Source organism: Astatotilapia calliptera, chromosome 12, assembly GCF_964374335.1.
Source record: "Astatotilapia calliptera chromosome 12, fAstCal68.1, whole genome shotgun sequence".
NCBI lineage: Eukaryota > Metazoa > Chordata > Actinopteri > Cichliformes > Cichlidae > Astatotilapia > Astatotilapia calliptera.
The window spans coordinates 4,075,365-4,328,813 of NC_137433.1; the positions used below are offsets into that span (position 1 = coordinate 4,075,365).

Here is a 253,449-nt window from a genome sequence, read left to right on the forward strand (position 1 = left end):
ATGAATTTGAAGAGTGTGGCATTTTGCACACAGCCTGTAAATGTCAACAACAAAAGGAGTGTGTAAAACATGTATATTGTAGTGATGGCAGTATACTGTGTATATTTATAGTGGCAGTATGGGAAATGATTATTTGGAAATGCTTGAAATGGAAATGATCATTTACTGTGAGGTGAGGTGTGGTTGGGGTGTGGACAGTGGTTGTGCTTTTGTAACGTTGAGGTATGGACAGCTACACACTGAGGCTTTGAGCCTCAGTCCTGCCTGTTCACATTTTATTCTGTAAAAACTAAATTTTCACTGCTTTTATGACCTTTTAGTGGGGAGAACATAGCTAGGATTTAATGATTTAACAAATCTTTTGAATCCTTTGTCCTCCACAATGCTAAATGGCTGGGAGTCCTCAATCACCATGCTGACCAGGTCTTCATCTATTGGAGATTGTTCTCCTGAGGAAAGACAATAAAGACAAAGCACAAATATAAATATCACACACGTAACTTATTACAGCTGTATAATATTGTTATATCATTTAGTAACATTACTGCATGCTATATTATCATGACATTTGATGGCTCACCTGGTCTTGCTCCACAATCGGTGTTCCCCTTATTCTCATGCAAAGCTCTGTAGTGCCTAAGCATGGATGAGGTGTTGCTGTTATATCCCAGCTCCCTGGCACATAGCAAACACTTCACCTTGTACAAAAGTCAAGACAGCTCAACATAAATTGTATTGCACCATCAGTATCATGAAAATACATCTTCTGTAGAAATTTACATACCTTGTTGGGAGGAATAAAATCAAAATGTTCCCACACAGGGGAGGACATCCTCCTCTTCTTAGCTGGCTCCATTCTCTCCTGACCTTCTCTCCTCACTCTCATAAACCTCCAAACGGTCTCCAAACTCTCTCTAACCGCAACTCTCCATCAAACACCCACATTTTGAATGAAGTCTGAGGGGTTTATATCGCTGTCATATCTCGCGGCAAAGTTCGAACCACTTCATGAACCAGTCACGTGGTATAGCCGGGCAGCGAGGCTTCGGACGTCATCATTTTCAGCTCCTCCCATAAATGAAGCAAGCCTCGATACGCGCTTCGCGGAAACGCCCCCTCCATTACTCGACACACGCTCCGAAGCCTCGATACAGAACGTCCCATCACTAGTGAGGAGTAGTGTGGGAAGTGCCTCCCTTTTTTGTTTAGTAGCCTTCTTGTCTTTTGTTGCTGCGAGTGTTTCCTTTGTTTCTTTGGCATTATTGGTAAAACGGCGTTGCCGGCTCTTTAAGTTAATGTCGTTTGTAATAAACCTATATTATTTGTAATAAAACTATATTAATACAGAACAACTCTGTCTGTTTTCCTCTTCATTCTGTTTCCGGACTCACTTGTTACTGGTCCCCCTCACTCGCATGCCTAGACCCCTTCGGGGGGAACGTAACACAAGGGTAATTAGAATGCATACAAACAGTCATGTCAGTTTCAAAGGTACAGAAAACACAAGGTTGAGAAGTGCCTGCACCATGCCACATTAAGAACAACGATCTGTTTAAAATAAAATAAACTTAAAAAAAACAGAATCACATTGTCCTTTCCTCAGACTTCCTCTTCTTCTTCAGGATTACATCAAGCAATCTCATTGAAAAGTCCACTGCCTTCTCTCCTAGACATCTTCAAATCTCCGCTGGTAGGTCATCTGGATCATCTGCCTTTCTACTCTCCATAACTGCTCCTTACTAACCTCTATACTTCCTGATTTGCTAGCTTTCATCCATCTGTTCTCCTCTCTCTCATTTTCTCAATTCATGAGCCCCTCAAAGCACTTCTTCCATTGTCTGAGCAGCACGGCAGGCTCTCTTCAATCTTCAGTACATTTCCATCTCTCTCCTTAATCACTCTAATCCGCCGGACATCCCTTTCAGCTCGATCTCTCTGTTTAGCCAATCAATACAAGTCCATATGTCCTTCTTAAGTGTCCATCCTTACATGCAGCTCACTATAGGCCTTTTCATTTGCCTCGTTCTTTGCTGTTCACCTGGCCTCCCGGAACTTTTGAGTATTTTTTCTTCCAGACTATCCCACGTTTTCTTTGGTAACGTCTTCCTTTAAATACTTCTGTGTACCTCCTGCGCCTGTTTCAACCCCTCACTAAACTCTGTGCAACATTCTTCCTTCTTCAACTTCACCATTGAATCCTCGGCTCCACTACATGTCCCCCGAAGTCTGCTGCAGCAGTCACCACTTTCTCCCTTCAAGAGACAATATTTACCACCTTACTCCAGATTTCATCTTTCTCCTCTATGTGACATCCAGCTTGTAGAGCAACGTACAACATTACCCCTTCAACTTCCAGCCTCAAACTTATGATCCTGTCTGGCACTTCCATCATCTCCATCCACCTTCTTTTAAGATTAGACCTATTCCTTTTCTCTTCCTATCTACACCATTTGAATCATTTCCAGTGCTCCTGTCCTTGCTTCCCTTCCACCTGATCTCTTTCGTACACAACATATCTGCCTTATTTCTCTTTGTCATATCAACTAGCTCTCTCCTTTTACCAGTCATTTAAATTTAAGATGCCCGTACTCTCACCTCCACATTCACTGCTTCTGAGGTGCCAACTGATCCCGAATGGAAATCGGCAGTGTTTAGCTGATACTGAGTTCCCAAGAATGGGACAAAGAATGAACAATGTGGACCATCGCTGGCATGGAGGCATCCACAATTTCTTAGTATGTGTACAGTGTAATAAAACCAGGAACTTGTCCTGTCCTATCCCCCAGTCATGTCTGTCCCGTTTGTAGCAACCGAAAATAAAATAAATTCATAATTATAATAAAGGTCAATCAAATGGACCAATATGGCGAGGCCATGATGATCCACTTGGTAAAATAAATCCGCTTGGCATCTTTCTTGGCCTTAAGACAACAATTCTGATGGCTAAAGATCCAAATGGGACACAAAATAAAATAAAATAAAATAAAACCAGGAAAGAGGATGCAAGTTTCAAAAATATGGACCCCACTGCTGATGAATCTTCAAAGCTATTGATATGACTGGATGATTTTAGCCAAATGGTAAATTAACTTTTATGTCTGTGACAAAATAACTGTTATATCATCCTCTTTGTTAAAGCTTGGTTTAGCTGCTCAAGCTTTGAGTGTCAAAAACAGGCAGTGAGTATGATGGAAAAAAGCTTATTTGGAGAGATGTTTAGTGAGGACAGTCAAAGCCAATCGGATCTGATCCTCACCCTAGAGGGTAGTTTGAACTTTACTCACTGATCTGCACTTCAGGCAGATGACTTAGCTTGGATTAAAAAAGGTCACTTGATGTGCTGTATTATTATTTTAAATCACATTTGCAGCCAAATCAGTACAAATTATGGATTGAAATAAACAGAATTCAGGTCACTCTCTTCAATGTCCATCAAGCCAGTGCAGTCTTCCACACAGATTCTTCCTTAGAACGCTCATGGACACATACCTAAACACGCTCTACCAATCAGTGCAGGCCAGCTCTCTGTTCTTTGCAGATGAATGCAGGGGTGTAAACATCAAGGGCGAGGATGCAGACAGGATTAGCAAACTGGTGAAAAAGACAAGGCTCTGTTGGAGAGCTGAGCCAGTACACCCTGAAGGATGTGAACTGAACTGAACTCCCTCCTAGACAACGTGGGGTACACACTTGAGCATCAGGCTCTGCTTTAAATCTGCAGATTTTCTTTTTCATTTCATACATTTGTGACATTTCAAGTATGTGTGTATTGCACATCGTATCTTTTTTTCACTTCACTGAATTGCTGACACATTCCAAAAATGCCCAAAACAGTGCAGTTATATGGAGATGTAACCATCTAATCTGGTTTGCTGAATTGTGCCAAACATTTCAAGCAGCAGCTTATTCAGTTTTCTTTGTTAGGATGGGTAAGAATGCATCCCTTTGAAAGGTGTTGATGAAAGAACGACAGTGAAACAGCCCCAGAATTAAAGGTTTCTTCCACATGTTGAAGATGCAGTGTGCCTGCAGTGCTGCAACTGGCTATGTCACTGGTTAATGTTTGTGTACTGGCTCTTTAAAATTACATGTCACACATGTACTATATACTTACATGAATATACAAGCAGTTGTTGTACGGTAATGGTCACTGCAGCTCCACTGAGGAATCACTTTGCACATGACAATACAATTTATTGAAATACGTGCAAACACACATGAAAATACAGCATATAAGGCAAAAACAGAGGTCGTTTATTCTTCAACACAGCCTGAACTCTCTTAGGAAAGCTTTCCTGCCATTTTTAAGGGGTCTTCAGGAATAGCTGTCCAGGCTTCTTGAATCTGATTGCTATCTCTGTGTTCATATTTCCATCAATTCTGACCAGATCCCCAGCATCAATGACTGAAATTAAGTCCCAAACCAGCCTCAACCATGTTTTTTAGAAATGCCTGTAGACATGCAGACTATTGTACTTCTCTCCCAACCTCCTCCAAACATAGCGATGAGAATTTGAAATAGAAATTTCAAATTTGGATTCATCACTGCCACTGATTTTCAGTCCAGTTCTTGCCCAGTTTGGCAAACCTTAGCCTTTTCTCCCCATTTCATTTCCATTGAGACCATTTCTGAACAGGCTTCAGCAAACAGTAGTTCTATCAATTAGTCTTTGTTGGATTTTTCCTATTTTTCAAGAGAATGACTTTCAGGTACTTCAGATACTCTAGCTCTGCTACCGACAGACTTTAGGCCAATCCCTTTCTTTTTCTTGGAGCTGTAGGGTTTTGGCTAATAGCTTTTTGGGAATGACCTTGTGGGTGCATTGTCTGACAAACTGCGTTATCGTTGATTATGTTTGGGGTTGTTATTGTAGATTTTCAAAGGAAATTTGAAAAAACAATCAGTTTTTGGGATGCATACACATGAAAATATATACTTGTGAAAAAAATTGTAGAATGACACACAGGTCAGGCCAGCGTATCATTTTAATCCTTGTGCTTGACTGTTTTAAAATGAGTCAAAAAGCAGACAACTATTGCATAAAGAGGGGGGGGGGGGGGTGCACAGTAGAGTAGTGCTTTAATTTCAAGTATAAAGAAATGAGAGGTGGCTTAAGACTGTTGTACAGTACTAAAAATAAATAATTTAGTAAGTTAGATCCAATTCCATTGTTACTTAAGAAAATAAATAAATAATTATAGTATTTCTCAATAATTAAAGATGTGGTTTTTAATGTTTTCAGTCACATTGCTTTGAATTTTTTCCAACCATTAACTTTTAATAAAAAATACCAGCTCAGTTAAATGTGACCTCTTGTGTTATCAGCAAACACAAACTTTACATTTTTCCTTTTGCTTCTGCTAAAATTATAACAAGATTTCATTCAACAGAATTATTGGAAAAGTCAGTTTTCTCTCATTTTCTAGATTTGTTTTACCTTTTTTTAATGATTGACTGAGTCGGCCTGCTTAAGTGTCCACTCTCCCACGGCCTGTTTAGAGTACAGGATACTGAAGCTACTGATGTTTTCTTTTATTCATCTTACGTTGCATTAAAATTCCAGTCTTACCTGCTGTGGATGACGCAGCAACCCAGCATCCCCTGCAGAATGCACTGTGCATGTATTTAAATCTTTCATTACAAAGTTTCCGTCTGTTTTATAATCATGATTGAAATGAAACAAAGTAAACCATTACCATATTACTTACCCTACACCGTATTTGGAGGATGCCTGAAAACTAGACAACCTTTATCAAATGAGGGGAATGTGCAACAATAACATTTACTCCAGGAGAAAGCAGGGAATAATTACTCGTGTGTGGCTTGAAATAGAACAGTTGAACAGCGCACAGATTAGAGTGCATCCTCCAGTGCCCATTAATCAAATGCTTTGGAATTAACTTTCAATTGACTTTCTTATCCTTCCGCATAAAATAGATGCCATGGCTGAAAAATGGAGTGAGCAAGCAATCTTTAATTTGAAGACAAAGTTTGTCACGCCAGTCAAAAAAAGGAAAAAGAAATGAAACGATGGAGGAACTTCAATTTTCATTTGTGTTTCAAAGTAATAAAAGAGGCCCAGAAGTGCTTTTATTTCAATGAGGATTCTCCATAACAATGGAGAGAATATTAATGGGAGATGATTGGTGATCTTTGTATTTTTTGAACATCCATTGTACTACTTTGTTTCCCCCTTTTAGTCAAGTCCTTCTTAGAAAAAAAATTTCTATGTGCTGTATAGATCAATCTTAAACTCGTATGTTTTCATGGTAAAAGGAAGCAAAACCTGCCACTGAAAGGCTTACTGAAAGTCGACAGTTGTGTTAATGGGATTGTTGTCACTAATCAACAGCAAAGTGCTCATGTAATGAATCTGTAAGTGGTTTTGGCAGATTTTCTTTTAGCACACCTGTAAAATGCTACAGTTTCTGCTTTTTTGCCATCAGTAACTATGTCATCCTTGCTGCTGAATGCTCATAGATGAATTTAAAGCAACAGTTTGACATTTTGGGAAAGGTATTTTTTTTTCTTGCTGAGAGTTAAATAAGATTCATATTAGTCTCATTTGTGTATAGGGAATAAGACAGTACAGTGCATGGCTACAGCCTGCAGCTTAATAGCTTAGCTTAGCATAAAGCTTTGTGTTAGAATAAAAAATGTCTACCTTCTGACTAGCTCAGACTTGAAAGTTAGGCACATAACCCCCTGCAAAACTGTCCTGGTCACACTATAAAATGGACCAGCTAAATTTATCCAGTAAATCCTTCAGCAAAGTGCAACTTCATTTCAGCTGTATAACAGCAACCTTTGAAAGGTCAGCAGGGATTGATTAATTAACAGCCTTTTATTGTGCAACTTTCCACTATGTCTTCAAAGTCAGACTGGATAATGACATTTGGCAACCAGTTATAGTCAGCCCAGACTGTGTATACAACTCTCTTTGGACATTTGGTTGGACAAGATTTCAAATTAATTGAATAATGAATCAAAGACTGAGAGTAAGCATATGTCCAGTTACCGTACCCCCAGTGGCCTGTTAGAAACAGAGACACAGAACCCCTAAATATACAGGGACAAAGTCTACATTTGTTAAAGTACGACGGCTCCAAGAAAACACAATGGCACAGTTTTTTATGTAAGCAGGATGGCTAACGTTAAGTCAGAAACAAGAATTCAAATCTAAACTTAATTATAAGCCTAAATGTATTTCCAATGAGAGAAAATGTGACATATTTGGTTCTCATTCACCTGCAGAGTGGTGAGTCGATGATGTCATTGCCTCTAGGAGACAGATTTTTTTTCTCTTACTCAGATGTCGCAGAGTCGTGGTTGGTCTGTGTGTGATGACTCACAGGTGTCCGTGGTCTGTGTAGTCCTTCAGTCTTATGTTCAGTTATACACAGTTTTAAAGGATACTTTGTTTGTCTGAAATATACATAATCATATTTTAATATATAAACAACGTGTGTCTGACAGCTAACGAAGGATTTGAAGGAGCATGTTTGCCACTATTTGGATATCTAAAATACGTTGTCTGAGGAATCTGAACACTCGTATAATGGGCACAATACAGTATCAGAGTGAACAAGACTCTCTCTCACATGGTATTTAAATATCATCAGATGAAGCATAGACTTTATTTTTTTTAAAGATGGGTCACTTTTAAGAATATGTACTACAGGAGTAAGGTGATCTTTGACGAAATATTTTTAGTAGCAGGGAATTTGTCTCTGTATTCTGGGATAGGCTGAAAAAATATACACCGGAGGGTGACTCCTTTCTTGGAGAGTGTTTCATTTCAATAAATTTACATGGTAAATCTGTGTCTGTACTGCAGTATCTTTGTAATGTGTAATGCGTTGTCCCTGATGAATACACTGAGCTTATATAAACTGGTTTCTGCTCAGGGGTTTGAGATCAAATTGTAGCTACAAGTGTTGTAAGACGCCTAAAAAGTAACAGGTAATCCTGTTATTCAACCTCTTTTGAAAGCACAGTCAGTATACACAGAAATTTCCTTCTTAAAGTCATTAGTAGGCTTTGACTTTAAAACCTACTGCAGAGACACTAATTATGCTGGAATTGCATTGCTAAAACTCCATAATGACAATCAAGGGAGCAGCAAACAACTGTCTTTTCTTTTCTTTTCTAATAGAATAGAATAGAATAGAATAGAATTCAACTTTATTGTCATTACACATGCACAGGTACAGGGCAACGAAATGCAGTTTGCATCCATCCAGAAGTGCTTTAGTGATATAGATATATTACAATATATATTAGCAATAATATAGATATGTGAGTATATTACAGAAATGGGTCTATTATGGTATGTTATAATGTACACGGTATGAAGTATGTTGTGAATATTCTATAACTATAAGTATGTACAGGCTGTAGTGAGTACAAGCTATGTACAGGATATGAACAGGATATAAATATGAAAAACTATACAGAATATGAAATAAATAACTTTACAGAATCTGGGATATACAGCTATACAGAAATGGGAACTATGCAAGTTGTAAACAGTTGTAGGATTAAAGATTATCGAATGTACAGAATGATTATTTACACAGAGCTATACAGTAGTGCAGTTAAGATAAGTGAGGGTGTAGATAGTTTCTACAGAGGCTATATAAAGTGCTAGTGGTTGTGAGTGGTGGTTCAGTCCATGTTATTATTGTGTTTGAGGGTACAGTTGTCCATTGTGGGTGTGTGTATGTTCAGTCCATGAGTTTAACGTGGGTCAGATGTCAGGAGGCAGAGTTCAGGAGTCTGACAGCTGTGGGGAAGAAGCTGTTCCGGTACCTGGTGGTCTTAGTCCGGAGGCTCCTGTAGCGCCTCCCAGAGGGCAGGAGGGTGAAGAGTCCATGCGATGGGTGACTGGGGTCTTTGATGATTTTCCCAGCCCTTTTCAGACACCGCTTCCTGTAGATGTCTTTTATGGCAGGAAGTGGTGCTCCGGTGATGCGCTGGGCAGTTTTCACGACCCTCTGCAACGCCTTCCGGTCCGAGGCAGAGCAGTTCCCGTACCAGACTGTTATACAGTTGGTCAGGATGCTCTCGATGGTGCAGCGATAGAAGTTCACCAGGATGTCTGAGGACAGGTGGTTCTTCCTCAGAGTCCTCAAGAAGAAGAGGCGCTGGTGAGCCTGTGGGTGTGTGTATGTAATGAGCACAACCAGCCACGATACCATATAATACATACCAATTCAGTACTGGTTCTTTCTTCTCCTTTTCCCTTCTATTATAGGTGAATGAGTGTTACAAGGAGGCAGACGTCACCATGCTGAAACCATCATTCCAGGTGGTTGTTCCTATTTTTTTGTTGTTATTTATTTATTGCAAAATTTGTATACTCAGCATGTCACCAGGGCACCAGGTTTTTCTTAATAAAATAATTTTTATATTTGGTCTGGCACATGTTATCAATACAATAAGTGCTTTGAATTCAAACTTTAATCATATTTATTCTTGATTAAATCTATCTGGACTACAGCCTTACAGCAGCGCCAGTGCTCAAGTCATGGTAACGTTGCAACAATGTTACAATTAAAGGCTTGCTGCTCACTGAAGCAGCAAGCCTTTAATTATAAATTAGAAAAGCACAATATGACAGCCAAGTCAAGACAATATTTTTCTATGCTTCTGAAAAAAGAACACTTAAGCAGACAAGCTGTGTTGTTTGATTAAATGAGTTTTCTTTTACTGATTGAAGAGCCACGGAACATAGCAGTCCTCTACACTTGGAGTCAAAGAAAGGGCACATAGCTTGACAACAGTGTTAAATAATCACCAATCTCCTCTTGAGTAAACAATTCTTAGCTTCAAATGGCAAATAATTAGTACAACAAAAAGGCGCGGCTTGGTTTTACAAAAACGCTGTGCAGGTTTAGAATTTGTTGTTTTTTTAATTTGTAGTATGCAACATGAGAAGGACGCGAGCTCTAATCTCTCTTTATCCAGGCTGGATGATGCCTGCTTGATGGATCACCATCCTGCTTCACTAGCTCACTGTTGGCCATCATGGATCACTATCTGGATGCACTTTCATTATGGCTACTGTCATGGACCACTATCTTGTTATGCTGCAAAAACATCAATGACAAATCAAAGCCACAAGCACATGAAATTAGCTTGAGTGTGTGCTGGGATTTTGTAGTGAGCATGATATTTACCTGGTACGGTGCCAAGAACACTGAACGAATGGTTCTTAGAAAATTAGGCGCGTCATTTCACCCTCGCCTCCGTTTCACATTACATCCCGATCGGCCTCTGGTGGGAAAGCTGTCTTATTTCTATCTTTTTTCTCTCGTTCCACCCTCTAATCAGCCATCAGGGATTGTGTGTGTCAGCGTGTGTGCATGTGTACAGGGATTGTGAATGAAGAGCAGTGCAAAAAGGAGCGATGACCCACAGTCCTCTGCACTCGCTTCGACCTCAACCGCTGCAGTCCCCTGTGGCTTTCCCTCCCTCCACGCACGCACACACCTCAGCCGCTGCACGGCTTAACATTCATTTGCCACCACCACCCCTCCCCTCTTCTCCTCTCTCCACCACCCGCATGCCCTCTTCACTGGAAGAGCCACATAATTATTTTCTCTGGGAGACATACTGCTCGCGTTCGCCTCTATCTTTAATTACAATCAAGCAAAAGAGAGCTTTAACAGGAGGGACCAGGCGTGCTGCTTTGATGTTGTCTGCTGCTGGCCCCTCTGCTTTTTTCCCCCAGGCAAATGGCAGAGCGCTTACATGTCAACACCACCCTGAACACCCAGCATCATATTCCTTGACAGCGAGGAGATGTAAAGCATGGTGTCTGTGTGAAGCAGATTGTAAAAATTTGGATGCAAATCTGTTGGCTCTTTTTTTTCAATTTTGTTGTTCTTTTCTGGGGTTGTGATGTTAGTTTAACAAAGGCCAGCATGTTGTTCTGCTATAAACCTAAATTCCAGTTTGGCCATCCGCGTGTTTTGATCCCCGCTGCCAGTGAAGACTTTGTTCCTTTGGAGGAAACCCAAGCGGTGGGGATTTGAATGTGTGCAAGGAGAGTGTGGGCATCACTTAGCTTGTACTGCAGGTTATGAAGCATGTCTTCACATAATGCATTCACGCAACACAAAGTTGCATTACAGTAAGATTGCAGGAGAACTGTCGAAGCTAAAATGTATTTAACTTAAATAGATTTGTGTTTGCTGGACCATACGTGCAGGAACTGGTTTGCACCAGGATGCATTTAGGCTTGTTTGTGCGCACGTGTTTGTGACTGATTAGCGGCTAGATCTGTGATTGCTGCTGTGAGCCTGTGATTAGAGTGTTGGCTGAGATGTTGGCTGCTGATTCTTTTGGCCACAAATGGACAAGAAGCCGGACTGAATCAGCGATTGCAGTCTGCCACCTTCTAGAGACGGTTTTCTGTCTAACTCTAAGCTCAGTGTAGCCCTGCTCTGTAAATAAAGCATCCGAAATGAAAGCTGATACAATGTCTTTTCTCATCCGTAGCTATTATGTCACTCACTTTGTGAACAATGGATGCTAATATCCTGGTATTAGTCTGTGATACAAGTTATTCTTCTGTGTATTTTTGTTTAATTATTGGCTAGAACAACAAAACTAATGAAAGTCTGTAGAGTAAAGCTGGAAAATATGCTGTTGTTGTTTCAAATATGAGCCTGATCCAAATAAATGTTCTTTCACAAGACGATTGATTTGATGCACTTGTCACTCTGTATGCTAAATATATAGCCATCCAAAAATATTGTATTTTTATCTATCTATACACAGCTGTGGTGAAAAGCTTGCATAAACTCATCATGGGCATGGATGTCATGGTAATTTTCAGCTTTTAATGATTTCTTTGAACTGTTTGTTTCCAGAGTGAAATGATTGTATGGTATATATCTTCAATAACAACAAGAATTGGGGGCACGAGGTTGAATTTATTTTGGATTACCTCTCATCCACACAGGGTCAGAGGTATAGATACGCCCCCACTAATATTTCATTAAATGTTCCTTAGCAAGTTGCTCCTCAACCAGATATTTTGGTAGCCATCAAAAAGTTTTGACTTCTGGCTGAACGTTCGACCGCTCTTCTTGGCAGAATTAATGGAGTTCATTTAAATTGGTTGATTCACTGTTTTTATACATAGTCTAACAATTTTCAGTAGGGTTGACGTCGGGGCTTTGGAAAGGCCAGAACCTTCACCTTAATTCTAAGCTAGAGTCTATCATTTATCTGTCTCTCAGTCTATCCATCTATCTATTTGTGTGAATTAGTCCATCTGTGTGTGTTTGCACAGAGGAGGCTGATTTGTATTCATTCATTTTGTCAAGTAGAGCAAGTTTATTTTTCTTCCTGTTTTCACTTTTGGAACTGAGTCAAACTAAACTTCAGCATGAATAAGGACATGATATTATTCTACAAAAGTATTAAACTAAAAACTCTAGGTCCATAGACCAAATTTATAATTCATGTTTTAATTCATGGCTTTGTCTTTTGGGCAACACGGTGGTTAGCACTGTTGCCTCACAGCTGGAAGGTCCAGGGTTCGATTCCACCACCTGGCCGGGCGTTTCTGTGTGGAGCTTTCATGGGTTCTCTTTGTGTACTCTGACTTCCTTCCACAGTCCAAAGACATGCAGTTATTAGGGTGAGGTTAACTGGTAATTCCAAATTGTCCATAGGTGTGGGTGGTTGTCTGTCTCTGAGTGTTAGCCCTGTGACAGCTGGGATAGGCTACAGCCCCCTGTGACCCTGACGAGGAAGGATGGTTTTGTTTTTCTATAAAAACGACATCATTTTCTACTTTTGCTCCACATTTTCCACCATAAAAAACATATACAAAAATTCTAGGAAATGAGATAATTTCTTCTGACTCAGCATCAATGGGACAGTATGGAAGGGCCATGAGATCTAACCAAAGATGCAACAGAGTCGTTTATAAGTGATTTAAATCTACCTGAAATCTATCTGAACTGGTTCTGAATCCTAAATTGCATTTATGTATTGTTGCATGTTCCATTTTCTAGGGCAGAAATACCGTGGTAACTTGCACATCTCACGGAGGAATAAACCACATACACGTTGTTAGAGTTTTACATCAGAGGCACACGCCTTCCTCTGCGCCATCCTTTATTGAACACACACTTCCGTATTTATACCTTTCAGATTAAGAGCACATACATATATGATAGGGCAACACCCCCACTTGCTCTTAACACTGTACGTTACATATTTACATGATATTCACATATTAACATTTATGTTCCAAACAAAATATGCGTAAATTTATCTATTTTCACTTTACTTACAGCCTTAGTCATGATGTCTGCTACCATGTCTTCTGTTGCACAATATTTAACTTGTACTTCCTTCTCAGTTATAGCAGACCTAATAAAGTGATACTTGACATCGATGTGTTTACATCTTTGACGGTTTATAGGATTTTTGGACAATGCAATTGCACCTTGATTGTCTGCAAGAATGGTAACTGGTGAATATTGCCTTTTAATGTCCATGCCATTAAGTAGCTGTGAGAGGTATAAGCTTTCTTGTACTGTGGCGGCCATCGCCATGTACTCTGCCTCGCACGTTGACAAAGCTACTGTAGCTTGCTTCCTGGTTTTCCAGCAGATCACTGGCCCATTTTTGGATAGTACAAAACAATAACCCGTTGTACTTCTCCTGTCACTCAAATCTGTGACCCAATCTGCATCGCTCTGTGCTATAAGATTTAGGTTTCCTTCTGTCCTTTTATAGCACAGCTCTTTGTTTAGTGTCCCCTTAAGGTAACGTAATACATGTTTTGCTGCTGTCCAGTGATGCTCTTTTGGCTCAGACAGGGATTGTGACAGTTTGCTCACTATCCAACTCAAATCTGGTCTTGTACATGTCATTAAGTAAATCAAACTGCCCACTAATTCTCTATATTTTCCTGAATCAACTGATTCACCATGTGCATCAAAGTCATTTTTGAGTTCACAAGGAGTAGAACGTGGCTTACAGTCAGACATTTTGAACTTTTCCAGGATTTTTGTGACGTACCGTGTCTGGTTTAGTCTTATCTCATGGTTCTCTTGTATACAGTTAATACCCAAGAAATGTTTGAGCTCACCAAGATCCTTCATTTTACATTTCTCATCCAACATTTGTTTCACGTTTCTGATAGCGTCTTCACTGTTGGCAGCTATGATTACATCATCAACCCAGATGATAAGAATCACTGTCTCACTCGCTGTCTGTCTGGAATATACACAATGGTCTACAGGATTTTGTTTGTAACCTTTTTCACATAAATGGTCATGTAACATCTTATTCCAGTTCCTGCCAGATTGTTTCAAACCATATAGTGATTTGTTTCGTTTGCAGACCAGTTTTTCACCTGTGTCTGATTTTACTTCAAAACCTTCTGGTTGCTGCATATACACCTCACAATCGATTGGGGCGTGCAAATAAGCAGTCTTCACATCCATTTGATGGAGTTTAAAGTTGTGCTGTACTGCTAATTGCATCAGCGTACGCACTGACGTCATATCTGCAGTCGGCGAAAAGGTTTCTTTGTAATCAATGCCTTGAACTTGGCTATAGCCTTTAGCAACATATCTTGCTTTAAATGTTTTAGTCCGATTCGGGTTCTCTTTTATCACATACACCCATCTCCCTCCCACTGCATTTTTACCTTCTGGCAGCGTGGCTAGAGTAAACGTATTATTGTCTTTCAAGGATCTCATTTCATCTTCCATAGCATCTGACCAACACTTCGAGTTCGATGACTGCATAGCTTCTTCAAATGTCTTTGGTATGTTATACATTACCCTGTAACAGTAATCTACAGTCAGCAATGTTTGGTCGTCTTCTGCAGTTTGGACATAGTCTTTCAGGTAATCTGGCCTTCTCCTGTTTCGTTTGGAATATCGTTCAGACTCTGTTCTGTCACTCTGTTTGTCTGAGTTTTGTGTGTCATTTATGACATTGTCCTGAATGTCACTTTCAGGTTCAAGGATCATACTTTCATTTGATCTCTGGTCATTCCCTGTTTTGTCCTTTCTAGCGGGGTACTTCAAGATGTCCCCTGGAGTCAAATCATCATCTCCATCGTCATCATCCTGAGTGGTCTGGGTTTGGTGCTCAACTACACTTTTAGTGAGGAACTTGACCAACCTATGTCTAAGAACTCATCCTGTTTTAGGGTAGTAGATTAGATACGATGGACTGTTTTTATCGTAACCCACAAAAACTTATTTTCATACCCTCGGTAATGTTCTCTAGTTTAACCAAGTCTTCATAGTTACAGTGGCCGAGGATTTTGTGCCAAGTTTCTACATCATGACAGCCATTGCATTCGTCGTTGTCAACATAATGATCAGATGTAACACTGTTTAATTAGTATAGGCGTTCATATTCACTTATCTTAAACCTTGTCCCGTTCTTATGGATAAGCTGGTTGCAGCCCTTCTTGAAGGTTACTGAGGCTCCTTTGGCCGTCGCTGCCTGGACCGAGAAGATATCTTGCGGGTAAGAGGGAATGTAAAGTGCTCCCTCCAGTGTCGCCTTCACCTTTAGTCCCTCGCTGTCGTAGATAGACCTCCACATCTCCCCTCTTCAGTGCGACCCCACTCGTCCTCGTCCCGTCAGCTAACTCCATGAAATGTCTTCCAGGTGTGAATGTCTCATCAAAACTTTTGAATCTCTGAATGTCCGTAATAATGTGAGAAGTGGCCCCTGTATCAACCATTAGGCCTCTCTGTTTCAGCCCTTGATTTCCACAGTCTTTAGCTTTGAACGCAAAACTATGGTCTTCTGCATCGGTTACGTGTTTAGCAGTAATCTTCTTTCGTCGGCGACAGTCGCTGTCCTTATACGTTGAGCTTTTGCAGTAACCGCACCACTGCTTCTCTTTTTGTTCTTTCCTTTCGGCCTTTGTGTAACACTCACGTGCTATATGACCCTCTTTTCCACAGTTGTAACATATTATTTCTGCATTGTCTCTCTCTTTCTTCCAGTTATTTGCCTTCATCACATTGTCTTCAGAACATGTGGCCTTTTCGGTGCTCTCATAGCTTCTTAATTTAGCTTTGAATTCACTAAATGTCATTGCTTTGTCACTGTGGGTTACATGTATGGCAAACGGCTTGAAAGATTCAGGCAACCCTTTTAACACCATTGCAATAAGCAGTCCATCACTTAATGTCTCTTCTGCATTCCTCAGAGCTGTAATGGCAGTCTCAGCCCTTATCCTATAGTCTGTGACGCTCTCGCTGGGCGTTTTCTGTAGCGACGTTAGCTCCGTGTACAGGCTAATCACACGTGGTTTCCCCTTACCGGCGTGGTGCTCTCTCAGAATTTCCAACGCTTTCCGTCCGTCATCCCTGACATCTCTCATCACGAGTGAAAGACTTCTATCATCCAATACTTGGATTAGCTCTGCATAAGCTACTTCATTTTTTTCATCCAAGTCCTTGTCTTCTGCCTCCGACTCGCCGGGCTCGTCCAAAATGGCGGCCTTTAGCCCAAGTAGCCACAGGTATCCCAGGAACTTTGTTTCCCACAATTCGTAGTTTCTCTCGTCTCCGTCGAAGCACAGATGGTTCCACCGGCTTCCCACATCCCTTCTGGGCCCATAACCTGTTTCATGTTCCATTTTCTAGGGCAGAAATACCGTGGTAACTCGCACATCTCATGGAGGAATAAACCACATACACGTTGTTAGAGTTTTACATCAGAGGCACACGCCTTCCTCTGCGCCATCCTTTATTGAACACACACTTCCGTATTTATATGTTTCAGATTAAGAGCACATACATATATGATAGGGCAACATGTATTGTATTGCTTCACTGTGTTCCTTTGCTTACTATGAAACTATTGTTTGGCATTTGTGCTTTTGATTGGCTTTGTTGGTCTATTTGAAATCACTCAACATCATTATGAATGGGTTCTAGCCTTGAATGACTTTTAAAAAAATTATCCCTCTGAAGTCATCAAAAGATGGATCTTGTGTGTTTGTCTGTGTCTCTATGTATATGGATCAAATTTCTCATTTCTGCAATGTTTTGTAAATCCATCAACAGTCGTTTTTCTCACTAAGAAATTCTCCCGTCCACCGTCTCGCCCAAAAAACTGAAAACATAAACTGGAGGAATGCTCGCAGCCGTGGAATATCAATCAGTCTCCAAATAAGTCGGAGGTGTCAGCAGCGTAATGGATTTTGTTTGAGAACGAGTCCATAGCTGCTGTACACAGGGATTTAAAACAATAATCTTTCCGGCATAATGACTGGGTAATATGGATAGCCCATTTATCTTTGATTAGTTTTTTTGATGTAGGGATAAATTCCCATGACTCCCTGTTTCATTATTCTTTCTAATTACCTGCACCGATTCGCCCATCAAGCATCGGTACACTGGCGCGATGTAATTGCTTCTGCCATAAATCAAGAAACATTTGGGGGCGTCTCCAGAGTATCTGCTCCATTAATACAAAAACATTGAGAAGCCAAGCTTATGCTCATATTGATAAATCTAATCATTAGTTTTGACATTTTGATATTTGATATGCACAATCTCCAGCTGAGCGTCTTAGCAGTCTTATACTGATAATTGCTGCTTCTGTTTTACCCAAAAGCATGCGTACAGAGGCGACATCTGCTTCTTTCTTTATGTTATTCACAGGGTCAAGATTTGCCACGTCTCCACTTGGAAAAAAAGGCACTTTGCATTTGCAATTGGGATGCCACTGAATGACGCATTATGGTAAAGCCATAGCTGGCTGCCAAGGTCAAGGAGCACATTGTGTCTTAATGAGGCCCCAGGCTCTGATAAACATTCGGCTGACAGCCCCCAGTGTTGCCTCATCTCTGTTGTACAAAAAAACAAGTAAAAACTTGCCTCGAGCTGAACATCACATATTCCAGTCCGCAGGGTTATCATTCTAATTTAGTTAAGGCATTAGGCAAATCAACAACTCCCGTAGCACCACAGTAGGGAGAGGTTGCTGGAGGTGGAATGTGAATGAGCTAAGTTAAGGCAGACAGAACTGGGGCTTAGCTGTTAGCCTCGGGGTCAAAGTGATAATGTATGAACTTAGCTCCAGCAGGCCAGCAGACAGCACTACATTAGTGGCCAACGAGTGTCTCAGAGTGGGCGCTTTACTCTGAAAGTGACACGGCAAGTTTACATGCCAGCCAGTCAGGAACAAATGTGGATTACTTGCTGTGCCATAAAATTACTCATGTTCCTCATGTATCAGATTTGTTACTTTTAATGCCTTTGCACAGTGGTTGATTTGTTTGTGCCTTTGCCAAAACATTATGCATACTAACCACTGCGAATAGGAAAGGAAAACAGATTTTGTTTTCTCTTAGGAAAGCACATTTGCATTTTTAGGGAGAAAGTTTTGAATTAAATTAGCCTTAACAGTTTACTTTTAAAATGCTGCATATTTTATTTTGTGCTCAGCGCTTGCTAATTCTGACTAGCAATTTTGAGCACTGAATACAAACTACTTTACTTGTAAAGAACTCCAAAAAAGGTTTCTTGTTCATTGAATTCTGTCAAGAATCCATTTTGCATACTGTTAGAATGGCAGCAACACAGAATTGGTATCAACACATTAGCACCCTGAAAACTGACAAGAAGTAACTGTGATGTTTGCCTCTGCTGTGGACATGTGTGATGTGTTGACTTCCAGCTGTCCTTGCTTTGTAGCATCTTGTCTGAACACATTCTCTTTGCCTGGCCTCTTGTGAACCAAACACAGAGGAGCAGCTTCAACTGACAAGAATGCCTAATGTACTAAAGTCACTGGAGTGTAGCAAACTAAATGGCCCCCAACAAAGCACTTACTGCCTTGTGTTTTACAGTAGTTGCTATCTTCTTTTCAGCAAAAATATATCTAAGCTTAACCTTGCCTGGGTTCACTGTGAGATTTCTGTAGTGCAGTGTGTTTTCCTTTTCTTTTTAAAGCTGCTCTGGTTAGCGTTTTTGTATAACCAACAGCTCAAGTGATTATGTTTAAAGTGAAAGGTGTGAGTCATGCTGATAGACACACAGGAAATCATTGCTCTTTAAACTGTTTTAGCATCATTCTTTTCATTACTTAGGTGGCCTTCTTTTCTCCTACCTGATTTCCGGATGCATGAGCTAACTTTATTTTTTTAGGAAGACAGCCCAAAATAGTGTACACCAAGTTCACAAACAAAGTTGCAATTGGAAATGTAGCTGCTGAAGAGCCGGGTATTTTCTAAGACCACAACAGACCTGAAAGAACCATAAACATGGTCACCTACAGTGGCTAGATCACCAATACTTGTTCTAAATAAGTAATTTTAAAACATATCTACATGTGCAAACATGTAACTGCTTGCTGATTAGGTTGTGTAATTATGATTCAAGCAAAAGCAAGAACAAACCCCAAACCTCTTTTAAGTTAACCTCCTAAGACCTGAACTCTTCCACGGCATGCATTTTTCATTTCTCTTTGATATTTGGGCATATTGGGAACCAGTGAATGTAAAAACAAAGAATTACCAGATTTTTTTTTTTTACCTGATTTTTGTTTCTAAGAAAAATGAGAGCCACATATGAGGATATTCGTTTAAAATTTCGATAGAACAGTAGCAGTATAACGTCCTCGTAAGTGGATATCAGGCCCTTGTAGAGCAAAATTGAGTATTTTGGTCTAAATAACCCAAAATGGGATGTCCACATATGTGGATGCCAGGTCCTAGGAGGTTAATACTCTTGTCTTGTTTGTTACCGTATCCTTACACTTTATCCAGCACCTTTGCTTGTTGTAGCAAATGTCCACTGTGGGCAAAGGGCTCTGGTTTTGAAAGGTAGACAAGTAAACTAGTTAGCTAGCATGTATTTAAACTGAACATAAAATGTTCTGATGATATTTTCAGTGCATTGCCATAAATGTCTTATAAAAACACAGAAATATTTAATTCCCTTTAAGTGATGAAAAAATATTCTTTAAAAGCATGTGTTTATATTACCGGCAGACTGAAAGTATATCGATAAGCAGATTAAGTAGCACGTTTGAAAAATTAGTTTCTGTTTTTATACGATAGTTAACACCTCATGAGCCCCGTGAACGCAGATCACATGAACACAAAACAGTAGATATTTATGGCTTTAACAGCGCTACTAGACTCACACGCTTTTGTCTAGCTCGTGCTCTCCCTCTGAATATGTTCGAGTGGCTTATGCGGAGACACTGAGTGGGATGACTGTGGTGCAGCTTGCAGTGACCCAGGTTAATATGGTTAAAACACTTGAGTGCCAGTGTGTGCAGTTACAGAGGCATGCAGGGTGCTGAATGCTGAAAACAAGTCTTCAGAGAGTCTTATAGGGGAGCGCGGGGAGCTGATATACAGTGCTGTAGCTGCTGTATAAGCAGCTGTGCTTAGGCCTGCACGGTGCCTGAGGTGTCTGTAACAATGATTTCCCCACAGACTCTTTCTGCAAACTATGAATCAAAGCAGCACCTTGTGTGCACCTTATTATACATTCTATACAATGAAAATCCTTTTAAATGTCCTTGTTATGCAGACCTGGGAGCTGTAAGGCAATAGAAAGTATGCATCACCATCATCATCATCATCAGTATCATGACCACACAGGGAACAGTATGAGCCCTGCCTAAGCTTTGTTATTCTACCCTCTTAAAAAGAAAAACTATTTTGGAATGCAGGAGCTTTGTGGAACAAATGAACCTCTCAAGAACATTTGTGCCTAGACTTATATGACAAGGTCTCGTTCTTTGAAAACACTAAAAATAAAAGCCCTCAAATCTGCTCTCAGAAAATCAGAACCGATTCCATCTTGAAGACACGCACAATCAAGAAATGTGTATAAGTATAAAATAACTTACAAGCTCACGTTCATACCAAATGTCCTCCGACAAAGAAATGTGCAGACTATAGAGGCTTTAGCTACCCTGGCACTATCTCGGTGTACTGAAGCAGCAAACAAACTGAAGAGCACAGATCTGAGATCCTCTGGTGGGTGTGAAGTGGAATCAAAGTACTTCGGGCAGCCACTACCGTGTCTGGGTTTGCCTAATCAAGTAAAAGTACACAGAGAGCCCGAAGCTCTTTGTACGTGATTTACTGGAGCCATAATTCATTTGGAATTGGAGATGAGGAGCTGGCAATGGCAGGTTACAGTATGGAGTAGGAGTAATTTGAACTGAGTAATGATTAGAATCTGGATGGCTCTATAAAACAGATGTCCTTCAATATCTGTGGGTTTAGTGTGGAGTTTTAGTCACCAGTGTGTGGTTTTGCTTGATTGTTTTTCTTTTTTTGGTTGGCAAAACCTCAAATTCTCTCCTGAGAGTGGATTTGTATTATAATAAACAAATGTTGCATGCCTTTCTAATTCAAATATATACATATTTATTCTGTTTAGCTTGGCGTTAAAACTGTAGTCAAGCATGTGATTTGTGAAATGATCCTTATAGCCTACTTCTGAAGCAGAGCGTGTATGTATAGGAGTGCATGCATGCAACCTGAAACATATGTGCGAATTGGTTAACCTAAAGGCTCGGCCTTGTGAATAACATAGAAAAACCATTTAACACATCTTCACACAGATTTCCACAGCTCACCTGTACAGGGGGTGGGGTGGGGTGGTGTAGATTGCTCTACCAAGTGGAAGTACACGCTGCTTCCATGGTCGCGCTATTTATTTTATTCCGACACAACACTGCTTGTGAATATTCATGATTGTGTGCCTCTAAACGTCAGGACGCAGCGGTGGCTCTTCCTCCCTGACAGAGCGGGGAGACTGAGAGAGGAGCGACAGCATGCCAGAGCCCGGCTGCATCGCTCCCATCGACATCGAGCGTCGTTTGACTGCGTTTGAGGGCAAATCTGCTCTCAACTCATCCCACGGTGCAGCGCCAAGGGAGGCGGCGATGGTCTGACGGGACACAAACACAGAAAGAGACTCGGAGGCAGAGAGAGAGAGAGAGGAAAAGGGAGAGGGGAGAAAGAGAAACGCCGCTTTGTTTTTGAAACGCGCGCACACACACACGCATATATATATTTATTTATTTGTTCGACATAAGCGCATTTGGATTCATATTTGCAGAGCGGGACGGATCGGGTGACCACAACGCCTTTGAGGAAGGAGATGCCACAGAGCGGCGAGAGCTGTGTGACGCTTCAAAACCAGGGCTTTTCTTGCGCGATGGACGAGACATATTGATGCTAAGGAACTGGCGAATTACCACGTTGCGGAGGAGAGATGTTTTGCAACTGCCGGGGGCTGCTCGGGAGGATGAATGCCTCCCGTGGCGTCATTTCTCGCTTGTAATATGTAGGTGAAGCGAGTGCAGCTGTTTGTCGACTAGTGAAGCTCATAAAAGCATCGCTCGCTGGTTGGAGCCGAGCTCCGGGGACGCTACTAACATTTCCCACCTTGTAAGTTCTATGTGACCGGTGCGGTGTCCCACTACGGAGCTGTCCGTGGTGCTGAACGGATCTGCCAGCCCTTCGGGTCTCCACGAGTTGACCTTCTCTCCAGCGAGCACAGAAATCACCCCGCCGCAAGACACACTGTAAGGTGACAAAGGAGGCCACCACTCATGAGCTTTTGACGGGCTTGACTGAGTCAGCCAGACAATATTCTCCTTTCATGGCTGTGGCACGCAAAATCAAAACTTTGCTGACCGTCAACATCTTAGTGTTTGTGGGGATTATACTGTTCTCGGTGTACTGCAGGATCCAGGACCGATCCGAGGAGCTCATCCAGATAGGGCGTATTTCTGACCAGAGGCTGCGAGCCAGGAATGGCAAAGTTTCCAACTTGGTGGACAGGCAGTCAATTCTCCAGAGGCTGGAGAGGCTGGAGGATGTGGTCTACAACCAGCTAAACGGTAGGAAACTGAAGTTCTTAGTTGTTAAATCCGTGATCTATGAAAGCAAAGATTTTATATTTAGCACACAGGGAGTCCTTGTCAGCCAATTTATCGGGTAATAAGATGCGCTCAGGTGAGTTTGACCTGGACCATGACTCATGCATTTTATTTATTTATTTATTTATTGTCAGTCTAGCCTCATTTCTTTGGTAAAAGCGCTACACTGTCACATAAATTAATGGCTATAGTATCAGACTTGCGCATTAATAGGCTAATTATGCATTGTATACCTTTTGCATGTGCTTAAGCACAAATCGGTGTTAATGTACTTCCCTGTGCTGTCACTGACCTGTTGTAAACTTCACACGAATTTCTGATAATTATCGAGGTCGGTGCAGAATCGCACTTGGAGAAAGTCTGTACGCCAGCAGCATTCCTGCCATTTCACTGGAAGCATCGCTGGTGAGATATGCCAGGTTTAACTGGCAGTCTGCGTTTTGAAGGAGAGTCTAATGTACTACCTGTATAACACAATGACAGACTTTTACAGGATTTCATTACACGGGCATTAGTCTGTGGGTCAGATCTGGTCTTTTTGACCACAGCAGAAATCCTTTTAAATCAGGTTAAGTCTTACTCTGCCTTACTGTTTTATTTAATACATCTATGTGTTTTAAGCAGGAGAAGGTCGTGGTGAGTGAGTGGGCTTCAAAAGATTCATGAAATGAATGAGGCATGACTACATCAGCCTCAGCCTCTATGTTTATGTGTACTTCATATTTACATGCACACTTTCTACCAGTACTTTTTATTCTCATGAGCATCATTTTTCTTAAGGGAATTTCTTCAATTCTGATTCAAATGTTAAATAGGAGTGAATGGGCTTTTTGGTCAAGGGTTACGCAACCACACATATAACCTATTTAAACGAGTTTAGCTAAAATATCCAGTGTCTTTTGCATTCCTGTAAGCGACTCTGCACCAAAAATATCTTTGAGTACTAAATAATATTTTGGCTTTTTTTTTTTTTTTTGCAATGAAAGAAACAGATTTCTTGAATTAAACGTTTTGTTTTTTTTGTTCCAGAGTGCTCACTCACATAATAAGGGATAAGTGGGATCACAACTAATATGTTCTCACATCCTGTGATTACCACAGGAGTGCTTTTCTACCGTGCATCATGAACCGTACCAGATGCATCAGCATGAAGTGGCTGACTTGATGATGACTCAGTGACTGCTAAACTTCAGCCTTTTGAAGAGCGCATCCAGTTTGGAACTCTGTATTCACAGTTATTTGGGCAACCTCTTCTCTCACTAGTACAGGAGGGATCTGTTTTTGATCCAGTGATGCCTCATCTACAAAGACTCTTGTTTTCAAGCCAAATAATGAGAAGGCTGCATGGTAGACTGTTACACTGAGTTACTGATTTGTTATTTGACACTATAGCTAAGGCTTAATGATAGAGAGCAAAGATTTCATCATAACCTTTTAATAGTCAGCCTCCTGAAAGCCGTTTAACCCAGAAATTTTACAATAAAGACATAAACAATTTGAAGAAAGTAAGCATGTCTCTTTTGGCACTGAAGTTGCATCATTTTATCTTAATTCTATGGAGAAAGATTAAGAAGACAAGGTGGGGCACTCCATTCGACTGTTTTCTCTAAGACCCTCACCAATGAATATTATTTTTTAACATTGTTTAGTAATTTGGAACAGGTTTTATCCTATATTATCAACATGTGATTAACTGCCTGATAATTACCTGTGTATTGATTCTATTTAAGCTAAGTGTGAGTATTGCTGTCATTTGCGGTCCTGCTACTTTCTCTCTGCGCCGCATTCTGTTTTGCTTCTGTGTGCGACTTGAACAGCAAAACAGGGACACACAGTTTTGTTTTTGTAAATTTTAATAGGTAGAGCCTAGCCATTGCTTCAGGCACTTTAAATTTTCAGATGCACTCATATGATTTAGTTTATCCTCTCTTAGCACCATGCTGTGTTCAGGAACATCCTGATGTACAAGTGAAGCAATGTGCATAAGTGTGTTGTCCTCTCCCTTCCCCACTCCTGCTTAACATGCACACATTTTAAGTGGTACAGGGCTTTCTAGTGGATGCTGTGGCAGGAGTGTGAGGTGGGAATTAATTTGCATATTCATAGATCTGTGCATACAAAATGAGGTAACGATGTGGAATTACATCAAGACCATTTCAAGGCAAAAAGAGGTTATTTTCGTAGAAAAAAAATCTAAATATATATTTTTAATGATCAGAGATGAGTTTTCAGGTATTTCGTGAATGCAGAGGGACTTGTCGAGTTAGATGGTGAACGAGGACCCCAGATGGAAGCAGCAATCAAAATGAAACCAACCTTTTATTGGAGGCAAAACAGCAGAAAGAAAGAAAAACTCCATGAACCAACATAGGAAGATTTAGGGGTTGCTCTAATAACTAGGAATCTGGCATAACCAGGGGTGTTCTTGGTGACTGTGGTCCCAACGTCAGATCGTCATTGAGCTCCTCCTGTGTAGTCTTGTGCTAATCCAACACCTTGTATTCCATTCCAGCCTTGTGCAAGTCTACAGTCTTGTCCCTGATGTCCTTTTACAGCTCTTTGGTCTCAGCCATGGTGGTAGAGAGGTTGGAATGAAAGAAATTTGTTCTATGGACAAGTCTGCTTTATATATATATAAGGAGCTAAGGAGATCATGAGAATCTGTATTGATTGATTCATTGTAATCTCTGTGCCACAGGGACACACAGCCAATCCATGGGAACCAGAATTCAGGATGGTTTGTAAGGGATCAAATACTTAATTTACTTACTGACATTAAAATTTGCATTGTGTTGTTTTATGGATATTCGCTCTCTCTCCATTAATATGAAACAACAATAAAAATGAGAGACTGTTAAGGTCTCTGTAAAAGTGTGCAAACTTACAAAATCAGCAGGGGATCAAATAATTATTTCCCCCACTGAAGACAGGATGAAAGTGAGACAGTCAATACAGCAGAGTATCACTGCTACTGGGCATGAGCACACAGTGTCTGCACAGATCTTGCTGACTGTGGGACTCAAGGTCAAGCAATAGGCTTTTATATCTACACAAAATGCACTTTTCAGATTCTAAAGACGAGCTGCTGTCCCAGCTGAAGAAGTACGAGATGTACGTTGTCTCATTCCATGAGTGCGACGTATATTTGAGTCTTTGAATGCTGACTATCTCCTGGAAGGCGTGTTTCCTCTAATGCTAGGCATGCGCTGTCAAAAGAGTCATATCAATTTCATAAAATATTCTCAGACCTGACTTGTCTTTGCTGTTGCACTGCTGAGTCCAAGTATCTGGAGCACAATTTGCAGGTTTTTCACAAGTGTGCTGAAGAGGGGAACAAACCACAAAGTGCAGAGCTGGCACAGTTCCCTGCCTGCCAGGTATCATACAAAATATGACAGAACGAAAGCATTTTTTTGACCTTGGAGTGAGATTCTTTGATTAACAATGACACTGAGTGTCAGGCTGTTACACTGGATTTCAAATGGAGCGTCACATGACAAGTTGCTGAATTCAACTGCAAAAGTGCTGCTGTACAGAGTGACAAATGCAGATGTATTACTTGTAAATAATCTCTATGCGGTCCAAATCATAAACATCAATCCGTTTCGGTATAGTCATTTGTCTTAAGCAGAAGCAGGAGCGCACAGTGGATGGATGCTGACTGTCACAGGCCTTGCATGGTTTTTCACAAACTGTATTCTATGGCCACTGGGGATAACTATGGTGAGAGGACTCAACGCGCCAATAACTATTATCATGTCCAGCAGCGATATTAAGTAATCGCCCATTCCTCCTGTTGTTTATTGCCTACCTATGGCATGCCATGGGATATGCAGTACAGTCCAATTAGATTTGAAGGACATAAAGAAGCCAGAGAATTCTTATTTCACGGTTGCCTGAAGAACGAGCACTAGACTCCCAACAAGAAAACAACGGTCAAGCTTTTCCAGCAGCCCATTCTGTGCAGAAATGAGTAACATGAGGGTTATCAGCAGCATTGCTCTGCTGTGGATGCCACCAGCTTTGAGCAATCAGATGAGAGGTTTTAAGCTTGTTAACAAGCTTATGAAGTAGTGTTTTCGACTTAAGTACAACATTAGCACCGGTAAATACTTCCTTGCAGGTACTTAGCTGCTGAAGCCCTCTAAGTCTTACTGACTTAAATGCACACTATAGCCAGATATTGATGGACATTTAGAGAATTTCTTTTGACACTGTTAACATGTTTTATTTGGGGTGTTTTGGTCAATATTGAGATGGAAATCTTTTACTTTAGAGTTAGACATCCATCATGAAGTCCTAAATTTCAGTTATTGTAGGGAGGGGGAAAAGAAGCGCATGATTGCAGGATTAATTCACCCAGTGGAAAAGTTGACTGTGACTTTTAAAGTGTATTTGGGAAAGAAACGTCGATTGATTGATAGATATTCTATGTCAGTTTTGGCACAGCTGGAACAACTGCAAAAACAAACTAATTTGAATTATGTACTGTTCCCATTCACATGCTATATCATTTTGGCATTTATGAGATGTAGTGCACAGTGTTGTAGGACTGTCAGCATAAGTATTCTGAAAAAAAATGTTCTGAGAAAACTGTGTGTCGAAAGCTAAATACAGCTCAACTTCAAGTAATATGTTTTGAGCTTTAAACTATTAAGTCCACTCTTCTTTACGACATTGCTTCAGTTCATTGAGGTTTGAGGCTCTCACGGTCCCACCACAGCATTTCAATCAGGATGAGGTCTGGACTTTGACTGGGCCATTGCAGCAGCTTGATTATTTTCTTTTTCAGCTGTTCTGCTGTAGATTTCCTGCTGTGCTTGGGATCACTGTTTACACTACAATCATTAGAATACTTTGATATACACTGAAACTCATGGTCCACTCAATCACTGTAAGGTGTCCAGGTTCTGTGACTGCAAAAACGCCCGAGATCTTATAAAGTTCTAAAAAGATATAGTAAATCTGATCTCATTTGCAGTTGAAGATGTCAACAGTTTTTTTTAAATGTCTCTTCCTTTGCTTTTTGAAGGTAGAGGAAGACGCAGCACTAATGAAACATTAGCTTATTTCAACAACTGAATTAAAATAATTTTTAATAATAAAAGTAATACATTTTATTAAAAGCGCCTTTCAAGACACTCAAGGACACTTAACAATAGAGTAAAAACACATAATAGAACAAGGACAGAACAAAGAACAATAAAAACAAGATCAAATAAACAACCAATAAGTTCACAGTGAATATGCAAACGTGAACAGATTTTTAGTTGAGATTTAAACTGGGGGAGAGGACCAATGTTTCTAATATCCAGGGGTAGGGAATTACACAGCCTGGGAGCAGAGAAACTGAAAGCTCTGCTTCCCATAGTGCTGAGGCAGAAAGAAGTGCAGCAAGTTGAATAGAAAAAGAAGATCAAGTGAGTGGGCAGAAGAGGTAGTTCTAAACAGGTCAGAAAGGTAAGGAGGAGCAAGGTTATAAAGGGGCTTGAAAGTGAACAGAAGAAGCTTGAATACTATTCGGAATTTCACAGGGAGCCAGTGAAGTTCCTGAAGGATAGGGGTGATGTGCTAGTAGGAGGGGTTCTGCTAATAATGCAGGCAGCGGAGTTTTGAACCAGTTGAAGCTTATGGAGGCACTTTTTGTGGAGACCATGTAAGAGAGAATTACATTAGTCAATGCAGGAAGTAATGTGGCTATGAACTACAATGGACGCAGACTGGATGGAAAGAGAAGGGCGTAATCGGTTAATGTTGCATAGGTGGAAATAGGCAGAACAGGTGAGATCATTGATGTGAGATTTATAGGATAGTGAGCTGTCAAGGATGACACCAAGGCTCTTAACCAGAGGTAAAGGGAAAACCGTGGAGTTCTCAATAGTGAGAGTGAAATGATTTGCCACCAGCAAGCTGGATTTGATGCCGATGAGAATTTCAGTTTTGTACTCATTGAGCTTAAGAAAATTAGAACTGAACCAGAATTTTAATTCGCATAAGCATTGTGTAAGAGAAGGTCAAGGTCAAGGTCAAGTGGCTTTATTGTCATCCCAACCATGTGCAGTGGTACAGTACACAGTGAAACAACGTTCCTCCAAGAACATGGTGCTACATATGACATATAACAGACAATTGACACAGGAATACATAAAGTGCAATGTGCAAAATTGCAAAAAAAACTGCAAAAATTGCAAACAAAACAAAGAGTGCAGCACCAGACAGAAGAGAACAGACACGAGACGATGCAGACACAGCAGTGCAATAGAAATTTGCAAAAGACTGAGTGCTGTGCAAAAAGTAACTTGGTGTATGAAGGTGTTCCTGTATGTATGTATGAGATTGTTCAGATAAGTGCTTGCTAGTGACTTGTATGATGTTTACGAATGTATGCGTGTGTTTGTCAGTCCAGTGGGAGAAGAAGGTGGGAGGGAGGAGTCCGGCCTGCAGGAGAGATATAATTGAGTGTCATCGGCAAAACAATGAAAGTGAAGATCAAATTTAAGGAAAATGGTACCAAGAAGAAGAAAATTTATTATGAAGGGAAGAGGGCCTAAGACTGAACCTTGGGGTACACCAGAAGTTACAAGGAATAAACAAGAGTGGAAGGAGATATGATTGGAATCAGGCTAGGTGTGATGCCAAGAGAGGAAAGTCTGTTTAGCAGGATGGAGTGAGAGATAGATCCAAAAGGACGAGAATGTTGAGAAGACCAAAGTCAAGTTAGTGACTTTAAGTAAAGCGTTTCTGTACTGTGACATGAGCGGCTTTTGGTCATATTTGGTATCAAGTAAAACAAACTACAAGTGCTTATATTTTGCAAAACAAACACACAGCTTCAGCTGTTACATTCAAACTGTTCAGCTGTTTTTACATAAACCCGTACAGAGCGGTTCAGTGTGGGGAGATTTCCAGAGCTTGACAATTGCTAAGCTGCTTGGATAACTATTGTTCCGAGAGGGGCTATAGTCAGTCAGCAATTGCAAGATTAAGCTATTTAAAAATAGGCTTATACAACACATCAATATTTATATATTTGGCTATTTTCATTCTGATTGTCTTACTTGGATTGGACACCAATGAAAGTACCTGAAAGCCATTTGATTCGCTGCCTCTCTTCTTTTATCACCTTAGAGCAGAACTGCTCTAAAAATAAACTTCTTAAAAAAACAGACATTGGTGTTAGAGAGCCCGTGTACTGCTATTGTGTCTACTCCTTTTCTCTGACCATCACTGGAAGCATCATTGTCTAAGCTCAGCTGTCCCACAACTTACAGGCACACTGAGGCGCTTGTCATCAGCCATGCATGTCACTTCCTGTCTTTCCTCACTGCGTAGGAGCTGATGGGCTGGCAGCCTCGCGGGTCCAGCTGTAGCACCAGATATGCTTCTTATCTATATGCCCAATTATAGGGAAAAATCTAACGCTGTTTATAGGCCAAGCCAGCTCAAACAAAGACTTGATGAGGATGGAGAAACAGCCCTCTCACTCCCCTCCACGCTGGCAGGCGCTTGGCACTCAAACTCAATTTTAATGATACGTATCATGGTGCGCGTATACGTTTTGCAGCGTGTAATGGTGGTGGCTGCAGGGACATCACATCTCTGCGTGATGAATCCTGATGAAATGAATTATATTATAATAATGACATGTAGATGAGGCGCTGGTTGACAACACAGTTTCAGAAACAGATAACAATCAATTCTGCTCAGCCTTGAGGAATCACGATAACGAATTCAGCGGCTCACCTGACAATCAGCAGGCAGCCGCAGATAATAATGTCAATTTCAGATGGAGCGAGCATCCCTCTTATTTATACTGCTGGCTTAGAGTCATGCAGTGATTACATTACCAACATTTAATGATGATATCCAGTGACTGAAGGGCATAGGCCAGTTTGCCAGGCTGGATAACTGATCATGTAAATTTTCTTCATGATTTCTTGATGCAGAACAACTCCTACATCCTACGGAAAGGAGCTCCTCGTGACTGGGTCCCGTCTCAGTGTTGTAACATTCTGACACACTTCAAAGACTTTTTGCTATTTTTCCATCGACGACCTTGTTCTTGCTTCATTTCATTGCACACTTTTAACCCGACCAACACGGCAGTAAACATGAAATTTTCAATGATTTATTTTATGCTTTATATCTGGAGTACATGAGCTATTGTCAGTGCTTTTGCATGTTTAGAGATAACTTAGTGGTCTAATTGGTATCAATTTCCAAATCGGAGTTCTCATCCTCTTAAGATGCCTGGCTCCCAGATTTAAACCAGTGCTTCTCCCAGCTCTCAATGTTTCATAGATTTGTTTTGGCCTTTGAAGACTTTAAATCTCTTTAGAATGAGTTATTTTCCTCCTCTTCAAGAGTCCACAGAAATCCTCCACCTCCCCTCAGCATCAATATTTAGAACTCTGCTGCATCACTTTGGACACACTTAAAACCACTCATGCTCTTAAATCATTTATTAAAAATGGGGTCATCTTTGAATTTGAGACTCTTTCTTGTAAAGGCCACATTGGAATCATTCTGAAGGTTGTTAGATAATTTATAACTGTTGTGGCTCTTACTGTATCATGTCAGATGGTTTTGGACAAACCATTGAGGGTTGAGAGGAAAGAGCTCAGAGACGGATACAAGCTGGGACACAATGAGACTGAAACCGGTGCATGTCGTCGCAGATGAGCCACATTGCGCTGATCCTTTGGATGGGAGTGAGGCCTGAGAGGGAGAAGCAGATGCTGGGCTGTAATTGCCTCAAAGTAAAGTTGTGAAAGTGCAACGGCGCTGCTTGAAGGGCTACTACCACTTTAGAAACAGTGAACGGGAGAGAAGCTCACGGAAAATGTGAAATAAATTTTCTTTATGCTGAATTATTAGTTTTCATTCCCTAGAGTTTCACATTGTGTTGTGAGCTTTTAGTCACTGTCCTTTTTTCCTTTTTTTGACCAGAATACAAGAGCCTACTAGCTGGATGCTTTTATACAAAGTACCCCGCAGGATCATGTGTACATACATTTTTAACTTGTGTAGCTGCTGTGGCAGGAGAGCTTTTAGTCCTCACAATGTTGGTACCATGCTCTACCCACAGACAAACAGTCTAGGTATTTCTTTCAGATAAGCTTTCTATCTGAAAGCAGTCCATTTTTGGAAAGAAAATTTGCTGTGCAACAGAAGTATGTGGCTTTTGCCCTTGATAAATGTATGCATATTCAAGTGATTACTTCCAAACCAATTTTACACAAATAGACTCCAAACTCTAGAAAACCTGATGAATGAATCAATGCCAGTGAAAGCTATTTTATTATATGAAGTCATCTCTGGAGCAACATCAAAACAGCAGCTAAATTTAAAAAGAAAATCTTCAATAAAGATATTAAAGCTTGTTGCGGTACAGTTTACATGTCAGCAATCCAACCTTTTGCTAAAACGCTAAAAGACAGACAGCGGCGGATCAGACTTTAAGGTCTCATCCCATAAAGGAACCTTCAATCAGACCGAGGCAGCTGTAGACAGGAGGGAAGCAAAAAATAACGCAGTGACCAGAAAACAAAGCTGGCAGGAGTTGTCCTGCTTCCAAGACACACGCAGAGACAGAGAGGCCCTCCAGACTTGAGACTCTGGCTCTGGAGGCTATCTGTGTTATTGTGTGACACAGGCAGCTATGACAGATGGCTTGTCCGTGACGTGAACCCCACCCATACTTGTCAAAATGCCACCACATTGGCTGGTGTCGGGCATGCTAAATCCCTCTCGTGGGAGAAGCCAGTTTCCAACCATTCAGCTCCAATTACAAATCTTCAGTCGCACCCGAGGATTTGAGGCCATCCAAATATGGTGATTACTCCTCAGTTCCTGGAGGGGGTGAAGCTGAGAGCTGAGCTCTTCATCGGTATGCGCTGTTTGCTTACTGTCTGTGTGTCCATCTGTTGATACGGAGAACAGACGCAGCTCGATTATTCTGTGGAGGCCACAGTGGAAGCTTGGCTCGCATAACAATTATCTGACATTATCCCACAGTTTCATGGAATTTTAAATAGTCAAACAATAGTGAAGGCTGGCACGGACGCATGACAACATGTCCTTATAACAGTCTCTTTGTAGTTTAGACACTGCACAAAAATTATTTTTGGAGGGTGGGCGCTGTTAATGGGAGTTTTGCAATGCGGGCATTTTAATTTTCCCATGGCAAAGACTTATATTGTATTTCTCCCCAGAAAAACACTGAATATAAAAATCGCTATTTTACAAACATGGAGATTGCTTGCACCATAAAAATTGCAGTGTTTGTAAGCCTATAAATGAGGACAACAATTATGTCCTCATATTAAGATTTTATTTTCCTGTGATGTCATCAAAGCATTACTATGTGCAATTAAACGTACAGTGCAGAGTTCTCCAACCTGATGACAGATTTTCAGCAGAGCCAAAATGCTTCTAGTAATGGCTAAAGTGGAAATAAAGCTGGCTCAGGGCAGCTGCTTGTGACCCAGGAGGGTTTGGATTTTCAAAAGTCAGAAACTCGGTCCCCACCTCAGTATTTTACAGTACTGTGGAGGTCTGCACTTTTTCCCCCCCTCAGCCGAGATGTCACTTTTGACACCGCACAGCATTTTTCTCCATCCCTTTCTGAAAATGTCAGTGTCACAGCACCAAAGCGACGGCTCGTTAAACACAGTCATGAGTCATTTTAATAAGAGCAGAAGGGCGGTTTGAGTCCGGCGCTGAATTTAGCTGTGTTAGACCGAAGGAGCATACTGTAACACGATTGAGGCTGAGCGAGAATGGGCTCCCATTCACTGCTAAGCACGCAGCCAGGCAATCTGGCCACTCTTTGGGCTCTTTGTGAGATAAAAGGACCTGCATGGAACAAGCGCTGTTTGAATAACCACTCCACGGTCGTGGTACTGCTGCACACATGCTCCCAGAATGCTTCTATAATTAGCTGAATAGAGCCATTAGGTGTTCAGTGCAACATCTGGTGTGGCCTTGTTGAATCAAAGGTTTCTGAAAGAATCAGCCATTTTAAATCTACAAGAACAAACTAAGACTTCAAGACAGAGAAGTTGTGTATGATCAAATATTGTTTATACAAATTGATTTTGTTTTACATCTATGCTACCACCAGCTGTTCAGCTGATTCACACATATATAAAATCATGCATACAGTCATTTCACACATGCTAGCAAAGCCGCGAGCTACCACGTGTGTTCTCTAAGCAAATTAAAAATAGTACAATGAGAACAAATGCTTATGTGATGTGTTTGCAGCAGTCCACACACATTCCACATCGGAGATTAACCTCAGCTTTATACCGGATGCAATGTCAGGCTGAAGATGGAAACTGAGTGCAACAGCTTGACAACAACTCCACGGTGATCATGCCAGATTTGAATTTGTTCCAGATTGTTTTTTGCCGATATTTCAGTAGGATTGCAAGTTTTTTTTTCTTCCTGTGAAGGTTTTGCTTCGGTTATTTCTCGTATCATTTCAGATAACTGGTATCAACCTCAGACAGAGTTATTAATTAGTCTGCCATCTTTGTGATCTTAATTAAAAGGAAACCTTCTTTGAGTTCTCATGCAATATGGGGAGGAAAAGGAATGCTTCTGAAGTCTGAAAACTGCAGACTAGTGCAATGGTTTGCAAGAAGCGTGAAAACCATTGATAGTTTATAATAACTGGAAAGAAATCCCAGAACTCTAAGATGTGAGGGGTTTAAAGACACACGAATTTGGTCAAATTAACACTATTGAAAGTTTTGCTGTTTTAAAAAGCAAAGAAACAAGTATCTGAAAGTGATTTGCCGACTGCATTTCTCACTGGAGTCTCAAGGAGGTCCCGATGAAGGAACCTCCAAAGTCTGATCCATCTCTGTTGTCATGATTTTTTTAAAGTTGTTTATGATGTGGTGCTGATGTTTTTAAAGCGCATCCTGCATATTTATCTGGAGCATATTGTGTTTTGGATGTTGTTAAAAAGGCATCCACACAATAATTAGATCCAGGGAGAGTTATTCACAAAATTCTAAACTCTATCTGTTGTCTCTGTAGTAGTAATTTTAGGTTTTTATTTATTTATTTTGTTGTCTGTCAAACACTGAATCGAGAGCCTTTTAACAATAAAAGGAGGAACATTTTAATCTGAATGTACAAACAAAAAGACAACGCACATCTAGCTTTGTAATACGGAGCTTTGATTTGATGACATCAAAGTGATATGCATTAATAAAATGGTAACTTGTACAAAACGCATCTGCAACCCAGGTAAAACTATAATCATTATCCTTCTCAGTGTGGGTTTCAGAGAGTTTTTCCTTTCACACTTGATTAACCACTGACAGTTTCATGCCCGCTGTTCCATATGTGACCTAAAGTTGTGTATAAATTCTGTCTGGTGTCTGTTGTAGAGTTGGCCGTTCTGCCACGGTGTCTCTCAGCTTCAGCTCTTCTTTGCTCTTCCCTGTGACGGTGTGTCGGTGTGGGTGTTTTGCAGCTTCTTCATTGACAGACACTGTAATGGTACCCTATGGATTCCTGGGTCTCAGAGCTGCTGTGCACCAGTTTCTTCACACTGCTAGGCAATGTCAATCACCTGCCCCCTCTTCTCACCTCTCTATGTCTGCTCTGTGTTGGAATTCATGGCTACATCTGTATAATTGTCTGTCGCATGTGTTATTTTCTTGGCAGGTTTAGCAAAGCCCATGGGGCTGGTAGAAGGGCCCGGAGGCCTCGGCCAGGGGGGAGCTGCTGCCACTCTGGGAGAAGATAGCCGCGATGTCGAGAGGAAGTACGAGGAGTATGGCTACAATGCTCAGCTCAGTGATCGTATCTCCCTGGACAGGAGCATCCCAGACTACAGGCCTAAGAAGTATGTCTGCCTGTGTTTCTGCTCATTTTATGTCATGTACATTCTTCTTCCAGCTACAGCTCTACACCTGTTTCTTTCCCCCTGTGGCTGGCTCTGTAGCCTTCAAAAAAAGACTTGTTTTAGGTTTGGTTGGCTTTATTTTTTTACTGCATGAAATGTAAGGCAGAACTTACATTATCATTGAGTGCACTGTGCATTTATCCTCATCCACTTCTTTTATTTATTTATTTATGTTTTGCTTATCCTCTGCGACATTTACTGTGCAAAGTTGAAACAGACCACCATGCAACTAGTGTTAGAATTGATAAACTGTACAAATATAGCCTGAGCCTGAGGATTAGTGGATTTTGCAAGAGCTTCTTGCAGGTTCAGGTGAGGTCAAAAGTGCAGGGAACAGTCATGTCTTTGTAATACTTTCTTCAAGTCAGAAAGTCACATGTGGATGTGTTCTTACTTTTACATATTTTCTTTTTCATGCATGCAGCAGTAAAACGACTAGCGGCCATATGAGTTGACTCAGCTTCTGGGTGCAGGCCTCCACTGTTTTAGATGTTTTTGAATAGACAGCTTTGTGTCAGCAGTATTTCTGTGTAGCATGTCTTTAAGCTAAGGGTTTAAAAGCTCACAGTGTACACTACAGCCTCCAGGCTCACTCTGTCCTGAACATCAAAAATTTAAACACCTCAGAAAGAAGCAGTCTTAGGCTAAGTTGTAGCATTTCCACATATTAAATACTGACCCCCTGGATCTTCACCTTAGCTGATGTTTTTCCTGTTTTGTGTCTTTTTTTCCTGCCATAAAATGGTATTGGTCTGTGCTGTTCAGGGACCCAGGTGCAGCAACCTTTAGCATGTTTGCTTTTGAGAGCAATTTAACTGTAAATGTATATTAGCCATATAATAGCTCTGTAGATTACACAGATTTTATATATAGTCATGCAATAGACTGGCAAACTGTCCAGGGTGTACCACACCTCTCGAGCACCTCTGAAGCAGAAGAAAATGGATGGATGCATAGAGTCTGTGGAAGCTAGCAATGAGGTAACAGATCATTATATATGAACTAGCCGAACTTAACTAAGCCTCTATAGCATGCTGTTATATAGTTTTAGCTCATATTTTTTTAGATCGATAGATGTAGCAGTGCTGTACATTTTTTTTTTTTTTTGGTTTTCTGACGTTATATAATCTTTGATGTCAATTAGCTAGCTGACGTAACATCTAACGAACTCAAGCTACCAAATCGTCTTTTTAGTGTATGCCTTGACATTATGCTTTGTTGTTACACCTGGAAAAAATGGCACAGGGATCATTTCACTGGAGTCAAAAGAATTTGGACCATTTTTAACCTTCAGTAGTTTCTCAGTGATTGCTTAATATTAGGAATTGAAGGAGGTTTTGGAAAGAAACTAGCTAATCACGTCAAGATAAAAAGCCAATTCCACTGCCAGCATGCACGTATAAGCTTAAGGTGAGACGCAGCATGTTCCATCAAAGTGTACTATTATGTATTTTCAGGACTTCTTCCACAAGACACTGGACCCTCTGTACTTAGTACCTGCTGTAGGCGAGTTGAGGAGGTGTCATGTAGGCCAGAAACTGTCTCATGCCAGTTTTCATATTAAATAGAAAACTGCGAATGTCACTCTTGTAAATTTAATGGCAACCAGCGGGAGAAATACTGTGGTTTATATCATTAATTTTGCACTGACTGCACTGAATGTCCTATTAGCACATGGCATGTAGTAAACTTGCCCCGAATTTAAATGAGGAGGCAAGTTTCCTCCGCTTTCCTCTTTCTCTACCTGTGTTTATGTGTCCTTATATAAATGCATGTATTTTCACAATTCTTCACCCTCATATACCCATATATATACACAAAGACATTCTCAGACTCCAAAAATAAATACACAATGTCAAACTAGATACAGCTTTTGTCATTTTTATTTTATTTTAGAAACTGCATGAAAATCAATGCAGTGGAAAGTGAATGCAGTTTTTTTTTCCTTTTCTGTTTATGTCACTGAAGTCGCACTTTGGAGAACAATAGAAACATCAAAGCGGTGCTCTGAGCATGTGAAAGAATTGTTTGGAGGGATAAAATATTGTGTGTGCAATCAACACAACACTGCAACAGCCAGGATTGTTGTGGCACTAGTGATTGTGGATTTCTTTGCTGCCTTCACACGTTGTCTTTCTAGTGTTTTTGTCCAGAAGTTTTCAGCTTTTTTAAGGCTCGTACAAAGCCTTTGAGGAGATTTCTGCCTCGGACTTCACAGCTGCACTGCTTTAGCGCAGGGACCTTGTTCTAGTCCCCCTTTTAAAGTGATGTGACACCAAAGCTAATCTAGAGCTGGTTGTATGACTAAGACTTCAGTTGCTGTAATGTACACTAAATCTAATGAACTTATATGAGCAGTGACCTGGAGAACATTGTATACATCAACCCACAAATCAGAAAGTAGTAGGTACTTATTGTTTCTCTGCAGCGTGTGATTACAGTTTATTAAATGAAATTAAAATTATTAACATCTCGCAACTATCACGTGTTAATATTATGATAAAAGACTTTTTGCCTCATCTTTTCTGCCTGGTAATTGTTACTCGTTGTTGAAGGTTGAGTTGCAGTTTAATGATGCAATAATTATGATAATGAATAATGCTGAATCTTTTTTTTTAATGCATTTGCAGCTCCTGAGCTTGTTTTAGGATCAGAGGACAGAACCTATGAAGCAGTAAAGTTTGGCGTGCTTTGGGGTCTTTTTGTGACAGAAATTACATTTTCAGCAAAACTGTCTAAACACTGACACGCATATCACTTCTTTTGACTGTATTAGTAACATGACATAGGGTTAGCCATACAGTGTGTCAGTCACCTGTCACAACCAATAGAAGCATGCCTTGAATCATACCAGTGGTAGACTATATAGATCAAATGTTAGGAAATACTGTATGGGAATAATATTCATGTATCTGTTTCATTTCTGTTTGGTTACAGATTCAAAAACAATATACATTAGGTTGATTAAAAAACAGTAAAAAAAAAATACAAGATTTTCACTTTTATAGATGCAATAAATAAGTTTCAAGGGTCTCCTGTCTTAAAGTACAACACATTGTAACCTCATCTTTGTATGCTCCCTACATGGACTCTTGTGTAACCACTTCACCTTCTTTTCGCTGACCATACTTATAATCAGTGTTGGTCAAGTTACTTGAAAAAAGTAATCAGTAACTAATTACCGATTACTTCCCCCAAAAAGTAATCCCGTTACTTTACTGATTATCTATTTTCAAAAGTAATTAATTACTTAGTTACTTAGTTACTTAGTTACTTTTTAAAAACACGATTTACAACCTGAGTAGGTGATAAAGCGATAGATCTTTCAGCCCAGTTCTACTTTTTCTGCATAATCCATCATACAAAATGTGATCAAATGGAAAAGTCTCTTTTTAAAACTTGTTTTATTAGTTTTAATCTTTTAACTTTATGCATCAAGCAAACATTTAATTATATGCAACATTCTCTGACTGGAAGAAATGTGTTTAATATTTAAACTTATTTTCTGCACATTCCAGCACATAATTTTTTTTGTGTGTTTACACTCACTCTTTCAAATGGATGCAAGTAAAACAGCAGAAAATAAATCACATCAAAGACTCAGCGGTCCTGTTGCTCTATTTTCACCTGTACTAAGACAAAATGGCGCCGGTGAGGTCGGCTGCCGTGCTGGATGCTCTGCCCTAACTTCTCCACTTTTTGCAGTTTTTCGTCACTTTTTGCTATATCTGCGATAATCTTGCATGGGCATCATGCAAAACACACAAATCCGCTACAGTAGAGACACTTTGGTTTCTATTGGTCTGCAGTACACGAACATTTCACCATGTTTAACTCCGGACCCAACCTGGCCAAAGGAGATCCTGAGAGAGAACAAAGGACGCGACCCTAAGCGACGGCCTCGAGGTAAAAGAGCCGGCATCAGGAACAGGCTACGGGCTCGCGCACACCGCGCACCCATGCCCAGTATCCTGCTAGCCAATGTTCAATCCATCGAGAACAAGCTTGATGACCTCAGAGCCAGAATCAAGTTCCAGAGAGACATTCGGGACTGCAACCTCCTCTGCTTCACCGAGACTTGGCTGAACCCAGCGATACCAGACCACGCTATGCAGCCGACGGGGTTCTTTTCAGTTTACCGCATGGACAGGACAAAGGAGTCGGGGAAGAAAAGAGGTGGTGGAGTGTGTTTGATGGTGAACAACAGATGGTGCGACAGCACAAACATCTCCCCACTCACACGCTCTTGCTCGCCCAATCTGGAGCTTTTGATCGTTAAGTGTCGCCCTTTCTATCTCCCTCGGGAATTCACTGCGGTCATTGCCTGCACTGTTTACATTCCGCCTCACGCGGACTCGGACACTGCCTTATGTGAGCTACATGAGGCTCTCACACATCAACAAACACTTCACCGAGATGCCGCACTCATTGTTATGGGAGATTTTAACAGAGTGAATCTCAAACGGACATTTCACAACCTTCACCAGCACATCAACTGCCCCACCCGGGGCACGAGGACATTAGACCACTGCTACACCCCGTTCAAGAACTGTTACAAGGCTCAACCCCTGCCGGCATTTGGAAAATCGGACCATTCCGCCATCTTCCTCATACCAGCTTACAAACAAAGGCTAAAGCAGCAACCACCAATCAGGAGGGAGGTTGCTCGCTGGACGGACCAATCGGTGGCCGCGCTGCAGGACGCACTGGATGACGCAGACTGGGACATGTTTCGGCGCAGCTCTGATGACATCAACATGTTTACGGAAGTGGTTGTGGGATTTATCAGGAAACTAGCGGACGACACAGCAGGAAGAACTATCATCCGAACGTTTCCCAACCAGAAGCCGTGGGTGGATAAAAACATCCGCGACGCTCTGAGATCACGCACCGCTGCCTACAATGAAGGGCTTGTCTCCGGTAATATGGACCTATACAAGGCTGCGTCCTACAACGTGCGCAGCGCGGTCAGAAAGGCAAAGCGGAGCTACGGGGAAAAACTAGAGTCACAGCTACGACAGTGCGACTCTAGGAGCCTGTGGAAAGGACTGCGGACTATAACGGACTATAAACGACCAGCTTCTTCAATGATGAATGCCGATGCTTCACTGGCTGATGAGCTGAACACATTTTATGCTCGCTTCGACGCCGCAGCAATTAAAACAACAAAAGGCTGCGCGCGCTCGGAGTGCACCAGTGAAGAAAATGCATTCGTCATCACAGAGCATGCCGTGAGGAACACCTTCAGGAGGGTGAACACCAGGAAGGCAGCAGGACCAGATGCAATCCCTGACCGGGTCCTTAGAGCCTGCGCTGATCAACTAGCACCGGTGTTCACGGAGATCTTCAACCTCTCCCTGGCCCAAGCTGTGGTTCCCACGTGCTTCAAACAGTCCATTATTGTCCCTGTTCCAAAGAAACAACAGCCCGCTTGCCACAATGACTACCGTCCAGTAGCACTGACTTCAATTGTGATGAAGTGTTTTGAAAGACTGATGAGAGATCACATCACTTCTTCACTTCCTCCCACCATCGACTCACTTCAGTTTGCTTACCGGACTAATCGTTCCACAGACGATGCCATATCTCACCTGCTCCACACATCCCTGAGTCACCTGGACACTGGCAGAGGGAATTATGTTAGGATGCTGTTCGTGGACTACAGTTCAGCATTCAACACAATAATTCCCTCTAAGCTTTTCACCAAGTTGACGGATCTAGGACTCAGCTCATCACTGTGTCAGTGGATCCTCAACTTCCTCACAGACAGACCCCAATCAGTGAGGGTAGGAAAACAAGTCTCCCCCTCCATCTCACTCAGCACTGGAGTGCCTCAGGGCTGTGTTTGAAGCCCCCTGCTGTACTCACTATACACTTATGACTGTGTAGCCACATCCGACACCACCTCCATTGTCAAGTTTGCTGACGACACTGCTGTTGTGGGCCTGATCTCCGACAACATCGAGACGGCCTACCTGGAGGAGATTAGGAACCTGGAGACCTGGTGCCAGGAGAATAACCTCCTCCTAAACATCAGCAAGACTAAGGAGCTGATCGTGGACTTCACTACAAAGCAGGCGAGGAATTACAAACCCCTCATCATCAGTAGCACGCCAGTGGAGAGAGTGGACAGTTTCCGATACCTGGGTGTCCACATCACTCAGGACCTGTCATGGTCCTGTCACATGAACACCCTGGTTAAGAAAGCCCGTCAGCGTCTCTTCTTCCTCAGAAGACTTAGAGACTTCCATCTGCCACTGAAGGTGCTCAAGAACTTCTACTCCTGCACCATCGAGAGCGTCCTGACGTCAAACATCTGCACCTGGTTTGGGAACAGCACCAAGCAGGACAGACGAGATCTGCAAAGGGTGGTGCGCTCGGCAGAACGCATCATTCAATCAGAGCTCCCTGACCTGCTGTCCATCTACACCAAGCGGTGCAAGTCCAAAGCTAGGAAGATTATGATGGACCTCTCCCATCCCAACAATGGACTCTTCTCACTGTTGAGGTCTGGGAAGCGCTTCCGCTCCCTTAAGGCCAAAACAGAGAGAATGAGGAGGAGCTTCTTCCCCCAGGCTATTCGGGGCCTGAACCAGGTGTAGGACTGGACTCTCCCAAACACGTCACTATAAGACTGGACTCTCACACACGTCACCACACGCACCACCACACATTTCCTATAATCCTATAATTCCTATAATTTATAATCCTTATCTTTATAATCTCTTCTGCTATTTGCACATTCTTTACTGTAAATTCCTAAGTTAATTTGTAAATTTTTGTAGTAAATTGTAAATATTGTAAAACTTTTCTTCTGTCATTTAATGGTCGGGCATTGTACAGCTACAAGCATTTCACCCCCATGTCATAATGTGTATGGTTGTGTGTGTGTGACAAATAAAATTTGAATTTGAATTTGAATTTGTAAAGCAGGAGTGGGGCAGGCGGAGGTTTACCCTGGTGCAGGTGTGCCGCAGCGGTCAGTGGAAGAATCCGCGAGTTTCTCTGTGAGTTTCCCATTACGTCGTAGCTACTCGGTGCTTGTTTTCGCTGTAAAAAGAAGTTTTCTTCCCATGCACAACGGACACTAATGTTTTTGTCACTTTTTATGGAATCAAACTCAAAGTAAGGTCAGTACTTCCACGCTTTAAACGCTGCACGCTCATACTCTCTCTGCACTCGATATATGATCCACTGTTGATCTGCACACAGCTGTTGTCTCTATTGGCGCGCTCGCTTACGTCACTGTCATGAGACATTCTCGCAAAAAAATCACGGTTTTAGTAACGCAGTAACGCAGCGTTCCTACGGGAAAGTAACGGTAATCTAATTACCGTTTTTGCAATAGTAATCCCTTACTTCACTTGTTACCTGAAAAAAGTAATCAGATTACAGTAACACGTTACTGCCCATCTCTGCTTATAATGGTTGCTTTTGTGAACTGTCTCAATGAATATAATTATGTGCTGTGATAACTTGATTGAATAAATGACCTGTTAGGTTGTTGTTTTTTTTAAAGGGAGACACTCTCGGCTATCCATGTAGCACCCACTGGCTCTGTTCCACTTGTGAAGACGTATTGCTTCAAACACCAGTTTTCTCAAACTTGATCATGAACAAAATTTATAAATGCATGAAGGTCTTCATCTTAGTTAACTTGTAGTCTGTGTATCTTATTGAGAGACAGTTATATTGATTGACATTATAATGATGATCTGCAGTTTACTGAAAGAGATAAACATAAAGACCGCTTCCTCGAGGCCTTTCTAGTTCCAACCTCTACTACACCCATCGTCTGATCTATTATCTCTGTGATTCTCAAATCCCCTTTCAAATTATCTATTGTTATGGAAAGTTATACATTTTTACACTGAGAAATTATTAAATTAAAATGTAAAATTAAATCCACATTGGACCACAGCTTGTACTGTAGTGTGTGCAGCTTTGCTGACACATTTTCTCCCCCAACATAATATTGCTGAAGGAACTGCTTGCGTCTTTTTCCCTCCCAGGTCCACTTGGTGGAATATTTTGTTTCACTTGTTCTTCTCGATTAAACTTGCTCACTAACAAAACACAATTCTTATACAGCAATTGAGAGGTGTTGATTAAGCCTAGGAAGTTGAACAGATTTGTTTGTCAGAGTGACAAAGCTTGTAAGTTTGTGTGTTTCAGAGAGTTTAGTGATTGCTGCATCAGGAAAGCTCACAGAAATGTATGGGAAGGTTCAGGTATAAAAACCTATTAAAGAAAGGACCACTGGCTTCCTGCTTTAGGTGGCTGCACCATCCTTGTACGGAGTTACATATTTCTGATTTCTAATTCAGATTCAGTAATTATATCCTGCCGGCAAAAGGTGACTGCCGCAGTACCAAAGTGAGGTTAAATGCAGGAACCAGGCACCTCCTGTCTAATGGGCTTTTAATTGAGCAGAAGCCATTGAGCAGAGAGGACTTTGATGACTACAGGGAAGCAAAGTCCATCACCATAACCAAAAGAATCGACACATTTCCAAGCCTTCTCTTTTTAAACCTGCCTGTCGACAGCAAAACCAATTCATAATAATACAGCAGCGTTTGTGTCTCTCACAAAAACCTGTAATCCCCGCTCGCCACCTGCTAGTCTGTATTTCTTCTCTCTGCCCTTCTTTCTGCAAGTGACATTCTTAACTGAAATACCAAAGGACTTAAGTAGGCTCTATTTTATGTGACTTTGTACCTGCCATTCGCTGTCCTTGGGAGGCTTAAGTATAACAGCTCATTGGGCTGTGGAGAACAAAGCGATAAAGGCAGACAAGCTAGAGAGATTACTGATGCCCAGAAAACAAACAAACATATATATATATATATATATATATATATATATATATATATATATATATATATATATATATATATATATATATACCCTCCTGTTATACGTGAGGATTTTTATTCATTTACTCCGAATCTCACCTCTATCTTTACTGTCACTTTGCTGATTTGATTTCTGTTTTGTCAAAATAGCCGTTAAAACTAAAACCGTATCGAAGCGTAACGCGTGCCCTTCTTCCCTGAGGACCCCACATCTTCTGTTTGCCCGCCTGTGGGAGGGTGATAACCAGCAAGGGAGGCTGAAGAAACAGGCTTACCTCATCTCCTAAGCGTCTGATACTGCAGAATGGGATCATAAGGTCTCCGTGGTGCAGAAGCTCCTGCTGCAAATTGATGCTCTTTCCAGTGTTACAGTTTATCGCCCGGATGGCGGGTGGGGGTCGGCGTGAGTGGAGCATTGGTGGGGGGCAGAAAAATGACAAAGCAAACTATTATCTTTCAGGGAGGAGTGTTCGCAGATTGGAAAGTTGCTTTGGTGTTGCCTGCAATGCGCGGGTTATGGGAGGTTAATGTGAAATTACACAGCAAATAAGAGCGGCCAGCGGGGAAAAAGTCAGATGGAGTGGCTGGGGCTGCAGGCCGCTGGAGAAGGAGAAAAGGGGGAGGTGTGATAGGAATACATCTTAATCTGGCACTCTGTTTCTGTCAAAGCTTGTTCCGGGTCAAATTATGAGAGCTGGCCAGTGAGCTCAGTCCCATTACTAACAGATGAGTCGATCGCTCATCCTGTTACGGCTTTACAAGGCTTCCCCGCTACTCTAGACAGGTACAAATTTAAGGTTGAGCGATGCCCTAAATTGGATCCAGTAACTAGGGCAATGGAACTACAATATCACTTTACGATGTCGACACTGAAATCCACTGTCGCACCACGTCTCTACTAGAAGCAGCCATGCTGCCCGTGACATTTTCAAGATCACTCTGGTAATGTTCATTAAACACAATCTCTGCACTGCATATATGACTGGCAGGGGTGAAATATACATTACTTTGTTTTGTCATGCTTTAATTGTGTCTCTGCAAAGGAGAGCTGCGGCGCAAAAGAACCCTCCTCAAACTCACTGCCAGATTTGTCCTTGTATTTATAGACCTGGCAGGGCAGACTGAGAGAGGCAATAGAGAAAGCTGCGAGAGGGAACAAAGGAGTTTCTGAGCACAAATGCACACGGAAGGGCTGCAATGATACAGTGGAGGGGTTATCAATCAAAACGTTCATGCATTTACTCGCACGCAAAACACAAGAATCTAGCTTAAAGCATAAAAATACACAGAGCGCTTCATCATAAACACTCTCTGTGGCTTGGTTGTCCTTTCATGAGCTCTGCTGTCAAATACATGTAGGCTTGGGTGAGGGTGTGGTTGATAACAGAGCGTGACGTCAAGCTTTACAAGTCAAGAGAAGCAAACATGAACAGCTAGAAGCTTCAGCTGGCTATAAATCCTGTGAATAAAAAGAAATCAGTATTGAAAAACATCTCATAAAGACTACAGTTGCTTCTCAAATAAACCCAGATTAAAAAAGAGAAATCCAACATCATGCCGGCCAAGTCATTTTGGTTTTTTCTTCGTTTTCACTGGTTGTTTGGTTTAGTTTTTATCACTAAAAACGACTCTGTTATGTTTAGGAAAAGTCGTTTCTAAATGCTTCTTTCCAACAATAATCCTGCACAAATTGCACTCAACAGTATCCTGTCCATTTATATGTCACGCCCAGCAGCATCCAGATGTGACGAGTTTGGAGTGAGTTACCCATCTTTATGCATATCTCTGTTTTTGACATAAGGTTAGTCTTATTCTATGTTTGTCCCTTATTTCTTTCTTATTTCTACACATATCAGCCAGAATATTAGAACCTGATATTGTGTAGGCAGCCAAAACAGCCGTGACACATGAGGGAATTGACTGGGACCTCATGGGGTATCCTGTTGTGTCTGTCACTGGGAAATTGACAGTGAATAGGGCTTGTTCCAGCGCATCCAGTGAAAGCATGATTGGACTGGGATCTGGGGAGTTTGGGGAGGCTGGGTCAAAACCCTTGAGCTTTCTGATGTGTTCAAGGAACAGAGCTAAAGCGCTGTGATGGTGCCGCTGTGCAGGAGTACCATCGCTGTGGATGGTACCTGCTGAAATGTTTAGGTGGGTGTTAGGTAGGTGTCACATGAATGATGAGTTTGCCAGCTGGACATTCTAGCAAGATAGTTAACGTTCATAAAACGTCTGTTTTTTAATGCCGTGGCTGAACAATTTATGTGTCCAGTGATAGCACATGCGATATTTTGCATTTAGACCTCAGACTTCAGTTCAAACTTGCAGTTTAAAGTTGAGAGGCATTAAAAAGTTTAACTTTTTCCAAAATTTATATTCGCTATACTAAGATGTGATACGGAGAGCATGCAACAGATATGCAAAGTAAAAATGCAAAGTGGATGAAGGTAAATAGAAGATGACCTTTCAGAAATGCTTTTTTATATTTTTATTTATTTATTTATTTTAGAGAGATATGGAAAGCATTTACTATATAACTTCACAAGTAAATAAGATGCCATCTGCTGTGCCATCCCACATATTTGTTACTTCTTCCTTTGCCAGTTCTCATTGTTAAAAGGTGAGAAATTTCTTCACTCTCGTGCAAACACGCACACACACACACACACACACACACACACACACACACACACACACACACACACACACACACACACACACACACACACACACACAGACACTCAGTGGCTGTGCAGTGAGCACCAGGAGTCTTCCACTGGGTGGAACAAGGATGTAACTATAGCACCATGCAGGGCTCCATCTGCTATGTGGCCATCCCTCTGTGGCCTGACCCCACGGATGCTGCTGAGTCAAAGTGACATTCTGGTTCACAGGGGTATTAGAAAGCCGAGCACCAGCAGAGAGGTAGCTCACAGCAAGAGTGGACGAGTAGCAGACATACCCTTTTTTTTCTTCACTTTTTTTGTCCTGATTGACATTTTGTCAGTCAGGACAACTAGAGCCAATAGAAAATTGTTATTTCCTTTTCAGTAAGTTATATTTGGATCTAGTGGGAATAGCAGGCCGTAACCAGCTTACAGATAAGACAGGTAAACAACTTAAATAGTGCACCCTAGATGAGGTCTAATTGGATGCGTCAGCTGAGCCATCGGCTAATGTGAGCTGGCACTAAGATCAGCTGATCTGGGAGGTCCCAGCATTTGTGGCCTGTCGTAATATGTCTGACTACATGACTATAGAGATAACTGAAAATATCACCACTCTCATTACTGTTTTTACGACTAAGGATGATGTCAGCAGCGTTGGCGCCTCTCCGTCTTCGTATTTAGCAAAACACTTTAAAGGCTGAGAAGGATTTACTGAAGCTAAATGGGAATCATAGTTTTGTTTACCCTGTAGTTCATTTCTATCAATATTCAGACGCAGAACAGTACTACAAGTGTTTCCTGCTCTTGTAAATAATTCAGCCACAGCAGTTATAATAGCCACCTCATTATCCCCGCATAATGAATTAGGGACGTGGAAACATGGGGAAATAAAAGCAGATGTGAGTGAAATGTGTTTGTCAGGCATTGAATTCTGAGCCTAATTGGGGCCGTGTGGAGGGGTGGGGGGGGGGGGGGGGGGGGTGGCAATCGCAAGATGCTGACTGCGTGTATTCACAGTTGCCATAGGAATCATTTAAGTGCTTCTGTCCAGTTAACACTGTTATTTCTTACTGCAAACTCGCAGTGCGTCTTTCAGAGAATACTGTATTTTCCAGAAATGACAGGGACGTTTGCCAGACTTGAAAACAACTATTATTAGCCGCGGAGAGTCTCAGCATCGTGACAGAATGTGTGAACTTAGAACAAGTGACGCTAGTGCACAGATCATTTTAATAATTGGGTCAGTCTCGGTAGCGGCACGATGTAGGACTCTAATCACAGATGTACAAAAGGGGTTGCTGTGGAGTCTGTGTGAGGAGGAGGCAGAAAGTTGAAAATGGATAGGGAGGGCTCCGCGGTTATGAAGGATGAAAGGAGGCTGAATGGGAGAGGGAGGAGGACACCGAACATATCAACAGCCTTTCTACTGCAGGAACCATGAGCAGACACCCTGATTGGCCATGTAAGCCTTTTTCTGTGCAGTATAAGATCGGTCTGACTCACACAGTGATGTAATCATTTTGTGACAGGTGCAACCCTGCATTCATTTTATGTTATTTCTTTTTTCTCCACCTCTGTGGCAGATGGTATTATGTTTGAATGAGCAGCAGTCTGTTTTTCTTTATCTTAGTTCCAATATTTAGCTTTTTCCCCCTTTTTTTCAAAATGGCACATGTTCCAAGTCAAAGCAATCAACATTGAGGTTTTCAGGGACTCTCAGAAGTACCCACTCCAGAGTAGGTCCTTTTATTTTCCCTGAAAACGGCTGTCAAAGACTTTGTTAAATTGTCTAATCGTTGTTTCGCTCAGTATTTCTAGCATTTGTATCTCCGTTTTGTGTATGTTGTTTTTGAATCTGATTTGGTCCTACATTTGAGAAGAACACAGAATACCAATCTTTATTATTGAGTCTTTATTATTCATGCATTTGGCTTCTTCACATTCAGCACGCACTCTCCCATTACGCACAACGGAGATAAAACGCAGTCAGTTTGACTTTTGGCTGCCTGCTTCTACTAGGATATGTTGTCTTCACCATTAGCACTGAAAGGATACTATAACAACAAACTTTACCCTCCATGTTACCAAAGTCATACTTACAGTTTCTGGTAGGCTGGCTGTGCTGTGTGTTTTTCCATGTGGTCTCTTTGTTATCTTTAGTTTCTTTTCTTTTGCAGATGAAAACTGGGTCATTTGTAAATTAAAATATTTATTATTCCTCTGCCTTTGAGATAAATAGTTGTGCATCGGAGAGAAATATAAGTGTTTGCACTATGAAAATTCCTCTTTTACAGACCATTTTACTCACTCAAGGGAAAAACTTCTTTTTTAAATCCAACCAGCAGAAGCAAACAATGAGCCCGATGTTAACACATTCAACTCACGAACATCTCTGATATGAACATTTTAGCCTTTGATATGGTTGTAACTCATGACTTTGTCCTTGCTTACCTGAACACCTAAAAGGACCAGAGCATATACTCTTTGTCTTCTCTAATATAGTCATATTAATCCTTTGAAGGAAAAATGCAATTAATAAAGTCAGCGTAGGTTTAATATCGGTGAATAATTCTTGCATTTCTTTTATCAGGTGTAAGCAGATGACGTACCCAGAGGACCTTCCTCAGATCTCAGTAGTCTTTATCTTTGTGAATGAGGCTCTGTCAGTGATCCTGCGCTCCGTCCACAGTGTGGTCAATCACACACCGGCACACCTGCTGAAGGAGATCATCTTGGTAGATGACAACAGTGACAGTGGTAAGACCTTTCACGGTTTTATTAATATAATATCTTATATTGGTTTTAATTCTCTTAAAAAATACCAGTTGTTTTTCTGTTGAGGTCAGTCTTTGTTCTTTAACATTAACTGAAAGCTTTAATTGAAATCTAGCCAGTTACAGTATTTCCTTATTGCAACATGTTTTTGTTTTTTGTATCAGGATCCTATCTCTAAGCTTATTCTCGGACAGGGAATTAAAAAAAAAATCTTATGGTTTGCTTATTCAGTTGAGACAGCCACTTTATTTATCTCTGGCTGTCTTCTCTCATGGAACAGCGCGACGTTTTTAAATTCATGTCTGAATTGTTGGTCTGTTTATGCTACGGTATATTTTAGTATTTTCTTATGTGTTCCTGTACCACACTTTTCTGAGTTTTTTATGTCTGTTTGGGTTCGTGAGTAACGGTTGAGGTGATGGCGAACCCCTGAGGGTAAACACTTGAGCACCAGGTTTTAAAATAGCATAAAAAAAGTGGGGGGAGCAGGGATGGATTTGTCTCATCTACACTGCCGTGTACTACTGTCTCCATGGCAATGTGGGCAAATCCTTCAGTGGTCTCCACTCCTCGGTGCCCACAGCAGCTGATGATGCTTAGCTTCATCTCCCCAAAGCTTTCCTGTTTGGAGAGCGAGTCACAATGAACTAGATTCCAGACCATGCTTGGCCCTTCTTCACTTGGCACTGAGTAGCAAGCCTGCCTCCCTCAGGCTGGCAGAAGAAAAGGACGCATAAATAACATACTAAAAGAAGGCAAACCAGGAGTCACCACTGGCACATTTCCATTCCCCACTAAGCCTCTAACTGCCGACCATTAAAAAGGGAGGCTTTAAAAGTCAGCGAACAGAGAGAATGGAGTCTGACCTCATGTCTCATTATATCGGCTTGACTGTAGTAGTAAACAAAACCTCTCCAGTGACTTCGTCGGTGGATTATTTTCAAACGAGGAACAGTTGTTATTATTTAGTAGTACGAAAGCTCGGGCTAATTGGGTTGGCATGTGTTCTGCAGTCATTTCCCTTTGAAATATACTTGGCTTCCTGTCTGTTTTATTCTTTCCTGCTTTTTAGACTATGTATCTCGCCTTCATAGTGTTCACCTATGTCTTGTTTCCTACTAGCTGCTCAGTCACACTACAGTAAAGATAGGACAGCAACCTCCATCCGGCTAGAAGCAATTGGTGGCTGCCCCGTGATTCAATTGAATATTTTTGCATTTAGCAAGTGATTGCAAGTAATTACGATAACCAACTGGGTGCCCAGTGTATGCACATGCAAAGTCCTCAACCTCTGGGCGACTAATAGGGGTGGATTTAAAAAATCGATTTCCCAATTTGACTCGATTTTAGCTTGAACAAAGCAATTGTGATTCATCAAATCCTGAATCGATTTTGAAATCTAAAAGTATTTTGCCAGAAATGCCAGAATCTCAGCTTCAAGCTCACAAAACTATTTTATCAACTGCCAAACAGCTAAAACAGCAAATAATTAAAGAGCAGGTAAACGCATGCCGCAAAAAGATATAAACACAAAGCGCGACCCGACGACACGCACACGTACATGCTGTTGGTGCTGAAAGACGATGTCTCACAGATTCTGAAGCTGCAGGTTTCGTCACTCTCCAATCCAAATTCATCAAAGACAAGAAAGCCTCATTTTAAAATTATGCCAAATTGCAAAACGCTTAGCTGTGTCTCTAATTAAACCTCTGTAACTTTGCTCGGCCTCACTTCAGCAGCATTAGGTAATGTTCATATGTTGATTCGTGGTTTTCCTCAGTTTTTGTTCTACTGCAGAATATTTTTAAGGCGGTTATCTGCCATAGAAAGCCAGGCCAGAAAAATCTTCATGTTTTCTGTTTTTTTATCTTCAGTTACTTTGACACAAAGCCACCTGCTGTGATGCTCAAACCTATGGTGAAGTCTCACGAGTGTCAGCTTTGTTTTTATATATACATATAAAATATGGATATGTAATGATAAATGATCACAATGATAATATTTTTGACTGTCTGAGTTGAAATTGAATCGAATCGGAACCTTGTGAATCAGTGACGATACCCAGCCTGGTAACCACTTTTAATTGCAAAGGGATTGTGCAGGTCGCCTGCACATAATTGCAGTCCAATTTATAGAGGAAGAGAGATTGCCAGAAAATTTCAATAAATCCAAGTCAGCTGTGCCAAGCGTCTATGTGTTTCTTTGCAGTAGGGGACTCAGCTCTGCTGGCTGTATTCTGGTCATTTTCTCATGCTTCTTAGGTTTTCCAGCACAGATCTTTTCCTGATTTATTATAGCTTATTACTACATTATTATAAACAGCTGCAAGTAGTTGCCAACTTGACTACATTCAATTGCAAACTGATGGCCCTGGTAGCAGGTTTTTGTCACCATCTTGAAGTGCCAAAGTTGTTCTGAACACTGCGAGTGTTGGTGAATGGTCACAGACCTGGTCAACATCTTCAAAGCAGCCATTTCAAAGGCACCGATAATGCAAGTTCTGGTCATGTCACAGTCTCCACTTGTTGTTTTGTCTAGTGCGATTGTTTCTGGTCCAGTACCTGCCTGTGCTAGCTGTCTCTTCTTTAAGGTTCTCATTCAAAGAGTGTAGGACACATTAATGCAGCCAGTCAGTCAGCAGCATTTGCAAAACAAATACATAATTAGGTTGCATTTCTAAGTACATGGCTACGTGTAGAACGCCTTCAAAAATCTAATTTTGAAGCAATTACCTAAAGAAAAAGGAAAAAAGAGGGAATCAATTATGTATTTGTGAAGTAATAAAATCTGGGTTTACAATGTTTTTATCCATTCATCATCACTCATTTTGACTGATAAAAGCATTGCATGGATTCAACATTACATTTCCCTTCAGTCCTGTAGTTTTACCAGTATTCAACTCACTCTTTTGATTTTATCTTCATCTTTATTGCTTTTTGGTCCATGTGCACGGTTCAGCAAAAAAGTAATGAATGCTGGCTCAAACGTAAAGTAGCAAAACATAAAGCCGGCATTCTTTTCCAAGTTATTTCACCCCAGAATCGTGGCCACTGCAGGAATGGAAGCTTGTCAAAACTGTCACAATAAAGTTGTCTCTGCTGAAAACGGACAAATTAAAACTGCTGTAAAAGAGGTTAACGTTAGTCTGCAGACATCACACTACATGACTAACAGCATGTGACTGCACTGTGCTTTAATTGACCACGTGCCTCATTCATCTGTAATGAAAGGTCAGTTTCAGGTCATTATCGCATCCATCAGCTTCTCTTAGTGTATGTTTACCAACACTGATGATAATTTGTGCAGATGTGCGAGTGGTGTCTTGGGAGTTGCGGCGCTGTGACATTAGAAAATTAACATGCAGACTGGACTGTTTGACCTTTAGTGGCTGCCTCTTACTGTCCCTGCTCGTTTAAGTAAAACTCAGTGAAATGAACTGAGGCACAGCCACTCCTGGAGTAAAAAATCACACACAGGAAACATGTTTGCCATGCCACGGCGACACATTTTCTTCACTGTGACATTTGTTTGATGACAGGTAGCACTGCTTCTAGTGTGCTATACTAAATTTACCCTTCCCCATTGATGAGCTGTGACTGTGTGTGTCAGTCAGGATGACTCCAGTTCATAGCTTTTCATAATGCGAGTAGCAAGGAAAGACTCAATGAGGCCTACGGTATTAAATTCCAGCAGATACCATCATAAATTGACAACTTAATGATTCATATAATGAAAACACGATATAAACTGAAAGCCATGTTGATTACAGCTTGTAATATACATTTCAAGTCAATACTGAATTGCTTTAAACGTTGCATACATTAAATCAGATTTATTCTTCAGAACAGACGGCATGCTCATTAGCAAAGAGCAAGAAATTCCTCTCACAGACAATTAATTAGGCAAAGAAAATGCACATTCAATTGAATATACAATTAAATATATTTCTTTTTGTTTGAATGGAACTGAGTCCTCATTTGCAGAAATAATTAAGGAACAAGAGTTTTCTTTGGTTAAATTTGCAGCAGGAAGCAGAAATCTAGAAAAATAGATACACAGCCTTCCTCCTGCAGCTTTTCTTTCTCTGCTCTAAGCTCCTCCCACCAGCAAAGGCTTGAAACAAATATATGAATTAGAAGTTCACACAATGCAGAACTCCATTTCTTTATTAACTGCATCTAGTAGTCTCAGAAAAAGGGGTTGGCGATGTATCGAATTTACTCGAGGTATCGCAGGTTTTTCCAAGTATGATGGTTCAAATGGTTTTATTGCAACCGTCGAGTATAAATTGCCATGCGTGTTGTATTCTGTTGAAACTATTGCTGCAAAAGGTAGCAAATTTATTCCACCAGCTGAAAAGTCATCCATTGCAAAGTTATCACTGTTTTAAACTCTGCATATCAACGTCTCCCCACACAGAAAACGTTAAATAAACCAGCTGTGACGCCTGTGACTGTTCTTGGTTTGAGGTCGCTACATTTTTTTGTCTTATAATTCTTATATGTTACAATTAAAAAAAGAGCACCTTTGTAATTTCACTTGTTTTATTTTGTCTCGTGAATTATTGCTTGATGTCCTTTATTGTTGCTATTTGTTTGTTAAAACCACAGATAGAGATTTACTGTGGCAATACTGCCATTTGTGAAAACATCTGTGTGCAGCTGATGGTTAAATTTTTTTTTTAATTCATTCTGAGTTTTTGTATTCAAAGTAGAAAACAAATATGGAGTGGTCAATTTGAATGAGTATACCAGTGCATGTTTAGGCACTATATGCTTCAAAATAACATTTGTATTTGAATGTTATTTAAGCACATCATGATATACATAGATTTTCCTCATGCTACCCAGCCCTACTTAGAATAAATACGTTGCTCTTAGTTATCTTAACCCTTGTATGGTGTTCGGGTCTGTGAGACCCGTGTTCAGTTTTTTTCAAAAGAAAAATTAAACAATTAATTATTTTTTCACGTGTAAATGTGTTGTGTCTTTCCACTCACTCCACTTGATTATAACTGATTTATTTATAACATTTTATATAAAAGAAAAACAAGAAGCACATTAATTCATAAATGTGATCTAACAAAGGTAAAGGGAAAAAATTAACCATGTTTGCTGTTCATATGTCTTGTAATTGGGATGAAGTAAACATCTGTTGAGTAATTTAACATAAAATTGTTTGATAGTGTTAATTTGGAAAGCCAAAACTCTAGCGGGTCCACCAGACCCATGAACACTGGGTGAGTAACAAAAATACGAACACCACACAAGGGTTAAATAAGCGCCACCAAGTTTCCATAATTTTTCTAAGTTCTGGAACATAAAAAATTTAATTAAACTGTCCCATATAACACATGGTGGTGAAGGTGTGCATGGATTTTTTTTTCCTGTTTTAAAAATAAGTCATACGCCTGACTTTAGTCTCACCCAAGTGTTAGACGTGATCTTGTGTGAGTCTTTGAGACGTCTGTGTCATCAGCTTAATTTTTCTTTTCCTGACAAAAACATGAAGAAATTGCTCAATAAAAATCTTTAACAAATTTTTAAGCAATACATGCAAAAATGATTCCAACTAAAACTCACATATGCAAATTGATGTTTATTTATTTATTTTTTCATAGAAGGTTCAAGAAACAATTTAGTTAAAAAATGTAAATGTTCTTTGTTTCATGGTTCAGGCGTTACAGGTTTAACCTGGGATTGCAATCGTGCTCTCTCAGGGGAAACTGGCCCATCGCACCACCACGTCGTACTTCCTGTGTTAACCTTTTTACCCTTTTAGTCTGGACTGATAAAACTGGCTAGGCTTTCTAAATCCAGATAACAGAGCCTAGAGTAGCTACAGGACTCTAGTTCCCTCTAATTTCACTTCCAGTATATTGAAAGATTAGCGTAGACTTTTTTCCCCTAACAATGTCAAAAAGCATTTTGCCTGCTACAACTTTTACAGCTTTCAGTCATTGCTTGCAGCAAACAAGCTGTACAGTATCTCTAGCAATTTATCTGTCAGTTATTCAGAGAAAATCAAGCAAGATGTTGAGCGATAAGAATTTAAAATGAAGCAGATGCTCAGACATTAAGATCAGGTACGTTAGAAGAGGAAAAGATCAAACACCAACCAGTTTACTGTCATGCTGTTCCCAATAAATGCGTGAGAGGTGGGTGACCTCAATATTGCTGACATGCCGCGGCACAAATCATTTCTGCAACTCTGAAGCGTGTTGACAAAAACGTTTTCCACTTACAGTGACGAACTGTACTGTACTCTGACGCAGCGTTTCAGCTGGAAGCTTTCGTGTCAGGATGACAAGCACATGATTCCTTTTTTAATATTTAATCCATCATCACATTACTTGTGGTGAGCCAGTTTACCCATTAGGTAACTTTACTATTCTGCTCATGATTGATGAAAGCGATCGATATCTGGCCTGTTCAGGGATCAGTGTCGGAGACAAGTCAATAAATCCAGAGTTAAAAGAATGTGGCCTGTGGTTTGTGTTGCACAAGTAAATCTCTTTCCTCTGAAGGTGATCATTTTACTTCGCCAGACAAAAACATAATTAAGAGGTGTTCTGAGGCTGGTCTTATTGGAGGAGAAAATCCTGGGGGTTAATTTTAATAGACTGCCAGTTAGACATCTCTTTGGACAGCAGGAAGGAGTGAATGTTCAGGCTTTAAAAAGAATGTTCAGTAACACTTCATCATCCACCCTTAACACAGCACTCTATAACCTCCCATGACTTCCAGGGATTCATGGTGTTCCTTGCACAGTATGTATTCATTTAAATTCACAGTATGATGGATAGTTATCCTCTGCCATGTTGCATTGCCAGTACTTTAAAATGTATTCCCAGCTCCATAACTCTCTTCCGATGGATGCATTCCAGCGTTTTATTTGCAAGGATCAGAGAGAGCCCCATAACTTTTCTTCTTTCCAGCAAAGCCTAGTAATTATTACACCCTAATAGCTTTTATTGTATTGTAGCTGCAGGGTAGACTGATGATGAAGGAGCCTCACTGCACAGGTCCGAAACCTGCTATGGGTGCAATCAGAACTAAGCTGCTGAGGTGCTTTACAATGCAGCTTCTAACAGTGACTGATTTAAATTCAATAAGATGAACCCTACAAACCTTATAGTTCATAAATTATTTTACGTGATGTTATTATTAAATTCCCACAACGTTTTCATGTGTATCCATCCCTTTGTGATCCTTTAAAGAGCTGGATAAAAAGTAGATGAAAGAGAAAAAGTCAAACTTTAATAAGTCCAGCTTTTGCAGGATGGGATGCTTCTTACCATTTGGGACACATTAAAGGGGTATCAACACAGAAAGTGACTAGCAGTGAGCAGAGACCACAGGAAGTCAATGCCAACATTCAACCTTCAAGAGATGACAGGCACAGTAACTGCTGGTTACATGGAGTGGGTGTATCCCAAGTTAAACCTTTCAATACACTGGAGACAGCAGTAGGCAGTGGTTAGGGACCAACTGCTACAAAGTGATGCATAGCAAACACATTCCCTCTTCTGTCGTTACCTTTTCCATCCATCCATTTGTTATCTTATTCAGAGTTCAGCTTCCATAGGGTGAGAGATGAGTACACCGTGGACGGATCGCCAGCGTGTCGCAGTGCTGGAACAGAGAGACAGACAGACATTTGCACTCACAGTGCCAATTTAGAATCATCAATTAACCTGACCTCACTAACTGCGTGTCTTTGGACTGAGGGAGGAAGCCAGAGTACCTGGAAAGAACCCACACAGACGCAGGAAGAACATGACATGCAAACTGCACCCAGAAAGGCCCTGATGTTGGATTAGGACCTTTTTACCTACCTACACCACCATGGTGCACATCATTACCGATTTATAAAGGGGGGGGGGAAGTCATAAAATTATTGATTTTTCTCTTGACTTTTAATTTGAGTGATTTGAAAATATCAAACAGTAGAAGCTGATTTTGATTCAAATTAATCGACATCATCTCAACCTGTCAGGATGAATGTTCTAAATGACCACCTCATATATGTCATCAGCAGAGGAGGTACTCAAATAGTTTACTGCTGTAAATGACCCACAGCAGACCTGACAGTTCAATGCTTTTCAGCATACTTATTAACTTGGATGCTGTACACACAGCGGCTGCAGCTTTCCAGCCGCACACATCACCATCTCTAACAACCACAGACAGACAGCACAGCTTTTTATGCCAGAAAGGTGGGAGCGCAGATGCTGTGCAGGTGCATCCGTCTCTCAGACCACGCCCCGCCACAACTACAAACACAGAAAAGATGTATGTCATCACAGTCACAAATATTAAAAAGTACTTTTTTTACAGAAAATGCTTCGGATGACTGCTCTGTAGTAGCTGTAGTAGTGGCAAAAGTACCACGGTGTCAAAATAAGAGCAGGGGCAAAGCTGCAATATAAGTACAAACTACCAGTATGCCTTCAAAGTTTGTTACCATGGCACCCTTGTTAAATACATTTACAGTAATAAATGGTCATTCAAATTCTGTCTAATTGTTTACTTACCTGATGTAGTGTTCACGTGGACTTCAACACCATTAATCTAGCTTAGCTTAGACAATTTTGCAAATTGCCTATTAGGGAAGTTGTATCTATTGCATCTGTACCTGTCTACAAAATGAAAGAATACCCTTTTTTTTTCCTTTCTTTTTTCTTTAGCTAGGACCCGTGGCAAATATGAGGGGCATCTATTAAATCTCCAAAATTACATACTTTTGACTGGGTTCCCCTAGGACCTCAACATACTGGTACTTTTAAAAAGCAATATGTAAAATAGAACTAGAAACGAATGATATGAAGTCATTGGGAACTAAATGACAAAATCATGGAAATTAAAATGATGGGAAAAAGCCTCAGGGGTCTGCAGGTACTGCAGTCTGTGGGATTACTGGTTAATTTAGTGTTAAATGCTCATGCTTTTTTTCTGTCTCTTCGAGGGCCAGTAGGATACCAGCAAATTCACCCTCTCTCCCTGCAGCATTCACCACTGTATGTTAAGACCTTCAGCTAGAAAAAGACTCCTGACAATCCTTCACTATGTCTCCTCAATGACACACAGGGGATTAGACTGCCATTTTTCTTATACTTTCACCGGCTGATTTATGTTGCTAGCTGAAGTCAGAAGCTAGGTGTGGATGCTGTTCAGAGCCGATGTGCCACACGCTTCCTTATTAATCTCTCCCTCAGAAAGTGGAGCGCTCAGCAGTAACCCAGAGGAGAAGCTCAAACAGCCATCTATCCTCCGACGAAACACAGACAGCAATTTGCACAACTGGCTGTTTACCCATCAAACTTTGTTTCCAGTGATGACAGCCAGCCTCATCCGTGAGAGGAGAGCAGAGCAGAGACAATATTATAATCCAGTTGGAATAAAGACTTGCGATGAGGAATGCCTTAGGACTACAGTAACTTGTATAGAAATCGTTAACTTGGTCTCAAGTGACTAGAATAGAAATACACAACATTAACATCTATACACATCTATACAGAATATTAAAGGAAAAGCTCATGTTTTCCAGCAGTTTCTAATTAAATGAAACAATTACTGGAAAATTTAAGATGAATTTCTAAGTAAGACGAGATAAGATAAGACTTTATTGATCCCACAACGGGGAAATTTTTGCGTCACCTCAGCTCAGGTACAGATATCAGAAGGAAATACAAAAATACAAATAAGTACAATCAATGAAAAAAAGTAAGATAATACACTATATACAATGGTAGCATACACAGTATGTGATTATGGATATGGTTGGAAATATGGAAGACATAAACTATATAGCTTGATTTAGCTATTGTACCACTATTATTCCTATTTACACACACATGTACACACTAAATATACATATGTATACATATGTACATTTTTATTTTATTCTATTCTGTACAGTTGTGTACTCTATTTATTCTTATTGTATTCTAATTTTTGCCTCATAACTTTTGCACTGTCCACTTCCTGCTGTGACAAAACAAATTTCCCACGTGTGGGACTAATAAAGGTTATCTTATCTTATCTTATCTTATCTTATCTTATCTTATATACATACGTATACCTGCACATGTCCATACACATGGAAGGTCCATTATGCATGAAGTGGTGACCGTGGATGTTCACAGTGTCCAGTGACTTATGACATCGTGATTGAGGAGTTATAAGTATTCTTGTGTTGGCTATGCTCCCCTTTTTTTTGAATGGAAGCATGGTCTAGTACAGCGGTGCCCAACCCCCGGGCCTCGGGCCGGTACCGGCCGCGAGAGTTGAGGCTCAGGTGTGAAATGTGTGGTTTTCAGGGTTTTTATCGGTTTTCAGCGTTATTTTGTTATCGTTTTTATCATTAACTCTGTTTTCCTGGGTCTTTTCACGTGTGTTATGAATAAATCTTCTTTTTTTCGGTACCGGTACTAGTTTTATTTTGTTGTATTTATCCGCGACACCTTAAAGGCCGGTCTGTGAAAATATTGTCGGGCATAAACCGTCCGTGGCGCAAAAACGGTTGGGGACCGCTGCTCTAGTATGCTCAGAATCAGTGTTCTGCTTCATTATGAATCCTTATTCACAATGATGCAAAGCAGAGGGTTCTTACTGTTCTTCTGAAGCAGACCTCTTTCTTGTGTTTAGTCCTCTCAGACCACTATCAGACATTTTTCTTTTGACAGAACTTTGACTTTCTGGATTCTTCCTGTATTTGGTTTGCCAATTCTGTATCAATGATCAAAGCTTGATGTATTGATCTTCTAATGGCGTACCCACTTTTGGTCTGTCTTTTTACGCTTTGGATTCCACTGATCAAGTTTCTATCAGACTAAATGTTTTAGATTGCTGTGCTCTGTCTGCTTTGAAACCTTCAGTGTTTCCTTGGTTTGATGCTGAGAAAGCCTGCAATGGTTTTAAGTAAGCAATATTCTGCTGGTATCCCCTTTATTGCAAGTCAGCAATGGCTGCAAGTTGATTGTCTTGAATAAGCCTCTAACGAGTACATCAAATCCACCATTGTCCTCTAAAAGATGCTCTAATGGAAGCAATACAACTGAAGAAAACGGAGCTTTTTTTCAAGTTTCAAACTTCATTTCAAGTTCTGAATGATTCAACTCAGTTTAGTTTTATTCATATAAATATCATTTATCTGATAACACAAAGAGACATTCACAAGACAGCTGTAGTTATAGCAGATGTTATCATATGAAAGTGCTGAGACTCTGTGTAAAATGTAGGTGAAAAAACAGAAAGCAATGATTTACTAATCTCACAAACACATATTTAATTCACAATAGAACACAGAACACACATTAAATGTTTAAACTGACCAATTTTAATATTTCATGAAAAAATAATTATTGCCTTGTTTTGAATTTGATCGCAGAAAAACATTTAAAAGAGTTGGGACAGGAGCAGCAAAAGGCTGGAGAAGTAAATGCTCCTAAAGACGAGAGTTTCTAAGAAGAAAATACAAAATAATATTCTTCAAAGTAAAAATTGTAAAAATTTTGAGTATCTCATCATCTACAGTTTATAATATCATCAAGAGATTACGATCATCTGCTGTGTGCAAGAGACATTAAAAACAGGCATGATTTTGTTGAGGAAATCAGTGCAGCGGCTCAGGAACACTTCCAGAAATTCAAAAAAGCTGGTTGAAGCCCTGCATGCAAAGAAGAAGTTGCATGTTTTTGAAAAACATGCACAAATCATCTAAACTAAAGAGCAGAGAGGCCATCCAGCTTAATCCCAGCAGTCATTTCAGAAGCGTCCTTCATCGGAGGTGCATTAATGCCCATGGAATTGGCAGCTTGCACATCTAGAAAAGCATCTAGATGTGCTGTACTGCATTTTTTAAGAAAAGGACTTGTCGTGCACCAAAAGGACAATGGTGCACGACCACATACTGCTGCATAGTGCAGATTTAGCAAACACATGGCTTCGTACCAAAAGAATCTGAGTGCTTAACTTTCCCACCTGCGGTCAGATCCTTTCACCAGCTTAAAACATTCCTCGTCTAAAAGTCCAGCAGCTGGTCCCCTCAGCTTCCATCAAATTCAAATTGAGTTTAGATTTTTTCTTAAAATTGTACCTTTGCTCAGTTTAAAGACTTGATCTGTTTTCTGAGTTTTATTTTGAATAAAATATGTGTTGATGAAATTTGCAGTTCATTGCATTTTGGCTTGATTTCCCTTTTACACAGGGTCCCAACAGTTTCAGAATTGGACATTGTGGAGTTAGCTGTAAGAAAGCTGATGTATTTCACAGCCTTTTGAATTGATCCAAATTTCACTCCAGTACACGCTGATGTGAAAATGCTTCAGTTTAACTTGGAGAGTACAGGAAACTAAAACTGCCAGCTGGATATTTGACTTGGTGACAAACTGCTTGCTGCACAAGTAGACATATTTAGTGTCAGGATCCCAGATGTTTCCCTCTTCTTCTTGTTGATGCCTCGGGTCTTATTTCTCGTATGCTCAGCTTTTCAGCTCACACAGACTTTGTTCTGGGTACCTTAGTCCCATTTGTAGTACATCATACCACACTGGAGGTGAGAAGGAGGTATATAATCATGTTTTTCTGATTTTTTTGGTCTCCTAGCAGAAGTAACCGACCAGGAGGCACCATGACCACATGTAAAGTCACCAGAACGCGATCAGTTGTCTGTGGGATGAGCAGGACTCTATTAGGCTCTGTCTCTCTGTTTGACTGAGCTGGCAAACCTCAGTCACTGATAAGCACACATTCATGAATCACTGAATAAAGCTTCAAACTCAGAGTAGATGGGGTGTGCGTTTGATCAGAGCTGGGTTGGCTAAGAAAGTAATGCTGCTGATTGCTCTTGCTGATGAGTACTTAGTAAAGAAAAGTAATGGCTTTTTTAGTGAGTAATACGAATAACTGATTGCATTTGGTGATCACTATTTCTCTTTAGGTGTAATCTAAAAGTTAAACACGCTGAAAGGGGAAAGAAGGGATTTTCTGAGCTAAAAATCACTGACTACAGCTACCTTGTTAATGTTTTCCTGTTGTCATGTGGGTGTCTTTTAAAGGAGGGCTCTCTCTAATCTCTTCCAGTGGAGCTGAAATTCAACTTGGATCAGTATGTGAACAAACGTTACCCAGGCCTCGTAAAGATTGTGAGAAACAGCAAGCGGGAGGGTCTGATCCGGGCCCGTATACATGGCTGGAACGCGGCCACGGCTCCCGTCGTCGGCTTCTTTGACGCTCACGTCGAGTTCAACACCGGCTGGTAAGGTCATGTTTAACTTGAAAAGGTCTAAGCGGTTTCTCTGTCCTCTCTCACCTTTGCCTTTGTGCTTTGCTTTTTATGTTTTTTAGAACAGAGGGATGTCATGTAAATTTATTATCACTCAATTATGCAGTCTGGTCTGATCTAAGCGTTCTGATAAAACACCAGGAGAGGTTCTAACCGAGACAGCGTTTTTCAGGACAGTGGCGCTTATTATGCAGAAGGGTTTCTAGCTGGTAATCCTTTTCCTCTTTGCATTTCCTTTTTTAAATTGTAAGAATCACTTTTGGTTAGAGCTGGATAAAAAGACAGCCCGGCTAATATGGCATTACCTGTCGAGCAAATACACACTTACGACAAGTGAGAGCGAGTCAACCACTGTGAAATGTGAGAGTGAGTGTAATTAAAGAGGTAGCTCAAATGTTGTGCATTTCAAAATTATTTTACTTGCAGGCTCTGGGCTCATTTTGCGATATGAAATTACTTCTGGGGGTCTCAGTCCAATGTCTGCCTGCTGCTTAAGTTTAACGGCAAACAAGTAACTCAAAAAGATGTAATTGGCACCTAATTTGAGCCTGTCATGCAGTCAGTGTCTGATGAAGCTTTGTTCCCTGGAAGCTGCCTGAGAGTCAAGAAAGGGACAAGGAAGAAGATGAGGAAGACTGAGTCTACAGCATCTCTGAATGCTTTTCGATCTTTACAGCTAAATAGATGCAAGAAATATAAACACATCCAAATGTGCTATTCAGATTTGTGACAGCTGTCATGCCAGTTCTTCTTAGTCATAAACTGGTCAAAAGAAAAACACAAAGAAATAATGCACATGTCTCTACAATCAACAGAACTGTTGATCAAACCTCCCAAAATTTCCCAAATAAGTCAAGTCTTCCTTATAATTATGACATTCAGTGTATTCAATGCTTCTACAATTAGGACAATAAATGTAAGCAATTGTTAAGGTTCAAATATTGAGGAGGAGAGTACAAACAACCATGGTCCAGAAGATCTTGGTCAAACAATTGATTTTAATGAATACACGCGTGGGAAGACCTCTCTGTACGCAGACAGGAATTAATCTTCGACTTAATCAAAGCATAAACAGATTTTTTATACCATCAGGGATTGAACTTACTGACACCCCCTCATGCGTCATCAGACAGAATATATGGATACGTCAAATCAAAACCACAATGACTTTTAACACAGTTTAAAAAGAACATTGTCTTCTATCTTCATGGCAGGTACTTCCTGTCACTGCCGGATGCTCGCTTATCATCTTGACACATCAGCAGCAGTTCTGCGACAAACTGCTCTTTTTGCAACCCCGAGCAAAACATGATTAAACTTCCACCTATAAATGATTCTCTTTAACTAAGTGTGTGTGTGTGTGTGTATCTGTGTGCTAACCACAATTGCACCCTATTTCACCTCGCCGACTAGCTCCTGACCTCTCACCAGACAGAGAGACAGAAGCCACTCTCATATATGTAATAACCGAACTGAAACTATGTATATGTCATCTACTAAATAAATGTTTTAATCAAGAACCTCTACTAAAAGCTTAATACAAGAATATAAAAGTATAACAGACAATTTGAATACCCTAGTTATTCACATAGCCTCGTCTAACCAGCTCCTCAGAATGCTTTCGGTTTCACTTCTGCAAACTTTCTGCAACCCTGCAGTTTCCTGTCAGCCTGTGGCTTAGTCTTTCTGAAAGACACACATTGTTTAAACATCTGAATGCAATATCAATACTGTAGATTACATTATTAATCTGGACAATAGCAGTAAAATAATTTCCCTGATCTCCACACAATATATAATCAAGTAAATACTCCTTCACTTCTTCTCTCCAGACTTCACTGTTCACTTTAAAATAAGATGAAAACTGATATTATAATAGACATAACTGATGACAGTCAGTATTTAGTATGACCGCCTGTGGTGTTTCGACAGAAGAACGGAGACGGCTTTGTTTGTAATGGAACGTAAATATTCAGCAGTAGCTCGCCATTTTACATCTCACCATACACTTCACTTCTTCTCTCCTTCCATCATTCTTAGTCACAGAGCCCCCTACTGGTAACTGAGTATATGTTCATATTCAGTCCCCCTTGTAAGCAACCCTTCACCATCTTAGCAGTGTATGTAAACACAACACCGCCTTTATTCTTTAACACAGCCTGAACTCTTGTAGACAATCTTTCTTGTAGTTTCTTTAAACAGGCTTCTCGAAGGATATTCAAAGTTCTTCCTTGGATGCTGGCTGGCTTTTGTTTCATTCTCTGTCAAGATGATCCAAAATTGCTTCAGGAATGTTGTGGTTCGGGCTCTGGGGAGGTCAATCCATGGCTGATAGTGTTGTGTGTGTTTTTCCAATCATACGTGCTTTTACTGCATTGGCGCTGTGTTTGGGATCATAGTCACACTGACAAATGAAGCTGTTTCCAGTCAGATCTTTTCCAGATGGTACTGCATGATGGATCAAAATCTACATTCACAATTCAGTTTGGAAAAGTAATGTGTGTTTGTGACAGGCTGCTGTAACAAAGTGCCCAAAGTTACAATTGAATTTGTTTCTTTTTGGGGGGTTTTGCTGTTGTTATGGCCCATTTGTCTCACTTGCCACAGATGCTCCAGATCATCTTTGGGTTTATCCAGTCGGCTATGCAGCACATTGTTTCTATGTCATTCTGGTTTAAACAGCATTTTAAAACTCGTCTTTCTTTATGTGATGATTTTGATGATCATTTAACAATCATTATTTATTCCTTGGGCTCATTTACTACTACACTATGTGATTCTGTGTTAAGTTTTACTTATGAATTTGCTTTTAAGGATTTTCTGAAAATGAAGCAACTACAATGATTATTTTAGAACAAATATAAACTCCAATATTAACTTTCTATCATATTACCAGTAAAGTTTCTCTGCTCACAGGTAAAACTTTTATAATAAAAGACGTGGGAACTTTGTGTGTTTATTCTGTAAACTGGCATAATGTAATCAGAATGTTCTGTTTTGCTTCATTAAGATGAAATTAAAGCACTAAAGGTCAGAGTGGGCCTGACCTATAAACATCCCACCACAACATTAGTCAGCAATCAAAGGGACCTTTACCAAGAGATGACTTGATAAGCCGCGGTTATTGAAGCTTGACGGGCCATTTATGGCCCATATGGGAACTACAGGCCCAGAAGTGGCACGACCCGGGCAGGAAACAGCACTCACAAAGGAAGTTGCATCAATGCCTAGGTGCATATCTGATGATAACTGACACCCCAGTGGTTCCCTCATCTGCTTCCCCATCTGTTCTTGCTCAGAAGTAGACTTGCCTGTCATTGATGCAACATACCCCACTCACCTCCGCGTAGGCTTCCTCCTCTCCATCCGTCCCTCTTCCACATGCCAAAGCCACCTCAGCATATTTTGTTCACCGTGCGACGCTCTCTTCTTTCTGCTCCACACACCTTCACCGATGTATCACCTTCGTCTTCCTTTGACAACCTGCAGCTGAAGATTTGTTAGTTTTGTTTTATTTTGCAGCTCCGGTTTTTGCTTTTTGCATGAAGTGTTATTTACAGAAGTCAGTGGAAAGTAGAGCAGAATGCCTGTGATATTTTTTTTTTTAGTAGTAGTCGCCGGATAAAGGAATATAGCAACTGAAGAGATGACAGCCAACTTCTACAAGCTTGCTCACGCCGCTTAGATTTCTTTGTGTATGAGAGAGTGTGTGCATTTATTATCTACTGTATGCCTGCAAACAGCATGCACTCTCTTACTCAGATTCACTGGCGGTATCTACACTTTCTATTTGTTCAAATGGAAGAGAAGCCGTTTATCATAATGTGATTATTCACTATGACACATACAGTGATAAGTGAGATGGATGTTTCCTCTAGATGTTGTGGTGAATATCCCTCAATGACCTTGTACACAGTGCCTATGCATACTGAGCCAGAGACAATGCTGCCAGCTCTTAGTGGCATCGCTGTGATTCATTGGCGTGGTATTCCCCGGAGGTGCTGTACATTTGCAGCTGAAATGTATTGCTACTTCGCATAACTTATTATTGGGTTTAAGCAAACATAATTGTATCATGCTGTATCACGCACTTAGTCATTTCCCATTCCCTCACAGCATGTTGGTTTATGACTGTGGTTCTCAAACACGGGGGGCATTAAGTAACTGCAGGGGTGGGAGTGGGGGGGTGACCAGGAGAAAAATATGAGGTGAATAAGCATGATTTATGGGGATTAAAAACAAACTAGAGTTTGCTAAAATTCACATTCGAGGCTTTTTTATTACTTACTTCCACCGTGAGTGCTTGTGACTGATAGAAATTATGTGGTGTCAGGTGCTTTTTATCAGCTTTGTAAAAGGAAGATTGTAAAAAAAAAAAAAAGTTGGTGAAGCACTTGTTTTTCAGGAGTTAATAAGCAAACGTTTTGCACCACAAGAGCGATGGAGTCTGATTTCTGTGGCTTTGCGCCGCTTGAATATGAGGATATGAAATCGTCGTTGTGGTTAATGCGGTTTTGCACCGGCTTAATGCTCGCAGTCTATCTTCTCCTGTAGTTTCTAACCATCCATCCTTTGGGCAGCCGTTGTCCATTGTGTTCCAAAGACGACCAATTTCCTTCCGCGTGCTATGTAAATAAACAGGATTGATAGCAGAAAAGAGGAGCATGTTGTAATTAGAACCTACTGTATGCCATACTTCAACCAAACGGTTGCGGAGGGGAGGAAATTGATATTTATTTGGTTTTGAAGTCTCTTGCACAGTTGCAATCTCAGGTTATTAACGATTAACCATTAACAACGTAGCAGCAGCTCCCGTAAGTGTGCGCTGGAGATAAGGTTGTCGATGCAGGGAGGTTGTAATGAAATACATGCTTCAGAAAGCAACACTTTGATGAATGTTGAATGTTCTGCTGCACTGTGACCTGGTGAGTGCTTGTAAGGAAGAGACAAACTGGTGGAATTCAGAAAGCTAAGGAATGGATTAAACAGTCCTCTTGTAATTTTTAATTATTTTTGCCACATGTATATTTGATATTGGCTCCTTTGGTAATCTCACAGAACTCCTTCTGCTTATTATTATGCCATGCAGGTGCAGTGGTATTATATTAAATTCAATGGTACATAAATTCCAGAGGTCTTGAAGGCTGGGGAAATATTTTTTTAGATAAAGTAAATCATGTTTTTCCTCTCGCTCACAGCGTCTGGCAGTGGCTCAGTGTTTATATCTGTCTGGAGATGAGAAAGGAGGCTGCAGCCTTACTGAGTGCTTCACAGAGCACAGGCCAGGCAAACCTCCAAAAAGCACTGAAAAGACAGGGCTTTATGCTGCCTTTACGTTTGTATCATATCAACCACGTCTTTGGCAAATGCATTTAGAAGTGGTGAGGAATCTAACATTGCGCCTTGATCCTTTTCCAGTTCATGCCTCTGCATCCCGCTATCTACTTCAAAAAAGCCTCGACCCTGTAATGAATTTAAATTCTGCATGGCTACCTTTCCCTTCTTTGAATCCTGCATCTTTTTTATTGGAGGCAGGAGACTGGCCCAATATTAATATCTACTCTACATATGCATGTCTGAGCTGCTCTGTAAAACAGCCAGGCGAAAGGACTGTGGACGGCTGCACATTTAAAGATTAATGCACTTAAAGATGGCCAGAGGCACTGCAGGCTTAGATTCTTTATCCTATATAACACAGCAAACACAAATTAGCACTGTCAGATCTAAATTGTACCATACTGCAATGTCAGTTTGACTGGTTTTAAAATGTTGTGATGAAATACAATTTTTTTTTAAAATCCCAATAATATGCAATAATTTAATTGGCAATTGCATTGGCAAGGCCCATATTGGGTTCACAACCTGCTGTTAATCATATTTTAACTATAGTGAGAAACCTGATCATAAAAGCGCAGTTATGAAAAAAAAAACATTCAAAATAAAGATAAATATGTTTTAAGAACTTTGAAAGATTTCACTCAAAGCAGATTTAAAGACCTCAGTGCTAATAGATCTTTTTTTTCTGCTAGGGGTCTGTTAGGGTCTTTTTTTTTTTTTTTAAGTTACTGAATTTAAAAAAAAGCTACTTCTATAGGGCAGCTCACACGGTCTGCAGCATTGAGTTTAATGCAGAATTAAAGAAGATCTTATTTTAGGCACTTAGGGCCCTGCTGCTCTTAGGGTGTAGTTAGATCCCATTATCTGATAACTCTCTGCCTGAGTATCGTTCTCTATTTGAGATCCATTAATCTAAAATTTTTAAATAAAAAATGCAGCCTTGAAAGGAGGACTGCAGGGCTTTTACGTCAATTCTGGGCAAAGGTAGGACAGATAATGAGACATCCTGTGATGCTGCTGTTGTTAAATCAAGTAGATATGAATAGATTGTGTTTCCTTGATTTTTTTTTTAATATCTGAAATGCATGCACAGCCTGGTGTGAACCTCCACAAAAGTGCAGACTGCACTGAAAGACAAGTAGTCAAAGAGTTCATTAATCAAGAGGACTTCTGCTTTGAATATAAGAAATGGCATTGTGGAGCCAGCGGTGATGGATGTTGTCAGCATGTATTTGCTGTACTGGATGAGTCATTACTGGTAGAAGGGAAAATCTCATTGCTATTTGCAACTGAGCATGATTAGGACCGATGTGGATGAATAACGGCCTCAATGTAAGGAACACGAGATAGCAGATAAAGAAAGGAGGATCACACAGCCTCGTCTGTCAAAAGCAGATGTGTTCTCATTTCCACACTGTCTCTTATCTTATCACTCTCGTGTATTCCAGCAGTAAAGAAGGTGTAGGCTGGGTTAGGGTGTTGTGGGAGCTCAAGGACAGAAGGAGATGAATGGAAAAGGTTGGAATGACAGGGTGATCTGCCCAAGGTAAGGAAGTGCTCAGAGCAACACTTTTGCTGAGCATGTCAAGCAAAGCACGTCATGCATTCTGCTACAGTAAAAATGTCTTCAAAGTAAAAGCAGAGCCTTTGTTTCACTACATAGTCAAGCACTGTATGGCACATCTGAGCCTTCAAAAAGATTGTTCTTACGCAGGTTAAGAGACTAAATTGTTGGATTGAACACCTAACCCTTTAAATGGCTTGGAAATATCAAATGATTTAAATGAAAAATCAATGCAAATTTCACTTAACGTGAGGGTTATTGTTGCCTGTCAGATATGTTTTATTCTTGTAATACTGTAAAGAAGAAGAGGTAGAAACATACAGTGGCTAACAAAAGTATTTGGCCCCCTTGAACTTTCCCACATTTTGTCACATTACAGCCACAAACATGAATCAGTTTTGAATTGAATGCATGTAAATGAGAGCAAAATGTAGGAATGCATAAATGAAAATGCATCTATGTTAGAGTGAAAATTTGTAAATATGTACATTAAAATAAATGTATAAGAGAGGACAATATTGCAATGTGTGTGTTAAATATGTGTAAACATGAGAATAAAAATAACTAAATATAAAAATTAAAATAAAACTATGTGAGAGTGAAAGTATATGTATGTGAAAGAAGAATATATGTATGTGAGAGTGAAAGAATGAATTTTGGCTTGTACGGCGTATCTTGTGCAATATTAACAAGCTTTTATGACTGAGCCTACAAGGCAGCACACATAATTAGTGAAATTAGTGATTGCCATTTTTCATATAGATGCTTTGCCCAACTGTGCATATATATATGTATATATATACATATATATATATATATATACATATATATATATATATATATATATATATATATATATATATATATATATATATATGTATATATATATGTATATATATATGTATATATATACATATATATATATATATATGTATATATATATGTATCTCTCTCTCTATATATATATATATATGTACACACACACACACACACACACACATATAAGCATAACTGATATTTAGCTGAAAATGTTTTGTTTTGTTTATTTTTTGTTTTTTAAACTGTCTACTGTAGTTTAGTCTACCCTGAATTTTTTCATTTAATTAATGATTCTTTTCACTTTGAACTTAGTGAGCACCTCATTTTTTGTGAGTTAATGAAAAATTACAGCGTAAATGACCTAGATCATCTCCCCTGTGCAATGTTGATGCTAGAGGACTGATCCGACATAAAATAAAACTGGAACTGGAACAAAGGCTGGGGAAGCTTAAGTTTGAAAACTATAGGGTTAATTTTGTGAAGGGACAAACATTTGACTCAAACTACCATTATTTTCCCATAACCAGGTAGCGTTGGTGCCTAAGTGAAGAAATTACATTAAATACAACTGAATTAAAAGACTGACACCACGTCTGTTAATATGAAGTTTCCTTAGGTTTATATTATCATAAAATATATTTGTATAAAATAAAATGAAGACAAAAAATAAATGAAAGAGCTTTCTTTGTTCTGTACCACCATTTCTAAAGCAAAATAATACGTTATTATTGTGTTCGACTTACCCACATCCATCAGTAAAGTCACAAATTAAATGAGGGAACTCATGTTTCTCTAACAGTTAATACAGTAAGTACAGATAAGACTGTATGTTCCAAAGCATCCATTTTCTAAGCACTTGTCCCATACAGGATCGCGGGGGTGTCTTAGATTATTCCTGCTGTCATAGGTTCAAAAGGTGGGCTAGACTTCCGACAGGTGGCCAGTCAATCACAGGGCTTTCAAGTTATTAAAGGATTATTTTGTCACCCAAAACAGTTCAGTTCGTCTCACTCCCCTCTGTAGTTTCTGTCTTTTACCTTCATGTGATAAGAAGTCATTTTGTTTTTGGAAGATGAATGAGTTCCACTTTTTGAAGAGGGCGAGAGAGGAAGTAGGACATGAGTCAGGGCCAAGAAACTGACAGTTAGAAAACTGGAGAGGGGAGTGTGTGTGTGTGTTTTTTTTTAAAGAAATGCATTTATCAAGTAATGATTGCAGCCAGTTTTTGTTTTCTTTCTTTCTCTTTTTTAATTTGGAAAAGTGTTCCCATAACCAAGTAGCATATGAACCATATGAAGTGCTCTTTTAAAAATATGGAGGACATCATCTGTTAGCATAGGAAGATTATACAAATGTAACTAGGGCCAGAAGCACATGACTGTCATTGTGTTCTGCCCATGGCCAAGCTAAGGAGAGGTTATTGCATGGTATGTTTTATAGACCAAGTGAGTCAAATCATTCTAAATGTCTTTTAATTTCCTTTGAAGATAATACCAGAACTATTAACTATTACTACATTTGCTATTAACAGAACTGCATTTTGGTGATTCTAAACTGACTGTAGGTGTGAATGTGAGCATGAATGTTTGCGTCTCGATGTGTTAGCTCTGCAGCATGTCAAGTGTGTACCCACTCACCCTATGACAGCTTGGACAGGCTCCAGCCCCCCACAACCCTGAATCAGATATGCGGAAGAAAAATCAATGGATGGATGGATGGACATACTGGAGTCTTAGCTTCACCATGTAACTTCTCTTATATGCTGTAACTAAGATAGTTGTGAATTGGTTTTATCTCATTTATTAATATCTCGATGTTGCCTTGAGATTTTTAAAGTCTTGAAAGCGTGTAGTCCATTTAATATGTGCCAGCCAAAACTGCCTGGGAGGGAAAAAGTCATGAGATGACGATCACAGCAGGGCTGTCTCGGACTCTTCCTTGCAAGCGTCTCTCTGTAATGCGTGTCACTATTTGACATTGGATTTTCGTGAGTGAGGGATATCAAATATGATATCATTTGTCGTTACACAGAAAATTCATTTCGCAAGAACTTCATATCATCAACAGGAGAGGGAAGCAGATGCTGGAAATTGGTTTGAAAGTTGAATAAATGCTGGTTTACCAGACTGCATCTACACTGAAAAAGCATGTCAGTGTGGCAATGGTTTAAAAGTCGAGACAGTGTCTGCAGCTATCTGTAGCTGCTCCTGGCATTTTTTGCAACTATTGACTAAAGAACTTTTTGTTTAACATTTAAATGCATTGGTTTCCTGCACATACACATCCACAGCTTTCACTTTACATTCATATTCAGTTAAGTTATCCATTCAGTCAGATTTGACCAGCATTTTTGCAATATTAATGCTTCAAACCTCTGCAGATAGAATGAATATATGCACAGATCTGTTACTTGCCCTGTTGCAGACTCTACACCTCTCACTCTTTTCATTCACCTCCTGCAACTATGCAATGAATCTTCGGCATACCTAATCCAGAAAGCCAGCTTTTAACTTCTGTCTCTTTTCTTATCCATAGGTCTGAACCTATTCTGACCCGGATGAAGGAGGATCATACCCGCATTATCTTGCCCGCCATAGACAACATCAAGTACAACACGTTCGAGGTGCAGCAGTACGCTAATGCCGCCCACGGCTACAACTGGGGTCTATGGTGTATGTACATCATCCCTCCACAAGAGTGGCTGGACAGGGGCGATGAGACAGCCCCTATCAGGTGAGGGCCTCAGCCGGTGCAAAGTGTCCATTATAGATGAGGATGTCTGATGAAATATGAATAGCCTTGGGATATGACTTATTCATATGTAGAGGCATCAAACTCAGGCACACTATAGTTTACTATGCCACACGAACACATGAATAAATGCTGCCTTTAGAAAACTTTCCAATTACACTGAAAAATATCATTTTGAAAGCACAGGGCCTCAGCGGTGTGGTGTCATTAGTGTAACTTTGTGTTGGCTATTAGCAGGGTATTATAATATACCACCTTAGATTAAAGGAGAGCATATGCTTCTGTCGGGTTTTTATATAACTCTAGAAATGCTTTTGTGTATCCCTGGCAAAACTCTACTGGAATGCAATACATTAAAGAAAAAGAGTGTAGCACATCAGCATTTCTTAAACTCTTGTTGCTCTTACAGATGTTCTGGCTGTGTGGATAGGATGGGGACAGGAGCTGAACTTGTTGATGAATTTGAATTTGTCCCCTGTGACTGTAGAAAATTTGTGATTGACGATTGTTAGTAGCTGTAATGTTTAGAAGTCTGCTTAAATTTAGTTTATTAGAGGAATAAAAACAAGTGAACTTGTTAATAGTCTTGTGTTATATAGAACTCTTTAAAGATGCACTGAACTTTTCTTATGATGCTTTATAATACATATCTGTAATCACGTAGCGGTTTTGTTTTAGTGTTGTAAGGCCAAAGGCAGTGCAAGCACCAAGAACATAAGGTCAAGTCCACCTGACTCAGCTTAGCTCTTGGTTTTCCTCTTCCATAATTATGGGGCTGCTGAACTGCTTAATGTTGCTGCATCCCTGGTGCAATTTTACAACTAGTGCTACAGTAGAGCATCAAACTTGAACTGAAGATGCCGCATCCTGACACATAAACATAAATATAATCACAAGGAGGTGCGGGTCAGCGGTAGCGAGAGATCGGCAGCTTTGAGCTGCATTTTTTCTTATCTCATTCAAGGATGCTTCAGTGAAATGGATCCAGCTGAAGTGTTCTCTGAACACAGTTCATCTGGTTAAAGAAGAAGTATTTCCTCTTTTCTCAGACTGCACAGACTCAGTAATACATCTGTTGACAAAGACAAGCATTTACAGGAGGAAAAGGGTGTTGTTTTTAAAGATCTGAGATGTGCAATGCGCTAACAGGCCTTCATCTCTGTATGAACATGAACTTGGAGTGACCCATTTAATCAGACATTTAAACTGATTTAGATTCGTAAATGAAAATCCACCACGTTTTTGAGATTCCTATACTGACAAGCACAAAACAAATACTAAAAGATCAGTGACAGGAGTAGAGGGCAAAAACATTCAGAAAAATCAAAAGTCGAACTGATCACATACTGTAAGTAAAGTAGCTAAATTTGGCTACCCCAAAGGCCTGATCAATGAGGATCTGTGGCTGCATGTTCACCCTGTTGCCATCTGGCAAGCGATACAGGATCTGCTGCCGTAGCACCAGACTTTGGAGCCATTTCTTTCTTCAGGCTGTGAGACTACTGAGCTCTTCCCCTTCACTTCACCACAAATATTAGCTTAATTTACTTATTTATTTTAGCAGCATAACAGGAAAAACATCTGAAACGTCAATGTACAACCCTGTGCTCCACAATGATGAATAAATGCCTGCAGAATGTCAGTGCTGATTTTGTAAAGCGCTAAAAGGAATCAATAATTCTTGTCTGCTGGTGTAAACCTATGTTCAAACAGCATTGCTGCTATAAACAGAACAGGTAAATGTGTTCATTTGTATCACTTAATGTCCTGGACACTGCATTTTAACCAAGCCATAAGCATGAAACCTACTGATGTGTACTGCCACGATGTCTTCCATTATCCCAGACACCAAGACATTCACACACACTGTTCAGTTCTGACCACAGGCAACAGAAACATGAATTGGAAGCCAGAGTTTCATTACCTACCACAGACCAGTGCTGGAAAAGCAATAACAATTTCATTTGGTACAGGGTGTTCTCATACAAACAACTAGTGTGGACCTAAATATTGGATGTCTTATCAAAACTCCACGAGAATCATGTATTACCAAATATCAATTGCTAGAGTTGAGATAAAAAGAAATGATAAGAGTAGACATTCACGCTGGTTCGTCTTCCCTATTGAAAGTTTGCTGAAAATGAACAGATCGCCTCAAGGGCCAGCTGGAGTGTGTCAGCTGGGTGGATTCCTATTGGAAATCATTTTCCTGCTTGCTTCCTCAAGGTTTCTACTCATCAAAAACAGAAGCTCACTCACAACATCTCTGGTTGTTTGGACGCATTCAACAACAAAGAGGGTAAAAGGGTACGAGAAGGCACAAACATGTTGTGAGAACAGAAGATTGCAAGCATTTTGGAGATATTGTGAAGCAGACTCACGGGCAGAAGTATGTATTTTGATGATGTGGCTCCATCAATTAAAAGCACTGATTCAAAAAGAAACCTTTTCTTTTTTTTCAGCTGTTTGAATCAAGATCTAATGGAGAATTTTACCTCCATTTTATCATCTGGAAGAGACGGAGTCTTTATCTTGCCATATATTGCATACATCTATCAGACATTTACACTGCAAGCAGGAGACAAGGACAAGAGTTGCAAGGGGCGGATGAGTCCTGCAGGCTGACCATCTGCACACTAAAAATAACTAAACCTCGTGACGTTAAATGAGAAATCCACTGGATGATTACACCATCAATCTGTGATGTCTGATGGACTCCAGAAGTTGTTTTGTGACTTATGATTTCCTGTTTTTTGAAGGCCACGCAACGATATCTCTGTTGTGCGTGCCTTCAGGTACAAAATACAGACACAACAACAGCGTTGGCTGAAAGGAAGCAATACAAGTGTGCGTCATTCGCCCATGCAAAATATTAGCAAAAATCAATGCCAGACCCTTTGTGTTTTATATTCACCCACTTGCATAAGAGTTTATTGAATGTTCTTGTAATGGAGAAAACTAGCATGTTTTTTTTTTCTTGTTTATAACTTTTTCACTGCATAAAGACCTTGCAATACTATGTAGAGTAACTCGTGAACCAGGCTATCTGCCTTAACAAGTTGGATGAAGTGAAGAGAGAAAAGAAGAGCATAGGGAGACCACAACTAAAAAAAAGTTCCCAAATAGCTCCAGAAAGTAACAAACAGACAGAGGACAAAGTACAAACTGCAGGAGAAACAAGGCACAAGGTTAATAGCATGCAATAGTGGCATATAAATGCCTGCAGAGTAAAAGAGAGTAGAGGAGAGGTGCTCAGTGTATTATGGGAGTTCCTCCAGCAGCGTGTGCTTGTACCCATATAATTATGAAACCTTGCAGGGTCACCTAATCCGGCCCGAAAGATAAGCGTTATCAAAAAGGGAAGTTTTAAGCCTCACCCGAAAAGCACCCAAACAAGGTGCTCCTTTCAAAGAAAACGGACCTAATAGCTAAAGGCTGTCCTTTATGTTCTGCTTTTTAAAACTTGGGGAACCACAAGAAAGCACTGTGAAAGCAAAGTGCTCTGTTGAGATGATATAGCGAGGTCTTTGCGATATAGTGTAGCATCATTAAGGGTTTGTATGTGAGAAGGGTTTTAAATGCAGTGAGGAGAAGCTAACAGGGCAGAAAAATGATCTGTCCTGCTAGTCATTGTTAGTTCTCTCACTTTTGCATCTGGTAGAGGCTTTTAAGAGAACTATTAGTGCATCCCTCTGATAAGTAATTACCAGAGGTGTGGACTCGAGTCACATGACTTGGACTCGAGTCAGACTCGAGTCATTAATTTTATGACTTTAGACTTGACTTGAAAAAATGTTCTAAGACTTGTGACTTGACTTGGACTTTTACACCAATGACTTGGGACTTGAATTGGACTTGAACCGGTTTACTTGAAAAGACTTGATATTTTACCCCAAATATAAAATTTAACATGCATATTATATAGAGATTGAAAATGTGACGTCATTCACGGGTAGAACCGCAAAGGATTCTGGGAACTCGTGGCAAGCGGTACTAGCGCACGCAGGCTTTCAATTAAAATCAGTCACACAGCGATAAAAAGAAACACAAAAATGGCAAGAAGCTGTTGTATTATTAACTGCAATAGCCGGTCGCATGACAGCCACGGGAAGCCGACGGGTAAAGAGATCGGTTGTTATCAGATTACGTCGTTGAAGAGAAATTGTTCGAGCCATGTTTCCGAAGTAACAAAGAGGCGACTGGATTGCAGCCATTCAAAGATCAAATATAACGTCCCAGAACACTCCAGCTCACAGGTTAGTCTGCTCCAAGCATTTACACGAAGGTCAGGGTTTTTTAGTAGTTAATACGTCATTTTCATAACATAATTAGTGATATAGGTTACAAGCAAGTCTGGCGCTGAACAGAAATTGTCGCGCTATGCTCCTTTATTTATTGTGCATAAATAGTGAATTGTCCTGACACAATATTGCGTTTCGCTTCTGTTATTATGGTACATTGACAAAAACATATACTTTTATTCACAGGATAAAACAGGTTTTTTTGTATCACTAATTGCCCAGTACGATTACAGCATACAATATTATTGTCACTGCTACATTTCTGTGATGCTACCAGAAATTATTTCCACTGCTAATTAATTACCGTTAAGCTCAAAGGTTATATTAATAAACGGTTAATGAATGTGTATTTATGACGACAATTTGTGAGACTGGTAAACTTATGATACGTACGATGGTCTTTCGTTCTACACGGTGCGTTTCAAGGTCCTGCACCCATCCGTCGGTAAACTGTACCTGGGCTTGTTGCAGTGACCTGAAGTTACTAAACTTCATGAGTGTATGCACTCACTCCAAGAACCGTATGATTATAAATATGCATATAAATATGCTACAATGAGATAGCTGACTTCATCTAACTAGCAAATGTTGTCCAGGCTACGTTGGTGATTCAGTTTTTTTTAATATGTATGATATTTTTGTCATGCGATTTTAAAGCTGGTCCTACAACCGCATCCAAGAATAACATGCAGCTTATCTCAGAACTGTCAGTGAAAATTATTCTTGGAGCTAAGTTTAATTGAGCTGCATTTTAAAGAGGTGCAATTTCACAATTTGTGTATATTTTCTACGTTCACTTTTGTCATGTGTTGAGAAAAACACAGATTTAAAATTACATGGTCTAATATTTACATTTAGCATAACTGCAACATTATTTTTTCGTTTTGTTTTTTTTAAAGACTCGAAAGGACTTGAAATTCAAAGTTTCAGACTTGTGACTTGACTCGGACTTTTACACCAGTGACTTGAGACTCGACTCTGACTTGCCTGACATTACTTGAGACTTGACTTGAGACTTGAGGATAAAGACTTGAGACTTACTTGAGACTTGCAAAACAATGACTTGGTCCCACCTCTGGTAATTACAATAGCTCAACCTGGAATTCACAGGTGGGTGGTCTATTTTCTCAGCATCACTCTGAGACAGGATGTTCCTAATTTTCACCATAGTCTATTATACAGATGAAAGGAGTCCTTGAGATAAGTTTATTGTATGACTTACAAAAAATCCTGAATGCAAGGTTTCCAACAGGGGTACTGGAATATTTGGTATGAGTCAGATTTACTAAAGAGGAGCAAATTAGCATGATGATGCAACTGCAAACATTTCCCAAGGGGAGGTTAAAGTTCTGGGGGGATCATCTACTCACTTCATTGTAATTTATAAATACAGCAAAGCCAGTTCCCATTAATGATTACCAGTATTTTATGAAGAGTGCAATAAAGCTACGTCCACACGTACCCGGGTATTTTTGAAAACGTAGATCTTTCTATGCGTTTGCACCTTTCATCCACACATAAACGGTGTTTTCGGTCACTGAAAACTGAGATTTTTAAAAACTCCAGCCAGGGTGGATATTTTTGAAAACTCTGTTTTTGCATTTACATGTGGACGAGAAAAACTGAGAAAACGCAGAAAACGCAGCGTCAAAGGTGTGCACCTTTTTTGACGTCACACTGTGCGCCACGTTATTGTTTCAGTGAAATGAATTTCTACAATACTGTTACTGTTAATTGTTCTCTCTGCAGTGTTTAAATGCTTACATATACACACACAGTTACTGTCCCTCCACACATACAACTCGGTTCTGCTTCTATGCCCCATCTTTGTTTACTTTTTCCCACCGAGGCTTCTAGACTTCTGATTGGCCAACATTTCTGCACGGTTATGAATATATCGCCACCTGTTGCTTTGGCATGCTCCTAGCAGCGTTTTCCTTCATTTCTGCGTTTACGTGTGGACGGGATTATTTTTTAAAACGAAAACGGAAAATCTCCGTTTTCAAAAATACCCGTGTACGTGTGGACGTAGCCTAAATTGGTTGGTTGAAAACAACCAGGCCTGGTGTGGAAGTAAATACTGTACTAACCAAAATAATGCAGTGTAAGTCCAGGTCTCCCAGCATTACAATTCAAACACACTTCAGATCTGTTTAAATCCCATTGACAGGCATTCCAGTATGGAATTTAATACATTCAGTACTATTGGAATTCAGTTCAGTTCAATTATTTTCTATGTTATCAAAATAACAGTATTAATAAGGACCGGAGACGTGTGGAGCTTAGTTCTAAAGATTCGGGTTGAGGAGTCACAGCTTTCAGCCATCCTCCAGTGCCAAATAAGACATGGATGCAAAATAAGATGTGACCTTTTTTTCAGCATAAATTCAACAGAATTTTCTATGGCACACTTTAATAACTCATGTTTGCACAGTTCATTTAAATACTGTCCGCCCCAAATCTTGCTCTGTGAAAGGGAAACTCTGAAAAGACCAGCCACAGAAAGGCCTGTGTCCGCACCTTTTGGCCGTTATATTGACATGGCACCACTTACCAACAGCAGCGTTTTAGTGCCAAATGTTTTAGTCCAGCAGAGCCCATTAGAAAATCTGGGCAAATATAAATGATAATCATTCTGCAATAGCATAAGCATGAGCATTTAATAAGGACCAGAAATGGTTAGTAGAACAAAAGAGGAATGTCTGTTATTGGGTTTAAGGGATTGGATCATTTAGAATTGAGGGGCAGAGCGGATGACTGAACCAGGCCGTTAGCTGATATATTTCAAGGTTTCAGAGATAATAAAAAATAATTGCTTGGTCATCTATCAAACCATTTCCCAACTTTTTCATGAGTAAGATCTAATGCTCTTTTATTTAATTTTATTTGGTTTGTGCTTTTGGTTTTATTGCAGAAGTCATTAATTTTAATTAGATCCATATGAATAGTTTGTCATGTGTTGATTTTGCTTTTTGTTTCTTTAATTTAGGTGGTCAGGGAGCAGACTCGGTCTCTGTGGTGTTTTGGGGGCTTGACAGCTGAAGGGAAATTGCAGAGAAGCAACTCTACTTTGTGGTCTCATTACTTTATTTTAAAATTTAAAAATGAATACATTAATCATTATATTTATATGACAGATGCACCACGCAAAGTGGGATGGATGCTGTCCCTTTTAATCAGACCAGGTTTCCCTCGCTTGGTTTCTAATTACCAGTTTTAGCCCTCATCCTATTTCAAGCACTTTACCATAATCAGTGCCATAGTCAGTGTCATTCCAGTGGATACAAATGTTTTTCTTTCCTTCTTCATATATCATTCTTTGCCAGTTAAGACTCTGGTCTTAAGAATATGTTGGAATATATTGGCCTAATTAGCCTAATTTAATTGGATATTTAATGCCATTAAATACCATAAAAGGCCTGCTTGATAATGTTGCCACCAAACTTGGCAACAATTTACTATTTTCTTTATTCTTAACTTAAAAATACAAATATGCAGGACATCAATTTGAGGATGTTTGTTTCACAATATAAAATACACAGTGTGGAAAAATGCTAAACGTTCAATCGTGCAAGGATTTTATTTCATTATCAGATGCGTCCAGCTTAATACGGTGCTGAGAGTGTACTGAGGGAGAGAGACGTGTTTACCTTGCCAGGAAGCTTAATCTAAAGGGAGCACTCAAAGAGGTTTGCACAAAGTTTGCAGTACAGACAGGAAGGCCACTTGTCAAGGGAAGTGAAAGGATAGGATGAATCAGGCCGAGAGTGTGCAGGGTCTGTCTTTTTCATCTACACAGCCAGTAAAAAATGATGGCACTTGAAAGCCTGTCTGTCACCCCCTTATAATTTAAACAAGACTGTGTGTCAGGAAATAAAAGTATAGAACTCAGCAAGCGTGATTCATAAAAAAAGATAGACTTGTAATTGTTACTGCGAGAGTGTTTAACTAGAACTGCCAATCTGTGATCGCAAGCCAGTTTCACTTTTAAATTGGGTTTTCTTTATTGTGTTTGATTTTCAGCTATTTTAAATTAAAGTGACACAGCTCATGAGACGTATATACTGTGAATGTCAAGCTCTAAAGACATTTATGAAAAAAAACAAACAAACGGTGAAAGTGCTTTCTTGGCGATATATTGGTTCAGGGGGTTCGGAGCTCTGCGTCAATTTTTTATTTATCTACTGGTGCAGGATTTTCAAAGTAGCAGCCCATGGTTATATTTCAGTCAGCCTTTTATATGGGGTTTAAACCTAAAAGCACCTTTCTTTTTGGCTTGCACGCCATACAGCTTAATGCTCTCTTTTAATACAGTCCGTGAATCAAAATGCAGCTCTTGCAGCACTTTACAGTACTTCCTGTCTGTCAGACTGAAGTGGCTGACATTCGTGTGTGTGTGTGTGTGTGTGTGTGTGTGTGTGTGTGTGTGTGTGTGTGTGTGTGTGTGTGTGTGTGTGTGTGTGTGTGTGTGTGTGTGTGTGTGTGTGTGTGTGTAATACATGGTGAACTCACCTCAGGCATCATTTCAGATAGAAAATCCATGCTTTCATTGGTCACTTTAAAAAATAATGCTGTTCAAGACCCTGTATGACTATAGTGCTCTTAATGGGGCTTTGTTCTGAGCACTTTAGATGGGACCGATAATAGTGCTGAAAGTAGCCCTGTCAACTAAGTGGGACCGTTTCTTCTACTGAAGATGGAAAATCTTGCTTTTGTTAAAAAAAACATGCACCCTCTAAATGTTTTATATCAGCTAAATTTTGGTAGATGTTTTATTTTCATCTTTATATTGTATAATGTGTTTCATTTTGTTTTAATTATTATAGCAACCATTGATAGGTTTGTCTTACTACGCATGAAATTTATTTGCCAGAATGATTAAATAATTAGATAAACAAAATATACCATGAAGCTGTCACGTGGCTCTCATTTGGATCACTGGTGCCCAGAATTTTGGGCTGAAGTGGAGATTTCATGGCTGATAAAACAACTTACTCACCCCTGCTGGCATGTACTTCAGAGTGGCTGCTGCGGTGAGCTAGTAACTGCTTGTGCTCAATAACACACTAATATAGTTCTCCTGCACCTTTACCACTCTCCTCAGTAATACTGAGCAGTTGGGGTCTTTAAGCTTATAATTGTGGTCTTAAGGCTTGAAAAAATTCAGTTTTATTGCAGGGTATATAAGCTGTTCTTTTTCAGCACCTTTAGCAAAGGTGGTTAAACAACAGAGGCGCAGTCTTTGTGCTTAAAATTAAACTGAACTAGTGTCTGTTTGTTTTTTCATCTTTCTGGCATTTCCACACCTTCCCTCAGTCAATCAAGCCTCAGTCTTCTCCTCATTTAAAAAAGCAGTGTATAAAAGTTTTGGATCTTTGGTCATAATCTGGCTTTCTTTAAAGTTTTACTTAAAGTTCAGAGAACAGCAATTTGTCTGTGTCTTTGTCGAACATTAGGCACTGCTGTAGAAACCCTCTAAAAACTAACCTGCATGATGATCTGCTAGAGAAACGAGACCATCTTATATATTACAAAAAATCTTACACATTGCTCTTAAAAAAAGCCACACTAGAAAAGAGAACAATGAAAGGTTCACTGTTGGAGGACGCTGTTTCTTTCTCATCTCTTGTCTGCTGTAAGATTGGGCCTTAATGGAAACAGTCTTTCTATGCTATACAAAGACATGTACATGGAATATCTGCAACACACATTTATTTGAGGTTTAAAGTTTAGCTTTAAAACCCCACTTAAACCTGTCTGGGCATTTAATGTACATTAAGAAACCTTAAATTATTATTTTTTTGTTCTTGTTTGATCTTTTTAGCGGACTTAAAGAAAAAAGGTGGGTTTCATGCGGTTCAATTCCATTGACGCATGCTGTGTCTCTCACTCTGCCCGACTAGAACTCCAGCCATGATCGGCTGCTCTTTCGTGGTAGATCGGGAATACTTTGGTGAGATCGGTCTGCTGGATCCTGGCATGGAGGTCTACGGAGGTGAGAACATCGAGCTGGGCATGCGGGTAAGGACCACATTTTATTACCCAAGCTGCTGCTACAATGTAGACTTTTATAAACAGCCTTAAAGGTAGACTTTGTTTTGTCTCTTTAAACTAAATGAGAAGCCGCTGTGTTAAGAGAGAGATGAAACTTCTCAGAGAAAAGCTGCGAGAAAAGTTATGTTGTTAATGAGGCTTTCCTTCAAAGCTGCAGAGGTTTGTGTCTGAAGTTCTACACGAGGAAGGCCACACAAAGAGCCATAATTACAGAGCCAATATTTGAGGGAGTAATGCTTAGATGAACAGTCTTTGTTAGAATGATTTGTGAAATCTGTATTCAGACTTTGGAACAGCTTATGATCAAGTTTTCTTATGTTTCACAGCCGGAGGGATACAGCTTAAGAAACAAAACCCAGGGGCATCAACAGAAACCATGATTAAACTTTCCAAAGTTTTTTAGATGGGAGTGGAGGAGGGAAATAAAAAAATCCCCTTAATGCAAATCTTTAGCCAACCCAAAGGCTCTAAAGCTTGTATACAGAAAATGTAAATCTCTTTGGCTGCTGCTTTGAGTTGAATTTAACGCTTCATGTGAGCGAAGGGCTTGCTGAAGAATTGGTTAGCGTTTAAATTCAGAAAATGTTTCTCTCCAGCCAAGTGGAACCTTTCTGAATCGAGACGCTCTCCTTGGGCTTATTGCAATGAGAAATGCTTGAAAGATCCCACTCTTCATTTAACATCATGCCCACATACATTTCAAAATCTCGAGATTCCATCAACGACACCTCTGAAGTGTCGGCTGCCTTTGAAAGAGCACTTAAACAGAGGCTGGAGAATGTTTTCATGTTTGTGCAGTGCTTTATTGAAGACGTTTGTAGTTGCTGGTGATTATTTCAGAGCCTTCTATTATTCCACGTAGAGTGGCTTTTCCTGTTTATATAAATGGCATGATTCATTGCCGTCTGCACAATGATACAATGATCTGGCCTCTTCTGTCTTTAGCTCGTAGTTTTACCATTATTATGTAGTAATAACTCACTATTTACTATTATGTGCCAACCACTGACAGCCGCCCCCAAGCTTACAGAGTTTTCACTTTCAGCAGCCCTGCTTATATGCACCTAACAAACCATGCAGCTGTGTTAGACGATGTTCGTGGGGGAGATCAATTCAGCTACAGCAGCTAAATAAACCTAGAACAACTCTATTGAACTGTGTGATATAGTTTAACTGGCTCTGATACGCACCAGCTCCTCATTGTCTCTCTTTTCTCACTGAATATTTACTATCGCTTTTTTTCATTCATAAAGTGAGAAGAATAACCGTCTGTCTGCAAACAGAGTGCCATCACAAAGGCAATTACCTATCCTCCTGTTTGGCCTGTTTGTGTGTGGAAATGAAACACATGCCACGAAAAAACAGGCCATTCAGCTCACACACACAAGCCTGATGGGTCGACAGTCAGCAACTAGCTTCGTCCATTCATAATGTACAGCCTTTAATAGAATGGAGACGGGATCCCGGCAAGTGAGCCGCAGTTACTCCTCTTTGGCTACTGCGGCTCAGGCAGCTCATTGTAGTGCCGGTTGAAGAGCTGCCACTGGGATAGGTTTGATTGACAAGAACATGTTTAACAATTAGCCAGGGCAGCTCACAGGAGCCCAGGATCATCTGACTGCAGGAGCCTGATGAGAGGCAGGGTTCACATTCAAAGGTTATGGTATAGTTATCATCTAACGTGAGTTGTTCCTTTGTGTCTAAGAGGGATGCAAAGAATCTTTCGTAGGCAGAAGGGATGTGCAGGGGCTGATTAGGCTGCACATAGCAATGTGGTGCGGTGTCACTTTTGACAGGTAGACAACAGAATAAAACCGGGGAGGAGGGGTTTCTCACCGATGTGTTTGCTCAGGAGTGAAATCATTTATAAGCTAGGACCTGTAAATGAAGAGAGACAGCACAGGCAAATCACACTGATGAAAGATCACATAGAGTTCGTCTGCAGCCTCGTGATATCACTCTCTCGCTTACATAATCACAACAAATAAAGGAATGCATTAAATGCGTTTGTGCTGAATGATTTTTTTTTTTTTTAATCTTCCAGAGAATCTTTCATTGCCCTTGTAAATAATTGCAGATGGCATGTTTGAACTTACCACAAGGCCCCTTTTGCAAACAGAGAAAAATGCTTTGGGACAGTAACGGTGAATTCTGCCAGAAGTGTCAATATGAATTTATCTTGCAATGTGTCTCCCACACCTGCTTCACTGAGTCTTTGCTGATATAGAGCCCCAGTAGACCTGGACACTGCCTTTCATTTTTCAAATTCCTATGTGATACTGTGATACTCACTTCGCAAATATAATACTACACAAAATCTACCAGGGGTCACTCCTCCAGCTGCCGTCCCTGCTTTTTCCACTGAAACAGGGGAAAAAGGAAACCTTTTGAAATGTGGCAATTATGCTTATGCTAATTCTTTCACCACATTAAAGCAAGAGGAAAATAGAAAACCGAGTCCACAAATGCTAGCAGCTCAGGTTTCATTACTTCTCTTTGTAAATAATAAATATAAATAAGAAAGGTCTGTGCAGATTCTTAGTCATGCAGGTGTGAGTATTCTCAAGCACTTGAAATGAAGGCAGCTGGGCTTCTTTTTGGTTTTAGGCTATATAAGTGTTGGACTTCCATCAATTTCTGTAAATAAATGTCTGGCACTTCTGGGAATGAAAGGATTAAGGTGTTAATTTGACATAATTCAAGCACTGGGAGTAATATATAAACATGTTGTGCCCTATAAGTTTATGAAGCTGGGAAACTCATCAAATTCAGCAAACTCTGCAGGCAGATCTATAGTTTCTGCTAGCTTCATGCAGCTGCCCGCAGCTCATTTTTGCTGCCTAAACGCACTGTGTACTCTGTGTTCACACAGTGCTAAATGCATTTAGTAAAAGACTTGTGCCATGCTAAACTAAAACTGCTACATTCAGTCATGCCCTTCCCTTCACATCCTAATCTAACAAAGTCAGTCTGGCATACCATTTTATGACTTGCAGAAATTTAATTCGTAAACATTTTTGCCCGCCAAACTATGATGGCAACCATGTTTCTGCCAGAAAAAGTCTAGAGTCTAGATGGGTTTACCCACACAATATGCCCATGAGCTTACATTGCCATCAGGAAGCCATCCAAGCTGCTTCATGAAATCTGTCTCATTTTCATAACAGTCTAATCAATCAGTCCAAGAACCTTGTGAAGTGTGATCTCATGGGGTGGCCTGCTTGTCTTGATGACATTTATTAAACTCACCAGGAACTCCTTTCAGGAGTAATGAACCAAAAAATAATCTTTTTTTTTCCTTCTTTGAAGCCCCATCTCCATACCCACCTGGGCTGGGCCTCAAGGCATCTGCTCATAATCTCTCTGTAGTGAGGAGAATTGAGCTAATTAAAGTGTAGCAGTACCAGCAGCTAGACAGGAATGGGACATAATTACACTTCACTTGGTTCTTTCTGCATCCCAAGCAGAGTTATTATGGTGGGATCAAAGTATAGCATGTAACAGTCCAGTATGTATTATATTGGTTTTAGATCAGTGCATTTTTTAATCCCATGCATTTACAATGTGACACTACATAACAGGTTAGACCTGTTGCCCGGTTTGTTGTAATAACTGTCAAATTTAGATAAGCACTTGATGGACGTTTGAACATGAAGTGTGATGTCATCAAGGTTAGTTTGTTAGCCCAATATGTGAAAGGCATCTGAGTTTAGGACTCACAAAAGTCTTGAGTCACACCTCCCTACTTTTATTTTGTCAGACTTTCTTGCTTTTTTTTTTTTATGTTCTTCAGCTGTAGCTGTAGTATTTTGAAGGTAGCCATACCAAATACTGATTTCTAGCTCATTAGAATTGTAGGATTTTGCCTCGAGCACTACATTTTCATACACGTTTGCACATTTCAATAAATCTCTATTTACCATTTTCCCAACAAAATATATAGAAAAAAGGGGTTGCTCAAGATAGTTGCACAATACTGAAGATTAAGTGAGTCCTAAACTCGGGTCCCTTTCACATATTAGGCTAACAAACTAACCTTGATGACATCACACCTCATGTTTAAACTTCCATCAAAGTTTTTTGGATTTTAGCTTCTAGCTTGGGCAGCACGGTGGCGCGGTGATTAGTGTGGCGAGACGAGGTTGGGATATAAAGTAAATACTCTTTGCAGTTTTAAAAAGACAACGCCACCCTGGGAATTTCACCCAGAGAATACTGAAAGTAACACTAAATCACCAGAAAGGCACTTAGGTTCGCTATACTCAGTCCAGAGACGAGGTTCAATGATCAACAAATTCACAATTTATTAATAATTATTTAAAACACCATATAAAAGCACAATCATAAATATTCAAATATGCTTAAAAAGGTATTCAGAGCTGAGGCTTACCAGTGGAGGGGCAGGGATGCCACACACAAACTAAAGAAAGAAAACACACCCAAAACACAAGTGCAGCACACTATCACACACACTCACACTAATAAACTAAACAAGGCAGGTGTGTACACTCAAGGGATCCCACCACCAAGGCACCCTAGTCTCCTCCACGTCGGCACTCCGCATCTGAATAAAAGAAACAAAGAAAATGTTAATATATTACAACAAACTAATGTGTAGCACCGGGGGATAACCCAACTGCAGGACCACACTGGTGATCCACAGCTAGAAAAAGGGCCTCCCACCAGTGGTGTAACAAAAATCCAAACTACAAATCAAAAGCAATAAAACAACATACAATCTGAATAAAACTCTAAAATCTGGAGCAAACGGAATCGCCGTACTGCTCCAACTTGCCGTCCACACGACGATAAGTTAACAGTCAATCAATATGCACGCCAGCTGACTCCGATAACCGGCATGCATATGGCCGTTGTCCACGCCGACGTCCACTGTAAAAGCTGACAGCAGCAGGGAAGAATTCTCACAACGGGAACAGACGGTAAAAGCACAGCAAGGCAAAACAGCAGCACTTCAGTTCGCGTAGCTTGGCGCAAAACTAAGGCCCACACTTCCTGCGAAACATAATAAATAATTACTATAAAAGAACAATAGAGCGTAACAAAAGTTGGTTACGTACCAAGTAAGCCGGGTCACAGAATGTAAGCAGAATAGCTCAGAGGAGGCTTCTATAGCTACGACCAGCCGCGATGGAGGCTTCAGAAGAATAACCCACAAACGATCTCTACCACACCGAGGAAGTCAGGTGACCAAAAAGGAGATCACAGGCAAGCGATGCAGAGACACTCAAATGGCCACTATTTATACCAGCGCCCCCTAATGGGCCAGGCTGAAAGTGGGTTGGACTGAGGGATAACATTCATCCTGCCACATTCTACCCCTCCTTCTTGCATCGTCGCCCCGACGATGAATTACAAAGACACCCAGATTAGTCCCAAGGCCTAAAAAATGCAGAGACAGCATGTACCCTAGGCTCAGAAATAGAGTTAGCAGCCCCTTGTGCCACCTCCCCTGTTGGTCTTGGGAGATGATGGATGTTTGAATGCTGGCCAGCTGTGGACCGGGTTGTTTTTCGCACCACCACATTTCTTGTATCAGAACTCGTAGAGGGAGCAGGAAGAGAGCTAGATGGAACTGGTGCTACACTCGGAGTAACTGTACAAGTGGCTGGAACATCGGAAGTTCGGTCTTCTGGTGGGAGCAACAACTCAGGGCTACTTGGAATCACTGCCACTGGGCTGTAAGATGGTGAAACATTTACTTGAGGAGCTCCTATGCTCAGGAATAACAGGTCACTGTCACATGATGAGTCATGTCCTGGTTCTGGGGAGGATATTTCTGGGCCATGTGAGCTACTGCTTGGAGCAGGCCCTTCTGATGGTGTAGCTGCCGTTACCACAGCCTTCAACAAGGTACGATGAACATGCTTCACACTGCTGGGATCATCTGCAGGTGCAATGGTATATACTGCCCCACCTCCTTTAGGTGCCTTCAGGATTCTATATACCACGGGTTTCCATCGATCTTGGATTTTACATCTCCCTCTTCCACTCAGATCGCGCAGGAACACCAACTGGCCATTGTTCAATGGTGCCTCTTTCACCTTTTTATCATGGTGCCTCTTTCTGCGGTCGGCAGCCAATTGCAATCGTTCCTTGGCTCCTTCATGTACAACCTGTAGCCGGGCTTGATGCTCCTGAATCCACTCGTGCACATCTCCACTGATGGGGTCCGGTACTCTGCCCAACAGAAAGTCCACTGGCAACCTGGGTTCTTGCCCAAACATCAATAAGAATGGGGTTTCCCCAGTAGCCTGATGGGGAGTGGTATTATAACAGTAGAGTAACTGGGGCAAACATACATTCCAGTCTCTTTTTCTGGATACTGGCAGGGTCCGCAACAAATTGTGCAAAGTCCTATTAAAACGTTCACACTGACCATTTCCAGCCGGATGATAAGGAGTAGTGTGGGACTTCTCGATACCATAAAACCTGCAGAGCTGCTGGATCAGGGAGCTTTCAAAGTTACGACCCTGATCGGAATGGATACGCGCTGGTACACCAAACTTCGAAAACCACTCAGTCACGAGAACCTGGGCCACTGTAGCCGCACATTGGTCACGAGTGGGGACAGCCAATGTATACTTGCTGAAAACATCGGTCATCACCAAAACGTTCTCCAGCCCATTCCGGGAAGGTTCGAGCAAGGTGTAATCAATGGCCAAGATTTCATTTGGTCGAGAAGCCAACAAATGTCCCATGAAACTTTGAGCTGCTGGTTGGGTGTCTTTTGCAACTTGGCAACGTTCGCATCTCTGACACCAACGAGCTACCTCAGCAGACATACCTGGCCAGTAGCACCGTGAGCGGAGAAGCGCTAGGGTCCTTTCCACACCTTGATGGCCATGCTCCTGATGAACATGAGTCAACACCTGCTCAATTAGTGCACTAGGCAGCAAAAGCTGAAGTACCACCTCGGCACCGTCAGGGCGATGAACCTGACGATACAGAACTCCTTCCCTTTCAATCAGACGATCCCATTGTCGTAGCAGCACCAGAGCAAGTGGAGCCAGCTGCTGCCGCTCCTCAAAGCTGGGTCGCTGCTTCCGTCTCCAGAACACCAAGATCTCCTTTGTCACTGGGTCGACCTGTTGGAGGGCATGAAGATCAGGAGTAGTGAGATGGGGCAAAACCGTAATGGCAGCTTGTGATACCTCAGCTGGTCCCAGCCGCAAGGCTTGTTGAAGAGGTCCAGGCAAGGCTGTACCAGGAACCATGGCTTTAATCTCCTGAGGATCAGGTGGATGCTGGCGAGATAAAGCGTCTGCATTCTTATTACTCCTTCCTGACCTGTACTTTAAGTCAAAGTCAAACGAAGCGAGCTGAGCTGCCCAGCGCTGTTCAGTAGCCCCAAGTTTAGCAGAAGACAAGTGACTAAGAGGATTGTTGTCGGTGTAAACAATACACTTGTGGCCCAACAAGTACTCTCTAAATTTCTCAGTCATGGCCCACTTAAGTGCCAAAAACTCCAGCTTCATTGAGCTATAATTTAGCATATTGCGCTCAGGGGGCCTCAAACCCCGACTGGCATAGGCTATTGGCCTCACTTTACCTCCCTGCTCCTGGGAAAGCACTGCCCCTAGGCCGGCATGGCTGGCATCCACTTCTAAAATAAAAGGCAAAGAGAAATCTGCATAAGCGAGCACTGGTGCTGTTGTCAGTTTAGTCTTTAATGCCTCAAAACTTTGAGCACACTCTGCAGTCCAGTTCTCCACGACACCATGCTCTGACCTCTTCTTTGATTTTCTGCCTCCCCACTCTGCCACCAGTCTATGCAGAGGTGCCGCCAACTTGGCAAAACCCTCCACAAAACGGCGATAATAGCTGGCAAACCCAAGGAAGGAGCGTAGTTCCGAAACAGTCTTAGGAGGCTGCCAGTTAGCCACCACTTCCACCTTGCTAGGGTCCGTAGAGACACCTTGATCGGAGATGACATGGCCTAGGTAGCGAACCTCCCGCTGGAAAAAGGCACATTTGGCAAGCTTGGCTTTTAAACCTTCCTGCTGAAGCCGACCTAGCACCACATCCAGCCGCTCAAGATGTTGCTGTACTGTTGATGAAAAGATTACAATGTCATCAAGATAGAGAAGCAGAGACTGGCACTGTTGATCACCGAAAAGGCGTTGCATTAGTCTCTGGAAGGTGCTAGGGGCATTACAGAGCCCAAATGGCATTCGGTTCCACTCAAATAGGCCGAAAGGAGTACAGAAGGCAGTCTTGGGCCTATCCTCTTCCGTAACTGGGACCTGATTATAGCCACTTGCTAAATCCATGGTGGAAAACCAACGGGCACCAGTCAGCGCATCTAAGGATTCTTCAATGCGCGGCAGGGGGAATGCATCTTTCCTCGTCTTGTTGTTCAGTTGCCGATAATCAACACACATGCGCGGGCTGCCATCCTTCTTCTTAACGAGCACAATGGGAGAAGCATAGGGGCTGCTACTCTCTCTAATCACCTCGGCCCCTAACAACTGGTTAATATGCTCTTTCACAACCTCGTACTCTGAAGGGGGGATGCGCCTATAACGCTGCCGCACGGGGATATCGTCTAAGACTGGAATGTCATGGGAGATCAAGTTAGTGCAACCCAAATCAGTGTCATGAGCAGAAAAGACAGAGCTGTATTTCTTAAGGAGAGACCTCACCTGTCCCTGTTCCTCTGCTGACAGTTTAGACAAATCAATCCCTTCCATCTGATCCTGCACAGTAGGAGTGGCGGTGTGAGATGCCATTGTGGCTACGTTAGGGAGTACTTCTGTCACACCAGCGGGCAAACTGACCACATGAACATCTTCCAGGGTCCCTATAACGGTCCTAGGGTAAAGCAAGACCGCCGAAGTCCCTACATTAACAACTGGTATGTATGCAGTACCTCGAACCACTCGAACCAATGCAGGGGACGCTAAAAGTCCAGCCGGCAAGTTAACATCAGTAGGTTCAAATAACACAGTGGCACCTGAATATTGCTCAGAACAGGTGGCGGCCACTACTTTCATTACACCACCCGGAATGCTACATGCTCGCTTACCCCTCACTCTCACATGGCCAGACAAATCCAGTGGGGCTCTTATACTAACGTCATGGCACTCTTGCAGTGCCTGCACAAGGGGTTTAGGGACCTCTGTGGCAAAGCCCAAACTAAACAATGCTTCACCGTGTTGCCCAAAAAGCTCGTGGTAACACTTCCGAATGACATTCATCCCCAATACACCCGGAACCGTGGAAGGTCCTGCACCTGGAGGATCTTTAACGATCAGCACGCCACACTGTGGAAGGAACTTGTCACAGAGCTCTACACTTAGCTCGATGTAGCCAAGGTAAGGGATGGACAACCCATTAGCCGCTTTAAGCTGCAACCAATGACAAGCTTGGAGACGCTCTTGACCCCAGGACTCAAAATGCTGGCGGAAAAAACTTTCAGTAATGGTAGAGACCATGGACCCTGTATCAACCAAACAAGGTACTTTTATACCGCCCATGTCCACATCTATATGAGGACAGGATGAAATTAATTTCGAGACTGCCTCTGGACCATTAGAAACAACCCTTGAGCCAATAGACACCCCACCCGAACTGTGGCTCGGCAATACGGAGGGTGCTAGTTTTCCGAAGCCGTATTTAAAGGAGAGTGCCTGCGATTATGCAGAGGGGCCTGCGGAGGAGGCCGGGAACGAGGAACGCGTTCCCCATCACACTCCCGAGCAACATGTCCAGGTTGCTGACAACGACGGCATATAATGGAGTCGCCCCGTCCTGAGCGAGGCATTCGATGGGGGCCCTGCAATCGAGCAATGCTCTGAGTGAGCTGATTAAGTTGCTCCCGCTGGCGCTTTAACAATTCCTTCATCTCGCTCATCTCAGACAAATGGGTAGACTGAGCTATTCCTGAGGGACCGCTATGGACCCCATACTGAATGCCATAAACAGAAGGGACAGAACTGCTTCTATGCCTAACGCCACTAGGCAACCCTTCACGTTCCCACCTAATAGCTTCCCCTCTAATCTCCAGCAATGTCAGTGTTGGCTGCCTCCTTACTAGCTGCTTTAACTCCCGCCGCAAGGTACTATCTAAGACCTGTTCAACAAATTGATCTCTTAATAAAACGTCAGCATTGGGCATGCCATTGGGGGCACTCGATTTAACTTTCTCCATAAGACCCAAGAGAGCGAGGGAAAACTCTTGCAGTGTCTCACTTTCCTGCTGTTTTCTAGAGAAGAAAGCTTCCTGCAATGCTACATAGGAGTCTGAACAGCCATAAAGTTCTTGCAATATAGTAATTATCTTAGCAGGATCAGTCCTCTCTGCACTAGAGCGATATTTAATCTCCTCACGTGCTTCTCCTTCTAGGTGGTCAAACAGGAAAAATGCTTTATCAGCCAAAGACAAATGACGTGCTCTAGCACAACCTTCTATTTCCTCCAACCATTCATTCAACCCTATACCTGATTTTCCTCTAAACATAGGGCACTTTCTGTCACGGGGCACAAAAACTAGTCTCTCTGCTACAGAGACACCAGCCGTTGGGGGGTTAACAGATGATGCAGTTGAAGTAGAAGGTGTAGCACTAGTACCTGACCCAACAGCCCTCTCCTGACGCAGCCTCTCATTGTCTGCTTTCAGCTGCGCGATCAAGTCCCTGAGTTCCTGTAACTCTTCCTCCATCTCTGTAACACAGCTGTGAAATCCCACACCAAAGTAGCTGCTGCTTTGCCTTTATTCTGTACAAAATAATATAAAAAAACAATTTACGTTACACCAAACAAAAAAAGAAGAACACACGTCTCTGTTTTAAAGAGTATATCCTGTCGACAACAACGCCAAGTTTGTGGCGAGACGAGGTTGGGATATAAAGTAAATACTCTTTGCAGTTTTAAAAAGACAACGCCACCCTGGGAATTTCACCCAGAGAATACTGAAAGTAACACTAAATCACCAGAAAGGCACTTAGGTTCGCTATACTCAGTCCAGAGACGAGGTTCAATGATCAACAAATTCACAATTTATTAATAATTATTTAAAACACCATATAAAAGCACAATCATAAATATTCAAATATGCTTAAAAAGGTATTCAGAGCTGAGGCTTACCAGTGGAGGGGCAGGGATGCCACACACAAACTAAAGAAAGAAAACACACCCAAAACACAAGTGCAGCACACTATCACACACACTCACACTAATAAACTAAACAAGGCAGGTGTGTACACTCAAGGGATCCCACCACCAAGGCACCCTAGTCTCCTCCACGTCGGCACTCCGCATCTGAATAAAAGAAACAAAGAAAATGTTAATATATTACAACAAACTAATGTGTAGCACCGGGGGATAACCCAACTGCAGGACCACACTGGTGATCCACAGCTAGAAAAAGGGCCTCCCACCAGTGGTGTAACAAAAATCCAAACTACAAATCAAAAGCAATAAAACAACATACAATCTGAATAAAACTCTAAAATCTGGAGCAAACGGAATCGCCGTACTGCTCCAACTTGCCGTCCACACGACGATAAGTTAACAGTCAATCAATATGCACGCCAGCTGACTCCGATAACCGGCATGCATATGGCCGTTGTCCACGCCGACGTCCACTGTAAAAGCTGACAGCAGCAGGGAAGAATTCTCACAACGGGAACAGACGGTAAAAGCACAGCAAGGCAAAACAGCAGCACTTCAGTTCGCGTAGCTTGGCGCAAAACTAAGGCCCACACTTCCTGCGAAACATAATAAATAATTACTATAAAAGAACAATAGAAGGCAGAGAGCGTAACAAAAGTTGGTTACGTACCAAGTAAGCCGGGTCACAGAATGTAAGCAGAATAGCTCAGAGGAGGCTTCTATAGCTACGACCAGCCGCGATGGAGGCTTCAGAAGAATAACCCACAAACGATCTCTACCACACCGAGGAAGTCAGGTGACCAAAAAGGAGATCACAGGCAAGCGATGCAGAGACACTCAAATGGCCACTATTTATACCAGCGCCCCCTAATGGGCCAGGCTGAAAGTGGGTTGGACTGAGGGATAACATTCATCCTGCCACATTCGCACTGTTGCCCACAGCCCGAGGCATTCCTGAGTTTGATTCCACCATCTGTGTGGAGTTTGCATGTTCTTCCCGTGTTTGTGTCTGTTCTCTCCGGGTACTCTGGTTTCCTTTCACAGTCCAAAGACATGCAGTTAGTGGGATTAGGCTAACTGGTCATTCTAAATTGCCCATGAGTATGAGTGCAGCTGGTTGTCGTCTCTATGTGTTAGACTGACAACTAATGGATGGAAAGCTTCTAACTTTTAAAAACTTTTAAGTGGCAGGTGACACAGTAACTGTGCAATCATACAGCATTTTAAAATAGCTAGCTAGCATTTAGATGAAGCAGCGCTAGTTTCAGTGCAAGAAACAGCGTTGATGTCAGCTGCAGGTTGCTTATTAACGCCTGCTCATGTTCTGAGGCTGTCAAACAAGCTGAGGTCAGAAAAGTAGATAGATGGATAGAATTTTATTTCAAACATGCAAATATAACTGAAATAACAAGAGAAAAAACAAAAACAGAACTTAGAAAACATCAAGTTTTCATGTATATATGTACGTCTACAGAATGTGTGTGCTCAAAAAGGAGTAGGATGAAGTTTACACTTCTCCTGTTCCTAATCCCTTATTTCAAATTTCATTACTTACAAATCCACATTCAGAATTCACTATTCACAAGTGTCACTAAAAGTCACTTTCAGCATTATGACCCTGCATAGCTGCAAATTTTAAGCACTGTGCATTGTTATTACAAACTCAAATGTCTGAAATACAATATTTCTCAAGTAAAACCTTTAGACAGATAATGTACTTTTGTCTTTCGCTATTTTGCTAATAATTGATTTCTTTAACACAACTCACTGTTTTAAAATCTGTTATTCATTACAAGGTGACAGTGGCATCCACCTCTAAGTTGTAGCTGTTAATAAATCTACAGATTGATCCTTTGGGCTTATCCCTTCGTTTTGCTTCCACAGAAGCATATTAAACAGAATGTGCATGTGTAATACATTCATATTTTGAGCAACAACTCTGATAATCAGACGATAAACCCAGCAGCTCAGCTAGTGCTTTGCATCTTATGCCACCCACCACTTTTTTCCAGATGGTGGCTTTGTTTAATGAAAGCAAACAGTGCCCCCACCCACCCAAAAAACAAAAAAAAACAAAAACAAAAACAAAGAAAATATAAATTCAAGATAAACCAGTAAGCATTACTTCAGGTGGTACTATAACAGGTGCAGCCTCGTAGCAGTTGGTGGATGCAGTCAGATGTTGCTTTCAGTTTATTGTGAGAACATCTGCCACACTGATACAAATATGAAGCCTGGACAATTTAACACAGTTGATCAACCTCACAAGCCATCTGGATTTGAAGATACAAATGGATTCAAAGGAAGGCGACAGCCTCCGGATGTGTTTGTTTGTAAAGGATATGATGACTGTACACATGGATTCTCATCGGTTGATTTTTCCATCTAACAATACGTTGTGTTTCACATGTGAGAGAATATTTGTATTAAATAGTTTCTTTCCCTTCGAGGGCAGAAATTCTCATGCTACATTTTGTTTCCCTGAAAGTTATCATCATACTGTCTATCTAATTATTATGAATGAAGACAGGGCTGTTAGAGTCATCCGGTTGCTGTGTGCTGTCGACTTTCTCAAAGAATCTAATAATGCGATGTTAATAAAGAGCTTCATCCGGCATCTGTACCAGGATTACAATACTAAATGTTAATCGCATTTGTGGTTTCGGTGACCTATCATGGGCAGCTCTGAGAAACCCACAGCAAGCTACCTTTTACATAAAGCCACCCTCTCTGGCTTTTAACACATGTCACACTAGGAATTATCTTCATTTAGCATTCAGGGATATTCAGATCACACACAGAATATATCTTCACTATTCCCCGTGACCGACTCAGACTCCTCCTCCAGGCTGCAGCCCTCCGCAGCGGAAAGCAGTCACCTTGAGAAAGGACAGAAATGTCGTTATGAGCCGTAGCCATCTGTGGACACCAGCCATTCTGGCAGCTTCCAAATCAACATCATGCTCATGTCCATCAAACGGCAAATGACAGTGGGCGCTCACCATATGTGAGCCCTTTCCAACAAAGTGAGTCATTCCAAAGATGAGAACAAATCTAATGCCTCCGAGGGATTCTCATGTTACACTTTTGCAAGTAGAAGGAGATAAATGTGGGGGATTACTGGACAAATGCCATAATGAGGAATGCTTTATTGGACAAAGCATCGCATAGTGTCCAATATGGTTGTCCCATATGGTGGCGCGTTTTCACACCGAAATAAACACAATTTGCGGCGATGTTTATGCTGAATTCTTTTTTTAACAGTTTAAGAACTTGTTTTCTTCCACTGTCTCTTGTCTCTTCAGTGACCAGTGTTGACTAAGGTATCCTTTACTATAACCGTGCGTTGTTTTATCACCTTGTCAAAGGCGTGATTCATTCTCTCGCCACAACATGTGAGAAACTATCTGCTCTCCATCGATAAAACCAACGTGAAAGCAACAGTACCACTGGATATTGATCAAGCATTTGTCTTTTTTAAATCCTGCATTATTCAGGGGCTGAATCAATCTGTTGGGGCTTAATGGACTCGGGTTTACTTACTTCATGGTTCATTACTGTATGTTCCAGCCCGAGTCCATCTATGGGAGAAAAGACAAATGAGAATAGATGCGGCAGTAAAAGTTACAAGACCCAGATCGAGGATTGTTTCAGAGGAACTACCCCAGCTATTGAAGGACTTATTGCGACCATATGGCAAAGCAGAGAGCTTCTGCGTATGCTTTTTCGTGCTGACATTATTATACGTGATTTGGATTTATGCATCGACATGTTTGGTGCATGCATAATTTAAGATTTATATTGCCTTCTTGTCTCCTCGTGTCTTATAGATCCAGACTGTGTCCATAATTTACACCACAATAGAGTGTATGTTTGAGAACATATGTTATGTTTGGCATTTAACGATGACATCGAGCATACTCCTCTGCTTCAAGTGGCTTTGGAAAAATTACTTGGCTTCCTGGGCATGAGCGTACCTCAGAGAGTTGCCACTTTGGCGTTCAGAGCCAGAGGGATAAGTAATTAGACAGGCCCTGTCAGCTTACTTATTATCCCTGTGAATCATAAACTTCATTAAAAACCTCCTTCAGTAGTGACTGCAGATACCCCCACCCTAATTTGAACACATTTTGACAAGGTAATTAAGATTATTTCACAAGATTTGTGCATTTCGCATCCTCCCACCATTGAAGACAATCGAATTATATAGAGAGGTATCCAAATGCTCTCTCCGTGGACAGCATCATCACCAGAAAACAACAACAGCAACACTTGACAGGCAGATTGGCTCATCCCATTCATTATCTCAGCATTAGCTAATCTGTTCACGTAATTGCTTGTGTTAGATGTCTAAGACTCTTGCTGAAAACTTGAAATGATCTGACAAGGCCAAAGCATTTGACGAGCACTTGCGCACACTGATTTGGCCGCAGCAGCAAATCAGCCGGCATATCAAAGAGGAAGGGCAGCAACTGGGTGGAATTAGCTTTTGACAGGCGTAGTTAAAAGGGCCTACGCGTCTGTCTGTCTCTCCATCAACAGCCTCCATTTTATGGATGCGCAGGCACGATGCCCAGCGATGGCACTGTCACCTCACAGCAAAAAAAGTTCTTGCTGATGGGCTGTGGACTCTGCGTGTATTTTCTCTAAATGACATGCATGTAAGACTGATCGGTGATTAAAAACTGGGAGTTGTCTGGAGACAAGCTGCTCACCCATCCTCTCTGACCCTAGTCGGGCAGTTTATCACACTAATAGAGATTTTTTTAAAAAGAACAGCAAATACTTATTAATGTAGAGGTTCCTATGAGTGCCTGAAAATAAATCAAAGTATAAAGTTGGCATGTATGTGCTGCACTACTTTGTGACTGTGAGCTTCTTGAACGACCAAAATATACTGTGATAAATATACTTCCTGTTAAGTGGATTTTTCTGACCTCTGGGGAGCTACAGCATTTCCAGTTGTTTTGTGCTAAATGACGCTAAGAGCTGCTGTGGATACTTCATAAATATGACACTAGTCATATGGCCAGTGACAGATCTAAAAGATTTTACATGGGAGAGCAAAATGGGGGCGAGAAGTCTAGGCAGGGTGGCACATACCTCTTCAGTGAAGTATGTGAAAATTCCCTATATGTAAATGGAGTCAACAAAATATCAACAAAATCACTTTCAAACTATTTATTGTATCATTATCTCTTCTAAGAAAACAAAGACGGTTTTTAGGTATAAAGTTCCCGGCTCTAAAGCAGGGGGGCAGTTGCCCCCCTTGCCCCCCTGTAGATCCGCCCCTGCTTGTGGCTTAAATGAGGTATTGATTTTCTCATGTAATTCTCTGCAAGTAATTAAGTGAAACTTTCTGTGAGTCTCCTATTAATTAACCTGAATTACTTTTTAAAAACTAATACAGATGAAAGTTCACTCAAGTTGCAACACATCAGTAAAATTTGAAGAGCATTCAATAATGGCTCGAGGGTGTGGCTTCACGCCAGGTAAGGCACAGGGAATGAATATAGGTATACTTTGCTTGGTGCTCAGATTTCAGTCTTTCAAAAGTATCCGCTGCTCAAGGAAAAAACTTATTACACATTGTTCACTGCTATTTTGAATACTTGTCAACCTTTTAAATAAATTTCATTTTGTAAAAATGGGAATTTATCATTTCTGCTAATTAGCCGCTGCTGTAGTCGGTCCCAGAGAGCTGTCAAAGTTACACATGCTGCTCTGCTGATGGAGTTTGATATGTTATGAATAACTTAACACACATTTAACTCTTCAAATATGGATTTGAAATTGAAGCGTGCTGCTTTATTCAGTGAGATCATTTTAAGTTACAATTCATGAGAGAAATATTGGACTAGTGTGAAGAGAGCAAAGCATGTCGTGCTGTTGTGAGTACTATGTTCGCTGCTAGATTTCTGTTATCTGAGGATAACAGGGTGTTGGTACTTGAAACTGCTTTCTGGTCTGGAAATTAGCATTGGTTTGAATTAACACCGGAGCTATAGACGAATGAGTGACAAATTACAGGAAAAGCCACCCATTGTGTTCTATGCTTCCAATCTTGGCCCTCACTCAGTAGAGCTCTACTGGATGTATAGAACAACAGTCTTCCGAACATATTCCCCCATTCTTGTTTTGATGATGGTAGCAGAGAGCACTGTGTAACATGTTGGTCCAAAATCTCCCACAGTTATTCAGTTGGGTTGAGATGTGCTGATTGTGAAGACGTGAGCATGTCTTCATACTGACCAAACTCCTCAGTAAACCCTCATGCCCTATTGATCAGGGAAGTAGTCTCCTGAAAGAGACTACTCCCAAACAGATAGAAATGTTTCTTCATAGAATGAAAGTGATCACTCAGAACAGTGTTGTATTGATTTGCAGTGGCCCCTTACCCTTAGAGGATAAGTGAACCCAAACAGAAATAGCAGCTCCGCAGGGGTCAAAGGTTTCGATTTTTTTCTATAATTTGAAACCTGTTTAAATAAGGGAAATGGTGTTGCTGTGTGTTGCTGTTTTGCCTTCATATGACAGAAAACTACATCATAGAAAATCCCTTGATATTTTAAAATCTTAATGTCAGTCATTAGAAAAGTTGTAAATATACCGTCTGGTCTGCCAGCACCCTCAATCAGCATTTCTTTGAAATAGGTGGGACTTTTTGCAATAATATACTACAAAAAGACTTCCCTTGGGTTTTGACTGAGAGTGTTTCTGTTGAGAATATAGACATGTAAAATTCCCCAGATGCTACTGAGTGCTTGAGTGCTTGCAACTTACTTCCCCAAGAGGTTACAGAATGCAATTTCACAGCTTTCTTCTGAGGTATTGGTAAAAAAAATTTCCACATGAAGTTCAAAGAATTTCCATGACAAAGGTCGGCAAAAGAATCCATCCCACATTTCTGAGGATGAATACAATTCTTTGTCTAAAATGCGCTGGCACTGGAGCCTTTTGTGCAGACTGCAGGGATTAAAGGCCTGTATACTTTTTTTAACCACGCCATGTATCAGTTTATCTTCCCCTGCCCTCTAAGAGAGAGGAAAATAACACTTAAATGTCAAAGTAGAATCGTCAATTAACCTATTAAGTGACCTCTAAAGGAGTTAAATTTCCTCTAAGATTAAAATAAAAGTGTATACCTCTGGGTCATTTATTAAGTGGTAAGAGACATGAAAATGCTGTTTATGAATACTTGTCACACAGATAGATAGATAGATAGATAGATAGATAGATAGATAGATAGATAGATAGATAGATAGATAGATAGATAGATAGATAGATAGATAGATAGATAGATAGATAGATAGATAGATAGATAGGATGGTATAGTATAAAGTCTGGATGACCTCAGTACATCCTTTCATCATCTAATACTGGACGGTAGCTTGGAGAGTTGTAATGGGCAGACAGACACAAAGTGGTGAAACCACCTTTGTGGTGCTTTGCCGCTACAGTCCAGGAGCAGATTGGTCTCATCACACCCATTTTTAAGATCTTGATCTCAACTACACATCTGTAATAGCCTATGTTTGTAGCTTGCAGATTTCTGATACAATTTCACTGACAAAAAGTCTGCACATACAGGACATTGCAAAACTTTTGAACGGCTCATTTCTTTTCCCATCATTTTGCTTTCAAGGAGCCAGACGTTCTTATAATCTTTAAAGCAGTTTTGCCAATAATTCTCTTCAAGCTTTCTGAATCTCTTTCAGTGTTTTTATTAAACCACTGGCTGCTTTTTAACTCATTTAACTCATTTTCTGTCCAGTCCTTGTGCCTGACCATTTTGAGAGGATTACTTTGGGGGTTTTTTTAAGCCACTGAACACTGATCTATACATAGAAGGGCACCTAACATGAGGGATGAACCAGTGCTGTGTCTGCGCATAGACAGTTTAGAAAAGAACCAAGTTTAGATTGTGTCTTCAACCACTTTGTTACTAATTCTCAAGGCAGGGAAACGAGGAGAAATGAGTTATGAGTTATGTGAAATTACACAAGAACTGAACTGAAACTCAGTGGCAGCAGGTTTTGTGAAGTGATGAATCAGAAATTGATGGAATGTCATGGTCCTGCGGCCATGACTCAGTGACTTTGTGTTTATGTTCTTTATTGTTATTACTTTCATTATTATTCTTGGGCTGTTTTGGGATGGTTTGTGTTTGGGATTTTAGACACTGGGTTCTGGGTTTGTGCTCCCTCTATTGGTCCCTGGTGTTAGTGTTCCCCTGTCTCGTCAGGTTAATCAGGTCCAGCTGTTTCCCCCACCTGTGTGTGATTTCCCAGTGTCTCTTTGTGTACTTATAGTGTGTGTTTTCCTCTGCTCCTCGTCGCGTCGTCTGTGTTCATACCCGGTGAATTTCCCTGCGTGCTCTCCCTGCTGTTCTCCCTTCATGTTCAGGTTTGCCACTCCTTTGTGTAGTTTCTCCCAGTTTAGTTCGTCCTTAGTTCTGTTTGCCATCTCCACTTTATGTTCAGTATTGTCAATAAATCACCCTTCACGTCTGAAATAGTGCTGCGTTTGAGTCCTCCTTCCACTCTTCACACGGCCGCTGCCCCGAGCCGTGACATGGAAATACAAACACATAGAAAAACACACAATGGAAGACTATTTATGGATTGGCCTCCCCAGAGCCCTTAACATTATTGAAGCAGTGTGGGATCGTCTTGACAATGATCTGAATAAAAGGCACCCAGCATCCAAATAAGAGCTTTGAATGTCCTTGAGGAAGCCTGGAGAACTATCCCTGAAGACTTTACATTACATGACAAAGAAGATTCAGGCTGTGTTGAAGAATTAAGGTGGTCATAGCAAATATCCTTTGCAAGCTTGTTCGAACTGTACAAACTTATTTTTTGCGTTACATACTGTTTTTCCGTATATGTTTTAATCAGTTGCTGCACCTTTTTGCCATGCTCCTTGCAAGATACAAATAAACAGTACTGTGTAAAAACCTTCAAGACTGATGTCAAACACGCACACACAAACAGGTAACCTCAGGACAAAAAAAACCCACCAAAGCCATTTTGTCACAGCTGGTAAATAAAAAACAACATATAATTAGAGTTGCTTTTGAAAAATGCATGTTATATGAAAAATATACATGTTAAGTTTGTTGTTGTTGTTGTCATGTTATACTGCGTGATGCATCTTAATCCATAAGATTCACAGATCTTCTGGTGTTGATGTGATTTTGTGAGAGACTAACAACTGGGATTTAAGATAAATGTTAAATGCTGATGGGAGCGCAAACTCAGCTCGGATGTGTGCTCAAGTACAGATGATAAATTCATGTGTGTGCAAAATCTGAACGCAGCAGTCACTGCAGGATGCCAGACTGTTCGTTTTTTTTTTTTAATTGTTGCTTTCCCACAAACCAAGTTTTGATAGTGGAAATATTTCACGTACACTGAGCATGCAAAGAGTTCCCAAAATTTTCCTTTATCACAAGTCACCACACTATAGCTGAGAGGAATATTACATATACACAGCCACCTGAACGTAAAGGGATGAGCTCTTATAAAAGTTTATTTCCAGTTCTCAGCTGCCAGTGTAGTTTTTATTATCTTCAGCTCCATATGGAGGAGGAAAAAAAATCACAAGGTTGGTCAGAATTAGGCAGGTAGGCTGGATTATATCGCTTTGCAATGTGACACCTTAAGCAAGAGCCCGTTTTTCTTTTCTTAACTTGTGAATTGGTCTTAAAGTTCCTGTTCAATACCACCTCTAGCAACGTGCCTCCAAAGTGTCAATAATCTGATGGGTGTGACTTTCCAAAGAAAGAAACCATTAACTAAAGCATTGATTTTAAGGGTACTACACCAAGTACGTGAGCATGTACATGTCGAGTGTATAGGACGATAAACGGCAAATGCGATACATTTGTAAACTAGTGAAAAGGGCCAAAAATGTACACATAGAAAAAGATCAGGCTCCAAGCAGATTGTGAGCATTTGAGCTATCAGCATTTCTTGTCCTAATGAGCATTTCAAAAAGCACCTCGTGCAGGATTTTGGCCTCCAAGTCAGTTCCGAGTGCTGGGGAGGGCATCTCCGTCCGTTTTGCTGCCTGGAATCTTAAATGCATCTAAATAGGACATGATGCATGATGCATAATTTCATTGAATGTATATCAAGGAGAAACTCTGTGAAAAATGTCACAGTAGAAGAAGAAGAATTTGTGTGTTTGTGTGGCTAAAAATGACATCATGGTATATCTTGTTTTCCAAATCAATGCAAAACTGGCAGAGCTCAAGAGTTCCATCTAAATATCACATTTAAAAACTGATATTTCCTCAAACCTGCCGGTAAATGTTTTCGTCATGCACCGAGAATAGCTGAGAAACACGGAGATGAACCCCTATGGACCCGCGAGCTAGTGCTACACTCATTTGGGCAATCCCGAGGCTTCTGTTTGCTACTGCAGGATAATTCTCCTCCCTGTCTGTCAAACACGTTAGCTGTCAAGCTGGATGTGACATAATATAAAGTCTGCATGACCCCGGCACATTCTTTCATCATCTTAGGCTGAATTCTCAGCCGCACGCTTGCTCTCTCTCCCTGCACTGCTCTCCATTTTGACCAGTGATGGAGAAAAAGTCTGATGGCTAATGTCATTTTTGCAGTTTCTGGAAAAGTCAGCGGCTATTTTCAAACGGCTTAGAGGCAGTAGTGTATTCCAGAAGAAGTACTTGTTGGATGGGTCACACGGTGATCGTCCAGGTGTGAGGAGCCGAGAAATGAAGCGGGGTTTTTAACTTTCTCTCTCTTGCTCGCTTTATTCCTTTTTTCTCTCCACACAGTGACACAATTCTTATTATGTTCGAGTGTCCAAACAACCATGAATGTTATCCCCATTTTTAAAGAAGTCAGCCCAAATATCTACACTCTCTTTAGAAGCTCAGCTTTATCTAGGTTATCTCAGATGTGTAAACCTAGAGACAACAAAAGCTTTTTGAGGGGAGTGCTTTTAAAATCGAACTCACTTTACAAGAGTGCTACAAAAGTATGGAAGTTCTACGGAATTTGGAGCAAGCCCCCAAATCACGTGCCTGTTTGGTAGACTCGAGAGGGACTGAAATGGCTGATCAAAAGACCTGTTTTATTTCCAGCATCCATACATTTTGTATGTGGTTTGCATATTGCTGCCTACACTGTTTAAGTCACATGTCTATTACCCGGTCTGGTTGAGCGGCCATGCAGAACACGTATGATATGTTAGCCCTCAAAACAACCTTGGGGAATCAGCTGAGCCTGGTAGTCTGAAGCCAAATCACTTGGGCACAGGTGGTTTGGGTATATGCCAATGAGCAGCACTGGAACTTACTCTGAATTTGAATTGGCCGCAATGTTTAGTTTCCGTTCTGACTGGTACAAATGTTGATCAGGTCCCTTACAAAGAAACACCAATCTAGCCACACCGATGCTGCTGCATTTTGTAATGAAAATATATGAAATGATTTATTACAGCAGCAGAATTTGGCATCAGACTACAAGTTCATCACTCCCCCTCTGAATGTGATGCATATACTGTGGAAACTGGGGATGAGTAGCTATCCTCTACTGGGTGATGCTGTTGTCGGTGAGTGTGTGAAACAGCAGTCAGCTATGCAGGCCATGTAAGGGGTAAGAAATGGGAAGTGTTACAGCTTAAACAGCCAAATTTTCAGGGTGTGTTCGGCATATTACGTGAAGAGAGTAAGGCATGTTAATTGTGTATGACACAGCACCGCTTGAGCTCTCTGATTGAAGTAGCTCGCAGCCTCCATTTAAAGCAAGTGCTCAGTTCCAAACTCTGTCTACATGTCCACCATCAGCCTCCATGCACTGCATTTTCCTGGTGTATTGACTGTATTGTTTAATGGCACTGATAGAAGCCTGTTTATGGCTGTTAATAGCTTTTATGCTCTTTATGGCTGATGTTTTCGGCAGCCTCGTAGAGCTTTTCACGCAAATGATCCAGCTGCAATTAACTAACAGCATGTACAGAGACAATTAAATTAAATTAGCAATTACATCACCACAACATCAAAGTACTCTGTGTTAAGTGCTCTCTCTTAATGATGCAGAATGCAGTTTTATGAAGGGTCACCTCCAAATGGACTTCACAAAAATCTAGTCCTGAGAACCTGTGGGTGGGATGTCATAGATTAAAACAGTCTTATTTGGTATTTAGATTTTATTATGTTTCCACAGTTGTGAATATTTAAAGGTGTAACCTGTAACTGCAGGATGCTGCTGCCCTTTGGAGCTCTGTTTTCACCGTATACTACATGAAACCAAACATCCATGTCTGTGTGGAGGATATTACTGTATGCTGATTTATTTAAATTATTAAAAATTGCGATTCCATTAGTAAGAAGAGTAGTGCATTTTTTAAAAAAAAGATGCTTAATACAGCACAACAATAATGAAATGAGTACAGCAACACAAAATGAGACCCTGTCATGAGCAGAGGCACTCTCTGCATGGTGTTAATGCTTTCCTGTGTGAGCAGAAGTGCACAGGCATCCTTATTATGTCTTTATACTTCGGAGGAAAATATCTGCCATTTGGCCTGATTTGCTTTGTGAATGCTTTTTCTAAAGCCTTGTTTATGAGCCTACAGGCAGCAGGATGGAGTCATAAGCAGTCCTGGAATGTAACACGTACTGTTTTAGCCAGCAATCTGTTGGGCACCACCTGTTTTCCCTCCAAATCACCGGCGTTTTTCTCATGCGTTGAAAAAGGTCACATCAGCATTGATGATCCTCACAAGCGGAGCTGACTCCCTGCAGCTGCCTTAGATCAGGTTGTTCGTCGCTAAATCAAGAAAGAAATGTACCCTTGCCCCCCTCCCCATCTTCACCAGCAGCTTTGTGGTTAGTGGCTTGTGATTACCTCTTTCACATCAACACATAGTGTCTTAACTATTGAGAATAAAAGTGGCATTGGAAGCGGATGTTCTCTTTTGTAGTGAAATTGACTTTCAACAGTGGTACACATTTACATGTAGGGAGAATTGTAAAACCATCATAGAGGTTGATTCAGTCCAGCGAAGTGAGAACAGAGTGGAAGTCCCAAAATATACAAACTGCTACATAGACTGTTTGCACAACCAGCAGCCAATAGATGTGGTTATGAGGGATGCAAACGGGGACAGCAAAAGTAAGACAAGACCAAGACTTTGTGTGTATTGCTCAGAATGGGGGGGGTAGTGGCTTTTTTTTTTTTTAATTTTAAAAATTTACTTCTGGGAGTTTCAGGCTTTATCTGACAGGCCGGTGCAGAGAGCAAACAGGAGACCAGGGAGAGAGTGGGGGCAATGACACAAAGGAAATGAAAGATCCAGAGCAGACTCAAATCCAGGCCCCTAGCCTTTGGCATATTGGCTGCTTTCTAAACCAGGTGAGCTCCCAGACAGTGTGAGACGCAACCAGGCAGCCTATAGGGGAAGGGAAACGGCTTTAGCACTGCATGGACCTGAACCTAGTCTAAGCTTTGCTACAGTGTAACTACATCATCATCCAATTAATAAATCATCCAGACAGATTCCAGTCAGATTAACATTATTCAGCTTGGAATCATGAAAAAAGACATGGCCCTAATAGCTTTCCAGAATCATAAGATCCTGGGCCTAGCCCTGTAAATAACAACATTATTATTTTAGCTTCAGACTTACAAATGATATTTCCTTGTCTCATTGGCATTTGAAGTATCACCTTGTGAAAAAGCTGTTGGACCTTTATCTGTTGAAATGTTATCACCATTAAATCTCAGAAGCAGGAAACTTTATTAGCATGCAGTTAACAAGCAGATATCATCACTGACAAATGCAGTAAATAATTGATGGAGGATCAAAATGACTTTGAGAAGATTGTAGTCCAGATAGAAATGAATTATGCAGAAAACAAATAGAGGCAGCCTTTGTCCACCTGGATCAAATGAAGTTCACTGTATTAGAAACCTATGCTTGAAAGGTCACTTCAAACTATTACTCCCTTTCCGTTCACTTGTAATGCCATGATAATGTGATTTGATATGATTAAAGAAATTATAATTATAATGTTAAACACGAATGAATATAATAATTAAGGATAAATGATATTGGCAATAAAGATAAACCACGTTAGATAAAATGCATGCAGAAAACATCCAGAGCCTTTCAGGTTTCACCATAGAGGAAGCACATAAAATGTTATGCTTGAAACACGTAAAGCAGGTCCATTTGATCACGACCGCTATCTTTTTGTTGCTGCTGTTGAAATGCGTCTTTTTCAGTCCTATAAATTAGAAACACCTGCAATAATTAAAGAAAAATGTTAAACAGCATCTTTTTATATACATACTTAATAGTTTGTGGGAGTTTAGATGGCTTTTTAATTTGCAACAAATCCTGCTGTGAAATATACAGTAATATAATTAGAATGAGAGCTGCTTATAGAGATAAGATGAAAGGTCTGGCTGTTACAAGGGAAATAATGAGCGGTGGAGTGTATTACTGTTGCCATGCTAAAGCAAAGAAGAGAAACAGCTGGTACTCAGTGTATTTCATTTATTTATGTATTTATTTGTAACATGGAAATTAAAAAATAAAAAATAATTTGTCTCCTGCTTCTTATAGACAAACAAATGCATTATTTTTAACAAGAAACTCTACTTGAAGCTTAAAGATAAAAGTTTAAATTAATGCAACAAAGCTTTAGTCTGTTTAGCCAACTAGCTAGCACACAGCTTTCTGACCCTTGCAAGTGGTTGAGGAAATATTGATCAGCAGTTTGCTTTCAGCGCCAGGAAAGCTGCTAACCGCAATTTCACTTGCACACATTTTCAATTATCCACGAGTGCTTCATAAGTGGTTAAAACACTGATACTTTTACTCACATACAATCAATTTGGAGCAGGAAACCAAAGAAACACAGCATTACGCAGAGCTTACTATGTTTCCAAAGGCAACGGGCGGGATCTGCAGGGACTAAAGGCTTCCCATTAAATCGGTATTGCACTCACACCCACACAAAGTCGCCAACCGTGAAGACTGTTGCAGAAAAACAGCATTTGTCATGAGCAGCAGCAAAGCAGGTAAACCCTGCTCCAAAGTACTAATGGATTTTTTAGGCCAAGGTCATTGTGGATCATCAGGAGTGAAGAAGAGGGGTCAGTCAGTCAATAGAGGTTTTTAAGCTCAGGTCAGCTCCAGCGAACTACTTCACCACTGATACAGCTGAAGCAACTGAGAGGACAGATGCTGTGATTGCCCTTATTAACATACAATTAAGCACAACCTCACAGACTCCCTTTAGCACTACAGCAACGTGTAACATCAGGGTACCTGTAGTGTTAATGTGAACTGACATATCCATTCTTTCATAAAATGAGAATTTTCCATATATTTCCTATTCTGAAATTTACACAAGCCACTAATGAATTTAGCCCACTAAAAAGAATGCTCATACCCAAAACATATTTTTTGCCTGTGCCATTAAGCTCTGTTGTTTGAACAATTAAAGAACAACTGAGTCATGCAGTTTCCCTGGGTGACATGTTTCTTCATTACAGTGAACACTGTACAGGAGTTTATTTTGAGTCAAGCCCACGTGTTCCGCCTTGCTGCCAGAATATCAAAGGAACAATGTGGATTAAACTACTCCCAAAATGATGCACCACACACCACAGCTTGGATAACATTTTCTAAGAAAAAAGCTGTTTAGACACATCTCTTTGGTTTATTCAAACAACATTTCATTAGAATTATTGAGAATAACAAAAATGTAACTTACATTATATTGTACAGACATGCTTTTTCCCTTAATAAACAAATCCAGGGATTGGTAAAACTGCTAACTTTGGGGTTGAAAGGAACCAGTTCAGGTGCTTTGGCCGTCTGTGTAGGATGCTTCCTAGGCAAGGGGTTTGGGGCATTGTCCTCATCGTAGGAGGCCCTGGGATAGACACACCACACGCTGGAAAGCTTGTATCTCTCACAATTCTGCATCCTCCTGGATGAGCTGGAAGAGGTTGCCAGTTGAGTAAAGACTGGGCTATGCTATTTAGACTACTGGCCCTGCGGCCCAAACCCAAATAAGCGGGAATCGATGGAAGGATGGATGTTTGGAAGAATGGACAGATGAATGGATGGATGGATGGATGGATGGATGGATGGATGGATGGATGGATGGATGGATTAAAATATGTGGGGACAATGTTGGGGGAGACGCTACCATCCCATAGAGCAGGGGTAGGCAACTCCAGGCATCGAGTGCCGGTGTCCTGCAGGCTTTAGATCTGTCCTTGATCCACCAGATGATTCAAATTGCTAAATTACCTCCTCAACATGTCTTGAAGTTCTCCGGAGGCCTGGTAACGAACTAATCACTTGATTCAGGTGTGTTGACCCAGGGTGAGATCTAAAGCCTGCAGCACACCGGCACTCGAGGCCTGGAGTTGCCTACCCCTGCCATAGAGGTTGGGGGTTGATAGATAGTTTATAAATGGAGACATATTTTAAGAACTTCATACAAAAAAAATCCATACTTGTCCTTTACCTAACTATCCTGTCATATCTCCCCAATACTTGGCACTACTCACTGATGATCTGGCCTACAGATATACATCCAGCTACACACCTCAAACATTTCTTGATTGCATCTGGTCACAGGTTGTTAATAATAAATCACTGGGAGCAGGAATCTCTGAATATATTTAAATTACCATACTAATATACTCAATTCATTGGTGAAAGGGCCTTTGCTTAGCACTTTAAGGTTTCCAAATGGCATCATGAAGTGCCTTCAGAGTTCAGTAGTACTCTTTTAGTCTTACAATAAGAATCATGGAAGGAAATACAGATCAAGAGTTTGAATCATATATCATTATTTTGAAAATGACCAAAAACAGACGCTGTATTTATTCACATCTTTTCACATGACATTCAATAAGCATGATGTGCAGAAAACGGGTATCATCCCAGATCTGCACTTAATTGAGAAAATAGTTTTGCAGCAGCATGTTCCTTAAACACCAAGCAGGGGGTATCGTTTTGGGGTCATAGAGAAGTTAATGAATGAGAACATCTGTTACGCTTTGTGGCAATTGTCATTAAGAGACTGTGGGTGGTGGAGGCGGTGATATTTTGTGCGGCTGGAAGGACATACCATATGCTGTGGCCTTCCAGTGATACGGCATGAGAAATTGCTCAGGCACTTTGTAACACCATGGCAGAGATTTGAAGATATGGATGTGTTTTTGCAGAGAGTTTTAAAATTCAAATCTTTTCTGGCACTGAAAGAAATGGGTGCATTACTCCCATGTGACTGCCTGCCACTGTAGCTTTCCATTGAGTATGTCAGTCGAGGGTCACAACATCACACAGTCTGCAATCAATCAGTTTTCTGAGCTGTGATTGATGCTTTTAAAGAAGGCATTTTTCACTGCCTGGCTTCAAGCAGTATATCCCTCTTTTTCAGTGTCATATGCACAGCACTCCGTGGCATCAGAGTTCTCCAGTTGTCATAGGTACCTCTATGAAGACTGTATCTACAATATGAGCCATAGGCTTACAAATCCATTTGTCCCTCATTTTGTTGCTCACTTCAGCAAATAATATAAATAAATATGTAATAATGTAACAACTAAATGCATCTTTGAGAACACGTGTGCTATGTTAGAAACAAGAAGAAGGACATAACATAGCTGTAAACTAATTGCAAGTATGTTTTTCCTCTTTAATAATGAAAACCTATGCAGCACTCTGTCGCTTTGAATGGTGGATAAAGATTGTGACCCTAAATGTGCAGCAGATTTCTGTGTCGATGCATGTATCTTATATTTTTCAAGCAGTTCGCTGATGGAGATAAATTGCAGCAAGCTCAAGTATGACCATGATACCATGGACAAATTAATGAAGATGCCTGTTTGACCTTGTTCACTCCACTATGAGAAGTCATTAAAAAAAAATCAAATGCATTTATTTGAGTCCTCATTTGTGCTTCTGCCAAGGCTGTTTGCATGTGGCTTTTCAACATTTGACTTCATATTTTAATGAATATTTTTGCTCTGAAGTGGAATTCAGTTCTGTTCAATACTACATACAAAATATACCTTTCTCTAGTAGAATCTGAGTTTTATAAAGCCAGTGAGGAAGGATTCCTGTATTTCCAAAAAGACATCAGATTATATAGACATCTACTATGAGCAAGGGAATAAGGGATAATAGCCAGCTCTACATTCAAAACCAAGTTGTAATAACCAGCAAACCAGTATTTTTTGTATAAATTAAATTAATTATCCTTAAACCTCAATGCCTGTAGTTTGATTGGCCTCTACATTAGGCGGGAGCTGTGTAGCTGTTGATCTGAACTCTTTCTTTCTGCTGTGTAGGTGTGGCAGTGTGGTGGGAGCATGGAAGTCCTCCCGTGCGCCAGAGTGGCCCATATCGAGCGCACCAAAAAACCCTACAACAATGACATAGATTACTACGCCAAGCGCAATGCCCTGCGAGCCGCTGAGGTGTGGATGGACGAATACAAATCCCACGTCTACATGGCCTGGAACATTCCCATGAATGTAAGTTTTTCTCTGTCTTAGATTACACCCTCATTGAAATCCACGAGCTCTCTTTTGCCCCGTCTCCTCCTGTCACACTTTCTCATTCAGACATGCAACCAGGCCTCCGGAGACGCTAGTCAATAGAAATTCAAAATTCAGATTTCATCCCGTTTGACCTTCACACTGGCAGCAGAGCACAGGCAGAAAGCAGTAGATGCTCTTTCCAAACAGATGAGAGAGGTACATCAAGTGAAGGAGATTAGCCTCATTTCCAATCAGTCTAGTTTCATACGTATCAGTTTCATTTAATTGCTTTCAAGAGTCTAATAATAAACAGCTATTTTCATTAATAAAGAGTTTAATATTGAATCCTAATTGCCTCTTCAGCCATGCAGAATGAGATGATAGTCAGTGAAGGACAGCAGTGAAGGCCTCAAGAAAGCCGTCCAGCACAGCTCACTGACATCCCTAACAAAATAATTACAGGATGTGGGCTCGTCACACACTGGTGTGGCACGCTGCTGATGCCTGCATGCCGCCTGGAAATGTTGAGTCGAAATGTGGGAGCTGGGGGTGGCAGCACCTTTGACAAAGTAGTCAATCAGACCACATCCCTTCTTGAGTGTAATTACAAGCACAGTGGCATGGCATGTTATTACCTCGGCTGTCCTGTGGCGCAGAGTTATTTTGTGTACAGTAGAAAGGCCTAACTACGATTATTCCATCTACCCCCCTCCCTCTCCTCCCAGCCTCCCCCTATACACAATCACTGATTTTCGTTATTGTCTAAGGTACCTGCTGAGAGCACAATTACCTTGGTGGGGGAAGGCTTTATGATTCACCAGAGCGGCCGGCTCCAAGTCCAAACACCAAACAACATCTCACTGAAATTGAATGCATTTTTTAGTGTCGCTTTATGGTTGCTACAAAAAGTGGATATTTCCATCTAGAATTTATTATTAACAGATGTTGGAAGCACGTTCAGCAGCTGACTGTGGATTCCAACACAGATGGGGGCGAACTGACTGAAGAGTAGATGGCTGCATGTGTGTGTGCATGCGTCTGAATCAAGCCTCAGTGCCAGGTAGTGCAGCTATTAGGCATTCCCCCAATCAATCTAGGAAGCCACCTCCGTAATGCCGGCATGGCCGTGAGGGCTCATAATTAAGCAGCTGATTAGAGTTTGAATCACGTGTAATGAAAGAACAATGAAGGTCCTTCATGACAGGTGCATCTATCCAGCTCTTAACTAAAAGGTTGGTCTTTTCTTTTCAGCACCTCGACACTCTCGCATATTCCATTTCTCAAGCAGCTTTCACTCTAATAATTAAAATGCCTGCTAGGCTAAGAGGCTTTTTTCATGCGTGTTTGTCTTTGTTTTGTACCATTTGTTGACAGAACCCTGGGGTTGATTTCGGGGATGTCTCGGAGCGCTTGGCCTTAAGGAAAAGGCTGCAATGTCGGAGTTTCCGCTGGTACCTTGATCACGTCTACCCAGAGATGCGAATCTATAACAACACCATCACATATGGCGAGGTGAGGAAGACATTAAGCAAATGGTTGAAAGTAAACACTGATTTTGCCATATCATCAGGGGACAAACACCTTCCAAAGAATTCAACTTTTGCCTCGTCGGTCCAGATACAATTTTCCCAGATGTCTTGGGGATCATCGTGATGTATTTTGGCAAATGTGAGACGTGCCTGGTTTTAGTAATCAAGCCTGAGTATGTTTAGTGAAACTAAACAAAAACAGGGGTTAATCACAGATAATTCATGATTAAACAAGAGGGGCACTTACTTTTACACACGGGACCAGGTAGGTTTGGACAACTTTTCTCCCTTAATCAGTGAAATCAACATTTAAAAACAGAATTGTGCATTTTTCACTTTGAGGATCTGAAACATGTGAGGGTGCCAAATATTCACAACACTTGGAAATCAGGAAGGGGGCAAACACTTTTTCACACCACTGGAGTTTGCAGAGGATGTGAAAGCTGAGGCAGGGAGGCTGATCCTACAAATAAATCACAGAAATAAAGGAGTGAATTATTAGGATGTTTTGTGACATGTGATGATGACCTTTAATGTGATGGAGTGGTACATCTTAGAAAAAAACAAACGATTTGAGTGTAGCTAGTCTAAGGTATGATATTGCTAAGGAATTGCAACATCACCACACAGGATTTGTACCAGCTCCTCATAATGAGTTTTAATCAAATACTTTATTAGTTTTCCATTTTAATTTGATTGGGCTTGGCTATGCACTCAGCACAGTGGGGGGAAGACAACAGGATTATAACAGGTTGAAGAATTGAACACACTCCTGACTCAGACACTATTTGGAGGTTCGCTGAGACGCATTGTTTACCTCATATCAATTTCAGCAATGGACACCTGGAAAACTAGAAGGGCATTGGGAAAAAGCGCAGATCACTGCCAAAGGCTAATAGATCAAATATCATAATCATTTATTAGTCAACCATAAATAATGCAATATTCATCTATGTATGGGTTTAAATTACAAAGTAGTAACTGCAAACATCACGTCACAACAATGCTCATTAAAGCAATGCGACACACTCCCATTCTGGAACTGATGGGATTTTTCGTATGCCCTAGGGGAGGTTTCCAACTGAGGACAACTGTTGGGGGCCCCCTTAACAGCCTAGGGTGTTGTCTGGCATGCCTGTTCACAAGCTGCTGGTCTGACTGAATTATTAAAACCTTTTTTTCCCCTTTTTTTTTTTTTTTACCAAATCTGGCCTGGTTTTTGCTAAATCCCACTCACAGACAGATGGACTGGCAAATAGGTGGGAACAAAAGAACAGCCTAATCAATATGCTGCATATCAGAATTCACAATTCATCAAAGCCCTATGAATTTACTCCCCCTTTTGTTCCCTCTGCTGCCTGTTTTGGCTCTGGCACCCAGATGGATTCCTCAGAGTGGCATTAACTTAAGTGGCACTATTTCAGATCTGTCGACAAGCTGGGTAACATTTACCTTGTCTAGCCACACAGCCAGCAGAGCAGAAGTGAGCCTCATCTGTCACCGAGCATCAGCACCGCGCTCGGCCATGCTGACCAGACCAGCCGAGTGGAACCCTCCCTGACAAAACTACATGATAGACATGTCGCAACCTGGAAATGAAGCCTTACTCATTCAAATCACACCAAACATGGGCCTCATGCTCAGTGCATCATCTGCAGGTCTGGAGGACAGGGGGGAGACTGAACTGGGGCTGGTCGTGTCCCGATAATATCTATCAAAGCTCAATCATCGCTTTGAGAAAATACAGCCTGCTGTGTGAACAAACCACAGTGGATCTAGTATCACAGAGGTATTGTGACATGCACAGAGGAATTAAATGGTGGCTCACATTCAAGAGACTATTATCTACCTTCTTAGATAATAAATAATAATAGGTTTTGAAAGGCTGCTCTGATACTATTATTTTCGTTTGAACCAAATGTGAAACCGGTAATTTATTAAATTATATAATATTGGGCCATTTTCATGTGGTAACATTTTGTACAAAATATTCATATTTACCCCGTTTTCTCAGCTCACAGGGATCCTCTTTGGCTGTTTTCTCATTAAAATCAATGCTAAAGAAGTCTTTTCCCTGGTTTAGTCACTTTCTGTTAGACTTTTTTTCTAGATTGACACTAAAACATGTCAAGAGTAAAATTAGTTGTGTAACAATAACCGCCCAACAGACAAATTAAAATGTGTCCCAGAAAGCTGCCATTACTAATGTCTTGTTGAGCATTTGTACTGTACTATCTGCAGTGCTCGCACCCCTTTGCCTCTCTTCTTCACTGCATAGATTGTGCCTAAAGGAGAATTAAATCCCACCTACACTAATCTGTAAATAAAATGGAAAAGAAAGGCAGGAGCCGACCGAAAAGGCTGAGAAGAGAGGCAGTAAGAAAACTGCTCAATAATACTCAGCGAGCTTGTCTCTACCAGCTTCTCCTTTCACATACACCAGTGGTTCGCAAATTGTGAGGTGCACCCCACTGGTGGGTGGAGGTGGAGTATGGAGTTAAGCTATTAATCTATTTTTTAGGGGGAAATATCTTCTCAAATATGTTTTTAAATTCCTGATTTAAAAAAATATACCTTGTGGTACTTAACACCTTATGTACTTGATACGTTTGCACTTTTGTCCTTTTGTCTTTCTCCCATCACTCCAGCCCCTTCCTGAGCTTGGTTCTTTCTTCCCATTAAAGGGGAGTTTTTCCTTCCCACTGTCGCTAAGCACTTGCTCATAGGGGTCATCTTATTTTTGGGGATTATTTTTTATTATTGTAGGGTCTTTACCTTAAAATGTAAAGCAGCTTGAGTTGACTGTTGTTGTTATTTGGTTATATACAAATACAGTTGAATTGAAATGTCATGAATAGTCCCACAAATATAGGAGCATAGGCATTTAGATCAAGTTCAGAGCTTTGACATATAACAAAATGACATATTTTAAACAAACTGCATACTTTTTCACAACTTAAACAAGTAGTTTTGTTCCTTAAAGCTAGTCAAACTGCAAGTGCAAACTCAAAAACTAGAAAAGAAAAGACTGCATTCAACCAGAAAGACCTGCAGGCAAACTTTCTCCACTAGCTGATGTGAATTAATCAGAGAGAGAGAAAAAATTTCCCTTCCAGACTTCACTCAAACTAATAATTTTTCATCTAAATACAGCCAAAATCATGGCAAACTTTAACTTATGTATATGGTAATTTTGTCAAAAGACATTTCCAAGAATTACATCTGGACTTTCCGTGCAATGGAAAAGTGTTGCAAGCTTAATTTCAGTCACTGTTTCATACTTTTCCAAATTTTCAGACAACAGACACCCAACACACAAATAAAATATGCAAATGAGAATAGTTTCATTGAGACTTCTGCTGTATTTAAATACAGAGGGCCCAGAGTGTAGGAGATGGTAAAATTATCTGGCACCATGCTAACCGTATACATATAACACGTTCCTATTGTTGAGGGTACACTGCCATTAGAATCGAATAGAATATAGAATAGAATAAACTTGTGTGGTTCTCCAGTTCCTCAGATGCTTATGTACTTTTTTGTGTTTGCTCTTGCACCTAACACTCAAATGTTCAAATGGAGAATATTTGAAACAAGCTGTTTGTTTGGTTGTTTTTAAGAATATTGGATATGTAAAATACTGGAGCTTTCAGCAGCTTCATAGAAACATCATCTTTTTTGTTTTTCTTGCAGGTGAGAAACAGCAAGGCCAGTGGCTACTGCCTGGACCAGGGTTCTGAGGACGATGATAAAGCCATCCTGTACCCCTGCCACGGCATGTCCTCCCAGGTCAGCAGATCTTTCTCTATTTCCTGTTTATTTTGACTGCTGTCTTCGATACAGATATTCAACAGTCAGTAATGCCATTAATTAAACTGTTTGTCAGTGCATTGTATTGATTCTTACTCATTTAAGTCTGTAAATTGGGCGTCTTTGCAAAAGGTAAACATACAGAAACCTACAGAAAATTCTTTAGCAGATTTTTTTTAAATCAACACATTCTGCGTTTTAACACTAAACCTAAAGATGGTGTGGTGCAATTAGTCTCCTCTTTAGGCAATGTAGCATCCAAGTCAGGTTTTACATAGTAAGTGTGAGGCACAGACATGCTATAAATAGAAATGTGTTCTTCCCATTGGTACTCGCTGATTAATATAGACCACCACACACATCCCTCTACGGGTTTTTAAGCAATGCAGGATGCATATACTACAAATATTCTCATGGTTAAATTAAATTGAGGTCTAACACAGAATACACATAGAGGGAAAACTAGCATCCTGTGAACTTAATGCTAGTTTGAAAGACCAATACTCACCACATGGTGTTCTCACTTTTTACAGATTAAGTTATGTTTGGACACTGCAAATATTTCAAGTATTCTCTCAGAACCTGTTCACTCTAAATGATGTTTCGACCTATCATTTGCTCTTGCAGCCAGAATAAATCTTCAAAAATCTTCCACCCCTACCATGTAACATGACTTGAAGGTGTCTCAGCTTCAAATTCAGCACCCACATGAACTACAGCTTCTCAATCTCTGTGACTCGACCTGAAAATATTTCATGACTTTATCTGCATAGGAGTGCTATTCCTACTGGCGTCAGTGTTAATGCAATGACCTGCTCGGTCCAAAAATATCTGGATTCAGTAGATACACCAGAAAGGCTTAGCACAGCCCTCTGTAGCAAACTGTAATCAGTATACTGTCTGAAGTTTGCCAACATCATCAGTTAACAGCATGCTTACTAATAATAACAGCCTAACAACCAATCAATGTGACTAGCTTGTTGCTGTCATAAGTGGCACTCTGTTCATCTTATTAAGCAACAATTAAACAATCATTGTCAGTTTCTGCAGTCAGGCAGTTAGCGTGCTAAACATGTTGCTATCTACAACAATGAAAGTTTAAAAGTAACAGTGGTAGAGTTATATAATCAAGATTGGCCTTAATATGTGATACTTAACCTGTGTGGGTGTGACTATATGCTATGGATAGATATATAGCATTCCACCCCTCGGTCTATCTGATGCTGTCATTATTTAAAAGCAAAGAAAAAAAGCCCTAAAACAAATAATTACAAACTCTACATACCATCTAATAGCCAGCAGTGGTGGCTCTTCTCGTTGAAAAGGAAGACAGATTGGATTGTCAGTGAGAAAATGACCGTGCTCCTTACTTTATTTATTACACCAAAAGAAAGGTTTTTCCTAATGAGGTTATCAAAATAACCTACTACTTTCAAGTCCCTCACCCCTTACATACAGCCCAGTGCTCATTGTGTGAATTATGGTCCCATTTACAGCAACATAGGCAATAAAGTAGGGTATGCTTTAGGGCATGGCTACCCTGTATTTGATAAGTTGCTACTGTATGAGCAAGTCTTTCAGTTTATCAGATTTTTTTCTTTTTGCTAATTTAATGACAAAAGCCAAAATGCTCCACGTGGTGAATTTTAGAACAGCAACATCCATCTTTTAGGGATTTGTATATATAAAAGGAATGTGCAGCAGTTAGGCTACTAAACATCTTTATGCTGAAGAGAAACCTATGAGGTAATGGATGCACTTGGACATCTTGAAATGAAAGCAGCATCACAGCTTAATACGCTTTATTGATGGCTTTGGATTTTATATCTATCTATCTATACATACATTAGTGCTGGACGACGCTGGACAGCATCAGCGCGTGTCAAGGGATTTTTGTTTTCATATAAATTGATCAGCTTCATGAAATGTGCTTTTTGTTGATCACTAGGCAATCTACATGTCTATGTGACTTTTCACCTTATAACTTTTGTGATGAACTTATTCAGCTACTAAATCACTTCCTGTTTTTAGAGAACAGATGTAGAAAAGGGGAAATAACCCGTTGCTCTGAGTGACGTTGTTATTTTTACACACACACACACACTGCATTGCCACGTTAATGCAGTTATGCCTTAAATGTTGCTCATCTCAGTTTAATTCATATGTACTGTGAGCATCACTTGCCTTTATTGTTGCTGATAAACATGCACGAACTTTGTCATGGCACTCAAGTACTCTGGTTTTGCAGCTGGGTTGGAGAATTTGCAGCAGTTCTTTTGGATACTGAGACAACTTCAGTTGCTTTGGTCTCTTCATCCCAGATAGACTCCATAATGTTGAGATCAGGGCTCTGTGGGGCCCGTGCTATCTGTTGCAGGACTGTTTCTCTTCTTGTTGCTGAACAGATCTTTCTGATTCTGCTGTATTTTGGCGGTTGTTGTTATGCTGCACAGTGAATTCAGGAATGAACTGCTGCCTCCCGACAGACTGAAACTTTTTTGCTATAATGTACACTGTACACGTATACATGATATAAGCAGTGATCCATGTGCAGCAGTCATTTAAAATGAATGAACCATAAGAAGGCAGCATGTTGCCTCCTGTCCTCTTAACCAGCTCTTGAACCCCATGCAGGTTCCAAACAGAGTGTTGAAGCTGGGGAGTATGAGATGACATGAACATGCAAACAGATGATGTGCAAGCACTAATTTTAAAATGTGAAAAGATCAGTCAACATAATCACTTATAGTGCTGACATACAGTATGTCTGCAGTTAGATTTAAACACACGAAAAGTGAAGAATTTTTCAGAATGTGATTAAATATGCTGCGATTTATTTTTCTTTAACGGTAAGAGAGGAGAACATGCAGCTCTTGGGAGTTTGGTATTAAATTAAATCCGAAACTCATTTTAAATGTGGTCAGGATTTGAAGGAAACACTGGAAAACTGGGGCACTCCCAGGAAACAATTATATGAATATGCAGGAGGATGCTGCTGGGGGAAAAAAAGAGAAAGCATCTTCTCAGCACAACCTTTACTTGAATAGATACCAGAACAAATGATGCTGTGGGTGGGAGGCCCTTGTCCTGTTTTTGTGCTTATTTTCTTCTCAGTGAAACCAAATCCAGTTCTCAAGATATGCATGCAAAAGCTACCCATGCATCATTTTTCAAACATTTCCCAACTTTCCTGCAAACTGCTCTCGTTTTTGGTGATGCAAACCACCTCACTGGCCTCTCCTGCAAAGAGCTCCATGGTGTCAGTAATGCAAAGCTCGATCAACTCTTAATCCTGCTCCCCAGGGGGAAATAAACAAATGGAAATGAATTTGATTTCTTTGCATCATTAGATTACACTGATGACTGACATTATTTTGAGCCAGCTGTATTCAGTTTTGTCATTTATAGAATTTCTTCTTTTAAGATATAAAAAAAAAACTAGAATTGATCAGAATGACTTCTCGCTGTGCTTCAGAGAAGTGAGCGTGTGCACGCTCTCCCTGAGGAAATCTAACTCATGGATAATGTCTCACATTTGTTCAGCAGTGCAAAGCAGTGAAAGGATGGTGGTGGAGGCACAGAGCCGGCCCCATTACATTACTAGCGTGTGCGCACATCTACCTTCATAAAGCAAATGATGCAATATTTTATTGTCCACTGATAAAATTTTGGGATTGCTTTCTTTGCTGTATCACGATCCTCCGGTAATCTGGCTTCTCTCACAAACACAGGCAGAGTATGAAGCTATCGGCAGGCTTGTGTGCGTAGTGATGTGCGTGTTTCATTTAATAGTGGCTCAGTATTATTTGCATGTGATTTAATAAAAAGAAACAGAGTGGACAGCTGTGTGTAATAACGATACACTTCTCTGATAAGAGGCTGCAGATTTATCAAAATATCTGTCCTGCTGTCTTCAGATGGCTACAGGAAGGTAATGAACTTAAAGAGAAGCTTTTCATGCAGTACAACAGACAGAGTTGACGTGACCTTTTTAAATTATCTATTTTAAAGGGTTTCTCAGTGTTTCACCAGCACATTTTAATAGGATTTTGGTGTATGTTAACAAAATCACACGCTCTGTTTCAAGGCTTGGCCACAAGACAAACTGTGGTATGACTTTGTGGTGCAGCAAGGAAGTTGCTCCACGGTTGCACTATCACCGTAACAAAGAAGACTTGCTATTAGCATGACCTCCAAAAAATGTTCTGCAAAACTCTGGTGATTGCAGAAACGCAATGGAGTGTGTAATGTTGCTGCATGAGCCACAGGTTAATTGGCTTGGCAGAATCATTTCCTCACGTTAATTATTTGTTATGGACTCATTTTAAATGAATTAGCATATAAAACGCTGCCAGACTAAGCTGTAAACAGGTATTAGTGGGGATTATATGGAGTTTGTCTTGTGCCGAGTCATAGTTTACACCTTTATTAAATCAGTTTAGAGCATTAAAACCTTGAAAGACCCAAGAGGTCTACAGAAAATTCTTAATAAGACCATCTGTAATAATGACCTCTGCCTAAAGGTCATTAAACTGTGTCTCCCATTGTTGAGTTTCAAAGAAATAAATAATAATACGTTTCAAATGTGCATGTGACATGTACAATGAGAGTTCCATACACATATTTGGATGCATATTTTACTAGGATGCTGATGAAATATGTATTGCAGTGATCAGCTCAGCCAGCTCCAGTAGACTTCAAGTGAACCAAGATATGGTGCTTTATTGTTTTCCTGTTTGTTCTGAGTGCCTCTTTATGACAGAAGATTGGATTAAAATCCACATGGATCTCCCCTCTCACATGAACAATCACCCATAGAGGCAGCATGTGCATTTCTAGTTTCTCCATCCATGCTCTATAAAATCACCACTCAGACAAACATGTGCTGCAAACATTTCAAGGTTAAAATTTATTGAGTAAAACACTTTAATACAAAGCAAAATGCTACAAAAGCATTACCAGGTTTAGAATTTTAGTCTTTATGGGATTCATTTTACAGGTAAGCAGCTCATCTACTAATCGGAAGGTTGGAGGTTCGATTCCTGGCTGTTCAAGTCTGAATATTCTTGGGCAAGATACTAATCCCAAACTGCTCTCTGATTCATCCATCAGCGTATGAATGTGTATGAGTTATAGATTTAATGCACTTATGTTGAAAAAGCATAGAAAAAGGAGCGCTTGTGAGAATGCTTAGAGTAGAAAAGTGTTATATAAGAACCAGTCCATTTGCAGTTTTATAACAGTACATGTGTTTTAAGGTTTTTTTTATTTTTTTTATGTGATTTTTTAAGTCCAACCATTAGAACAGCTGATCTTAAAGAAAATAATGAATAATTGAAATCACATTGGTAGAACAACTGTGGGTTATTTTCACATGAATAAAGTAAAATAAAGAAATACGTTTTTCAGAAATCTTGATTCCTGTTATTACACCGATTCTTCCAGGAAGTTACATAAATACAGTAAGTTATATAAAGTACTTAACATGTTACTACCTACTCTGACAGATCGTGCATTTTGACGATTTAGGGTAGCCAAAGCAGCTTGGCCGTCATAGTGAAGACCTCCCTAGCTTTGGGGTCTCATTTTTCAGAGAGGATCATTCCCATAAATTATGAATGTTATCTCTACTGTATCCTTGCATAATAGAGACGTATCACGACAGAGGCTTTCATGCACCGGATTACACAATGAGGGATCAAATTTTGGTTGTTAAGAGAAACTGTACCATAAATAAGCTGCACTGTGGCTTCAATGCAAAGTAACTTGAGCCTATTATAGTATATGAAATACAAAGCTTATTAGCAATTAACAACTGGAACAGTGCGAAAATCTAAATTCCAGAAACTGCAGCAGCTTCTATACGACAAATCAATCAGTATAGTGTAGCATCATAGCGAGAGAGCTTTAAATGCTTTACGGTGGCTATTTAATTAGTTTGTGGTTGATTACAATTCATTTAAAGTAACTATTAAACTGTCTGTGTTGATATTATGACTTGAATTTAGTTCTGTTCATGCCAAGGGTTGCAGGAATAGTGCCTAAATACAGACTAAATACAGAACAACTTAAAGCCTGCCTTTTATTTCAGCTGGTCTACAATCTGCAGAATCCTAAAGTCCACAGTGGACACAGGAGGGTGACGAGACACACCTGAAACTAAGTAAAACAACAACTAGAGGAAGTAAAACAAGGCATGTGACTATCAAAATAAAGCAGGAAGAAACTAAACACTGACAGAAATGAAGGCTTGACACGACTCAAACAGATGCTGGGGAAGCTTGGAGTAAACTAAAACATGAAGATTCAATAATAACAGAAACAAGAATACAAAACTATTAACTAAGAATTCTAAATATCAAAAGATTATAATCAAAACTGAAAGAAAAGAAAATACGCCAGAATGTCTGTGAAGGTTCTCAGTCATCCAGGTCATCGTAGTCAAAGGAGCTTGCAAAGAAAAGCGTCTGGACTTCTTTAAGTTGCTTGAAGACGTTTCACCTCTCATCTGAGAAGCTTCTTCAGTTCTAAGGTCAAATGGTGGAGAGTCCCAGATATAAACCTAGTGGGAGTGACCCCCCGCAGAGGGACAAAAGGACCCCCTGATGATCCTCTAGTCGCCTGAGCCAAGGTGGGAAACTGGGCGTGGGTCCCAATCAGCCAGAGTTTCGGGTGAGCTCATTGTGAAACCTGCCCCCACCTTATCATGCGAATTCCTGAGGTCAGATGGCCCAGGATGTGAGTGGGCGTTAAGGCGTCTGGGAGGGATCTCAAAACTGGATTATAGATGGCAGAGAGTTGGTGTCGTAAACCCCGCCTCTGTTCAAAGATGGTCGCTCACAGTGGACATAGGTGGATTCTTTCACTCCTCTTTCAAACCATCTGTCCTCTCTGTCCAAAATGTGAACATTGGAATGCCCAGATCTCTACATTGGAGAGACCAAACAGCCACTTCACAAGCGCATGGCACAACACAGAAGAGCCACCTCCACAGGACAAGACTCAGCAGTCCATCTGCATCTTAAGGATAAAGGACACTCTTTCGATGTTCACATTTTGGACAGAGAGGACAGATGGTTTGAAAGAGGAGTGAAAGAAGCATCTATGTCCACTGTGAGCGACCATCTTTGAACAGAGGCGGGGGTTTACGACACCAACTCTCTGCCATCTATAATCCAGTTTTGAGATCCCTCCCAGACGCCTTAACGCCCACTCACATCCTGGGCCATCTGACCTCAGGAATTTGCATGATAAGGTGGGGCCAGGTTTCACAATGAACTCACCCGAAACTCTGGCTGATTGGGACCCACGCCCAGCTTCCCACCTTGGCTCAGGCGATTAGAGGATCATCAGGGGGTCCTTTTGTCCCTCTGCGGGGGGTCACTCCCACTAGGTTTATATCTGGGACTCTCCACCATTTGACCCTAGAACTGAAGAAGCTTCTCGGATGAGAGGTGAAACGTCTTCAAGCAACTTAAAGAAGTCCAGACGCTTTTCTTTCCAAGCTCCTTTAAAATACGCCAGAGTTCAGAGTCCCAAAAATGACCTTGGCAGTTCATTCGACTTCTATTAATTTCCCATTATTATTATTTTCCAAAATTACTATTGTGTCATCGTGCCTACCCAACATGCTCTCTCTCAATTTGTACATTGATTACATAAAAGACAGGCTGTAAATTACTTACAAAGAAAGCTGAGAGGCAGTACATGTCACCTTTCAATTTAGAGAAAATTATCCTAAAGTTGCTGTATATATAATTCAGGGCACTTTGTAATTAATTGGGATGATAAAGTGGGAAAGATGCACTCGTGGAGGTATGTGGTATTATGTGCCCCAAACATTAGGCTAAGGGTTTCAAACATATGCTCCAGACAGAACCGGTGCAGATGACTCAGATAACAGTGAAGGGAAAACACAATCTGCCAATCAAGCCTTAAACCCATTTTCTCCTTTCTGCTTCTGTAATTTCTGCCTGTCTGCTTTTGTAGAGCAGAATAGGTAAAGCACATTACTGCAAATCACATTCAATCACATTCAATGAAGCACATTTCCATCTTGCGCTTTCCACCGATGCCCTCTAAAAAGTCAAGTGTTTGCTTTTTATAAAGCTGTGTTTTCCACTGCGCTCTTTAATTTAGGTAGTGTAACACATTTGATTCCCTTTGGCTTGCAGCTGGCTCGGTACTCTACGGAGGGGCTTCTCCAGCTTGGTCCCCTGGGGTCCACCACCTTCCTGCCTGATACAAAATGCCTCATTGATGATGGCAGAGGACGCACTCCCAGTCTGAAAAAATGCGATGCGGTGTCGAGGATTTCCCAGAGGCTTTGGGACTTTACACAGGTAAGAAGAAAACGTGTAAACGGATTTAAAAGTGATGATTGGACGTGTGCATGCAGTCTGTTTTTTCCTTAAAAGCACTTTAAAAATTTGCCGTTATTTTTGTCTGTGTTTTCATTGCAGAATGGGCCGATCATCAGCAGGGACAGTGGCCGATGCTTGGAGGTAGAAATGTCCAAAGACGCCAACTTTGGCCTTCGCCTTGTGGTCCAGAGATGCTCTGGTCAGAAGTGGATGATACGAAACTGGATTAAGCATCCCAGGCACTGAAACCAGAGAAAGACCTCTGAGACAGTTTGGGCAGCGTTTCAAGTCACAGTTAGATCTTAAACTGTGGACAGTTCAGAGAGATCAGAGCGCCGGTGGTGCTGGTGTGTGGTATTTCACACCACAGACTACACAGTACACTGGGTCTCCCTCAGGCCACAGAGCTTTCCTATACTGAGTTTTAAAGAAGAATATGATCAATCTGTGTGTTCCACTGAGCTGCACATTCATACCAGACCTTATGGCAGGCTGCACCGTTTGAAATGGCCCACATCTGATATTCAGCTACAGCTGTACATGTATAGAGCAAGTCATCTGAGTGCAGCCCCTGAAGGTGGTTCAACGTTCTAGTAATTATATTGTTTCTACTGTAAAAGTATCAGCTCTTTGGAGATGAGAAAGCGTGGGTGGGTGTGTGATTTCTTTTTTTTTTTTTCCCTGAGTGAATCGGAGCAAATCAGAAGATATAATTGCTGTCAGTTGCCACATGAAAGTGATTATTTTGGGCTGTGATATGGAAAATTGCTTTGGACTTAATGTGCTGCCCTGGCAAGACATGTAATAGGCTTCAAAGGGGCTGCCCATCATTAGATCGGGGGACATTTCAACTGCACTCACATAAACCACGACGGTTCTTTGTTTCTTTGGACTGTATTGCTCACTGTGGACACGAGCAATCACGTGCCTTTTTGTCTCATTTTTCTTCATCTGACCAGGGAATGTCAGTCCCAAAAGCATGTACAAAATTATTTGAAAGTTATTAATATATAAAACAATGTATAAAACAGTAATGATAGTAATATATTGTAAAGGGAAAAAACAGTGGAAAATTGATATCCGTAATCCGATAATAAATTAGGATAATAAAATCATTTTTATGACAAATCACCTCTTTGATGTTTTTTTTCCCAGCGCTTTATGAAACTGGTGTCAACTTTGGCTTCCTGTTGATACTTTTTTGTTTGTTACTACTATATATTGGAAGGCTTGAAGCAATCAACGACTGCAAAATCACGTCTTTTGTTGTGCCCGCTCTTACAACCACCTCAAGCCACCATCGGGTCTCTAGCCTTGTGAAATGCAATTGCTTCACATGACTCACAGGATAGTTGGTGTTCAGAGAGCACAGAGAGCCTTCCAGTGATTGTGCCCAGAAGGTAACCTCTTTACCATTTTTCTCCGATGTAAGCAAAAAGGTGACAGGTGACCCTGCTGGTCTCTTTTCAAATGTTTTTACTGTGTTTCTATCAGAACATGCTATAATACCTTGACTCTACCAGCACTGCTCTCGCACAGCTTCCAGTTATATGAGGTTGGCGTTTATATGGCCTCGACGCCAGTAAAGTAGCTTGTAACAAATAGATGGTGTTTTACAGGGTTCTCTGTAAAACACATATACAGGATATCTATTGATTTTGTTTGAAAAAAAAACCATCATCAACAGTTTGCTGCTAAAATCTAAAGTATACTTGAAGGAGACATGGTAGTCAAAGGATCCTGAATTGCAATCTTTTCGAGAATACCGCAAGAGCAAAGATGGGGATAGAAGTAACACTGCAACTTTTATGTTCACCGAAGCTGCTATAATACAGTCTGTCTTTGTACTCTACACAATCGGGACTTCTGCAACTAAACTTGGCACACATATTATTGTCAGTAACATGTACCTGACAAAAATGCATGAATTTTATACTGTTATTTCACCAAATTTGACTTCATAAGTTGATGTGGCAAATTATGTAATATAATGCTATATCCATACTGTAAACATCACAATTTCAAGATATCAAAAATTCTTGCTGCTTTGAGCGTGTGTATGACAAAAGAATTTCCCTCGGGATAAATGTCTCATTTCATCTCATCTCATCTCATCTCATCTATGTTATCGTCACAAGATTAAAATGCTACATGCTTTTTTAAGGCATTACAGGTGCACAAATAAAATAGGTTACTTTAGCTAATTGGTAGGTGTTGCTAGGCAACATAATGATGAAAATAGTAATTGCACTGGTCCTTATAAAGAGCTTTCCTTCTTTGAGTAGAGTTGGGTTGAGCACTCAAACAGTTATACGCATGTCTTGTTCACCCAAGCAGCCCACCTTTTTACTATTTCTAAGTGCTTTCTAGCTAACAGTCAGAAACATTCACACTCAGTGATTCGGTATCTTCCCAAAGGATAGACTGACATGCAGACTGGTGTAGCAACTCCAACATCATTGTGAAGTTTGCGGACGACGGTACAGTGGTGGGTCTTATCACCAAAGCTGATGAGACGACCTACAGGGAGGAGGTCAGCGCCCTGACCCACTGGTGTCAGCAGCGCCTCTTCTTTCTCAGGAGACTGAAAAGATTCTGCATGAGCCCCCGCATCCTCAGGACCTTCTATCGCTGTGCCATTGAGAGCATCCTCACTGGACGCATCACCACCTGGTACGGCAACAGCACCGCTTACAACCGCAAAGCTCTCCAGAGAGTAGTGCGGTGTTCTGAACAGATAATTGGAGGTGAGCTTTCTTCCCTCCAGGACATCTACAGGAAGCGAGCCTGAGGAAAGCCGGGAGGATCATCAAGGACTCCAGTCACCCCAGCCATAAACTGTTCAGACTACTTCAATCGGGAAGGAGGTTCTGCAGCATCCGGTCCCGAACCAGCAGACTGAGAGACAGCTTTTTCCATCAGGCCATCAGACTGCTGAACACGTCATAGACACCTCACCTTCACTTACCAGAACTTCAACATTATGCACTACATACTGTACATTAATGCCACTTGTTTTGCACAATATCCAACTACCAACCTCTGTATATTTTATTTTATTGTTTATTCTATTAAATTTGTAAAATATGTATATATATATATACACACACACACATTCAGTAATGTGCATACACTCTTATATTGTACATATATTTATTCATATAATTCTCAGATTTAGCCATTCTTATATTTTCCTTGTTCTTATGTTATTGTATTTTGCACAACTCTGTTGCTTGTGAAGCTCGCACACAAGAATTTCACTCGCATGTACCAGTGTACCTGCACATGTGATGTGAGAATAAAAGTGATTTAATTTGTTATTTGCAGCACAATAGATTTCAGTCATGTTTATCATCATAATAACTCATATGGATTAGAATGATCGTGGACTCAAGAAGTACTTGAGTGCCAGTTTTGGTTGTTCAACCCCTGACTGTGTCTAAATTGGAGTTTGAGGGCAAGCAGACAGATTTTATGTCTTCGAGCAAGATTAAAACTGTGTTTGACTTGCTATAGTACAGCAAACTGCCCGTGTCTACTATAATTTCATTTTATCCACTTAACTAAAGCAGCAGGAGCATGACTACTTAATGTGGAAAAAACAGAGTTTTTTTCTTACACAAAAAACTGCCTGTTTTCTTGTTTAAAAAAAGTATCAACATATTCTCATAAAGCTGCCTTTCTCAGTATTAAAGCCATTTTGTTGTAAGTGTACAAAGAACCGACAGTGTAAAGACACACTATCACTAAAGGAAATAATATTTTAGTTCTACATTGCAGTCGGTATTTCCTGACAGCATGTTTGTGGTCTGTGTGTCAGTGTATTTCCTGCATGTATGTCTTTTAACATGAATGTATAGAGAAAAATCCATTGTTGGTAGAAATAATAAGCAGATAATGAGCATAACATTTGCAGAAAAGAGACATCCTGCTGTAAAATGTTGCTGTTTACTTTTGTGCCCTCCACACTCATATTTCAGATTCTATTCTTTTTCATTGTTGCATGGATACATTTAAGAAATTACAGTTCAGTTTCATGACTTTGAAGAGGAAGAGCATAGTGGCATTGGGTTAGTTAGACCAAGTGAGAGTCAGTTAGGAAGTTTAAGGTAGGACAATCTTAAAGAAAAAGGAGCTGAAATGGCCAACATTTTTATTTTTTTTAGAGTTGTGACTTATAGAAAGCTGCTATAGTAGGTGTCTGTAGGATCCCTCCATATTCTAAAGGCCTATTTAAATTTTTTCTTCCAACTGGTTTACCCTGAGAGATTATCTGCACTTGCCACCATATCATGCTTCTCTAATCGTTTTATATAAGCAATGCATCATCTCTATGTCCTCTGCACAAAGACCATTCCTGCCCTTCTAAGGTAATATCTTATTCTGGTCACTGACATGGGTTACAAATACATTGTCACTGAAATGTCTCACTGCCCCTATGTCAGGAAATAGCCTGAACCAGGAAGTTATAACTCTAGCAATATGGATTTCCCCTGACTGAATGAATGAAACCAAACAAAAGACGAGGAGCATGAACCAACACTGAGTCCACAAAGACACAAAAACAGTTCAAAACACGGAGGCAAATGTCCAAAGAGGTCAGAAGGTCAACCCGGAGGGGCGACAGCACAAAAGTTCACAGTTCGACTGTTCTGGAGGCCAGCCGCGGGGAAGACGGCGGCTCTCCGGCGTCGGGCGTACTGGTAGAGGCTTGGTGGGCACAGGATCAGACGAGGCAGGACCGGACTGTGGCGTGGTCGGACAAGGCGAAGCTGAAGCCGAAGCCGAAGCCGGACAAGGCGAACAAGGCGAAGCCGAAGCCGAACAAGGCGAAGCCGAAGCCGGACAAGGCGAAGCCAAAGCCATGGCCGGACAAGGCGACGTTGAAGGTGAAGCATAGGCCGGACCGGGCGTGGGTGCAGCTGATGCCGATGCTGGACCAGGCAATGGCTGAACGGGCCCCTCGATCCCTCCAGCGGAGACGAGGAGGTGCTGGAGAGGTTCGCCTGAACCCCCAGCGAGAACAGACGCAGAGCCAGCTGGTGCGGAGACCTCTGGCTCAGCGGACGCTAACTGTAGCTGCACAGGGCACGCAGTCGGCTTGGGATGCAACGGCTGGGGCTGTGCAGGGCAAACAGTCTGTCCAAAGTTTGTCAGTACCACGCAGTCCTCAGCTGGCAGAGAAAGCCCACAAAGGCTTACAGCTGAGGTTGACAGTGTCTGAGCGGGTTGCTGAGCTATGAACTGAGCTGGTGACAGAGTTAATGACTGAGCAGGTAATGGAGCTGATAAGTGTGCTAGAGACTGAGCTGGTGACAAAACAGGAAACTTTGCTAACAGCTGAGCTAATGACTGCGATATGGACAGAAGTGCAAGTTGTAGTGGTGGTTGAAGTGATGGTGGGTAAGCAGGTAGTTGAACTGGTGACTGAACAGGTGACTGGCTCTTGGCTGCTCTCCTCCGGGGAACAGGAACGGGTGCTGGGCCTGGCCGAACACCAGCCATCCCCACCCGAGGAACAGATACGGGTGCAGGGACGAGCTGGGCTCTGGCTGCCTTTACCCTGGGGGCCGGTGTAGGTGCAGGAGCTAGCTGGACCTCTGCCGCTCCCACCCGAGGAACTGGGACGGGTGCAGGAGCCAGCAGGGTCACAGTTGACCTCACCCGGGGAGCCGGAACAGGCGCAGGCGACGGCTGGGTGTCCATCAACCCCACCCGAGGAGCAGGTACGGGTGCCGGGATGAACGGAGCCTCTGCCAGGCTGGGGACAGAAGCAGGGACCAGCTGGACCTCAGCCACCCTCTCCCGAGGAACTGATACGGGAGCAAGGGAAAGCTGGGCCCACACTGCCCTGGTTACAGGAACTGGAGTTGGAGAGCTGAGCTCAGGAGCAGTAACAGACACTGGGAAAACCAAGTTAGTGGAGCCAAACACAGTTTCAGCAAACAGACTTATGGCAGGCCATTCTTAGCAACTCTGCTGTTCTTAAGCTGTCCATGTTAGAAGTAGCAGCCTTTAAAACAGTCATTGTACAGGAAAGATCCAGGCTTAGCAGAGTTAGAGTCTGTAATTCTTGGCTCAGAAGGAGCGGTTATAGAAATAGAAGCATTCTCATAGACTGTTTCTAAATACGCAGGTTGGAGAGCAGCATAGTCCAGGAGTGAAGAAACACCACTCACAGTCTTATACACAGCAGGTACAGGGGTAGGGGAGTTAACACAGGTGGTGTCTGAGGCAACTGGGTGCGAAACTAACTCAGGAATAGTCAACCTGGGCTCCCCTAGCAGTTTACACGTGACGGACGGTAACTTGTTGCACTTAACCTTAACAACTGTGATTGAATGCACAGTCTTGGTGTTTTCAAAACCTGAGTTAACAATCTTTATCCCTGGAGAAACAGATTCAGAGCTAACAGACAAGGCAGGGAAATCTAAATGTGACAGAGGGTCAAAAGCAACCTGAAGAACAGAAAGCGCAGCCTTTGAAGGTTGGAAGACACAGGTCAGTTTCCAGGTGGTCCCCTCCGGTTTCAGCAGGAACAGGAACCTCAGGACTGTTTGTTTTAATATTTAGTTCACAAGTATGCAACTCAAAAATAGTCTTTTGCTTTTCTAAGGTGAGATTATCAGTCTGTGTGTCAATTACTGCTGACCTGGGAGGAGCAAAGGAAAAAAAGTGTCATTCTCAAACATGGGCGTGAGGGTAGGTAATGCAGGCTCTGGATTAACTGACCCAGAATTACCAGACACAGAGTTAATGGCCTCTGGGATGACGCGCATAGAGCTTACAGTGCCAGAAGTTTTTAATTCAGCGTGAACAGCAGTCTCTAGGGGGGCAATGAACTCAGTCTCGTGCTTAATAGGTGCAGAGGTGAACTTAGAAACATTATGAGGCCTGGAAACACAGTCATTTTCAAACTTACTATTCGTCTCTGATGAGTTACAGACGTGAAAAACTGCGGACTCAGGAACAGAATATTGTCCGAGTCGGTCCGACTTGGAAGTGGCATGGAAGAAACAGTCAGATTCACTCACCACCGGAGTTTGCTCAGTAACTTTAGGGTGGCGACGGCGTGAGCGCCGTTTTTTCCTGGGAACTGTGCCGTGAGTTCCCGAAGCTGTAGACGCAGGCACCTCAGAGACGTCGGCTGACTGAGCCGATGATGGGCCGGGCTGCGTTGAAGAGACACGGAGCTTGTGCAGCTCCGAGCGTGGAAGTCCCAGGAAGAGCGCAAAGGACTGCAGCGGAGATAGGCTGCTTGTCGGAGGCGCGAAATCTCTCCTCGGCCGCCGAGTAACCCTCTTCTTTGCGTGGGACGTGGGCGGCGACTGGGGAGGTGAACCGGAAGGTGAGAAGGCCGGAGGAGTTGTGGCAGGCAATAGGCTGAATCCTCCAACTCTTATCACCGTGGGATGATGTGGGGAAAAGGCAGCAGCGTTTGCAGTTTGGAGGCTGCACGGCCCACCTAGAGCCAATCGAGTCCCATAAAAGGCAGACTCGCGCTCCTGGGCATGCCGAGCCTCCTGCCTTCCCCTCTCGTTAGGGAAGGCGGGGTCTGCACGCTGCCGGTTCCGTAGGGAGCTTGCTGGGTCCATTACTGGTCGCGTCGTACTGTCATGAACTAGCTGTGTGGAGGCAGATGAGGACCCAAACGCAAAACTCACGGAGACAGGAACTGAACTTTATTGCAGGCTTCACAAAGAAACAGAACTAAACTGGGAATGCTAACAGAAGACCGAGGGAACACAGAAAGACACACAGGTCCGGGGAGGAGACTTTGACGACGCGACACTGAACTGAGGGAGACATGCACATAAATACACAGAGGGTTAACGAGGGAAGTGGGAGCACACGGGGAACACAGCTGACATAGATAATCATAACGAGACACGGCAGGAGTGAACACAACATGACGCATACTAACGAGACACTGTCAAAGTAAAACAGGAAGTACACAGAATGGATGATTTAGTCATAAGTGGTCTGGAGACGCAACACCGAACCTACGCCAGAGTAACAGCTGGCGGAGGTAAAGACGGTGAAGATGCCCCGGTAGAGGAGCTGCAAACGCTTGAACAGCAAGTGATAAAATTCCTTCAAACGAAGAATGTAAGTATTCAGAGCCATCATATTGCAGCATGCCACACGCTCCCCAGAAAAGACAGTAAAACAAAGCCAGCAATCATTCTTCGGTTTGTGAGTCGCAAAACAAAGATTGAGTTACTGAAACAGGGTAAGAAGCTAAAAGGGACTGGTGTGTATTTAAATGAACATTTAACGAAAAAGACTGCTGAAATTGCAAGACAGGCACGCAGCCTGAGAAAACAAAATAAGATACAAGCGACATGGACGAGGAACTGCAAAGTAATGATAAGACTAAATGGCAATCCCGAAGAAGCGAAAGTTGTGATGATAAGAGAACTCAAAGACTTAGAGCAATATAAATAATCAGGAATCTGCTATGGAATCTATTGGAAAAGTGACGATTGGATAATGAACAATGGGTATGGAAAGTGTTTCTGGCCTTATGGCTCAAAAACAATGGAAACAACAACAACAAAAACACATAAATGACAAGTTTGGACACAGATTATAGGTTTCCATTCGGAGATATTGAAGAGGAAGACTTTGATTATGAAAAGGACTGTCAAGGTGGTTATTTTGCCACACACGCTGAGAAAACGAACTTCAAAACGTTTAACTATGCAGAGCACAACATGAATGACCCTGAAAGTAACATTGACCCAGATACCCACTTCTACAATAACACCAATAATACTTGTGAGTACTATACAGATGACCAATTCAATGTGAATATTAAAATGGCAAATGCATTGTCGGTCATACATTTCAATAGTAGAAGCCTGTATAAAAATTTTTCTAAAATTACAGAATGCTTAAGTAAGTTAAAAAAGTTTAACATAATTGCAATATCAGAAACATGGCTCGATAATGAGAAAGTTAGTGAAATGGGACTGGAAGGATACGAATTATTTACAATGAACAGGGTGAATAAAAAAGGAGGCGGTGTTGCTTTATATGTAGATAAAGTTTTGAAATGTAGTCTGATTGAATGCATGTCAAGCACCATAGATAACATATTGGAATGTGTCACTATTGAAATTCATGTTGAAAAAGCTAACAATATAATTATAAGTTGCATCTATAGGACACCAGGTTCATGCCTTGAGATATTCAATGAAAAACTTGCTGCTATGTTTAGCAACCTAAATGATAAAAAAGTGCAAATAATTTGTGGTGATTTTAATATAGATTTGCTAAACCCAAATGGACATCAGAAAACAACAGATTTCATAGATACAATGTATAGTAACTCCCTTTTCCCTGTAATTATAAAACCAAGTAGAATAACAATTGATACAGCTACATTGATAGATAATATATTCACAAATAAAATTGACCATGAAATAGTAGGTGGACTTCTTATAACTGATATAAGCGATCATCTTCCTGTTTTTGCAATTTTTCAAAATTATTTTGGGATTAAAACTAAACAAAAGAATCAAACATTTGATATGATACGACATAGAACAACAAGAGCCATTGCTGCCCTCCAGGTGGACTTAAAGGAACACAATTGGAATGAGGTTTTTGCAAATGAAGATTCAAATAGTGCGTATCATGCATTCTTATCAACTGTAATTTCACTATATGAAAAACATTGTCCTTTAATGAAAATCACTAGAAAGCATCACAGATCAAATAAGCCATGGATCACAAAGGGGATAGAAGATGCATGTAAAAAGAAAAATAATCTATATAAGAGATTCATAAAACAGAGGACAAAAGATGCTGAAATAAAGTACAAGTTATATAAAAATAGATTAGTAAATATTATAAGAACAAGTAAGAAAGAATATTACCACAAATTATTGGAGCAAAGTAGAAGTAACACACAAGAAACATGGAGGATATTAAACAGTATAATCAAAAAGGGCTCAAAAAATAAGAATTATCCAGATTATTTTAAAAAAGATAAAGATATTGTGCTTGATAAAACTAAAGACATTGCAAATGAATTTAATGATTTCTTTGTAAATGTTGGCTTTAATTTAGCAAAAGAAATTCCAGAGTCAAGAAATAATAACGACCTAAATAAACATATTACTCAGAATGTGTCCTCCATGTTTATTGGTGCTGTAACTCATAGAGAAATAATTAACATTGTGAAGACATTTAAAAATAAAAAGTCCACTGACTGTTTTGGTATTGACATGATATTAGTTAAAAGTATTATAGAATATATAGTGCAACCTTTCGCATACATTTGTAATCTGTCCTTTCAAACTGGTGTGTTTCCCTCACAAATGAAAATAGCAAAAGTTATTCCAATCCATAAAAACGGAGAGAGATGTCAGTTTACCAATTATAGGCCAATATCACTACTCCCACAGTTCTCAAAAATTTTAGAAAAGTTATTTGTTAATAGACTTGATAAATATATTGAGAAGCATAATCTCCTAAGTGATAACCAATATGGCTTTAGAGTGAAAAGGTCCACTTCAATGGCAGTGATGGAACTTGTTGAAGGGATATCTAATGCTATAGATAATAAGGAATATACTGTTGGTGTTTTTATAGACTTAAAAAAGGCGTTTGATACAATTGATCATTCTATATTAATGAATAAACTAGAGAGATATGGCATAAGAGGGATAGCATACAAGTGGATGAAAAGTTACCTGGATGAAAGATATCAATATGTCGAATTCAATAATGTAAAATCTAAGCAGTTGAAGGTAACTTGTGGTGTTCCTCAGGGCTCTGTGCTGGGCCCTAAATTATTTATATTATATATAAATGATATATGTAGTGTTTCCAAACTGTTAAAATGTGTATTGTTTGCTGATGATACCACTCTGTACTGCTCAGGTAAAAACTTAGAACAGCTTCTGACTACAGCGGAAAAGGAGTTAAATATATTAAAAAACTGGTTTGATGTAAATAAGTTATCATTAAATATAAAGAAAACAAAATTGATTATTTTTGGCACTAGACCAATGAAAAATGTATCTAAAATAAGGGTTAATGGAATTGAAATTGAAAGAGTGTACGAAAATAAATTTCTTGGAGTGATAATTGATGATAAGCTGAGTTGGAAGTCTCATATAAACCACGTGAAAACAAAAATGTCAAAAACCATTGCTATTCTCTATAAAACAAAGCATGTCCTGAACAAAAAAACATTATACACACTTTATTGTACTCTGTTGCTTCCATATATGACTTACTGTCTGGAGATATGGGGTAATGCATATAAAACGAACACTCTTCCTATTTTCAAGTTACAAAAAAGAGCTATAAGAATTATAAACCAATCAAACTATATAGAACCAACTAACATTTTGTTTATTAATCTGAATACCCTGAAATTTTATGATTTAGTTGAATATAAAATGGCACAGATAATGTATAAAGCACAAAATAACTTGCTTTGCCCCAGTACTCAGAAGCTGTTCAAAGTCAGAGAGAGTCAATATGACTTAAGGGGAACAGATTTCTTTAAAAAAAACAAGATAAGGACAAATATAAAGCAGAGATGTGTTTCTGTTAGAGGAGTTAACCTGTGGAATAGTTATGACAGTGATTTAAAAAGGTGTAGTTCATTTTCCTTGTTTAAAAATATGTTTAAAAATAGAGTATTAGAAAAATATATAAATCAAGAATGAAAAGAGCAAAAAGGAGAAGGAAAAAAAAAAAAAAACAACCTCTTGATTCTTTTGCTTTGATGTAGTTACTTATCTAAGGTGGAAAGTTTTTTTTTTTCTTTGTTTTTTTTTTGTTTGTTTGTTTGTTTGTTTGGTTTTTGCTTTGTTTTATTATTTTCTTCAAGCCCTGTGTACAGGAGCTGCATACAAAAAGATATTTTGTGAAAAGGGTTGGCGTAATAAGCAAATGCTTCAGCCAATACCTTTTGATTAGCCTTGTCTCATGCTTTCTTTCTTTATGGTAGATTTTTGTTCTGTTTTCACTGTTTGTTTGTTTGTTTTTTCACTGTTTTCACTGAGATTTGAATTTGAATGCTAATCAATAAAATCAAATCAAATCAGGTTCAGACAGGAGGAGAGCACAGACATAACGGGCTGGGGAAAACATTAAATGAAACACGAGGGGAAACGAGGGCTCACAGATACACAGAGGGGCACACAGGGGGTAATCAAAAAAGGAACATCTTTAACAGAACCTAGGAACCACGGCACACAGAACAAAATACAAAATTACAAGAAAACTAAGAATGCTGGGCCAACATGGCCCAGGACCATGACAGCAGCAGGCTCCAAGGAACAGCACGAATTGAGAGCTACAGTACTGCATGTTGCTTAGATGTATTTGAATTAGTATAGTTTACATATGCATATAAAAAGATTGGTATTGGTATTTTTTTCACACCTAAAATAACAGCAGTTTAGATTTTTATAGTGCGAAGCGACCGTCATCTTAGATCACCTCAGTGACTCTGAATTCAAGCCTCAGCTCTGCATGAGTTTAATAGTTTAATAGTTTAATTATTTATATAGCACATTTAATTACAACAGGAGCGTTGACCAAAGTGCTGTACAAGAATACAACATACATAATAAAACAACTTAGAGTATTAAAAGCAAACACCAAATATGAATTAACAAACAACTCTCATGCTGTATTAAAAGCCAGTAAATAAAAATGCGTTTTAAGATTTAAAAAGATTGACAGTATGAGCCTGTCTTATGTGTAGGGGTAAATTATTCCACAGCTTAGGCGCTACGACTGCAAATGCTCGATCACCTCTATGAACCAGCCTCGACCTTGGTACAGCTAAGAGCAAAAGATCACTTGATCTAAGAGATCTAAGGGGGGTATAAGTCTGCAAGAGGTCAGACAAATGCCCGGGAGCCTGTCCATTCAGGGATTTGTAAGTCAACAATAAAATTTTAAAATTAATTCTGAAGCGGACAGGGAGCCAATGAAGGGAGGCAAGTACCGGGGAAATGTGTTCACATCCTTTAGTACGTGTCAGAAGATGAGCTGCAGCATTCTGGACCAACTGCAGCCTTGCCAGGCAGGTCTGGCTGACTCCAGCATATAAGGAGTTACAATAGTCCAGCTGGGATATAATAAAAGCATGAATCGCTCGTTCAAAGTTTTTAAAAGATAAAAATGATCTCACCTTAGATAAAAGCCTCAGTTTGAAGAAAGACCGCTGTACAACTGAGCTAATTTTGTTTTTCAAAGGTGAAATTGCTGTCAAGTATAACCCCCAAATTTTTGGCATGTGATTTGACAAAAGGCTCAAGACTGTGCAGGTTAAAATTAGAAGTGTTGGGATTGCCGCTTGGTCCAAAAATTATCACTTCGGTTTTGTTCTCATTAAAGTTAAGGAAATTAGAGGCCATCCAGGATTTAACTTCACCGAGACACTGAAGTAAGGGTTCCAGTGAGGCAGGACTGTTTCCCTTCAATTGAAGATAGATCTGAGTATCATCGGCATATGAATGAAAATAAATGTTGTCCATCCATCCATCCATCTTCATCCGCTTTATCCGGGGCCGGGTCGCGGGGGCAGCAGCCTAAGCAAAGAGGCCCAGACCTCCCTCTCCCCAGCCACCTCCTCCAGCTTATCCGGGGGAATACCAAGGCGTTCCCAGGCCAGCCGAGAGATATAATCTCTCCAGCGTGTCCTGGGTCTGCCCCGGGGCCTCCTCCCGGTGGGACATGCCTGGAACACCTCACCCAGGAGGCGCCCAGGGGGCATCCTTATCAGATGCCCGAACCACCTCAGCTGGCTCCTTTCGATGTGGAGCAGCAGCTGCTCTACTCTGAGCCCCTCCCGGATGGCCGAACTTCTCACCCTATCTCTAAGGGAGAGGCCAGCCACCCTTCGGAGGAAGCTCATTTCTGCCGCTTGTATCCGCGATCTTGTTCTTTCGGTCACTACCCACAGCTCGTGGCCATAGGTGAGGGTAGGGACGTAGATCGACCGGTAAATTGAGAGCTTCGCTTTTACACTCAGCTCCCTCTTCACCACGACGGACCGGTGCAGCGTCCGCATTACTGCAGCTGCAGCCCCAATCCATCTGTCGATCTCCGGCTCCCTTCTCCCATCACTCGCGAACAAGACCCCGAGATACTTGAACTCCTCCACTTGGGGCAGGAACTCATCCCCGACCCGGAGTGGGCACTCCACCCTTTTCCGGCTGAGAACCATGGCCTCAGATTTGGAGGTGCTGATCCTCATTCCTGCTGCTTCACACTCGGCTGCGAACCGTTCCAGTGCGAGCTGGAGGCCCTCACCCGATGAAGCCAACAGAACCACATCATCTGCAAAAATCAGAGATGAGATTCTGAGGCCACCAAAGCGAAAGCCCTCCGCCACTTGGCTGCGCCTAGAAATCCTGTCCATAAAAATTATGAACAGAACCGGAGACAAAGGGCAGCCCTGGCGGAGCCCATCACCCACCGGGAACGAGTCCGACTTATCGCCGGCAATGCGAACCAAGCTCTTGCAACGGTTGTATAGGGATCGAATGGCCCGTAGCAATGGGCCAGACACCCCATATTCCCGCAACACCTCCCACAGGACACCCCGAGGGACACGGTCGAATGCCTTCTCCAAGTCCACAAAACACATGTAGACTGGTTGGGCAAACTCCCATGCACCCTCAAGTATCCTGGAGAGGATAAAGAGCTGGTCCAGTGTTCCGCGACCAGGACGAAAACCGCATTGTTCCTCCTGTATCCGAGGTTCGACTAACGGACGAACTCTCCTTTCCAGCACCCTGGCATAGACTTTCCCAGGGAGGGATGGTCCCCATCTTTAAGAAGGGGGACCGGAGGGTGAAAATAAATGTTGTATTTTCTAAAAATTAGACCTAAAGGCAGCATATAAATGGAGAACAATATTGGCCCCAGTATAGATCCCTGGGGAACACCACAAGAAAGGGGAGCTGAGGAAGAGATAAAATCGCCAAAGCTCACAGAGAAGGTCCTGTCAGACAGGTATGACCTGAACCACTCTAATGGGGTGCCCTTTACGCCACAATGCTCCAACCGTGAGATTAAAATGCTGTGGTCAACAGTATCGAAGGCAGCGGTCAGATCTAAAAGCAGAAGCACAGCTGAGTCACCTGAGTCAGTGGCTAATAAAAGATCATTAAGAACTTTTAAAAGTGCAGTTTCTGTGCTATGAAGAGTTTTAAAACCAGACTGAAACCTCTCAAGAACATTGTGTCTATTTAGAAAAGATTGCAGCTGAACAAACACAATCTTTTCCAAAATTTTCGACAGGAAGGGGAGCTTTGAAATAGGCCTGAAGTTAGTGAGGACGGAGGAGTCAAGATTAGGTTTTTTAAGTACAGGCTGTACAACAGCATGTTTAAAACAGGCTGGCACAACACCTGAGCTAAGGCTGCTATTAAAAATAGCTAAAATGTCAGAACTGACAACCTTAAAAATCTTTTTTAGAAGATGTGTTGGAATAATGTCATTTGGACACGATGATGTCTTTGTGCCACTACATACTTCCTCCACCTGATCAAGACACACAGGCTCAAACTGATCAAAAACAGCAGAGCAGGTGAATATTTTAGACACGTCATGTGAAGGCAGGGCGATCATAGATCGAAGCTGTTTTATCTTATTGATAAAAAACTTCAAAAACCTTTCACAGGTGTCTGAGGAACTATTAATACAAGAAGCTGGGGAAATATTCAGGGCAGAGTCAATAATTGAAAAAAGAACCCGAGAATTATTGGAGCTATTCTCAATAACATTAGAAAGAAACCTTGACTTTTCTGCTTTAACAATGTCCTGATACCTGTACAGACTGTCTCTCAACATGAGCAGGCAAGGTATGAGTGACAGCTCAACCAACACATTTTGGGTGGATTATAATTTAAAGTAACATATGTGAATTAAAGTTTGAGATTAAATTCAGTGTACATAACCAAGAAAAGCCTCTGATTGTCTTACAGGTGAGTGTGCCTGCTGAGCGTCTGAGCACTGTACACTCGAGCGTCAGACAACAGCTCCTGAATATGCTGCAGCAGGTGAACAGAAAGGTTACCTTGCATTCAAATTTTCATTTTCTCTCACAGGCAATGACAGTGTAACAGTGAGTGATGGGCTGGAGAGCAGGAGGGTATAGGACCGTGCGTGTGACTGAGTGGGGGCTGGAGGCGGAGAGCAACGATGGGGCCTGGTGGGTGCTGGATGGACAAGGACATCACATCAGTCACCTGAGCCTGGGACCCTCGTTCGTTCTCATTGTGATGCTGACAGTAGTTTATTTTATTCCTGGACTGCAGCCAAGAGGGATAGGTGACTTCATTACTCAGACAGCAATGGGCTGTGGGTGCAGGGGGCTCTGTGGCTTCTCTTTCAACAGCATCTGATACAAGTGTGGCAAAATGCAGCAATTCCAAACCGATGCTAATTCCCAGGACCAATATACAGTTACTGGATACAGTCTGCACATATATTCATAACTACGAGAGAGCCAGGAGAGTAATCAGTTTATTTATCTGCAGAGAACCTGACAGCAATTACTGGTGTGTTTGGAACGCACAGAGATCTGGACAGATATCCAACTCAAAAGTAAGAAAGTTTTAATGAGCAAAGTTAGGGGGGTGAGCTCAAACCTGTATAATTATCTAGTAAATATATCTAAAGATACATTCTGAGCATCGGTGCATTGCAGATGTTATCTTCAGACATGCATATTTAGACATATTCATCAAAGCCATTCAGCACTTTAGGAGATTTTTATTTATTTATTTTGCCCACAGCCAAAATGACCTTTTTGTTCTCTTAACTCAAATTCATCCCCAGGGGTCTTTTTTGAAAGTCATTGTTTCCTGCAGTCTGCTTAACAGCCAGTCTTTATGGTCACTGTCAGGGTCATTCTCATACTGATTAATGCCGTGTAGTTTATGAGCCTTTCTGAGGATAAAAAGATCATTTTTCTTTACAGTATGTCACCACTTTATTAGCTTTTTCTCAGGGCCAGCCAAGGCTCACTCTATTCTGCGTTCCCTTGTCGTATTAAAGTCCCTGTTAAGACCGACCCACTTACGTACAAGTCGAGAATAAAAGAACACTCAAATAAACTCGACATATATACGATGCACTTTCATTTTGAGGTCCCGTTCTGCAATTGTAGCCACTATACCAAAAAGAAAATCCTTTGATATGGAAAAGATATAGAATAGGTAAAGGTCATTAATTCTAACTGTAAACCAGCTCTCCTGTTGGTCCTGATTTTATTCAAGGTTCAGCAATATACCTTCCAAAACCTCTAGAACAAAACAAGGCCGATTTCAAACACTACATGTAGCTCCATCGTTGTAAAGATATATAGAAAACTATATTAATTAGAACATGTAAAACTCTGATTACTTTTTGCATTTGAATTAAATGAGCTGCAATGGCTGGAGTCACAAAAAGTACAAAAAAAAGCTGAGTGTGAAAAATTAAGTGCACCATTACTGCAGCCATAGAAATTGAGAGGCTCTAAAAATTGAATGCACTTGATTAACTGACCAGCAGCACATGTGAGCACCTCTGTACAAGCATACACTTTAAAGTTTGCTGCTTTGGACCATTCATGAGTGTGTTAACACAAAGCCAAGGAGGAAATACATGAGCAATGATGTTGGAGAAGAAAAAGAAGCAATTGTTGCTGCCCATCAATCTGACAAGGGTTATAAGGGCATTTGTAAACAATTTGAAGTCCATTATTCTACAGTAAAAAGACTGTTCACAAGCAGAAAACATTTAAAACAGTTATCAATTTTCCCAGGAGTGGATGTTCCAGCAAATTCACCTCAAGGTCAGACTATGAAATGCTCAAAGGAAACTGTAAGTACATCTTAGACTCCACAAGCCTTAATTAGCATGTTAAATGCTGAAAGCTGATGACAGCGTAATTAGAAAAGGACTGAACAACCATGGATTGTTTGGAAGGGTTTCCAGGAGAAAGCCTCTTCTCTCTAAAAGAACTTGGCAGCCAAGCTTGAGTTTGCTAAACTGTGCCTGAATAAACTAGAAGGCATCTGGAACGATGTCCTTTGTACAGACAAGACCAAAGTGAGGATGTTTGGCCGTAATGCACAGCACCATATTTGAAGAAAACCAAACACAGCAAATCAGCACGAATATTTCACACCAGCTGTCAAGCATGGTGGTGGACTGGTAATGATTTGGGTTTGCTTTGCAGCTAGAGGACCTGGGCACCTCGCAGTCATTGAGGCCATTTAGTCGAGCCCATAGAATCAAAGCAACATTGTAAAGCGCCAAGTGGGCCAAAATTCCTCCACAACAATGTGAACGACTGGAAACCATTTCTTCAAAGGTGCTTTTCACACACTGCTTCTGTAGTAAAATGACAGTTTGATAAGTTGTATGTTGCTATTTATCGGAGGTTGTGTTTAATCTGAAGATCTGCTTAAGTTGAGATGATTTTAAATATGTCCTGATATGCAAAACCGAACTGAAAGAGGATGTACTTTATTTGTCGCATGACTGTATTTCCCCACAGTCCCCTCCATATAAATAGAGTTCAGTTAACTGCATTAAGAGTGTAAGAGTGTCATTTTTCTGGCTTACATTGTAAACGTGTGTGATGTGCATTTTGTTGCTCAGAGCATTTAAACAATGTGTTCATTGTGTACTGTTTCCAGTATATCATAAATAATTCTAATTAAAATGTTTACTCCATTAAGCTGTGTACCAAATCTTTTGGTACTACAGATCTGCTGAGTCCTTTAGTCCTAGTGGAGAAGTGATTGTGTGAATTTTCCCAGTTCCCAAACTTAGCTACATGATTTTCTAACACAGGCAGTGTGGACACAGCCTGGACTTGTTCAATGCACATTACTCTATTTAGACAACTTTTGTCTGTTCACTGTTATCCCCCCCCTCAGCTACAGACACTCTGCTATCAGCACCGATCCTCCCTCCACACACCTCCGTCCCAGCGCACTACTGCGTGAATAAGGAGACGGCTGCTAGCCATGCCAGCTGGCTTCCCCTGGCACGGCCCCCTGAACCCACTGTGCCACTCCACCCCACCACCACAGAACTATTTGGTCTTGTTTATTCTTGCACCACACTCCACTGGGTTTTGCTGAAAGCTTTAAAAACTGTTCATAGTGCTTCATCGTAATAGGAACAAACAACTAATTGCAGGAATAATCAGTAACAAATAGACAGAGAGGCTTCCAGGATTTCCCATCTTCAAAGTGATCTATGCACGCTGAAGCATTTACTAATAACATTGAAGTAATGTGTTTTGCTGTTATAGAAGCAAAGATCAATAACATAAAAGCTATGTTGTCGATTGTCATCATAAAATGAGCACTGGAGTCCTAAAACATCTGAACCTTTAAGGCAGCCTTTGTATACTGATTATCATGTACAAAACAAACTTCCTTCCAGCTCCAGGACTGTTCTTGAAGATGATGCAGTATTTTGTTAACGTCACTATCAGCAAAGACACCAATAATTGCATCTGGTATGCATACACATGCCTGCAAGTATGTGTTACCAGTATGTGTTCCTTCTAGTAGTTGCTTGCACTATTTTATATATTAATGCAATAATGCATTTATAGAATGAATTATTCAGACAAAGATCAGATAAAGCAGCAGAAGAGAAAAATTATCAAGGGGTGAGAAGAAAAGAGTCTAATGGCATAGCATCCAGAAAGTATCATGGAGAAAAAAAAAGAGTGATAGTTTGGGTACTTCAACCATATCAGCTGTCAATTGGCCAAAACTTTACAAAGACTTCTGAGGACACACTGTTCTCATTGCTCAGATCAGAGATACTAACAAGACAGCCAGCAGCGAGATCAAAAACCTCGCCAAGCAGTTTGTTTCTTTGTCTCTATGCGTCTTTCTTTAGGTGCAAGGTGCAATTTCCTAATCAACAATAATTACTTTATTCTGTCAATACTGCAACGGGGCGATGGAGATTTCAGACAGTTATGCTGTACAAGCTGATGGGATGAGAGAGTGAAGAGAGCGGGTACGTGCTGGAACAGCTTGTGGATCTTATAATGAGATCTCCAGAGATGAGCAGCACAGTAGCTCCAAGACACAATTAGGCCCAGCGTTCCTCTGCCTCCGAGATAGAACTGTATAGGCAGCACTGAGGTGGTATGTGAGCATGTGGAGCTGTGTGTGTGTAGGAGTGTGTGAACATACTGGCATGATAGTTTAGCAATGCTGTAAATAATGCACCTTTTTGGGACTTTATTACAGCATTTCCCACACAATGCCCGGTTCAAATTGAAGGCTGAATTGACTGTATCACTGGTCTTTTTCACTTACTATGTTTCATTTCAAACTTGCATTAGTGTTTAATATTCATTTAGTGATACAACACGGAGCTATTTATTTATATAGAATTTGGACAGTCTCAGCTAAGAGAAAATTCTGGCTGGGTTGTAAAACTAACAAAAACTAGATCCTAAAAAAACTCTCTGGTCAATTTGTTAGGAAAGCAGCAGTCCCCGATGCTCCAACAAACCCAACTGTGTGAAATGCAAACTGCTCGAGGGTTCATCATCTCTCCTGCAAGCCAGTCTGAAGATGTAGGCTTTGCTGTATTCAGTGGAATTTCACTGATCAGACAATAAAAAGTTGTTTGTAACATCACCCATCAAGCACGGTGGTTGAATCTATGACATAATGTTGCTCTTGAGCTAATATTAGAATCATAAAAAGGGCATAAGCTGCATTCATCACACTAAATAATCTATGAACTTTACAAGACCAGGAGAAGTTGCATCAACACTAATAAAACTTAGTTTTTCCTACACAGGTCTCTGGTACCAAAGTCTGATCTGTGCACAGCTCCAGAGTTAAAGCTGGAAAGTCAGAAGCTTCTGGTCAAATAAATTACATGGTATTGATCAGAAGCTCTTCCCTGATTCTAAAGTCAACACAAACTCCTGGCCTCACACATTTACATACCAGACAGCCCAAACTTATTGCTGGTTACAGTTTTTACTAGGAATAAAGACACAACACCAACCAGGAGACACTCGCACAAATGATAAATGTTGAGAAGAATGGCAACTTGTCTTGCAATTTTTAATTTGTGAATCACATGCGTCTGCCCAGTTTCAATAAGCAAAGAATTACTGAGGTATTATTCGCTTTACTGAGACGATGTAGTCGTATTATTTTAAATGTGTGAACAAATAAAAACAGATAAGAACAACATCACAGTGAAATACAAAATGAGCACTTGGAACTGGTGTATTTCAGCTCTGAGGAGTTTCACTTCAAATTTGGAGAAGCACCTGCTAGCTAAAAACAGCTCTACAACACTGGTGGCCAAGTGAGTAGTTGAATGATACCAGTGATATGTCTCAAAAACAGCAGCAGATGCAATTAGCTAAGGTAGAACTGTCACATCGAGGAAAATAACAAGCTTATTGTGTTTTACGCAGCAGAGGAGATGCTGCCAATATGCAACTCCCTAAGCAATGTGCAAGAATCAATACACTGCAAGACGTTTGGTAGACTACACGCCAATAACAACAATAACAATATAACCAGCATGTGCAAGGAACGGCACTCAAATGGCACTAATATTGTTGTGTAATAAGTCACACAGCAACCTTATCCAGCACTTTATGGCAGTAACGGTACACAACCGGCTAAATCAAGTGCTTTATAAATGTTTTCTGTCCGCAAGAAATTAATCAGAAATGCAATGTGGGAAGAGGGTGGCTCATTATGTTGCTGTTTTTATTTACAATTCACATTTCAACAAAAAAAATGAATGAATCAAGAGGCCTGGAGGGCAGCCAGTGAAGCCTTCAGCTACAAAAAATAATCACTTCATTTATTTACACTTAGAAAATAGGATGCATAACAGAAAGAAATTCAAACTTCTCAATACAAAACACTAAACAATGAGCATGACTGTGATATTATCGTTCTATTTTTTTTCTCTAACACAGGTTTATATGAAACAGCTTGCAGAGCCGACTACATTTGCATGCACACACCAAACACCAAACTCCACCCAGTATGTGAGGCCCAAAGGGCTCCTTTATGCTAATAAGCCCCATCAAGGTCAGCCAATCTTTTTTCGCTGGTCCCATATCCCTGAGTTCTCTGCACACTGTAGACAGTGATGACTTTAATGACACTATTTCACAAAACAGCATAGTGACTTGAGGGGGAATGCATTACCCACAGCAACATTTGAGTTTATTTGCTACAATAAGGTTCCCTTAGCTACTGAAGTGTTTTTTCTGCAGCTTCATTCCACCAGACATCATAGACTACTGTGCCAAAAAACATACTGCAAAAAAAAAGGCTCACTGCTTACGATCGGTCCGCCTTAACGAAGCAGTTCATGGAGTAAAGCAACATTAGATCTATCTTAAAATCACAATGCGAGCTTGAGCCCTTCAAAGCCATGGCTTCCCTCAGCCACAAAGTGCCGGAAGTTGAAATAGTGCACAGTCTCAGGATGATTTTAGGTCACATACTGGGTGATAAATTCCTGTCAAGTACTGCTTTTTGTTATGAACTGCACCCTGATCTAGCAGGAGAAGTGCAGCAAAGATGAGGAAACACAATCTAATTTCGGGGTTGTGGATTATTGGGATTGATGTTTGTGTCACTTCCATAAAAATGTTAGCAAAAGCACCTGGTGTGAGCCAGGGTGGGTTCAGTGATGCTTCTGTGGTTTCCCCGAGTAATGCACACATGAATAGATCGAGTTCAAAGGCTTTGCAAAGCTTCCTGAGTGCCTCCCAATGTGACTTTGATATAATTCCCTAAAGCAGAACAGAGTGAATGCCACCATGTCCTTTTAACTATAGTAGTCTTTGTCATTCAGTGTAGAAGCATGATAGACATTATGCAGGCAGCCATGTCCTCTATAAATATTAGAGACCTGCTGGTTGATAAATTCCTGCTGTTTCCTGCTGCTGCTTTATGTGGCTCGTTGCCAAATATCACAAAACTAACTTCTAATTTGGCCCAGTGGATCTCCTCCAGCTAATTTTATGCTACCTGTGTTATTTCTCAAGGACACTAACTTCCACATGGATAAGACTTCAAATCAGCAGGACTTTTCTCTTTGCATGGAGGATCTGTTGATCCGCTGTACTGAGAAAGACAAGAGGGGATATGACATCGTATTCCTCTAAGTCAAAACAAGTCACAGTGGCCAGCTTGAGCGTCTTTTTGGCTTCATGCAGTTTTAGAGCCAGCAAAGTTGTGTTACAGTGTTTGATTTTAATAAATTAGGAAAAGGAAGAGTGCAGAGTCAATTTTAACCCCAGTACAGGTTAAAGTAATAACTCATTTTACAATAAACTGGATCTTTCATGTATTGTACAATAAAAAATTCTAGTGTTCAGAAACCTTTCGTACTTAGTAAGACTGAGGTTATCAAGATTGATTAAGCCTTGTTCGGTTTGCTGATAATTTACATCTAGAAATCCACTAATTTGTACTTTTCACCTTTTGGAAGCTGATTACAGGTTTTGAGTTGCATTTAGACAAATCAAGCAGATTTAATCACACTAATCAGCAACGTAGATGATTTTTATTAAACGGATGGCTTCTCTTGTTTTAACACACAAGATTTCTGTTTGCTGGACTATTTCGCATATTTTTGTTTGTCTCTATTTGAGAGGCAATATGAGTAGCAGCATGGATCGGTCAGTAATAAAAAGGTTCTTTGGGGAGATCGAAGCAGCTGGCAAACAATCATTTTTACATACTCAGCACCATTAGAGAAATAAAAACCTTTCAACATCCCATGGCTTAATTTGATTTTCCATAAATATGATAAGTGACACAGTAAATGTAGGTTACCGCATTTGCATAGACAAGTCAAGGTCAATCAGCAAACCTGAAAAAAGCACACAGTAAGCTGGTTTACATTATTCAGCAGATTTGAGATGCTTGCCAGTCTTGCATTTTTTCCCAGCAAAAAGTGGATGCCTGTGTGACTGGCAATCATTTTTCCTTCAGCAATCAGTCGCAACAACTCAGGGAATATAAAGTTTTCCCTCTTGACCAGTGGTTGCCTACATTTTGATTGTCACACAGTCAAAATAGTGGGCTAGTTAATGTCATATTGTTAGTGGTCCCATTTCTGCAAAACCGGAAAGTGGGACCTCCCCAACACACACACCCAAGTTCACCCCGTCCATCCACTCCATTAACCTGGAATCCTTTCAGCTAGTCAACATGTTGGTTTTGTTTGAAGCACAACCCAAGGATGCCATCACTTTACAATAGGCTGGTCGTCAGCAAAACCTACTGATGCAGGTCATGTGGAGGTGGTGCAAAGATGGAGGGCGCTAATTGAATTGTCAGTAGTGCTCTGCTGGGCCATACTGTACTGCCCCTTCACTGGCTGCCCTCCAGGCCTCTAATAACACGGATGAATAGAATCAATTTCACCATACGCTGAAGATGTAATAAGACACTCAGACATCTATGCATGTGGGTGGTGTTAGTCTGAGAGGAGTTAAAAAGTTTCCAAAAGGGGTGGATGTACCTGACTTGGTGAGTCTTCTGATCACGTATTACCTCCTGAAAGAAGAAACTTCTTTTTTCTTTGAAACCTCACACATGTAAATACATTTACTTTCTCTGTAGATCCCCGGTCTGCTAAGTTCTCTAGAGATCATCATATCAGCCCACACAAGATGGAGTGATCAAAAACTCTAATCTACCCATCCTCTATTCATCTGGAGAGGCATGGAAACATGGTAGAAAATCACATCCCATGACTTCTCCAGTGCTTTTCAAAGTTTCAAAGCCCATATCTGTAGAAGGCTCAAAGCAATGTTCTCTACCTGATTCACCTCTGGGTCATACCACCTCCAGAGCTCTGGGATGACTCTCCCATTGTGCCGTGCACCTGCAAGTACAAAGAGAAGGAAGCCAGGAGTTCGATGTGCAAGTTTGGTAGTGCAGTTCTGACATTTGAGCCCCCAAAAACTTCTCTATCAAAGATGGCTTTTGCTGAGCATGCATGCATATATTTCAGCATGGTCTCTCTTCAGATATATAACATAATTATTCAGTTATTCGGGCCACATACTGTTGTGGTTTCTAAAAATGTTCTTGCTGACGGGAAAAAAATGGCTGTCATTATTTTTTCTGCATTTTTTCAGCAAGCCTGAGGCATATTTCTCCTGCTTGTGTTTTGAGGTATTGGTCAAGAAACAATATGCTGGTATAACTTTTGAATTTTGAGCTTGATTTAATTTTAATATTAGTAATTATCCTATCTATAATGAAAAAATAGTATTTATAACATGAAAGAGTTTTTTAAAACCTGATCTTCTATGAAATTCTGTCTTCACCCATCACCACCCTGCCTGCTCCCACCCACTGACTCTGCTGCTGAGATCTGTCACAGTTACATGAAGTTCAGAAAACACGATAATTTTCCCAAGGAACCTGTTTTGAACTCTGCACAAACCAAATAATTTTCTTATCCTGAACGTAATGAGTACTTTTGGCACCTCAATCTAAACCTGAATATCCACAAGCCAGTCAAAAACTAGTGGGTAACTGTGTCTGCAAGACAAAAGTGCCTGTAGAGGTTTTATTTGCAAAAGGGAGTAATACACACTTCTGAGAACAAGTGTGTGTTTACCTTTCCTGTGACAGAATATTATGTCTATTGATATTGCAAACTGTAACATAAATAATTGAAAATCAAAAATTCATTATAGTATTGTCAAGTTTACGCAAGTTTACACCTTTCGGCTGCTTAAACTATGTTTAAAAGGACTAAATGTTTGCTGTGTTAGTGTTTCACATAACTCAATACTAAGCTGTCTATCAGCTGAAAAAACAGCTAATCTAGTTGTCATAAACTGGCCGTGTGAAGCAGGTGGGAATGGACCCAGATGCAGACTCACAGAGATAAACTGAACTCCAAAGGCACCAGTAATACAAAACTAACTAAACAGGGAATACACATGAAACTAAACAGGTAGAACACAGGGTGGAGATCGCGATGCTGGACAGAGGAAAACAGAGGGCTTAAATGCACAAGGAAAGATGAGCGAACAGGAAACACATGGGGAACACAGCAGAGACAAATTAGGCACAATGAGACAGAGGTAGCAAAACTAAACACAATAAACATCGAATGCAGGACTCTTACAATAAAACAGGAAACGATGGAACGCAAGACTGATAGATAAGCTTGACACAGAGTGAGGAAAGGCAGACGAGAGAGAGAGCGAGGGAACATTAGTGAGCGAGCAGAAGAGAGAGACATGATGGTCTGGGGAACATGGATTAACATGATAGGCGGGGGAAACACAAGGAGAGGAATATGGGAGCAGAAAGGAGACAAACACAACCCACATAAACACAGACACATGTAGAGGGACAGAGAAGGACAGAGACACAGGGGGAAATCTAATACTCAAGGAACTAAACAGGGAATAAAAGAAACTCATGACTAAGACTACTAATGAACCAGAATATGAAACATTATACAAAATATCACCAAAACACTAAAGCACAAGAAACTCAAAAACAATGGGCCAAAATGACCCAGAACCACGGCCCTCCAAAAACAAAAGCCTTAATTACACGTCCATTCCTATTATTTGAAAAGAAATGCAGAAAGTAAAGGTTTTGATTGTTTTATCATTCCAAATATGCAAAGCCCTGAAAAAAAACACAGCAACGCAAACATCAGTCCTCTCTAGAATACTACAAGCTTTGTTTAAATGCCAGTCAGAAATTGGCTGACGAGAAAATGGAAACGTATGTTTAGAAAAGAAATTCTCAACAGATGTGACTCATCTCAGAAGTGAATTTAAAATATTTATTCAAATAATAATTCTCACAGGTTCTCGTTTGTATCCTCCCCCCCATTTTCAATTGATGCTGTGCACGAGTGTCTGTGAGTTCTGAAACTTCTCTGCTCTGGTCAGTCACTGGATTGTTAAAGTGGTAGGTGTTAGTAGAGATATAAATGGCCTTGGTTTGCTGCTTTACAGTATCATCGCAGACAGAGTATTGATTTGACCTGCGGGTTGCTTTCATTTGCAAGTATCAGTTCTGCCCAGGCACCGTGTACTCACTTCTCCTTCTTTACTCATCTCTGAATACAAATGAGTTTTGTCCTCTTATCTTTCTAAATAATCAGCTGTGTCTGTTCAAATGTTGCTAACTTGCTGATGCCCTTGATGCAGTTCTTAAAGGGGACATTTGTACAACAAACAGTAGCGACAACACTACTCCTTACCTTTGCCGAGCACATTCGACCTACACCGTGTCTGAAAGCAAACTTTCAGACTTGCACGAGAGATTTAATAAAAGAGCAGTCTTACAAACTGAGTGGCAATCTGTCCAAGGTTGTTCTTAGAAGAATAGAGAGCTTTCATCCTACTTCTCGATAACCTCAGCAATCAGTTGGTGAATCGTTGTAATTGGGAAAGGTGGGGTAAAATAGATCACTTGCACCTGCTATGAAAATCAACAATTAATAACCGTTGCTGTGCTCTGCTACAGATGATTATCATCAATTGGAAGCATTTCACCATCAGCGCAGAGCTTTTCCACTAAAATGTGTTCAGTGCATTACCTATGCTCTCTTGAAAAAATATGCCAAGGACAACCTATATCAGGAAAATCAAACACTTACACGATGGGTGCTGCTGGCTAATGAAACATTTATGACTGTCAAAGCTAATCACTTGAGTATGTCTGGCCTTAAGAGAACTACCGGTACTGGAAACACCAAAGCTGCTTGCAGACACATTTATAGTCAGTCAGCAAGTCTATTTTAAGCACTTTACATTATTTATTGTTAATAAATATTTGTTATGTACTTTTATGACAAACACTACCATCAATGTCAAAATATGCAGCTAAAGTTCAGAAAGAAATCTATGTCAGTGGACCCAAGATATAAAGAAAACAGTTACAACCAATTTTAAACTCATCAGTAAATGATTTTAACATGTGTGCTTTTTCAGTCACCTTTTATAACAGACATTTTTTTAAGTGGTGAAGTACTGACCCTGTTTCTGAGTCCAAGCATGTCTTCTTTGTAAAGTCTTATAATGCATCTCGTTTTATTTAACAGAAACAATCCTCACAAATATAATCAGTGGTCATCCTCTGCCTCTTTAAGCTAGGTTTTTAAAAACTCACTATCTGCATTAGAGCCCTCGTGCTCGGTAAACAAGTATCTGAAATCTTCAGAAAATACTCACTCTCGCCAGCTAAGATTTCAGGGTGGCCATTAAGCTGAGTATCAGGAATTTCTCATAATGAATAATCTAACTGTGCAGCAGCATTGTAATGACCAATGTCATATTGTGGATAGATCATCTCAGATCTCCTCTCTGAAGTTTGGAGTGTTTTCAGCATGTTTTTCCTCCCATATGTTGTTTTTTATTTCTAGCCATCAGTGATCCTCAAACGTTACCCTTACCTGACGTCCCGGGGCTAGCGATTTTTCCAGTCGGGCTACCAAAATCTATCTCTGCCCTGCCCGTCGGCCTATCGTAGGAAGGAAAAATATATGTCAATGCTTTTGCATTCTTTCGGAAATGTAGCTGGGTAATTATGTCATCGGTGAGCCACTGTCAATATGTGACATATTGAAATCGCGTTTGAATTTGCGCTTGTTTTTTTGCTTTCACTTTGCAATCGCACGAACTGTGTATAGAGAGCGACAGCACTGATCTGTGAGTGATGATAATTTGCGCACCAATTCCTCTGACATCGTCTTATTAATCGTTAGCTTACTATGCAAACATGACAAGTGAAATCTCCCGCAGCTTAAACATGTGAGAGGTTGATCGCGCAGAGAATCGCTGAGCTTATGTGAGTGCGTCTGTAAAAGCATCAGGATATATATTTTAGTTCTGCTGAGCCAAATAAGACAGGTCAGGGTGAAGAAGTGACAGCCAAAGAAAAGCTTACCACAAAACGGAAAAGTTATGACAAATCAGACTATAAGGCAAAAAGAAAGTGCAGCTTTATGGTTTCATGGACAAAATAATTTCTGTGGCTGCAATATGACGAGCTAAATAACCAGGGCTGCACATAAGTGGTCCGCAGGTGCGCATTCGCTGTCAAAATAAAAAACACGCACAAGGGTTAGGGTTAAATTTAAAAACTGTACTTTTGAGTTAAAATATATATTTATAATTTTAATAAATGACAAATTAAAAAGGCATGAACATTTTTTTTTGTATCGAAAAAATATCGAACCGTGACACATATATATATATATATATATATATATATATATATATATATATATATATATATATATATATATATATATATATATATATATATATATATATATATATATATGTGATGTCATGACAAAAATGAATGACCAACAAGACATTTTTCCCCTTCACTTCTGTCACACAAAGCTGTATGTAATGTTTCTCGCGGTTAGTATCATGGTTGCCACGCAACCTGAACAGCGTGACGAAGGCTAGACCGTCCCATTTCACAAACCTGTCACTTCCGCACTTCTCGTACTTATAGTACTCACCGTACGTAGTGCGCGTATTTCAAGTAACATGGGAATGCTTGGTGATGTTAAAGTCCTGTTTGTGGCACATTAGTATATGTGAGGGGGCAAACTCCTCAAGATGGGTGGTGACCATGGTGGACATTTAGAAGTCGGCCATCTTGGATACAACTTGTGTTTTTTCAATAGGAATAGGGCCATGTGACACATCAAACTTATTGGTAATGTCACAAGAAAAACAATGGTGTGCTTGGTTTCAACGTAACTTTATTCTTTCATGAGTTATTTACAAGTTTCTCTTTGTTCACAGCCATTGACATGTCGAAGAGGTTAACACGTGAGGAGCGGATCGAAATTGTGTTGATATCTGGTGAACGCAGTAACCGGGTCATTGCAGCAGATTTCAATGCAAGACACCCTACGAGACCACCCGTCTCCCATGCTACAGTCAGCAAACTACTTGCTAAGTTTCATGAAACTGGTTCAGTGTTGGATTTGCCAAAATGTGGACGCAAGAAAACTGTCACTAATGAAGAAACATCAGTGGCTGTCCTAGCTTCATTCAGCAAGAGCCCACAGCGTAGCACTCGCCGCATGTCACTGGAGAGTGGCATTAGTCGAACATACAACGATATTAGCTACTCACAAATGGCACCCTTACAAACTCCAGCTACTGCAGCATCTCAGCGAGGATGACCCAGATCGGCGCACAGAATTTGCAAAATGGGCAAAACAAAAATTGGAACAGGACCCTCAGTTCACGCAGAAGATTTTGTTCAGTGATGAGGCAAACTTTTATGTGAATGGTGAAGTTAACAAACAAAACCACCGCTATTGGTCTGACACTAACCCACACTGGATGGATCCCTCCAAGACTGTTGGAACAACAAAAGTGATGGTTTGGTGTGGTATATGGGGTACAACGATAGTGGGTCCATTCTTCATCAATGGAAACCTCAAGGCCACTGGATATTTGAAATTGCTACATGATGATGTGTTTCCCTCTTTATGCACTGAAGCTGGCACGTTCCCTGAGTTTTTCCAGCAAGATGGTGCACCACCACATTATGGGTGCCAGGTCTGAGCATTCCTAGATGAACAGTTTCCTGGAAAGTGGATTGGTCGTCGTGGGCCAGTTGAATGGCCCCCAAGGTCTCCCGATCTGACCCCCTTAGACTTTTATCTTTGGGGTCATCTGAAGGCAATTGTCTATAGTGTGAAGATACGAGATGTGCAGCATCTGAAACTACGGATACTGGATGCCTGTGCTGGCATTTTTCCTGCGGTGTTGCTATCAGTGTGTGAAGAGTGGGAGAAGAGGGTTGCATTGACAATCCAACACAATGGACAGCACATTGAACACATTTTATAAGTGGTCAGAAACTTGTAAATAACTCATGAATATTAAAGAAGAATAAAGTTACGTTGAAACCAAGCACACCATTGTTTTTCTTGTGACATTACCAATAAGTTTGATGTGTCACATGACCCTATTCCTATTGAAAAAACAAAAGTTGTATCCAAGATGGCCGACTTCTAAATGTCCACCATGGTCACCACCCATCTGGAGGAGTTTGCCCCTCACATATACTAATGTGCCACAAACAGGACTTTAATATCACCAAGCATTCCCATGTTATTACGGTGTATCCATATAAATGGCCAACCCTGTACTTCAAGCAGTTCTGAAGCTAGCATCAGGCACGTTGTCCAGTCAGTCATGATTTATGGTTTGTTGGTTCCATGAGACAGAATAGCAGCCTTTGATACCCACAAACAATTGTGACGCTGTGTGCTCTTGTTCTTTCTGAATAAAGTGCCATTACCTAAGAATAGAGGAAAGTGCTTTATAGTTTCTCAAAGTCAGTAATGCACACACGCACACGCACATGCACGCGCACACACACACACACACACACACACACACACACACACACACACACACACACACACAGATGGCAGAAATGCATCAGCAATGCCAGAATCGCAGATACTCACAGACTACAGTCACTATGTTCAATTGCAAATTGGACATACTGACCACTCATTGTAACGCTCAACAAACACGAACAGGTTATTTCAGTCTGTACATTCTTGTCGAAAGGTCTCATTTCGTTATACTTTACATCCAAGCAGCCAGGCTTTCTTGTATTTTTAAGGTGATCTTGAGCAATAGTTCTCCATTCAGCCTTTCCAAAGTTCTTCCAATGTTTTTCCTTTTACATCGACTTGTTTTTCACTCATTTTCAGTCCCGTCTCTGTACCTGACCGTTTTCACAGGAGCGTTTTTCTGTGTTAAGCCACTTACCACAGACCTATGAATCATGCAAGCTTAAACGGGCATCTAATTCAAAGGATGGACCATTGTTCTATGTCTACGTAACAGAAAACTTAACAAAGAACCCATTTTTAAATTGTGTCTTTAGACACTTTGCTACTAGCACCCTGTTGCAAAAACAAATCTTTTCAATTTCTTATCCTGAATCAACAAAAAATGCCAAACACAACACAGTTTGACAGGCATAAAACTGTTGTTGTTTTGTTTTGTTTGCATCAACAAGGTGATTTTCAAAGAGCTTTTAATCAAAAACTTGGCACATCTTGCCATGGTGAGCAGTGTGTCCTTAAAAATTTTGAAGAACTGGAGGACAAAGAAGAAGTGACAGGCCTAAAAAAAAAAACCCCTCTATACCACATGAACATTGTGTGAAAGTTACCACTGAAAAGCATCATTGTCTTCATGGTCTTGCATGTTTTGTACATGAGAAGACACGCAGTGTCAGTGTTTGGATGAGGAAGTGTTCACTGTTGCTCCTGCAAACACAGCAGACAGTAATGTCATTGGGCATTTCAACATTTCTGCAGCCAGTAAAGATAAGTTAACAAAGCAGTGGACGTCAGAATAATAAGGCTTCCAGCTCATTCTTGTACTACCAGCAAACGTGCTCATATTTCCATTTTGATTGTTAACAGTGTATTAAAATTAAGTTACTGCACGACCAGGAGAGATTAGATATAAAATAAGCAGGATGTAATAAAGGTTTTAAAATTGGATAGATATTGAATTGGTTAGAATGACAAATTCCCAGCACTCTCAGTGCAACGCTGTAAGCACTGACTGCTCCTGCCAGTGGTACTATATGACACTGTAGCAGCACCTAAGTGATCAAGCTTGCACAGTGCTGGCTCTGAAAAGTTTGAAAGCATTGGTGGAAAAAAATCATATTAATATGAAGATGAAGACATGGAATGTGTCACTGATAACTCACATGGTGTCTTCACTGGAAATAGTCTTTTTACTTTAATCACACTGTATAAAACCTGGAGACCTAGAGGGCACTCACAAATTAGTTGTCACTGAATGTACCATAAGTGACTACAGGAAAAAAGATGAAATGAAATTTTGCACCTGATAATAGCCAGAAACTGTAAATGCAAAACCAAATCTGAAGTAAAATGAAGCAAGGTTAATTGTATTTTATTTTTCTTACTGAGAAGCTGATTGTTCCATAAAGGTTTCTGATGAAAGGTTACCTCCCAGACCCTCCAGACCCCCCAGACCACACACACCCCCACCCCCGCCAGCGGTCACAATAGACCAGGTGCACAAAGCCCTGAGGAGGATCAACCCCCGCAAGGCAGCAGGACCAGACAACATCCCGGGACGGGCTCTTAAAGCATGTGCCAATGAGCTGGCGGAGGTTCTTACCTCCATCTTCAACCTCTCCCTCAGCCAGAACACTGTCCGCACATGCTTCAAGACCACAACCATCATCCCTCTCCCCAAGAAAAGCCCAGCCACCTGCCTGAACGACTATAGACCAGTTGCACTCACTCCAATCATTGCGAAGTGTTTTGAGAGAGTGGTACTGGCCTACATCCAGAGCAACATTACAGACACTCTTTCCCCCTGCAGTATGCCTACCAGCCCAACAGGTCCACGTCAGACACCATCGCTGCTGCCCTTCACTATTCACTCTCCCACCTGGAAAACAAAGACTCATACATCAGAGTACTTTTTGTTGATTACAGCTCCGCTTTCAATACTGTCATCCCAAACAAACTCACTCACAAGCTGGCAACACTCAACCTGCACCCTCCCTATGTGACTGGCTACAGGACTTTTTGACTGGCAGGCCTCTGTCAGGATCGGCAACAGGACTTCAGTCAGCATTATTACAAACACTGGCGTCCCACAAGTTTGCGTCCTCACCCCCACCCTCTACACCCTGTACACCCACGACTGTGTCGCCTCCAGCAAAGACAACATCATTTTGAAGTTCACAGATGACACTGCAGTGATCGGTCGCATCACTGGAGGGGACGAAGCGGCTTATAGGAGAGAGGTGGCCGCTCTGGTGTCATGGTGTGAGGACAACAACCTCACCCTCAACACTGAAAAACAAAGGAGATGATAGTGGACACGAGGAAGAAGAGGAGGCCTCACCCACCGCTGTCTATCTGGGGCCTTGAAGTGGAGAGGGTGAGCAGCTTTAGGTACCTGGGCGTCTACATCTCTGAGGACCTCACCTGGACACTGAACACCACACAGCTGGTCAAGAAGGCTCAGCAGTGGCTGTATTTCCTGAGGACGCTGAGGAAATTTGGTATGTCGGCCAAGATCCTCAGCAGGTTCTACAGCTGCATTGTGGAGACCCTGACTAGCTGCATCACTGCATGGTACGGCAGCACTACTGCTATGAACCGCAAACGCCTGCAGAGAGTGATAACAACTGCGGAGAAGATCACCAGGACCCCGCTGCCCTCTCTGCAGAGCATCTACCATCGCAGAGTCCAGAGGAGAGCTGCCTCCATCCTCAAAGACCCCCAACTGTTCACACTTCTGCCCTCGAGACGAAGGTTTAGGAGTGTGAAATCCAGAACATCCAGACTCACTAACTCCTTCTTCCCCACTGCTGTCGGACACCTGAACAGCTGACCCATTTTGAACAGTAATAATAATTTTTTTTTCCACGTCTGGTCATCTTACATATTAAGCCAGCATATTGAGCTATAGCTCTTTTGCACACATCTGTTTCAAATCTCCATGTTTTGTCTCCTTTTCTGTCTTCAGCTATTTATTTGTACTATTTGTATTTATATGTTCTATTTCTATTGTATATATTAATCGGCATCTGTGGGTGGACAGCAAAGAAAGAATTTCATTGCACAAAGAAATGACAATAAACACTTTGAATCTTGAATCTTGATTGATTCAGAAGTCAACATCTACAGGTTCTTATAAATGATGTTTTTGCCACAATATTTTCCCCCATATCTAAAAAAAGGAAAGCTAAATAAATTACACATTGGCACATTTAAGCAGTGATCCTTTAACATGTTTTTAATTTCAACTACATACCTATAATAGACCTATATTTGCTAATAAATAATCAGACATGGGAAGGACTGATTGCTATAAACCTCCTCAAGATATTTCATCTGTTATTCCAGGTAGGAATTTCTCCAGGAAATGTTTGCAGTGCTATGAGTAAAGCGATATGCTTTTGTATCCCCACACTGGAAAGAAAATCCAAATTTATAAAAGAATGTTTTGTAATTTGTGGTTTACCTGATGTGCCTGCTAGTGTGCCAGGTAGTGTATGAAGGTAAAACTAAATGAGATTTAGAAATCAGGATCTCTGACCATGAAACCAAAACAAAGAACAGAGATGAAAGATCTCCCGTCCCTAGATGTGTTAATGCTGCTGTTCATTATGCATTTTTGAATGTATCAAAATGTTACGTCCCCCTAAAAAATGATGAAATGGAAACCGGGAAGCATGCACTACAAAATGAAACCCTTAAGATTTAAAAGAAGAACTATGAATTTTTGTGCTCTATTGTAATTCGTATATTATGGGTAACCCACCTTTTTTCATGTGTTATGTGATGCTATTTCAATTAAATATGTGGTGTCCTTATCATTTTTAGAGAATTTGTAGGACAAGGTAATATACTATTTTCTTTCATTTGCTACTTTTTGGCAAAGTTTACTTGCAGATGGTTTCTGTGACACATTTAAACATCACGTGTGTGTCAGAGGTTGTGTGTGGAGGCGTGGAAGAGATGACCCAAACGCTGGACTCACGGTGCAGAAATGAAGAGGATTTATTGGAGGGTGAGTGAACAAAGCAGGACCGATGGAGTGACTGGCTGGCTGAAAGACTGGAAGAATGGCTGGCTGACTAACTGAACATACAGACGGAGGGACGACATGAACATCAACATCAATGACACGACAGAGAACTGGTGAAACCGAGGAACTTAAATACGCAGGTTGAATGATGACAATGATTGGAAACAGGTGAGTACAGGGCTGAACATAATCTGACTAATGACACGGGAGACAAGCTGACACGGGAAAAAACAGGAAGTGAGAACATTAATGTGGCGAACCAAACTGAACATGAACAAACTGAAATCACTGGGTCAACGACCCAGGAACCCTGACAGTGTGAAGCTATTACTGCCATGTACTTCTCAAATGACGACTTGCTCTTCTTTGACAAACACTGAGAACTGTGCATATCGGTAGATGCTGGTGTTTTGGTTGTCATTATGATTCAAAAGTTGTGACAACGACATAGCTCTCGTTTTCAAAGGATAACTACAATAGACTTAAAGGTCATCACTGACTCAAAATGGAAGCTTACACGTGTGTAAAAGGAGTGAATTTCACGTAGTGTCTACTACGTGAAATTCTGTGACATCTCCAGTACTTGCAGAAAGCATTTTGATACAGCTAAAAGATACTGAAATATTTGTGGTCTCAACCACATATGTCAGAAACATAAAAAGAAACAACATTTTTCCTCCATCTGTAATGGGCCAAATAACCCTCGAAGCAAGACATTTTAAAACATCCTTGTTGCTTTTACTTCTGTATTTTGCTGTTATTTATTTGTCGTGAATGAAAAGCACACTGTGGGGCAAGTGTGTCATGAAAACAAAGGTGACACGATTTTATGACAGTGACTGTAATGTCCTTCAGGATTGTGCTTAGTGCTAAACGGATATTGATAACATGCCAGGAGTTTAAGGAAAGACGACATGTGAGCAGTCTTTGAAAACTTTTGCTGTTTACATCTATATACGGTTTTTACTACAAACCGTGCCAAGTCTGAATCTTGAAAGACTCGAGCAGCTGATGTCAAGCAGCTGAAATCCGGCTCTGTCTCGATGTGTGCCTATATCTTGGCTGCATGCCTACGTACGCTTTCTCTTTCCATTCACAAAGGAGCTCTCATTGTTATTCACCATCCTGTATCGACAGATTTAGATTGCTTTCCATGCTTGATTGATGACGAGGTGAAACAAGTGCGCTCTATACACTCTCTTAGTGAAGCTCTATCTCTTGTGTGAGGCACTCCATAATTTATTCAGGTTACTCTACAGAAACTGTGCTGTTCCATAAGTCCCCCTGACTTAAATAGCTGCAGTACTGTCCTTGTTGCCTTCTTGAGTGTATTTTCTCCCTCTAGGTGCTGTTCTGCCTTTTGGAAATGGGACCACAAGTCCTATTTTCCATGTTCTAGTTTGAGAAGAGAGTAAGTGAGCCAGCAGTTCTGTGGATGCCAAATTATGCTCTCTTGACCTGCTGGCTTATCACCAATGAAGACATCTTTTAGAAAGGTTGTGATTTTCATTAGTGGGAGCTGTAACTTTCTATGCATGTACAGTAATGTCAATGAAAACAACGGTTTGTGTGCTGGTAATTAATTATACCCCATCAACATTATATTTAAAACAATGCTATTTAAATGTAGGCTCCACAGGAACACTCATTAATCTTTCCGAGATACAGCTCAGTGCCCAGGGCCACGTTTTCTGTTTATTTCCCCCTGTATTACTTACTATATGCTGCTTTCCTGCTTTGTCTCCATATTTTTGTTTTTGCTCTTTGATTTCGAGAAAACATATACAGAACTCGCTTTTCCAACCGCCGGAGGCACGCGGAGATATAAAATAAGTTGTTTCGTAACAAGCCTCCTAAAGGATTCAGCGTTCTTCAGCAAGGGTATGGTCAGTAAGTAGGACGCATTTCTAAACATGCTGAGATGTAAGTAAGTCACAAGAAGCTGCTGACTGAACACATTGGTCCAAAAAGTCAAAGCAAAGTCATTTTTGGTCTTCCTTTTTCACCAGGAAACTATCACAGCCACTCAGCGTGCTCTTCTCTCCCTGACAAGATGGGTTTTGACAGTCCTGCGCTTGAGTGTTTGATCCGTAGGCTCTAGAAGACGAAGCAAGGGCCCACGGGGTTTGGCAGCAGCAGTGTTGAGGAGCCCAAGGGACTGAGCATCAGCCGCTGCTCTCAGAAACGAGCCTGGTGTTTTCCTTCTAACACCAGCCCAACATTTTACAGATCTCAGAATACCAACAAACACTATTGCAAAGACTGTACGCACCGTCAGGGAGGAATGAGAGCATTTCACTGCGCTTCCCAAGTGGCCCCAATTCATTCTAATAAATCCAGACAAGACCAAAGCACCGGCGCTCTGTTTTGTTGTTTCTTATACAGCTGTTTCAATAGAAAGCGATTTTTCATTTTATTACAGTGTGTCATACAGTATTTGCCACAGCTAGTTGGGAATAACAATATCAATAAAACCATATCTTGTAATTAAATGCTTTTTGGATGCAAAACAAAAAGTTATTTTTTGGCAGTTAAAACTTGCAGAGCACATTTATTTAAACAAGGTTAGTTTAAAGCATTGTTCCACTTTTTTAATACGCATTAAAAAAGGATAAAATCTATCTTCTGAGCCAGCAATGTTATTCTGAAATACCTACTCAACCATTAGATAATAATGTAATCTGCCACAAATTGTCATTTATGAGTCTGCATGACTTTGGTGACCACCTGATATTTCTAGTAATGGTGAAGTCATGTTTCGTGGCTAGAAGAATTACTTCTAGATCCTGCTGGTAAAGGACAGTCAGCAATCAGTCAGTAATGTGCATCAGTTAAATAGTGAAAGCAAAGCAGTCCTTGGATGATGATGAAAGGAGCCATAAAATAGAAAAAGAAAGAGGTGTTGGCAGTACGGCAAGCAGAGCAGTCATTAAGTGCACCACCGAGTTTGTCCTGTCTTTGCTTCCCGGTGTCAAAGGTCAAATACAGTTGGCATGAAAAAAGAATTTTCAGTGCCAGAAGATGAAAAGAGTCCACTTACTGTTTAATTAATGCAGAGACAGGATGAGATCATCAGAGTTTGTTTTGTGAAGCTGGCAAACAAAACAGTGCTTTACTGGAACTGTCCAATTCTGTAAATTCATGTTGTAACTGAGTATAATTTGTTAAGTCATAATTACACAGAAGATACTGATGCACGTCTCCAGTGTGCCAGTGTGTTGATTTCTCTTTGTCTATCAGTGCTGATTGTGTTATTCAGAGATGACTGCTGATTGAAACCAATTTAAATAAACACTACTGGCGTGGATAAAACATACGGCGCTGCAGCAGTCTGAGTCACCCCTCATTTCTTTACAGTGTGTTGAGAAATAGAAATCCTGTGCAAACATATATGGAAATACAGAATAAAGTCTGTATAAATCGAATAAGCTTTTATTATTCAATACAGTGAGAACTGTCATAGACAAGCTTTCTTCTCATTTCTTTACGTAGTCTTCGGGAATAGTTCTCCAGGCTTCTTCGAGGACATTCAAAGCTCTTCTTTGGATGTTTCTGCCTTTTGTTCTTTTCTCTGTCAAGATGATCCCACTGCTTCAGTACTGGTTGGGGCTTTGGGGAGGCACTCCATGACTGGTAGTGTCCCACTGTGTGTTTTCCTATCCAGGTATGCTTTAACTGCACAGCAGTCTGTTTGGGATCACTGTTATGCTAAAAAAAAAAAAAAAAACGTCCACTCCCAACAAGAGCCTTCTAGATTATGTTGAATGATGGATTAAAATCTGATGGTGCTGTTCAACATTCATAATTTCATCCATTTTGACAGCAGTGCCTGGCGGAGCCTCCACTGCTTTACAGATAGCTGTAGACTCACTCTTGTACAGGGAGTGCAGAAACATTAGGCAAGTTGTATTTTTGAGGAATAATTTTATTATTGAACAACAACCATGTTCTCAATGAACCCAAAAAACTCATTAATATCAAAGCTGAATGTTTGTGGAAGTAGTTTTTAGTTTGTTTTTAGTTTGAGCTATTTTAGGGGGATATCTGTGTGTGCAGGTGACTATTACTGTGCATAATTATTAGGCAGCTTAACAAAAAACAAATATATACCCATTTCAATTATTTATTTTTACCAGTAAAACCAATATAACATCTCCACATTCACAAATAGACATTTCTGACATTCAAAAACAAAACAAAAACAAATCAGCGACCAATATAGCCACCTTTCTTTGCAAGGACACTCAAAAGCCTGCCATCCATGGATTCTGTCAGTGTTTTGATCTGTTCACCATCAACATTGCGTGCAGCAGCAACCACAGCCTCCCAGACACTGTTCAGAGAGGTGTACTGTTTTCCCTCCTTGTAAATCTCACATTTGATGATGGACCACAGGTTCTCAATGGGGTTCAGATCAGGTGAACAAGGAGGCCATGTCATTAGTTTTTCTTCTTTTATACCCTTTCTTGCCAGCCACGCTGTGGAGTACTTGGACACGTGTGATGGAGCATTGTCCTGCATGAAAATCATGTTTTTCTTGAAGGATGCAGACTTCTTCCTGTACCACTGCTTGAAGAAGGTGTCTTCCAGAAACTGGCAGTAGGACTGGGAGTTGAGCTTGACTCCATCCTCAACTCGAAAAGGCCCCACAAGCTCATCTTTGATGATACCAACCCAAACCAGTACTCCACCTCCACCTTGCTGGCGTCTGAGTCGGACTGGAGCTCTCTGCCCTTTACCAATCCAGCCACGGGCCCATCCATCTGGCCCATCAAGACTCACTCTCATTTCATCAGTCCATAAAACCTTAAAAAAACCAGTCTTGAGATATTTCTTGGCCCAGTCTTGACGTTTCAGCTTGTGTGTCTTGTTCAGTGGTGGTCGTCTTTCAGCCTTTCTTACCTTGGCCATGTCTCTGAGTATTGCACACCTTGTGCTTTTGGGCACTCCAGTGATGTTGCAGCTCTGAAATATGGCCAAACTGGTGGCAAGTGGCATCTTGGCAGCTGCACGCTTGACTTTTCTCAGTTCATGGGCAGTTATTTTGCGCCTTGGTTTTTCCACACGCTTCTTGCGACCCTGTTGACTATTTTGAATGAAACGCTTGATTGTTCGATGATCACGCTTCAGAAGCTTTGCAATTTTGAGACTGCTGCATCCCTCTGCAAGATATCTCACTATTTTTGACTTTTCTGAGCCTGTCAAGTCCTTCTTTTGACCCATTTTGCCAAAGGAAAGGACGTTGCCTAATAATTATGCATACCTGATATAGGGTGTTGATGTCATTAGACCACACCCCTTCTCATTACAGAGATGCACATCACCTAATATACTTAATTGGTAGTAGGCTTTCGAGCCTATACAGCTTGGAGTAAGACAACATGCATGAAGAGGATGATGTGGACAAAATACTCATTTGCCTAATAATTCTGCACTCCCTGTATGTCTGTCTTGACCACACTGACAGCAATATGAACTAAAAATGTAAAATTTGGATTCATCACTTCATAGCACCTTGTTCCACTGATATTCAGACCATTTTTGTGTAATCTGGTTTACCTCAGCCTTTGATCCCTGTTTTCCTTTCTTACAAATATTTTATTTTAAGCCACCGTTCCACAAAGACTTTTTCTGAAGCAGATGGATGAACTCCATCTGCTAAAGGCCACATTTATCTCTCCAGTCCTGTATCAGGTCTTTGCTGGATTTTTCTCTGTTTCTTAAGGGCTTAACTTCAGATACTGTTTGTTTGCTATCAAACTGTCATCTTTTTGGGCATTTTGTGTTTGATTCACAGCTCAGTGTTAAGTGGCTTAACAATCCTCAGAAAGTGGTCAGTCACTCTAAAGTGAGTGAAAAAGCAGCCAATGTCCAAAGAAAAACAAAAAACAAAGCCTGGAAAATCTGGAACCAAAATATAATAAACTAGGGATGACTTGTGCGCAGTACTGTCAGTGATTGACTAGATTTGCTATGAAATATTAAAAGCCACTGCGGCACACTTCTAATGTTATTTGAAAGGGCCGTGGAAATAAATTCTAAAAATATAAAGTGGACAGACACTGACGTGTCTTAGTGCAGCTACGGCTGATACTGAGAACAGGAAATACTTTCACCCAAATACAATATTGATGGTAAATGTTTTGCTTTGCTGTTGGTAAAGAGAGTAACATCATTCACAAGAACATTTGGTAAAACAAGGGGATGGCGATTTGGGAGAGAAATAAAGAATTCATACAAAAAAAAGAATGAAATGAATGATGAATGAAACCCAGACATAAAGCTTCAAGAAAGCTTCTGGTTTGTTTCATATCGTTTGAACACTGACCATACGTAGAGCTGCTTCTTGGGGGAAAAGGACATCTGATCATCAATTATCCACTATGTATAGCTGTAATGAGGGCTTTCTTTATTATGCAAGTTAAATACAACATTAATTCTGGGCAAGCTTCGGTGTTCCCTTCAGGAATTAATATTGAGAAAATATCTTTTTTTTAATGTGCAGTACACAGTGAGAACTGGGGGAAAGGACACAAAAGCTTAAAAGCCATGCCCAGTGTTTCCTAAGCCAATTTTCAATGCTGTATTTATTTCTGACTGAACTTTCTCATTCACGAAGATTAAACATTTTGTCTTTGTATATCAGCTTTACTTGATATAATTGCTGATAGTCATACTCAGATTCATGCTTGGGATTAACTGAAGGAAAGAGAGAGAAGTGGTGCTTTACTGCAGAAAGCAGGGACCTTAGTTTGCACTGAATAGAGGAAGCAAAAGCCTGCAATATAATTTGTGCAGTGGAGTTTCGTGATTACTGTGGTTAACTGTTACAGCATCCACAGTTTGTTAGCTCTCTCTAAAATGAACATCGTGGTTTACATCTCTGCACAGCTGAACATTATGAAAGAAAAACACAAACACAGTGAGAATATTGAGTGTTCTGCACCCTGTTTCCATTGTACTGAAGCTCTGCTTCTTGTGCTAAATATCTTTACAGTATATAAAATATATATATATTAGGGGTGCAACGATACACAAAATTCACGGTTCGATACTTTGGTGACACGGTTCGATATTTTTTCGATACAAAAAAATGTTCATGCTTTTTTAATTTGTCATTTATTAAAATTATAAATATATATTTTAACTCAAAAGTACAGTTTTTAAATTTAATGTTGCTGAAACAACAAAGTAATAAAAAAATAAATCTATCGGATGGAGAAATCACTCATCTTTGGAAAAGAGAGTTTATTACAGAGAAATGTCTCTTTCCAAAAATAAAAGCTATACTATCCGCTTCTTCTGGGCTATATTCTCAGCAGCATATTAAATATATCAGGTCCCCATAAGGAGAATCCTGTGCTAACGGCTGTCTAAATGACTCGGGTAAAGTTTGTAGCATGTGTGCTTGTTGTTTTTTTTCTGCTTCCACTTCTCTTTGCACTAGGATGATGTCGGAGTAAATGTGCAGTCATATTCGTTGTGTTCCCACTAGTGCTGTCAGCGTTAATCTCATTAAAATCATATTAACACCACAACACGGCAAATCTACGAGGTACCACGGATCGCCCCGTGCGTGGGGCTGGACGGCGTCAATACGTTAACAAGCTAACTGCGCTAACGCACTAGTTCCCACCAATTGAGCATTGCGTGGCACATCCAACATACTGTTTTACTTTTGTCCATGATGCGCTTACCTTCAGGGTCATACTTCACATGACGATACATATGCGTACCGAACCGAAAGCACTGTATCAAAAGGTTCAATATCCATACGAGTATTGTTGCACCCCTAATATATATATATATATATATAGATATAGATATATATACACCAGATGAAGGAAATCCACTTTTGACTGGCTGTGTGACTGTCTCAGAGATGTTTGGCTCTAAAATTATGCCCTTGATGGATAGAGAGAACGTCTACCACTTAAAAGGGAAGAGAGAGCAGCATGCCGCTGTTTGGAAAATAACTGCCTGAGGGGAGGAATGTTTGTGCCATTTTAAGCTAGCATCCCATCTCAGCTCTCTGATCCATTAAACCAAGCTCATCCTCAGACTTTGTTTATATGAGCAAGCCTGTGGTATAGTGGCGGGCACACTTGCCAATACGGCCTATCTCAGTCTTTCCTGATCCAAAATTTTGATTCTTTCAGCAGATTTGGTTGAACCTGGGATCACATGATTAGTTGTGCGTATGGTTACGTGGATCTAACACCTGTCACTTCAATTCAGAGCTGCTTTGATGCTTTTTTATCAGAGCGTCGGCCTGCTCCCTGCTGTTCTTCATCTGCAGAACTGCTGTCTGTTTACAAATCGTACCAAAACTGATGCAGAGTAAAAAAGGGTTTGTTTTGTTTTAGGCTTAAAACTTTACCTTTTGATAGGTAACCATGCTATAGGTGTTGACTAATGGGAGGAGGGGGAGACATGCTGTATGCCTATATGCCACAACTGATGACCATTAATCTTTGCATTTTTGCTTCCACTGTATGCATTTCAAGTGCAATCAGCAAAGAAACTTTACCAGAATTAAATACATGGCAGTGATTCAGGACCATAACATCATCCCCACCACCACCACCACCACCACACACACACACACAATGAACAGCAACAAGTAACAATAGTTAATAGTTAATGCAAGTTTACTTTTCAAAGCATCTAAGGTTTAATTTTACACTTTACCTGGGGACATATGCATATTTATAGCTCACTTAATTTATGAAGGCTGTGCTGTGCTAATTGTCTTTTTCTTTTTACTAGAAATACTGTGAATTTTTTTCCATAATCCATAAACTGCTTCTATGCTGTTTGATTAACTGTAATGCAGAATTATGAATTCTGCCTCCTACTTTTATTTGTGAGTACTCCTTTAGTTTACTGTAGTCCTGCTTTTCATCTGCATGCCCAAGGCCTTGAGGCATGAGCTCGGCTTTCCCTCGCTATTTATGAGAGATTAATGTTTTTGTTTAATTTCAGCCATGGGGGCAGTTGGGCATTATCAAAAAATAACCCTGAGTGAGAACCATTTAGCTTCTTACTTATGGAGTTTTAATATATTTCATGATGATGTGAATTTAATGATGTGTTGGCCCATTAGCGTTTTTGTAACGATAAAAGAGTGTGATTGTTCGCACCTTATTGTGGGATGCCGGAAACATTATAGGATTAGATAAACATTTTGCAAAATGCACACATTAGTTTTCTTAATGTGAAAGTTGAAACTGCTCTCATGTCTGTGGGGCTAAATATGCCAGCGGAGAGTTAGCATAGCATATAGAAAAAAATGGGTAAACAACTAGCTATCTACGTACAAAGGCTAAAAAAGGAAAGGAAGACAGGAAGTACTCGTACACTATCTAGTTTGCTGTGTGTAACAATGTGAGATATTGGCGCACTGACTTGCTGAAGTTTTGTCCAGACTTACCTCATTAAACTTTTTTGTTTAAAGCGTGATTTCAGGACTCCATCAGGTTTTCAAAATGTGCACACAGAATTGTTAAGGTTACACTGCACACACACATGCCAAGATATGTTAAATTTTCACCTAATAGCACTTTGGGAATCGCCTTGTTGGTGCAGGAATACCAAGTGATGCCTGTCAAATGTGTTATCTTTTGCATTTCTCATTGCTAAAGAAATGAGAAGAAGCAGTGTGTTTTTGCAGTTGGCCCTTAGTAACAAAGTGCCTGTTCTTTGTTAAGTTGTTAGTAGGTCTTGAGCTATATGCCTTTGTTATGCCAAAATCAGAGGTCACTATCAAATATTCCTCTGAACATGTTCAAGAAGCCAACGTCCAAAGAAATACTTTGAAAAACATTCAGGAAGCCTGGAGAACGATTACTCAAGACCATTTTAAGAAAATTGCAAGAAAGTTGGGCTCATTGGAAGCAAAATCTAAAGAACGAGGGGTGGCTCAAGACTTTTGGGATGTAGTGTAAATCTGATCCACAATCCCTCTGTAAAACAGCCCTGGAAGCACTTTAGTTCAAAACCTCACTGATGTTGGACAGGTCTGGGCCCGTTTTTTGATTTAACTGAGAATTTAATAAAGAATGTCAACGCAAGTTCCTGCTCTAACACATTACTGAAAGTGAAATAAGGTTTATAAAATGCATTACCAGTTTTGGTTTGGAAATGTTGATGCTTATTCACATCTTTTTGGGTGCAAATTTATTCCACTGGCCTCTTCGTTCAGTTTATTTTGTTAACATTCACAACAGTGTAGATGACATTGATTTCACCTTGTGAGCATGTCATCAAATCAAACTGTGTTTCTACTGTCATTTATTACCACTGCATCTACCACTACAATTTCGTAAAGTCTTTGTATCTCTTCATAACTTTATAACTTTGTGGGGATGTAAACAATACAGTAGTCGGGCAAAGGGAGCATTTTCCACTCACTTTATAATCCAGTCTCACACTGTTTTTAATTTATACAGAATTTATGACTAATTAATTTTTTTTTTATGTTACAATATTTTGATGTATGAGATATCTGAGGACACTGTTGTTGTGCGGTTTTCTTATTTCTGCTACATCAAAGTGTGAAGTCATATATCTGAAGTTCATGCACTTCCAGTGACTATGAAAATGAATAAACTTCATTATTCTTGTTACACGGATAACAGAAAACTTGAAATCTTAAAATGAATTGAAAATTACAATATAGATCATTTGACACAAATCAGTGTGATTGTTACATCTTAATTCTGAGCCGTGTCTTAAATATCTTTAGAGAGTCACAGAACATAAACATATTGTTGGCATGACAGTATGAGAGGTCAGCATTCCTTCACAAACTCCACAGCAACCCCGTCACTTAGCAACAAGAGCATGATGGAGAGAGCCAGGACCTCTTAAAATAGTCCTAATCCACTTCTCACTGATTTTAAACTACGATTAGAAGTACTTTTCACTGTGATGACCTTCTGAGAGTATAATCACAGTCTGTGTAAATGTGTTCTCTTGGACGTGGAGGCTGACCAAAGGCCCCTAATCCAATCCTTTAAAAAAAAGCACACGTTTCTTTCGATGTCCTTCATATAGATAGAGAGATCATGCTCCACCTGGAACTTAATAACACACTTTTCCAATGCAAAGTAATTGATAACTGGTTTACAGAGCTAAATCTTAAGAGCTTTAAAAAAGTAGTTTGAAGGATGTCTCACCTCTCATCCAGGAACCTGGAGCAGCAAGTAGCAACGGACCAAAAGCAGATTGATGTTCTTGTTTAATGTAGAAGACTGTTTAGCCCACGACTCTGTTGATGTGTGTATATAGTTGTACAGCTGTAAGTTATTAGTTCTCTTGTTGCCCAGGGATGGTATGATGAGCTAATACTGGATACCACTGCTTTAAAGCACTGCCTGTAAATGTCCAACCTATATGAGTCCTACAGAAACAAAAATAAAACAATTGTGTCCAGACAACCGACCGAACAAAAACTGAAAACTTCCTGTCTGTGCTCTGAGTCCCTGGAGGTTGAGGTGAAAAATATTGTGAACAAGGTCAGCGTGATCAGACGTACCTCATCTACCCGCCTTGAGCCTGGCTGTGACAATTTCATCTGGGGGAAAATTGTCAAAAATACTGTGATTCCCAGAGGCAGCAGGCAGCTTAATGGCCACTGCTTTTTTTTGCCTGATGATCATCGTGCTCTCATATCTGCGTATTCTCCTGTGATTTAATTTTCTACAGTCTAAAATGAGGCACACAGTCTGGCCCAACTTCAGTCAGTTAACCGTTTTCCGCATCTGTCATCCAGGCATGAAGAGTTGAGCGAAGATAGATTATCAAGACTTTATTCAGTCTTCAGAACAAATGGCTGTTATGTCATACACTATATGCAAGAAACCTGCACATTTTAAATATGCCTTTAGAAAACAGCGAGCAGTTACTATATTAATGTTTTGAAGAAGAGATACATGTAGAAGAAGAGGTACATGTATCAGAATCAGAATCAGAATCAGAAAGGGTTTTATTGCCAAATGTTGAGCGGGTTTACAACATTAGGAAATTGCTGCGGTGCTTCAGTGCAAACATACTGTTATAAATTACGCTTAAATAGACATGAAAATAAAAATGAGAATAAGAATTAAAAGTGCTAAGTAGATAGATATATACATGATATATACATGAGTGCAGGTGGTGATCAGTGCCAAACATGGAATGATGCAGTGAACAGTAGTAAATGATGCAGTAGTAAATAGCAACGTGCATCCCATTGCATCCCCATGCACGTGTCCAACGATATGTGGTTAGGTTAAGTGGTGATTCTTGGCCATTTCTTATGAGTGTAAATGCTTGTCTATCTCTGTGTGTTAGCAGGGTACTCTGCTTCTTGCCATATGGCAGTTGGGATAGGCCCCTGCGATGCTAATATGGATACACAGATGACGCACAAGAAGTAACAATAAACAACTTGGTTTTGCTAAATAATACATTTAGACTCCAGGTAATTCACAGCCACACAAAAAGTTACGACACACAATTTTCAGCTGGCAAGTCAATGTGTTCACATCGGCCCATATTCCTCAACAAAGCCAAATGCACATGACGCCTTGCTGGATGCCTTTTGAAAGCAATTCTAGCTACAAGGTTATTTTAGTACACAACACAGAATATTTCTCAGTGAAGTGGAGTGCACCATGCTTATTGTTTTGGGTTTTATTTATTTTTTTAGAGTCAATCCTACAATTTAATTTTCCACAATAGTGCAGCCTCAAAAATACCAGGAGAGTGGGGAATAATTTGAAAGAGCTATTGTTGATGAGTGGCTGGTAGCGACATCACATTGGAGTGAACTGTTGTGTTTTGTGAAATGCTGTTGTGTTTTGCACCTCAGGGCAGGGTTAGCAGCTAGCTGGTGAGCTTACACTGTAGCAAAAATATATAGCAGTTCAACAGCCACCAGAATTTGTTAAGAAGCAAAACAGAGTTTAAAATGTTTTTATAAAAACAATTTCAGTCATTTGCATTTCTCTCTCATTGGCCTTATTTTCTCTTAAAAGGGCAACATGGACACATTGAGACAAAAAGATTTAATATGCGACCAATGTCCACAACTGTGGATGCACTAGGATCGGTGTAATCACAAGAAAGGGAGCCTTACCTATTTCCATTCTATTTTTAAAAGAGGGCAGTGTTGCAGTTGGTAAACTTTACTTGGTGCTGTCACAACCAAGCCAAGGAGTAAAATCCAGACAGCCAGCAGTTAAGCAGGCATCTACAGCTCAGATATGTTTAGCAGGGAGAGCAGGCAATGGCAAGAGCAGGAAGAGGAAGAGTGAGCTCATTTGGGCTGCCAGCCAGTGTCCCCTAGGCTACATGAAACACTGATGGACTTGATAGATTGGTTAGAGTGCCAGGGGGTTTGGGCTGAGCTGAGCGCCAACCAAGCTCCAGTGCTGGGAGGAAAAATAAATCTGGCTGACACCAGCTGAGTGAGATCCGCTCCATGCAGAGGCTCCATCCAGCAGCTCAGGGCTTATCGGGGAACAATCAAAACTTAGATTGTTTTTGAGGATAAATATGCCATGTGGCGGTGGTCTCGGGTGGGGGTTAGCGGGGGTCGGGCGGTACAAAATATGGCTTCTGATTTAATATCGTGTCAAATAATAAATAAAGAAATATGGAAGGATATTCATTATCTTTGGACTTTGATTGACGTGAAAAATGTTCCATTATTTCGGATCTGCCTGGGGTAAGAATTGATGCATCAACTAAAAAATGAATGGCGAAGCATCCACACCAGCCACTTTATTTGTGCTTCACGGAGACAGCAACAGCAAGCTAGAAATTATTCCTTCACTTCAAATACACATGCAGAGAGTAACACATGTATTGTTTTTGGGTACATTTAGAGACAAAAACCACACATCCACCTGTCAGGGAGGGCGTCTCGCTGTGCCTCCAGGTCCTATGTGGCAGGAGTTTTAATCATCCAAAGTAAATGTTGCCTCTGGATCCCCAAGGGTGGAGGTTAAGGGGGGGGGGGGTGAGAATGGGGAAGATGGAAGTGTGTGTGTGGGGGGGGGGATGCAGGTAGTGACAGTGATGTGCCCGCCCTCCATTAGGCAATTCTGGTGGTGATGGAGACAACACTAAATCTGCTGATGGAATCTCTGCAGTGCAACAGATAGGCTCCCTGCACACATCCACCCATCTCCACCATCCGTCTTCCCCCAGATGAAATATAATGGAGAAAATGGCCGATAGGTGATGGAGATTGATTCAAAAGAAACATGAGTGTTAATCAATATTGTTCCCTGTGCAGCCAAGCAACACAAGACTCCCCCCACAACTCGCGCACCACCCACTGCTTACCCCAGGGTAAAGTTGGGTGCCATCGTGCTGCCTGTATGTAATTTATGATGAAGGTGTCACTCAGAATGATATGCCACAGCTGAGGGAGCCCAGCTCATTGGGAAAATAAGAGCCTTTTTGTCCGCACAAGGGTGGGGGGAGGAGGGGAAAAAGTTGCTTGTGCTGTTCAAATCTGTTTTGTTCGAGCGATGATGGATTGATCCAAGAAATCCCATAAAAAGTTCGAACTGAGTGATGCATTTAAAGTGGCTTTGAGTGACAAATGACACAGAAGAAACGTTCTCAGGCCTCCGTTGCAAAATGGAGTTTTCATTCATACTTATACAAGGGGATAGTTTGGCAATATGGGGAAAATGGGAAAGTGTTAGCAGAGAAGATTGATACCGTGATGCATCCTGGCATCAGTACGCTACAGCAGCCACACACCTGCACGCAGCGTACTGAGCAGAACGTCCTAAGTAATGCTGGCACATGTGCTGAGAGTCTGCTGCCTATACTTTGAGATTTAGCCTAAAGCTATGAAAACTATTTTCTTATCTAACCATAAACAAGAAAAAATACGCATATTTCTCCTGTGAGGAGAACCCTGTGTTTCTACTCCCCCTTCAAAGACACTCCTATTTCTTTTGATTTGCACATAAAGGGAGCTTCATATTGCATCACAGAAGCCTATAGGTAACCGTCGAAACTCTGCAGTAACAGAAAGTGATAATCAATAATGGATATGTGGCAGGTCATAGCTCAAGAGCAGGAGACATAGGGTGAGGTAACCCCTTTTTTTTAATAGTCAAAGTCAAGGAGAGGATGCTGATGCTTGAGTTTCCGAGGTCAACTACTCCACATGACAACAAGCAGCAGCCATGCTGCAGGGGTTACGGTATCAGCGGATGAACAGCAAAACGGGAATTGTAGAGATTAAATTTTATTCCCACTGTCACAAATCATTTGCATGTCATGTGTAGCAGGGAGCAGGAAACCTCATGCAAGTGTTTCATTCTTGGAGGATGTCATTTTGCCAACAAGGGCTGAATGGTATATATACTGACAGTCCTCTCTGGCAGTGTCTACCCAGCAGGCTACTCTTTATCTGCACACTGAATGCATTCTCCTTTATTTATTCATTCATTTCCACGTGGCCAAGTGCTGTCACTTTGATGAATTGGAGCTGGGGCTGGCCAATTGTTTTCACTCGACGGGACAAGTCTCACATGCTCTGAACTTAAACGTCCTCCTTGTCAGAGTAGCTTTGCCACTTCTGTGCTTTTTCGAAGCCCACATAAGGGCTGCCACCGTTTGCACACGTACGCAGACACCAGCCCCCACTATCTAACTTCCCTGGGGTGTTTCTTATTCGAGTTTTCCTGAGGAATTTGAGGTGTTCATTTCAATTTCATCTCCTGCGTTCACACCGCTTTATGTCACGTGGAGATTATGGACCCAGCAGGTCCAGCTTCTCCTGTGAGGATGTCATCCTGTTGAAGTGGTGAGGTTTTCTGGGAACATTTGCTAATCAACCCCCACCCCCACCCTTTAAACTGGATTCCAGTTCACTATGATAAATCAGTCTGAACTTCTCTTCCTGAACTGTAGCCTTTATTCCTTCTCAGGATGTTCAGGTGAAAATATCACAAAAGTCAGAGGCAAAGGAAGAAGAGGAATATATAATAAATAAAAGTGAAGTTAAGTTTATGACTGTCAGGTTTTATGTCATCGTTAAATTAGGTGTCAAGTCAGTATGACAGCAGTACACAGAAAAGTATTCAGCACCTCAACAATAAAGACGTATCCCACCAAACTACAGTGTGCACAGTGTACAGAGCCCTGTTTAGCACATATATGTGCAAACATTTGACACAGGCGTTAATTCAAGTTGACATAAAATAATACCCAAACCAGTTCAGTGTGTTTTGTATAAAGTGTTGCATGTTGCCCTTTGTAATTCCCGTGCAGGCGTGACATTCTCCCGGAGGTCTCCACAAACACTGCCGCTGCATGTCATTTTAGAAAGAGATAATCAGGCCCAACAGCCTGTCAACGATGACAGGTGATAACACATTATAAGTCTGCGTTTACGGAAAGAAAAAAAGTGTTGAAAATCCATCTCATGTGATAGCGCTGTATCTGCGATCTGTGTCTCCGGGTGACAGAAATCAGCTTATGTTACCATTTTCAAACTTTCACTCCATGACAGTAACTTACAGTCGTTCTGCTAGCCATCTCTGGAAAACTTCCCTTTAATAAGACACTGTGTCAAGCTTTCACATGTCAGTTAATATACCTAAATGTTTTATTCGGTTACACTATTATTATTTGTCTTTTTAATCTTGTCACTACTGTTATTTTGGTAGATAGATAGATAGATAGATAGATAGATAGATAGATAGATAGATAGATAGATAGATAGATAGATAGATAGATAGATAGATAGATAGATAGATAGATAGATAGATAGATAGATAGATAGATAGATAGATAGATAGATAGATCGATCTGAACTGAATGGGATAGCATGTCACTGCTGGATGCTGTGGCAGCCATGCTGGTTCAAATCCCCAACAGTGTCAACAGCAAAGCACCCCCACACCATCACACCTCCTCCTCCATGCTTCACAGTGGGAACCATACATGTAGAGACCATCTGTTCACCTTTTCCACGTTGGGTGGAACCAAAGATCTCAAAATTGGATTTCCACTAGTCTAATGTCCATTCCTTGTGTTTCTTGGACCAAACAAATCTCTTCTGCTTGTTGCTTTTCCTTAGTGGTGGTTTCTTAGCAGCTATTTGACCATAAAGGCCTGATTCACGCAGTCTCCTCTGAACAGTAGAGATGTGTCTGTTACTGGAACTCTGTGTGGCATTTATCTGGCCTCTAGTCTGCGGCGCTGTTAACTTGCGATTTCTGAGGCTGGTGACTCGGATGAATTTATCTTCAGCAGCAGAGGTGACTCTTGGTCTTCCTTTCCCGGGGCGGTTCTCATGTGAGCCACTTTCATTGTAGCGCTTGATGGTTTTGGCAACTGCAGTTGGGAACACATTCAAAGTTTTAGCAGTTTTCTGGACTTGCTGACCTTCAGTTATTAAAATAATGATGGACTCTTGTTTCTCTTTACTTAGCTGATTGGTTCTTGCCATAATAGGAATTCTGACAGTTGTCAAATAGGGCTGTCAGCTGTGTACCAACCTGACCTGCACAACACAACTGAGGGTCCCAGTCCCATTAAGAAGGCAAGAAATTCCACAAATGAACCTGGACAAGGCACAACTGTGAAGTGAAAAGCATTTCAAGTGACTTGATCATGAAGCTCATTGAGAGAAGACCAACGGTTTGCAGCACTGTCAACAAAGCAAAGGGTGGCTGCTTTGAGGAATCTAAAATATAAAACATATTTAGAGTTATTTATCAATTTTTTCATTGCTAACTCCATAATTCCATATATCTTGCTTCATAATGTCTTCAATATGTCTCTACAATGTAGAAAGTATTAAAAATAAAGAAAATCCATTAAATGAGAAGGTGTGTCCAAACCTTTGACTGGCAGATTATGTATGGAATATTTACCCTGAATTCCTGGCTGCATTGATCCATTAAACCACGTTATTTTCACATAAGAATGTCTGACAGAATCTAAATACCTAATCTAAATGCATGGATTGATGTGCCATTGGGAACGTCTTCTCACCTGCCTCAGGTGATGGAAGAGAAGGTAAAAACAAATTATCTCTTGGCTTTTGGGGGGTATTTTCTATGTGTCGCCAGTGCTGGAGTAACCACACTGAGGCCTGCAGATTTGAGGAAACAGTAGAGGGTTGTCTGTCTGGAACTACAGCTGTTATCATCCTTCTCTGGCAATGTCGGCAGGTTGTCGACTTGTGTGAGTTAACTTGGCAAAATGAACAAAGAGTGCGGGATGCCTGAGGAAGCCTCAGCCTCATGTGAAATCCTTTTGTTGAGCAGTATCGAACCGAGTCTCACCCAGACATCCATTCTTTCATGTGTCTCTTGTCTGTTCATCCCTCTGCTTTTCATCCATGCCAAATGACTATGATCGGCTTATTTGTCATATGACAGACATGAATCATTTATACTACGTCCCTGAACAGTTATCAACGGGTAGGTGCCAAAAAAGGGCAAGCAGAAGCCAGAGAAGCACTGCAATTAAAGAGAATAAATGAAGGTTACGCATAGGAAGCAGGCTGCTGATCTTGTTTCTTTATGACCACAAATGCCAGAATGTCTTTTTTTTTAAAAACTAAAATCATAACAAAAATCACAGATAGATAGATAGATAGATAGATAGATAGATAGATAGATAGATAGATAGATAGATAGATAGATAGATAGATAGATAGATAGATAGATAGATAGATAGATAGATAGATAGATAGATAGATAGATAGATAGATAGATAGATAGATAGATAGATAGATAGATAGATAGATAGATAGATGGATGTTATTTAAAAGTAAAACCTTGCACTGGCAAGCAAATAACTCACTCCCCAATGATTCCTTATCCTGTGCAGCTCCAGGTAATTTCTCTTCCTCTGAGACCAAAAGGGTAATTAAATACTGTGTGTGACCAGCATTTACTTAAGTGTTTAACACTTTACCTTGTGCACTTAAAAAAAACTAGACTAATCCCATTATCCTTTTGTCACACACATAAAAAAAATCAACTAATATAAACTGAGGGAAAAAGAGTGGTGCGGTGGAGCATAATGACAGAACTATTATTACTCGACAAGGATTTATATCTCTAACAGCAAAACAATCACTTGCCAGACTGTTTTCTCCAAAGAATGCAATTTTGGCATGTGAAAGCTCCAAGCAGCTAGCTTTAGGTTTTACTTCAGCCTCCGCATCGTGGAGGTTTGACAGGGAGCTGAATATGTTTTTTCTTTCTTTCTTTTTTTTCTTCTTTTGTTGTACTCCCACCCGCTTGAGAGCGGTTGTTTGGGCAAGGTGCAAGGCGTTGTGGGAATGTAGAGCCCCGGCTGCACTTTGCAGATACACAAGCCTGCGCTTTTATGCCCAGACCCATCAAAATGGCCGAGTCAGGCTGCTATCTCCTGGGACTTGCTGCTGCAGTACAGGGGGATTGAAGCTTTTCATGAAACATTTTCACAGCCAAAGGTGTGCAGAATAGCAGCCTGTGCGCCATTTTCCACAACAAAGGTGGACTTAACTTCACTGGATGGTTAAAGCTGTAACCGTGCAGAATTTAATTCTGCATCCAATTTGGGCAACTACTTGGTCTACACAGGGTAGAAGCTTTGTAAGATTTTACTTAACTCAAATGGGGAATTAAAAAAAGTAAAATTTTAAAGGACAAATTCTCATTTTCTGGAGCATTATACAAAATGTAACTAATCATGCCCAAATGGTGTGGTAAGCAGTGCCAGGCTGTTGTTTATTTGGATCTCAGGTTAAAGCAGGAGCTGTGTGTCTTGCAGAAATCTGGGTGTTCATTAAATCATTTGATGTAAAATTTTGTAAATTAAGCAGTTCTTACATAATTAAAACAGTTTTTTACACTTTTATACTTTATATTTTTCTTAGTAGTAATACGGTGATGAAAAACAGGGATTCGTTTGCACAAAAGCTCCAAAAGCATCATCAAATTTAACTTGGACTCCGTGACAATTAACAATCCCTCAGGCACATGTGTGATAAATTGCTTGTAGGAGAAGGCCATTTGTTACAGCCTTATCTTTGAGACTGCTGTTTAGAAGACTGAATTATCCATTATCAGACCGTGCTGAAGATGAGTGGAGACCAAACACAGATTACGGCTTGAGATTTGTCCTATCTTTTACTAGGGTACATTTGCATGAAGCATACCCCAGGACATGTTTGGGTGTCCAATCACAGTGTTTTCTAACAGATCCCAGACACCCACAGAAAAGCATTTCACCCAAGAGCAAAAAATACTGTAGAGCCTTTGACTTTAAAACATAAAAAAACAAAGAAAATCATTTTAAAATCGTGAAAAAAATAGAGATTATGTGATTGGTTATTATAAATTATGTTAGCTACAGTATTCCATGATGCTGCTGACATTTTTGTACAAAATATATGTAAAGCTATTCCTTTTATAAATGTAAGCTTTTACTCAGTTCAATCAACATGTCCACAACTGACTTGCCAAAACTATAAATGTTATTTCAAGGCTCTTACCTTTCCCTTGGGGAGTAATAAGAACTACTATTTCTGCAGCACTGTAAATGCTGTCCATGCTACTGATGCGTGAAATAACTGTGTGGACGTTCTGCCATCCAGTGGCTAACTCTGTGAACTCCTCATCGTGCTTTCTGGAACTAAAGTGTTTGTTCCTACCCGGACGTCAAAGGTTGTTGCACAGTAAATACATTTTCGTTACGTTCCCGTTTTGTAAGTGTCACTATTTTGTCTTTTATATCATAGTAGAGGTTACGTTTAAGCGTAGCAGCACACGTAGCAAGGGTGAGACGTTTTATTTCGCGTGAGGTCAAAATTTCACGATGTTACAAACACAGTTTGCTGCTTTCAAGTTGAAGCTCTAGCCTGTTAGCTTTAGCTTCCCCGGAGAAGCTAACCTGCGAATTGAGTTCATTTATTCCAATAAAAATGTGAACCACGAATGTAATTTATTTACTGAAATAGCGACATTGCGTTTGCATAAACATGACCCGCAGTCCTAGCTTAGGCATCATAAACCTAATACAAGTGAGAGCTTGTTTAGCCTTATAAAAGGCGAGAGCTGTAATTGACCTTATGTGGTTGTAATAACTTCGTTTGTATATTTCCACCTCGTTATCCAGCCAATGGATTGACATCAGCCATCAGAGATGCTGCTGAAAGATCTGCCCAGGGAGGCCCTGATGCGGCCGTTGTCTAGGAATGAAGTGGTTGGCATGTTGTTCAGGTTGACCGTCTTTGGTGCCGCCACGTACTACAGCATCAAATGGGTCTTAGATGCAATGGATCCTACCTCCAAACAGAAAAACCAAGCCAAGAAGAGGGTATGTCATGCATCAGCACACATTATAAACACGCAATCTGTAAAATACCGTAAGCTCAAGGTTGATGCTGTTATTGAACAGTGTTCCAGAAATGCTGCCAAGGTCAGGCGTTTTTCCTGGCTCACAATGCAGCAAGCACTATCTGTTCTTGTACATTCAAAGCATGATGTAAAGATGCTTTGAGATAAAAAGAAAGATTGTGCACAATGTCTGTTATCGTTTTGTGTCTTCAGCTAAGAAGTGTTTCTTGACCCCTCAGGCAGAGCAGCTGATGAAGAGGATTGGTGTTGAGGGGGTCAGACTTACAGAATATGAGATGAACATTGCATCTCATCTAGTTGATCCACAAACTATGAAGGTAACGGTTGTAATCATCAGTCTTTTTTATGTTGCTCAGAGATTTATGAATAACTTCACCTTCCTGCAGGTATCCTGGAGAGATATTGCAGGTCTGGATGAAGTTATCAATGAGCTTCAAGATACAGTCATCCTGCCCTTTCAGAAGAGACACCTTATGGCGAATTCCAAACTATTTCAGCCCCCCAAAGGTACCACAGCATGAAATCTAATCTAATCTGGAACTGATCAGATTTTACGCTGACTCTTTAAACAGGAACTCTTATGCTTTTTTTTATTTCCTCTCATGTTGACGATAAGGACAGTGTACATGCAAGCATTCCTTCAGACTTCTCTAAATACTGCTATAAGTGCTGACAAAGGATGAACTGAGGGGCTGCACCAAGATTCTGTATAAGATAAATAAGGCTTATTTTTAACTGTGTCATACAGTGCTACTGTAGTAGTGTCTGTGATCCAGCTGCAGAGACATTTAATCTTCATGTTCCCTTTAAGGAACATAGAAGGTTCAAATTTGACATACAGAGATAAAATATAACAAGGTTGAAACAGTTAAAATTAGATACATTTTTAAATTAGTTTTTGGGAGTGGAAAGCTAGTTCATTATGTAATTCATTGGTTAATGCTAACTAACAGAGTCGAGCTCCACCTCCTGACATTCAGTTTTGCTGTAGCCAGAGGACTGACAGTCACTAATAAAAGAGCCCATAGAGCTATATTTTTGTTTTCAGGTAAAACCAAATTTAACTCTCTGTGGAGGATTGATATTTTCCAAAGTATAATGGATTTTTACTCTGAGTTTTCAGTTTTGCTGTGTGAGTTGAAGAAAATGACAATTTGGCAAGCAGTTGAGTCAAAACCCCCTAATGCAGAGAGACACATCTCAGACAAGTTGAGTTCATCAGTGAAGACTGGTTTCAAATTATTGGCAGTCTATCTAGTTTTATAGCCTAAATGAAAACACAGTTATTTGCACATTTCTGCCAATCTTTCGGAGAGTGATTGCAGTCAGACTGCGATTATTTGGAAATCGGCCACCAAGCGACCTGAGCAAAGCCTTGCAATCAAGAGCAGTCACTGTAAGTACTTGCAATTGATCCCCAAATGCTAAAAAAATCACTGTAGTCATTAAGCAAACACCAAGCTTTCTTAGTTGCAAGGAGGTTGCCATCCCATTTCTACTCTGGTGTGACTGAGCTATTGTGTGAATGGGATTTGGTTTTTCTAGTCATTCAGAAATCTTACTGTAAATGCAGTCTAGCTTTCTATAACCTTGTTCTTTGTGTATTTTACTTTGTTTCTAGTGAGCTGTGTTAAGTTGAGATTAGTCAGTTGCCCAGTGAAGATTTGTGCATGTTCAGGATCATGAACTCAAGTTTAAAAACCTTCAAATTACCCTTGAATTCATCGTGAAAAATCAGAATCTGTAGCTCTGTAAGACTGAGAACAAAGTTACTGTTAGATTTTAAATGTCCTTTTTCCCCATCATGAACATTAATGTGGATTTGCATCAAAAACTAGCTAACATGAAATTACCTTCTGAAACTGTGGTTATAATTTTCTAAGTTTGTATTTTTGCCATCCTCTGCCTAATCACTGTCAAAATATCTACCCAGTGAATAGCACTGCGATTTTAATCTGCCAAAAAAAGCAGGATTTATCCACTTGGCAGCGTGACAGTGAAAGATCACTAAGAGGAATGTTTTGCTTTCTGTGGATAGTCTTTACACATAGCTTCAGGATGAGTCAACCTCCAAAATGAGCTGCTTTGGGAATCAAGTTCAGTCTCTAGACTTCAGGCTTTGTTTGTATCGCATCATTTAAAACAAACCAAAAGGAAAAAAATGCTTCTGGGACGAGATCGAGCCAGATTTGATACACGTGTTGCAAATGTCAGTGCAGTTGCCAGTGAAGGTTAAAACGAGTCAGGTTAAAATTACAAAGTCTATAAACTGCAGAAGTGAGAGTAAAAATCTGTTTTGTTTTTGTTCAGATATTACAAGATGTGATGAGAATCACTGTATTTTAATTCTTTACTTTTCGTCCTCTCAGGTGTTTTATTATTCGGTCCTCCGGGCTGCGGTAAGACTATGATTGCCAAGGCAACTGCCAGAGCGTCGGGATGCAGGTTTATCAACCTTCAGGCCTCCACGCTGACTGACATGTGGTACGGCGAGTCACAAAAGCTGACTGCGGCAGTCTTCTCGTTAGCTGTCAAAATTCAGCCTTGTATTATCTTCATCGATGAGATTGGTAAGCTTCATTTGCAGGACGCATGTCAAAAGTGTAGAATGTTAGTTTATTGCACTAGTGGATGTGAGCTAGCTTCATTTTCATTCATTCAGATATGACAGATATTGTTTAATTTGCATTACATTCTTTCCATGGTTTCTAAGTGGATTTGACCTTGTGATCGATATTGCAGTGCCCACAATAGCTGTAATTTAAACAGAATCTAAAATGTATCTTGCCTTTTTGTTAATCTTGTCTTTAAATTATATGAGTTCAATATAAATACGTTAGCCGAGTCCTAGGCACTCATTGGCCCCACATACTGTGTCATAGTCACTGCTGCAGAGCTGGCCAAGTTAGCAAGATTAGTCTTGTGTAAATGTTTTCTATGTGCTGCATGTTAGAATCATTTCTAAGGAATCGCTCCAGCATGGACCACGAGGCCACAGCCATGATGAAAGCCCAGTTCATGAGCCTATGGGATGGCCTGGACACCTCATCAACCACCCAGGTAACACAACCAGAATGCTTTCTTATACTGTAATGCAATTGCCAGAAAACATTGCAATGCAGCAGGTAGTTCCTGTGAAATAATGTATTAAAACTGTGATTCTCAAAATTTAGGTTATGGTGATGGGAGCCACGAACAGGCCGCAGGACCTGGATCCAGCCATTCTCCGCAGGATGCCCACAACTTTTCATATCGGCTTGCCGGTAAGATGTGTGCAAATACACAAGGAGGCTTTATTCTGTCTACAGTTGTGTCCATATATTTCTGGTCACTGACAGTTTTTACCCCTCAACCATAAAAGGCTGATAGGGGATTATTGTCACCCCAACAGGTAAGCAGGCAGGGTGGACACCCAAGTTTGTGAGTGCAATAATTTCTGAATAAGGCAACGTAGGATTTTGAAATTCAAACTTTAGGTCCATCTACTACAAATCTCAGACAAGTTTGAATTTCAGTGACCTCAAGATCAAGACCAGAGGCCAAGCTTTCTGATAATCTTGTGAACACCATAGGAGAATCTACTAGGAGCCTGAGGGGTAGTACCTAAAAAACCAGCGCATGTAATATCCACTAGGGATTCACTGGCTTCTGATAACCAAAAAAAATCCCTGAAAATGAGTTCACCCCTCATCTTAGAGACCTCAAACTCAACACTACACTTACTCGGCTTTCCAGCTGTACCTCTGCCAGGTTTGAAATGGATCCGATGAACACTTTTCAAAGTTGGAGAACAGCAGAGGAGGCACATGCAAGCATTCCTGAATTTATGCAGGAGATGTATGATGATAGGCTAGACAGCAATTTACTTTCCTAATATGAACGACTGTCCTCTCCTTTGCAGAACACAAGGCAGAGAGAAGACATCCTGAGACTCATCTTGGCAGGAGAAAACGTAAGATGGTTTCTTTTTATCTTTATCAACAGCAGAAGAAATTGTTCAGCTCTGCTGTTATCTTGTTCCATTATCATAGACTCATTTCACACCTGTATTTCCACTGTCACTTCACGTTACAATGAATCAGATCACCCATGATTAGTTGGCATTTGATTGGCAGCAACAAGCACAGTTCAAAGATTAGTGACAGCTCAATTCTGTATAATCATCTCACATTGCTTGACGTCTTTTCTGCTCAGCTGAGCAACGCAATAAATCTGAAGGAGATTGCTGAGAAGACAGAAGGCTACTCTGGGAGTGACCTCCGGGAGCTCTGCCGCGACGCTGCCATGTACCGAGTACGGGACTATGTCCGCAAGGAGCAGATGAGGCAGATCGCTCAGCAGCTGCAGGACTGCCAGGAGGAGGAAAGGTATGACTCATATTCAGACACCCACAAGATTTCATAGCACTTGTGTTCACTGAGCTTCAGTGACAGTTTGTGACTAGACCAGGCTGTTTGTTTGTTTTTAAAGCACATATTACATTAAGTGATATTTGTACTGGTACACAGCCTCACATTCAACTTCATATTCCCACAACTATACCATTACATCCAGTTTTCTTCACAGATATTCACACTTCAAGACCGCTCAATAGTAGTGATTATAATACGACATAAAAGGAAGGATGATCTTAATTAAAATGATTACATCCTGATTCCTTACATACACAACTGTCAGCATCGCACAGTACTGTTATTAAACTAGGCACTGTTAGAAATGGATGACTGGTTTTTATTATCTGAGCATATATAAAAGACTTATAGAAAAGATTTGTGAAAATGTCTGATCTGGGTAAGCCTTTGTTCAGCTGTTGCTAAGCGACTACTGGAACCACTGTTGGTGCAAGCCATTGTTGCTGAAAGAGTATTTTTAACTTTTAAGTGTTGAGAACTCAAAAGCATTCATGGATAGGCTCTTTCCAATTATAAAACCAAGGAAAAAGAATCTGAAGGTGATGGTGAAGTGAAGGCTCTGAACTAAATCACTGTAGTTCTCGGTAATCATTGCGATAGTGAAATCACATATTTCACACAGGATGGTAGGGGTCTTCCAGTTTCAGTGTGCACATTAATTCTTAGTACGTGGAGTATGCAGTGTGTTTGCAACAGAAGTTTATATCTTATCTCATTCAGACAGTTTGCATCCTGTAAGATAAATCTTTTACAATCAGTGACAGATTTTGTGAAACAAGAGAGTGAAACATCAGGCCTTGGGGTGCAGAATCCAGCCCACTGGAAGGCTTTGGGAAATGTAAAGGAGAGCATACATTTTGGACTTTAAATTGAATTTTAATTGAATTTAGATGGGAGTGGGGGGCTTACACTGGATCCACAGTATAAATATATAAATAAATAATAATAAAAGGGAATTTTCTGTAAATTAACAAAAACTTTCTGCTTCATAATTAAAGCTATCAGGAATTTTAATGTGATTTTACACATGTATTTCATACAGTTTAAGCCCAAAGAGTTGTGCTCTTTCATTAACCTTCAGCAGCAGTGTTTCTGTATTATGTAGAAAAACAGAGCTATACTGTTAAACTGGGGTTTAGGTTTTTTCTTTTTTCCCTTTATAAAGATATCTCTGGGAATAAAGGTGCAGGTAAACGTCTTTACACTGACAGGAAGGAGCCCACTTCAGCTCAAACTGAGCTGTGTGTATTGTAAAAAAACCAAACAAAAACATTTTATAGTTATTTTTTATTTTATAGCAAAGAGAGCATATGTAAGTGTCTACATTTCGTTTGTGAAACCTTTGGAATTTTCCATGACCTAAAACATGAGATTTGAACAAAAGTCACAAAATTAGAAAAACATAACACATTTCAAATTATTTTTGTATTTATTAAGGAAAATGATCCACTGTTGCAGATCTGTGAGGGGTGAAAGTATGCATGCTTTCAGTATTTGGTGTGACGCCATTCTTCAAAATAGCTGCAGCAAACCATTTCTGGTAACGGTCGGTCAGTCCTGCACTTCCACTTGGAGGAAATTGAACCGATTCAAACGCCCAAAATAGCTTCATCTCGGGGTTGAGGTTTTCTCACAGCTGCTCAGACGCCTTCCACGTCTTTTAAGTTGAATGCAGTTGGATTCGGGCCGTCCCAAAACGTTATACTTCTTTCACCAGTCTGTGGTTGAAGTACATTCGTGCTAAGAGTTGGTGACGTACTGCGCGGCCCACTTTTTCTTCAGACCTCAGACAGATGTCCTGACATTTTCCATTACAATCTGACATTGAAATTCAAAATGTGTTGCTCCATCATGGCCCAGATGCTGCAAAACAGACACAAACCATGACAGGATGATTATGATTATGCAGTGCACAGATGGAATTAGGTTATTATGTTGGAATGCAGTGTTTTCCTCTCTTCTGACAGAAGAGATGGGTTTTTTATTTGAGCCCCAAAAGATGCTATTTTGGGCTCATCTGTCAACAAAACATTGTTCCAAAAGCCTTCTGGCATGTCTGTGTGATCTTTAGCAAACTGCTGACGGGCAGCAATGTTCTCTTTGCAGCCCTGCCATGCACACCATTGTTGCTGGGTTTTCCCTGATGGTGCCAATGTGAGAGATCAATTTTCTACTTTTAGGATTTAGTGTGGAAATCTGATGCTTTAGGTCATATTCATGTGGAAATCCATAAAATTTCTCCTGCGACTCTAGTACATGTCGTACGCTGTGTGCAGTATAGAAGTATAAACCTGCTATTAGGCCTCTGTGCCTGACCTCTGATCTCTTGTGTCCTTGGCTCCAGACCTGTGGATGAGGAGCGGTTGCGACCAGTCACTCAGCTGGACCTCCTCTTCGGCCTGGACAAGATGAAGGAATCAAAGAAAGCCACAACCTTCATGCTACCCATCGTATCAGAGGTTGCTCTGGATTAAACACCATCTCTGGACCACTGAGGAAAAGCGAATTCTTCCAAGCTCTGTCCGCAGTGTGTTCCAACTTGCCAAGCTGAGACTCTGAGAGTGTTAGAGGTGTAGTTGAAAAAGGCAGCAGACAGACATGCTTTTCTTAAACCTAGTTTCCCAGACAGGGAGTTATTCTGAGCATGCTTATCTTAAAGGACACACGTCATGTGTACAGTTACAACATATTTAGAGTCATGAGGTCAGTCTCCTTTGAAAAGCACGCAAGGGCACTGTGACAGCTTGTTTCAGAAGAATACAAAGCAAAGACCATTTTAAAATCACCAAATGATGATGATATAATGATGATGTTTGGGAACTTCACTGTGTGTTTTCAGATGAAGGTAATCCTTCGAGTTCCAAATCAGCTTTTACACCAATCTTTGATCTTTGGGGGAGTTAAAAAGAGCAACCATCTAAATCACTGTACAGTCATATTATCCCAACACTCTGGAAAGAACATTTCAGCTTCACTTTGATGCTGTTGAGTCACACACAGCGCATGCTCTGCAAAAGTTCTTATATGATAGCAAAGTGTCCAGCAAACACTAGGAATTTTAGCCTCAGGAGTAGCAGTGTCCAGAGAAAGAGGCAGGGTCAGACAGTTGTGCACGCTCTACTGCATTACTCTTTAAAACAGAAGATTTACGTTTTACTATTGGAAATCAATTCCACTTCCATTTTGCAACCTGTGTCGTCTTTATTGATCCCTGTCAGATGATAATGGAAGTAACTGTCACTTTGTTTTGGTTGATGTACTCATATTTCACATTTTATTTTCCAATGGCGAATTAACTTTTTTTGTTGTGGTTGTTGTTTTGGGGGTTTTGTTTTTGTTTGTTTTAGGTGGTTGGTTGCATCCTTACCTTGGAAAGTAAGACGAGAATGCATATACCTCATTTGATCCTGTAGTTATGTATTACTCATGTACAGTTGTTGCTCCCAAGGAGCATTTTGAAGAATATTTCATTTGAAATTATTTAAGATATAAATGTCTACTGCATGTTTTTAGATGTAAAATCAGCTCTTCTGTAAATGGCAACAAATCATGGTGTAACTGTAAGGTTCACAGGCATTTGGTGATGGAATATAATTTTGTAATTTGGCCGCTGCGCACCACCACAGTGGGTTTGAAAGCACTGGTGATGTGATTAGAATTGTAGAATTTCAGGTTTAACTGAGAGTTGTGCAACAGTGTTGCAAAACTATTTTAAAGCCATTTTAATGTGTTCATTTCCAAAAAGTAGGAGTAGCTGGGATATTTTTTCTTTCATTTACAACAGTTATTGCACATTTTTAAACTCAAGCCTAAAAGAAACCTTTTTATTCTTGTGAAGAAAATGCCTGAGCATTTGGTCGTGGGGATTGCTTCTACACACACTGACCTCATTACTTGAAATTATGGCCATGTTTGATGTTTTCATCCAGTACTGTGGCATTATAACAAATAATAGGTCCTCTTTAAAAGCACACTCATGGCCTCACTATTTCTCGCCAACATCACACTCTTAACTTCTGTTTTTCAGTCCTTTCTCCACTCCTCTTACCTGCCCTCTTTTCTTGTGAATTAGGTAACCTTAGCCTGCTCACTGAGGAGGACGACTAAACGAAACGTGAGTCTAAGACAACAAAGATCTCTCGTGGCACTGTTAGAGCAGTCCTACAAGTGGACAATATTACCTCAGTAAACAGACTTTTGCTTCTTTTGGATCTGCCAGTCCAAAGAGTAGCTGAGGGCAAGTGGCACAGTTATCGCGTTGTTATAAAAACCAAAACTTTGTCAAGCTTTTGAGAAAGCGCCAGCAACTGGAGCTCCTGAACCCCAAACACAACCTTCACTCTTCTCTAAAAGCAATCTTTGTCTGTGTGTTGTTATTTACAAGGGACTCTGACATGTCTGAATGCAAATTGCAAAGCACTTACTTTTCATGTGGAACGAGGGTCACTGTAATAGAAAATACAGCTGTAGTGACGAGTGATGTGATCCAGGAGCAGCAATAAAAGAAGAATAATGACCATAATCATCATCTTGTAAATAAAAGTAGGAATGTATTTAATTGTTGGATCAACAGTCCGTCCTTTTCAGTAGATCTGTGGTTTGTAAAACTGGAAGCAAAATGTTGGGTTGGAGTTGAGGCCAAGATTGAATAAAGCTGAATGTGATGTATTCCCCTTCAGTGCTGTTTTTATGCTGCTTTAATGTCTTTTTATCGTTTCCTCTTCAACCCAGAAAAAAGGCCACGATGATTTCTCCTGGTTAATTTAGCCATTCGTGCTGGTAATGTGAGACTTGTCGGACTATCATTAGTGAGATCCTATTATGGTGATCATTTTCATGTCCTGTTCTGCGCATTATTTAATCAAGCAGTGACAGCAGTTTTCATCCACTGAACAACACATCCAGGTTTTCTGTTGTCAGTTACTTTATGGAGAGCATGGTTTTCACATCCAAATGCTTCCCATCAGCTGTCAGTAGGAAGTTGTGTCAAGCTATTCTGACTCCCCTTTGTATCAAACTCGTTTTTTTGCCGTATGCTCACAGCATGTGTTTATTGATCTATCTGTGGGTCTCGTACAGACCTCCTTCCCACACAGTCTGAGTAGGCCAGGGTATATTTGCCACTAAGCCACATGGTGGCACAGTATCTTCACCATGTTGTTACTGAAGCAGTTGTTACCGACTTACTTTTATTTAGAACAGTTTTATAACATTATGGTAGTACAATGAAACGGAGAAAGTGGTTTGTTTCTCCCTCATTGGTTTATCTAGTGATAGTTGGATATGTGTTGCTTTTGCTTGGAGCGCCTCAGGTGACAGTTAAAGGTCAAAATGTTGCCATGTGAACCAGTTATTGTGTCAGTGCTGCTTGAGCATCTTAGTTGCCTTTCGGGGAGAAAGGTGGCACCGATCCAAATTCTTTCCGTTAGTGCAATATCACAGCAGATCCTTCGTCAGTCATGTTGCAGAAACGTGCATATGTGTGTATGCCGAATATGAAAAATATCTTTAGTTACCCTGAACATAAATAATATCTGTTGTCGACCAGCAGTTCCATTGTGTTTCTCTTTTAACATAAGCATATAAAATAAATGCTGCTTTTCACCTCAGTGTGAGTCTACTTCATCTTGTTGTGTGTCTCTTTCACATACAGACAAACATCCCAACTTGAATCTGGTGGCAAAAAAGCAGTCAACCTACCGGAAACCCTGATTTAGTGTTTAGACAATTTATATAAGGGTGACGTAGATCTATCAGTGAGGACTGTTTATATTCTTTTTTTCTTATGGTCCAAAGAGCAGAAAAGCATAACATTTTGTCAGGTACTTCACTGGAAGTCTGAATTTATCATAAACTGTTTGTAATTCTGTGGCTGTTCCAGTCAGTCTGTACCCTTTAGGCATGCAATAATAAGCCATTGTTGGCCATAATCAAGCTCCTGCTCTTTTCACTCTGTTGCTGTTTACTTTATTGCCATCATCTAACAAAAGCCTTGCATCTCTTATGTCTACTTTTCAGGACTTTGACAGCCAAACAGTTTTAAAATTACATCTGAGTTTTAATGGATGTCCAGACAGTTTCTGAAAGGTCACGAAACTGGAATTATCCACATATGAGTACGATGCAAAATCTTATCCAGTGAGTGAATAAAAGGTTTTCAAAGTTTCCATATGGCTGCTAGTACATAATAATTATCCTACTTTCAGCTGCCCTCTCATCTCAAGGGGTCACCACAGCAGGGAGCACAGCATGTTTGATTTGGCAGAGTTTTACACTGGATGCTCTTCCTGACACAATCCCAAACGGGATTTGTGTTGACAGCCTTTAGCTTGTCAAGTGATTGTGTTAAGCGATACACTAACTGTAGCCTAGTGCATAATAACCCACTGCTAGACACCCTCAGAACTCAGACTGCACACACACACATACACACAGAGTTGAAGTGGATGGATGCTTTGCCACATTCCCAGACGAGGCATCCGGATTATAACCCTAAAATTTAGCCCTGGCCTTTTTTTAGCAGCACCATGAGGCTGGCATTTTGTGTTTTGAGTGAAATCTCTTGACACTTATTGATGGATTGCTAAACTTTACTGCAGATACTGGACATACCTCAGATGATTCCTAAAAATACTGATACTCCTGTACATCTTTATCTACTTGTCACGGTCTGTGTGGGAATTTGAGGAATGAGGACCCAAAATGCAGGACTTGACGAAGAAGGCAGTGCGTTTATTTACAGTGGTGACAATCCAAACAACAGTAAATCCCCCGTGCGATCCCGACTCCCGTTCCGTGTCTTCTCCCTTATCCCGTGCTCTGTCTCCGTTCCCTGTGTACTGTCCGTGTGCTGCCTCCTGGTCGCCACAATTCCTCCTGAGAAACACGCATACAAAAGGCAGCCGTGAGTACAAAACCTAACGGCAGACTTGCACTAACCTTGCACATTAAACTAAGACTGACGGGAAGTCACTCAACGATCCAGCGTCGAGGAGCTCTCAGCCACACTGTTTTGAAGCTCCTCTGACGAGGCTTGATCGGCACCAGGTGTGTGCGGATTCCTGGGTGTGACCGGTCAGCTGGCAGGGCCACACCCACCAGGCCTAGAAGTGCCTGCCACGACCGCACCCTCACACACACGCACACACCCATAAACACCTGACAGAACACAAACACGGAACACAGGACAGCAGACACAACCATAATAATAACAACAATAATAATAATAACTACAATAATAGTCCACACTGCTCACGGACCCCGAGTCCCTGGAACCGGGTCCGTGACACTACTATCATTTCTTTCTTTCTTTTTTTCCTGCAAATGTAATGACATTACCATCAACCTTACTGAGGCTGTCACGAGATTTATTAAAAAAAAAAAACAATTTAAAGCTAGCATGCAGTTTTTATGTATTATTTTTATAACTGAAAAGACCGTATAGATTGGTCGAGGTTTTCCTGGCTTCAGCCATTAAACACAGTTTGATTAAAGTTTTACCTGAAATCAGGCTACGTGTAGCTGGTTTTTCCTCCATGTGCAGGAAACTGGGACCATAGAATTTTCAGTCAAGTTACTTAACCTCCTAGGACCTGGCGTCCACATATGTGGACATCACATTTTGGGTTATTTAGACCAAAATACTCAATTTTGCTCTACAAGGGCCTGATATCCACTTACGAGGACGTTATACTGCTACTGTTCTATCAAAATTTTAAACGAATATCCTCATATGTGGCTCTTATTTTTCTTAAAAAAAAAAAAAAGATTTAAAAAAATCTGGTAATTCTTTGTTTTTACATCCATCGGGCTCCAATATACCCAAATATCAAAGAGAAATTAAAAATGCATGCCATGGAAGAGCTCGGGTCTTAGGAGGTTAAACATGGACGTAATTACAAATCACAAAATTATGTAGTTCATTAAATAATTTCCCACGGCACACCTATGTTTACTTCTTTAAGTTGCTTTTCAAGCAACTTAAAGAAGTTCAGACGCTTTTCTTTCCAAGCTCCTTAGACTATGATGACCTGGATGACTGAGAACCTTCACAGACAGGGTTCATTACTGTTGTGAGGGAAATCAATTCAATGTGTATTTTAATCACATATAATAGATGCTTGCTATCAGCTGTTTAGCATTAGCTTGTCACATCCGGATCTAGTTCTTCAAGTCATTATATCCCCCAGAAACAATCCAGTTTTTGTTTTCTATTTCAGTTTTCTTTGTTTTCTTATTTGTTTGTATTTTCTATTTCCGTTGTGTTTTTCTGCTGCTCATGTTTTCTTAAGGTGCGGTCTGTTTTGCCCCTCAGGGCCACCGTAGGGGAAACAGCTGGTTTTCAGCTGATCATTTCCAACAGGTTCTCATCCCAAAGCGTAGGCCACCCAACCAGTCTGTATGTTATGCATTCCGAAAACCGTTTGGAATCAATCTACAAATGTACATTTCTTTAATTTCTCATCATTAATTGCTTTGAAAGAATACTATTCAATACGATTAAATGTGCGTGTAAATGTCCATCCTGCCTTGTATCAACAGCTCCGGCTCCTGGTGGTTGTGTAACAGTGTAAGGCCAACAGATGCCATGAGAACTGCCTGAGAGCAAGATAATAAAGTAACTCCACATATCACATTGAATAAGATAAAAATTAAAGACATTGCTATTTCAGTGTCATAAGAGACCTGCAGCTCAAGAAAGGATGTGTCAGTGAGCGGACGCACCTGAACTGAAAAACAAGTGATTACAACACAAAGCTGCAGCTTAAGACATGAACAATCTCAGACTCTATCCATCCTTCAGTGCTCAAAATACCCTCCACCCAGGGTAGATCCCAGCAAACTACATGTGGGCCAACATGCTGCGAAGTATTTAGCAAGAACATCTTTTATTTAAATGTGACCTTCCCAGACTCTTCACTAACCAAACACAATAAGCATAAAAGGAAGCTCAAGTTTAGTCTATAGATAACAGACTCTCATGTATTCTCCTTTTATTCCAGTAACCTTTAAAATAGTTGTTAACGTATATTGAAAACAGGGAAATGTTCTTTCTAAAAACTATAGGGTTCAACCTTTTTGTGTGTGTATATGTAGTGGAGTAGTCCTGCTGGATGAAGTAGCCTTTCACTTCCAAGAAACAATCCACTTTCCTAAATATAAGGTATAGCTGAATGCTGCTTTGACCTTTTTCTGCTCGGCTCACGCCAATTGCAGACTCACTCACCAGAATGTATGATATCAAAGCAGTGTTCAGCAAAGGTCACGCCAAGCCCGTCTGTAGTATTTAACTCCTAAACTCTGACTATTATTTGGGAACTCCTGACACAATCGAGTGAGTGAAGTTTATTTATCTAAAGGAATGTAGATTTTAACCAATAGCAATGGCTGCTGGTGTTTTCACCTTGCATCTCCAAGATACGCAGCCACAGGCGTCCAACATGCAATCTCATGTATTACTGAAAATGCATGGTTCAGGTTAATGGGTGCTGTGGCTGGATGGAACCCATTTTATGTAGGTCTCTATTTTTAAGTGTAGATAATTGCAGCCTCTTGTATGGACAGATGGTAAGATGATATTTACACTTCAGTCTAATGAGGCAAAGTCGGGAGTGTTTTCCTCCGACTAAGTTCTGCAGGGACGCGCGTCTGATCTTTGATTCGGGATCATTGATTAGTTATTCATAAAGCTATCGATGAGTTATTCATGAAGAGGGAGTCAAAGTGACAGTCTCCATTCCAGCTCTTTTCAATTAGAGGACAGCTCTCAGTCGATAAACACGATGGAAGAAGCTCTCCACTGCAGCACAGCTGGCTGGGGGTGTCAAAGACTTCCCGTGGAGAGCTCGGACGCAGATAGATTCCCCTTTGTCTGGCCACGGTCTGTCAGCATATAGGCTCTCAGCACCGCTCTGATGGGCTCAACCCTTTTTCCATCAGAGTGGTGGAGAGAGTGTATAATGGCCCCACTCTGCTCCGTGACAGTCCTCTAAAAGCTTCACTGCCATCGGACATGATCGAGCAAGCCCAGAGAAATCAGAAGCAGCTGTTATCCTGCCGCATTTCTCAGCAGGATATCCTGTTGCCTGCAGATGCACAGGGTTTTAAAGCTGGAGTAGATAACTCACAAAGCCAAACTGTGTAAGCATATGAAGAGCAGCTCCACACAGGCACTGAAGGGAGGCTAGAAGGTAGCAGTGCAGTGCTGATTTTTGTTAATTTGGGGTTTTGGGGAAACTTCATAATATAGACGTCCAACAAATGGGCACAATTCCCCTGTTTTTAAAAGGAATTTCAATGTATTTTATTTGAAATTATAATGTAATTAGATTTGCCTATCAGTACTTCAAGATAGGAAGACTGGATTAAGGGGGAAACAAATAAATAATCATAATTTAATTAAATTTAAGTATTGTGGAAGTAATTTCACATAACTTCGTAAATTTTATGACAAATTACAGGGAAAATTACAGTTTGTGTAAGCACACAATATTTCCCCACAATACATTGTAACAACACGATACATTTTGGGGCACAGGCCGTTTTATGTAGTAGCTTAACCTTGCCTGACTTCCAGGTATTTTACAGGAAATGAGATACTCCTTTCCTGCACATGTTTTTGAAAGTTATGTTTAAACAGTGATTGTGAGAGACAGACAATTGTGTCCGACTTGGCTTCGTCATTATAAGGTCACATAGTCCTGCAAATTTTGATTGTAATAACAGCCTTTATCACATTTATATTGGTGTAATAAAAGAACACCTGAGTAGAACATCCATCCACATCAAATTACTGTTAAATAAAGATGTAAAACAACAAGGATTAGAACACTCCATAATTTATGCTGCTTACTTAAAATATAATTATTTATTTGTTTCCTGCTGTATTCCAAAGTTTTACCAGGTTTTCTTTAGCCAGTGATGTCATAGTGCGTCAAAGAGTAGCCTGCAGTCATATATCAAAGATCTTGTGACATTTTAGCAAACAGGCAAAAGACTGTCATTGTAATGTAAAGAACACATACATTTTCAAGCAGTTTTACACAGTATCTATCTCAGAGTATCTATCTCACAGTAGGGCTGCACGATTTTGCATAAAATGAGAATCACGATTTTTTTGCTTAGACGTGCAGCCCTATCTCACAGTATCTACTGAAAGCACATCGTGTCGAGTTAAATGAGCGAGCAGTGAACAGTATACGCTGCGTATGGTGCACAGCATATTTAGCACACATTAAATAAACCATCAACTGGTTAGTTTTGAACATGTGAAATAGCTTTATATTTATCCTTCAGACAGGAAAAGTGGTATTTATTGTCTCATCACACTGTTGGTAAGAAACCAAATGCATGTATTTTTCAGCATATCAGACTATTCCTTTAAAATAAAAATGCCTAATTGAAGGATCAACTATGCTCACATTCATGATGTCATTGTTAGATGGTAGCTCAAACAAATTAAAGGCATTTGCCATAGAAAACAGAATTATTTGTATCCTGTGTTTTTCATTGATGGCAGCAGTTTCAGCCTGAGTGCATGTGACAGATATAAAGAGGTCTGGAGAAGCTATGGAGAGCATTAATCTCACTGTGACACCATTCAACATTATTGGTTTTTGTGGTGGGTCGGTGATGGTCTAGGGAAGCATATCCATGGAGGCACGCACAGACCTCTACAGGCTAGGCAATGACACCCTGACCGCCATTAGGTATCAGGATGAAATCCTTGGACCCACTGTCAGACCCCACACTGGTCCTGGGGTCTTCATGGTGTACGACAATGCCCGACCTCATGTGACGAGAGTATGCAGGCAGTTCCTGGGCGATGAAGGAATTGATAACACTGACTGGATTGCACGCTCACCTGACCTAAATCCAACAGAACACCTCTGCAACATTATGCACGTCCATCCTGCCAGGTTGCACCTCAGACTCTCCAGGAGCTCAGTGATGTCCTGATCCAGATCTGGGAGGAGATCCAGAACACAGACTATCATCTCATTAGGAGTGTGTCCTGAAGTTGTCAGGCATACAAGTACGTCAGGGCCATACAGACTACTGAGTGACATTTCGAGTTGCTGCAAACAAAAATTGCAAAATGGATAAAACCTGCTTTTCGGGGGGGGGGTCTTTAAATTTAGCCCCCTGTAGGTTGATAATTTTAATTTCTGTCAAATGATGTAACATCCTTTCGTTCCTAACACATTCGTCAGTCCATATCAGTGTAGATTTCCAGCATGGTTTTTTCCCATTAAGATCTGATATGTTTTCAAACTATTCCTTTATTTATTTAGTTTTTGAATAGTGTATGTAGAGCTCCTGCATCCACAGAGTCTACAGAACACACTCAGAAGATCTTTAAGATTTAACTGCATATTGCATGTTATTTGTCTCTGCCGCATCGAGAGCTTTGGCCCTATATTAAGCTCCCAGAGCAAGGCTGTTTCATTATTTGCGTGAGTGCTGCTACAGTGTCATGTTAAAAGACACAGACATTATTCGGAGGGGCCTCACTCACCTCTAACCCAATATGCTGTAAAGCAGTGGCAGCAAATAAAGCAATTTGTGTGTTCACATCATGTCAAGCTTCAGCGTGTGTGGATTACTTGACAGTTCAAAACGTACAGTCGAAGCAATGACAGCAGATACTGCTGCATATGATTCAATATCACCACAGCCTTTATTTGTTTACTCAGAGTGCCCTCTGTGGTCAAGTGCAGCAACTTAGAGTCACAAGGCATATTGCAAAAGGCCAACAGCGTGAATCTGGTTACCAGTGAGTAACCAGAAAATGCTGGTGAGTCACTGCAGAATCATTTGTGAAAGTAAGTCACTTGGATTTGTTTTGCTGAGACCTGCCACAGCTGAAAAAGAATGATTTCAGTATTATTACCAGGTTAATATCCTTTCACATCTTTAAATATGTTGTTTTTAAATATTTTGGCTTTTTTAGGGTCATGAAGTTGCAAACAGGAAACCAAAACTCCTATTAGGGGTTTAAATGCATCTACATTTTTTTATTTGTTCTTCCAAACTGTGTGAACTGATTTTTCATTGCAAATTCACTTTTTTTCTTCCCTTTTCGGGGGAAAGGAGTATTATAAAGCAACAAGTACCTCTCTCCTGAGTTCTAGCAATCTTGCTTTTTCTTGTCTCACATTTGCTCCCTCACACGTAACTAAATGGAAGGCCAGGTTAGAAGAGAGGCTGCTCCATTAGCAGATGTAATTGAAGAGTCTGATGGCCGCAGCACACCAGATGAGAGGTAATCAGAAGGTGTGCAGTCTGTCCGAGTAGGTGTTAAGAGAAGGGTCAGCTTTAAGGGCTCGGGGCTGCTTTTATGGATTAGCCCCCCCTGGACTGAGAGCACTCAAAAATTAGAGGCACAGCTTATCTTTTCCATAAGTGAAATTGTAGAGGACGTAGTGTACAAAAATCACTATAAATGTTAATACCACAGTAACTTGAATATCTATGTTTTATACTACGCTTTATCATTTTCAGTTAGGTAAAAAATCCATCCAAGGCTGCACTACTCCAACCCTGCCCTAAAAATGTTAAAGCTAAAGTCAGGAGTGAAGTCACTCTTTTAATCCTTTTAAATCTCAACTAAATCTCTATCATTTATAAAATTACTTGTGTTTGTTCTCCCATTTCAAAGATCTACTCTAACGAGACTGTTTCTTAGAGGAAAACATGAGACAGCTAAAGAAATCGAATCTTCTAAAGCAGATCCACAGAGGCGCGCACACACATTCAGCGAACTCTGAATGCAGCGGAAGAATACACGCAAGAGCAGATCAACGGTGGCAAAACAAAATGAAAACATTATAATTGGTATGTTTTAGAATCTTTTTAATCTCTAATTTGATTCCAGGCTTTACTTTTCACATTTGTTTTTAGGTAATAGCCGTCGTTGTAGGCCTTGGTCCCAGGTGAGCCAGTCATTTAAATCCTGAATACATTTCAGAATATGGGTGCAGTATCTATGATGTCACTGGGTAATTACCCTGTACTCAAATGAGCTATTTGGGTGAAATAATCATGAGAGTTGTCACCTTACAGTAGTAGTCTGAATTATACTGCGCTATAATCAGCACAGAAAGAAGAGGCACCTGATTGCGCACGTATCCAACACCTTTACTGAAGGCAAGCAACATTTCTTCAAAATGTCCAAGCCAATGTTTATTTTTTTATTTTTGGGGGGTGAATGAACATTCATTTGAAACTTTGTTCAGTTTTATTTTTTAATGAATGAGCTGCTTTTTAGCTCAAGCGCATTAACACTGCCGCTCACCCCACTCTGAAAGGAGTCTAATGACACCCTGGCTGTCACCCCATTGAACATTTCCTTCCTCCCTTCCTTCCTCATTTTCCCCTCTTTGTCCTGATCTCGCAGAGAAAAGCGCAACACTAAAATAAAAGAAAGACGCATGATCGCAAAATCGGACAGTTTCTGCCAGACCTCTGTGACACGCACGTTCCCATGCCCCACAGTCACGCCAAAGGCAGCTGGTTGTGTAGCTAGCTATACTAATAAATGCAAGGACAAAAGCACACCACCCACTGAGAGGAGCGGAGATGGGATAATGATCACTAATTAATCATGCGCCAGGGTCGTGTAGCTCATCTCTTCACCAGCAGCACAGAAACAGGAGGGAATGACTCACTTCCCGCTGAAATCTCCACATAGTAGGCAGCTAGATGAAGTGAGACACGGGTTTCTCAGCGTGACTCCTTTTAAAAGTCTGAGCCAGTGATCCAAACGAGTGAGGTCCACTCAAAGAGAGGTATTTAAGGAATATTTAAGCAGGGCAACTCTTGTATTAATTAACCCCTTGTGCATATCTAAAATAACATCTGTTATTGCAAAGCATGTTTATCCGTTAGAAAAGTTCCCACGAAAATCCACAGACTCAGACACAAATGAATAAGCAGTGGAAGCAACAAACTATTATTATTCTTGTTCCCAGTTTTTATGCTTTTGAATAATTCTCACTTATTAGAGAAAAGCCTGCATGGTCCCCAAATGGTGTGCATGCAGTATCCATTAGTAAGTAATGTACTGATTTTCACACAGCATGCCATGAGTTGGGAGAAGCCTTTGAATTCTGCAGCACCAGTAGGCACAACAACCCAGTCAGGGAGAGTGTGTCTAAAAGTGAGGTTGAATATCGCAATGCTAAATAACCTTCTACTTATATGTAAGATAGACCGCGGTGTCTTTCAATGGCATTAGCTCGAGTAATGCGCAGAGTATTTCCATTTTATGCTCCTTGTATCAACTCAGCTTTTCAGGTGAAACTTTTGTGTTTCGATCTGGATTTACTAGGCTTTGCACGAAGACTTCGTGGGCATTAAATTACCCAACATTCAGTGGATTTTGTTTTAAATTCATTCCACCAGATGCTGCTGATATGCAAATGCAGATCTAGTAATGGCTCAATATTGTAGCATACCTTAGTATAAGGTATTAGATAATGAGTAGTCTGGTTTAATGCACAAGATTTTATCCTAGAGCCTGTAGCATACCTCTGCAGAAAGCTCACATGCACTCATCATGTGCAGGAATGTTAGTTTTTGATCATGTGTGGATCTGATAAAGTTCTATATGAATTCAAACTACTGCATTTTTAAGTCACTAAGGCTGTATGCTGTGCAGTCATTTCTTCTTGACAAAGGAACATTTCAAAGAAGAAGTCCAAAATTACCATGACATTCATGCCCATGGTTGTCTGAGCACAACTGTATAGTTCTGCTATCTGCAGAAAGCACAACACATATAACGTGTAGATATAAACTAAAGTGTCACGGACCCAGTTCCAGGGATTCGGGGTCCGTGAGCAGTCTGGACTACTATGGTAGTTATTATCATTATTATTGTGGTTATTGTTATTATGGTTGTGTCTGCTGTCCTGTTTTCCGTGTTGGTGTACTGTCAGGTGTTTATGGGTGTGTGCATGTGTGTGAGGGTGCGGTCGTGGCAGGCACTTCTAGGCCTGGTGGGTGTGGCCCTGCCAGCTGACCGGTCCCACCCAGGAATCCACACACACCTGGCGCCGATCAAGCCTCGTCAGAGGAGCTTCAAAACAGTGTGGCTGAGAGCTCCTCGACGCTGGATCGTTGAGTGACTTCCCGTCAGTCTTAGTTTATCGTGCAAGGTTAGTGCAAGTCTGCCGTTAGGTTTTGTACTCACGACTGCCTTTTGTATGCGTGTTTCTCAGGAGGAATTGTGGCGACCAGGAGGCAGCACACGGACAGTACACAGGGAACGGAGACAGAGCACGGAGCACGGGATAAAGGAGAAGACACGGAACGGGAGTTGGGATCGCACGGGGAATTTATTGTTGTTTGGATTGTCACCACTGTAAATAAACGCACTGCCTTCAGCGCCAAGTCCTGCATTTTGGGTCCCCATTTCTCACATCCCCACGGTCTGCCAGCCAGACCGTGACATAAAGTACAGAAGATATAGGTTCATTATTTCAAGGATTTCAAACTCCTTTAATATCACGGACCACCACATTGAGTTTATGTGGGCGGGGCCAGCCCTTTCTGTCTGTGTACAGGAGTTTAACTACACTTTTAATCCCTGAGATATCTTAACAACTGAAGTGCTATTTCAACAGAAAGAAATCCGTCAGCATGACTCTTTGGGATTCAATGTTAAAACTATAACTTAATTACTTTGGTGTAACGTGACTGGCCATAGGGGAGAGGTTTATTAGCAGGAAAATCTGTAAAATGCGGGACAATACAATTACAAGTCCATAATTTCTGTTCTACACATTTTCCAAAGACAGGCAGCAGGGCATATTGCAGTTTTTGCCAGGTCGATTCTGGCCCCTGGGGCTTATGTTTGACACTCATGTATTACCAGTGTTGGGGAGTAACAGAATACATGCACCGCCGTTACGTACTTAAAATACAAAATATGAGTAACTGTATTCCATTACAGTTACCATTTAAAAAGGTGGTATTCAGAATACAGTTACTTTGCTGAAGTAAAGGGATTACACGGCAGTCTTTTCCTGTTTCACATGTTAGGCTATGGTCTCTCTATTTTTGGTAATTCCATGCCGGTGGAAATCCAAACAAAACACGCATTAAGAGACTCAAATGCCTGTGTCTCAATCTCGCGTCTCATAATGACGTAAAGAAATATTTTTTTAAATGATTTCATATGAAGGCAATAGCAGAGTGTTACAGGCATCGCCCTAAAGAATGTAGCCTGATGGGCAGTGTAGTACGTGCTGCAGGGAGAATGGACTGCCATACATGTTATGTGTCTGTGAGCAAGGAGGGAGAAAAAGGAAAAGTACGAGCTGTCACGGAGCAGAAACGGGAGCTGGAAGCATGTAAATATAATAACAACCACTGCAGCCAAGAAGAGAGCCTGACCAGCCCAGCTGTAAGTAAGCTGTTAAGACTCGACTGTATACCGTGTTCGTGTTTTCCTCTGAAACAATAAGTTCCGTTGGAGCAGCCTTTCAATGCCTCTCTCTGTCTCTCACTAGCAAAGTTGACCCAGACAACAAAGTAAAGCTAGTTTTCAGCTACGAGCCCGGCACGAACCCGACGTATTAGCCAGAGGTCCCTTTATAGTTCGGAGCCGCAGACCTGTTTTATATACGCGCGGAATAGTTTTCTATACGAGATGACTGCAAAAAGTGCAGCCTTACCTAATGTCCACCTACTGTTACTCATTTTTTATTAAGATTTAAAAATCTAAAGCAACAGGACCACTCTCAGCATCGACCGTGTGTGTTTGCTTTTGGAACTGTGTCTTCATTCAACCTACTTCACATACAAGGGTCAGTTCTACAGGCAGAAACATGGGTGTGCCATGGGCTCCCCAGTTTCACCCATCGTGGCCAATTTGTACATGGAAGAAATGGAAAAGAGGCCTTTGGTATCCTACCCTGGAACACCACCAAGCCATTGGTTCAGGTATGTGGATGACACCTGGGTGAAAATCAAATCTCAGGACGTACTACATTTCACGGATCACATTAACTCGGTGGACCGACACATCAAATTCACCAGGGAGGATATGAAAAGTGGCAGGTTAGGCTTCTTAGACTGTGAGATTTCCATCAGGAATGGGGGACATCTAAAAGCTGACGTGTACCGTAAACCTACACATACAGATCAGTATCTAAGGTTTGACTCTCATCATCCACTGAAGCATAAACTGAGTGTCATCAGGACGCTACAACACAGAGCGAACACCATCCCCACAGACACAGCAGCCAGGGAGGCAGAAGAACGGCACATCAAGAAGGCCCTGAGTAAATGTGGTTATCCAAGCTGGACTTTTGTCAAAGCGGGAAAGGCACCTAGAGAAAGCTCCAGCCGATCCAGGAGAGAAGGACAACCGCTGTCCAAGTGAAAACCTGTAGTGATCCCGTACGTGTCAGGAGTATCGGAGCAGTTGAGACGCATTTTTTCTAAACACTGGGTCTCTGTGGCTTTTAAACCCCAAAACACGCCGCGCCAAAAACTGGTCCACCCCAAGGATCGGGTCCCCCGACGCAAACAGAGTAACATAGTGTACGCTGTTAAGTGCAGGAGGATTGCCAGGATTTACACATCGGGGGAACCAAACAACCTCCGGCGAAGCGGATGGCACAACACAGAAGAGCCACCTCGTCAGGCCAGGACTCTGCAGTCTATTTACACCTACAGGCCAGTGGACACTCTTTCAATGATGAGGATGCACACATCCTGGACAGGGAGGAACGCTGGTTTGAGCGCAGAGTCAGGGAGGCCATTTACGTGAAAAGGGAAAGACCATCTCTGAATCGAGGAGGGGGCCTAAGGGTACATCTTTTGCCATCTTACAATGCTGTGATTGCAGCCATTCCCCAACTCTCTGTGAATGGGACTCATGGCCATTGATCAGCAGGTTTTGGTCAGTGGTTGTTGATCAATGGTCATGAGAATTTGCATAATTATGATTAAGGAACTGACCTCCCAGCCCATTGTTCCTTCAGTGGGCTGGTTTCAGTCATTATGCAAATGTACTGTTTATAAGATTGAAACCTGCAGTCAGCTGAGACTGAAGAAGTCACTTGGATGAGTGACGAAACGTTTCTCCCACAAAACGCTACATCCAGATGAACAGAATCAACATTTGGAGATTTAAAAATCTAGTTGGTATTGGTATGGCGAGTAGCCTTCAGTAATAGTAATAAATCACACAGCAATAGTACATTCATGTAGTTGTAAAAAAACATGATAATATATTAAGTAATCCAAAGTATTCAGAATACGTTACTCTCATTGAGCAACGTAACGGAATACGTTACAAAATACATTTTGGGGCATGTATTCTGTAATCTGTAATCTGCAGTGGAATACATTTTAAAAGTAACCTTCCCAACACTGTGTATTACTATATATAGTGGATTTGTGCTACATGCTCTTGCATGCTGCTGTAAAAGATTATGCTTTTCATTAATTCTTTTTTTGGTTGTTTTAAATTACTCAACTTTTGTTTCAGATACCTTGCCTTATTCTTGTATTTCCCACCTTATTTTATCTCTGCCCTACTCTAATTACTTTTTCCTCATTGTGATATTTAGCTTCTTTGTTCCTCTTCCCCTGTGCCAGGTCAACTTATTACTTCTGAGTCTGGTGGTCCAGCCATTACTTGTGTATTCCTTGGGGTACCGAATCAAGCTTTTATGTTTTTGACTCTTCCTTCGCTCTGCTTTAGCCTTAGAATACATTTTTGTGTACCAAATCATTGCTCAGTAAAGACTTTTGACCTTTATCTGAATGAGGCTCAGATCATGAAGTGTGTGTTTGTACTACTGTCACAATAAGTAAGTTAGACGTGTGTACACGGTACCAGCAGCAACAGACAGATCTGCAGTGCTTAAATGAGTCTATACCACCTTGTTGTCTTTTGACTTCACTCTTGGGTCAATAACATGTTTTTAAGGACGTTGTTGTACGGAAGCCATAGAACTTGCAATCATTAAAGTTAGAATTAATGTCAACATTTCATTCATTCATCAAAGAAAGGTTATCAGACATTAGCAGTTATATCTCAGAAAGATGAGAACTAAATAGCAGCCAAGGAGAAATCCCCTGAAATATGGACACATGCTTTTTTCTGTGCATTTTGTGGATCAGGTTCAAAATGTAGCAAGTATTAATATATGATTCATGCATTAGGGTTATCCTTTGCTAATTTACTTTAATAAGGATATGACAGTTAGCGTTACGTTTTTCCAAGCTTGATCTTGATCTCAAGATATCAGCATTAAAAAATTGACAGTGGCCTTCCTTTTGTTTTGCATGGTAGAACTTTACTGTGGTTTCACTTTTGCAAACCCAATAAAAAATAATGCATTAGAAGAATTTCTTCCTATTTTGCTGCACAAGAAACTACAAAACTTAAGAAAAACCAGCTTTGTTCTTGACATAATGCATTAAACTTTTATCTTGCATTGTTCAGCACTGTAATTACCTTTTTTTTTTCTTTTTTTTTTCTGCTCCCTCTATGCTATCCAACTGGTAGCCTGACATTTGATTGCTGTGAGTTGCTTTTATAACTGCTGACAGTTTGACAGGCTCTGTGGTCTACACCTTCGCAAGTAAAATAGCAATAATAAAAAAGACAATAGTAAGATATAAATAGACTTGCAGGCCTGGTTGGCTTTGCATATCACAACGTTTTGACTTAATGGCACTGCACTTAGAGATAAATTATAGCAAAAGCTTTGTGTAATGACTCCTCAAAAGCTTTTAGCAAACAAGGCTCTGTGTCCAAAGCATGAGAATGGGCTGTCAGGAAAAGCACTGAATCCCAGTATGCATAAGCTGCTTTGCATGTCTTCTTTAGCAGTAACATTCAAAGGCGCTGTTGATTACGCATGTATGCAGTCATTTAACTAGATGAATACAAGAAGGGGATTTCTCAAACAACTTTAAGTAGTTAGGTTTACTAATCAATATTCAAGTGGGTACTTGAAAGGGATTTTAAAGGATGGGGCTGTAAAAGCAGCTCCAGTTGTTAATGACACTGGTTGCTGAATATGTATTTCCATCATTTGCAAATGTTTGTAATTATACAGCAACGTGTATATACTTAAACATTTGTATGCTTTCAAAGAAGGTCTATGGTGCGTCACTGAGTGTGTGACCTCCAGAGTCAGTCTAGCATTTAATTGCACTTATAGATGATTATTAATAGGCATATGCACAATCTGTGTTATTAAGGTAAGGGCTCTTTTCTTTGATGATTGTAAATGGAAGATCTTTTGCTACCTTAAAGGTAATAACAGTGATTTATATCATTTTAAAATGCTCATTTTTTTATTCTCTTTTGTTTCCTATATTGATGTCAAATCAAAGATCTGGCTATTAGAATTTTGAATAAACACATCATGTATAACAAAACAAAGGATTATTGTAAGGATCTTTACATCTATTGAAATACATGTGCAAATGACTATGCTACCTCAGAGTCACATGAGCCAGCTCTAACTATGAGCTTGTTAAAGATTTAAGCTTTAGCCCTAGTAGATCTAGTAACACGGGAGAAAAGCCTTCTATTTAAAAATGCTGTGTCCCATTCTGAGTCTACGAACAACAAGTAAGCCTGCACTCTGAAAATGAAGTGGCCTATTTGAAACGTGGTACCAGGTCTGGTGCACACAAATACATAATGTGTACCTTTTTTGCTAAGGAGGCTGCACTGAGCTGTGAGGCTGTTGGTGCATGTTGCATCAGCAAGCAGTGAGACAGATGGGGAACGATTGAGATGAAGAGTCCTGTCAAGCCTCTGAAGGCAGCTGACAGGTACCGACAGGCAAAGCAGAGTGCAGCTTTGGTAGTGCTGCTAACTTGGGACATAGTGGTGGAAAGAATACTTGATCTACTCGATCAAGTATTCTACTGGTACATCTACTGGATCTACTAAATCCAGTTGATGGCCTAAAAAGAGAAGACACAACTGAATCTGGGGAAACAACTGGCTCATCATTGGGTTATGATTACAGAGGTATTTAATACAATTCCTTGATGGCAGGAATCCAGGGATGGATGAGATTCACCTTGAATTCGTTAAAGTTTCCTCATGGAGACATTTTCAATCTGGTTACAGGACATTGGACCAGCTCCAAAGGATACTTGAGTGGCTATTTGCACTTTGTCTGTGAGGACTTCTTTGGGAAAAATAGACCCATCCGGTGGATTTTCAGACTGTCCATGTCTTACCATTGTTCATATGTTTTTTTGTGTAGCCAGAGGAATGAGTGGCCTCAAAAACTGCTTATTCTTTTTTCCAAGGATGATGTGGTCCTGTTGGTTTCATCAAGCAAGTCACCAGTGGCCACCGGATCAGTTTGACGCAGAGTGTGAAATGGTTGGTTAAGAGCCTCCAAGTCTTCAGCCAAAAAGAGTGGATCACCCAGTTTAAGTTGGAATTAAGTTATTGCCTTAAGGCAGGGGTCGGCAACCTGCGGCTCCGTGGTTTGGAAATTGTAAAAGTATTTAGCTGAACTGTATTTTATTTGTGTTAGTTCTTTTTTAACTTGTAGTTCTAAATTGGAAGATTATCATGATGAAATATAAAAATAAAATGATAGAATGGTTTTTTAAGAGCATAGTGCTTTTTTCCAATTATTTTTAAAATTCAGGCTCCGAAAGCCCAAAGGTGATATAAGGATGACGGCTCAGTTTCTGTTGACTATATGGATAATTTAAGTTCAGCTTTTAATTCATTTAAAAGTGACCTTCAACTGGATGTTTTTCTTTTTTGTTATAATTTTTTTCAATTTTAGTTCAAAATGTGTTCATTACATCAATAAAATTTCATTTTCTTTCTAGCACTTCATGAATTTCATAAGCAACACACTGTAGTTGTTTATACAAAGCATAACGGTAAAAAAAAATGTATGCAGTGTTATCTTCATTTTAGATGTCAAAAAGTATTTGTGGCTCCCAGTGTTTTTTCTGTGGAAACAGGGTCCAAATGGCTCTTTGGGTCTTAAAGGTTGCTGACCCCTGCCTTAAGTACTTCATGTATCTTAGGGGTCTGCTCATCGGCGGGAGAAAGAATGGAGTAGGGGAATAATAGATGGATAGGTGTAATATAAGCAGGGATGCTGAGACTGTGGTGCTCTAATGTGCAGCAAGAGATGCTTTGCTGATGTAAAGTTATCCATTTACTGGTTGATTCATTTTCCTAACCTCACCTCTGCCCACAAAGTGTGGGTATTGACTGAAAGATTAGGATGACTTATACAAGGAGTGGGGAAAAATAAGTTTCCTCTTAAGGATGTCTGAACTAAACATAGGTGCTGGGTAAGGAGTTCAGAGTAGAACTGGTGCTCCTCCACATCTAAAGGAAGCGGTTACTAGAATTTGACTAGGATGCGTCCTGGATGTATCCCAGGTGAGGTTTTCTGGACACATCAAGAGATCATGGAAAAGGTCGAGGACACTAAGGAGACATTATGTTGCTCTAAAACTAAGGGTTTTGGAGCAACAAAGAAATGCATGTTATGTTAAGTGTCGGGTAGATAAAATCCTTAAACTGCATAAAATAAAGCACTGTGTGAATTTATGATTCTGTTGGTTTTCACTCTACGGTGAGTAAGACTAGAAAAGCATTATACAGAAGCCAGTCCATTTCCATAAATGAAGTCCAAACAGACCCTGCTTTGATACCGACCCCCATTATTGTCATTTCTGTAATCTGCTTTTTAAGTAAAGGTTTAACTACAGCCAGCTTGAAGGCCTGTGGTACATAGCTGATTATTAGAGATAGGTTGATCATATTTAAGATTGACGCATTAATTAATGGCAGGACTTCTTTGAGCAGTTTTGTAGGAATGGGGTCTAAAAGACACGTTGATGGTTTGGAGGAAGTAATTATTGAAGTTAACTCAGAAAGATCAATTGGAGAAAAAGAGTCTAAATGAATATCAATGGTACTAAGAGTAGCTGTAGATAATATTACATCTGTGGGATGATTATTGGTAATTTTTTCTCTAATGATTAAAATTTTATTTGTGAAGAAGTTCATGAAGTCATTACTAGTTAACGTTAAAGGGATTGTTGGCTCAAAAGAGCTCTGACTGTTTGTCAGCCTGGCTACAGTGCTGAAGAGAAACCTGGGGTTGTTCTTCTTTTCTGCAATCAGTGATGAATAGTAAGATGTTCTGGCTTTGCGGAGGACTTTCTTATAAAGCAACAAACTATTTCTCCAGGCTAAATGATTATCTTCTAAATTTGTGACACGGCATTTCCTCTCCAGCTTACGAGTCATCTGCTTTAGGGTACGTGTTTGAGAATTATACCACGGAGTCAGGTACTTCTGATTAGAGACCTTAGTTTTCACAGGAGCTACAGTATCCAGAGTCGTACGTAGTGAGGAGGTGAAATTATTAACAAGATAATCGACCTCTGTTGGGGTAGCGTTCAGATAGCGGCTCTGCTCTATGTTGGTACAGGGCATTGAAGATGATAACAGTGGGTGGATTATATTCTTAAACGTAGTTACAGCGCTTTCAAAAAGACATCTACTTTGATAAAGTCTACTCTCCACCGCTGTGTAATCAATTATTGTAAATGTACACATTTACACATTACATTTTGAGAGAAGCCAAATAACAGATTAAATGCCATGTTGAGACATTTTTAGCATCTACATGGATGTTAAAATCACCCACAATAATTATTTTATCTGAGCTGAGAACTAAATCAGATATAAAGTCTGAGAAATCAGACAGAAACTCTGTGTAAGGCCCAGGTGGACGATAGATGATAACAAGTAAGACTGGTTTCTGAGTTTTACAGCTGGGGTGGACGAGGCTAAGCATCAGGCTTTCAAATGAATTAAAAGTCTGTCTTGGTCTTTTGTTGATTAATAGGCTGGTGTGAAAAATTGCTGCCACACGGCCCCCTCGGCCTGTGCTTCTGTGAGACTGTAGATCTTCCTTATTGAACTTACCCATAAAACTATCACAAAACCTGAATGTGAAGCTCTTTAGGTTGCACAGGTGCATGTAAGCCCAAGGGTGGAACCAACACAGAAATTAATGTATTGCTTTATAGCTTCTGCATTTTACCATACCAATGCAAACCTGTCATTGAGTTAACTTAATGACATTGCAGAGGAAAATATATTAGACTTAACCATGACCTTTGTTGAGGTAGCGTTGTCAAATACTAAGCTTGAGGCTGAAAACTGAAAGCTATCCTTGAGAAGATTTGGAGAAAGCACTCATGCTTTAAAACACAACATCTGGTACTGTGCATGGAACAATAACACACATTGTTTCAAACTTTGTCTTGTGTTTAGCATGTATGTTAGTAGAAGGTTCAACTGTAATATCTTTAAGGAGTAATTAGCTAATGTTAGCATTGTACTAAACATACATGCTAAATTTGTTAAGACAGCAAGCTCATTTTCTTTGGGAAAGTGTTAGCATAAGTTGCTAGCGTGCAGTTTTATCCTGGATTAAAACATCTATTGTGTCTTACATGTTTAAATATACTGTAAGCATGATTGTTAAAATATAAAACATAAAAATGCCTGTTATTTTTCATATACCTTGCTTAGCCAGCAGCAGGACCTTAGCCCTGCACTCAGACTGCATCAGTGTCAACAAATGCAGATTCATGCACCCTGTCGCCTGATTTTTTCACTTGGTGTTCTTGGGAGCCACACTACAAATGCAGGCCTCAATATGAGCTGACAATGACTGATTGGATTAGGCACTTTTGTCATGGATTGCTGAGAGACTCGATACCCTCACACAAAAATGATCCAATCCAGGTTTCTGGACTCCTTGAGGAGTGACAATCTTCACACCACCCACAGCAGCAACGGTACGTGCTGTTGGGTGGCTGATCTGAGCCAGCTGTAGGCTAGTGCCAGTGGTGGTGTAGCAATGAGCAGGATTTGCAGTAATAACAGATACATAATTGCTCCTATTCATTGCTCTGCTCAACTTTAGTTTTACAACTTTCCCACAAGGTGAGTATCATATACCAGTAAATGTGTCTGTGCTCGTTGAAATGACACCTGACAGCTGGTTCAACCTATGGTTTATGGTGTGAAAACACCAAAGCATTATTGCAGCCTCTCGTCCGTAGCCTACTGGGCTACATTCACAGAAAGCAAGAACTGAATGCATCGAGCTCTGTTTACTCAAGGTTATTTCAACTAAGCACACACGCATTTCCTGGAGGAGGAAATCCTAGCTGTGACGATTCAGTGTGGGCAGTACTCAGCCTTATCTGCACTCCTTTTGAGTTGTGGCTGACTTGTGGGTCCTGGGAATCTTAAAAGACTCAAACTTCTCCAACGCTCAACATTATGTTCACTTCTGTGACTCAGCTCAGGCTGCTGCTGCCCTGCTTGACATTCTGATGTGGAACAAACAGCCAGCGGCCCACTGGCTCACCCTCATCAGCAAAAGCTGCTTGTATCTATCTCCTTTCTTCCCTCCCTCTTATATCCTCCCTTTCTTTCTTGTTATTACTTTGATTGGTTTAGTGTGCACTGCCCTGCAGCTCTACAAAGCTGTCAAGGGAATGTTGTTCAGCTTAGAGCATATATAATTTACTGCACGGCAAATACTCTCATCTATTCAGTGTAAGCTGTAACATCATCAATGAATTACTTTTCTTGGCCCTTTCAGATGAACTCCGAGATAGATGAATTCTTTAACCAAAACCAGGAGATTATATGATATTTCAATACAGCGTACTGTGTAATTAATAGAGTGGCCTGTTTTTCTCATAGTGGCAAAAAGGCCAAAATATGATCAAATGGATAAAATTCACTTAAAAACAGGTTCTGCCTTCACCTCAATATTCTTCCTGTATGGACCTTTTTACTAATCTAACTTATTAAACTACTAAAAAGCCTGGTCAGTTAAATTCCTCTTCCACTACAACCTCTGCTGTGTGGTGTATGGGCTCTGGCCTCGACTCATCGAGAACAAAAAAGTGAGGTGAGTTTCACAAAGAAGCTCATACATGCTTTCTTTATAAGGTTTGATGTGCATGGAGTAATCACAGATTTGTTCGTGTAAGTGGTCAGACAGATTTCCACAGAGTGAACAAAATGTACACTACATGGGCAAAAGTACTGAGCAATGTACACATTACACCCACAGGAGACAAGGAGACTCAATCAGTTTTTGTGCTGATGTTAACTCCAGAGTTATTATCAGCACATCTGCAGTTAGTGGTTATGGATTTATTCATTTAATAAGAAATGTGGACGAGTAGCTGGAGTAAAGGAATGCTGTGTTGAGGATGAGTTACTCTGGTGTGGGACTGCAAGTTTTCTACTCTTCAGGAAATTCTGTAACCCAGATCTGGTTTGATTCCTTTTGGCTTGCTGTTACTCAGGTGTGTCAAACTACGATCAGGGCTGATGTGTGTCAGCATTTCATTGAGGTCTGTTTACAGTGACAAATCTTTTCTTCACTTGCTTAGACAGTAACTATTTATAACTGCTGAGGGACTGTTGTGTAACTATGACAACCAACTGCTGTAAGCTGGCATCCTAGTTTCAGACTGCTTATTTGTGATTTCATTAACTGTAAAGATGTCAGTATGAAAATTTGTAGTTAAAATGTATGCAACTTAGAATGCATGCAGCTTATGACTCCATGCACATCATGCAACCTATGACTGTCATTTATGCTGTCACACAAAGACAGACAGGCCTTTTTTTTGCTAGTAGAAGCAAAGTGACCATCACCTGAAATATGAAGATGAAAGAAGTTGTGACAGCCACGTTCTCTGTGTGCTCCAGGTGATAACACAAATGTGACACCCAGTCATCTCTCTAAGAAAAGAGTTTCCTGTCCTGGTTTATACTGGGAGACATTATAAGATGGGAGAACACACCAGGTCATGCAGTGTGTAATAATAAAATTTTATGTGATCAAAGTGACAAAATCATGATTATTTGCATGGAACCAGTGGCAAATGATAATTATTGTTAGTTAATAAGTATCTTCAAATTAAACATTCATGGTTATTTAAAGATAAGTTCATTCAAAATTTGCTTAGGAATTAATCAGAGCTCCTTGAGAATTGATGACTTATTAATAAGTACCTTTCCAATGATCAGTTCATCGTTATCTGTGAAGCCTCTATGTCTACTGCTTTTTTTGTGTTAATGTTTTCGAGCATCCCGTTCAGTGAGATATAAAATGAAATGGACCCTCGTCACTTCATCGTCGTCATCTCATCATTACTGTGAAGCAGAGTGGTTCATTGTACTGAGTGCTTACTCAGTACTAAAGCATTACTTCATCATTACCTGTCCATTAGGTACCACTGGACATGTGAGCTTGAAAAAGATTAACCAGTATTTTTTTCCTCATTCATTCACCAATCAGAATTCTGTGTTTTGGCAAGTTTTTCTTCTGATGTGCTCAGAAAAGAAACAGAGGGCTGATTGATGCAGGAGTTGGAGATGTGACATAATGTCTCTGTTGCAAAACAACTTCCTAATAATGGCAGGAAACATAAATGAGACAAATAAATGAGGATGTTAACGTCATAACAGGCTTTTCTGTGACAACAATCCAATCCCTGAACAGATCTCCAATCAGGCGGATTCCTGTTGTTCTTAAAATAGCCGGAATAAAGTGAATCCACATGGACAACGAGCCAGCTGGAAAGACTTTATAGCAAGTTGGCTGCAGCCCGTTTTCTCTGCACTGGCTGCCCTGACAGTAATTACAGCCCTGAGTGAGTGTATGTGTGCCGGTGCTTGTTTGTACGGTAAAGTGTGAAGAGTGGGGCTGGCATCCCAGATAAAACCTGAGGCGAGGCCCCTTGGCGAGAGGTGTGGGTGTAGGATCGTGCCACTGCAGAGGCAACCTTTTGGATAAAAGCCACTTCCCTGCGCGAAGTCCAGGTGAGCACACAATTATACTCTGATAGAAAAAGGAACTGAGAATGCAAATACATTTCTCGCATTTCAACTACGGGAAAAACAGAACTTTCCTTTCCCCACTTTAATATAGACGCACTGCATGAATATTACTTCTGCATTTTAAGACTTGCTCACAGCCGTTGTGAAAGCGTAATCACAGTCAACACCTAGAACACAACAAATAAAATGTCCTTGACGCAGCCGAAACAAGAGAATATGTCATAATTGACGTCAGTGAACTGCATGCAAGTGCTATCAAAATTACACTTGCCTGGCTGCTTTTTGCACAACAGAGTTTAATATAAAGAATGAATATTTAGTTTAAACATACCTTTTATTTTTATTTGTTACACTGACGTCCGGGTTTAATGCTGGTCCAATCATGTTTTTGTAGCTAAAAACAATAAGTGCTGGTCACATTGGTTTCTTCAGTGGTCTTTTTGCATGAATTTCTGCAAATCAGAACTGACAACTCACTGTATACTCAACTTGTTAACAGTTAAATAGACCTTCGTGTCCACACGAGTGCAATATGGATCATTTTTGCTATGCTTTTTTCAGTGTGATTGGGTTAAATGGAGCTTTGTTTGTGCTTGCTAGTTAAACCATTGTTCTAGCTAAATCTTGACACTTTATTCTTTATTTATTGAAAAACCCTCATTCTGTATTATGGCAAAAATGTGATGTTCTGCCATTAAAATCTTGTTTTTCTGCTGCTTTGTGATGATGTTGGCAGTCAAAACTGAACTGCCACACCAGCTGAGAGAATCTGCGTGGGGAAAGTCGACTATGACTCTTCCCTTGTTGAGCATAAAGCATAAAGCAGTTTTCTGCTGACCCCTCCACTGCCATTGCTGAGTGCTTAGAAGTAGTACATGATACAACAGATGGGAAACTCTCAGCCTAGATCAGACAGCAGTTGTCACTGAACACAGTATGATGAAAACAGTATCAGGAAAAGCATTTAATCCAATATTTAGGAAACATTCCAGTACCCAAATGTGACCAGCTGTAAGAGCATGGATTTATTCTTCTACTGCTAGCACTCTTCCTGCACATGAATTGTTTTCATTCATGGTCAGGTAGAGCAAATGATGTGCACGCAGCTAAAAATCCTTCCCCTTCCCGGGTCTTGGCTCTCTTGTCACTCCAATGCAACACTTGATCTTCCTTAAGGACTAGTAGGACCGTTGTAAATGGAGCACTCAAACGCTACGGAGACATTTCTACACTTTTATTACAGTCTCAGCTATGTGGAGCCTTCAAGCAGTCTGTGACCATGTTTAAGCTCATTTGACAACCAATGCACTCTGCAGTATGAATGAATTTGCTTATAGTGTGTTTAAGCTTTCCTTTTGGGGAATACCCAACGTTAATGTTGTATATATCCTTCTGAAATAAATGATATTAGTGAATTAGTGAATGAAAAATGAACCTATTTTCTTACAATATAATTATTTAATCTTTTTCTGTACAGATAGGTAAATCCCTGAGTATTAAACACTGGCTCCATGCTTGAAAGATTATTTGTACATGTGCAAATCTTTCTTTGCATTTTTAAAGCCACTTTTTGTGCTACTGTCTCAACACTTGTTATTCACACCTGCCTGTCGATTCTGCTTAAAGGTTCCACTGCCACTACAATCAGCTGATTTCAGTTCGTGTTTTGGAGTAGGAAAATAGTGTCACAGTCTACAGCATTGATATGGACATTACTTTTATTTTTACTGCACAAAAGAACAAAACTGTGATGGTAAAGTGGAAACTGCATCCAGGGCAGAGACAACTGCATTATACAACCTAACTCAAAGGTCGCCAAGAACCCACAGTGATGTTAGCTGAGTGAATGCCGACCCAAGCCCAGCCGCCAGACCCTGAACTTCACCAAATAACAAAAGCAGCAATGAGCAGTCCAGCTGCAGCCTCCGATTCTACCTGTTCATGTTGCTAAAGTAGAATCACTGCAGCGATCGCTTTGAAGTCTCTTTCTGCTGGTTTTCATCTTTGCTCTGTGTTGCTGACTTTGTGTTCATACTTAACTATTAAGAGAAAAGTCATATGTGTGTCGCCATTAGGATGGGGATTTGTGTTGGTGTGTGTGACTGCAGCCTGTAGGTTTATGTTGTTAAATGGTAATTATGTGACAACGTGTTTCAGGTAGTTTTACAAAATAACACGGGAGGGAAGGAAGGAAGGAAGCTGCCAAAGAGGATATTTCTTTAGAGCAAGTGAAGAATTTCAGGTTTCATGGGTTCTCGTTAGGCCAAGATGGAGCACAGGATAGAGAAGCATGAAGGTGTATCACTGACAGTATCACACAATTCTGGTTGTGTAGAAGTTTATGGGAAAACTGCCCTCGACTCACTTCTTCTGTGACTTTGGTTGCAACTCTTATCTAATATGTTTACAGCCTCAGTGTATAGTTTCAGGTTACACTGGATTCGGCATGGAGTTGTACTGTATAAACCAGGACTAGCCAGGCTATGGTCACTGGCTAATAATGTGTGATGTTGCATGTCAAAGGCCCATGAGTGAACTGTGTCACTCACACCTCAAAACTCAACAACATGGTGTCACTATGAGCGTAAACCTAACTGCATGCAGGGCCAACAACCCACCATCAACCCCTACCACCTCCCTGTGACCTGTTTGCTACAGTGTCACAGCATAAGGTGAAGCGGACATAACCAATCAGCAGCTACACGAGTTTGTTGACTAAATATAAATCCCCTGATTTTCTAAAACGCACAGAGATGCAGTGTACTGATATTTTTGTCTCACAAATCGAGACTTAATCCATGCCTCTATTGGGTGTGCACCGTTTGATATTTTCTGCCTACACAAAATAATACCCGAAGCATTGAAATGCATCATCCAGCAGTGATTACAGAACTGAATTGGTGACAGAGTAGCTGTTCCTCCAATCACTTGTGCCACCTTGCCTGGCCACCTCAATCATGTTTTCTTATTAGGCTTCGGGACTTTAGCGGAATATTCATGTGCAAGTTGAATATAATTGTGCCTGGGAAATGAATAGGACAATTGGGGCAAGGATTTGCATATCTCGCTGCTCAGATGTTAACCCTTATTAAGTCAGGAAATAATGTGAATTTTTGCAACAAAAGCCGCATGGACCCTGAAGGGAATTATCTGTTTAATGCATGATCCTACTTTGCATTTTTTTGACACACATGCTCTATCAGCTGTTACTGCAAATGTAGTATCATAACCACTAACCATACGGTTATTTTATTATTTTCCTGGACCCATCTTTTAATGACTGCTTTCAGTGATTATGATTACAGCTGCTCTCCTAGTTGAGTAGCACTGATTATAAGTTGCTTTGCATAAGAACCTTGCCAAATGACTAAGACGTAAGTGTGAATTAGTGTCAATGTTGAGGATGCCGACAAGAGGACTAAAGATACTGAGAAAGCTTCTCTCCTGAAATGGAACAGACATGCTTGTTTCCAATACATTTCACTGTACATCTATTTGGCTGGTGAAGTTCAGTGTTTCTCTACAATGCAGTAAATTGTTGTGATCTGGTACCCTGAATTTTACAAGAGTAGGTGTCAGTTTTTCATGCAAAGTAAAGGATGCCTCATTTTAGACCCAAACTCTTCTGCTGAGGGCTGTGTATACAGAAATAAATTTATCATGATGTGAAGTATATGAAGTGGACCAAGTTGACTGCTCGCTCGCAGCATCAACCCACAACAAGTGTCTGAATCCCACACTTCTTGTCAACTAAGTGTCAACACAATAAAAATGCTGTTTTTTGTACGCTTTACTTCTTAAGGACAGAAGTGCTGGTTGTTAAATGCAGCGCAGTACTTTTGTCTCCCTTTTTATGAATGAGAAACTTTCAGCGTCTGCTTATCATATTGTTGATTGTAAAATATATTAGGATTTTAATATTTAACTATATATAACTAAAGATGGATTTACCTGACATGTTGAATTTGGAAAAGGGAAATAGTAAAGCTTAAGCAGAAGTCTTAATAAACGTCCTTCCCTCCAAAGCTGAAACCCACTTACTGTAGATAAAATTTCAAGCTCCAGCTAAATCGTGTAAGTATAACTTACTTACAGCTCCCTCAGCTCGTTGTCTAACAATGCAAATTCTCACAAAATTTGTTGTAAATGTTAAGTGCTCCAAAGTATCACCTACATATTTTTCTATACCTTTACTGTGATAAATTCACTAATAATATTACAGTAAGTAATCAAACAGTTATGTCATTCCTTGCATTACTTAAGTTATTCACTTATTCACTTTTCCTGCACAGTTGCATTAAAATCAGCTCAATTTAGTTCCTGCGAAGAAAAAAATGTGTCGAGAGCTCTACAGCTTTTGAGGAGTAGAGAAGTGGACAAGAGTGCAGCTGCAAACATTACCGCTAACACAGCAGCATCTCTTTCAAACCATCTACAAAGAAGATGCTAACACAAAGCTAGCTGCATATAGCCTGCGACCCAGACACGCACTAAAGCCGAGTGTATTCAGACCAACCGAGTAGCCAAAGCTTGATTTTCAACTAGTAACAAAACCAGAGGAAAGCAGTCAGCCTCGTGTCATTGTAGCCTCTATTTCTACACGCGCCTGTTTCTACAGCAGAATCACTGTTGTCAGAAAAATGTTGAAATAAAGCGTTCTGTGACCTAGACTTGTCAGCTGCATGTTAAAACGTAAACACTAAAAGAAAGATTTGATGTCCTCATCAGATCTGGGATTTATGCCAGTTTGTGGTCATGTACCGTACGGTTTACAGTACTGAGCAAATGCTGGAAACAAAGAATGCTTTCAGAAATAGAAGTGTTACTCATTTATTTTCATCAATCATAAAAATGCAGGGAATGAACAAAAGAAATCTAAATTTGGTGTGATCACTCTTTGCCTTCAAAACAGCATCAATTCTTCTAGGTACACTTGCACACCGTTTTTAAAGGAACTCGGCTGGTGGTTGTTCCAAACATCTTGGAGAACTAACCACAGAGCTTATGTGGCTTCCTCACAACCTTTGGCCTCTTCATGTAATCCCAGACACACTCAATGTTGTCGGGATCAGGACTCTGTGGGGACCATACCATCACTTCCAGTACTGCTTGTTCTTCTTTATGCTGAAGATAGTTCTTAATGACTGTGGTCTGCAGGGCAGCCCGGGTGGGGTGAGTGAGGTGGACCCAGGAGCAGACACAGGCACTGAACTTTAAACAAAAGACAAGCCTTTATTATGGCTGATATACGTGGAACATAAATCAAAACAAACTAGACTGTGAAACCATGACCTAACAAAGAAAACTATAAATCAACTAAGACACTATGACAGGTATGAACTGACTATGATCTCTATGACAAGAGGAAGATACACAGACGACGTGACAGAGGGAGACAGAGGACTTAAATACACATGAGGTGATCAGGGGAAGTGGAGGCACCTGGGGAAACAGCTGACACACATGAACCTAATGACGGGACAGGGGAAGTGAAACTGAATACAATGAGCAAAGAACACCAGACTCTTTCTAAATAAAACAGGAAACATGGAGACTTGGACATAACACAAGCTTAACAGACCTAAAACACATGACAGGCTAGACAAGGAACCAAACACAGAAACCAAGGAGACAGATCATACATATTTGCTGGCCTAAACCTCCACTAAACCCTAAATAAAAATAACATACAAACTTATAAACACCAAACTTACATGAAAACTTCAAAATTACAAAATAAAACTCAAAACGCTGGGTCAGAGACGCGGCCTGTGACATGTGGGGCCATTGTCCTGCTGCAAGAATACCTTTGGGGCCAATAAACAATCATTTATATTTCTGAAAGCATTCTTTGTTTACAATATTTAAGCTTTTCAGTGGGCTTAAAGTAGCACTATTGGTTATGGGGAAAAGATCCGTGGAAACTATGAGTGTTGTGTTGTCTTTTCAAATCGGTGGGATTTCAGATTTTTAATAAGAGCATTTTTTAGTTTGTTCCCCTTTCAAACGTCTCATCAAAATGCTTCTTAGACACTGACTGCAGGAGGAATTTGAGGCGTCACTGCACAGATGGCAACTTACAGGCTGCAGCAGCCAACTGCAGCTGGAAATGGAAATAATCAGGATTGTTAGGTTTGATTAACTAATGCAGTCACGACTTTTTTTAATTCTTAAAACTTTTTTCTAGTAAGGGATGAAGCAGGAAACTACAGCAGTTCTTGTTATTGGATTGCTTATTCTAAATCAAATTAACCAAACAAAAGATTGTTTGAAATCAGAAAGTCTCGCCGCTTTGGCAAGCCCAACAGCTACACAGGATTGTTTTTCTCTGGCATGTAATTAAGGGCCTTAGTTATTTGTGTTTCCTAAGCCCCCTGCTATTATAATAGACCCTGCCACCGGGTTTTAATTAACTGCTTTTTTAAAATGTATTTGTTTGTTTTGTTTGTTTTTTTAGGACAAACAAATCGCTGGACAAATAATGATTAATGATTAGTTTCTCCAAATTTATCCCATTATGAATTATTATTACTTATACCAAGGAAATGGTTTAACTGGTAAATGTTCAGAGGCAAGCTGTATGATGGTATGTGCACTATGTTTATATCTTCAAGGCATTCATGTACACAGAGTACTTACAAGTGTTTAGTTGTGCTGACCAATGAAAATATGTTGTAGAACTAAGTGAGGTCATAGTCTAGCTCTATTCATACATTCAAAGAGTCACTGCATTAAATCTGACTGGAGGACAAGGAGGAAGAAGAAACATGTTGTGACAGAGCTTTTTAACCTAATCTTGAGCTGTTATCTTGAGAAGCATCTGGTGTACTGGTGGGAAACAACATGATCTTGCTGAGCCTAAGAATTCCACGAACAGATGTGGAAACAGCATGAAGAAACATCTGGCAGGGCAGTGAGGATGTGGTGGCATTTTTCAGCCCACTATTTCCAGCAACAGTACAGCACATAGAGTAGTTAGAGAGTAATGAACGGAATGGTTGACATGATTAACCAGGACTTAAAATTCATTCTCACATATAATCTAAATAATAAATAACAATTTAAGATTTGTTAAATACAGAAAACCTTATCATACACAATGTTAAAATGGTGTCTGATGTCAAAATAACAAAAATTACATTGTTAATATTGCAATCATAAAAAATATGTACGCTCCTGCTGCTGGAAGCTGTCCACAAGAACATATAAGGCGTATTGTAGAGTAGAAGAGTATGTACACAAGTCTTTTTTTAGGTGGTGGGTCATCCGCATTCGTGATTTGGTAAGAGTGTAATAACTGGTTTGTTTGGTCAAGTAGTGGTGTGTGTTTCATTTTCATTTTAAGGCCTGAATAAATGTATTAACCAGTAGTTAGTTCTTCTCAGGATGAACTATTTTTTTCATAGAAATTAACAAATTTCAGTTCAATTCATCAGTTTAGCTCCATTTAATTCGTTTTTTAGAACTAACACGTATTTGTATTGTGATAGTCTGCTGAGCTGAATTGCATTTATACACATTTTTTTTCATATTCATCAATTATTAGCATATGTGTTTTGAACATAATTAAGTATTTTCCACTACACTCTTCATTGTAACTGGATTTCTTTTTCCATGACGGCATCTTCGTGTGTTTTAAGATCTTTACATTTTCAATATCCATATCTGTTGGATGTGAGAGGAAGAAAACATTTTCATGCACAAATGAGAAAATCAACTGTGAGGCTTTTATGCTGCTTTCAAATCTTACAAACAACAAAGTGTGAAAACTGAGGGTGTCAAACGGAGAGGTGTTGGGTTTTTTGTTGTTGTTTTTTTTCATGAAATTGTGTGATAATTGTGTGTATTGCATTCGCTCCAAATCAATGGAACCAGGATCAGTCAGTTAGTAGTGAAGGGCCAAGGTTTGTAGCGCCTTCTTTCAAAGTGTTAATTGCACATTTTTGCTTATTAATAAATGTTACTTTTATTACTCTGTTTCACCCACAGACATTAAGCTTTATTCCAAGTTGCATCACATGAGGAGCCCTAATTATCTTAGGAATAAATGCACACGAAATGACGTATTTTTGTCATGGTCCTGGGCCATGTTGGCCCAGTATTCTTAGTTTTTGTTTGTTTTGTATTTTGTTCCCTATTTATGCCTTGGTTCCTGGGTTATTTAGTTAAGATGTTCCTTATTTGGTTACCTCCTGTGTGCCCCTGTATATCTGTGAGCCCTCGTCTCTCCTTGTGTTTTATTCCATGTTCTCCCCAGCCCGTTATGTCTGTGTTCTCCCCGTGCTCTCTCTCCTCCTGTCTGAACCTCCGTGTACTTCCTGTTTTACTTTGACAGTCTCTCGTCAGTATGCGTCATGTTGTGTTCACTCCTGCCCTGTCTCGTTATGGTTATCTGTGTCAGCTGTGTTCCCCGTGTGTTCCCACTTCCCTCGTTAACCCTCTGTGTATTTATGTCTGCGTCTCCCTCAGTTCGGTGTCGCGTTCTCCCTCATGACTGTGTGCCCCTCCGTGTGTTTCCTCGTAAGTCCGTTCCTTAGTACTTCCCAGTTTAGTTTCATGTTATTTTGTATCGCTGTTATCTTTTGTCATCTTTTGTCAGCAATAAAGCTGTATTTTGAGTTCAGTCCTGTTTTCCCGTGAGTTTGCGTTTGGGTCCTATTTCTTGCCTGCCACACAGCCGAAACATGACAATTTTACATTCACAAATTCAGCTGCATAGGCTCGGATACAGCCTACACTGGGTCTCTTCTAAAAATACAGTCATGTGAAAGTCGTATGCTTTCTCTCATTGTTTTAAATTTAAAAACAAGTAGAAGTCAAAAAGTAAGTACACGCCAAAATTTGTCACTGATTAAAATTCACAACCAGAGATGGGCAGTAACTGTAATCAGATTACTTTTTAAGTAACGGGGAATGTAAGGGATTACTATTGCAAAACAGGTAATTAAATTACTGTTACTTTCCCGTAAGCACGCTGCGTTACTAAAACCGTGATTTTTTTTTTTGATTTTTTTTTTGGCGAGAGTGTCTCATGACAATGACGTAAGCGAGTGCGACGTTAGTGGCAACAGCTGTGTGCAGATCAACAAAGGATTGTAGCTGTGTCCCAAAACGTCGGCTGCATCCTCCGGAGGCCGCATTTGAAGGCCGATTACGTCACAGCCAGGCGACGAAGGCGGTCCCAATTCGTCGACTCCTTCAAATGCGGCCGACAGATGCGTCCTTCATTTCCCTGAATTTGAAGGATGGGTTGGGTGTGTCCTTCGTGGCCCACCATATCCCAGAATTCAGAGCGCGGCCCAGCCAAATTCCAGTTTCCAACAATGGCGGCCGCTACTGAGTTTTAAAATTACTCTTGTTAATCTTTCTGGGTCGCAAAATAAACTTTTAACATATTTTCAGGCGAGAAAGTAGCGGTGTGAATTACAAATATCTGCTTGGTTTATCAAGACATCGTATATTTGCAAAAGTGTTTTCGGAGACGTCTGTTACTGTTTATTTTTACTGCTTTAAATAAATTTGGGTTTGGTCAATCCTTCTGTAATGCCGTTTGGACACTGTACTGTAACAGCTCCATAAAGCTTGCCACTGGTACTTCCCCGAGAGTCTCTCTAAAGCGTGGAGTGTGCAGGGTTGCCCCCTATCCGTATATTTATTCCTTCTTTCTGTGCAACTCCTTAATTCACACATTAAACTCAGTTCTTTAAAAGGCCTGGTCATTGCTAACAGAGAAATACTCATAAGTCAGCTGGCAGACGATACAGCTCTCTTCCTCAGAGACGCCTCGCAAGTTTCAGTGGCCATTAACAATATAGCCATTCTCTAAAGCCTCCGGACTTTCACTCAACCTGCATAAATGTGAACTTCTACCAGGTAAAAGTTGTTTAGCAACTTCAATTCATGGAATACCTGTAAGAAACTCTATAAGATACCTTGGAATTCAAATGATAAAAAACGAGCAATCCAGATGCTCCACAAACTTCACTCCTATTATAGATAAAACCCAAAAAATCTTTAATTATTGGCTACAGCGAGACCTGTCGTTGAAGGGAATAGTTCTGCTATCGAAGGCTGAAGGTATCTCCCGTCTAACCTATGCTGCTCAGTCACTACATGTTGATAATACAACCTGTAAGTCAATTAACAAATTATTATACAATTTTTTATGGAAAAATAAAACTCACTACTTGCATAAATCAGTAGCTTTAAATTCATATGATAAAGGAGGTATAAATTTTATTGATTTCGGTGCTCTTAACAGCACTTTTAAAATAAAGTGGATTAAAAAGTATTTAAAAAATCCCACTTCTATCTGGAACTTTATCTCACATCATGTGTTCTCTAATTTAGGCGCCTTAACTTCCTACTGCTCTGTAATTATAGTATTCCACAAATACCACTGAAACTTTCTCACTTTCATCAACAAATTCTTTTGGCATGGGCGCTGATTTACAAACACAATTTCTCTCCACAAAACTGTTTTATTTGGAATAACTGCAATATTATTTATAAAAATAAAACTCTTTTTTAAAATAAATTAAAAATTTGGAATTTAAAAATGCTATAAGTGCAATCCAAATACGGATGACCGAAGCTGAGGGCCGCATCTCAGATGTGGAAGACAAAATGAGGAGCATAACAGAAGATAATGGCAAAAACGCTAAAAAGCTCGAACAACTATGGGGCCGAGTAGACGACCAGGAAAACAGAAACCGCAGAAAGAATGTTCGGCTTATCGATCTGGAAGAGGGTCTGGAAAGTGGTGGCAGCATAAATGATTATGTGATGAAGATACTCGCGGATGGCCTAGGTCTACGACGGGAGGAATATGAGCTGGAAAGATGCCACAGAAGTACGAGACCACGCCTGGGACCTGGTCAGCCCTCGAACCGTGCTGGTGAGATTTCTCCGTTACACGACAAAAAGTTCTCATGACCGCTAAGCAGAAGAAAGGAATACTGTACATGAAGTACATGAAGCTTTTGCATTTGGACGACTCCCTGCAAGTTTTAATCAGGCAGTGATATCACTAATTCCAAAAGGCGACAAGGATTTAACTGATCCAGGTAATTACAGACCGATAAGTTTAATCAATGTGGATTGCAAAATTCTATCCAAAGTTTTAGCAACAAGGTTGGAGGTTGTAATACCACAAATTATTCATCAAGATCAAGTAGGGTTTATCAAGAATAGATCTGCTTCTGATAATATGAGGAGATTACTACACCTGCTGTGGCTGAATAGAAATAACACAAATCCTGTATTGGCTATATCTTTAGATGCACAGAAAGCTTTTGATAGGGTGGAGTGGAACTTTCTGTTCACAGCCCTGGAAAAGTTTGGAATAGGTGACAACTTTTGCAGATGGATTAGAACCATGTACTCTGGTCCAGAAGCAGCTGTATTTACAAATGGGGTACTTTCTCCTTTTTTTAGTATTTCCAGATCAATTTAAGCCCATTGCTATCCATTCCATCCATTCGCTTCCGCTTATCCTTTTCAGGGTCGCGGGGGGCGCTGGAGCCTATCCCAGCTGTCATAGGGCGAGAGGCGGGGTACACCCTGGACAGGTCGCCAGTCTGTTGCAGGGCTAACACACAGAGACAGACAACCAGTCGCACTCACATTCACTCCCGCATTCACACCTATGGGCAATTTAGATTGTTCAATTAACCGGTTAATTGTAAATATTGCTATTTACAATATTTTTAGAGCCATTAGCTATTCAAATTAGAGAAAATGCAGAGATTAAAGGTGTATTTGGGGGAGGCAGAGAACACAAATTATTCCTGTATGCAGATGATGTGCTGGTATTAAACCAAGACCCAACTAATTCTATCACAAATCTATTAGAGGTGATTAATACACACTCAATGTTTTCAGGGTACAAAATTAATTGGCATAAATCAGAGGCGATGCCAGTTTCCCGGGCTTGCAGTCATAACTTAATATCGGGCTTTAATTTTAAGTGGGTGGACAAGGGAATGAAGTATCTTGGAATTGAACTGAACCCCAATATTGAGGATATTATGGCTAACAGTATGGGAAAATTATTAAACAAGATCAATAAAAACTTGGGTAAATGGAGTAAACTAAATTTGACGTTGTGGGGAAAAGTGAACACAGTTAAAATGGTTGTGGCACCGCTCATCAACTATTATACAGGAATGCTGCCTATGTGTATCCCGCGACGGATGTTGCAAAGCTACAATAATATGATAAAAGATTTTCTTTGGAAGGGTGGTAAACCCCGTATTAACATTAATCGACTGTGCCAACCTAAGAAAGAAGGGGGGCTAGCCCTGCCCAATATAGAGTATTATAGCATCTCTTTTGAAAAGGCTTGATTAGGCAAACATTGGGAAGGAAAAACAATTTAGATTGGATTTTAATAGAACAAGAGCTTGCATCTCTATTCACACCAATTGATATTTTATCACAAAAAGTAAATAATCACGGTAAGACGCAAAACCCAATTTTGAAATTTTCGAAAATGGTTGGAGGTGCATAAGAAATATAAACTTGTGCCATATGTACAAAAGTATGCCCCCTTGTGGTATAATCCTAAAATTCAATTTGGTAAGCAGACTGTTACAGTGGCTAAGAAGAGGTATCAGAACTGTTAGTGACCTATTTGAAGGGGGTGTTTCATTTAGAGGGTATTTCTGATATACCTTTATTAGTCCCACAAGGGGACATTTCATAAGGCTGCCGACCTATTGCACGCAATGCCGGCGCCATCTTACCCTCCGACCATACATACATTACACAAAACATCACATGGGGAAGACAGGTCAGAGAGGTATAACAATGGAAAATGCACCACATGAGGAAAGATAAGGAGAAAAAAAATAACTCCCCCCAGACTGAGCTCCAACAGGGAGATCAGTTTGAGAACAGAAAAAAAACACCTCTGCACAAAGATCATGAAACAACCCTTAATACGCCAAAGAAACACATGACAAGCAACAGGAGTGGGTAAAGGGTGAGAGACAGCCGAATTAGACAGTACATCCGAGCCTGCAGCCTGCAGCCTGTGCGTTGGTCTCCTTGATCCCCGTCAGCATCGGAAGGGAATAAGCATCGAAGGCATTTGGAAAGGGAGGGGAGATGAGTGTGTGCATATCAGTGTATATGTATGTGTGTGCGTGTCCAGAGTTCAGCTGAGACAGTGTCCTTCGCCCTGCCAGGCTAAGTAAACAGTCTTCCAGCCAACCCAGGTGGCCTTGCATGGAATGGGAAGAACAGACTAAACACAGTCGTTATCAGGGTGTTCTGGAAGTATTTGCAAATAAGAAACTGTTTAAAAGGAGGAGTTACAATAACGCGTAACTAATTATAGAGAACTTTATGCTACTACCCCCATTTCTATGCACAGCTGCGAAATGATATAATATTTGCCCATGGATTAAAAATAATATAAATAAGCGCCTGAAAAAAGCATTTTAAAGGGATCTAGGGCGTACAATGGATGAAGGTACATGGGATTCTATATTGTCGAACAATGGATTATACATTAGGGAAGCCAGGGGGAAATTTATTCAATACAAAATTCTTAGCAGATACTATTATACTCCTTCAAGGCTGTATAGAAAGGGGAATTGGTAGAGATGACTTGTGTTGGAAATGCCAACAAGCCAAAGGTACTCTGATACATGCCCTCTGGGAATGCCCGCTGGTTTTTCCAGTTTGGAACACTGTACTGAATTATTTGCAGGGGGGGACACTTTGTAACCTACCCAGATCACCTAAATTATGTCTACCAGGAGACAAAGGAGAGGTGCCGCAATTAAATAAACACCAGTTTAGAGTGTTAAGTACTGCATTGGTAACTTGTGCCCGTGTCATTTTGGAACACTGGAAGGACTCCCATACTCCCATACACTTAAAATGTGGAAAGAAAGAATGATTGGGAATGTTGCGTGCGAAAAGATGTTGGGAAAGTTGCATTATGTGACGGAAGCTGCAGTGGAACAGTGGGACAATTTTTGCACCTACATGTCTACCTGACTTGGACATTTGAGCTTAATACAACAGATGTTAAAACCTCACTGTTTTTGTTTTGTTTTGTTTTGTTTTGTTTTGTTTTTTGTTTTGTTTGTTTGCTTCTTGCTTTTGGTTGCTGCATTTTTGTATTTGCTATTATAAAATGCAAAATCTAATAAATATTTGAATTATAAAAAAGATTAAAAGTAATAAAACAAGTTTTAAAAAGAGACTTTTCCATTTGATTACATTGTGTAAGGCAAGGCAAGGCAAGGCAAGGCAAATTTATTTGTATAGCACAATTCAACAACAAGGTGATTCAAAGTGCTTTACAGAGACATTAGAAACAAAAGCAATGATGTATGATGGATTATGCAGAAAAATAGAATTGGGCTGAAAGATCTGTTGCTTTATCACCTATTCAGGTTGTAAATTGTGTTTTTAAAAAGTAACTAAGTAATTAATTACTTTTGAAAATAAGTAATCAGTAAAGTAACGGGATTACTTTTGGGGGGAAGTAATCAGTGATTAGTTACTGATTACTTGACCAACACTGTTCACAACACCGATAGAGAGAATGACAGATGGGAGCTGTCTTATTTAAATCTCTAACATTTAAGTCCCTGAGTGGTGTGCTGTTATCCTGCTAAGATATTTAAGGTTATTCAGATAATTTGAAATAAATCTTGCCAATACAGGAAAAAAAATCTGAAAAATTATAAACAATTCCCAATTTGTATAGGACTGTCTGCCCAAAATTCAGGTTCATTCCACATGCAGACAGTCTTCAAACTTCAATCTTACAACACAGAATCTGCAGGTAAATATTGCAGCTGTTTGCATCAAAGTAAGCAATCACAGAAAACCTTAACGCCCACTCACATCCTGGACCATCTGACCTCAGGAATCACATGATAGGGTGGGGCCAGGCCCCACAATGGGTTACCCGAAACCTTGGCTGATTTTGACTTACACCCGTTTTCAAACCTTGGCTCGTGTGATTAGGTAGGGGGTCCATGCCCCTCTTGGGGGGACACTCCCATAGGGCTTAAATCTGTGACTCTCCACAATTTCACCTTAGAACTGAAGAAGCTTCTCGGATGAGAGGTGAAACGTCTTCAAGCAACTTAAAGAAGTCCAGATGCTTTTCTTTCCAAGCTCCTTAGACTACGATGACCTGGATGACTGAGAACCTTCACAGACAATCACAGAAAAACTACCCAAATTTGACTCACGTGGGAGGCGTGTCAGGAAAAAAAATCTTTGCTGTTCAAAAACAATAGTAGAAGAAAACTGGGAATAAGAAAAAGTGTACAAGCAGAATACATACACGTTAGGCATGGAGAATTAGACAGGCAGATAGCCCATTCAGACCAAATGCACACAACTATTAGACAGCTCTGTGACTGCCTAAATAATAGATGGGGGTTTTTTGTTATTAACAGATCACTTGGTGCATTGGCACCATCAAAAATCAAATTCAAGTAGCCAATAGTTTCCCAGTTAACAAGAAAACACAGCAGAAAGAGTGAGAAGTGTCACTGTCTTCTCTCTATTGCTCGCTAACCATACTTATAAATTCTACACACTGTATTTCATGTGACTACTTCACAATAAACGACACCTGTGTTTTCCCATTTAATGGCTTTTTAAATGAAAACTACTCTGACAAAGATGGTAAAAACCATGAACACTCTCAGGAATGAGAAACTATCAAAAGAGAATTTGTGCATCTCTTATAAAACATTGTTGCTGTTGTTGTTTTCTTTCTTTTTGTTCACTTTTGTTTTTAGGTTTTAAATGCACCTTTATTGCAAAATGCACTTAAACCTGACTCCGAGTCTCTTCGTGACGTAACTCCAACATGTTCCACTCAAACATCTGAGCTCGCCTGTTTCATCGAGAGGTACCGACCCCTCGCTCGAAGAGCTTAGTGTTTGTTTCTACTCTGCATTTCAGAAGAGTTGAAGAGTTGAAACTTTATGTGAGTCACACACTGTTTACTATGGGTGTAACTAAATAATCTGGGGCAGCAGTTACAGTAAAAACCATTAAAGAGTCAAAAATGGGATTCATATTCTTCTGTTACTGTAATGTGAATCCAGTGAGAGCACACAGTGTGAGAATTAGAGTAACATGAAGCTGTGACAATGAGTGGCCTGACTGACTTCCAAACTCATCAAGAACTCATTGTTTTCTTAATCTTTTTACTTTTTTGGCTGTAGAAACCTGAGATATTTTGCATAGAACTGTTTTTGTTTGTTCTCTTTGAGCTCAGTGATCATTTAGAATTTGGAAAATGTGCACAGCTGTTGTATGACACAAAGAACCTCTTACTGTGATGGGTCACTAGAAAGAAAGAAGAAGAAGAAAAAGAAACAGACAGTCCCGATGTTGTGTAGTCACACAGCTGGATGTGCAGCATCAGCTGCTGTAAATAACTGAGTGTAATAAAGTCCCAACACAATCATAACAAATATCATAAATTTAGGATTTGTTAGTCCAGGGCTGGACTTCTTAAATTCTGGGAAGTACACTGAGTTTCCAGAAGCTGGTTGCAAAGTCATCTTCATATCCAGCAAAGGCTTTCAGTATCCCTAGTGGTCCGGGACCCTCAGGCATTTCTTGCTCTTTTTCAGCTTAGCTGGTCACTTAGGACAACTTTATATTGATTCGAAGTGACCCGTCCCTCTAAGTGGACAAGCAGACAATGCAAGCCAGCCTTGCCATGCCAGCAGAACGTCCTCAAGCATGGACTGCATGCCATCATTTTGCTGGCAAGATATGACGTCGCTTGTTGCTGCTTGGTCCTTTCCACTGATTAACCTCAGCAGTGTAAAGCAGGAAGCAACAGATATTATCTTTTTTTAAAAGTAAACATCAAATATGCTTTAATTTTTTGGTGAATTTAAATGATCTTAACAAATGTTAAGCACTGTGATTAAATTTGTGCATTTGGCTGATTAATCTTAACATTTTCTCGCTGATGACATTTTCCAAAACTAACCACGAGTCTAAAATGTGATTACTTGTCTTTGAAGAACTTTTTGTTTACTTTTTTCAGGAAAGTGAAGAGAATTGCAAAAATCTGAGCTCTCGTGCTCAAAATGTTCTTCGCAGTGAGCAGTTAATTAAGTAGAACAAGACCTGAAAGTAGAGCACTTTGTCAACTAGTCCCGAGGTCAGCAGTTTGATCCCTTACTGCTTGATCTACATCTTAATATATTAAACCACTGAAAGTGGAGAGATAAAGCACTACATAGTGTAAATGAACTGGTGCTTATAGAGCGCTGAGCGCTTTATGCAACATGCCTCACTCACCCAAATACTTTTTGCTACGTACTAGTGCTTAATATCTAACATTCACACTCCGATGGATGCATCAGAGACCAACTCCGGGTTCAGTATCTTGCTCAAGGATACTTGGTATGCAGAGTGGAGCATCCTAACCATCAACCTTCCAATTAGTAGATTACCCACTCAACCACTCATAACTCAGGTGCATTAGGTTAGTGTGACAGATGCAGATGCTAGGGATAGGGGGAGATGGAGGCCAATGATCCGCTATGGCGTCCCCTAAAGGGAGCAGGAAGAAGATGGATATGGTTTGTAGGTTCAGTTACTTTAAGTGGTCTATACATGTATGAATGCCAGTACATTTACAAACATCTTCTTTAATCTTGGCCGTCTGTCCAGCAGCCACAGGCAGCTACCTAGCACCATCATTACTGTGCCAAAGCATGAGGAGGATAGTTAGAAAACAGCAATGTGTTTTCACTCATTTTATTAGTTTTTTATGTGAGAAATTACAAATTAAGGTGTCAAAGACCAAGTAAACTTTTGAATAGGATACGATTACTATAAAGGCTAATTAAACACTGCAAGGATTTAGCAGGTCAAATATGTTCAACCACAGACAAAGTCATCAGAACAAAAACCTTTTTGCAAATAATCATCCACACAAACTGAATTCTTTTTGGAAACGTGGCCTGGGGAGTTAACGTCCACCCGAGGGATGTACTTTGAGTGGCTTTCTTCGCATTAGGTCGCTTGACAAAACCTAAAACTCCAGCTAGAAATAACAGGTATCACAACAGTGGTTATCAACTTCCTCTGTCAGGTTGGCCTTTCTGCTTCGGTTTTGGTAAACACTCACATAAAAAGGGGCATTTTTTTCTGCAGAAAAGATCCATCTTTGCCACCTACTAAAATCAGAGATGTTATCAGATGATGGTGATAAATATAATGATAAAACTTGATCTCCAAAGCAGCATAAAAATTTAACAGTGAATATAGGACTGTTGATAATAAGACAAGAGATTAATGTTGCAGAAAATCATTAATTTGGTCATTTAGTGCACAAAGGGGTAAAATAAACATTTTAATTTAAGTTAATTAGTTTATGGCCCAGTGCGCTCACGATGCTGCTGTTTATTTCTAAGGTGATGGCAGCAAACTTTAAACATTATAGCTTACTGTCTCTCAGCATGATAAAGGAGAAGTGGAAAATGACTTAAGGTTCGATGGCTGGTCAAAGTAAACTCAGTTTCACTGATTGAAACAAATATTCTTGGTGTGTGTCTGTTTTCCTGCAATTACAAGAGTGTAAACGAGAATCAGCAGCAGGTTAAAATCAAGTATGACAATGTTCCAGTGGTAATCCGGTGCTTCATCCAGTGGTTTTAATAACATGTGATTTAATAATGTACACATATTCCCCCAGGCCGCCTGGACTTATTTTGTAATTTTGGCTGTAAAATTACAAAATAATCCTCATCCTTCAGGAACCTTTGGAATTTTCTCTCTGTCCCAAAAAGGTTGAGGAGTTACAATAATGCGAAGCGCACATTTTTTTTGTCTGTGTTCAGACAGAAAGCCTTTATCTATACGGGTTGGTAAAGACTCAATGTCTTATTTAGAAGAGAGACCTGTTTGAGATGAACATAATAAAATTACACCAATAAGAGAAATCCTTTGTGCCACTGTGATACACTGAGTATCGACATAAAGCTCGTCAAATATAATAAACCATTTGAATTTTGTCTCTTGCACAAATGGTAACAGTTACTGTAATTTAAAGAGCACTTGTAAAGTGAGAAAAAAGAGTGAAAACATGCTGCAAATAAAATAAACAGTAAAAATGTGAAGCTTCCAGCTGATTTAAACTAATATGTTATGTGTCCAGTATAAAGTGGCCATTGTCCTGGTGGATTTTAGGAGCTGAAAACAAACTTTTTGAATGTACAAAGGTATTTTGGGGTGGAAAGTTTGTTTGTAATTCTTAAGCATGGAGGTATTTCAACCAGATAATGATACATGGATAATTCATTAGTTTAGGGAATACTTGAAAATAATCCATCCATTCTCTTTTGCTTATGACCTTCTCAGGGTCACGGGGGAGCTCGAGCCTATCCCAGCTGTGTTAGGACGAGAGGCAGGTACACCCTGGAAAGGTCGCCAGTCTGTCGCAGGGCTAACACACAGAGGCAGAAACCCATTCACACCTATGGGCAATTTAGAGTTTCCAATTAACCTATCCTCATTAACTGCAAATAGGATAGTTACTACAACAGGAGAAGGATTAAAAAACAGACTTCAAACTGTCTCAAAAAGGACAAGCTCAAAGTTTCACAGTGACCCTCACAGTCCCCTGAACTAATTATCATAACAAATATATGGCTGGACTCTAAAAGAGGAGTATATGTACAACAGCTTAATTATCTAAAGATCTAAGGGGCCTTTGTAAAAAGAGCTTGGAATATAAATAAAACATGGAATGAAATGTGGTTTTGAAGATTTCTTCTCATAGCACAGGGACGACTTGCAGGTAATCATCTAGAACACACAGTGGCAAAATATGTCAACAAAGCTGATGAGTTTACAAGGTTGTAAGACCCAGACTGGAGGTGTGAAGTGGCAATCAAGGTGGAGGTAATGGGCCAAGTGAACGACCTCAATCCGAAGATGCAGGCGAAGAATGTATTTGTGCACGAGCTGATATTCACACGTGCAATCAAACTAACGCCATGTCGATGTGGCGCCCTGTCACATCCACAAATATACCGCTACTCGTCCAGGACTCCACGCTGGCATTTCACTGGCTTTTCAAAAATTCATGCAGATCTGCCGGGGCCAGAAAGCACCCCCCCCCCCTCCCAGATGTGTAACTACAGCTGACTGAGATCCACTGTGACACTCCTCTCAAACAAATTTTCAGTCCATTAACACCGGACAAACTCCGCAGCTCCCTGAAGAAACACTCTTTCCAAGCCTTCACAGACAGTGGATGCTCGTTGTATACGACTCTCTTACATCTGTGAACCAAACCTTTTCTTGGATGACCTACCACAAGTCATACTGACAGCTTACTGATAATGAAATAAGCCCCTTGTACTTCAGCATTGGGCGTCAGCCAAACTTTGATCAACCTGCAAGGAGGGGTGACTATTTTAACAGCTCCTATTAGAATAAATGACAATTTTATGACAGTGGCAGAAGCAAAAAGCAGTCTCACACAGTGAATTGAGTAATAACAGATTAGAAAATAAGTTCCTTTACAGAAAGCCATGTTCATATTTGGTGTCTTTGAATAGACATTTCCTCATTCACTGACTGTAAACATGTGGTCAAAGGCTAAATTACATTTTGATCATTGCAAAACTGTTTTTTCTTTTTGAAATCAAATAATGACAAATTATCGGTCATAGCTGCTAAACTCACGCAGTTTAACATATCTCAGCACTGTGTGTGTAATGTCTCAAATTACTTTTCCAGGGTGTGACCCTTGGATTACTGCATTGAAGCCAATATGACCCTCAGGAAAGAAAAAAAGCCCACCCCTGATTCCTATAAAGACTCTCAAGCTGTTGGGTGGACGCCACTGGTCAGGCTTCGAGCAGCTGAGGCGTAGATGATCAGGGCAAACAGGAAGTGAAGCCAAGAAGAATAAATCAGATTTCTTTATGGAAAAAAAGGGCTTGCTGATATTAACCTTTAGTCAAATACAGGTAAACTTAGATTTTTATTTTTATTTTTTACACTTTCACATGAATGATAATAACTTGCAGGGGGCGGTGTGTGAACTTTGTTTGACTTCTGAAGTGGGACATGCTTGAACAAGTTTAAAAGCTATTGTTTAGACATTATACCAAAGCTATGATAGTTTATCATTTCTTTTTAATAAATCAACATTAAAGCATGGATGATAATTTATAGGCCATGTATTTTTCATGAATTAATTTAATACATTTCAGTATAGATTCAGGTAGCCTATGTTGCAGAAAGGGGACTGAAAAAGTAGATTTCAATTTTAAAATTGAAAAACCCGACGTGTTAAGGAGTAGAAACTAATAATAACAAAATGACAGAATTATTCAGAGAATAAATCACAAACGTTCATAGTTTCATCCTGTATGTGCGTCCTATCACAGATATTTCCCGTTTTGCATTTTATAGCCTGTTTGTGTGAGTACATGACTTTCCCCAGGCAAATCTGTGTTCCCTTGGTGCATATTTAGCATATTTCCTTTGTGCGATATATTTTGGTAAGTATGCTATTTGCATATTAAAAAGGACAAAATGAAGGGGAGAAGGCCAGCTTTTCATGCATGTCCTGTCATATTTTAGAAGCTAATCACAATAACGCTTGTTTTCTAAGAAGACGAACAAATGATTATGTGATATCAAAAAATCAAATGATGCACAGTGGTATCCATGGTATCTTGTGTTCCTCCCACATAACAGGATTCACATTCGTTGATTTTAAAGCACTGATGTCTATCAAATATGCATTATGCACAAGTCGGTTGACCCAGTCAAGCAGTACTACTGTCCTTTGGAAGATGAGTAATAAAAGCGGAGCTATCAGCAGAGAACTACTAAATCTGCTCTATCTCACTCATCGCCTGCATGCAGACAGGGTCGCAAATGGAAACGACTCCAACCTAAATAAATCCTGATTGCAAGATGCACAGTGGTGCATGGCTTGGCTGGGCTTTTTGACTTTTTAACCTGGACAAAAATAGGAGTTGCCAGCTGTGCTGATTGACCCTGCGTAGGCCTGACTTCTGAGAATATTGTGAGTAAAGGATGTGAGCAATCCTACCCCACACTTGTCAGGTTTGGGAAGTGGAACATCTGCAAGTCATCAGCCCAAATGGGATACATGATTCATTAGTAAAGAGGGTTTTTTTGTGTATTGCAGTTAAAAGAATAGAATAGTGTTTGTTCTCTTGGGTTTTAAGTGGTAGAGTTTGCTCTGTCGTTCAGCATGTATAGTTAGGTCTATCAGTTTTTAGAGAGTAACACTGTTGTTGGAATGCTACTATGCAAGTAACCCTGGCGGAAGGGGCTACATGAATAGGATGACGGACCTATGGATTCTTCGATACCCAACATCCACAATGACGGCGAAACAACTAGTAGCTCAGTGTTCCAACATTCGAAAGAAGGGACTGCTCTCACAGCTAGAGATTGACGAGGTACAACACAAATGCTACGGCAAGGAGGAGTCAGGACGCCAGGTCAGGGGGGAGATATCATCACCCCCACCCGAGATTGGGTACATAGCCCCAAGTACGATAGGAGAAGGATCGTTGAGTGCGAGAGGAACTGACCTGAAAAATAGGATCATGGCCAAGCTTGAAACCTGGATCCCCCGTAGCCGGTTACCAAGATTACGTGAAGTACCCTCAGAAGGTCTGCTAGATGATGTTAATGCAGCACTACGGGCAATACCTACAACCACGATTACCAACACTAACAAGCTGATCTACAATACGGCAGCAGTGATCAGTGAGATGCTTGGCTACAAGTTGAACAGTGACAAGGGGCAGTACCCTCCATGGAGAAGGAGGCTAGAGGGCAAGATCAAAGTAGCACGGAGGGAGGTTAGCCAACTAACGGAGTTGCAGAAAGGTGCGACAAATAAGGTGCCTAAGAAATACAGCAAGCTGTCCATATCTGAGGCCTTGGAAACTGCCAAGCAAAGACTCACAGCCTTGGCCAGCCGCTTGAGGAGGTACACCAGAGAGATAGAAGGCAGGAGAATAAACCAGCTGTTCTCCACAGCAGTGGCAAGGGAACAATAAGAGAACAGCACCACCAAGGCTGGAGACGGAGCAATACTGGAAGAGCATATGGGAGAAGGACGCAACCCATAACGGCAATGCTCAGTGGCTAGAGGATCTGAGGGCTGACCACAGCGACCTCCCTGAACAGGGTCCAGTAACCATCACAGTGGCAGATATCCAAGAACGGGTCTCCAGTATGAAGAGTTGGACAGCACCAGGGCCCGACATGGTTCACGCCTACTGGCTGAAGAAGCTGACTGCACTCCACGAGCGTCTGGCAGCACAAATGAACCAGCTGCTAGTTAACGAGAGACACCCGGAATGGCTAACTGAAGGCCGGACGGTCCTGATCCCCAAGGACCCCAAGAAGGGACCGGTCCCCTCCAACTACCGACCAATAACCTGCCTCAGTACTACATGGAAGCTCCTGTCAGGCATCATATCGGCTAAGATGAACAGGCACATGGGTCAATACATGAGCGGGACACAGAAAGGAATTGGCAAGAATACCAGAGGCGCAAAACACCAGCTACTGGTAGACAGAACAATCAGCCGAGACTGCAAGACCAGACTGACCAACCTGTGCACTGCCTGGATTGATTACAAGAAGGCCTATGACTCAATGCCCCACAGCTGGATACTGGAATCCCTAGAATTGTACAAGATCAATGGGACCCTAAGAGCCTTCATCAGGAACTCAATGGGGATGTGGCGTACAACACTAGAGGCCAACTCCAAGCCCATAGCACAAGTCACCATCAAGTGCGGGATCTACCAAGGAGATGCTCTGTCCCCACTGCTGTTCTGCATAGGCCTGAACCCCCTCAGTGAGATCATTAACAAGACTGGCTACGGATACCGACTACGGAACGGAGCAGTTGTCAGCCACCTCCTGTACATGGATGACATCAAGCTGTATGCCAAGAGTGAACGAGACATCGATTCACTGATCCACACTACCAGGCTATACAGCAATGACATTGGAATGTCGTTCGGACTGGAGAAGTGTAGTCGGATGGTAACAAAGAGAGGGAAGGTAGTCAGAACAGAGGGGATTGAACTACCAGACGGCAACATTGCAGACATAGAGGACAGTTACAAGTACTTGGGGATCCCGCAGGCGAATGGGAACCATGAAGAGGCCGCTAGAAAAGCTGCAACCACCAAGTACCTGCAGAGGGTCAGGCAAGTCCTGAGGAGTCAGCTGAATGGTAAGAACAAGATCCGGGCCATCAACACGTACGCCCTGCCCGTGATCAGGTACCCTGCTGGGGTAATAGGCTGGCCAAAGGAGGAGATAGAAGCCACTGACATAAAGACAAGAAAGCTCCTTACCATGCATGGAGGGTTTCACCCCAAGTCCAGCACCCTGAGGCTGTACGCTAAGCGGAAGGAAGGGGGCCGGGGACTGGTGAGTGTCAGCACCACAGTCCAGGATGAGACAACGAACATCCAAGAATACATTGGGAAGATGGCCCCAACTGACCGAGTGCTCAGTGAATACCTCAGGCAGCAGAAACCCAAGAAAGAGGAGGGAGACGAGGAACCATCATGGAAGGACAGGCCCCTGCACGGTATGTACCACCGGCAGATAGAGGAGGTGGCTGATATCCAGAAATCCTACCAGTGGCTGGACAAAGCTGGACTGAAAGACAGCACAGAGGCACTAATCATGGCAGCACAAGAACAAGCTCTGAGTACAAGATCCATAGAGGCTGGGGTCTATCACACCAGGCAAGACCCCAGGTGCAGGCTGTGTAAAGATGCCCCAGAGACAATCCAGCACATAACAGCAGGGTGCAAGATGCTAGCAGGCAAGGCATACATGGAACGCCATAACCAAGTGGCCGGCATAGTGTACAGGAACATCTGTGCCGAGTATAACCTGGAAGTCCCGAGGTCAAAATGGGAGATGCCCCCAAGGGTGGTGGAGAATGACCGAGCTAAGATCCTGTGGGACTTCCAGATACAGACGGACAAAATGGTGGTGGCTAACCAACCGGACATAGTGGTGGTAGACAAACAGAAGAAGACGGCCATAGTGATCGATGTAGCGGTTCCGAATGACAGCAATATCAGGAAGAAGGAACACGAGAAGCTGGAGAAATACCAAGGGCTCAGAGAAGAGCTCGAGAGGATGTGGAGGGTGAAGGTGACGGTGGTCCCCGTGGTAATCGGAGCACTAGGTGCGGTGACTCCCAAGCTAGGCGAGTGGCTCCAGCAGATCCCGGGAACAACATCGGAGATCTCTGTCCAGAAGAGCCCATAGCACCCCCTCAGAATTTTTATATATATATATATGTATGTATGTATGTATGTATGTATAAAACACCCAGCACGCCCCTGCGGGCGGTTTATCCTTCAAGCTCGGGTCCTCTACCAGAGGCCTGGGAGCTTGAGGGTCCTGCGCAGTATCTTAGCTGTTCCCAGGACTGCGCTCTTCTGCAGTCCTGGGAACTGCAGAAGAGCGCAGTTCCCATATATATATACATACATATATATATATATATATGTATGTATATATATATGTATATATATGTATATATGTATGTATGTATGTATGTATGTATGTACATTGGGGCAAAAAAGTATTTAGTCAGCCACCGATTGTGCAAGTTCCCCCACTTAAAATGATGACAGAGGTCAGTAATTTGCACCAGAGGTACACTTCAACTGTGAGAGACAGAATGTGAAAAAAAATCCATGAATTCACATGGTAGGATTTGTAAAGAATTTATTCGTAAATATATATATATATATATATATATATATACATACTTAACGGAGATGTTCGCGCGGCACTGGCGGCACGGAACACCGCCTTTGCCTCCGCGAACACATCGGACTACAAACACGCACATTACCAACTCCGGAAGACGATCAAAGCAGCCAAACGTGAGTACAGGGACAGGGTGGAGCAACAGTTTGACAACCCTCGGAGTATGTGGCAGGGACTAAACACGATCACAGACTTTAGAGGGAAAACCAGCACACCGCAGACCACGGCCTCTCTGTGTGAGGATCTAAACGTATTCTACGCTAGATTCGACGCAGCGAACACCATGAGACCGGACAGTGTGCGCACCGCGGATGACGTCAGTGCGCACACTGTGTCTGAGGAGGATGTGCGGAGGTGCTTCAGGAAGGTGAACGCACGCAAAGCTACTGGTCCGGACGGGATTCCCGGCCGCGTCCTCAGGTCATGCGCGGCTCAGCTGGCTGGAGTGTTCACGCACATCTTCAACCTTTCCCTTTCTCTCTCTGTAGTCCCAGCCTGCTTCAAAATGGCCACCGTCGTCCCTGTACCCAAATCCTCCACCATCTCCTCATTGAACGACTGGCGACCTGTAGCCCTGACCCCCATCGTAAGCAAATGCTTCGAGAAGCTGGTCAGGGACTTCATCTGCTCTGCACTACCCGACTCACTGGACCCTCTACAGTTCGCATACCGCCACAACAGGTCCACTGATGATGCCATAGCCCTGACACTACACACTGCCCTGTCACACCTGGAGAAGAGAGACACGTATGTGAGAATGCTGTTTGTAGATTACAGCTCAGCATTCAATACCATCGTTCCCTCGTTCCCTAGACAGGAAACTGCAGGATCTAGGACTGAGCAGCTCCCTCTGCAGCTGGATCCTTAGCTTCCTGTCTGACAGACGCCAGGTGGTCAGACTGGGCAGCATCACCTCATCCCCCATCACACTGAACACTGGTGCTCCACAGGGGTGTGTACTGAGCCCTCTCCTGTACTCACTCTACACCTACGACTGCACAGCCACTAACAGCTCCAACATCATTGTGAAGTTTGCGGACGACACTACAGTGGTGGGTCTTATCACCAATGGTGATGAGACGGCTTACAGGGAGGAGGTCAGCGCCCTGACCCACTGGTGTCAAGACAACCATCTCACCCTCAACGTCGCAAAGACAAAGGAGTTGATAGTGGACTTCCGGAGGTGCAGAGAAGTACACACCCCCATCACCATCAACGGCGCTGCTGTGGAGAGAGTGAGCAGCTTCCGGTTCCTTGGTGTACATCTGGCTGAGGATCTTACGTGGTCAGTACACACAAACAAAACAGTGAAGAAGGCGCAGCAGCGCCTCTTCTTTCTCAGGAGACTGAAAAGATTCGGCATGAGCCCCCGCATCCTCAGGACCTTCTATCACTGTGCCATTGAGAGCATCCTCACTGGATGCATCACCACCTGGTATGGCAACAGCACCGCCTACAACTGCAAAGCTCTCCAGCGAGTAGTGCGGTGCTCTGAACGGATAATTGGAGGTGAGCTTCCCTCCCTCCAAGACATCTACAGGAAGCGGTGCCTGAGGAAAGCGGGGAGGATCATCAAGGACTCCAGTCACCCCAGCCATAAACTGTTCAGACTGCTTCCATCAGGAAGGAGGTTCTGCAGCATCCGGTCCCGTACCAGCAGACTGAGAGACAGCTTCTTCCACCAGGCCATCAGACTGCTGAACACTTCATAGACACCTCAGCTTCACTACTGGAACTTCAACATTATGCACTCCATACTGTATATAAATGCCACTTGTTTTGCACATATTCAACTCTGTATATTTTATATATTTTATTATTATTTATTTATTTTTTTTTTTTACTATTTAATTTGTAAAAATGTGTATACACACACACACACACACACACACACACACACACACACACACACACACACGTAGGAAAATATTTAGTATACACATCCAGAAATGCATACACTATTATATATTGTACATATATTTATTAGTTTCAGGTTGGCCATTCTTGTATTTTGCTCGTTTGTGTTGTTGTGTTTGCACATCTCTGTTGCTTGTGGGGCTCGCACACAAGAATTTCACTCGCATGTGCTGTGCCAGTGTGCCTGCACATGTGATGTGACAATAAAAGTGATTTGATTTGATTTGATTTGATTTGATGTATGTATGTATATATATATATATATATATATATATATATATATATATGTATGACAATAAAAGTGATTTGATTTGATTTGATGTATGTATGTATATATATATATATATATATATATATATATATATATATATATATATATATGTATGTATGTATGTATGTATATATGTATGTATGTATGTATATGTATACACATGTGTGTGTGTTTTTTCATGGCATAATTAAACACAGTCCACAAATTAAAACTTCAGGATTAGGAGAACAACTTTGTACCTTTAATACCTCATCATCCAAAAAATACATATTTGAGATACTTGAGTGAATTTATGTAAGAGGTCCCGATTTTTTTATGAATTGTGATGAGAGTCTAAAGTGCACTCAGAATTTATATGTGTCTGCATTACTTTAAAGGATTATTCAAAGGTTAAAAAATACTTCACAGAAAAAAGAAAACTATACAGCCTGTGTTACAGATAATGGCTTATAACTCTATTGATTTTGAGAAAAAAAACACTGTCACCTTGCATGTTATTTGATGCAATGATTTGTGATTTTCCATCATGACTGTGAATCAATGACAATCAATACCAAACAAAAGGTGATCATGTTCATTATCCTGAGTGGATAGTGCTTACACATCAGTAAGCACAGAAGAAACAGTTGTGGGAGATGCCACTCGATGGCTGAAGTGAGTTAGTGAGCGCTGAAATCTCAAGATGGAAGCAGCAACCAGTGCTGCTGTTTGAAGCTTGTGTCGTGAAGGCCATTTGGGCTGCTTGAGTTGCATTCAGCTTCTGCAAAGCACTGCTGCCCACATAAAGGTCATGAATGCTATACGAATATCACAGAGCCAGTGTGTCATCTGTGATATCACAGCATGCAATAGGACCACGCAGAGGAAAAAAAATCAATAAAGAAAAATGTCTGCATTAAATGACACATCTGAAAGCATTAATCTTCAAATACCCTGCCTCACTGCACTGATCCCCCAGCTCCTCTCCATCTCCTGAAAATAAGTGAATAAGTATTATTATGAGTATTATCTTTTACAAAAGAAAGTAAAATGATATAAATGCCCCTCATCCCTCCAGCTACCCAACTGGTGTTTTAGAGGATATTTACATACATGCATAACATCGGCTGCTACCTCTGATTCTTAGCTTATGCTTCTGTTTGTTGCACAAGGACGGCTGCACATCGTTCCTGCTCCTCCCAACTTTTGCAGCCTGCCAGGCACAGCACGGCTTGTGCATACTGCAAAAGCAAGACTGGAGCTCTGATTCTGTAACCAGGTCCATCTCTACATTCCATCAATGTGAGTACACGCAAATAGAACCTTCTATCTAGAGAACCGTAAACGGAGAGCTTCCTATATTCCATCTCTCCCAATGGTATTCCAGTTGTGCATTTTTATTTGATTTTTTTTCTCTGAGCACAAATATTTCATTCATGTTACCCAGAGGACAGATATCGTTACTTTTCCTCCAAGTCCAAAATAAAGTCAGTGTCAGTATGCTGTACAGACATTCTACTGAGTTTAACCTTGTTCTATCAAAATTCCCTTTACCTCATATGTCTATTTTATTTTTTACTAAATAGCTAATGTTAGCATGCTAAATTGATGAAATAAGATGGCAAAAATTATGGTGAATGTTACTTGCTGAACATTAGCAGATAAAGTTCTTAATGTAGGCATTTTATTGTTGAAACGTTGCAATGGCTCATCTCTTGCCTTGCCATCTCTGTGATCCTGAAGTTGATAAGCAGTTAAGACTGATGGTCCTATTGCACCACCCAAGACACTCAAACATTTGTTTCGGCAACAGCATCTTTTTTTCTGGAAAAGATCTGGACAGCATCATTACCTCACAGCAAGAAGGGTCTGGATTCGAATCTACCAGCTCGCTGGGGCATTTTGGTGTGTGCAGTCTGCCTGTGCATGCATGGCTTCCTCCACAGTCCAAGGACATTCTTGTTAGTATACAGTGGGGCAAAAAAGTATTTAGTCAGCCACCGATTGTGCAAGTTCGCCCATCTAAAATGATGACAGAGGTCAGTAATTTGCACCAGAGGTACACTTCAACTGTGAGAGACAGAATGTGAAAAAAAAATCCATGAATCCACATGGTAGGATTTGTAAAGAATTTATTCGTAAATCAGGGTGGAAAATAAGTATTTGGTCAATAACAAAAATACAACTCAATACTTTGTAACATAACCTTTGTTGGCAATAACAGAGGTCAAACGTTTACTATAGGTCTTTACCAGGTTTGCACACACAGTAGCTGGTATTTTGGCCCATTCCTCCATGCAGATCTTCTCGAGAGCAGTGATGTTTTGGGGCTGTCGCCGAGCAACACGGACTTTCAACTCCCGCCACAGATTTTCTATGGGGTTGAGGTCTGGAGACTGGCTAGGCCACTCCAGGACTTTCAAATGCTTCTTACGGAGCCACTCCTTTGTTGCCCGGGCGGTGTGTTTTGGATCATTGTCATGTTGGAAGACCCAGCCTCGTTTCATCTTCAGAGTTCTCACTGATGGAAGGAGGTTTTGGCTCAAAATCTCACGATACATGGCCCCATTCATTCTGTCCTTAACACGGATCAGTCGTCCTGTCCCCTTGGCAGAAAAACAGCCCCATAGCATGATGTTTCCACCCCCATGCTTCACAGTAGGTATGGTGTTCTTGGGATGCAACTCAGTATTCTTCTTCCTCCAAACACGACGAGTTGAGTTTATACCAAAAAGTTCTACTTTGGTTTCATCTGACCACATGACATTCTCCCAATCCTCTGCTGTATCATCCATGTGCTCTCTGGCAAACTTCAGACGGGCCTGGACATGCACTGGCTTCAGCAGCGGAACACGTCTGGCACTGCGGGATTTGATTCCCTGCCGTTGTAGTGTGTTACTGATGGTGACCTTTGTTACTTTGGTCCCAGCTCTCTGCAGGTCATTCACCAGGTCCCCCCGTGTGGTTCTGGGATCTTTGCTCACCGTTCTCATGATCATTTTGACCCCACGGGATGAGATCTTGCGTGGAGCCCCAGATCGTGGGAGATTATCAGTGGTCTTGTATGTCTTCCATTTTCTGCTGATTGCTCCCACAGTTGATTTTTTCACACCAAGCTGCTTGCCTATTGTAGATTCACTCTTCCCAGTCTGGTGCAGGTCTACAATACTTTTCCTGGTGTCCTTCGAAAGCTCTTTGGTCTTGGCCATGGCGGCGTTTGGAGTCTGACTGTTTGAGGCTGTGGACAGGTGTCTTTTATACAGATGATGAGTTCAAACAGGTGCCATTCATACAGGTAACGAGTGGGGGACAGAAAAGCTTCTTACAGAAGACGTTACAGGTCTGTGAGAGCCAGAGATTTTCCTTGTTTGAGGTGACCAAATACTTATTTTCCACCCTGATTTACAAATAAATTCTTTACAAATCCTACCATGTGGATTCATGGATTTTTTTTTTCACATTCTGTCTCTCACAGTTGAAGTGTACCTCTGGTGCAAATTACTGACCTCTGTCATCATTTTAAGTGGGGGAACTTGCACAATCGGTGGCTGACTAAATACTTTTTTGCCCCACTGTAACTGATGATTCTAAATAGGTTGTAGCTACGAATGGGAGCATAAATGGTTCTCTGTCTCTGTGCGCTATCCCTGCAATAGGCTGGTGATTGACCCTGAATTGGACAAGCGATGAAAAAAAATGGATGTATGGATCTGGGATAATATCACAAATATACAGTAGCCTTCATAAACAAACACAAAACACTGGAATCATGACTGTGGATCATGGATCTGGATGATGTCAGAAACAAAACAGGCCAAGGACTCAATCTGGCATTTTACATCCCAGCAGGACGGAACCGTTTGATAGACTCAATTTAGAAAAATTCCTTTGAGTCCTTCATCTTGTCCTGTTCGTGCTACTCATCACTGACAGCAAATCTAAGTGACTGTGGGGCAGTACACTGTGGGGAGTTGACAACAGAAAACAGAGCTAAGATTTGAGAGCAGTCAGGTAAGGTGTCATGATGAGAAATTCTTGCATGGGCTCATGATGAGAAATTCTTGCATGGGCTCGACCCCACAGATCAACAACAATGTGCAGTGACAAGAGGCAGGTGGAGATTGACTGCTGCTCCAACTGGCTTAGACAGCACAGGAACACCTGACTGTGCTTGAGTCTACACTCACAGACCAACTGCTGTCAGTCTTCACTTTGCACCCTGCTGCACTGCCAGAGACTTGACAAACTGACATAGGCAAGCTGTGCAATTTAGTTCCCACCTCACCCACACTTCACGACTTCACTTAAGTCTCAGGCTGCCTTCGCACATAGTCACACAGAGCAACTTTTGTGCACTTAGTGCAGAATGCAGATTAAACTTGTACTGTCACATTCATCAAGCTACCGTTACATCCCGTGATTTTCAGCGGATGCCTCAGCATATTCGGGACCCATTCAAGATTTCAGAAAAATGAAAGACAAACCCATTGACTGTATGCTATGCTAACGCGCTACTTCAGGTGGTCCACAGGTGCACAGAACTATAATATTCACAGGCAAGAGAATGTCTATACAATGCACACAGAAATCATGTTTAGTCTTTATATATCCCAACTTTGTTTGATCATCTTTCTGTTTAGTAATTAGAAGCATTATATTCTATTAGTCTAGTGATTTATATCTATTTTAATAGCATTTTAAAGGTGAGGAAACTAACTGGGTTTTTACCACAATTTGTGGGCTACTGATGGCTGTTACGGTCTCTGGCCTCAGGGTCGTAACAATGGCTAGATTAGGTCGTTATAAAACTTTAGTGCTAAATACATTTCTGGCAAATGATGAAGATATGCTGAATTATTCAATTTATATGATTAATGATGTACACTGAATTTTCCGACCAGTGAAGGAAACGTCCATTATTGACATAGAGGATACAAAACTGAACAGATGAAAGTGCCCATTAACTACAGAAATTATTAATAAAACATTTCACAGTTCTTTAAAATGATAAATTGTTCTGTTTTACAAATACTGGAATTCCCCATAAGGTTAATAGAAATTGCACTGGTAATTTTCTGGTCAGACCTCAGTCTATTCTATGGATTTTTTCTTTGTTACAGTGTATAAACTTTATTTAGTCGCTCCATTGTATAGTGATTAACACTTTCACCTTTGCATGTGAAAGATCTCTGGTTTTATTCCAGGAAGAGACACAACCCAGCACTTCTAATGTCGGTTCCAAGTCTGGATAAATGGAGGAGTTTTATCCAAAATCCTCCTTCCCATAATGACAAAATGAAACTAAATGGCAAAGCGACTGAGTTGATTGAACACATAATAACCAACTCACAGTGGCTTTAATATATCTAATTTTTTGTGCTTTGTTAACTTGCATAAAAGCCCGCTACTTGATGTTCCTCAGTCTGACAATGGAACTGCATTTTAAATCTGCGTCTTGCACACAATTACAAAGAATAAATTCACACCAAATGGTGGCCTTTGCAGGTTGAGGCATTTACTGTCATTTCATAGGCTGCTGGTTGCAAAAGGCAGCCCATTATCCTCAATCTCACCAAACTGCTGTTTTCTTTCACTGTTCTTAAAAGGCAGCGAGACAGCAATTAAGCTAGTTGAGCAGATGACAAGCAGCTGACCTGTCCTGGTCACTGTGTGAGACGTATACGAACAAAACGACAGACAACTGATGTGTGGTGAATATGTTTAAGTGAGTCTGATAAAAGAAAAAACTTATTCTAATCTTACAAATCATTTCAAGTCTGTCCATCCACTAAATAATCGATTGCTGACATTTCTCTGCATCCTAAAATATTTTATTAGATAAGTTATTTCATGAGATTGCAAGCCTAATAATAACTCTATGTGGTAGATTCTGTTCTGTTTTTTTTTTTTCTTTTTTAAATTATTATTATTTTATGTCACACTGTTCCAAGTGGGAGTTTTAATTCTGGAAAATCAAGTCTGTCTGAAAAATGTGGCTCGCAATATGTTTTTACCACCACAAATACTGTAGCCTATTTATAAAAGAAAATCCATTTAAACAAAACCTGGCACTGAAATGGGAAGATGCAAAAATATCAGACCTCCGTGTGAATGGGCTTGTAGGTTAATCACAATGTCTGCAAATTCTTTAAGATCCCAAAAAGCAGCGGATGATTTTAGGAAGTGCTACTATTGTGATACGCTTAACATATTAAGGGAACGTGGAGCATTAGACCATATGGGGGCCTTTCCACACACATTCACACTCTTACTGATTGGCCTCAAAGATGCAGTGCAGAACAATCGACAGGCTTATCCGATACAAGCCGTGTAGGAGGGTTTCTTGGCAGCCAGCACTGTGAACATGTGTGCAAATACAAGGCATCAAGTCCATGCTCTCATACCCGAGTTAAAAAAAAAACTGCTATGCAAAAGAAGTGTTATATCTACTTCGTTCACTTTGAAGTGTACAGGAGAGGCTGCCCTCATACGCAGGTTCTTTGATGCTTGCAACCTTAAAAAGCAGACATTTACCTTCCAGCTCTATGACAAAACCTAATTACAGGTCGCTGCCTCCACAAAATAAAATGAGGGGAAAAAACTTCTTGGTGACACTTAGATAACTTATCTGCATTTGCCACAGGCCCATCCCCACAGGAAGTCCCATAGACAATGAACAGATACTCATGCTGTGATTGGCCATGGGTGGTGGCCGTGGGAGGAAGTTGATATTTCAGGACACACCGCATAAATTGGATTAACACATAATTGACATGTTTACTGGTGTATTTATAGCTTCCCTTTTTAATTAGTAGGTGGGAAACGAGGCTACATTTATGGCCCTGATTATATTTGAGGATGTAACATCCGGGTACACGTGTGCCCAAAATATCTCAGAAACCAGATTTACATCGATGTGTGTTTGGAATAATCTGAGAGTGGCTTTGATAAGTTACAGGTAAAAGAAATAATTAGTCTGTTACATTAAAAATCGGCAACTACCCATATATCCATCTTATAGTTAGAGAAGGGAAGCATTGGAGAATATTTAATAATTTTAAATATAATGTATGATTTTCTTAAATTAATTATTTTGTTATAGTTTATTACAATTTTTTATTTCTTATTTCTTACCTGGTTAAAATCGTCTCAGGACGTCCAGTCCTTCCGTTGACATGTTGGAAACCACCACGTGTACTTTATTCTGTTCACGCAGTGTAAATGTTAATGCACACATTTTTTGTTCTTTGTTTTTTGTTGAAAGTCAGACTCATACTTTCCAAAAGTTTTTGCACCAACATGTGACGTGTCCTCAGCTACAAAACATATTGTATATAAATGAACTTGACTTTGTCATGTACTGAAAGAAACACAAACTGTATTTTAAACACAATAAATGTGGACTA

At 40.7% G+C, this 253,449-nt stretch overlaps 2 protein-coding genes and 3 long non-coding RNA genes across 5 annotated transcripts; 3 read left to right on the forward strand and 2 right to left on the reverse strand.

Moving 5' to 3' along the window:
* The first annotated feature begins 1,083 nt into the window (after positions 1-1,083).
* Positions 1,084-191,882, forward strand: atad1a (ATPase family AAA domain containing 1a). The gene is made up of 11 exons (XM_026188047.2): positions 1,084-1,169; positions 184,028-184,049; positions 184,460-184,660; positions 184,920-185,018; positions 185,088-185,208; positions 187,071-187,271; positions 187,655-187,761; positions 187,875-187,964; positions 188,603-188,653; positions 188,896-189,068; positions 191,458-191,882. The coding sequence occupies exons 3-11, from the start codon at positions 184,487-184,489 to the stop codon at positions 191,585-191,587; spliced, it is 1,146 nt and encodes a 381-aa protein (XP_026043832.1). The 5' UTR covers positions 1,084-1,169; positions 184,028-184,049; positions 184,460-184,486; the 3' UTR covers positions 191,588-191,882.
* Positions 21,784-128,790, forward strand: galnt9 (polypeptide N-acetylgalactosaminyltransferase 9). The gene is made up of 11 exons (XM_026186141.2): positions 21,784-22,891; positions 35,618-35,798; positions 49,976-50,142; positions 63,246-63,420; positions 73,703-73,900; positions 84,123-84,240; positions 113,769-113,954; positions 115,335-115,472; positions 119,183-119,278; positions 127,474-127,641; positions 127,762-128,790. The coding sequence occupies exons 1-11, from the start codon at positions 22,651-22,653 to the stop codon at positions 127,906-127,908; spliced, it is 1,815 nt and encodes a 604-aa protein (XP_026041926.1). The 5' UTR covers positions 21,784-22,650; the 3' UTR covers positions 127,909-128,790.
* LOC145432115 (uncharacterized) lies at positions 88,553-96,058 on the reverse strand. Its single transcript, XR_013912389.1, has 2 exons — positions 94,864-96,058; positions 88,553-88,837 (listed from the first exon to the last, which is right to left on the reverse strand). It is a non-coding gene; the product is annotated as an uncharacterized LOC145432115 (long non-coding RNA).
* LOC145432133 (uncharacterized) lies at positions 190,386-191,775 on the reverse strand. The gene is made up of 2 exons (XR_013912411.1): positions 191,430-191,775; positions 190,386-190,976 (listed from the first exon to the last, which is right to left on the reverse strand). It is a non-coding gene; the product is annotated as an uncharacterized LOC145432133 (long non-coding RNA).
* A 13,240-nt stretch (positions 191,883-205,122) lies between the features above and the next one.
* LOC145432276 (uncharacterized) lies at positions 205,123-205,508 on the forward strand. The gene is made up of 2 exons (XR_013912559.1): positions 205,123-205,249; positions 205,337-205,508. It is a non-coding gene; the product is annotated as an uncharacterized LOC145432276 (long non-coding RNA).
* The last annotated feature ends 47,941 nt before the right edge of the window (positions 205,509-253,449 follow it).

What these genes read in the sequence shown, in the direction of transcription:
- galnt9 (XM_026186141.2), top strand. Translation starts at nt 22,651, where the DNA reads ATGGCTGTGGCACGCAAAATCAAAACTTTGCTGACCGTCAACATCTTA. An exon ending in AGATGACAACAGTGACAGTG is followed by an intron (nt 50,143 to 63,245) that starts GTAAGACCTTTC and finishes AATCTCTTCCAG; the next exon opens with TGGAGCTGAAATTCAACTTG. An exon ending in ACATCGAGCTGGGCATGCGG is followed by an intron (nt 84,241 to 113,768) that starts GTAAGGACCACA and finishes TCTGCTGTGTAG; the next exon opens with GTGTGGCAGTGTGGTGGGAG.
- atad1a (XM_026188047.2), top strand. Translation starts at nt 184,487, where the DNA reads ATGCTGCTGAAAGATCTGCCCAGGGAGGCCCTGATGCGGCCGTTGTCT. An exon ending in TTGATCCACAAACTATGAAG is followed by an intron (nt 185,019 to 185,087) that starts GTAACGGTTGTA and finishes ACCTTCCTGCAG; the next exon opens with GTATCCTGGAGAGATATTGC. An exon ending in ACACCTCATCAACCACCCAG is followed by an intron (nt 187,762 to 187,874) that starts GTAACACAACCA and finishes CTCAAAATTTAG; the next exon opens with GTTATGGTGATGGGAGCCAC.